Here is a 242,575-nt window from a genome sequence, read left to right on the forward strand (position 1 = left end):
AGAAATCAATTTTAGAAAAAAAAAATTAGTTATTATAGTGACTAAATTAGAGAAAATTTTAGAGACTAAAAAAATTATTGGTTTATAAATTAGTTTATAATATTGATATATAATTTTTTTTTATTTAATTAGAAATTTTAATGTTCAAATATTTAGATTCTAAATTTGGTGGCAAAATTCTTGATTACTAATTAGATACTAATTTAGAAACTATTCATCAATAATATAAATTAATTTAGAAACCAATAATTTTTTTAGTTTATAAAATTATTTCTAATTTAGTCACTATAACAACTAATTATTTTTTATTTCTAAAATTGATTTCTATTTAGTGATTTTCTTGTAATAGTGATTCTATTAGTTTTTTTAATTTAATTTAATTTAATTTTTATTTATATGGACAACACAAATTTATTTTTTTTAAAAATATTATAGTTCAAAGTAGTGACTTTAAGCTACACCATTAAAAAAAATATAAATCAAAATCTGGTAAAATGAAAAAAATAAAACAATCTAAATGACTGTAGATTTGGCAGAATTTAAAAAAAAAAACTATACAAACACGTTTTAGTCGCGGTTTGATCTTTCTTAGAGCTTATTGATTCGTAAATATACTTTTTTTTATCATTGGATTATATCTATTAAATTTTCAAATAATTAATGTTTGTAAAGAGTTGGCGGATCATCTTTTATATATTTTTTTTTATTCACAAAATTTGAATTTAAAAATTATTTGAAAAATATAAATTCAAAATTTCACTTAAATGTTGACATCCATAAATCATAGACACCCCTATATTTAATATTAAATTTTTTTGTCATCACTATGGTTGATTTTGGTGATTTGTGTTTGATGTCTTTTCAATCCAATAATTAGAATTTGTGTATGAAAAAAAATAAAAATAAAAGAACAAAAAAGTCTATTGTACTGCCAAAATTTTTGCTTCAACAAATTTGTTTGTTGCAAAAGGTTTAAGTGCTCTCTAAATAATAATAACAACAAAAGTAAAGGAACTTACATGCAAAGATATATCAGCTAAATTAGTTTATGCCTTATTTGGTAAACAGAAAATACAAATTAATTTATCTTATGAAATATTATACCATTAGAAAATCGAATGAAAAAATTTAGCACGTTGTTTTGTCTGGTGCGAATCGTTTATGAAATATAGTATTTGAAATATGAGGTGTGGACCTCTGTATAGAATGCATAAAATCTAATAAATGCAATTAATCTGATGCTAGGGAAACAATATAAAAATAAGGATACTGGTGAATGGTATGTTTTTTTTTTGTAAAAATATTTATTTCTTTAATCTAAATTTTAGACTTTTTATTAAAATTTATTTTTATTATTTTTATATAATAAATGAATTTTTAATTTAAATTGTATTAATTATGAATTAATATAAAATATTTTAACATATGTTATAAATCTGTTTGTCATATAAAAAATTTAAAATTTGAACTAAAAATAAAAAAAAATTTATATATAAATATAAGGATAAAAATCATATTTAACTTTAATATATATATAAAAGGTAATATATAATATATAACCGTGTGAAGAAGAAACACGTTTGCAATGTTTTGTAATAGATAGTGGTTGATCTGAAGTAGTTCCTAAATAGAAACGTTTCTACGCCACTCCGATAAAATAGGTGATTTGGCCGACCACATTATCACTCTACTTTACTGCTCTATAACCATACTATATACACCCTATATTTCTACTTACTACAAAACAAATATTTAAATATTTCATTATTCGTCAACTCAAACATTATATTTTATTTATCAATTCTTTTCTAACTCTCATTTAATTTTACTTAAATGTATTCAAGTTTTATTGGGAGACTTAAAGATAGTTTAAAAAGGTTCATGTTATTTCCCACTGTAGAAAAGAATAATTTCATTAATAACCTTTAACTCATTGTACAAAATATAATATAACCTGGACATTTTTCTAGAATAATATAACTAACTTGTTTATTTTTTAATATAATCTTTAATTTATATATTTATAAGATTAATTAATAGAAGATTGTTCTTAGTATATACAATTTTTTTTTATCTTTTTATCATTTCGATAATTATTTATAATAAAAAAATTATCTGATAATTATATTCTAATAAATACAAATAATTTATTTATTTGATACAATAAATAATTAAATATTTTTTTTTAAAAATAACGTTTATATAATTTTTTTAAATACTATTTTAAAAAAATATTAAATATATATATATTAATAATTTATGAAAATAAGAAAATTATAAAAATAAGAAAACTATCTAAATATATATTTTTTAATATAATGTTTTCGCTAGTATGTTATAGAGTATATATAACAATAGGATGATATTTCAATTCAAACCGCCCATACAAAACCTCGTCCTATAATTATTATTTCCTACAATTTTTCTTGCAAATTTTTCTTGTTTTTCCTTCCCTTTAGGACAAAAACCTATGCTCTATGTATACTTTTTTTTTTAGTTTAATTCCTAAAGTTACAAAAACATATTTTAACTCTTAAAACAACTAACAATATTTTTTTTTTATAATTATCTTTACTAATATTTAATTTACTATACTGATTTTAACAAAAAAATCAATTTGATCCCAAATTTTTCTAGGTCTTAAATCTGGAGCTCCTATAACATGAGAGGTAGATGGGTGTAGTGAATGCTTTTACGAAGGAGTAACTTTAAAAGGACGTTATTTCTCAGAAAGAAAATAATAGGTTAACAATTCTTGAAGTTGTATACAATCCTTGATGTGATAGGTATAGAAATAAATATATATAGTAAAGGATAAATTTGTAATTAAATAATATAAAAAAATATTAAAATAATAATATTGGAAGTTATAATGTGATTGTATAGAAAATTGAGGTTGTCCATATATCATTGTCCTTGTGGTTTGGGCAAGCTACATAGCATACATAAATGGTGTGGCAGCTTTTACTAATATCAAGGAAAACCAAAAACAGATTTGGGCACAAGACGTCAGCCAAACTCTCTGATGCAGCCCCTCTTTTTGCATTATTGGGTTGCATATTTGCTTTGAGAGAAATTTTTGGCAATTGTAAGACTTATATATATATATGATGGGATTGATTTATATATAAATATATATTAAAAGATAATTTTATAATTAAATGATATAAAAAATATTAAAATAATAATATTGAGAATTATAATGTAGTTATATAAAAAAGTAGGATTGTTAATATATCATTAATCTTTGCTTTATTAAATTAGAAATTGTGTCTTCATAAGTTAGAGCACGTAGAGTTTTTTCTCTTTGTTTTTGGTAAAGCAAAAGCCCATGCCTTTTATGAATGTGATTTTTTTGGATTGTAGTTGTGGATATGAGTTTTGTATAAGAGTTGGAACATCTCTGAATCTATGAAGAGTTTCTTTCAATTTATTTATTTATTGTTGATAAAAAAAATGTAATTTGCTTTCTTATGTATATTTATGTATAGGTTTTTTCATGTACTATGCCACATTTATAATTAATTATTAATTATATTTATTTTTAACTTTTGAATATTATTTCTCTATCTACACAAACCATAATCCCAAACTCACAATTAAATATGACCTTTCCATCCATACAAACCCTAATCCCAAACTCATAACCGAAATCACAGTTTGTGCAGGTTCAACTTTTTTTGGTTCTCGTCTTTTGGTTCGTCAAGCAATACGATGTTGATGTCCAATACTCATTTATTGTTGTCGTTTTGGGCTTTGGAGGCGAATTTGGAGAAGAGGTTGACAATGTAAGGATCTAGAAAATAACCTTAGAGTAGAAGTGATATATTTTAAATGATACCTGAATATTTTATTATTAAAATGAAAATGACATATAAATAGAAAATTCAGTTATCCAGGTTTCATTTTAAAATAACCACCATCTCTCTAAAAAAGTTTCCCTTTTCCTTTCTCTCCCTTCTCTCTAAGATTCTGATCTCCTTGTTCATCTGTTTGACGATCGGAGTCTGCCATTGAACTCCTGCCAATGAACTCTACAAGATTGCCCGATCAAAATCCTAAATAGAGTAAGTTCATTTTTGGCCTTTTCTTTGAGTCAAATTTTGAACTTGATAGGTTGTCTACATGAGTTTTACATGTGACTCTTTTAGCTTTAGGGTTAATCTCTGTTAATTACCTTTAAGCTTTTGGGTAGATTTGGAGCTCTTATGAGCATCAACTAAAGTTCAGGTAAGGGAAGCTAGTCTTATTATTTTCAATAAAACCCTAGGTTAGAAGATTCTGGGCGTGGAGGTGACGTGGTCACCAATTCTAATTGTTTTTGCTTGCAGAATTGTCTCTCTTGAAGAGTAAAGTAATATATTGACTGGAATGGTTGATTTTGAATCTGGGAATAATTTGTTGAAACTGTTTGTGATTGAGAATTGAAAGTGTTTGAATGATAATATAAATGAGTTGAACTATTCTTTTTGAATATTTTGGTTGAATTACTTAAGTGAGATGTTTGATGAGAAGTGGTTGTGTGATTTCAGATGATGATTGATTTAAAGAGCATATATTTGGAATTAATTATGTGTTTTAAGTAAAGTTTGAGATATATTTGGATTGTTTAGAAAGTATATATATATATATGAAGTGATTGATTGGTGCATTGATATGTTAAATGATGTATTTAATGAGGTTAAAGTGTGATCAAGACGTAGTATTTTCAGGAAAGGAAATACATATTAGGGTGTATTGATTTGTGAGTGTCCTGTGAATGAGACGATCCTGACTCTACTGATATAATGGAATCAAATAGATGAAGTTATTCAGTTGGTGAGAGTCGAAGGAGGTCCATTTGGCTGATTCTGAGGTTTGAAAGAACTGATCAGAGCATATCAAATGGATTTACCCTGTCATATGAAGATGATGAGATGATGAGATATTGAGATAATTATGTGCATGGCTGTGTGGGTTTCACAGCAGTAGTATGACAGGTGCAGGTCTCTGGATGCTAATTTCAATACACGAGTCTTCCGGAAGTAGAGTCAAGTGTCTATGTGTTGTGGACATATGAAGATGAATTTTATGAATGTAGTAAACACTTGATGGTTTGAGTGGTTTGAGAAATCATATGAGAATTGATGAATTATGCTTATTAATTTGAAATTTAAATTATATCAAAACTTTTTATATAGATAGCTTATCCTGTTATTTGTTTGTTTGTTTATCTATGATGATCGTGTTTTATATGGGAGCAGATGAGATTTCAGGTGATAGAGCTCCTTAGTGAACAGCTGGAGAATGAGATAGTTTTATTTGAATGTTTTGTTTTGTTGTTAAAACTTTAGATGTATATATATTAAATCCCTATGAGGAGGGATATTTCTTTTGAGATACACATATGAGAAAGTAGTATATGTTATTTGTAATTAGATATTGTTTGTATTACTTTTATTACATTATATATGGGTAAAATTAAGGATGTTACCGACAAAGGACCGTGCGCATGTGGAGCGGGGTGTGGGTGGCGAGGCGGAGGGCGTAGTGGAGAGAGTTACAGAATTTGAGGGAGATAGCTTTAGCGGTGGAGAATTAGAGGGGAGGTTTTGGGAGAGGAAGCAGTGGACTCGCTTCTTCACTAAATCTGGAAGATCATGTTGGTCTTCTTCTTCTTCTTCCACCTTTCTGTTTTTTCACCAACAAAGCTTTGGAGAACCTTTATTTTTTGAAAAGGCTGAAAGTTTAATTTCTTAACTCAACAACATTCTCTTAAGCAATAGTATCAAATGTGAGATTGCAAATCTCCAATTTAATTTTCTCTTTACATCAATTTTTCCCCATTTTTTTTAGTGGGGGATCCTTATGTCTTAACATTTTTTTCTCAGATTCATCAAATTGACTTGTATTCAACATAACTACAAAGAAACCTGGAATGCAATTTTGATTGGGTTAGATATAAAATTATCTTTTTTTCGTGTATTTTCACGGTAAGAAGATCCTAAAATAAAAACCAATTTTAGAGACCAAATTAATTAGATGCTATAGTGAGTAGATTAGAGACGATTTTAGAAACTAAACAAACTTTTAGTTTATAAATTAGTTTATATTATTGTTAAATGGTTTCTAAATTGATATCTAATTAGCTACGAAGGTTTTTGCTACCAAATTTAAAATCTAAATAATTGGTAGTTAAAATTATATATTAATTTAGAAACTATTTAATAATAATAGAAACTAATTTAGAAATAAAAAAAATTAATCTCTAAAATGGTTTCTAATTTAGTCGCATTATAGCAACTAATTATTTATGTTAACTGAGTTTTACAGAATACAACAAAAATATCTTAATATACTAAAACAATAATATTTTTTTAATAAATATTGAGACTACAACATAATTAACAATAAAAAATCAGTCCAAATATAGCCACTCACAAAAAAAAAATTGTTACAAAGAAGCATAAAGTAATGTTCGCATGCTCTTATATATTTAATCATGAAATAAAAATTAAAAATTAAAAATTACAATTAAAAGATCTTAAATTTTTTTACCATAAAAAATTGTATTTACTATATCAAAAAATTAATCACGTAAAGATTATCGACAATTCAAAATCTATAAATAATCAGGACGTAAACAAGGGTTGTGAAGGGTTGAAACACCTAATATTTTCTTATTAACTCATTTTTTTCCGATAAAAAAAGTGATGTAAGTAAATTTATCCACAAATTTAAATTTAAATTTGTAGGTAATTACCATTAACTATACTATTATTATCATTAGCATTACTATTATCATTATAATTAAGAATTTACTAAAAAAAATTAACCCATGTCCCATGAGAACACATAGTGCATATATATAACCACTATATAAAAAAAATTATGATTATGATGATTATTATTATTTTTATTATTTTAAAAAATTATTAAATATAAAAAATTTAGAAGTAAAATAATTATTATATTAACTAAATTAAATACTAAAACAATATTAATATTTTATTTTTTTATTTTTAATAAATATCTTTAAATTTGATATCTAATTAGTTACTAAGATTTTAGGTAGTTAATTAGATATCAATTTAAAAATTATTTATTAATAAAAAAAATTACTCTACATACTAATATTTTTTAATTTTTAAAATAATTTAATTTAATCAATATAATAATTAATTATTTTTATTTTTAAAATTAATTTTTATTTAATGATTTTATTATAATGTACTATTATATTATTATTATTAGTAATAATAACTTAATAAGAATTAATAATAATAATAATTATTAATAATATTTAAAATAATATTAATGTTATTAATAATATTATTATTACATTAATTAATATAATAATAATATTATTATTAATTAATAATATTTATAATATCAATTTTTTTTAATAAGTCAGTTATTATAATTTGTATGTAAAATTAATATATGTAAAATTAATAGTTTAGTTATGATTTTATTTATTTACCGATGTAATTATCATTACATACGAATAATATTTTTTTTAAAAATTCTGTTATAATACGTTAAAAATACATATAAATTTTAAGTTGTTATTGTTAAACTAATTTACTATTATATATTAAAAAATATATATAAAACTTATGAATAATAATTCATATATAAATCTTATTTTGTTTATGAATTTAAGTCGATAAATAATTATCATTTGGTAAATTTTAAATTTCTCGTAACGTTTTTATTGACAGAAATTTTGAACTGAAATAAAATATATGAAGAAAATTTAAATGAGACTTAATCACATGGCTCGAGTTTGTGTATGCATACTTCACAACTTTTTTCCATCTCACTACAAGTTATAAGTAATATGTTGATATAGAAATACTTGGAATATGAGCAGACTAAAGAATGAAAGACTTTTACTTTTTAAAATAATACATAAAATACAATATATATTAAAAATGATGTAAATAATAAAAATAAAATTATAAAAAAATATATATTAAAAATGATGTAAATAATAAAAATAAAATTATAAAAAAATATGTGTAATGAAAATCATTCACAACACTGAAATATAAACCATTAAAGACAAAAAAGAATTACTTGCTATAGTGATTAATTTCAAGACTACTTTAGAGACTAAATTGGTATCTAATTAGTAACCAATGTTTTTCTACTAAATTTAGAATATAAATAATTGGTAGTTAATTAGATACCAATTTAAAAACTATTTAACAATACTATAAAATTAGTTTCTATTTTATGATTTTCTTGTAGTGTAAGTTACTATTCAACCACCACTGACTGGTAATAAAATAATTACTCAACAAAATATAAAAATTAAAATGACTGACTTTAAATATTAAAATGACATTTTTTTTTATAATTTTAAGGATAGATATAATTAAGAACTAACATATTTCATGTTTCGAATATCTGATATTATTGCATATGAATAAAGAAAAAAGAATAGTGGTCAACCGCTGTGGCAACTCATAGCCCCACTCTTTTCTTTTTCAATTTTTATATCAATTCCAATGTGGGCCAGTCAGCTCAAAACGTTCAAAAACAGAAAATGCGACCAATACATATACCTTTGACACGAAAACGAAAGTTGGACCTAAAGAGGAAAGAAAACATTCAAATATAATGAAAGGGTCAAAATGTTCAAAGGCTGGCAAAGTATAGCTACTACTCGTTTACACAGTCAAATCCACGAATTTTACTACTCAGATGCCTCCTATAAATACCAATACACCACTTTGCTTCCAACAACACAACCAGGTACTATATTGAACCGTGAGATAGATACACAGAAATAAGAGATATAGTGCTACAAAGCTTAATACACAAATACATAAAGAGTGTGTGAGAGAGAGAAATGGAGTTTCTAGGGCTAGCTGGGGTTTTTGTTGCATTCTTGGCACTACTTTGCCTCTTCTTGCTCTTGATACTAACATTTTCTTGGTGGGTTTTCCCTAACCAAACACTTAAGAAGCTTAAGAAATGTGGGTTGGGAGGACCAATCCCAAGTTTTCCTCTTGGAAACATTAAAGAGATGAAAAGAAAGAATGGCATTCAATCTTCAGTTCTATCCTCAAATCTCACTCATGATATACACTCTAACGTTTTTCCCTATTTTTCTAGCTGGCAGAAATCACATGGTAAGCCTACTGTGTCATATATCAATGCATTTTTGTTGTTTTGTTTTCCTGCACACAGAGAGCTAATTTTGTTTAAATGTAAACATTCTAACTTCAGTTATTCAACTATACATATCCATGCATATGAAATTAAACATAACTCAATTGGTAATGGTTCATGAATTGCTGAAGATATAATATACATGCATGGATCTAGCTAGTTAAAGATGCATTTTGGGTTTGTTTGTGTAGGTAAGATTTTCGTGTACTGGTTGGGCACGGAGCCATTCCTGTACGTTGCAGAGCCAGAGTTCTTGAAGAAAATGTCGACATTGGTGATGGCCAAGCGATGGGGAAAACCAAGTGTGTTTAGAACAGACAGAGACCCCATGTTTGGGAGTGGTTTGGTCATGGTTGAGGGCAACGACTGGGTTCGTCACAGGCACATTGTTGCCCCCGCGTTCAATCCCATTAACTTGAAGGTACCGTAATTTCAAGTGTGAGGTTTGAAAATCCATGAATGAAACATAAAATATAACCATGTAAGGATACATTATCCTACAGGAAACTACTTCGAAATTAATGACCCACCAAACAAATTCAATTAATATTCTATTGTTCCTTTCTTGACGTCAAACATTTGATGTCTGCTTTGGCCTAAGCACATATTCTGACTAGTTGTTGCATTTATCCATATAGGACATGGCAAACATGATGGTCGATTCGACGAATCAAATGATAGACAGATGGTTTACCCAAATAAACTCTGGCAACCCCGAAATTGACGTGGAAAGAGAGATTATAGCAACAGCTGGAGAGATCATAGCAAGAACAAGTTTTGGCATGAAAGATGACAATGCAAGAGATGTTTTCGACAAACTACGAGCCTTGCAAATGACACTTTTTAAGACCAATCGATATGTAGGAGTTCCCTTTGGCAAGTATTTCAACGTAAAGAAAACCTTAGAGGCCAAGAAACTGGGGAAAGTAATCGATGAGCTCTTGTTGTCCATCATAGAATCTCGGAAGAAGTCACAGACGAAAAATTCTCAAAGAGATTTGTTAGGTTTGTTGCTACAAGAAAATCACCAGGTTGATGGACGGTTAGGGAAGACGCTAACATCGCGAGAAGTTGTTGATGAATGCAAGACCTTCTTCTTTGGAGGCCATGAAACCACAGCACTTGCCATCACATGGACTTTGCTGCTTCTAGCCATGCACCAAGATTGGCAAAACCAGTTGAGAGATGAGATACGAGATGTGGTGGGGAACACCCAAGAACTTGACATTTCTATGCTCGCTGGTTTAAAAAAGGTAAATTAATGCTTTTTATTTATTTAATTAACAAAAATTTGAGTTAATAATATTTTGCATTTATGAGCCTACTATGTTCATTTTATATGAACAACTACATATATACTTATTTTCCAAAAAACGACAATGTGTACATGAGAATTGAGATACCACCCACAAAACACGACTTAACTTCACACAACAAACTGTCACTTTCTTTATAACTTTATTTAGTTTACAGTAAAGTGGGAGGCTTTCCATGTCTTTATAATTGGCACTTGAGTACAACATTTACTTTACATATACATGTTGGGTCTCTTTTCTTTTAGCCAATTAATTAAAATCAGCATGTGCTCATTAAAAAATCCACATGATATTTATGTTGAAGCAAAAAAAGTAAGACACGTTTTTGGATTTTACTAGGATGACTTGAAATGACTGTTCCTCCCTGATTAATTAATTGAAAATTCTTGCATACAGATGAAGTGCGTGATGAATGAAGTTCTAAGACTGTACCCTCCAGCACCGAATGTGCAAAGGCAAGCCAGAGAAGACATAAAAGTTGATGATATAACAGTGCCCAATGGAACGAACATGTGGATAGATGTGGTGGCCATGCACCACGACCCTGAACTATGGGGAAAGGATGCGAATGAGTTCAGACCAGAGAGGTTCATGGATGATGTGAATGGTGGATGCAAGCACAAGATGGGGTATTTGCCTTTTGGGTTTGGAGGGAGAATGTGTGTTGGTAGGAATTTGACCTTTATGGAGTACAAGATTGTGTTAACCCTTCTTCTCTCTAGGTTTACTTTTAAGGTTTCTCCTCATTACAAACATTCACCATCTATTATGCTCTCCCTAAGGCCAAGCTATGGTCTTCCACTCATTGTTCATCCACTTTAGAAAATTCAACCCAATTGTAGAATAGTTGTTTCCAAGGATCGGGAAGTAATTCCCTCAGCACCGACCACCTTTTGGTTCTTGATGCTCCCATCCATATTTATTGACAATTTTGATTTTTCAGGCTCAAATATCTTTTGATAAGATCTGTGTTGTGATTTTGCCTAAGAATATATTTTGTATAGATTAACCTAGCTCGTTCGATATATCAGGCCGTACATTATATTATATACACCAAAGCTTTAAAAAGGAAAGGGTAAAAAGAAAAATCAGTGAGATCGTGAAGCTAGGTAGGCAATGAGTAAATGGAAAGTGGGAGTGAAAAATAGAATGGAGAAGATCATGTTCCAGTGGGAAAAACCGATGGTTGATAAGTTCTTAGACGTGTTAAAAAATCTCAACCACATAAAAAAAAGGTAGAAAAATGGACGTGGAACAAAACTGAAAACTTCACTTACTCTGTGAAGTCTGCATATTAAATACTACAACAGGGGGATAATGAGAAGTGAAAAGATAGTTTGTCTGAGTTATGGTACATTAAAGTTCCTCCTTTTGCAAAATTCTTTGCATGGAGCCTTTTCAAACAGAGTTGCCACAAAGTCTAAATTACAGAGTAAGAGAGTACTTTTATCTAGCTTAGTATGCCCTATGTGCTTGAAAACAATAGACCACCTGTTAGGTAGCAAATGTTATCTTTGGATTGTAGCAAATGTTATCTTTGGATTGACTGACAAACGAAATATATTCCGAAGATCTTCATCATTCAAATCAAAGTTGTATTTTTCTCCATTTTCATGTTGTTTATGATGTTTGTAATTATTGGTTATTCACGTTGGTTTAGTGACGTTCCACCGACATTTCACGTGTCCATCTGCATTTTAAAAGAAATAAAACTACCTTATACAAATATAACGACTTTCTTTGAACTTTATACTAGAAGGAGAAAATAATGTATCACACAAACCTTCTCCTCAATTTTGTTTTTACTTGGATGCAGGAATTAAGAGAAGAAAAAGTGTAGAACAAAGGAGGAGTGAATGTTACAAGACTCCATTGTTGTTCCATTATATAACAAATGTTGAGTGTGAGTTGAATATAATTCTAACATAATTATTGAAATTTTTATTGATATGTCAAATTCTCAGCTACGAATGTGACAAGTCAACATACATGCAATGGTACATCAACCATATTATCCACTACATCTCGCCTATACAATCATCGTCGGATGACGATGTAAGTTCAATTACAAAATTATTCACTCATCCAAAATTAACTCATATTTTCAAAACAATATGATATGCCACAGGAGACTACACAACCTCACTATCAACATCATGTTGGGTCTTCTTCTCAAGTTCAATTGTTTCAACAACAATCTTTTCGTTCGTCAAGTGTTCAACCAACCCAGTTGTTCGGATATAGGGATCAATCTCACATGTCATTCCAATCGTCATTCCATCAACCACCTTTCAACTACTCAACATTTTCATCTCAACAACAATTTTTTGCTAGTCCATCAAATCCCTTTGCAGCCTCTACCATGACCTCCCTCCATCTGCCTACAATCCAATGTTATCCATGCAGTATTATTGACCAACAATGCCTTCACAGTTGTTCAAAAATCAGAGTGACGACAATGAAGTCGAAGGCACTGACGATGACATTTCACCTCCGCCCCCTCCTACCCTTCCATCCGAACAACGGATACAAGGACGACCACGAAGAAAACCACCATGTGGCACAACTTCTCATAGATGACAACTTTTCTTACATTTCTATTTTCTAATTATGTATAAATTGTACTTATTTATCATTTTATAAATATTGTTTAAACGATACCCCTTTTATTTATAATTGTATCAACTATAAACATTATTTTACAAACATAATTTCATTTTTTTTAAAACAACAAAAATATTCTTAATTTTAAAAATATTTAAAGTACTAAATAGTTTATATTTATTACACAACCTATTTTTAATCCAACTTAATTTTAGGTAACTTTGTTTTTTGTGAAAACAAAATTTAGTTTTAATTTTTTTTAATATTACTTATCTATAAAATTCAAATTTTCACAATATTCTTATTATTATTCACTTCATATAATTTTAAACAATTTTTAAATATCATTATGTATATTTTTTAATTTAGAAAAATATTAATTACTTAAAAAAAATCAACTGAACCTGTCAAAGCTGACTACGTAAACCAATTTTAAAGACAGAAATATTTAATTGTTATATTGACTAAATTATATATTATTTTTTAAATTAAAAAATTTATTGGTATCTAAATTAATTTTTATTATTAATAAATATTTTTTAAAGGATATCTAATTAGTTATAAATTATTAAAGTTGGTAGTTAAAATCTGACTAGATAACAATTTATAATTTTTTTTTTAAAATTTATTTAATAATTTTATTGTATGATATTTTACCAAAATTTAACCAATAATAATAAATAATATGTTTTTAATACTATTTTATATATTGACAATAAGTTAATACAACTTATAAAAATATTAAATATATATGTTAATTAATTAAAAATATCAAAGCACATATCTTGCACGACACAATTTTTAATGAATAATTAAATAATATTTTTTTGCTCATAAATCTCACACACACACATATATATATATATATATATATATATATATATATATATATATATATATATGAATCTCTAGTTCCTAATTGGTTTGCCCGATGTTTCCCTTTCAAGCTAATGATTGGTTTAATAATACTCAATTGGAGTGGATTCAGTCATATACTAATAATAATGTTTTCCATAAAATAAAATTCATATTTTGTTAATTATCCATGCAGCATTGATTTAGAACTGTGACTTTTCTACAGCAAAAAATAAAATATTAGCACTATAAATTTCAAATTTATTTACAGGCATTATACTAAAATGTTATCTACACGTTTTTATAAATTGATAAATTCAATATGATATACAGATAATTTATACACATGTAAATGAATTATTCATCTATAAAAAAATTAGTATTATATATTAATTAATAATAATATTATTAACAATAACATTAATATTAGTTATAATTATAATAATAATATTACTATTACTATTAATAATAAGAATATTATTATTAACAATATTATTCATACATTAAATAATATTATTATTTATTAAAATTAGTAATAAAAATAATAACAATGATAGTAATGTGCTTAATCATTACATATAAATTATTTTATTAATAATGTTATATAAAAAAATCTTTATATAAAAAAAATTATATACAAATTTTCATATTATTATTATCTTTAATATTATTTATTAACATTACTTGTAACATCCCAAAAATTGTATTTAGCTATTACAATACAGGTTCTACATGTTTCTATTCAAGCTTAGAGTTTTTCAAAACATCTGTAATACATAATTAGAGCTTATAGAAATACAAATATTTACAATATAAAGTTCAAAATAGCATTCTAAAGCCCTCCAGATCCTCCGACATTTGTATGATCATCTACTCGTGTATGTAGTACAGTCATCGCAGTTAACATCAAAGTGTTGTCATATAAAATTTCAATATCAATTTTATCATTCATATAGACCACACATGGATCTATTTTCAATCACAATCATTGAATTTCATTTCAATCCATAACACTTTGATTTTATTTCAATCACACTAATTACACATGAATTCATCGTCTTCTGCAAGACTCATTAAGTATATCCTTACCAGAGACTAACATATAATTCATACATCAAGGATCAGGATAAGTTCAAACATCCAATACCGAGTGTCTACAGTAGGACTCGATGTGTATTAACTTCCTCATCAGCTTCTCACCACATATATCTTAGTCTATATGACCTAGATCATTAGTGAAGCTAGAAGATTTCTGTTAAACATAAATTTTTCATACTTAATTCCATCAAACAACAACTCATACATTATCCCAAATGTATGACATCAATTTCATACAATTTTTATCATCCATATCATTCAATCACATAACCTTTAAAAAACATACAATTTAAGAACCTTTCCAATATCAAAACAATATTTAACTTCCAAACTATCAAAATCTAATATTTATGCATGTTCACACAACATAAAATCAAACAATTTTGTCAATAACATCCCTGCAAGAGAAATTGAAACTTGGGACCACATCCTCTCCATATCCAAATCTTCTAACCTAGGGTACTATTGAAGTTAAAGTTTGTTTCTCTCACCTGAAATTCCTTATTCTGATGGAAATTATACATCAAATAGGGAACTGCTCCAAATTTAGGAACCTAGAGCAAGTTATCCAAACATTACCAAATTTTAGTATGAGCTTAATGAATTTGAGATAAACACTTCTCTCAACTGATCCCACTAAGATTGATGACTAAAACATAAAAAGAATAAAAATAAAGGATTTTTAGAGTAAAAATGAACTTAGTTTATTTGAAAATCTAATCGGCTAAAAATGTAACATGACTCCTCAACTACTGCAATGTCTAGTCAAATTTTGAAATAAATGAGTATGGGAAAGAAATTTAAGAGAGAAGGAAGAGAAAGAGAAAGAGAAAGGGAGAGATAACATATGTGATTTTTTTTTTCTTTTCTACCGTTTCTTACATTATTAATATTATTATTATTATTATTATAATAATAATAATATTATTTTTATTATTATTAGTATTATTATTATAAAATATTTTTATTAATAGTAAAATAATAATCATAATAATATTATTAACAATAATAATATTAGTTATAATAAAAAATATTAATAATAAAAATAATATTGAATCATAATAATAATAATAGTCATAATCATAATAAAAATTATAATAATAATAAGAATGTGCTTAGTCATTTCATATATATATATATATATATATATATATATATATATTTCTTATTTTTTCTGTAAAAGATTGATTTTTTAGTAAATATTTTTAATATATGTATATAAAAAATTAATATATAGAAAATGTAATATAAATTATTTTACCTCAAAATATTTTTTAAACTAATAAGTTAAAAGTATAACCTTGTTAATAGGCTGAAATTTTGAAAAAGTAGGTATATATATACTAATAAGTTCTTATGCAGTTTTTTTATCATTACTTTAAAATACATTAACAAGTTACAATAAATCATATTAAAATATACTGATCATATAGTTTGTCAGTGTATTTCAACTAAAAAAAATGAGTAATATATATTTGCAAATGTAGAAAGATAAATAAATAAATATACATATATGAACATATATATTAAGTAAAAAAATTGAATTTATATTCAATCCAATACTAATTAATTTAATTTAGTCCTCGTGTTCTTATTAATATTATACTAGCTAATTTATAAAATATAAGTTTCTTGAACTCTTACTCTCAATGAATTTTTACAATTTTTTTAAATATAATTGAATATCGCATCTAAAATATATAATGTTAACAAAATATTTCAAGTTAATTTTGTGATATTAACTTATATTTAAAATCCACTTTACAAGATGAAATTGAAAAAAAAAATATTAAATAATATTGAATTATAAAGATAAAAAATAATAAGTTATTATATTGACTAAATTAAATATTAGTTTAAATACTAAAAAAAATGTTGATATTTAAATTAGTGATAAATAATTTTTAGATAAATATCTAATAAACTATTAAGATTTTAACTAACAACTTTAGAATATAAATAATTAGTAGCTAACTAAATAAAAATTTAAAAATTATTTATCAACAATGAAAATTAATTTAGATACTTATAATTTTTTTAGTTTTTAAAATATAATTTTTTTTTAATTTAAAGAATAGTATCTAATACAATATTATTTATTGTCTCTAATATTATTTTTTATTTAATGATTTTTTAGTGGCGTGATATTATATTTTAGATATATTACTTTAAAAAAATTTAAATAATGTTATTTGAAAAATTAATCTTTACATATATATAATGAATATTTTGGAAAAGAATAGAAATATAAAACATATAAAGAATTTATAATTATTTTTCTTTAATTTCCTATGATCCTTGAACAACTTTGGTTAAAGAAGAGATTCTCTGCTGTGAAAGGTACAGTTCTCATTCATAGTTTCCAATAAACCGTATGCTGGGCTATGTTGACCTAATTTCAACTGTTTGAACATAGACCATCTTCCCACACTCACTTTTAGAATTAGCTTTGTTATACTTTTTTATTGGAGGTTTAAAAATTATTTTATATCTAATTATAGCTTATTGTTTCTTTTGAAGTTTTTTGACTTTGAAGTACGAATATGTCACCTTATGTTGTACTAATTTAACTCAATTATGAATTAACAATGAAATTAGCAGCAAAGATTGAACTCATCATAATATAAATGGTTTTAGTTTTTTTAAAAACAAGTGAACATTAACAAGAAAAAAAAACAACTTTGTCCCGTCCACATAAAAAAAAGTGTGCATAAAACAAAGAAGGGATTGTGAAAAATTTAAAACAAGATTCACGCATGCATATAATGTTTATAATGAAAAAGGTGACAGGGAGTGTTCTGATTTCCGTGTTGAAAGTTCATGATCATCACCTACATGTACCATTGGTCAATCTCTAGTATTCATAAGTGGGATTTGATCCAATCCACAAAAAATAAAATAAAATAAAATGTAGTAAAAAATTAAAATAATGAAATATGTAAAATTATGTATATATGAGTGCTGGGTGGGTGTGTGTTATTGTCCTTGTCAACGTGTAATGATAGAGAGCATGAAAAATGAAGAGAAAAATATGGGAATGAATGAGAAGACAGTTTTTGATAGGATAATGTTGTGGTGTTTAATAATTGTTACTATATCTTTGTGAAGTGATTTCGTACATTTTGATACGCTTACGTTGTATAGGGTTTAATTGCTGTCATTGTACCTTCGAGTTCGATAAAACCTGTGAAAAAAAAACCCAATGTCATTTTCAATAGAATTGATGTCCACTACTTCTTTGTTTCGTATGAAAATAAATCAATATTGTGGGGGCTTCAATACTTAGTTTGGCTAAGGAGCACTCACATGTTTTTGAGAGGCATTTTCACAAGGGTCTTATGCTTATTCTGGTAACACATAGATTAAAAATAAAAATATTCATAATATATATAAGTAGATGTAAATATTAATAATTTTTTTATAATTAAATTAAATTTAAAGTTTATTTTTTGATATTTTTAAATATAAGTTTTATTCAAATAAAATATATGAGAGAAAAATCAACTTATGTAAAGCTTAAACCAATTTAAAGGTGTGTTTAGTTGGCGAAAGCAAAAAACATCACTACCACCAAGGACCAAGAATGTTGCTGTTACAGAAAAGAAAAGGGTCAAAGTTGACATTTAAAAAAATGAAGGGTGTAAAGAGAAAACATGGAGGTGTAGGAGACAAAAGTCTTTCTAGATTTGTCTCAAGAAACTGGTGTAGTGAAAACATGGGAATATTTTTCAACAAATAGGTTTTGCATTATCTTTAAATATTTCTAAACGTTGTTTACACTAAATTATCAATGTTTGCAACACTTTATTCTAAATGAAAATAAAAATGTTAAACCATCTTTAAACATGTTATATCAATCATCAATATTTTCGATAACTTGCAAGCTCGAGGGACCCAACCAAAATTTACTAAAAGAACTTGCTATTTTTCCTTGCATAAGATCATTTCAAACATTCAACCAACATAATTATATGAAAAAGTCTATTTTTTCCATTAATGATTTAAAACATAGGTTCACTAAGACACACACAACAATAAGGCAGAGAGAAGGGTAGCGACGGAGAGAGGGAGTTATCGACTGAGGAGGAGAAATGTGCATTTGAGAATCCAGTATTGGTGGATTGTGATACCAATGCTCATTGGAGAAGAAAGTGAATTTTCATGAAAGTGGTGACTTCTGAATCTGTATATCTAGAAGTATTATTTCTATTTCGGATATCCATACTCGTAAGCCAAATCACACAATATTAACAACCTTTGCCTTCCGCATATCCATAAGCCAAATCAGACAATTCCATATATAAAAGTCTGGAACTCATGTCACTTCCGAATATGGTCATCCATAAACTTAATTGGACAACTTAAATGACCTTTTGGATGCAAACATCCGGAACCAACTGACCTCATTCCAGATTTCAAAATCCATAATACATAATAACCACTTTCGAATTGCTTCATTTGTAAACAAACATCAATGATAAGGGCAATTTCGGATTTTAAATTTTGTGCTGAATGCAAATTTGAAATGATCTTGTACAAGGAGAAACAACCAAAAACTTAGAAACTTAGAATGTAGATGTCCACATCTATCTCTATAATAATTATAATAAATACAAAATAAAACCAACCTAGCCAAATTATCAACACACTTTTATTGCATTATCGAATGATCAAATCTTTCAGTTTAAAGTTATTGTATGATTTGTGTTTTTAAATTAGGAGTCCTTGTGAGTTAAGTTGAGGCAAATTCTCCCATCACCTTCATACCTTTTATTATATATATATATATATATATATAATATATATATATATATATATATTTCAATAATATCTTTCAGTTGAACCACAAACAGAAATTAACAAACATTAACTTTCTTTTAATAAAAATATATATATAAATAAAAAGAGACTAAAAACTCAATATATTTTAAATAAAGTTTCCTATAAAAACAAAATTAGTAAGATGTCACGTTTAAACTGATTCTTTTATATTTTAATGTTTTTTATGTTGTTTATTTTTAAATACTAAAAAAATTAAATAAGAGTATTAAGTTATTTGAGCTAATTTGTGTCATAAAAGATAAGTTAACAATGATTAAATTATTTCTCTTCCAATAATGAAAAAATTGAATAAAATAAAACAAAAATATGTTTATTTTTATTATTAGTTTAAGCAAAAACAACATTTTATTTTAGTCATTCTTCCGGAAGCCACAAACCCCAAAAAAAAAAAGAGGTGCAAAAATGGAGTACAAAACTTAAAAAAAAAATTATCTTTATATTGGGGAACATATAATACAACTAATCTTCTCGCCAACTCTCTCACACATGCTCAAATGATGAAATTGTTCTCTCAGACGCTACAACTGGAGAAGAATGGAAGTGTTGCAATTGAAAGGGGTATAGGGGTGCGAGGGTGCAACTGGGGTTATTTAAAAAGGTGAGATTATACTTTATTTAGGATTATTGAAATTTTTTGAAAAAGTTAAAACCGACTTTTCAAAATTAAAATAGAGATGCAGGAGGAAGTATGTAGGTGAAGTGGGAATTTTCCTAAGTTGAGTAGCATTTGAACAAATTCATTATTTGAGTTGGATTGGATTTTTACATCTTTGTTTACATAAACTCTAATTCAACTCAACCTAAAAAAAATTGTTGTTTAAAGTTGTAATTTTTAAATATCAATCTAATTAAAAAATAATATAGTATTTACAAGAATTAATTCAAGGTTTCAAGTAAGTCAACACGTCAAGTTATAACACGATTGTTCAAACTAACTCAAGACATGAATTATCCATAGTACAAATATATAAGTGGATCTTGAATTGGGTCTCAAGTCACTTGTACTAAATCCATCACTCAACTTATATAGGTGTTTTTTTTCTACACATAGTTTCTTTTGGTACCCCATAAGTGAAGCAAAAAGACCATTTAATCCTTAAAAATACATTATGAATTGTAGAATCTAGAAGGTATTTATGGATTTGGAATATCTTCTGGAATGTAGAATCTGAAAGGTATTTCTGGATCTAGAATATCTTCTGGATTGTAGAATATGAAAGATGAAATATATTTTTGAATCTGGAAATACCTTTTAGATTCTACAATCTAGAATGTACTATTTTTAAAAAACATATTCCAGATTACAGAACCCAAAAAATATTTTCACCTATGAAAATATCTTCTAGATTATACAATCCAAAATGTATTTTTTTAAGAAACATATTTCATATCATAGAATCTAGAAGATATTTCCAGAAATATCTTTCGAAATATAGAATCCAAAAGATATTTCCAGAATGAAAAAAAAGCATCAATACAATACAGAGTAATTTTGGTATTTAAAGAAGTAAAGGAGTACTAGAAGAAACTGTGGAGGTGCAAGAAGAAAACGTTGCCCATATAAGAGTGAATTAGTTTGAATTTTACATTAAAAAATGTAAAATTCAATCCAACTAAACTCTCTAATTAGATTAAATTAAGTCAATCCGATCAAAATTAAAAAAAAAACTTTTTTTTATGTTAAAAGTTATAATATTCAAGTATCATCTTAATTAAAAATAACATAGTCTTTACAAAAATTAATTTAAGGATCTCGCCTAATCAATATGATTTTGCTCAGAGCAATGTATATGTCTCACTTTGGAAGTTATCAGCCTAATTTTAAAAAAAAAAAGAGTCGAAAAGAGGTAATGGACATACACAATTGATATTCAAAAAGCTTTTCATACTTTGAATTGAGATTTTCTTCATTAGGTATTGATTCAGTTTGGTTTTCATCATATCTTTTCAAATTGGATTAAAGTTATCCTTAAGTTTGTTATGCTTTCTTTAAGGGTCAATGGTAGCTTGGTGGGAATTTTCTCTTGTGGAAGAGGAGTTAGGCATGGAGATTCGCTTTCCCCTTTGTTGTTTTGCATTGTTGAAGAGGTTCTTAGTAAATAGATTTCTCATATGGTAGATAGTAAGATTGATGTTTCATATGACCAGTCCAAAAGGATTTTCTTTTCCTACTCATGTTTTATATCTTGATGATATCTTCATCTTCTACAGAGTTGATAATAAATCTTTGAATAGCTTGAAGAGGTTTTTGACCACTTATGGTTCTTTTATTGGTCAACACATTAACCATGACGAGAGTAACTTTTACTCAATTGATAATTCTAATAGTTGTTAGTTATGTTAAGGGCATTCTTAACTTTCTCTTACTTGGGTGTTCCAATTTTTATGGGTGCTCCCGAAACTAAATTTCTCCAGTTATTGGCGGATTGGGTTAAGCTTAAACTAACTTCTTGGAAAGGTAAATCTTTGAGCATGATGGGGAGAATTCAATTGGTGAATACAATTATATATGGTTTTCTCTCATATAACTTTCATGTATACAAGTGACATGTTTCTTTGATGAAGCAAATTAACTAGTGAGTTAGAAATTTTATATGGACTGATGATATTTTAATTAAAGCCATTGTCACGGTTAATTAGGGTACTCTCTGGTGCCCTTCTAGATGTATATCTCTTATTGTAGGGGTTCCCTACAATGATCATATTAAACTTTCTGCTAATGTTGCACAGGCTTGGAATGGTTCCTCTTGGTCGGTCTCTTATCCTTTTTGTCTTGTCTGAAATTCAAAATGTATTTTTTAAGAACATACTATGGATTATAGAACCCAAAAGATATTTCCAAAATGAAAAAAAAGCATAATAAAATACATGATAATTTTAGTATTTTAAGATGTACGAGAGTACTAAAAGAAACTATGGAGGTGTAGGAAGGAAACATCACCCATATAAGAATATATTAGTTTGGGTTAGGTCAAGCTAGACTCAATCATAAATGAAATTTGACCTAATCTAATTGGGGCAATTACTTCCTGCATCCAATCAATTGCTTCCTGCACCCGACAAACTTTTTAAAATCCCATTTTGTCCTTGTCTTCTTTAACATTTACAGTTGAAGCTTCCGGACGCCCATGTTCGTGGAAGAAAATTGGCTTATGGATATCATCATCCAGAATAGGGTTCTGCATTCCGGATGTACATATCCGGAAGAGTTAAATGTGTTCTGGACATGGGGATGCGGAAGTATATGCACAACCTTCCAGACGAAGCCATCCGCAACACATAAATCACTTCCGGATAAGAAAATCCAGAAGTCAAAAATCACTTCCGCATAAAAGTATCTGGAACGCACAGGGCATGTTAAAACTCACCTTGTCTTGTCCGGTGGCTTCGTTCTCTGTCGCTGTCGAACTTCCTCACAGACAATGCCTCAGTGACCACAACAATGGACATCCTTCACTCCTAGGTTCGTGTTCGTTGAAGGGCTCGTTCAAGTGAAGCTTCCGCTGCCTCAGAGGAGAAATGTGAACGAGAGAATGGGAAAACGACGGTGGTTGCTAGGTTGAGTGCGAAAACGAAAAACGAAGGAGGCGGTGACGGCTACTGCATTGCCTGCAAAATGAAGGAGGTTGGGTGCTGTGATTGGATGCAGATTTCACTTAACCTAATTTCAATTTCATTAAAGGCATTTTAGTATTTTGCATACACAATTGGGTGTCAGTCTAAATTAATTGGGTGCAGGAAGAATCAGCCTTTAATTGGTTTGGTTTGGGTCGAGTTGGGTTATCAGGTAACCCAAACCCAATGAACCCTTCTAAGATAACATTTTTAGTAAATGTTTTTTACTTTTATTTCATTAATCAGGGGTTACTTCGTATGTTTCACTCAATATATACTACTAAAATCAACATTTAATATTACAAATAATAAAGAACTTAATTGTAAGATCTCAATATTTGCTTACACTTAAATATGTCCACGCAGTATGGCTTGGGTCTGAATTCAATGTAATATTTGAATTCGGAGGTATCCAACCAAAAAATTACGTATATAAGAAGGAACTATAAACATTGAAAAAAAAACCTGAAAGCCACATTAATTCTGTAATTGCTAATGTCAAAAGGATTGTGAGGCACTTGAATGGAAGATTAGGTCCATATACAATGGAACTTCAGAACGGACAGAGCCTAGAAAGGGGGCAAGCTTGGGGGAAAACGCACAAGCATCCATTCCCTCTCATATGTACAAAAATGAGTCCATCCAATTTCCTCAAGCAAAGAGAGCTTTAGTTCATAGAATTTCTTCTTGGCAGGTTCTGCATCATCTTGAATGATGTCATTCAGTACCTGAATACGGGGAAACAAAGGTTCACATATAATTTATTGGACTCTCCTAATCAATACCATAAGGTCACTAGTTATGGAGCATTAAATATATCCTTTTAAGTGCTTCTAATAAACTGTAACTATGATATAATAAATGCTTCATTTGCCAATAAAAACTTTCCTAAAAGTCTATGATCATCAAAATAAACGACACTTTCAGAAAAGGTAGAAACGAATAACAAACAGCCATTGTTTTACATACTCACCACTTAGGCAGTGTCTTGATTATGTTCAACCATATTTGCCAAAAATTGCGGAACACAAAACATTGTGGCAATCCCTTTTTGGGAGGAGATGGGCATTGGGATCTTGAAAGAATATTTGAGGAATACTAAAGTACATCTATTGTATGTGTTAGGAGTTTGAGACAACTTGTGTCAATAAGAGGATTTTTGTGGAGAAAGGAAACTAAAGATTTTGTTAGATTAGAACTTAATAATGGAAGAAACTACAAAAGATTTTAGCATAAGGAAAAAACCTTCAACGCTGTCCCAAGCCTTTGATTACGCCTCTCGTTTGTCACCAACAGGATTCCATATTTTCTACACTTGACATCAACCAATTTCTTCAATTCATTGAAGTTCTCTTTGAACAAGTCTGGATGAACGTCATCATCCTTGGATTGCTCATCAGTTTTCTCCACATCTTGTTTTGCACCTTCGGTAGCAACTGAAGCCAAGGATTCATCTACCTCCTTTGAGAATATACAAGTCAACTTTTATTTGATAAACAAAAATAATTAAGTGACACTATTATCATAATGGAAATCTTTGACTTATTCTGACATAGTAACATCATACTAATCAAATAAGCTCTTCCAAATTCTGCTAAACACAAGAAGGCAAAAAATGTAGTTTTACATTGTCTAACACAAGTCCAAACTTGAAAAGAGTAGCATTTACTATTTCAAATAATATAGCATCCAAGATTTGAACTTGAGAGGGAAAATATAGAGATCTAAACAGCCTACTAGGTTAAACAAGTTTTCAAAACAAACTAACACTGCAAATGAAGCAGGCAGAACACATTTGTCAATGTATAAAACTTGATCAAGTTCCTTATATCTTTTCATTAAGGTCTCCAATCAAGAAATAATATTTAGATAATCTTTCTAATATTAAAAAACCTGCATTAAAATGTGTTTGATATTTTTAAAAGAACATTCATGTGTTCTTATTTCATTAGAGCAGTGATGGTATGGATATAAAGAAATGGATCCATGTTTTTTTGGCCTTTTACAATCATCTACGCGGTATTTCCCTGTTTTGCATATGTGAATACTATAACTGTTGATAATGTACGCTCATTGCTTTCAAGAACATAAAAGCTCTAACCTTCAAAGACTCAATTTCTGCCAGTGCAAGCCCCTTTTGGTAAAGTGCCTCTGCCAACTGACCACGGGTTGAGTCCATCTCTTTCTTGATTTTCTACAGCGGGATTAAAATATCATTGATTGCCAACAAATCGAAACGTTAAAATCCATGGTGAGAGTTATGTAGTGCCTAAATTCTTTTTAACATTTTATACATTATCAGGGTATAAATGTTTGTTTACACTATCCTGTCATCATTTCAGATCAGACAAACAATTACACAACCAACTTCTGTACTTATAAAAATTCAAGTGCCAAAATCACAGCTAATAATGTAATATTGAAAAATGTTCTGAACAAATAACAGTCACATGTCATGTCAGTCGCAGGGATAACTAAAAGGATAGGGAACATGGATAAGCACCTCTGCTTCCTCGTCTCCTGGATCATTTTTTACTGCAAAATATTTTACTAACTCTTCTTTATCAATACTGTTAATAACCTCATCTGCTGCATCAATTATCTGCAAAGTGTACTCATAATTGTCAAAGAACTAGCCCTTTTATATCATTCACGCATTACTAAATTGAAAAATATTTTTATCAACACTAAATAGCATCAAAATAACCTTGTAAAGGAAAATCAGAGAGAGGGGGAAGGGGGGAAATAATAGTAAACATTTGACTCGGAACAATATGTACCTCTTCATGATGAAGAAATTTTTCTTTGATATAACTTCTGGAAACTAAACCTTCTAAAATCTTTGCAAGCAACGGTGTGTACTTTGGATATTCAGTCTAGAAGGAAACATAAATTTTGCAATTATTTAATTTTAACCTATAATATAGAGAATAAACAGCTGAATACAGTTTTGAATAACACTAAAACAATATATAGATATAGATAGATAGAAAATTATAAACTGACTTTGAGCGAGGCAGACAACTCCTTCCATTCCAAGCACTCTTCATCGGTTCCTTGTTTTACACCGCCAAACACTTTAATTTTTGCATCTCGTACCTGATGGAAAAGTCAAGGCCAACTTAAAAGTACCATTAGGGCAGAAGATATACAATCTCGGATTTGTCTTTCTTTGATTAAATTATCAACCAATATTCAATCTCACATTCAAGATAATAAATGGAAGATTCTACAAAGATGAGTTTTCAATAATGGAATCAACAAATACAAGAATGTTAGAGTTAGGATGCTCATGGATTGGTTTTTTCAAAATCAAGTCTGATCAGATCCAATAAAATAAATTGGATTTAAAAACCATATCCATTTTAACTAGAACAAATTGTTAGAGTTAAATCCATAAGGGTTCTTTTACAACCACCTTATTAAATATCCTTTGGTTGTGCTGATGAATAATATCATTTGAGGAATCTGAGTGATCACCACCTATAATAGGGTTTCCCTTCCCAACTCCTTGTAAGGATTTAAAATCATATTTTGTATTTTAAATATATAATATAAAAAAATGTACATATTAAATATAAAATACAAACATTTATTTTATTTTATTATAATGTCTACACAAAATTTCAACTGAAACAATAACCTATTTCAAAAAATTGAATTAGATAACAATACACGTGCTTAGGCTCACCCATTTTTTTATAAACATTCTTGAGCAAAAATAAATATAAACTATCGCATTTTCAGTCAAGCCAAAAGCAAAACTCATAAGTGAAATATATCATGGGATAAAAAACAAGAAGTTGTTCTGCTAAATATTTGCATACCTCTTGTTCTAACCGTTCAGAAACTGTCTTTTTGGAAGATAAGGAAGAACTTTTTCCCTTGTCCTCGTCAACCTTTCAACAGAAGGTAATGGGACAATATGTTTAGACATTAATGTATAACATACACTTTATAACAGTTGATACATCATCAAGCTTGGTGCTTGTCCAAATCAGAACATATTGGTATAAACAATTACAGAGCACAAAGGAAGACCTTAAGGTGGGTAACTGCATAAGGCAGATAATAACCTTATTTGGGGGAATGATATAAGAAACCCGATGTGACACAGGATGCTTCTCAGGATTTTTACCATTTTGTTGAGCAGCAAATGATAGTTTACCATATGATATTGATCCCACCAACACAGATCCTGGTAGGGAGTTCTGTCGAAATAATACTACAAATATTATTAAATTTTAACAAGACTCCAATGGAGATACACAAAAGGTTGAGCAAGGAGAACAATATACCTTGGGAAGTTTGTCTTTTGGTGGAGGACCAAGATAAAATCCTTCTTTTATACTATCAACAAGCAAACATCAGTACCACCACACGATTTAAACCTTTAAACCTTAAGGAGCTAGGTAGGGACTATAAACCAGTTACATACCCTGGAACTAACGTTGAGGACTTAAAAGAACCATCTCCCATCACTGGACCATCAGGTTCAGAGAAAAAGCATAATGGAATGATGTCCTGGAAACAAAGACATACATAAATGGTAATTCAACAAATATAGAAGGAATCAAATAAGTGACCAGAGCTTTGATGATGCATATAAATTTTATATCTTCCATAAGAACTCCAAGAAATGTGTGTTAATCATGACATCACATTAAGACTTCCTAGAAAAAAAAAAATTAGAACAACTCAAAGAAGCTTCATTCTAATTCTCTGTATTTGAATTTGTTCCAGCAAGAGATCTCCGAGGATCCCTTACTAGAGCATTTGAGTATCAGCCTCTCTTTTCAGAATTCAAAGTCTATTCAGAAATGTATAGATAACCTCACCCTACTAAGTCAATTTTATGAGATTGAGTTAGGCTTAAGAGAAGTTAAGCATGTGTTTTCGAGAGTTGGCAGTTAAACTTGTCGATGCCACAAGGTTGCAAACAAGTTTTAAGGCGGTTATTCGAGTTCGAGTCTTTGGAAGAGGATCTTTGGTGGGGTGTCGGGAACCACTTGGAAGAAGAGGTCTAGACTTGGGTTTCCCATGGAGAGAACTGTTGGCGATAAATTTTTAGTTAGGGTCAATGTTTGGGGGCTGAGTTGACATGGTATTAAATTTGGACAACATTTGGTCCATTAAATGGTCACTTTGAGTGGTGCTTGTGACTATTTGGGTCGGAACTGGGGTTGTTCGGGTTAGGATCAGGGTGGGTTTGGGGTTGTAGAGTTTAGGTGGACCTATATGGTTGGGGGTGCCCATTGTTTTGTGTTGAGGAGGATAACCGATGATGTAAATTTAGAGTTCTTGTGTAGGAGTGCATGCATTGTTACGAAGGACGTAGCATTAATGAAAGGTTTAGGTTTTGATGAGGTTGATTTATTCAAGGAAATAACAAACTCATTCGTAGAATCAAAGGAATGGTTTAGGTTTTGACGATGTTGATTTGTTCAAGGAAATCACATAATCATCTTATTATGTGGGAAGAATAAAAATATACTTTGAATTCTGATAAGAAAAAATGAGTGATACTCGAATGGTACAGTGAGGGGTTCACAGATACCTCTCGCCAGAACAGAATTCATGTAGCAATTCTTCTACTGCAAGTTTATATTAGCCTATGGTGGGAAAAAACTTAATCTTGTGTTTCATCGGATTCACAGGGGAGCTTTCAGAAAACCATTGGAAAAACTTACAATCGTATAATGAAAAATGAGATTGTTGCTAAGGCAAAAGATACAAGGAATGCATAGTCATTCAACATTTGATGTACTACTACCTTCTCTTCTAAATTCCTCTGGATGAATAACACCAGCTGCTTCATCTTTTCCAAAATCTGCACATTGTCATGCCTGAAACAATAATTATATTGAGTATTCTTAAATTTTGGGCTTAGGACCAAAACTGAGTCCATAAAACCAACTTATAAGGTGAATATTGTCCAAAGTTCACAAGTTCTCTTTAAGCCATGTCTCTAGTGAATGTAAGACTAAACTACTACCCTTGAGGCTGCAACTAAGACAACCCCCAAAGAGGCCACTTCAAATGCAGGCTAGAGGTTTCCTCAATAAGGCGGTTCTCCAACAAGTATATAGGACCAGGTTTGATGCGCATCTCATTATCAATTTTTTAAACCCTAAAAATATTACTCTTGTAATAAATACTCCATCTTTCTTTTGCAAACATTAACAACTAAACTTTCAAGTCCTTAGAAAACAGCACAACTGGACTATTCAAAGTTTATTTATGCCAATTAAAGATCAAACACCATAAAAAACAAATATAATTGGTTATCCAGTATATGTGCTGAGAAAGAGTTGTACCTCAAATACAGTTGTAAATTGTATTCTCCCTTGGGAAGTTTTGTAGAGTTCGGATAGGCATCTCCACTTGAATATACTTTCTATAATCACAATTGATAAATATGAAATAAATTACAAGGAGCTTTCTGTTCGAACATATTTGGCATGTTCAATATGAAATAAATATGACATGGGATATTCAGCATGTGTCATTTATATTTCCCTGTAAATAATAGGAAGGTCGTTTCCCTGTAAATACTAGTTTAGAACTAGTATAATGTAATACTGTACACAATTGATAAAAAAATAATTTAGTTTTTTAGTCCATTTTCAAATTTGTATATAGCTACCACTCAATCTTGAAGGACTCTACTTCCACACTTCAACCTTAGAAGGAATTCTTAAATATGCGTTTTTATTTATCTTTAAAATGTTCTAGATTAAAATTAAAAGGTAAAAAAATTTAATTATTATGTCAAACCGCTTTTCTAAACCCTTTTTTTACTGGATTTGGATTAGTTTGACTCGTCTTTAAATGAGTCAATTGTCTAAAATTAAAATACAAGTTCTTAGTTAGACTAATTGGTCTAACACGGGATATTCAACGTCTTATTTGTGTATCATATATAGAGAATATTTTAATGCAATTTTGTTTCCATTTTTATTTCCAGTAATCATGATTACAAGATTATTTTCCTGTAATTACTAGGTCCAGACTAGTATATCCTAAGAAAATATATACAACTTTTCAGTCCTCTTTTCAGTCTTGCTATCCACAGGCCTCAGAAAAGTATCATAAATGATAAACCATTCCCCCTTCCCTCAAACTTTATTCTTTAAAAGAAAAATGGAAATAAAATATCAGAATGAATACCTTGTTTGAATCGGAAATGATGTAAAATTGAGACTCAAATTTAGTATCATATATCCTATTATTTAGAAATGGTATTTGAGGTTTTATTTCAGCTCCATCTTCCAATTTGATCTTGTACCTGAAATTAGAATACTGAGAACAGGTCATCTAAACATTGCAAAGATAAATTAAGTACACAAAGGAATTGATAACTACACACGTTAACGTCAATGCTAGTATCTGCTTTCCAGAGGGGAGTTTGTCACGATCACTTGAAAGTGAACTAATCATAGCATCTATTGGTCGATAGGGGACCCTTATCTGCATTTTTTTAACATAAATTAGGACAATAAGTTAAAACTCATTACTGTTCCACATCACAAGCATAAAGGAATAGGACAAAAAGAAGTTGAGTTTTACAAGATAACCTTATTTAGAATTCCTACAGGTGCAAGTTTCTCAGATGCCAGTAGCGCCTCAGCATCAATTCTGATTGGTGCTTCACTCCCATCAAGTACAATTTCCTCTTGATTGACTTTTATACCATGAAACATAACCTGAAAATTTATATAACTAAGCAAGATTGTACCTTCAATGAAAAATCAATGGAATTTCCCATTCAATTCTTTGACCAGAAGTTATGAGAAAAATTACACTCACAAGAAAACAAGACACCCTTTAGACACAAAAGGTGCTGAACTTGAAGGGGAGTTTATTCCTTCAGAACATATGACTGTATACAAAACATAAACACGTATATTTCCACATCTAAATTCTAACACAAACAATTTCTTTAAATGTTAATTACAAAGAAAGTTCATCAGTATGCTTTATAAGGACATGCCTGATTTTTCCACTAATTAATAAAATTCTACTTAAACTGCATAAGCCAAAGAAAATGGGAAAATTTGAAAACCATAAACATCATTGTGTTCAAAATGAAGGGAAATTATGCCCTGCTTGAAAATTAATTAATGTACTGGGTCATCAGTACTTTTCATACAACCATTCATATCAAAGAAGTACTGTTTTTTATAGTGGTTACTGATTATGCAGACCATTGTCCCTCTAACTCCCTTTGGACAGAGGAGTCATTTATAACTAATTTAGACATTTATTGTCTGCCTTTGGCCATGTTATTTTCTTTAATTACTAATCTAAGGGACATAACTAACCATCTTGGATTTCAATCGAGTCGAGATTAAATTTCAGGTGATAATACCAATCAAATTCCAAACAGTTTGACGCCATCTCTTCCCATGAGATATTTTTTTGGCTTATTAATGTGGATTACGAATAGTAGGTTACTATCTGATTGAAGAAGAATGCTTTGGGAGGTGGCTATCTTGTCGGCATCTCTTCAGATTTTCAGTGTTCTGAGCTCACGGGTACTTCAAGAATCTCCTTGTTATGGACAAAGGGATTAGAGAGCTCTCTTGTAATAATGTTTTTAGAATCATTATTTTTAGCATCTTCTCTTGTTTTATGGTCGAAGTAAATTTCTTCTTATTATCCAAAAACAGAAAAAAAAAAATAAAAGAGGCTGAAATCTCCTCTACATTTAGTGCCACACACAGCAAAAAGCTCTTGATAGCCATTATGAAATTAATAAGATGGTGTAATAAAGGGGTTAGATAAATTCTCTAAACCACCAACTGAATGAATAGGAAACAATCATTACATAGTTTGACCAATTCAAAAAAATAGGAGATATAAATATTTTGAGAGCAAAAGTTACCCACATATCTGTGAGGGCAAAAGAATATCATTGTATAAACATGAATGCTGTTACCTCAAGATCCACCCTGGTGGTTTCATGACTGCCAATGCCACTTGACCAAAACTGAGCTATGACTAGTTCCAATGTCTGACCACCTACTACCCTAAAGGTGAAGCTTTTGGTAGCAGGAGAAAAAAAAGTTATGACATTCCTCCGTGCAAAAGGTCTTCGCAATGGACATATCTAGACATGGTGAGCACGTCAAAAGAAGTTTCATACTTAATCTACAATAGTTTCAAACTGCAGATTGTACCTGAACAGTGTGCACAAAAAATCTTCGAACTGTATCAAAACTTGATGCTTTCATAGTTGCTTCAATCCAAGATGCACCATTTGGCACTTCTATATACTTCCTCTCAACTTGGCCTAGTGAAGTAAGAAATTAAGTATTGGTTTTAAAACTAAAGAATATAAACTAGACCAAAACTGCAAAAGCACTGAAAAATGATTTAAACGCACAGATTTCTGGAAACATTTTCAATCTAAAGGTAAAAGAGCACCTGGCAGGAATAACATATTTGAAAATGAAACTACAGGATGTCTGTCAGTTACAGCCATGGGCTTGGTTACAGTAATTGGAATTCTGAAAATAGGACCACGCCATGGTGCTTTGTAGTCAATACCATAAAGCTCATAGTAATGCAGACCATCATTTAAATTGGTAGGATCCACAATTATGCTGAAAAAAGAATATAATTCATATGTCATTGAGAAAACAAAAAAGAATAGCAACTCTGTTATATAGTGCATGTCTTGGTTTATGTGCATGTGCATGTTTATGTTACTAGTTGCTGTTCATTCACTTCATTGTAATTTAGAATGTTTCTAACTTAGTCAATCAGCTGTTTTTCTGATAGAATATCTGTTAGTAGTGCTGCAACTGTAAGATAATTAGAAGCTTGCTGAACAAGCTTAAATCCTTAACAAATAAGAATCAGAAACCTCCAGCAAATCTCATAATAGATTGTCAGTTTTATTTCTCTTACTTTACAGTTGAAATAAATGCAGAAAAGAAGCATGACTATTGATAGGAAAAGTATATTTTAGCAGAAAAGCTTAAGAATGATGGATGTGAAAGATTGGAGATCATAGTATAACAATTTCAAGAAAAATAAGTTGGGATAATGTATATTCATCATGGAGGCTTTTTTTCTCACATAATGGTTACCTAGTTTGTCACTGTAAATGGAAAGTTCATGTTACCTAGAACCTGTTTGGACCAGCTTCTTTAAAAAAGCACTATTAGGAGAGAAATATACGAAGAAAAAAATGAAAATGACTTCTCTATTAATTAAAATTAGCTTATGTACAAATTAAAAAAAAAAATATTGGAGGAACTACATGAGAGAACTTTTACAAATTAGTTGATGTATAAGTTAATTTAAACTTATGGAGATTTTTTTTTCTTCATATTTTTTCCCCAAAGTCCTTTTGAAAAAGCTCATCTAAACATGGCCCTAATAGTTCTTTAAGACAAAAGTTACAATAGCATATAATAAACAAAGCTTCACAGATATTTCAGACAAAGAGATATGTTCATGAACAATGCTTTTATGGAAAATAAATGCCAAAGCCATATACGTAACATCTTTAACCCTAAACATTACTAATATTAACCCTATGGTTAACTTTGTTTATTATAAATGTGGTAGCAGAGGAAGAATTCGCTTTTAAATTACTTAAAATATACGTATTAAAATGAAAATAAAAAAAAATTGGATCATCAATTATATGGTTATTACATATATAAACAATTAAACATTATCATAATGTTGTATCAATACCATCCCCCTACCACACACTAATACTCGTTTAGATTAGAATAGAAAAGATGTGCTGGTTTGTTTGGTTAGATGGCTAGAAAATAAGGAAAGTGGAGAAATTTCTTTCTAAATTTCCGTTAGTGTAAAAACGAATGAAATGGAATAAATAAATTGTGAGAAATATATTTTTATGTCTGCTAAAAATATTAAATTAAAAAGTATACCCCATTATATTTCCTAACATAAAACTATTTATTATTTTAAAATTTGTTATAAGAAAATATTTAATGTTTTAAGATCATTTCCTCTCCTTTTCAAGTCAAAATTTGGGGGGAGTTTTTTTCACGTGGGTCCTATAAAAAATTTCCTCCTTACTTCTCTCAAACAGACAATGGAAATTTGGTATTTCATCTTATCTTCACCTTTTGGTTTCCTTCCTCTCAATTTCCATAGAGAAGAGTGTATATTCACATATACACAATATGTATATGTAACTCAATCCAAATTATCCAACAATATTCCCAAATTTTCTACTCTTTTATCATAATTTAGGTTAATTTGGCTTTAGAGATCCAAGGATAATTCCTACATATAATATAACTAAACTATAAATACATGATAAAAACTTCGTTTACAGTTTTTAATTAGCCTTAGTCCACCTGTGTTATTGGGCCTAATAATTAGGATTGGGCCTTGTTATGAGGGAAGCTACAACTAGCTGTGGGCAAATTCATCCTACACCCAACCATTTTGAACCAGCACCCTATACACTTTTAAATTTCCAAAAATACCCTTCATTCTGAAATTGGAAATAATACATTCCGGAAAAGCAGATCCAGAAGAGATTATTGTGTTTTGAAAATAAAAATTCAGAATAGAATTCAAATTCCATTCTGGAAAAGCAATCCAGAATACAAAAAATACATTCTGGAAAAAAAATCCAAAAACATATTCCGGAAAAGGGGGTCCGGAATGTATTTTTATCTGTATCCCCATTTTATTTAAGGGTATTTTCGTCGTTTCAAACTGAAATTGGTTGCAGGTTCAAATTTGATATGGTGCAGAAAGTAATTGCCGTTGCTACTTCTTTGTAAAAATTCAGTTGCTCATTCATTCTCAGATATCTATCAGTCATACATTAATGTATTTTTACCCCTAAATCAGAAATTTTCAATAAATATGCCCAATTGAAAAAGTACACACACACTGAGAATGAAAGGATATGATAAAGGATAGCTGACTAACTTGAAGGTACGGCCATTATGAGTGAGCAGTAGATACTCGGGGGCTTTCACAACTGTCTCATCTGATGAGTGTAACTCAATGAACTCCTCAAACATAGCCAATTCCTCAAGCTTGTTGGCATCTTCATGAAATTTTGGATCAACTTGCACCGTCCACTGTCAATAAGTGCAACACATTATAAACAAAATTACCCCTTCAGAGCACAAAAACAAAAGAACAAATGCAACAACAACAAAGGTCTTACCCCACTAGATGAGGAGATTCAGATACATATAGATTTGATTACACACATTAAATATGCAATTAGAAATCTCAAAGCACAATTACCAGCATAAGAAAAAACACAAGACTCGTCACTTTTGTAACACCCCTCCAACAATTTCCTAACAAAATATCAGCAAACACTACTTTTTTTCTTTTATTGACCATATAAGCAAGGTAAATCAGTGTTTGTCAAATCAAAAAATTCTTATAATTCTTCGCCAGCATGAAAATTAGGTACATCCAATCCAACTATCAGTCATTGATTATTTGTTTTATCACAATCCTATCTTTATTCGATTCAACAAGACTTAAAACATAAATGTAAGAATGATCTTACCTCCATAGGTTGTCGGCAATCATTAGCCTCCCTCAAGTAGATTCCCCGTGACCAAGGCTCTGCCATAAGCAATCATATAAAGTGATATAATTTTGACATTTAAAGTATATGCTTTTACGAGTAAATCATCTTCATTTTATTTTATTTTTTATTTTTCTCACTCCAATAGTAATTAAGCAGTACTAACACTGTAACTCGTCAGTTTTATAGCATTACTAAAACTTGACAAAGGTGAAAGACATCTGTCCTATTTACAAGTCACTGCCAGAAATACGTAGCCATGCAAAATTTATTGAGAATGCTTGGTTATACCAGTTTCTTTTTGGCCCATTATTCTATTTCTTTGAATTATAAGTTAGATTGACATGAGTTCTCCACCTGAATTATAATATGAATTTTAATTTGTTAACAATATAAAAGCAAACTAGACCTAACTGTGATCAAATAATTAGGGGATTACAGAAACTAATCAACCAAATAGTCAATTGGATAATGTACACATGCCCAAAAGCTGAAGTAGGCATATGAGTCATCGTATAATCAAGATATTTACATTTATAGTGATTTTATGAAATATCCATAGATTACAACAGTAGCTTGGTCTTTTTTTTATGAGAAATTATTCTTGAGATAGCACTTGCAGTGACACCAATCACACCTTTATATGGGCAGCAATGTCCCCACTGCATCCAAACAAATTTAAACTTTATAGGAATGATGACGCATAGTAAGTGGTGTAGGTAGATGATCTCCTACTACAGGTTCCATGCAACATTTGGACATGATATAGTTAAATAGTTTTACTGGGAATTAATTGTTTTTGTTAATCATACCAATGGTGACTCGGTGAGACTATATTAATCTTAGGGTAAATGATGAGATTTACAGCCCTTTTAGCACAGTAAGAGACTTTCCAACGTTTTTCTCCTTTGTGCACCATTGAAATTAAAAAAGTCTTAAAACTTACAAAAACTGCACATGCTTCATATTTTACACGTTACAACAAGAACAAATATCAGAATGTCAACAAGCTTCATAATTGTACATGACTAAACGCATAATGGAAAGTCAAAAGATACCAATTTCCTGCCTCTTGTTTCTTAGGAGTAAACTCACTTGTTTTTCCAGATTTCTTGACCATTATTTGGTAACTAACACTTGGAATATTTTGTGACTGCTTTATATATTCATAACACCTGTCATCGATTATTTGATTTAAGTCAATAACAAATCTTACATAAATTAAATACCATTTAGTAAAACTTCCATGAAAGCAAATACTTGTAAAAATATTGTACTTGTCAACTTGCATAAGCCCTTGTCCAGTGGACAACTTATCCTCAGGTGAACCACCAATGGGAACAGATGTATTCTCAAGGGCCTTCCTCACACTATATGGACTCACAGGAATTCCCTCAGCCTGCATGTGGAACACACACACATCACAAATCATCGATATGTATGCAAACTGCATAGTAAAACCAACTGAAACATACAGTCTAAATAAGAATCACGTCCAAGAACCTTCATTGCACTTATGAGCAATGCAATTCCACCACAGGCTGATGGTGATGCCATTGATGTCCCATTCATGAGCATACGCCGTTGAAGAGTCCATGTAGGAACAGGAGCAACTGCGCAACCAGGAGCACTTACAGAGACACCAACATCTCCATCAGTTGTAGGTCCGCGGCTAGACCTGTAAATATTTCCATAAATCATGTAATGAAAATGATGCAAACCTAAAAGAACCAAGTAAAAGATAAAAGGATATAAGAAGCAATCCAATTTTAAATTCACATAGAATAGAAAATACCATGTGTATTCAAGCCCATCGGAAGGAGGTTCAACAACAGAATGAGCACCAGCAGCCATTGCAGGAGAAACATAAGCTCCAACACCTATAATATTTGAAGATGTACCACCAGGGGCTCCAACAGTGCTCAATGCTGGCCCACTATTACCAGCACTGCTCACAAATATCAGTCGATGCTTGTTTACTGCCTAGATATAAATCATCCATAGGTTAGAGAACAGTAAATAAAAAAGGAAATATATAACTGGCCCAGTTAAAAAGGAAGTCTTAGAAGATACTTCATTCACAAGGTCAACGAACCGTCCATAGTCTGGCAGTGAAGTAGGCTCACCATAACTCATATTGATAAGATCACATTTATGCTACAAAAGAAATGAGACAAGGAACATCACTACCACGTAATAATCCATGTCAAACATTGGAAAATTATAAAACAAAATTAGTTTTGTCAAACACAAATACTAAAGACAAATATTCATCAAGTATTAAAATATGCATGATAGTAATACAATGAAGAAGAAAAAAATATTTGAAACACCTCCACAGCAGCTATCATTGCCCTAGTCAGACCAGTTCCAGTTTCCATTGAACCTAAGCGAGAGTCCCCAATTTTACAAGATATTAATTGTGCTCCAGGTGCAACTCCATTCAACAAAGGTTCCTACCAACATACTTTATATTATAATGTATCATGCTTTCCATAGGAATTTCAATATATGGATAAAACTATATATGTACCTCTGGGTGGAATGCAGCAGCTATACCAGCAACATGAGTGCCATGAGGGGAGCAATCTGTTACCATACTTAAGACATTTCCATCATTATAGACATTCACAACATATGTACAAGCATCTAATTTGCTGAAGATACCATACTTCTTCTCAGTCCTGAAAAGTAAGCAGGAATAATTATTATTCAAATCATTTTAACTTTTAATACCTAGCACACTGATTCGAACTAAAATGTCAATTGCTCCAATAACTAAACCGCATTCATTTGTACAGTGCCAATTGACTACTTACTTCAGAAACATATATCAAGTATCAACAACTACAATAAAGATGAGAGGAACCACGCATTTTTCCTTCTTAATTGTCAGGTCAGGTTACTTATTTTCTGGAAAAATAATAATTTTCCCAGAATTATTTGTGATTTAGAGATGAAAATGTGAGGTGCTTTGGAACAGCACCTATTGAAGAGGTGATTGACAGAAATAAGAACTTGGGATTAAAGTGGGTTGATCATGTGAGAAGGCCAACAGCTGCTCCAGTGAGAAAACTCACAAAAGTAAATCAAATTGATAGTAGTCTAATTAAATAAGACTTGAGGAAGATCTAATAAAACATTAGGAGAAACTATTAATAAACCATTATAGAAATGGTTACCAAAAAATAATAAAATTAAGTTAAAAGTTATTGTTGATAGAAACCAATGGCACATTGTTCAAGTAGCTGTATAGTGTATTAAGGTGTGGTTGTTATTCTTGTTAAATTTTTGTTCACTGAATGTCATAAAAAAACAGTTCAAAATATCATGTAATGTGTACATTAAAAAAAGTTCAATTTTCTCAGAAGCAAGAAATGATTTAAAAAATAACAAAACAATTCCATGTATAGCATGCAAGTCCTGCTCAACATTTATTGAGCTTCAGAAGATACTTTTAGTCCTTTAAAAACTATAAATCAACGGAAGACTTGATAATCATCAAACATATTCCTATTAAACATGTACATCATTATGCAACAGATATACCCTTTACAATCCTGCTAAGTTTTTTTGAAGTGAAAGCAATGCAACAAGAAAACAAAATTCATAAATAATTGAAAGGACAACACACTTTATTTTCAATGCAAAGAAAAAGAGTAGAAAGGGGACAGGGGAACAAAGAGTCACTTCATGAGTTCGTGACAAACAGAATGAGCTTTAATTAACTTGTAATGTGTAATTATGTAGGACATGGGGGCGATAAGCAATAAATCCATTGCCAAAAATGAGTATCTACCAATTTCACAATACTTTTGTGCACGAAAACAATCAACTGAGATTAAAACTTCAGGAAAATGATATCAGCAACCAAATGTACCTGTAATTAGTTAAGGGTACAAAGTTAGCAAGTTTCCCACAGTCTGGATCATCCTCAAGACTCTGTGTGTCAATTGCAACCCTCCAAACCTCTCCATCATACCAGACAACAGCATCTATGGCAGGCCCTTTATCATCATAAATCTAAAACATATAACAGCATTGCCTTTTTGGTAAGAAAACTAAACTGACTAAATCGTGAAGGTAAGTAAAAGGCAAAAACACAAGTTTAGAAGAACTTTTCAACAAGAGATAGAGATAAAGAAGAAATTGTGTTTTTGTGAAGAATGAGTGCTTCCAACATTGTCTCACATAGCAACAAATGCTTTATAAAAATATTATCATTGCTACTAGCTAGTTATGAGCGTCACTAACAGAAGTGGAGATACTATTGAAAAGTCATCTTAACTGTGGTCTCCCTTGATCCACCATGGTTGCAGCCTCGAGAGGGTGGAGGAGTAGTCTCACATTGACTAATAAAATATTATCAATGTAATCCTTATAGGGCTTGAGAAATCCTCATCTTACAAGCCATTTTGTTGGGTAAAGCCAAGTCCAAATGTAAGATGCCACACATCAGGCTCATAACTCTAGACAAGAGGGAGTGTGCTGGAAAACCACATTAAGTGCAATCACCGCTAGTCACCTTTAATGCAACATCTTTGAGGGCTACCTTAATTGCAACTCGAGGGAGTGCCTTTAGTCTCAGACGCTGACTAGAACTATGAATAATGTACTCCAGTTCTTATATGGCTGGACAGTCCTCACCTTACAAACCATGGGTTGAGTAACCTTCACCCCTATGAACCATCATAAACTTATGGATCTTATAAAGGATACAATGGTCCATGGTTCCCCCAGGGTTTAAACTTGAAAGAACCTTTTCAATATACCACATGCAGCTCATGTAAATATTGGTTTTAGCACGTGTTGATATCTGTATAATTTGATTAAAAATAGCATTTATTAGAGGTATCTTTGCACATCTACTGCAGTCAAAAAAATTATGTGGGTGGGGTCAACATTTTCCATACAATAACAAGACCTAAAACAACCATAGACCTTAATAAGTAACCACAGAACAACTACCTTCACCCCCCTGGCATAATCACTAATGTGACTTACAAAATCACCAATTCACTACAACTATCACAGGCAGGACCAAAACAATCATAGCAATTTACATCCTAGTTTTATTTAAAGCAGTATCGACGAGTGCATGAATGAAAAAGAGCAATACATAAAGAGAAAATATGTTTGCTCATAAAAATAGTTCTTTAATTTTTTATTTTCTATTTCTTGGACTCGTAAATTGTAGGATTTATTTCCTTTAATTTCTTTGTAATTTTAGGTACAAATAGTAATTGTAATTTAGGTTGCAATTGGGCTTTAATTGAAATTCAATCAAACCCAAATGGAGAGTTTCAAACACTTATCTTGGAGATGGAGATGGAGCTTCATTTGCAAGTGGTCTTCTCCAACTTTATCTTTTTTTATTTTGATGACATATTCATGTGCTAACTCTAGTTCTATTTCTATCTTCACGCCACCTCTTCTAATGCATTCAGTCATGTGTCCTTATTACAATTTTAAGTTGTTTCTTGTTCCTTTGTGTTCCTATTGATCTATGTTGTTTTTGGGATTGAGTTATTCAAGTTCATTTTATGAAGCAGAGAGTATTCAGTATAAAAACCCCTTTCTTTTTTGCTAATAAAAACCCCACGCATTGTCATCCCAACTTAGTGAGAAACGTTACTGTTACTAGCATTGCCAAACCTAACAGTGTGACAACATAGACTGCAAAATTATTATGACACCTATCCCTTGGGTATTCTTCAATTACCAGTTCTGAGAATTAATGATTGTATGAAATATATCAAAAATAGGCATAGCAGGAGCAGATGGTATTTATTTATCCTGAACAACCCTAAAATCACTAAAACCGAGAATAAAAAAAGAGAGAACATTAGTTCTGTTAAATTTAGAGTGCATGTTAGTAACGTGTCAAATTCAATTTAAGTTCACATTGCAATTATGATGTAAGTTAGCTTCCCATTAGTGTCCTTGTTACTTTATAATTTACTTGGTCATAATCACACTATAAAAAGAGATCAGTGTTCAGAGCATAACACAGAATCTCATCTAAACTTCTTCACAGCTCCTCAATTCCTCTCCATAACCATTATAGATGCCCCCATGAAGAAAGTCATAGACCAATACCCAAAGTGAAGGAAAGAAAACAACTGTATCCAATCAAAAGTTCAGGGTACAATAATACATCATTCACCACGAAAATGATACCATATTACCCACAATATAATCTATCAAACATCAAAAATATGTTCAGCAAACAGAGATTCAGAATGTCATATAACTAAATGGATATTGGAATAAAATACAGATTTCAAGAAGTGGAAAAGGCAGCAATATACAGAAAAACAGAAGTTCATAACATGTTCATCCCACCTCAGATTGCTTCTTTAGAAGATCAAGCTTATTCTGAAGGTCTTCACGAACCCTTTTAAGATTAGCTTCCTCCACCTTCTTGTGTTCCTAGAAAAGAAGATACATCAGATTTTGAGCTACATGGAATACAAAGATATAATGGAATGCAAACAAGAATATTATAACAAGAGAAGGCTTTTATTTTATCTGTTCACAAAGTTATAAGAAATATAAACTGATAACTAAACGACAAAAGAAAGATTTCATCCTTTTACATGAGTGACCAAATGGAAATAATCACGCTTCCCACAATGCTAATATAAATGCAATAATTTCTTTCTCCCCTTTATTCTCTTCTACTTTCAAGGGTATGAACCAATTTTTCTGTCGGTCATAGAAAGAGGAAACAAGAAAAAATGAAACTGAGACATAATAGAAAATGTACATCTATCACCAAAAGGAAGGAGAGTACCCTTTATTTTTCCAAAAACCATATTCATGTTATATGCATATAAAACAAGAAAGAAAATTATAAGAAAACAGGAAATTCATGTTAAAAAATTAAGACAGCGCTTGCAGCAGCTTGCTTCTGAAATATTTAATGCCCGGTGCCTACTAAATAAAATGTTCAATTGTTATGAGTAGATCATACGTAGAATTGATATAATGGTATATATAAGAAGAATCAAGCAAATTTTACAAAACCTGATCAAAATCAGCAAGCTGCTTTACAGCCTTTGCAATTTCCTCCTGGTTTTTCTCATCCCATTTTTTCTTTCTTTCTTTCTGCCAATGATTAAATTAGGAGAAGAAATAAGGAAATTAAATCTATAAGCCATAGGTATTAAGTACAAATTGCAACTATAATAATATTTTAAAATGTCCAATTCTACCTTCAAACGAGAAGTCAAATTTTCTGTAAAGAGCTCATAAACCAATTTATAACCCACATGCCAGTCACCAGAGGGATTTTTCCATGAAGTATTGATGACCAAAGATGCCCCTGTACAAATTTTGGATGAAGGTTTAAACACGGACAAGAACTTAATGCGGTTCATATTCTTTGATTTAGGAGAAGGTAGAAAGAAAGTAACAGAAAAGAATGATTAAATATTATAGATACTTTCATAGTAACAGAGTATAAAACAAAGCTAAAAAATAAAACAGAATAGTTGAAGTAGGATTAAACTCATAACTTCGTCACTTCATTTAAGTATTAAAAATCAAGTAGTCACTGCACATATATTTATGATTTGACTTCAATCAACTACTTTAATTTTATTAGTCATTCTTTTCACAATAAAAAACTAGAAGTGTGAAAAGCCCACGATTGTCACTTCACATTCAATGAAGAATTTAAAAATGATAAGAAGCTAGAAGTCATCACAAACAATACAAGTAAAGATCTGAAGTTTGTTGTTCCAATATCTAACTACAAAGTTGAAATAGAACAATATATTGAAGAATCTTTCCCATAGTTTATTCCTTGCTAGGACTAACCAGAAGCCCCCAAAATACAACCATCCGCATCAGCCTTTACCACCTTTGAGGTATCAACGTCTCCGCTTCCAGTGCTGGAGGAGGAAAAAGTATCATTGCTTATCAATAAATCAGTAATACAAAAGCAGATAAAAGTTCAACGTCAATTAGCTATTTCTTACCAATCAATAATATCGAGAATTTTTGGTTTCCCATCTGAGGTAACCTGTAATCCAGCTGCAGCCGGGTCTACCCCAGAATCTGCAAACATGCGGCTCTTATGATTAAAGTAATTTATCATATGAAAACAAGTACATCATTTGATTATCAGAATACAAGCCTAATAGATATTAGTCCATGAAATTTTTTGAAAGAAACAAATTAGATCAGCACTATGCCTGTGACAGTACTACGTGGTGAAATTGCATCTATGAAAAATTTTAATCATGCAATACCTCACCAAATTTTATTAATAAGTAAGCAAAGAAAACAGGTATGATTTAGTTATCAAACCAACTCATTGTGACTCCTCGCACAAGTCTCGTTCAATTCAGCCTGAAAATAATGCTCAACAAAACTCCACATCAAAGTTCAAACTCAGCCCCAAAATGTTCTTCAACCAAATACGCAGCCACCCAGTACTCAAATTAGAACATCAACACCAACCCATGTCCAATACCCACCACATGAACAAAAAAGGAGGATCTTTGTGAAATGGGTACCCACCGAAGATTGCAATGAGAGCACCGCGCCCGTCGTAATGTGGGTGAGCATTGAGGAAACGGTCAGCGCCAATCTCCGTCTTGGGCATGAGAGAAGCCAGGAAGGTTGACTCGTTCAGCTTGGAATTGCGGAAAGAGGCACCGTTGCGGTTGTTGTTATCATCGCCGCCACAGCGAGAAGTACAATGCATTGTCAATGCATTGGGGACAACCCAATTGCTTCTTCTGAAGGAGGAACTGCGAGTGTGTTTCCTTCTCGTGGTGTTGAGCTTTGTCTTTGTTGTGGGGTGAAGAATGGTGGTGAGAGAGTGAGAAGACAATGAGGGGAGTCTGAGTAAGAGTGTGTGTTGGTTATGCATAACGAGATGAAGGAGAAAGGGTGGCAGTGAATGAATTGAATGGTAATGGTGTTCATGCACTCATCTTAGATAGATAGAATGGGTAGATGTGATTTGATTGGTGCCATCTTATATGTTTTTGGGAAATTACACACCTTTGTCACTTCATTAATGTTTATTACCATTGTTTTACAACTCACAAATGGCATAAGAAAACCTTCTGCAAAAAACTTGTTCTAAAATTCTAAAATCAATAAGTACTGTTATTACAAAATTAACTGAATGAAACGCTAAATAGAAAACAGCGTTTGGTAGAAGAATTGGGCGAGAGAGATCATGATTGTGTGAGAATGGAGAAATAGTTATATTTATATCCAACCCTGCAGCGGATACAGCTCTTCACTTTCCTCATTTGACAGAGTTAAAGAATATATTTTTACAATTTCATTTTTATAATATTAAAAATATATCAATTACTACAGTAACTAAATAATTTAAATTATAATACCTATTGATTAATAAAACTTAAATTAAACAATTTACTAAGCATATAATTTCATTTTTAAATATCTTATTTTTTATGATTCATTTTGTGGGTAAATTTCCTATCTAGTACTTTTATTTAACTATCTAACACTCTTTTGTTTTTATTTTTCTAGCACCCTTTTGTTTTTATTTTTCTATCTAACATCCTTTTATTTTTTATTTCCCTATCTAGCATCATTTTAAAAATAAATAAATAAATAATAAATTAATTTTATTAATAATTTTAATTTTGAATGTATTAAAAAATAATTATTTTTAATGTTTAAAATAGTTAGAAATATAATTAATGAATAAAGAAATGAGTTTTTACAAAATAAAAATAAAAAAGTAATAAATTAAAAATGTTTAGTTTAAACTCTTTTTTTTAATGAAAATTTTCATGTTAGGCATCACTATGCAACTTGACATCTCAGCTAGGCTGACATCTCAAGTAACAACAATCCTCTGCCATCACATGAAAAAAATATTATTAAAAAAAGGAAAAAGAAAGAAAATACAAAAATATGGGGGGACTAGACCAAAACCCACATGTTAACAAAAACGATACATAGGTAGACTATACCTATTCATAAAGAATTCTAAGAACAGACTAGATGGAAGTCTATTATACCAATGAAATTATTGTCTATGAATGAACCCTAAATTAGCCAACTTATCAGCACATGCATTTCCCTCACGAAAAATATGAGTAACCCTAAACCTGATTGTCCTACAGAAATTAAGACAAGTATTCCATCGATTACGAAGCATCCACGGAACAGTAGTCCTAGCAGTAAACGCAGCACAAACCAAGACAGAATCACATTCAAGCCAAACATTAGTAAGTCCCATCTTTTGAGCTTCCTCCATAGCTTGTATAACTCCATAAAACTCAGCAACCAAAGCAGTTTGAACTTCAAGAAACCCTGAAAAAGCACCAATAAATTCTCCCATACTCCCACGAAAAATACCTCCACAAGTAGCAAGACCAGGATACCCCCTAGCAGCCCCATCAGTGTTAATTTTAACCCAGCCTGGTGAAGGAAATTCCCATCTAACTGGAAGAGGATGAAGAACTTTCCCACTACGAGTCTTAATACCAAAAAACTTAATCACGTTGAAATCCAACATATCATTCTTCATTGAAGCTTTAGACGAATTTCCCACTAGACGAGTTAAATCTTTAATTACCGAAATAGCCTTAGAAACCTCAATCTTATCCTGAAATCTAGCATAATTCCTCATACGCCATATCATCCATATAGAAAAGGTTGTCACAGCAAGTTTAATCAATTTAACCAAAGGACTACCATCACTCTTAATAAAAGAAAGAAGATCATCCTTATTAGAGAAATGAGAAGTAAGAAAAATCTGTCGAACCCAACTCCAAATATGTAATGCATTAGAACATTCAAAAAATAGATGTTGAATAGATTCTTCATGCTTTTCACAAAGCGTACACATAGAACATATATGCAAACCCTTATTCTGAATATGCAGATCTGTAGGAAGTCTCCCATGAAAAATTTTCCAGAGTACTAAAGTTTTGGAAGGCGGAATAGATGAAGACCAAATGAACTTACCCCAACCACCTGGAACTCCTGGTTCCAAGAAAAAAGTCCTAGCCGATTTAAGAGTGAAACGACCAGACTCATCTAGAATCCAATTAGGAATATCTTGTTCCTCTCTAACCATGATATGATTAAAAAAATGCGGCATCTGCTGTAAAGATAAGGGAATATTCCAATCATAACCTGACCAAAATTGAGAGACTGTATCCGGAATGTTAGCCCCATCAGATAACCCTGCAATATTTGCTAAAGAAGTAATAGAACACCATTTATCATTCCAAAAATTAATAAAAGAACTTGTACCAACAGTCCAAGAAGTATAATCAAGTATGATAGAATAAAATTGTTTAATTCCAAGCCAAAGAGAGGAGGATCTATAAACCATTCTAAACTCGTATTTTGATTTAAGAACTCTGGCTTTCAAGAGTAAAGACCAAGGTTTGTTGCTATAAGCGAAGTTCCAAGCAAGCTTAAGAAGATATGAATTATTTTCATGATGAAGATTAATAATATTCAAGCCTCCATCCTCAAGAGGTGAACAAATTTTCGCCCAATTAACAGTAGCGATACCTTTTTTCATAATATCACCAGTCCAAATAAAATTCCGGCACCACTGCTCAACTTGCTTAATAAGAGAAACTGGCCATTTATACATATTAAAACTATAAGCTAGAAATCCAGTAATCACTGTATTGACCAGCTGGATCCGACCCATCATGCTAAGAGATTTACCTTTCCAAGATGCTAGCTTCAATTTGACTTTATCAGCCAAAGGTTGAAGAAATCGACACTTTGGAGCACCAACAAAGATAGGCACTCCTAAATAATTGAAAGGCAAACAACCATGACTACAAGAAAGAATATTTTGAATTTTGGTGACAAATCTTGGAGAATTATCCATGGTGAAGAAACTACTTTTAGAGTTATTAATATATTGACCAGAAAAATCACCATATGTTTTAAGAAAAGTACTCAAATTTCGAAAAGACTTAATATCCCCCCTACAGAAAATAAAAATGTCATCAGCATACAAAATATGAGAGGGATTGAGATAACCTTTCGGACTAGCCATATTTAAAATCTTCTTATCATTCACAAGCTTAGAAATACCTATACTAAGAACTTCCTCTGCAAGACAAAAAAGTAAAGGAGACAATGGATCACCTTGTCTTACACCTCGACTGCAGGGAAAAAAACCCACCAAACTACCACTTATTCTGATAGAAAGCATAGCTGAACGGAGAATTGTACTAATCCAACTGACAAACGAGGGGTGAAAACCAAAGCGTTTCAAAACTAATAATAAGAACTTCCAACTCAGAGTATCAAAAGCTTTATGAATATCAACTTTGTAAGTCACATTACCTCCTCTAACCTTTTTAGAAAGCATATTAATAGCCTCAGAAGCAATACCAATGCAATCCTGAATCTGTCTACCCTGCACAAACCCATATTGATTAGGAGAAATGATTCTAGCAACCACAAGAGCAAGCCTATCCGCCAGTATCTTGGAAATAATTTTAAATTTGAAATTAGCAACAGCAATTGGCCTGTAATCTTTAATGGAATCAGCACCCTGAATCTTAGGAATAAGAGATACCACATTACTGTTCATTCCAGGGAGAACCCAATTTTGTTTAAAAAATTGTTGAACAGCATTACAAACATCTGTCCCAATAATTTCCCAGCAAGAATGATAGAAAACACCACCAAAACCATCAGGACCAGGAGCACTATTACCGTTAAGATGAAAAACCGCATTCTTGATTTCAGAAAAATCAGGACATTTAATCAACATCATATTTTCCTCAGAGGAAACCATCGGAGGAATATAAGTACCAATAAAATCTTCCATATTATCAGCATTCAGAACATTAGAAATAGACTCAGCATAAAGATTTTTATAAAAGTCCAAAATATGATCCTCAATGATTTTAGGATCCTCCGTAACCTCATTATCAATCCGTAGACGATGAATCCCACTAGAATTATTTCTCCTTTTGACCACAGCATGGAAAAAAGCTGTATTTCGATCTCCATCCTTGAACCATAACATCTTAGCCCTTTCTTTCCAAAACAAATATTGACAGTGAAGAGCGTGATCAAGCTCCTCCTTAGCAATCTTTTCTTGACAAAGAAGTCCATCACTATCAGACAAACTAGCAGTCTCTAAGTTTTTTTGAATACCAAGGAGGATACCCTGCTTAAGAAGAACTGCATTGTGAACATTACCAAAAGAATTTTTATTCCAGTCCCGGAGCTCAAGTTTCAACCTTTTTAACTTATGTTGCAAGATAAACATAGGACAACCAACAACCTTATTAGCCCAAGAATCATGAATAAGCTTCATACACGAAGTGTCCTGAAGCCACATAGAAAAGAAATGAAAATTGCTAACCTTCCGCAAAGAATTACTAGCAAGACTAGCAAGAATAGGGGAATGATCAGAACAATTTTTAACAAGAACTTGATAAGTACAAGAATCCCATTCATCCAGACACACTCCATTACATAAAGCCCTATCCAGTCTTCTGTGAATTCTATGCAACCCTCTCCTTCCGTTACACCAAGTATAACAAGATCCAGTAAAAGGCATACAAGAAAGATCATTAGTATTAATCCAATCCAGGAATTCATTACGAGAAACTTGATTAGGAGCCACTCCCCCTTTACAGTCATCCGCCGAGAGCACAGCATTAAAATCTCCCAGAATACACCAAGGCCCTGTGAAGAAACTAAGATCCCTCCACAAAAATCGTCTAGACAAGTATGTGTTAGCACCATAAACACCTGCAAAGCTAAAACTTTTATCCTGCCAAAGACAAGTTACAGAGATAAATTGATCATTAACCAAGAAATTTTGGACAAGATTAGGAACCGACAAACACCAAAGCTTTGTTGGGTTTAATAGTGCCAAAGTTCAAGAGGGGGGGTGAATTGACCTTTTAAAACTTTCTCGCAGAAACAGTGTTTAACACAGTTTTACAGAAAATAAATCGATTTATGTGAAAATGAACAGATTTATTTCAGCACTGTTTTTGTTTGAAACGCTTTTAATTCAGCAAGATTAATCACAAGATTATGCAGTGAGAATTTCCAGCAGCACACACACAATTATCAGATTTGTAAAATAGTGGAACACAAAACAGCAAGCCTCAATTTCAAGCAAGTGATTAAGGTTCAATTGATAGCATGCTAATTAATTGAGTGACCTTTGCAAACAAGCTGTTCCAGTGGCTTTTAACAGACTATGAGTGTTCTTCTTGATGTCAAGCAATTTTCCAGAAATTAAGAACAATGAATCACAGAACAGCAAGCTTCAACTTTAAGCAATTTGTTTAAGGTTCAATTAATAGCATTTACAGTTTCTTTAGCAGCCTATCACAGTCAATCTGTTCCAGTGGCTTTTAGCAGATTTTATATGTTCTTATCAGATTAAAACAGCTTTTTCAGAAATCAAGAACAGTATGCACAGTGCCCAGAAAGAACCGATTTATTTTCAATTGAACAGATTTATTTCTTTGCTGTTTTATCAATTATGCAGAAACGAAATTGCAGAGAGTGAGAGAGAATGAACACAAGCAGTTATACTGGTTCACTCAACCTGAGCTACATCCAGTCTTCACCAACAACAGGTGGAAATCACTAAAACACAGTACAACCAAGTACACTTCCCACTGTTCTTGAAACCTACAAGAACTTAGGTACTCTTGCTGAAAAAACCTATTTCAACACTCACACACACACATCCACTCTCCAAGAACACCTATCAAGAAGAGGATTCAACCAAACTATTACAAGTAATAAGAAGTGAAACGACTACACCTGATTGAGGTAACAAAGATCAGCCTTAAACCAGTAGGCAAGATTGCTAGAACAGTAGTTGCACCTCACACCAAGCTTTTGGAACCAAACCAAGAACAAGCACTTTGTGACTTTCGAAATCTTTGAAGAACAAATGTTAATCCTTTGTAAACCTTTGATTCTCTGTTGTAAAACTCGTTTTTGCAAATGTATGAACTGTTGAATTGTTTTTTAACACAGAAAACGAGTTTGCCTTTTATAGAGAACCAACTTATAACAGATATTTAAAAAACAGTTAAAGCTGTTATAAAATGAACAGATTGAAAATAAAATGAACAGATTTATTTTCAAAAAGCAGTTAGAGAATCTGTTAAGAGAGGTGACTTAGTCAACCATTCTGGTGCAGAGATAAAACTGAAAACGTTTAAGCTTGACATGGCACCAGAGACAAAAAGAATCTATTCATTTACAGATGAACAGATTTATTTTTCACAACGAAAACAGAGAAAGTTTAACTATTTAAAACTCAGTCGTTTTGAAAGGTAGAAGACTTAGTCAAAATACCTGATGCACAAAAACTAATTTTCACAAGTCATAGCCAAGGCATCAGTGTAAAAATGAATCTGTTTATTTAGAAAAGAACAGATTTATTTTTCTGCAGTAAACGTGTTTTTTGTAAAACATGTGAAAAACAGTTTAAGAAAACTTATGCTTGTTCTTATCACATGGTCAGTGGTTATGAGATGAGTTACTCAGCAAAAAGCCTACTCTTAGACAACCTCTAAGCACTAACTAAGACATACTTAAAGCAAAGCACAAATACATGGAAAGGACATAAAAGTCTTCATCAAACACTACATACAAGTCTTCATCAAACACAATCTTGAAGGGGCAGCAACCATCTTCAACAAGCTTAGCAACTTTATTAACAATAGGAGACGTAGCCACCAAATGCATATTGACAGATTTGAAAAGGACGTCAAAAGCAGTAGTGTACGGCATCATGGGTTCAGCAAGAAAAACCAGGAGAGGTTTATGTAGGTTAAGTAAACTAAGCAACATCTCCACAGTTTTGTGGTTTCCCAATCCTCTGACATTCCAAAAAAAAGAAGAGACCTTCATTGCGACGTTGTAGAGAGAACTGCCTTAGCAGTTTTCCTGGATTTACCAGTCCCCTTAGGTGGTCTCCCTGGTTTTCTTTTAGTGCGAACTGTTTCTTCCCCATTATCACTATCATCCTCCTCCATCTCAGTAGAGTCAGCCCAAAATTTTGAAACAACCTGATTTTCAATATGATCAGAATTAATTCCAACAATGGTAGGCGGAATAGTTGACGCTCCAATATGAGAATTACCTCCCACATCTGTAGTTTCCAAACCATCAAGAGAGGAAAAGTGATTTTGAAGGACCAACGATATTGCTTTAACATCCCCAATATATTTAGCCTTCCGAGGGGAGGTATGTTAAACTTTTTTTAAGAATGAAGAAAATAAAAAATTAAACTCTACAACAACATAAAAGTTGAATCTATAAACATAAATTAGTATTTATTTTTATTATTATTGATAATGTAATCATGTTAATTTCAAGTAAAAGATTCCGGACATAATTATAAAAAAAATCAAAGTCAATTAGTATTAATTAATAGTGGACACACAAATAATATTGAAGTGTCTACCCTAAATGCAAAATCCTAACAAAAAATACTAATGCAAATACTACACTTAATGCTTAAAAATGAGAAGAAGAAAAATGTAAAAATAAATAAATATAGAAAATAAAAATAGCAACACTGCAAGGTCTTTCAAGTTATGAAAAACTATTTGATGGAACTCAGAAATGAAGAGTATTATTAAACACCAGGACACACAAAAAGAACATGTCTCAACATTAATGGATTGTGCACTTCTCATCATTAATTATGTTTTATTTTGCACAAACTATTTAATGTACCATTGAAGAAAATATTAAATGAATGATCATCTTTCATTTATTTTCCTTTTCATAATCAACATATACTTATTTAATATATTTTTAAAAAATTATACAAAATAAATTGGTTTTGAAAAAAAGGGGAAACGAGATTTCCAACTCCAAACAATATTGTATTTTAAATGTTTTTCACATCATTCTCTTCTAAAATTACCTAGAATTTAGATGAGCAAATAACATGGAAGAACATTACTTCATTAATTTAAGCTATTTGGAATGTGATGGTGATTAGTGTATTTGCTCAAGCATTTAAAATGTGATTTCTCAATTTCACAAGCTTTCACAAAAAAGTTCAATAAATTAATGTTTTTCAAACATGTGTACACAATTAACCATTCATGTTCTTGGAACTTTTAAAATAAATTAAAGATAGTATCTCAATTGAAGAATTATTCAACCAACTGAATAATATGTTCAATTCATTACGGAAATTCATGATATAAGACTTTATCACAAGTATGGAGTATTTGCTCTTCAAGTATATGTTAAGGAGTTGAGTGTTTGAGAAAACGATAACAGATGATAAACTTTTTATTGCAATAAGTACCTCTTAATTTTTTAAATAATAAAATTTTATAAAGCCTTTCTTCTTTTTTTACTTTTTACAAACATTATATAACTCTTTTAATTTACAAATAAAAAAAAGTACCCTTCTTTATTTCTTAATAGTATAAGTACTATGATATTTATCATCAAGCTACCCATTTTTAGAACAATTAAAGAAATAGATTTGATTCCAATTTTTACTGTAATAGTTTTATATTGACAGTTAATGATTTTTATTTGTATTTTTTAAAAATTAAGTGAATAAAGCAAAATTGTTAATAGGAAAAAACATTAATAATTGTAAATTCATAATTTTTATTTATAATTACAGTTACTTTCAAAGAAAATACTTTTATTTAAATTTATACTCCATAATTATTATCATATTTTCCACTTCCCACTGTTTTAAGCTAATCCATGAATGCATATTTCTTTTCTAGAATGGATTTAGGCTTAGATATCATCAACATTTATTCAATGACTTAAGCGACTTCAAGCTTTAACTGATGATATTGAACATGTTGAGAAAATTTATCATTTTTATTTTATATTGATACATTCTATTCGTATAGTTACAAATCTGATATTCATTTAATACCAAATATTATCACTGTTTCAAGCGCATACAATAAGAAAAAATAACAAAATCAAATTAATTTTATTGAGTAAAAAAAATATTTTTTATATTGAATGAAAAATAATTGAAATCATTCCAACTACATTTTCTCTAGTGGTTTCTTTATCACTTCCTATCAAGGAATTTTCTATCTGCCTAGCATTCACTATATGTGTATGGTTTTCTAGTCTTCTACAAAAACTGAATTTTATTTCTGTTTTAATGGACTATTAGGGCTTCTATGTGAGAAATATAGAATCTTGATGAAAAATGTTGAGTTTAATCTTCCAACTGACCTGCAACATTTCAAATAGAGTCAGACAATGGAGCTTGAAAGCCACCTAGATATGTAAGAAAACTAATAGATAATTTTATACAAGGATTTACCTGAGCTTAGGGTATAAGATTATGACAAGTTCCATCACATGGATATGCACAGTCTATTTCCTTGCTTATGTTTCTACTAAAATACCAATCACCAACAGCTTCTGCAATAGTCTGTAAAAGATAATTTACTTAAACATATTGCAGAAAAAAAATTCCAGTGCCAAAAGTTCAAAGGATGAAATATCAAACAACAAAATACTACAATATTGACACAGTTCAAAGATCTTACTGTTATCATTTATTTTGTAAACTCCTTCTCTATACACGTTAGATATAATTGACGATTAAAAGTCAGTTAATTTACTTTCTTGCAATATAAATGTTCGATCGCAGGACAAACTTAAAATTCCACACACAGTAAACAGGTTTATTGTCGTCATATCTCTGTCAATGAGTAAGATCGGTACCTTGTCGTTTATTCTTGGAGAATCATCTCCAAACCATGTTTCCTGTAGTTCACTTTGGCAATGAGCAAAACATGAATTTATGAACAGCCCCCCTCTTCTTGAATTTATATAGAAAGGGTTCAGAGCTCCAAGCATGTCCAGCCTAAAACCTGAATAGACGTTGATTAAGGAAAATCAGTTTTATTTACACCATGGTGGAAGATTTTTCAACATGTGCGAACTATATATAGTCATTCACAAAATGCAAACATTTTTGTAGTGTAAACACTAGAGACTTCTCAATGCATAGAATTTCATAAACTGCTGAGAAAAAAAAATTGAAATAGGAACCTTGCAATGTATCAATTTGGTCTGCTGTACACGCAGTCGGATTCAGCTTGCACCGGTTCCAGTGTCCGTGCAAATCGGCAGAGGTTGGCACCAATATATGGTGGAACTGTTGACATTATAAGTTGTAATCATCTCATAATTGGACAATTGTGCAATATAAGTTGTTAAAACAAAAATATGTCAAAATAATATTACTTGGTAGACATCATAGGCAGAGTTCAAAATAAAATATGGCGTTGATATGTATTTCAACGCATATTGAGGAAAGAAGCACTGCATGGAAACATGAAAAACGTCAAAATTTTATATAAATTGCCTGAGCTAGTGACGCAAGTTCATGGGAAATCATACCAAGTCTGGAAAGTACAGTTCTCTGGTACAATTTCTATTCAGGTTTTGCTCTACCCCCTGTTGCACAAAACTTTGTCATGTTAAGACTGTTAAATGCTATGCTTTCTATTATGCAATTTCAAAACTGAATGTAGAGAATAAAAACATACGGGCTCCTTTGTCTATTTTGTAAGATATTGCTCTGATGGATTACAAATAATGAATAAGAAATATCTTCTATAATTTTCTTTTCATTAAGACTTCTTTACATAACCGATTGCTCAGCTATCCTGCCTAACAAATACAGGATATAAATAATTCCCTCTGCCTAAGTTCAATTTTAATGAGAAAAGTAACCAAGGTGTGTTATGACATGAATCTATATACAGCATACATTGGACTCTATGAAAGTAACCTTAAGTTTCAACTTCAAAATATGAAAAATGAACGGACAAATGGAGGAGGAAATTTCATCAGATGTGAGAAATCGTAAAAGTAAAGCAATATTGCAGTTGTACTGTCTAAAAATCTTATAACATATAAACCAAATCCACATAGCCACAAGCCATTTAGGCCTTCAATTCTCTTTTGATGAACACATTATTTAAGCTATTTTTAAAAGACAAGTACCGTACATGTGTCGCATTTATTGAATGTTACCTGTAATTGAACTAGACTTTTGACGAAAAACCTCATAGTGTGGTTCAAACTGATGTCTCTTCTGAAAAGGGCAACTTCAATACTTAGATTTTGAAGAAATAAAGGCGAAGAATATAATAGAATGGCTCAAGATAGACTAAACCTACTCGTCAAGAAAAAAACCGGCATCACTCAAGCATTTAACACTAGCATTCGTTGGCAAATGCTTGGCGAAGCGGTCACAATGGTGAAAGGTTGCTAAACCTCCTGCTGAGCAACCTGAAAGCAAAGCCTACACACAAAATAGTATGTATTATAAATTTCGTTTACATAATATAACAAAATATGTTGACATAAACTGATGTTCAGTTCAGAGTTGCGAGAATGAACATAAGCGAACTGTACAGATTGAAGTATACCTTCCGTGCCTTTCCCAAACCTTGTGGTAGAAGGTCGTCAATAATGGCTTCCCAAATCTTTTGCCCTTTGAAATGAAGTGTTGTTGTCTGATATTCATCACACAAACACCAAGAGTTACTTTATATAACGAAATTGGTTGTTAAAATGCTAATGAAACATTCATGCCCGTAAAGTTCATTAACCCAATAGATGATTTAGTGTAACGTGGAAACTGTTTTTTACAGCAAAACTTAAATAACTTACGTTAGACCTTTTGATTGTAAGATATGCGTGAATGACAAAAATAATTACGTATACTGTTAAATGTAATATCAGTTGTTAAAAATTCAAAAGAAACATTGCTCTTGTGGCGTTCTTTCTGATTTAGCCTGAATCAGTGAATCACCTTCCTTGTTTTACAGTAATTTTGGGTTACAGAAATGGTTTAGCCAATGTGAAAGATATTATTTATAATTGATTATTTATTTAATTCCTTTGTTTGGGGAGAGGCGTTGTTTACCTTGTTAGTGAACACAGCGTCTCCAGTAAACGAGGCTCCATCACAGTATCTCAGCTTTACACGGTTCCAATTGTAAAAATCTGATACAGTACATTCACGGACAACGCAATAACTTAATAATTTGAAAACATTCATAAACACAGTCTAATAGGTAAAAAAAGTACAAAAAATCACTCCCTTTAATAAATAATTCGACAAAAACTTATAAAAGTTAGGTAGACTTTAATGTACACGTCTGAGAACAACAATTGAAGAGTACGAAGTGACCTTTCAATTCAAGAATTTCGTCCATTCTTCCATCGGTTAAGTCTATCAATGAACTTCTGGAGAAGGCTATACCCTCCTCCTCTGAAGGCCAACTAAACTAAGTAGTGTGTATGGTTACAAATATGAAGGGAAAACTGAACTGAAACGTTTTAGAAAATGAGTTAATTAAGTAATGTAAAACGTTTTCCTTTTAGAATATAACACAAAAATACAATACGCAGCATAGAACAGACCACCCACTCTCAGTTACAATACCAAAGGATCAAGCCAACCTGCACCAGTTCTGAGAGAAATCTAAGCTGTCTTGGCCATGATCTAAAAAGGGTCTAATATAATTGTAAGTTTTGTTATTTTAAAAGAAAATATATGTATTATATTAAAATTAAAATAATATAGAGAATTTTTATTTGTTATTTTAAAAATGAAAAAGAAATTAGTTTTAACATTTAAAAAACATGTATTAACATTAAAATTTATGTACATAAAACTTCATACTTATTCTTTTTGTCACAAGCTTTTTTTCGCCAATCATATTTGACTTCTAGAATCTCCTTTATAAGCCCTACATATGGTCTTGGATATATTTAAAGTATAATTTATTAAAATAAGTCTTTAGAAAAAATAGCGAGTATACGTTAAAAAGTTTCCTACTAAACGCTCCGAAGTAAAAATGAAAGGACGAACAACACGATAGGAGACAAGAGTCCGTGCAAGGGAATTATCAGGAGAGACATGACCCAGTTTCGGAGCTACAGTACACAGTATGACTATAGTTTTTAAACAAAAACGACAGCTGTTTTTAAGGACCACTCGGACACAGAAGGTGTAAAGTGAAGGATGAACTAAATTGGTATCGCCAAAATTAAAATACCTATACTAGGATGTTACCAAATAGAAAAATGCCAGTAGTCCTTACACTGTACAACAGTGTCTATACTGGTGTATTAAAAGAGATAACAATTTTAAAAAACAATAATAAAAATAATAATAATAATAATAACTCTACCATAGTGGATCAGTCATAGTTGATAGTTCAATTTATCTAAGGTTGTTTTTTCCCGCAGCCATGACTTCTTCAGCACCTCCATAAATTTCAAAATTCTAAAATTGTCTTTCAGTAAAAGCTAAAAATAAAAGACTTTGTTTTACGGTTGGTTATATGAGCTAAAGGTGGTGGTGAATTGTATTGATGACGGTTGGCGACAGTTTGTCGTTTCAGACGAGTTTTCAACTTTCTTACCATGGTTGCATTGTAGAGTGTATTGTCTAGACCCAATAGTTGAAAGGATGAAAGGTTGACAGCATCATGTTAAACTAAAATAAATAAATAATAAAATAAGGAAATACTATAACAAAGTTTAATAAATAGACCCAAACATATACACTATGTTTGATAGTTACAATGTCTAAAGAATAAACGTTTAATTAAGTTCAACAAGTGATTATTATAAATAGGTGATTCTGATTTTATCATCGGAGTCCCTTGCAGGTACACACACTTACCCGAGAGTTGACCTGAGTCCAGAAGCAAGAAAAGATCCAACTCAGGAAAAATTAGCACCAAACTGGGAAAGACCGTTCAGAATACATGAAAATTTACAAAATGGAGCTTATAGATTGGAAACACTTGACGGAAAAACCATTTCAAGAACATGGAATGCAAGTCACTTGAAGTTTTGTTTTAGTTAAGAGTTGTAAGTAATATCAAGAATCAATCACAGTGCATAAAATCTTTCTGTCAATGATGATTTCTCATTTCTAAAGAGAATCATTTCCAAGATCAAACTACTTAACGAAGAAGTCATTTATAAAAAGAAGAATTCTCAATTTATTGCTTCAAATAAACTTCTCGGCCAAGGATGTTTTCACTCTAGGTGAATCCCTCCTGAGGGTCTATTTCATTTAACTCAAACCTCTCGGCCAAGTAAGTTTTCACTCCAAGTGAATCCCTTCCGAGAGTCTATTTCATTTAACTCAAACCTCTCGGCCAAAAAAGTTTTCAATCCAAGTGAATCCCTCCCTAGAGTCTATTTCATTTAATTCAAGTCTCTCGGCCAAAAAAAAAGTTCTTACAGGGCCTAGAAACAATTAACTCCTTCTCCTCTTGTCTTCTCGATCTCTTGGTATTGACTTGGGCTTTTTGCTACAAAATCCACTAATTTGGGTTTGGGCTGGTTCTTAGGAACGAGATATGGGCTCTCACTTGTCGGGCTTGGTCAGGTTCAACTTTTGGCTTTTGGGCTTAGGGTCAACTCTCAAGCAGGTGTGTGTACCTATAAGGGACTCCGATGATAAAGTCATAATCAGTATGTTTAATTATCAGATAAAAATCACTCTACTTACCTTTATAGTACTCACTTGTTGGGCTTTTACTTAATTGGACTTTTACTCTTCACACCTAGCAATTATCAAACATATTGTATATGTTTGGGTCTATTTAGTGGCCTTTGCTATAGTGTTTCCCTATTTTATTATTTATTCATTTTAGTCTGGCTTTTCATCATGCTGCCAACTTTCGTCCTTTCGGCTTAGATAGTACACTAGACTCCAGACATAAGGAGTTTAGAAAAGACGAAATAACGATAAGAAATTTAAAGGAGATGAAATGGCACTAAGAACCATCGGATTTTCCAAATGAATTTGACATTTAATGTTCTTGTCTTTAAGAGATTTTGTGTATTAAATGCAGTTTTGTCGAAAAGATTGCATCGTTTCGCATGCGTGATAGTTACTATATCGTTGATGTGAAAGGTTTTGAATCCTTTACCATTGGATACGTTAAAATTTAACGATTTAAATCTTGTGTCATTTCATTTCCAAGGGGTATTTAACCACTATAAATATTTGTTTCTGAGTTGCCCTACCCCACTACTCTTACTACTTTTGTATCTTTGTGTCTGAGAGATATATATACCCATTCTTAAAAAGCATTATGTCTTCCTCAAGCTCTGTTTCCGGTTCTGATGAGATTTCGGGGTTTTCGAGCACGAGCAATGGAGTTGCCGAGAGAGTGATTGAGGACATAACTAGAAACATTCATTCGATCACTTCATCTACTACTGTATCACTTGTAAAGAATAAAGCTTGTGTGGTGTAAGTTCAAGCGATGAAGTTGTCGATCTTAAGGCTAAAGAACGAGCCAAGAGGGCAGAAGAAAACTAGAGTCTTCGGCATGGTTATGAATGGGTTGATTATAGAGTTCGCGAGTATTTCTCTCGGTATCGTTACTCTTCAACCCTTCGCAATTTTTTTGTCTAAAATTTATATTTATTCTCTGAAGCCATTGGGGAAATCATTTCTTTTGGGCGTTGTCGACCTATTGAAAATGTTTGTCATGGCCATGAAGGTGAAACTTGTGAATTCTTTTATTTTTATGAATATCTTTTTACGGACATTCATGTTTGGTTTCCATGTGAGGAATTTCAAATGGGCGTTCTTCGCCTTTTTAATGTTGCTCTCACTCAACTATATCTTAATAGTTGGGCCTCTATGCAAGCCTTTTGTGTTGTGTGTAAATTTATTTCATTATCTCCTAGCTTAGGAGTTTTTCTTCATTTCTATAGTATTCAGCATGGTAAACAATCTGGTTGGTTATCTTTGATCAATCGATCGAAGGCTTGTTTGCTTTCTCCTTTCACCTCTTCTTACAAAAACTTTAAAGGTGGTTTTTTCAAAAATCTTATTGAAAAAAACGGGAAGAAATATTTTTATGATGGCAATGTCCCAAAATTTCCCATTAACTAACGTAGTAAGAAATCATGAGAAACCACCTTGGTATATTTCTTTTTACACTTTTGCAAGGGACAACTACCGAAAATTAAAAAATCGATCCTATTGGGTGGTATATACAAAAACTGAATATCTACCAAACATCGACCTTATCAGGTGACATCTACAAAAGCTTATCAGACATTATCAACCTAGCTCTACTTTTCATTTGCTTAAAGTCTAATATTGTGCGACACAAGTAAGTTCGTTTTTCTTAACTTAGGCAAAATGTATTCAGAATAAAGACAAACCCTAAAACGTTGAGAACAAACAGGACCATAATCCAGTTAAGCAACTTATGTTGTATTGAACAATCTAATAATTTTATGCATGATCATAAACTAATTAGACACAACTTGCATTGTAATTTATTTTCAGGTTTTCCGTGGATAAACTTCTTTATCTACTTAACTTAAAGGTTGAGGAAGTATCATCCAAACTAAATCTTGTTAAGACATTTAAATAACTATAACTAATAATAAATATAGTGAATAAAGATTAAAAACAATATCTTCTGAATAATGATGAAAAGTGAGAAATGAGAAAGTATTATATTAAAAAGAAAAAATCGAAAAAAATAAAAGGGACGGATTTCTGTGTGATTGAAGATCTGCAAACTTCTAGTCAATAACTAATGTATATTAATCATTTTAGATTTTTTTTATGTAATAAACCAAAAGAACTACGATAAAAAAAATGGATCTGGAGGTAATTAACAGGTATATAGCATAGGAGTAAGAGTTATATTACATATGATGGAATATAATATACAAATAAAATATTTTTTAAAGTTCAAGGCAGTATGCTATAACGTAAATATTTACTTTAAAATGTTCCTAAATAGAAATTTTAGACTATAAAAAACTAACATCAGTCTAACAGTCACTGAAATTTAACGACTGGCTCGCGTATACTCTCTTATTTTAAAAACAAGAGACCAAACGGGGATAAAAACTTCTCAAAAATATACTGGCACAAAAAATATGTGTGAATAAACTTTCTTTGTTGATGTTATACCAATTAATTGTTTATCATTACGTTGATTTCAATTTTAAAATGAAGTGTGTGGTTTGCGTTTTTTCTATAGAACAATAAAGTATACTCTGTATTGTTAAATAATTGAAATAAAAAAACAAATATACAAATACTCAGTATCAGTGACAACCTATATTTATAATTAAATTAAAATGTATTTTAAAATGACTTGTATACTATTTTTCTATAATGATACATTATTATTTTATCTAACTTTTAATTAATAATTTTTTTATAATCCTAAACATTGTTTTCTATTTTAACACACATTTCCAATATTCTACATAATATTATGAAAAGGGTAAAAAGTATAGAGAATAAAATTAAAAATAAAGTACAATAAATAATAGGACATAAGAATACAAAATTTAGAAAAAAAAATATTAACAAAAATCAAAATCCTTGTAAATGCTGGTTTAAATATTACCCTCAACACTACCTTGAGGCACACGGCGTTCATTCTGTACTTGAACTTTTATAATTGACATATTACGTGTTTGGATATCCATTTATATAAGTCAAAATTTATGTAAAAATGTGGAAAAGTTTCAAATTGTTGGCCTCCCGGACCCAACCTAACATGTGAAAAACGACGTCTCTACCACGTACCAAACACAGTTATATTCACCTAATCTGACGTAATTTCTCTACTTTATTTTATATAAATGCAGTAGTTACCGGGTTCTAATGTGCACCCATGGTTGCACCTCACGGAACCTCACTTTGTACAGCAGAACCCAACAAGATGTAACAAAAAGTGGTTCCACAAGTTATGACCCAAGCTATTATAATTATTATTTACCATCCACTCTGTTCTTTCAAGGAAATATTTGTTTTTTCTTTCATTTGTGTAGATGTCATCAAACACAAATAAATTAAGAAATTTGATAAAAACATGTTTACTCTCAGCCATTTGTTTCAAGACATTATAATCAAAGTAATTTGTCTTAAGTCTTTTGGAAATATGTTTAGTTAAATTTTGATATTTCTTAAAATGTTGTTTCGATTATAAAATAATTAAATAAAAAATAAATATAAAGTGAAAGTTACACTAAAACTAAAAGCACATATATTTAATTAACTTGTTTTATTTTTACGAAAATGTAACTTTCTCATACCCCCTTAACATATAAGGAAATACTACTTTTCTGAAAATAAAAGATATCTGGAAATACTTTTCTATAATATTCTCACCAAAAAAAAACATTTTAACTTTTTTAATTTTTTTAGAATGTAAAAACAAATTAATGAAACAAGCTTCTCCTCTTTCTAAAAGGTATATTCATATAAGATATATTTTTCAAGTAACTTTTTGTATTGAAGATGATGTGACATGCTATGTATATAACAAAGGACCTTTAAATTCAAGTAATAATAATTCTCACGCGAAAGAAGAAACATAAAACAGAGAAAAAGTTGATTAATTTACCAGGATTAAGGGTGGCATTGTTGCTTAAAATACCAGAGAACACTTCCAATTTGGTCATATAACGAGTTGAACCCCTCCGAGTTTTGGCTCTCTCGAAGCATGATCTCAAGTCATTGCACCATCCACCTCCCTGGAAGGTGCCATAAATAATAAATAGGTAATGATCATAATAAATGATTTATGAATGTAGAACCAAAGGGGTTTCTTCAACTGGAATTTAATTTAGGCTCCACCAAACTAACTGAACTTCTAAGTAGCTGCTGTGCTACTGTCTGCTTTGTCATTTCATTCAATCATTTCAGATTTCCATTGCTTTGCTTGGATTCAAAGTTTGTATATAGGAAACTTTATTCTCCGACAATAAACTGTATTGGTCAACCTCCCTCTCTTTAACTATACGCTTCCGACACTACTTACAAATGTGTAACTGGGAAATGCCTATTGTATTTTTCTTTCTATTTTTGTTTTTTCAAAATGTTAACCAAAATTTTTTATATAATTGAATAAATAATTAAAAGTAAAATAAGTAATTAAGATGTATAAAATACAATAATTTTTCAATACAATATATATATATATAGAGAGAGAGAGAAAGATATTGTACAGCAGTTAAAGAAAAATATCAATAATGCAAGTTTAAGTATACAAGAATATTTTATAAAAAAAATATAAGAATTTTGTTAGAGAATAAATAGTTAAAAAATTGAAAGGAAACTATAATATGAAATAAATAAAAAATATTTTAAAACAATTAAAGTTCAGATTTGAATAGATGAGAAACAGAGCACTTAAATTTCCATTAAGAAAATTAATTAATTTTTTTATTAGGAAACTGAAATGATAATTTAAAACAAAATAATGGTAATTAAGGAAAGAACATTGAGATAATAAGAAAATTTTAAATGTGATAGAAAACATTGTTGAAAGAAACTTTGATGGAAACAAATCATTGAAAAAAGTAAAATAGAAATTATTTAAATAAAATCCTTTGAAATAATTAAAAATGATACTTTAACATTTTTGTAACGTCATTTTAGTTAACTTTTAATTTTTGTTTAAGATGATAAAACATAATTAAATACAAATTTTTAAAATTACTCAGGTAATTTATATTTATACTTTTAAGAATATTTGAATACTTCTAAAAAACGTTTGAAAAAACAAAAAGAAACAGTTGGGTTATTAGAGCCGAAATTTGATCTCTTTACCAGCCACCATCCCCATCCCCATCACCATTAATCACATTTACAATTCGGCTGAGCTGCTGAATATAAGTATGCAAGTACTCCGGCGAGGGGATGGTTTTGAGAAATTTTTTTTGTGAATGGGTTTATTTTGGAATCTGCTTTGTGTAGTAAAACAGTGGATTCCAGTTCCCCAAAGCTGCGCGCGCAAAACTCTAGGTGCACGACAAAAAAGCCACTGTCATGTGGCATTTGAAACCAACCAATGAATGACGCAATCATCACCCTCTTCCCCTTCGCAAAACAACAAAGACACCATTGCCACTTTTTGAAAACCACCAAAACAACATACTCTTTCTATTTTTTCAATACAATAATAAACTTGCAAGCAAGATTCAAACAACTCATACACGACACGACAAACAAAACATAGCAATAGTATATCACTACATCTCTACCATACAAGTGCGATCGCATGTCTTAATTAATTTAGAGAAAGTCGAGTGCACAGTACCTCAAATTGAAGAAGCCAGTTGTCTTTACCAGCACCGAATCCTCTGTGCAAGTGATACGCCGGTAAACTTCCGTCCAAACACACTACAAACATTTATTCCCTCCAAATTTCAACGAATAACAATAACAATGCAAAGTAATGAATTAATTAATAATGAAACGAGGAAAATGAAAATGAAAATTAAAACGAACTTACGAGCGCCGCTAGCTCTAGCCTTGTGAACGAGCGTCATGTTCACGAGAAGCCTCTGCTCTTGCGAACGAACGCGCCACGGCGCCAGCGCTGCCAGACAGAGGAATGCGAGCGGCACGAGGATATTCATCTAGAAAGAGTGTAAAGGAATGGCGCTCTTTACCTGGATTCGGATTCGCTTGGGAAAACGATAGCTGAGAAAGCAAGATCTGAAATGGTTTTGCTCTTTCTCTGGAATTGAAGGAATATTAATAATGATAATCAACATTGAATAAGATTAATAGAGTTTTCAGTGTGAAGTGTGGAAGGAAGCAGAATTGGAAATCCACGTAAGTGAAATCGACGCCTCATTAATTGCTTAAACGAGACGGATATAGATTGGAATCGGCGTCGCCATCAAAGCGTTACAACAATAATAATAACATGGCGCATGCGAGGAGAAAAGAGAAGCGATAAAGGAAACTATTAGAAGTGGAGAATCTGTATCAGTGGAGTTAGAAGTTGCGGTTTTTAGACGCTTTGGGAAACGGCGTCGTTTGTTGAGTGTTGTTGGTGGAAACAGAGGAAGAGAAGGTGGAGATGAAAGGAACTAATATTGGAAAATGGATGAGAAGGAAGGGAATGGACGGAAGCTTTTTGAAGTTGAAATTGTGAGCAATGGACCCACCTTATAACCGAAATGGACCAAGATGGCAACAAAACCATGTTTGCAGCTGCCGTGGGGTTTGGTTTTTGGTGTAATTGAGTCTTCAAGCTATAGTTCACTTTTTGTTGCTTTCCTTTCTCAACTCATCTTTTTCTACACCATCACACAAGTTTATCCATTAAGACTATAGAACAAATCACAACTCATCCCTTTTCTCACTTCTCACTTCTCACTGAACAATTGTCAAAACAATTATCAAAGGAACATTTTCCTACTCTTTTTCTTTCTAGTTAAAGTTTCTTTTGAAATTACAACAAAAATGTTTTTATTCTTCTATTTTGAATTGTGTTTCTTGATTTTGAATTGTGTTTCTTGTTGAGTATGAATGCAGAACCACTTGGGTTTCACACGAACAACTATTAGATTTTCATTCTATCATGTTACACATTAATCACAAGTACAATGATCTCTTTAAATAAAGATTATAAAATGAAAACAGTGATTAAGTTCACTTACTAAACATGTGTGTAGTCAGCCCAACTCAATTAATTTTGGCTTCATACCCAATATTTGTAATTCAATTAAACCTAACACATGATGATGACTTAAATAGTGTCTTAAACCCATGATTATCTAATTGTGTAGTTTTGGAAGGTGGCATGAATATATGAATGTTGATTTGGGGTAAGTAGGAGTTTGGTTTAAGTGTAGAGTTGTACAGCTAGGTTGTGATTGATGGAAAAAGAAAGAAAGAGCTATAGAGTTGTGTGGTGTGGGAAGCAAACGTGGTAGGTCCATTTTGTTAGCCAACTTGTGCCTATAACTCACTTGGGTTCAGATTAAGAGCACAGATCATAATGTTTGTCGTATATAATTTTTTTTCTTTTTTATTAATCATTTAAAATTGCTATGTATACAATCATGTAATTGTATCAATATATGTATAATATAATAATAATAATAATAATAGAAAAAAAAACTGTAATCTGCATCTTATCTTATGGTTGTCATCTATGCCAATCCTGATATTTAAAGTGCCTAAGCCACATGCAAACCTAGAACCCAATCCACCAACTTTATCTATATAAAAAGTTCTCACAAACATACATGCCATATTAACATTATTTACATGAAAAAAATATATATTTTTGTCCTCTATCCAAAGGTTATTGTGTAGTTTATCTTCTAAATCTGTCAGCAATAAGTTCATAAAATATTTAATATTAATTTATTAATCAAACTAGTTTTTTTCTATGTCTTTTTTGACAAATCTGAAATTGTAATAGACCATCTATCTGCATATATATATATATATATATATATATATATATATATATTTATTTATTTATTTGTCTCTACCAGTGAGATCCATTTTTGTTTGCATTTTTGGGCATTTAACTCTTTGTGGACGATTCATATGGTTTAAGAAAGAAAAAAAAATGTTTTTGTTCTTATAGGGTTTTCACTAAGATAACTCCAACTAATCTTCTAGGTATCCCTTTCTTCCTTCACACTTCAATTGATTTTTTTAGTTTCTTTCCTTTCAGAATTTACAGCTTCTCGGTTGGTCAGAAGTGTGATTCTTTCTATTTATACTACAAAATATTGGGTTTAGTCAATTTTATTAGATTTTTACTATTTATAATTTTATTTACTAAATTCAAACTTTGTTATTAGTCACATAATTCAAAATTTCCAGAAAGATTCAATGATTCAGGTGGTGTCTTTTGATATTTTGATCCTTTAGTAAATATTACTTTAAATAGTAATGGTCAGACAATTTGTTTTTTATCAACGTTTAATTTTTTTTTTCAATCAGAAACTTTTTAGATTTTTTTACGAATTACTAATTTCGTTTATGCATGTTTAAGGTATTGTCAAATTTTGATCTAGTACGGTATACAAAAGTTCAAATTCATCCCTTCATGTTTTATAACTTTTAAAAAAATAATACCTGATTTCCAGTTAAATTAATCTAACGAAATATATTTTAATATTAAAAATGATACAAAACTTTAACATTCAAGAATTGAAATAATTATTTCATTTAACATTGCATCATCATTTAAAAAAAAACTACTCAATTATCCTTTAGAAGTTAGACACTGTTACTTTTTCTTAGGAATTGGAAGTTGTATTTATTGTTTCAAACGTGTTTCAAATTTTTTCAATATAAAGGAAGAACTCTAATATTTTATGACTGGATAAATAAGGGAATTGCATTTTCCAACCCATACTTTTCAACCTGCACCTGGTAGTGAAATTATAAAATTGTCCTTGAAAAAATCATTTTGAATTACATATTCAATAATGTATTTTCCAAATTCATAAATACTTTTTTAAAATTTAGAATTCAAAATAAATTTTTCACATTTAAAAATATATTTTAAATATAGATTTTATAATACAAAATAAAGAACATATGCTGAATCATACATTTTAGGATATAAATTTTGTATTTTAAATTATAATTTTAAAATACAATATATTATGGAGTATAAAAATACTATTTTTAATATTCCAAAATATACAACAAAAAATCAAATCCAAAACTAAAACTGCAAAAAGAAAAATCTACTATAGTTTATTTTCAGGATAAATTTGATATTTCAACTTTTATGAGGTGCAGACTGAATAGTATGGGGTGCGGAATGCAATATCCGTGAATACAATGAAGGCAGTTTCTTCCTGCACCCCCACACTCTTATGAAAAGACTAAATCGTCTTTATTAGTTTTTAAAATTCCAGATATATCGTTAACCTAAAAAAACCCTAAAGAGGTGCAGGAAAGGATGCTCTCTTGCACAGCCGTGTCTTTCATGTTCCACACCAACGCGTTTTCATGTTCTAGCGGCAGTGCGGCACCTCCAAATCTTTCTCCTTCAATCTCACATTTTTTGTTGGTGATTTAGAGTGTTCTTGACAAAGGTAAGTAAATTTCTTTGCTTTCGAATCTGCACATCCATTTTTTTATGGATTTTTGTTTCCGTAAGTGCTTTCTTGCATTCCAGATTATAGAATCTGGTAGAATTTTGGATCACAAAATACGGTAAAATCTCGAACTTTTGCTTTCGGTAAAATCCTGCATTTGTGGTTCTAGGAAAATTCCAAATTTGTGGATCCGAAAGGTTCCGAATTTGTGGATCCGGGAAGCTTCTGAAATTTTGGATCTAGATTTGTGTTTTTATGGTCATCCTTTCTTCAACATATCAAACTTCATCCAAAGATTTTTCTATCTTCAAATATGATTTGCAATTCTTTTTTTTTTTTAATATTTTTTTTGGTCTATAGTTTATTTATATTTGTTTAGTATAAATGATACAATGCTATTTTTTCCTCTTTTGGTTTCAATATAATTTTATATTTGTTGTTTTTTTGTTTGTATTGGTTCAACATCTTATTCATTAGTTTGTAATTTGGTTTAACTTGAATGGTGTAATTGATTAGTAATGGTGAAGACTAGGGGAGAAGGTTCACTAGGTGATTATCGTCTACGTCTCACAACCTCTCTTAGAAAGAAGACATATTAATGAAGATGAAGAACAAGTTGAATATGAAGATGCAGATCTCAATATCATAATAACAAAACCAAAGTGAAACACAACTTTTCTAACCCACTTTAGGAGCTCATATCGAGTACGAAATACTTACAAAAGTTATCATAACAAATTATTTACTAATTAACAAACAACTTAAACATACTTTACAAATTTAACTTTACTTCATCTGTAGTAAATGCATTTGTACATTCATATATCTTCGATTTAGATAATGACTTCTCAATATCATCATCACACACATCAACCCCATCATATAATTCTTGTTCAAATTCTTCACTACTGTCCATGCTTCTACAAATAAAAAAAAATGAAACAAAATCATTGCATTCCGGATCCATGAATCCATAAGTCAAAAAAAGCATTTCGGATCCAACAATCCATAATTCAAAAAGAACATTCCGGATTGAGGAATCCATAACACAAAAAAAACAATTCCAGATCCACCAATCCGTAATACAATTTAGACTTCCAGATTCAGAACTCTGGAAAACATCAATTTATGACCTTTTACTTTCCGAAACACCCCATCATCCAGAACACACAATTTAATCAATTAAGCCGGATTCATGAATCCAGAATATATTACCGGATCCCGATATTTGATAACCCCGAAATCCCCATAACCACCGTGCTCCTAAAAAAAATTAACTCTTACCTCTATAACTCAAACAACACTTTGACAACGTTGCATACTCCTCCACCTTACTCCGAACAATTACAAAGATCCTTCAAAGCAGTTGATACTCAAGGATAAAGATGAACAACAACAGTTGAAATGCAGAACGGTTTCCCTTTTGAAAGTATAGGTCAAGGTTAATATTGAAATATTTAAAATTGTGGGGTTGTATGAAGAAAAACATGGTGGTACAGGAAGAAGAAGCCTACAATGAAATTTCCTCCAATTTAGTTTTTCACTGGTCTTTTACTCATTTCTTTTACGCTTCTTTAAAAAACAGATTAAATGTATTACATGTATTTTTTTTTTATCTTCTTGATAAGATTTTATTATTATATAAAGGTAAGTGTAAAATATAGTAAATAAAAGTTAGATTTTTTTTTTTTTTATAAAAAAGTAAGAAATTGATAAATGAAATGAAACTTCTATATATTTTTTAAAATATTTAATGTTGGACTGGGATTTAAAATTTTAACATAAAAGAAAATTTTAATGTGAATTTTTTAAAATAATTAATAATTTAAGTTTTTATGGATATAAATAAAATCTAGACAATAATAACCTAATATATCAAAACAATAAGAATATATACTAAAACCTATCTTCGTGTTTAAAAATGACTAATTTAATTTATAATATAAAAATTGATAATTTTTACTAAATATTTTATCAAAAAATCTATCATTCTATCAAACAAAAATATTCAATGAATTTATATGGTGCATTATTTATTATTTAAAAGTAAATATACTAAGGGTACAAATTTGAGCATAAAAGGTGTGCGTGTGTTTATATATAAAGAGGGAGAATAAATAAACAAATTTTGAGAAAAAAAATTTAATATTGATGGATTTTCTTAGATTTGAAATGTCAAAAGTTGAACATGAAAGATTAATACACAAGCAAAATTTAAAAATAACTAATAATTAAAAACTTTCTAAAAATATAAAGTAAACTTGTGTAGCACAAGATAAAGAAAATATAGAGTAGTAAACATCTTTATGTTTAAAAATGACTTATAAAAATTATAATATAAACATTAGCCAATATTTTGACAAAATTATAGAAATTTTAATATTTACTATTTTATTTAAAAAAAACTGAGATTTGATGAGTCGAATTACCGAGTAAATTTGTCCATAAAAAAATAAAGAAAATATATTGATAAGCATATTGATGTTTAAAATTAATCGTATTTATATTAAAATGATGAAATTTTCTAAATATTTTATCACAAAATCTATCATTATATTAAATAACTGATTATACAAATTTGAATTGTAAGAAAATTTCCATGTCTCAAAAAATGACTAGGTACTTATTTTTTTATTGTGGTTATGGTAGACAAATGAATAACAAGTATATATTGTTACATAACTTTTTACAGTTAAGTATTAAATAATCCTTTAATAATAAAACTTAATATCAAATTTATCTTTAAACATTACAGTTTAATAACAACACAATTTTATAAAAACTAATAATAAAAATTGAAATCATCATACTTTCTATATTAAACCAGATTTATTTATCAAAAACTAAATTATAATTAATTTAGTATTTGATTAGAAGAATGTCATTTATTGCGTAGAAAGATTGAGGGGAAACATGGAAAATAAGTGAAAGTAGTGGGCTAAAAATGAAAATATGGATATGTTGACACTCACATCACTTTGGTTGGGAAAAATGGGTGGTATCTTCGTTTAGCGCACAGAAAGCAAGGGGTCTCTCTCACCTCTGCAAAAGTCCAAGGTCAGTCTTTTTCCTAAACCCTAATTCCCTAATTCCCCAATTTCCTTTTCTTCCATTTTTCGTTACACACTTCGGTTCAATCTCCCCGGTGGGTTTTGATCATCGCGGATGTGGTAAATTTTTAACCCACGATTCAAAATCTTCGACTTTTCTGATGCGGGTCGGTGGTAGGCGCTTTTTGTGTGTGGTTAATAGATGTGATGGGATTATGAGAATTTTGGGTGCATTACTCAATTTAATTGCTGTGTTGAAATCAAGAAAGAAATCTATCGAACTTCGATTTGGGGTAAATAAAACGATAATGTGAACATGTTCTGATTGGTTTGTTTGCTTTAGAGGGATCGCACTACTGCTCTAGTGGGTAGACCTCAGAGAAAACCTTTTTTTGTTTTTGTGTGTAGAAATGGAAATATAGCTTCTGATTCTAAAAGTGTTTTTGTTACACATCTGTTTTTCAATGAATGAAATACTTGCATGTGCTTACAAGGTTCATTTGCTTTGTGCAGGTTGCACGGTTTTAACTGCTTAGGATTTTGTCTTCAAAATTAAAACTGTGCAACTTTGGTTGTAAAGTTACAGGTGTTGAGTTGTGTATGCATGAAAGTAGGCTTGAGATAGTTGTGCCTCTTGTATGATGGAATCCCTTTGGAAACTTTTGTATTTGCTTGAGCCTGCACCGGTCACACTTATCACTACAGCAGTGGCTGTGACATTTGGATCTGCATTTCGAGCTCTAAATTATGGCAAGGAAATGGAGCGTAATCGTGACTTATCCGAAGCATCCATTACATTGGATAGGTCACAAGCATTGATGATCCCTGTGATGAGCTCTTTTAGCTTGCTTTTGATGTTCTACTTGTTCTCATCTGTCTCGCAGCTTCTCACTGCATTCACTGCCATTGCCTCTGTTTCTTCCCTTTTCTTCTGCTTCTCTCCGTATGTTGCCTATTTAAAGACACAGTTTGGTTTAGCTGATCCATTTGTTTCACGATGTTGCTCAAAATCTTTTACACGACTCCAAGCAATACTGTTGGTGGTTTGCACTTTCACAGTTGCGTCTTGGCTTGTTTCTGGTCATTGGATACTGAATAATTTACTGGGCATATCTATATGCATTGCATTTGTGAGCCATGTGCGTCTCCCAAACATCAAGATTTGTGCAATGCTCCTTCTTTGCCTATTCGTATATGACATTTTTTGGGTTTTCTTCTCTGAAAGATTTTTTGGTGCAAATGTCATGGTATCAGTAGCAACGCAGCAAGCATCAAATCCCGTGCACACAGTTGCTAGTAGTTTAAGCCTTCCTGGGTCGCAACTAATAACTAAGAAATTAGAGTTGCCTGTAAAGATTGTTTTTCCAAGAAATTTGCTGGGCGGTGTTGTTCCTGGAGAGAATGCGACAGACTTCATGATGCTTGGTTTAGGAGACATGGTATGACATTCTTACCCTCTATCTGTTATGATATGTGAATTTGTTCGTTAGTGTTTCTAAGTTTTAGATTGCCTTTTTAATTATTTACTGTATAGGAAGTACTGTGTCGTGTTGGATTTAACGTGCAAAATATTGAAGTATGGAAAGTTTCATGTTGCTTGATTGAAATTGGTTTTGCCAATTGTAAATGCCGTGCACTTCTTTCTCTTGTTTTCTTCATGGATCATGTCTTGCTAGTTTTATGTAGGTTATGTGGATTGACATTTATTATCATTATGATTTTGAATCCTTTGCAGGGAAATTTTATGTCATATCATATGCAAGATCAATAAAAACGAGAAAAAATAAATATGGTCATTGTCTACTGTACTGTACATGTTGCTGTAACCTCCTTCCCCTGAATGAATTTACATTGGACCGAAATTTGAAAGGGTTCTTAACTTCTCATGCTGCAAGGTGGTTTGATTTCATTGAAATTTATGTTGTAGAATTGCATTGAATATGATAAGTTAAATGCTTTCTTTGTGCTCCAGTGGTCGTGTTTTATATACTATCAATTATTTGTTTTCAATATCAACGAAGGATGACAAAGTTGTTTAATTTTTGCTCATCTTTTTATAGGCTATCCCAGGAATGCTCCTGGCTTTAGTCCTCTGCTTTGATTATCGCAAGAGCAGGGACACAGTAAATCTCTTTGAGTTACATTCCTCAAAGGGGCACAAATACATATGGTATGCACTACCTGGGTATGCCATCGGTTTGGTATCTGCTTTGGCTGCTGGGGTCTTGACTCACTCACCTCAACCTGCACTTCTTTATCTGGTACTTCTGTTTTTTTTTTATTCTTGTCATAATACTGGTTTCACTGCTACCTTTCCTTTTTACATAATTTATTCCAGAACATGTGTTCTTATCATATTTTGAATATAGAAATTTCTATTCGTGTACCCATGAGCAGGGAAGACATTAAATACACCTTATTAAACACTTAAAGTTACTCAAGATTGATGGCATAGAATGACTTTAGTGTTTTTGATGTAATAAAAGCTTTTTTTCTGATAAAAAACCTTCTTGACTATTTTTATGTGCTCATGGGCACACAATTGGAAATTCCTTTATTTATTTATATATTGGGAGATTTTAGGTTGTATGACAAATAAAAGAAAGTAGTCACAGTTATTACTCATTTTAGCTTTGTTATTTCTCTATCTAGTCTATTAGTATGACATACCAACTTGAAGATATTGCCATCTTGAAATTCAAACTGAAGATGATTTTGCCAGATTTTTTTGGGATAAACTATATAGATCAAAACAGGAGATTGATCATCAATCCATTTACCCATGTTATGCAATTATTGGCCTTCTGATGGATCATAAAAGCTGACTCCTTTAATTTCCCCCTCTCTTCTGTTATCAGCATATGTAAAGTTGGTTCTATATTCCTCCTAGGTGCACTCATCAATAGAAGTTACAGTAGCCATTGTGTATAACCCTTTCTTCCCTTGTAAAAGTTGGTTCTATGTTCCTCCTAGGTGCACTTATCAATAGAAGTTAAAGTTGCCAGATTTGCGCCGGAACAGTAAGCTGAAATTGTTGAACATTTTTTTTCACAATCAAATTTTGATTTCAGTAGGGAGAGTTCTTGGATAAATATGGTATATATTAAGTTTGTACATTGAACTGTTAGTAACGTGCTATTAGTTTGTCACTTTGTCAACTGTTTTCTAGGATCTAAGTTTTAAAATGTCATAGTAACTACTTTCTATTGGACCAGTGCATAAGTTACACTGTACATCATATCATGTCTATTATTTTTCGAAGTTAATTTGCTTGGTAGAGTTTTAAACAATGCGATACCATAGTTCTTATTCTCATGATTGTTAATGGTGCTCCATTCTTTAACCCTACAAACTCATCTCTGTTGAAAATATCCTATATGAATAATATTTAAACAGGAACCTGTCTCATTTTTCATTCTTCTTTCCTGTGATCATAATATGGAATAAACATTAATATCTCTTAATAATATAGAAGGAAATCCTTGGGCTTGGATACATACCGAAAATGAAAAGTAAAGCTTAATCTGGGATGATCGTAAGCTTTTAGATATTAATGTAAATTTTACAAAAATCACGTTAACCTTGGTGCAGCTGATTTCATGTTTAGGTGATTTTATGAAATGTTTGGTTTCACTTATAACAATGATCCTTTTGTTGGTTTGTGTAGGTGCCATCTACTTTGGGACCTGTAATTGTGATATCTTGGATGAAAAGAGAACTAATGGAGCTGTGGGAAGGAAACATGCCGAATTTCAATGATAAGGATCGCGAAATAGAAGTTTAGTCTAGTAACCCGCTGGATTATAATAGCCAAACACAAAGTTGTAAATTTACTGAGAATCTTTAATCGTCAGTTCAGACTCATCAACAAAATTTATAATCTTCATCTTGCTATGTCTTGATGTTTCTATTGATACACCATACATAAATTGAGCGAAACAAGTTTATAAGAACTACTTTATGGTAAAGAAGAAAGCATAAGACTTAAAAATGTCTAGTGCTTAGGGATAATGATAATACTGAAAAATACATTCATTTTCTAATTATGCAAGTACAACACCTATGTCACAAGTGTAAGGCATTACTCTGGAAGGTCTATAAGCCACATCATGGCAATATTTGCATTATGTTTTCATGCCCATTTGTATGTGCGCCACAAACCTTAATGAAGCCAATAAAAGGTAGAAACCGTGGAACTATATCTTACTCAGAAATAGATTTACCTGGTTGGTCAATCTTCTGCAATTTTGCAATGACAAAGGTATATCTCCTGAGAAGTTATTGTTATGCAAAGATCATATAACTGCCCTGGAAGGATGAATTTTGGCTCTCATTTCTATTGATGAATTTATTGAGATAAATTGAATTTCCAACTCTTCCAGCAATTACGAAGTAGTTCTCCCGACAGAGGATTATGTGACATGTCCGAAAAACAAAGATCATTCTCTTCAACCTTTTGTATGCCATTAGGTGGCATCAAGGATTTGGATAAACATAATAAAAAACATGACAATGTCATGTGTTGAAAAAAACAAAGCAAAGCAATCATATTCGGACCCATAATTATTTTTATAGGACCCATGGATGAAAAAATTCCAACTCATAGATTTGAGAGTATTTGTATTTTTTTTTGTATAAATAATTGTGCTCTATAAGCGCCACTTTTTTATAATTAAATTAAGACATTGTGGATTGTTTTCTCTGTCCTAGCTAGAGAAGAGTGCATGCATATATTGTCAACTGATATAACTGCTGGAAATTTTTGCAACAATTTCAATTTCTTGTGACTTTTTTCCACTCACTCTCTAAAGGAGGGATATTAATTGTCTCTTCCATTTTAGGAAAGATGAGCAGTGGTCATAATCAATAAAAGAACATTCTCCTTATTTCAATCATCATGTTTATTTTACTTTCCTTTCCACTAAATATATTTTAAATTAACCATATATAAATTTATTTACTAGAGAAACGATTTATTGACAATTGGACATAATATACCCTAGTTTAAAATGAAAACACACTTTTATAAGGTCATCAATCCCTATCACATCACCAATTGTATAATAGTGTAGATTGTTAATATATTATTTTTAAGAAAATTAACCTAATGTTATATGTATCTAAAGAGTTAAATAAAATTATTAGATTAAGAATAATTTTTTTAAAGGAGAGGAAACAAAAGAGAGATTTTTCCTCCTTATTTTTTTCTTCCTTTTTATTTTCTCTACAGAATCGTATATAAGATTTTTATTTCATATGGTTCCTTATTTAATATTTTTTTAAGTCATTGAATCCCTTTTTTAGTTCGGTTTAATAATTTTGTTCCTTATCCTCTTTCAAAGAGTAACACTTTTTTTTATATTATTCTCAAAATAAGAAGATTTTTTTTTTTTTACCAAACATAACCAAATACTTGATGTGTTGAATAAAAAATTGAGTTACGAACGAGACTGTAGGAGAAATTGTACTTCTATCCCTATTGCTTTTGTCCCTTCTGCATCTCACACAGATTTTGGATGCCTCTTCTGAGGGGAAAAAACCCTATCCTATACTCGTTCTAGGGTTTATACGACCTTTTCTTAGCTTTCCACAATTATAAACATCTCAAATGTCTAACAAGTAGTTAATTCCACAAATAAAAAATATAATCCCAATTTGTATAAAAGTATTAATATGAAAGGTGGACAAGGATCGCATTGTATAAACACTTTTCACTAAACAAGTAGTATACGTAATTATAAAAAAAGTTGAACCAATTACATTGGTTTGTCATCATAGATCACCACTTGAACGAGATTAAAGTAATGTTAAGAGATTAATCATCTGATGCTAATTGAGATTAGTGAATGAATCGTATACATCTCATTCACGAATCACGATCTCGTTGCGCTGAATTTCGCATATTAATATTTGTAATGATTAAGTACCTTTCACGCCATAGTAATAAAACAAAGAAAAATCTTGATTTAGTCAACATTATAATGCCAAATAATGCAGGTCCGTTCTAGAATCTGTAGTTGGAAGCATATCCACTCTCCAACAAGATATATCCGGTGCAGGTATTATCACTCGTTTTTTCTTTATCTTAAACTAAATTTAATATTATACAAATATCACTCAAAATCATTAGATATGTACACTGTATAATTATAATTATGAATTATATAAAATTAGAATAAAGATTTATGTGCAGAAGTATGTTTCAGATTATTTGTTATAACAGAGAGATGTTTTTCATAACTGATTTACAAAAATTTGTTTCTTATTTTTATAATCATAATAACAATTTATATAATAAAGTTAGATTTTTTTAAAAACTAATGTATTTTTCTTTTTCAAAGTTGTGTTAGAACCTTATTAAAATTGTCAGAAATCTAACAAATACTTTCTGAATTTGACATTTCATAGAGATACTTGTCATAAGAGTGTCGATATTTGATACGAGTATTAGACATTGACACGCCATTTAAGAGGAGTGTATACGTCATTAATGTAATAAATCAATACAAAACATTATTATTTTTTTAAATACATTATTTCCTTTCCCACACACATCTTTGTTCGTGGTCAAAGAGTATGGAGTGAGGGTTATATACTTAATTAGTAAATATTAACAAAACATATAAATACAATCGTGGAGGGAATAGAATATGGAATAATTTCGACCCAACTCAATTCAGAATTTTTCTTCTGCCTCACTTCAGATTCCCTTTATTATTTGGCTGTTTGTGGTTTCCTATGAACTGTGTGTATTTTTTTAAACGAGGTGAATACTACTTTAGTTACACAACAATTTAGAAAGTGAGAGGAAACAAATTAAATTTAAGAAAGTAGTTTTCTTTTAAAAAAATAATATGGCAGAGAAAAGAGTAAGAAGTGCTAAATTTATATCATCCTTTTCATATAATTTCTCCAAAAATTAAGGCATGCCAACTCATGGTAACTAAATAAAAGTTTAGCATTTATTATTGAAAATCAAATAATTAGTACAAATTATACTCATGATTACATAATTTAAAGATTCTTTTATTTATTTATTTTATACAAGAAAATAATTGAATAAAAACTAATTTTAGAAAAAAAATAATTAGTTGCTATAGTGACTAAATTAAAGACCATTTTAAAAACTAAAATAATTTTTTTTTAAATTAGTATCTAATTAACTACTAAGTAGTTAGATTCTAAATTTGATAGCAAAAATCTGCTAACTAATTAGACTCCAATTTAAAAATTATTTAACAATAATAGAAACTAATTTAGAAATTAAAATTTTCTAATTTAGTCAATCTAGTAATTAATTATTTTTTATCTTTAAAATTAGTTTTTATTTAATGATTTTTTTTAGTGTTTATATATATATATATATATATATATATATTATCTACTAACTATTGTAAATGAAGGAAGTTGCTTGGAACTTTCTTAAACCTTTTAAAGTGGAAACTTATGTCATGTTTGCATTTTTCCATAAAAATAAACAAGAGTGCAATATAACCAACCAAGTGTTTAAAATTAAAACAACATAAAGTGACATGCATACAAATACTTCATTTACGTTCTAATAAAATTACATCCCCTAAACCACCTACCTTCCCCACTTTAAACATTGATCACACTGATATTTTATTTTTATTTCATTCCACTAATATATCATAAAATATCTAATTTTTTTTGGTATTATAAAATATCATTTTTTTTTAAATAGACTTCAATAATAACTCAATCTTACAAATTTAATTAAAAGGTGAGATTTGTAATAACTTATATACTATCAATTTTTTTTCTATTTAATATGAGATCTTCTATGCACCCCTTTCGTCAAAACCTTCTAAATTTGTATGTAACTATATATTCATGGGTGGTCGAATAATTACTCTAACATCATTTTAAAAAGTGAACTTTTAAATCTAATTCAACCTCAATGAACTCATAAGATAAGATTTGTACTCACGTATAAAATGTTTTTATCAAGAATTCCAACAAAATTAATTAAATAATATATTTTTAACTTTTTCCCATTATTTATAGTAGAACTATAAAATCAAATTAAAATATATAAATAAATATAAATCTTATCTTAAAACTATTTTTTAAGATAATTAGATAATAGAAGACATTCTTCAGTAAATTAATGAATTAATGTAAATACTGCTGAGAATTAAGAAATTATGCATGTCTTCTTTATGTGATGCTACGTCATTCTTAAAATTAAGTTTTTGTGGTTTAATATGTATGTATTGAAGCTCCTAATGTCACGTTTTGTTTTGACTTCATTCATGACTCTTTTTGTAGTTTCTCTACCTACCACTACTTTCTTTCCAAGCTTTTCCTATAGTGTGTGCTTATATCACTATTTGTTTCTTTCACATTTCTCATTACACTAGTATAAAACATTTTTTTATTTATGTAAAAGTTATTGAATAAATAATTCTTTATCTAAATGCATAAACATATTTCAATTTAGTCTCTCTAGTGTATAAACATGTGACAATTTGTTTTATGTTAACTTTTGCATAACTATTTTGTTTCTTAATGTTCAGGAATCAATTTCATATTTAGTGAAAAGTAATTTGATATTAAGTTGTAAAATTTAAATGTCGACTTGTCATTAAGCTAAATAATAGGATATAATCATTGTTCTACATTTTACACATTTTCAAACTAAAAGAAAATTTTATTTTTCATTTTTTATTAACTAAATTATGACTTTTGTATTTAGAGACCAGCATAATAATTTACCTGGTTTTATTTTTATATTTTATTTTATTTTATTAAAATTAAAGCGTATTAGAATAATTGGTGTGGTGTGTTCTATTGGTTTGTGATGTTTATTGATTTATTTATTTATCCTTTGATGCCATTGCTCACTACTTAAGTGGGATCCATCGTGCATTCTATAAGAAATAATAAATATTTTTCGAATCTATGATCTTCATTCTAAGTTTGCTTTAATAAAGATGAAAATCTAATTAGAATAATCATGAAACGTGTAAAAGCAGAGTTGGCCGGTGGAAAAATGAGAATGACTTAGTTTTTCTAAGTGTTGCTTTTATAATCAATTACTCAATGCTATATAATATGATATTTCTTAAAATTTATCTATAATGTCACACTTTGTTTTATGGTATATAGTTAAAGTAAAGTATAAATTTTACTTTTGGTAAAATTTAAATTTAAATATCTCTTACAATGATATTTAAATACAAAAGGTTGTATGTAATAAAATTGTTTACTTTTTATAAGAATGCTTGTGAGAAGTGACTATGTGACCAACCAGCTTGCATCTATCCCTATCCACGGGAGAACTATTATGTTGCTTCACAAAGTTTATCTTTATTTGTTTTTTCTTTTTTTTTTCTCCCTCTCAAATTTCAGAGAAATGAAATAATTTTTTTCTTTTTTTAATTTATTTTTTAGTTTGTGTAAAAAAAAAAGTTGTGATATTTTAAATTTTTTGTATAATTAATAAATGAAATATGTTTTATTAACACTATGCCACTAACACATACTTGACACCGCTTATGTGACATTAATTGACACCGCTTGCGTGACATTAATTTACGCCGCGTGATATTTGGTGAGGATGTGACACTGACTCTATATTATAATATATGACTCGTAGCACACGCAACCTCTGCCGCTAACACAGACTTGATACCGCTTGCGTGACATTAATTGACACCGCTTGCGTGACATTAATTGACGCTGCAAACGTGATATTTGGTGAGGATGTGACATTGGCTCTATATTATAATATATGACCCATAACACACGCAAAACTGGTTACCCATGTGTCTGTAAGTGATTACTTATGTGACAAACGCAAAATTGGTTACTCATGTGTGTAACTGGTTACTTATATGACGTTTATGGTCATTCACTCTTCAAGAAAAAAAAAATTCAATTGTTTTTTAATAAGAACCATATATTACATTGGTTAGATTGCTTAACCGGTGTAATAACCCTACTAGAACTGGTTACCCAGCCACAGGTTCCTCCACATATATTGACACACGCAAAACTGGTTACCCATGTGTCTGTAAGTGGTTACTTATGTGATGTTTATGGCCACTCACTCTTCATGAAAAAAAAAATCAATTTTTTTAATAAGAACCATATATTACATTGGTTAGATGACTTAACCGGTGTAATAACCATACTAGAACTGGTTACTCAGCCACAAGTTCCTCCACATATACTAGCACACGCAAAACTGATTACCCGTGTGTCAGTAAGTAGTTACTTATGTGACGCACGCAAAACTGGTTACTCGTGTGTCTGTAAGTGGTTACTTATGTGATTTTTATGATCCACCCACTCTTTATGAAAAAAAATCAATTTTTTTTAATATAGGTTATATATTACACCGGTTAGATGGCTTAACCAGGGTAATATGAGTCATTCTGAGTAAAACAAAAATATTACACTGGTTGTTACTAAGAACCGATGTAATATATTCTTTTTTACCCTATTTTGAAGCTCGTGTTGCTCATTCGCGTGCAATCTCACTTTGTCACGTCATTGCAGCGTTTGCAACATCAAATGTGTGTTATTGTCAAAATATCAGTACTCTTAATAAATTTCAAAAAATTTACAGAAATTATAAATTTTTTGTATTGTGTCGAATGTCACGACAGATCTAATTCTGGTAATAATCAAGAGACTCTTCGATGCTGATAAAAAAGAAGAAGAGAGAGACTCTTCGATCTTTCGATACATGCTGAGAATGTTTTTGTCATCACAGTCTAGGGTTTAGGGTTCAGATTATCAACATTACAACGCATCCACTAATCTGACAGCAAACAGAGCACAACAACGTAATTAACAAAACAAACCACGTTAGACATCTCAAACCATGATTAGAGGGTAATTGGATCACTTTGGACCCTGCTTAACCTTTCATACAACTAAAAGTCCAAGATTTTCCCTATAAATAATCAATTGTCATATGATAAACAATACAAATATTTTGACATAAAATTAACACATTTACTTAGACTCAAACTAACTTTAACTTCGAAAAATAATTTCACCCACCAAAATCGAAAAGAACCATAAATTTTATGAGAAAAAAAAATGAAACGAAGACTTGAAACTCTAACTCCCATTTATAAAGTGTTTGTATGACAAAACTTATGTAAAACCCTAAACTCTAATTATTGTTTTTCTTTCATTTTCAAAATATTTTGATTTTAATAATAACAAAACAATCTATTTGAAGTTAATGACTTGTTTTTCTTAAAAAAAAACTACTTTTAGATTTTTTTGAGCTTATTAACGTTTAACCGTCTTATATTTTTTTAATAATAAAATGTAGTGTGCCATGTTTATATGTACGAAACCGTATCATATTTTTTAATAATTCAAACTTTGTAATTATTATTCTGGTTTAATTATTTTTGCAATAATTATAGTTTATATTTAAATTATTCTATTGTGATGCCCAAGTATATCCTTGTGTAGACAGCAGGGCAGGATGGGGACATTAATTTTACAATAATCTCCCTTCAATAATTCATTCTGCTTCCAATTTTAAATCTAAATTTTAGTTCACATATTTTTCACCCTTTACTTACTATTTATATTATAAATTCTAAAAATGTTTAATCAATATATTCTTTATCTTTTATTTTTATCATATCATATTATTTTATTTTTTAAAGTATTAATATATCAAATTAAGAATAAAAAATACTGTAAATACTTATGTAATTTCGTAAACTCCCATTATAATTAGTGTAATTTACTCTGATATTTTCGCAGCAGCACATACAATGATTTTTTGTTTTATTTCATTACTTGTGTAATTTTTGTAAAAGAGTGTCACTGACGCACTCTAATACATTATTTCTAACACGTTTTTTTATCGAGTAAATATTATAATTATAGATAAAATTTATTGAATAAAAAATAGAATCACGCAATTTTATAATTCTTAACGAATATCAATAGTAATAAAAATATGTTTAAAACATACTAAAGAAGATATTAGCCTTTTTTTTATATGACACAATAAGATTTGCACACTTTCAACACGTGCAAGTCAACTGTATAAAATATTGAGTATCTGGGAAAAAAATTAAGTAGAATTCTTCGAGGATATTTTTTAGAAAACAATAATCTAAGAATCTGAAATATATAAATAAATATTTATAACTATAAAATCTAAATTAAAACCTTATCATATGACTTAATAATAAAAATCTTAATCGACCTACAAAAATTTCGCAAATTGCTTCAATATATTTGTGTAAACTACTCAGACTTGAATAAAATAAATAAATTAAAAGTTTCTTATCGTGATTGATTGATTTCATTTTTTTATACTTTGTTCATATTATTAACAATTATAGTTTTGTGAATAAAAAAGTGGCTTGCTGACGTGTGAATTCTATTTTGACTATACTTTTGTATTGCAACAAATTTTTATGCAACTAGGTTAAATGGATTCCCTTAATTATTATATTAATGTGAGAGAGATCAACCAATATTGATGACTAAATTTTAAAGAAAAACAGATAATAAAGGATATTTAGAGTAAAAATGAACTTACTCTGTTTAAAAATCTAATCGGGTAGAAATGTTCCTTAACTCTTCAACTACAGCGTGGTATAGATGAAGTTTGGGAGAGAAAAATAAGAGAGAGGGAAATAAAAGAATAGAGAGAGAAAGAAGAAAAATCAAAGAAAAAGGTTACCGTGGGAAGAATGTTTTTGTTGGTTTTGAAAAAAAAAAGACAAGCTGTTACACAAAATAAAATGATTTTATTTATAAATTTATACATAAACTAATTTGTAATTTTTTTTTCTTATAATATATTAATTCTTTTATATTTTATCTTATATTTTTCTTAATTCTTAAAAACACTAATTTTTATATTTTTCATTTCTGTATGTGAGTAGAAAACAAAATATGTGGATTCAATAAAAATAAAAAAACATCTTTATTATATAGAACAAGAATTTGTTTTCCTGCTCATCTCCATGTAATAATTTCTCATTCTAAATTTCCCCTTCATATGATTGGACCCATAATTTATGATTAAATTTAATTAATAAGTTATTTGTGGGGTGCTGAATTACTTAACCTAAATGTCCATATCGCTAATGAGTGGTTGATCCATTAATTAAAAAGGAATTTATATTGAATGATATTCAGATATTCAATTATATTTCTCAATCATCTCTTTCTTTTCATTATTTCTTTCTTTTTTTCTTGATTTTGTCTTGAGTACGTAATACAAGTCAAATAATGATTTATCGTTCTGTGGCAACTCGCAAGCAAACATTATCCATCACCAAACACAAATTAATGTTTTATTGGATTCCTTGAATGAATCAGTTGCACATTGACCTTACATATTATACTGTTTATTATTATTTACTTGGTCTCTGTTTTGTGGATTAGTAAATTAGAAAAATGATTCTGCAGCTACAAGTGGGAAATTTACAATGATTTTTCTTTGGTATCTGTGTGTGAGTGTCCATGTGAGAAAGGGTTCACTAGTAAATGCACTGATCAGAGAACGCACAAGAGATTAAGCACCACAATTATTGTTGCTAAAGTTAATTAATTAAGACCTATCACAGCCCACTTTAACTTGAACACATTTAAAAATTTAATAAAGTCAATATTGAAACTAATGAGATGGTATAATGTATTGTTAATTATTAAGATGATGAGATTTCATAGCATATCATAATGTATAGATGTACTGTAGAATACTCGGGTACTTAAAACTATCTGATATCTTTGCATTTTGATAAATTACAGACAACCTCAAACAATATACAAGATTAACAACATTAATAACAAATATTTTATAATAAAAACTGTCAAATTATGATTAAAAGAAAATTGAGCTTCATTTGAGATTTAATCATTCATACAGTTAAAATGACCAATATAACTATTATAACTAAGAAAACACCCTATTAAAAAGTAATGTAATCCTAATCTTTAACAAACATCATTTTCTAGAATTGAAAACTGATTTCACATCGAAATATAATCATAGACATCTATTGAAAATCTCAAAACTGAGAAGTTGAGAATTCAAAGACCGAAAATCAAGAAATCGAAGATAAAATATTGACACATATAAAAAAATTTGATTTTGTAAAAAAAATATATATACTATCTTTTAAATATACAAGGTATGAACAAAATAATACAAGATTTTAAAAAGGGTAATATCTGAAATGTTTAGATGAATTCTAATAATATTATTTTTATGAATTTGAGATAAGAATATCGATATTTTCGATAAAAATAAAAATAAAAGTTGAAAAATCAACACTTCTACTTTTAATGAACACGATACCGATAAATGTTTTCTTTTGTATAATTTTAAAAATAATAATAAATAAATATTTTCAATATATAAATGACTGCAATTATATATATAAATACATAATTTTATTATAAAAAATAATTTATATAGTGAATAATTGAAATTATATCATTTTTAATTATGACAGTTTTATCAATTAAACTAAAAAAATCAATAAGTAAAGATAAAAAAATATAATGCCCTACCAGCCAGAGATAAATGTTTGTCTAGTTATAAAAGACAGAGTGTGAAGTATATTTTAAAATATAAAGTTAACTAATAAACCAAACCACCTTAAAATAAGATAATGGTTAATTAATAAGGGAAGTGGAGTTGATAAATCTGACATCACCTTCTGCACTTCACTTCTCATTACTCATTCATGTCACTCTTCCATTACAAACCCTAATTAATTTCTCAGGAATCATGATCTCTTATTTAGTGACTCTAATAGGTATTTGGTGCAATATGCAGTGTTATTTAAAAATTAAAAACAGTGTTGGTTCTTTTTATAATATATAATTCTTAATATCACATGCACATTAAACATTTTTAGATTAAAGTATGTTAAACTAAAACCACAGAAATATTATATTGACAAAAAAAAAGCATTACTGGTAATGCTATTATTAAGAAATTAAATTAAAATCAACTTATTATTATCAACTAAATTCATTATTTTCTTTAATTATAATAAATACAACTGTTGAATCTTATAAATTTACTATTAATGTCATTAGTTAATTAGAATTTATTTAAATGCACCTTTGAGATAATTTCGTAAAAAATATAGATATTATGTAATAATTTATTATTAGATAATACTAAGGCATGTATAAGCATGTTTTGACCCAACTTAAATATATTGCTGAGATTGAATTATGTAGAAATTTTTTAACTCATTTAATTAGAATTATATTAGTTTGGGATTTTTAAATCCAAATAATCTTATTTGTAAAACGTAACTTTCATTTAAAGATAAATTTTAAATTTTAAATGAATAAATAATATAGATTATATAAATAGAGTATAATTTTTTGTTTATTTATAATTTCCTTTTTGTAAAATTTATTTTCTTAACTTTTTTTATAAGTTTAAAGAATAGATAAGACTTTAAACACTAATCCAAGATGTTGTGATTGGTTTTATTTTCTTTTGGACAATATTTGTGAGAGATGTTGTTGATATATGATTTCTAACCTCTCATAATTTATAATGCAATATTTTTTAAATACAATATATTAAGTTATATTATTTTTTTAATTATTTAAATATTTTTTATTTTCTTAAAATAATATAAGACCTGTTACTAAAAAAATTAAATAAAATAATAATATTAATTAATTAATTAAAAATTAAAAAAACACCTTAATGAAGAGATAAAAAAAATTGTCTTATATGTATCCTTATTATCAATACTTTAAATAAATGAAAAAGAAAACTTGATCAATTAATTATATATATATATATATATATATATAAAATTTGGTGTGTGTGAAAAGGATAATGGAATTTTAACAAAAAATAAATTAAAGAAAAGGAAAAGATATATATTTTTATTTATTTATAGTTATATTATTTAATTATTTTAGTTATATATTTTTTTAATTTATCCTGTTGTATCCTACTCATATTTATTTATTTATATTTATATTATTTAATTGATCAACATTTACACATTAATTCATTTGTTGATTTATATATATTATTTAATCTATACATATTCACACATTTCATATTTTTAATTAATTTATATATATGTTATTTAATATACATTTACAGTCACACATTTATTTTTTTATTAATTTATATTTATATTTATATTATTTATTTTATTTTAATTCTTAAAATTATATATACTTATTAAAATATGTTTAACTTCATCTTAATTATTTCATTATTTTATAATTATATATTCTTAGTAGATTGTCATAATCTTATTTGTTTTATTTAATTATTATCATTATGTGGTGGGATATTTTAAACTCATTATTTTATTATTTTATATGTTACTTAACTAATTTAATTTAATATTTTTTAATTTAATTGAAGATTTGATGAGATATTCACGTATATACTTACATACAGACACACATATGCACACGCACATTGATACACATATATACACATAAATTATCATAAACACACATACACACAACACCTCCACACACACAATTTAATACCTTATGATTATTCTAATATAATATGATTATGTGCACTTATAAGCATATTCCAATATACTTTGATTCTTAATTCAATTCTATTTTGAGATGTGATTATTTTTTACTAAATATTGACAAAAATAAGATAAGAGATAATACAATTTACAATTTTTACATTATATTTTATGTTTTTATTGTTAATGTGTATTTGGTTATTATTAAAAGAGAAATAAAGAGTTTTATTTATCTATAATCCATTCGATCATACATATTTATTAATGGATTAATATAAACGATAGGAGAAAAAAAAAGTAACCACTATTTATCATTCTAACATAATTAAGACTTTCTTTTTAAAAACAAATGTTGAAGTTGGCAAACCCATTCATTTGGTTATTGAAAAAATTATTGTGATGATAGCAAATAAACTGTAGAAATGGTTTGAAAAAATTCACGCTTCTATAGTTGATGCTTTTGTTTTTATATATAAAAGAGGCAAAATATGAAAGTTAGAACAAATATAGTGAAAATTATATAGATAACACATTTACAATTTTTTTATAAAAGTCTTCATTAAAAGAAAATAAAAAGATATGTAAATATCTGAAGTAATTTTATAGTGACTAGTGGGAAATAAACGAATTTTATTATGATTTACAAAATAATATAAAATGATCTCATCTTCAATAATATTTATACATTTAAATCTCTAAAACTAAATTTCCAATTATAATATCATTAAATATTTATTTATTAATAATCTTATTACTCTTTCAATTTTTCATTCTATCATATGTATTTGCTATATTGAAAAAAAGAACAATGAATATTAAAATTAATAAATAGGTACATTGGTTAAGTAACCTAAAATAATTAAATAATATAAATTTGAAACATCCAACTAATTAACGATAATTAATAAATAAATAAATAAAATAAGATTATGGACATCATATAACTATAAAATAACCAATTAAATAAATAAAGTGAGGTTAGAGATACTTTAATAAGTAAATGTAATTTTTTTTCTTCTAAAAATAACATAAAAAAACTGATTAATAAGAGATAAATGCATAATTAAAGATAATTAAATGATATAAAAAACTAATATATAACTAAAATTAATATAAATAAATAAATAAATAAATTGAATCGGACTGTAACTGAAAATCAATAATATAAATATAAATACGTAAAGATAATCAACGTGTAATTGAAAATATATAAATCAAATAATATAAATATATAAATAAAGAGAAACAGAAAATAAATTAAATAATACAAATAAAAATAAATAAATAAAATTCATTATATTATTGAGATAAATGAAATAATATAAATATAATTAAATAAAAAATAAGACTAGAAACATTTCACTGAACAATCATAATTATAAACTAAATAAAATAATAAATAATAAATGCCTCTTTCTCCTAATTATTATAATTGATATATATATATATATATATATATATATTTTCATTTAGTTTAAAGTGTTGATAATGATGAAATAAGAGATTTTTGTAAATCTCTTCCTTATCTGTTATTCTAAGAGATAAGGTCACTTTATCAGCTTTTTTTCTAATTAATTATTTTTCTTTTTTAGTAATAGGTTTTATATTAATTTAAGAAAATAGTTACATATTTAAATAATTCAAAAAATAATATAATTTTAATATATTATATTTAAAAATATTATATTATAATTTTTAAAATATTACAATATTTTGAAGTAATTTTCTTCAAACTCTGATAGACTTCTTCTTCAAACTGTTAGAATTCTGTAAATGTAAAATGGAGAATTTTACTAATAAAGTGCGCCCACATATAGGTACATATATAACTTTTAACCAGTACATTATTCAATAAAACCACATTAAAAAAAGTTTAATATTTTTTATCATATAACTATTGTTTGTATCTATATTTTAAATATTATTTTCAGTTTTTTAATACTTTAGAAATATTACAAATATTTTATAAATAGGTTATAAGTTTTTTAATTAAAAAAATAAACTAATACTAGTTCAATTAAATTTAATTGGTTTTGGCTGTAAAGTACAACAAGTTTAATCGATTTCAAAGTCCTACAGACTTATATATAATAGTTTATTAGTCAAACCATCACTCTCTAAACAACAAAATGAAAGCATCCTCTCCAATTTGTGGATAAAATGGAGGGAAAATAGTATTGTTTTTTTTATTAATATTAATCTGTGTTGAAAGAATTGCAACCACTATTGGCATAGGACCAGATATGAACATGGTAGCAAGAAAAATTGTAGGTTTCAATAGGGCAGATTTTAAGAAGTATCACTAAAAGCTCACCACCCATCTTCTGATTGAGAAAGAAAATACAATCTCTTTCATGACACAAACAAACAAGTATCAATGCTGTTATCACCACACAATACACTGCTCAATTTGTTTTCAATATCTTTCTTACCAATCGTAGACAAGTTTTCTTTTGCTTTCAATTCCTATAAATATGATAAAATTTTATTGCATCCTTCTATTTCATACCATGTGGTACTTCATCCATCTTAATTTATTTGATATTTTGAAAAAAAAATCTTCACATGAATTTTTTTATTATATTCCCAATCATTTATTGTGGAAAAAAATCATTACAAAATCTAATTAAGAATATAAAAGAAAATGAATGTACTGAATTTTTCATAATAACTTTTATAAAATTAAAAATAGAAATTATATTTTTAACTCTCATGTCAAAACCTTAAATACAAAACAAGATGGGATAGAAAGAGCAGTTAATAAGTTTCCAACAGTGAAAGTTATAGTTCAAGAACTACATCATTATTTTTTGTGTATCAGAGCTTTGAAAATCTTGCAAATGAATAAAAAGAGAAAAGACAGGGACAGGTGCAAGTGACCTTCTTTTGGTAGTTGGTGCCACAACAAGAATTTTTTTCTCCTCTTAATTTCATTTTATTGAATTATTAATTGACACTTTGTCGCAACTTGCAAGTGGAAGGGAGTTGTAAAATTTTTCACATGGAATCACAAACTCTATGCATTCTCCTGAAGCTTACCCATCATCATCATCATCTATTCTAGGCTGTCCATAAACTTCTCTTCACAAAGTTCCATTCTTTACCGCAAACTCTTTAGCACTCTGAGAAGAAAATGTCAGAATCTGAGGAAGAAAATACAGACTATGTTACAAGGTCAAAGCCTGCAGAGGAAGCTGGCTGCACCATGGACTTCGATCTGGACTTAGAAACTTCATGGCCTTTGGATCACATGGCCTTTGTCTCCAATCCCATGTCACCTTTTCTGTTCTCCTCCTCCACCTCTGACCAGCCTTACTCTCCTCTGTGGGCTTTCTCTGATGGAGAAGACCTCAAGCTTCCAGCTTCTGCCTTCTCTGATTGCCACAAGATCTTCCCTTGTATGGTTTCAGATTGCTTTTCTCTGGACTTCAGTTTTGGAATTTGCTTCCTTCTTTTGGACCTACTGATACCCTTTGGAATGTAACTTATATAGATGCAGCTGAATTTGGTTTTATTGATTTACAAATGTAATATGGGATGGAATTAGTTTCTGTAATGTATGTTATTTTGCTGTTAAGAGTTTCCCTTTGCCCATTTTTAGCTTGAAGTTTATGTGAATTGGAAAAAAGAATACATTTTCTTTTTAGTAGCCAATTACTGTGGTTGAAGCCCTTTTTGATTGCGTAGGAACTTGGTTATTAGGCACAGGTAATATATGGATGGAATTTATGGGATTGGATTGAAGTTGATTTTTTTTTATGTACCTATTCTAAACGCAACAGTTGAAATTTCATGGTTCGACATGGTTGTACTCCTTTGAGTTTAGTTTGTTCAAGCAAGCTAATGTTTGCAGGCTGGAGTTTTGTCTGTAACATGCTTCCTTTGGATTTTACCTTTGCCCCTGTAGGCTACATTTTTTTATACGATTCTTGGAGTATTTCTAAGGTTTGGAGGTTTTAGATATAGTGTGATGTTGAGCTCAAAGGTGTTATTAGTACCACCATAAGTGTTTTCATAGTCTATTACTCCTCCTGTGTCCTTTGATGCTAAGCATGTATTTTCTTGTTTCTTCAGGGATCTGCATTTATTCTAACTGAAGCAACTGTTTTCAGGTGATTCAAATTCAATAGCTGAAAAGCCAGAGGAGAATGATGACAACAAGAAGCCTTTGCCACCACTTGCGCCTATGCCACCAGTGGAAAATGTGGGTGGATATTGTGTAATCAAGGAAAGGATGACACAAGCGCTTCGATACTTCAAAGAGTTGACTGAATTGAATGTTTTGGCTCAAGTTTGGGCACCTGTGAGGAATGGTAATCGGTATGTGCTTACAACTTCAGGTCAACCATTTGTTCTTGATCCACATAGTAATGGACTCCATCAGTATCGAACGGTCTCTCTGATGTACATGTTTGATGTGGACGGGGAGAATGATGGAAGTTTGGGACTCCCTGGTCGGGTTTTTCAGCAGAAGTTACCAGAATGGACTCCCAATGTTCTGTATTATTCTAGTAAAGAATATCCACGCCGAGATCATGCTCAACATTACAATGTTCGTGGATCTTTGGCTTTGCCCGTGTTTGAGCCTGCATTGCAGTCATGTGTTGGTGTGCTGGAGTTGATAATGACTTCACAGAAGATTAACTATGCTCCCGAGGTTGATAAAATCTGCAAAGCCCTTGAGGTTGGGTTTCTTCTAACTTGGCTAATTATGCCCATGTTTTCTGGTTTGCTCATGTTTCACAAATATCATGTGATGATTACATAACAAGTGTAATAACCATGGAATTATCTGCCTTCTGTTTCCTTGCAGACAGTAAATTTGAGGAGTTCGGAAATTTTGGACCATCCATACACTCAGGTGATTTAACCATCATTCATGATGAATCCCCATCTATTATATAGCTGTTGTTCTTTATCTTAACCCTTTATTCCCACAGATATAACTTGGCAATGCTTTTAAACCAGATATGTAATGAAGGCCGTCAGAATGCTTTATCAGAGATCTTGGAGATATTGACAGTGGTGTGTGAAACTCATAATTTACCTCTGGCCCAAACATGGATTCCCTGTAAGCATCGGATTGTCTTGGCCCAAGGTGGTGGTGTGAAGAAAAGTTGTTCAAGTTTTGATGGTAGCTGCATGGGGAAAGTTTGCATGTCTACAACTGACATAGCATTCTATATTATAGATGCTCATTTATGGGGTTTCCGTGAGGCCTGTCTTGAGCATCACTTGCAACAAAGTCAAGGGGTTGCTGGGAGAGCTTTTTTGTCCCAGAGCATGTGCTTCTGTTCAAACATTACTCAATTCTGCAAAACTGATTACCCCTTAGTTCATTATGCTCTCATGTTTGGATTAACAAGCTGTTTTGCAATATGTTTACGAAGCTCTCATACAGGAACTGATGATTATGTATTAGAGTTTTTTCTGCCTCCTAGGGTCACAGACTTTCATGAACAAAAGGCTTTGTTGGCGTCCATATTGGCAACAATGAAACAGCATTTCCAGAGTCTTAAGGTTGCTTCTGGTGTTGAACTTGAGGATGGTTCAATTGAAATTATTGAAGCAACAATTGAAAGAATTCACACGAGGCATGAATCCATTCCAATTGCCCCATCTTTTAGATCACCACCTAGACCTGATACTTCACCAAATATGGAGGAGGAAGTTCCACGTGATCCATCAGAACAACAACACATATTGATGTACTGTAATGGTACCAATCATGGAGCGAATCTCAGAGATAAAGCAGGTGGAAATATTGATCATATGACTACTTTAGAGACTAAAAACTCAAAGAAACCCTTAGAGAGGAAACGTGGAAAAACTGAGAAATCAATCAGTCTTGAAGTCTTGCAACGATACTTTGCTGGGAGTCTAAAAGATGCTGCAAAGAGCCTTGGTGGTATGTTCACACCCTGAAATATATTGATAAGCAAACTTTTTGTTTGTTATCTTCATGAATATACATCTAGCAGGAACCATACATTTATCTAAGAATAATATTTATATTTGTCTCTAAAAACAAATTTTTGCTGTACTACCATGAATTTTATCTCTATGAACCTGCTGGTATCTGGAAATTTTAATTATCAAAGAATGTCTCTGTACAGTTTGCCCTACCACTATGAAGCGCATCTGTAGGCAGCATGGGATATCACGTTGGCCATCTCGAAAGATCAACAAGGTTAACCGTTCCCTGTCCAAGCTCAAGCGTGTTATTGAATCTGTTCAGGGTGCTGAAGGAGCATTTGGTTTGAATTCTCTCAGCACAAGTCCACTTCCCATTGCTGTTGGGTCGCTTCCAGAACCCTCTACTCCAAACAAGTTCAGCCAGCAAGTCTCAATGGGGATTAGACCATCAGAGCCTCAGATGAAAGTGAATGAATTGAATGCCTCCAAAGAATTAGAAACAAACAGACAAGCAGGAATGGAGGATCAATTGATAGGAGGAAGGATAAGAAATTTTGAGAGAGTTAGTAATGATAAAGGAGGTTCTACTCAAGAGGTTGGGAGAGAACCGAAAAGGACTAGAACTGGTAGTGGCTCAAGTGAGGATAGCACAAATCCTACTTCTCACAGTTCGTGGCATGACAGTCCCCCAAATGAAAGTTCACCTGTAAAAGATATATTCATTACTTCCAACCATGATCAATGTGCTGTCCTAAGGAGATCATCACCAGGGTCAACACTGCAGCCAGCCACTGATACACCAAACCACCCTACTTCTTACCCTATGCCTGAATTTGTGTCTGCAGAACTTCAAGAGCCATTTGGGGGGATGCTACTAGAGGATGCTGGTAGTTCTAAAGACTTAAGAAATTTGTGTCCTTCAGTAGCTGAGGCCATTTTGGAGGATCTGGTTCCTGAAGCTTGTGGGACTAATCCTCCAGCCTTGGATTTGTCTCCCAAGCAAAGCATGGGTACTCCTAATAAAGTAGTGACACCTTTTGCAGCTACAAAAGAAATGAAGACTGTGACTATCAAGGCAACATACAGGGAAGATATCATAAGATTCCGGGTCTCATTGGCATGTGGCATTGTGGAACTTAAAGAAGAAGTTGCCAAAAGATTGAAACTAGAGGTGGGTACATTTGATATCAAGTACCTTGATGATGATCATGAATGGGTTTTGATAGCCTGTGATGCAGACCTGCAGGAGTGCATGGATGTCTCAAGATCATCAGGAAGCAACATAATCAGGGTTTTGGTGCATGACATAACGTCCAATCTTGGAAGCTCATGTGAGAGCTCGGGGGAGTGAGAAAGGGTGTGTATATAATTATGTAGGCTCTTTGTGGTGCTTAGGATAACAGGGAAACAGAATAGTTTTTTATTATGATCTTCACACAAATTGTAAGAAATTTCAGATCAGATAAAAGGAGTTCAATCTTTGGTGTTACTAAAAAAGTAAGTTACTGATTTCATCATGAGGAAAAACGAGGATTTTTGTGTGATGCATATGTGGTCAGCATTTGAATAAAATCATGCTGGCATTCAAATTTATGATTGTTGGGTTTATATATTGGATGAAGAGAAATCTATTTTTGTTGCAAAAGCTTGTGATTGCCTGATTGAGTGCCCCACCCAACGTGCTTTCAGTGAAGCCATGGTTTGGCTGAATGGCTAAATAACACTAAGCAATTGCATTTTGGTGATGTCTCGTTTTATCTTAAGACGAAATTAAGTTCTGTAAATTGTATCCACACTAATAAAATCATATTTTATTGTAAAAGACAACAATCATCCATGCTTCCTTATCTCCAATGAACAGAAGTAGAGGGACCAGTTCCTATGCTTCACATCTTTTTCTTTTCGTTGTTTTCTTCTTGTCTTGTCAGAGCCTAAACTCCTCATAACATATGTTTGTATAATTGCTGATTGTGAAAAGATTTTACTTGATTAAACTTTAAATATAAGTCAATCTTACAAATGTATTCAGATTTTCAACATCTATCACATACTTAATACTTAATTTTGGAAGAAAATACTAATAGAGATACTTAATACTTAATTTTGGAAGGAAATCCTAATAAAGATTACAAATGAATAACCAGTTAAGTTAAAATATATAATTAAGGTGATAAAAATATTTCAAATTAAATATAATTAGAGTTTTTAATACATTATTTAGTTAAGTGATATATCTATATTTAATATAAATAAAATGATTATGTACGTAAGTTATTTTAACAATGCCTTGGCACGAAAATCTTAGCACATCAGAATCACCTCAATCTCATTTGATGTTAGTTTTAAACTTATAAGAATAAAAAATAAAACAGTAATATTTTTTTTTTACATTACATAAATTTTAATATATTATTAGTAAAAAAATAGGCATTTAATAAATTTTTAGTTGAACTATTAAACTATTTTATAGACTAAATTTTATAATATTATAATATAATGTACTAGAAATTTATTTTTTATTTAATAAAAAAATACACTGACTCATTTCTACCGAATTTTCTTTACAAATCTACATGTTAGTAAAAAATAGGCATGAGAACTTACAAATAAACTAAAGATTGAATTAAGGAAAAACCAATTAAATATTTAACTTGATAATTAATTACTAATTAACTCTGGAGTTGATTATCACGAAAACAAAAGTTTGTAGAACAAATCCCAACATGACAAACAAGGGGGTTGGGTGCACAATTGCATGCGCGACATGTGAGCAAAGGTTACATCACTTTATTATGGAAAGGACTTAACCGAATCACTTTATGTACTAAAAAATGATTAGTATCATATTCCAAAAAGTGTAGCCATAAAAACTTATGAAGTTGTTTAAGAATAACATTATAATTATTTTTTAAAAGCTATATTTTTTTTTCTCCCACGAGAGGATCGACTCCATTTTAAGTATGGACCTATAATCAAACCACAATTCCCATAAAAAAAGTGATGCTGTTACCATAAAATATTAGGACGAAAATTCCATTTCACGACTCAAATTAATAGTAATGATTGAGAAACTACATTGTGAAAAGAAATGCTGTGACAATTTAACAAATGATTCAAACTTAGTAACCATGTTACTCTTAATTTTTTTATAACTTTTTAACGTATAATAATTATAGTGAAATTAGAATCTTTTCACTGTTTATGAATCTTAATGAATTATTTTTTAATAATGCACAGTTTTCATATTAACGTAATGATACATAAAAAATAATCTGATATAAAACCTATTTTACAGCATAAACCAACCTAAAAAATAGATGCAATGAATAAAAAGTTAGTTAGTGGATTCAGTGAGTGACTCTTGAGAGTGTGTGAATGTCACTTCTAACTCTGATTCTTCATCTTCTTGCGTGTTTGGTTTTGACACAACACAAAATCAACAATCTAGGTGTGAGTGCAGTGCAGAGGTGATTGAATTCTTAGATGGCATCGATGATCACTGCTCCAAATTCTCTTCAAATTCGATTAGCTTTCACACACACCAATTCCACCAAAATAAACCCAATTCTTTTCCACACGCGCCTCTCCCACGTCGATCATCGTCGTCGCATTCGCCTTCTATGCGTTGCAAATCACGGAAACGGGTCGGGTTCTGCTCCTATTCGGGTCGGGTCGGATGACCGTTGCGTTTCGGAGTTTAAGAAGAACGAATCGTATGGAGGTGGGGAAGCGCTTTAAATTCCAGATATATTATTCTCTCTTTTGGATTTAGGTCAACGATTCTAAGATAACGCTACTGATTATAAAACTGAGTGTCCAGTTTTTTATTTTATTTTATTAATTAGCAAGTAGCTGTTGGGCTAATTATTCAATTTTGAAAAATTGTTGCGCTTGTTGATGTATGTGAAATGTTTGGTTGCGTTGTAGCTCGTAGTAGGATTCGTTTTCCATTCATTTGTTTTGCTTTGTTTGCTTCGTGGACTTAGGCCATGTTTGGATAAACTTCTAAAGTGAATTGAGTTTGTCCTCTAAATTAGAATCGCCATTCAGAGTAGGTAAACAGGGGAGTTTTTATAAGTTAGTTTATATATAAGCTTATATGTTCTTTTTTATTTAATTCTTTTAAAAATGCTTAACGATATGTGTCCCAATAGGGCCTATGTATTGATATGTTACGGCTAGTTTGTGAGGTTGGTAGTTTCACATGCAATTGTAGAGTTACTGGAAAAGATATTGGCATTACTTTTGTTGCTGTTAGTAATTTAATTCTCGCTACTTGACATTTTTGAAGTAGTTTGTTTTCAGGCGTTGTGGGAGTGGGAGTGTCTGGAATCTTTCTTCTTTCAGGGATTGCTTTTGTTGCCTTCCTTGTAAGCAGGCCAACCGATGCCAGTAAGTAAACTTTTCTTGCTTCTGCTCTTGTCATGCATTAGCCATCAACTCGTCTTAGGGGGGAAGTTATCTGCGTTGAGTGAAGCGATTTAACTTATGCATGCTTAATTAACTGCACGCAGGACAAGTGAAGCCACTGCCTACACATCAGGAAGTGCTTTTGTCTTCTGATGATTGTAATGACAAAACAGAACATGCAAATGCTGACAACACGGTGGAGCAAGGAAATATTAATGTGGAAGGTCAGATACATATATCCCGGTATTGTTCATCTCCTGAGTCTGATAAGATTCCCAATTGCCATAGAATTGTTAATGATTCCGACATAGAATCCGAGTTGGTTCATGATATTCATAACATGGACAATAATGCTGATGCCATTATATGCATATCCGTTCAAGAAGAATTACAGCATGGATCAGTTGATGATGAGTCTGTTGTTTCCAAGGAGGGTACAGTGGCATTTAATGATCCTGAATCTGAAAGTCCTATTGATTCTTTGGATAGTTATAAATTTAAAGATTTTGATAGCAGCACTTCTGTAGAATCAGAAAACTCTATTACTGAACTTAAGGAGAACCCCTCCTTTGTTGAACCAAGAAACATTTCCAACTTTGATGCTGAGCCCCTACCTGTTATAAGTGAGCAGCAGGATGAAATTATTGGTTCTAGTGTCAATAGAAGTTCTGCTATTTTTAATACTTCAAGTTTTGTAGCTGATAATGAAAGTGTACTTGTCAATATTAATGGCAGTACTCAGTCAAATAAAACAACTTCAGATCCTGAGGTTTTTCCCGAAGAGGATGATCCATCAGTTTCAACCAAAGCAAATCTTGATCTCAATAACATGCTGCAGGTCTTAGACAGGTCATCCTTGGAGGAGCAGAACTTTTCAGAAAATGACCTGTTTACAAAATCATTTGTCTCATCAACTAATACATCTGTAGATGGGCAGGTTAGAAATGATAATAATGAGGTTAATAAAGGTAGATCTGAATCTTCAATTTCTGGAGCCTTTTACTCTGCCCCTGGTATTCCTGCTCCATCGGTGGTTTCTGCATCTGTACAAGTGCTTCCTGGAAAGGTTTTAGTTCCTGCAGTTGTCGATCAAGGTCAGGGACAAGCATTAGCTGCTTTGCAAGCTCTGAAGGTACTTCTTTGTTCGTATTCGCATTTTTAAAAGAAAAGTAGGTCAAACATTATTTTTGTAAGCATGAGGAGGACTATACGTTTAAGAAAAGAAGGACTTGATAGATTTTTCATTAACATGTTGTAGATATAGTCTGGAATGTTGTAGATATAGTCTGGAATTTGTTGCAGTAAAGTATTCCAGTTGGTCTGATCATTAATGAAAAAGTTGTATTATTCACTGAAAATTTTGCTGCATAATCAGGTGATAGAGCCTGATGTTCAACCCAGTGATTTATGCACACGCCGTGAGTATGCTCGATGGTTAGTGTCTGCTACCAGTGCTCTGTCAAGGTAGCTGTTTATTTCTTCTTCCAATCACTATTGTGAAATAACAAGACACAAAGTAAGCTATTTGTATTATTGTAATACGTGGCTTTATGTGTGCCTTTCTGATTATTTTTTCAGGAAAACAAACTCAAAGGTATATCCTGCCATGTACATAGACAATGTTACTGAGCTTGCATTTGATGATATCACCCCTGAGGACCCAGACTTTTCTTCCATTCAAGGTCAGAGTAGGATATTTGAATGTTGTGTTTTAATACCAGAGCTTGTCAGGATGTATGACTTTTTGCTAGCTTATCACGTCTAAAGAATATGGACATGTCAGGCTTGGCAGAAGCTGGACTTATTGAAAGTCGGCTTTCAAGATGTCATAGACAGTTGTTTACAGACGAACACTATGTCCCATTTTACTTCTCTCCTGAAAGGTATGCTATACTAAATTTGGTATTTGATATCTATTTTGTGGTTACCTTTATTCCACTGGGGCAACATAGTTAATATTCATCATTATTGGATTCCACTCATTTTTTTTCAATTATTCACAATTTCACATGGTTTCCGCATTGGCTATGATTGTGATTCGCTTCTCTCCTGTATGCATTTCTTGCAGCCCTTTATCACGTCAGGATCTTGTTAGTTGGAAAATGGTCCTAGAGAAAAGACAGTTTCCAGAAGCAGATGGAAAGGTTTCTTAACATTGTTCTGCTGTGCTTAAGTTATTCTTGTTTTTCTAGTTGCAGTTGGACTTCAAACTAATCAATTGTTTGCTTCAAATACGATGGTTGATGGGCAGATGCTGTACCGACTTTCTGGTTTTATAGATGCTAATAAGATACACTCTGATGCACTCCCTGCACTTGTTGCTGATGTATCTGCTGGGGAGCGCGGAATAACAGCTCTTACATTTGGTAAATCATATTCTCTTTTGAAATCTTTGAAACTGGATATACGCATTGTTGTTGTGTTATTTTTCATTTGTCTTAGATTTTTTATTTGCATTTGATTTGGTGGGGAGGTAGGTTATACACGATTGTTCCAGCCACATAAACCTGTGACAAAGGCCCAAGCAGCAGTAGCACTTGCTACTGGAGATGCTTTTGACATAGTTAATGAAGAGCTTCCACGCATTGAGGCCGAATCTATGGCTGATAAGGCTGTTGCTTTTCATAGAGCTTTGGTAGCTCAAGTTGAGAAGGATATCAATGCAAGTTTTGAACAGAAGCTTTCCATTGAGAGGGAAAAGATCAATGTTGTTGAAAGAATGGCCAAAGAGGCAACATGCGAGTTGGAAAGGTTGAGGGCTGAGAGAGAAGAAGATATAATTTCCTTGATAAAGGAACGAGCTGCTTTTGAATCAGAAAGGGTTGTTTTTTCTAGGTTAAGGCATGAGGCGAACGATCATCTACAAAACCTTATGAGTGACAAGGTTGAAATAGCTTATGAAAAAAAGAGGATTAGTAAGCTTCGGGAGCTGGCAGAAAATGAAAAGAAGGAATTTAAGCGATTGCTGTACGAGCTAGAGGTTGAACGGAAAGCTTTGTCAATGGCCAGGTAAAATTATGAAAATTCATGAAACAAGTAAATTGATTTGATCATCTTTAAGCATAAAATAATTTTGGGAACTGGCAAATATTTTTTTAACATTTGACTAGTTGTAGTCTAGATTCATATGTATTTTAGACACTTGATATGGACATCCATAATTCCAGCTATATTAATTGGTTGATCCATTTGTGTTTCTTGGTTTGATGTTTTCTTTCTTGTCAAAATATTGTATTTGAATTCTTTAGTTAGGTTTATTTTTTATTTTGACTGAGTGACTTGTATTACCTCAAAAATTGTTTTTCATGAAATATGAATTCCAGTCACTAACAGTTGAGAAGCAAACATTTTGTCTCTAGTCCAGTCATAAAATTACCCTTATTCGGTTTCAGGGCATGGGCAGAGGATGAGGCAAAAGTAGTAAGTGCATATGCAGTGGGCTTGGAGAGGGCTAGAGATCGTTGGGGAAGGAATGGAAGCAAAGTAGTTGGTGATGACTTCCTTAAGTACTCTACTGGAGTTACATTGCACAATCATGAGGAGCAATTCTCGGTTCAAGATATTATTGACCGGGGTGACAACTTACTTGACAAGCTAAAAAAAATGGCGGCAGATATGGGAGGAAGAGCTCGAGATATGATTGACAAGATTATCCTCATAATTTCGCAATTCGTATCAAGATTGGAAGAATGGGCAAGCAAAACGGGAAAACAAGCGGAAAATGTCATCGCAAAGGCGGGCAAGTCAGCTCATGAGATGCAGAAAGGCGGCGCTGAGTTTGGTTTTACTATAAAAAAATGAGGCAAAGCGAGTTGCAGGTGATTGTAGAGAAGGAGTTGAGAAGCTCACTCAAAAGTTCAGGACCTGATCTCTCCCCCTTTATGGTAAGTTGCGGTGTTCAGAAAATTTTGGAATAGACACACTGATTCGACGAATCATGGCATTTTTGAATAAATAAAGCTAAAAGGAAATTTTGGAGTAACAAGTTGTAATTAACCATGTTAATCTTTATGACTCTCGATGTTATAAGCAGTACAACTTATAAAAAAATAAACCATTTAAGTGTTAAATGGTCAGCGTAATTCATGATACACACACATTCAAGAATCTAATCTATATAAATGACTCAACTCCAAACAATAACCTACCCTTCCATATTATTAAATTTCTTCATACTTCAAATCCTTAACCAAACGCTAATTGAATACATTTACTACTATATATATACTATATATATACTATAATATAATCAATTGTATAAACAAATAAAAAACCGTAAATAAAGCAACTATATAGTGGTTTAAAGCATCAAATTAAGACAAGTTTTACGCAGATCCTAGTCATTTAATTAAAACATTAAATGACTTTTCAAGCATTTTCAAGCTTAAACCCTAAACAAAACATTAACCCAGCATTTTCAAGCTTTAAATATCCCAAAATGATGATTTTTTAACCAACGTTTTTCAAGATAGGAACAAATATTCTCGATTATCAAACATTGAAATTTATGTCGAGAATGCGCCATCTATCGAATCTCGGGGTCATCTTTTAGCCACCTTTATAAAAAAACGAACGTCGAAATAACAGTGTTCATATTAAAGGGAATAATGCTATGTTATGCCCGGGAACAACAGAAAATGACCTATGCAGCATGCAATATAACCTCCGAGTAAACATTAATACCATCAGACAATAGACCAGATTAAAAGAAAGTGGACCAATTGTACTTCGTCCAGAAATCATGTCTCATTTAAGCAAAAACATATTTCTCAAAGTAAGATCATTAAGAAAAGTAAATAAACCAGAGCAAAAATAAGAGACACCTTAAATGTCAATACACAAAAATCCATCTAGTTAAAACTGAAAGAGAGTAACTATGACTTATTTCTTCTTGTCTCCAGCTCCACCAGCTCTGCAAACAAGAAAATAGTATAGGCATTGGTGAGCTACTATCAAGAAGCCAATCAGATTAATAAAAAAATGTGGATTATAATATATATACAAACTAAAAAAACATAGAATAACCTCATCTTGCGGAGAACATTGGACATCTCCTCACGCTTCTTCTTTGCACGTTTGTGAGTTCCAAGCTTTCTCTTGGCAACCTTGAGTGCCCTCTTATCCTTTCCAACCTTAAGCAACTCAGTTATACGCTTTTCGTATGGTGCAAAACCAGCAACCTCTCTAATGAGATTCCTCACAAAGTGTACCCTCTTGCTTGTTTTCTGTTTTTAGTCATATATTTAAAGAACAACATAAAAGATAAGCAAACCAAAAACAGAAAGTAAATTTATGTACGACATAATTTTTCTTTCTTTAGAGGATGAATTACCCATCCACGTTATACTTAGTTATTCATTCATCCGTCAAACAGCATAACTTAAGACAGCTAAAAATTCTCCATCACACGATACACTTTAAACATGTTAACTTTAATTCTGCCCTTTTGCGTCTATGAATTGTAGAGCATCAATAGTCAAATATACACAACCATGAATGCAGTTTATTGAGTGAAAAATATTATTAAAATACGAGTTAATAGGTCTCCAAAGACAGAGGTCAAATTGATTTAAAAATGACACAAATAAGGAATCTGAGTGCTCACTACTAACAAAAAACTCCTGTATTAAGAACTGAAAGTAACAAAATTATCAATTGTGGAGCAAAATTATATTTTCTTTCTACAAGAAACTTCTAGACAATCTGAAACCAAAAAAATATAATAGAAGAGGCAGAACATTTAAAAACTCAGAAAGCTTTTTGTTATGCAGCAATGGCAAACAGAAAAATATTCATGTCACCACTTCAACTAGAACGACAACCACATATTCTAAAAATACAGTCACTTCATTGAATGATAATTTGATTCCAGTACCAGCATTTCAACCTAAAAAGGTATTGAATCACAATTGAAAAACCAATGGTAAAACTTACCCCCTTTCGGTCAGAGGGGCGTGGTGGCAATTCCTTCTTGGTGACGATGTGACCCTTGTTCAGTCCAACAAACAGGCCCGTACTGGGCGGTTTGGGAGCCATATCTCTGTCACAAAGCAAACACGATTCAGAATCGTTAATGGTTTGTGTAATGAGAAACTAATGCGAAAGAATGAAAATAAAACGAAACTTTGTGTTAAGAAAATAGGGAAAGAAGAAGCCAGAGCCATTACCTCGCGCTGATTGACGGAGAAACCCTAACACCAGAAAGTGCGGTGAAAGAGTGAAGAGGATCTAGGGTTTTTGAGTGAGTTGCATCGCATTTTATTGTGGACTCAAGTCAAGTCGGGTCGTGGACCCACCTTGATGTTAATTACTGGGTCGGCCCACAGAAAAAAAGTATGTAGATTGATTTTAGAAAATTTCTTTCTGCACCCATTGTTTCCTTCTGCATCACCAAAGATATGAAAATCTTCTCTTTGTTCTTCTGTTTTATAAAAAAATACTTATGGATTGTATAATTGTGAAGCTTTTTTACTATGTAATTTAAAAAATTTCTTTTATACTTCCATGATACTTTGGAATTAATTTTTTATATGAAAAAAAAACTTTCAGTTTGATTGTTTTTTTATAAAAAAAATTGGATTATGTAATCTGATAGTCTATTTTGGATTGTATAATTAAAAAATAATTAAGTAGATGGATTTTCGTTTGGTTCAAGAATTCATCCTTTTGAATATTTTTACATCCAGTAGATGGTGATGAAAGTAAATGCAGTATTTGTTGATATAGAAGGTAGACTTCTTTAAATTTCCTTCCATCCATATTTGTTCCTTGCTTTATGTGTAAATAGGACATGATTAGCAGAGAGGAACTAAATTTGAATATTGTGGAATATGGATTGCATTCCTAAATTTCACAGTTCCACAACCTTAAAATACAAGCTATAATTTTCATTTAGTTTATTGTTTGGCGATAATTTATTGTTAGGTACATTCTGCTGATAAATATGGATGTTCTAAATTCTAATGAATTATTCCATTAGTATATGTGGTGAGACTCTTGGAGATCCCACATCGTATATAAGTGGGGCAAACTTCATTCCATGAGTCGGTTTTATGGGGTTGAGTTGGACTTAAAGTCCACCTCGTAATATGGTATCAAAGTCATTCCGAGTTTATCCTAGCGAGCGTTTGGTCTATTGTGCCACCCGCTATCGGGCCGCTATTGGACCACCCATAATATATAGTTCCACGCACGAGTTGGCAGTCTCGGCGTGGGTGAGGAAGGTGTGTTGGAGATCCCACATCGTATATAAGTGGGGACAAATCTCATTCTATAAGCCGGTTTTATGAAGTTGAGTTAAGCTTAAAATACACTTCGTAATAGAGACAGGAACATCTTTCAAAGATTAAATAAAAAATTTAGCACTGCATGGCTAACTGCTAATCTCTTCATGCACCGTTGCTTTCTTTTCTATTTTATTGCCAATTTACCAATCTTGTACTTTTAAGTTAACTGCTGTTTTCCTTGATCAGGATGACTTCTTACCAAGGACAGCAACTCCATTGGAAGATATATTCGAGTCTCTTTTCTGGTATGTCACAAGGCACTTTAAAGAGTAGCTCCCTTGTTATCATGCTAAGGATAGAGACTGTTCTAGTGAGCTAATGGAAATATTTGTGCAATGATGTCTATATACCCTTCACACACTAAAATTAAAGTTAATCAAATATCAGTTATAGAAATTTGAGTGATTGTGCTTGATATGTTCAAACAGCAATAATAAAGTATAACACATTTACATTAACAAAGGTGAACTGTTACACGGTAAAATGAAGTTTAAGATGAATGAACTTCACTGTTTTGGAAAATTATGTAAAGGGTGTATTTCAGTTAATTAAATTAAGGCTTGCATTTCTGGTAGCATCCTTTTGGCATTTCCAACTCTTGTGTTTGCTACATTGGCAGAGGTCAATTTGAAAATTTGCCATGGCCAACATATGCGTCTCACTTTATGAATATTACTTTCACGTTTCTCTGCTTCTTCTAGTTGTCTGGTTAGTTCTTCAACTCGCCTTCGAAGTTCAACTGCTCTAGTATCAGCCAGTTTCAAAGATCTCTCTGCTGCTTCCTGTGCAGCTATTGCAGTGATTGCAAGTTCCTCTTTCAGTCTTAATTTTCCATTGGATATGTTCAAAGCAATCTTTGTTTTATGTAGTTCTTGTTTCAAAGCAGCCACCTCGTGGAACAATGACATATTATTAAAAGACAAAAACTTAGAGTAATTATAAACTAATTTAGCATCCAAGCATAGCATTTAAAAGAAGAAAGATGCTCTCAAATATTTCTCTACTCTCTTACAATATTTTCCTACAAATCTTTACCATTTTGTCACGCTCTTCAATCTCTACCTTTCCAGCTTCAACTTCCAACTCACAAGCTTCCTTCCATCTAGCAACTTCTTCTTCTGCTGCTTTCATTTCCATCAAAAACTCCTCTACCTTTTGGCAAGTTAGGGAGAAACCAAGGTTAGTAAGAAAAAGAGTTGTTATTAGGGAAATGTTATTTGGTATGTTAATGAAGCAGGTGATTACATTTTGAGCCAAAATTCTCTCTCTATCTTCTAAGTCCTTAATGTAGTGTTTGTTTTCTACAATTTCCTTGGCTTGTTTTTCTGTGAGACTCTGGAGGCGCTCTGTGTCTGACCTGGCATGAGATTCATCATAAATAATCCAAAACCTAGGAATATGAACTCGAATATATACTTATAAATTGCAACAATAAGCCACAGTTTTGGAAAAAACAAAATAAGCTCAAATAGCCTATTCAATATATAAGCCAAGAGAGAAAAAATTATTAGTTTTTTATCAAGCACAATCAAAGAAAAACATGAGGCATCACTGAAAAGGCTTTGCATAAAACTTTAATTTCACTATTTTTTCTTGCAAATCATGCAATATCAGTAGAAACTCAATATCACTATGACAAAAAAATATGATTTCAATATGATATCAGATGGCAAAGTACCTAGATTCTTCCAAAGATCTCCTCAGTTGAGTGATTTCAAGACGTAAATTCTTCATCATCCTTTCCACAGTTGAGGCCTTGGAAAATGACCATAAATTTCAGAACAAGCTACAACTGTCATCTATAACAAATGTCACCTTTTTTTTTCACACAACACATAAAGATGCGAGAAATATAAATAAATGTGATACTCATAACCATGAGATAGAAAAAAAAAGAGTGACTAGCGAACTGTAACAGAAAGAAAGGAGTAAATCTTGATCCTAACAATATCATAGGTTTGTAACAGTACAGTGTATCTTTAAGAAAGAAAAAGTGTTTTTGAATGAAAGAAAGAGTTGATTGTCCCAGGAATTAAAAACCTTACCACACTAACAACTTCCTCTTCACACTCACTGCTATCTGATTTAGCCCCAGAACACTCTGTTGATTGTTCATTGCTCCCACCCCCCATCATGAACCATCCCAACTGCAAAAGGGGCATCCTTTTATGGTCATGTCCCTTTATCCTCTTTTCCAATGCTTCTTTCTCCAGCAGGGCAATCCTAAGCAAGTTATTAACATCCCTATTCTCCTCAGTCAAACTGATCAAGCTGCTCTCCAATTCTTTCTTCTCCTTCCTCATCATCTCCTTGTACCTATCCACCCTTTTCTCCACCTCAATTACAAGCCTTGAGACCAACCTTGACTCTTCCAGCAACATCCTTGATTCCACACCTGAACAGTCCCCCTCACAATCTTCCACTGAAGTTTCATTCTTTTCTCCCTCTAACCCCTCTATGACTCTAGACAAGCTATACTTCGTTGAAGTGAGAGACTCCAAAACCTTAAACATCACCCCATTTCTCTCTTCCCTCTCACTCTCCAATCTCTCAACCCTTTCTTTGAAAAATTCCACGTCTTTTCCCTCCAGCCCATCTTCTTCTTTTTCTTTCAAAACCTCTTCAAAGTAAGTGACTCTATCGGAATGATGAGGATGGCAAGAGTGTGGATGGGGGTTATTGAACTTGGGACGAAGTGGTGGTTGAGAGAGTTGTTCCATGTTGCATATAATAGTGGATGCTTGAGGTTCTTCAAGAAGACAGAAGCAAAATAGAGATAGAGGAAGTGGAGAAAAAACAGTTTCAAAACTACCAGTCAGAGGGGAAGGTTAGTTAAAAGAGAAAGTCTCAACTTTTGGCGGCACTAATGGTTCGCTTTCGAAATAAATAGATACAGAAAATTGTTAGATAATATTTTATATATATAAATATATATATAATTTTACTCTTTATTCTATTTTTACATTTATGTATTTGTAATTTTTGTTTTTTTTACTATTTGGACTATTATTAGATTTTTTGTTGTTGCGTGTTTTCATGTTTCCTTTTTATTGTTTTTATATGGTATTTAAGATTTGGTTTATAATTGAGGAGCAATGCAATTTTACACGGTTTGTCCCCTTTTTGTGTGTTATTTGTTGTTTTATTATTATTATTATGTTGTTTGATAAACACCGCGGTGAAAAGAAATATTATCTGCATATGTATTTTTAAATAAATAAAATTATCTACAAAAATACATTTAACACAATGTGAATAATTAAATTTGTTAATTAAATAGTTAAACTTTATTTTACTATAGTTTTCCTACACTAATACACATATAAAGTATATAAAATATAAGCAAGTGAGCTTACAATTTATGATTTTTGTGTGAATTTGTTACTGTGTATCTGTATTTTTCTTTTTTATTCAATTTTTACAATAATAGAAATGTATGAAATAGTGAGATTTAGTGTGAAAATATGTGAAAATATATTTTATTGTATTAAAATAAAAAATTTAATGATGAATTATATAAAAGTTTATATTAATTTTATTTTTTAAATAATTTATATAAAATAATAAAATAATCCATTATATTAATAAAATAAAATATATTAAATAAAGATAGAATAAGCAAAAATTTATATACATATAAAAAAAAGGTTATAATGAGAATTGCTAGGTATAAATTATATTTGTTATACTCTTTTGCTCTTGATTCCTGTAATTCGTCTGGGTGTAAAATTGTACTATTCCGACGAGCAATAAATAAAAGTTAGGGTCGTGTCAACAATTTTGATTCATGTGAGACTTTAGTTGAATTTAAACTGAACCAGTTCTTATTAGCCTTAACTAGTTTCAATTCTTATTCTTAAAGCTAAATTTGGATTTGAAAAAATGTCAACAACATGCTACGGGAGTTATTATTGAAAACCGCAATAATCAATAACCATGAAGATGAGCATGATAATTACAAAAATAGTTATGCTAATGACATCAATAATATTATCTGAGATTTTTGTTAAGTAATATGAGAGAGATACGAAAAAAAAATTGAACGATTTCTTTATATATTAAAAATATATAACCAAAATTACCTCTTTTTATTTAAAAAATGAAGATAGATATTTTAAAATAAAAAATGAGTCAACTTAACCTATTTGAATAGATTTTGCTTTAAATTTAGTTTAAAAATGAATGTAACTGTTAATGACCTTTTCTTTTATTATTAGGCCTGGTCCATTTTGTACTGTAGCTTTTACTAAACTATTTCAAATACGCCTTAATGAACAATCTTAGTTGTTCTTAGTCCTAGTCAACAGTTTTTAATCTGATTTTACTATCTAGTGTATAAAAAAAAACAAAAAAAAAACAATTTATTCATTTAAATGCATATAAATTGGTCAAGTGTCCATTTCCAATTTTTCCGCATCCAATAATACTTTGGTCCAAGTAAATCATAGGTATTTTGATGAAAATTATGTTTTATTCCCAACAAAGATCTAAATTTTTAAGGAACAAGTCAAAGGAGCAGTTATAAGGTTTACAATTTATACTTTAAAAAATATATTGATTAAAATTATATTCTTTTTCTCAAAATAAAAAATATAGATATATACTTAGTTATAATAGTTGTCATAATTGCAAACCAATAATTTAGAAGAAGAATCATAATCACCCATCACAGCAAAAATGACGACAATGCAACTTCTATTTTATTCCCTTCTTTCCTTTCTTTAACCCTCTCAAAACTTGTTCTGGTGTGTAATTTTTCATGAAAAAAATTCTAATTAAAAGTTTTATTTTTATATCTTTTTATTAAATAAACCCTCCGTTGACAACTTCATTTCCATACTATATATATACATACATATATATATATATATATATATATGAGTTTTTAAAAAAATTTAAAAAATCATATGTACAAGTATTTTTGTTTCAATTTCAAAGATTTTTTTTGGAGAAAAATCATATAAAACAGTAGTTTTATTGATGGTAAACTTTCATAAGATGTTTGTTTTAAAGATGTTGTAAAACACCTGTTCAATGAAAATACAAATCAATAGTTTAAATTTTTGCATCTCGATTCAGTTGTTGAGATGTTTGAAGTTTGCATTATTATTTATAGTTATAATGAATTGTTCTGCAATTTGTTACGAGATGAAAGAGACATGCATGGAAACCTTATTATGCTACCCAACAGTTATTTTGTCTTGTTTCTCACACTATTATTGGTCCTATGCAAGTTTTTTTTATTAATTCTATCATATAATGATTTTTCTATTAAGTTGCTGTACCCGTTCTGCTCATAAATTGAGTTTTTTAAAAAATGATCTCATGAGTTTTTCTTCTTAAAGATTTGCAAAATAAAAATATTAAAATTAATTTATAAAAGTTTCTTTGTATAAATTTTTTATTTCTTGAACTTAAATATAGATTTTAACTTGTAAAAAAATAGTTCCAATCGAAACAATTTCGAGCAAATTTTCATATCCGATGTGGTACTCCATCACCTCTACGGTTCACCAACGCTTATCCCACGGGGCCCACTCAGAAGAGAAGAAAACAACTTTTTTAAGCGTTGATGCCATAAAAATCAATTGCTTCTACTTGACTTCAACTTTCACACTGCTGTTGTTGATTCTTCCTTCTCCCTCTCTTCTATTTTCGCTATCTTCTTCTTCCTCTTGTGAATCGCTGAGTCTCCGCAACTCGGAAAGATTCCGCCGAGCGCCGTTCTCGCACCGATTCGCTGCAATTTGGTTGGTTCGGATCCGATGGGTAGCATCGTGGTGGAAGACGCGGACACTGACACAGTGTATGTGGCAGTGGGAAAGAACGCGGAAAAGACGCATCAACTGTTGCATTGGACGGTTAAGAATTTCTCTGGCAAGAATGTTTGTCTTCTTCATATTCACCGACCTTACTCCCTCAATTCGTTCTGTGAGTTTCTCCTCGATTATGCCTTTTAAATAGAAAACGTCAATTCTCTTTTTTATTATAAATAAAGCTGCTTCTTGTGGTTGTTTTCTGTTCATCAAACGTTTTGACGAATGCATGATGTTTTAGTGGAAATTGATTGCTGGATTGGTTAATTGTTGGTTTAATTTGGTTGTTGGGTTTGAATGGTTGCTAGTTTGGGATTGACTTTTTGGGTTGGTTATTATGTGTGTATTCTATCTATTGAAAAAGGGCTTTCTGAGGAAGGAAGACTGATAATGCTGAATTGAAATCTTGGATTTGAGGGTGAAGATGAAAAGGAAAATATTGGATTGTGTCGTTTTGCATTTACTGCTAGTAATTGATGAAATGAATAAAGCTATAATTGGGGAAACTGTTTAGTAATTTGGTGATTGGGATGATGTTTGATTTGTGACAACAAGTGTATCAAGGTTTAAAAGAACAAGGGTAAGAAGAGCGTAATTGAGTCTAAAGCGAGTCAGCTGATGACTTAAAGCTTAGGTTTGACTTGCGAATGTAAACATGAACCTTAAGCTTGTTTCATTGGTTTAAATTAGCCAAATTTAAGGTTTGGGCTTGGTTTGTTTAAAAATATAAAGTTTGGTCTGTTGTTTAACTCATTTATAACTTTTTTTTTCCTTTACGGGACTTTGTCTTGAAGAATTTTTAAACTACATTGTGGGCATTCATGAAGTAAACATAGGATGAGATAGTAAAAGATCTGTGACAATGCAAGTACTTATAATTCTCTAAATAAAATTACAATTTAGTAAGTGATACAAATATGTAAATTATCATTATCTTCGAACCCTCTTATCTAAAATTTACTTTTTTGTGTCGCACACACACTTGCATACTTTCACCAGGTGTTCACGAACTTTTAATTTTAAGCTTATAAAACTTGAGAGTTGACTCATTTATATGACTAGATTGAACTTATAGCCAATCTTTTGTGTTGCTTATTATTGAAAAAGGAGCTTGATCAACCATTCTGTTTTGGATAATTCATGAATAACTAAACTCATTTGCTCTCTAGAACAAGCTTGATTGATGAAAACGTCAGTGAAAAAATATGCTTATGAAAAATAATGAACTTTTTTGCAGTTATTGCTTAAGGATTGAAGATTTGTTGAATCTTAGAGACTTGTTTTTTGTCATCAAATCAGCTGTGATGTTAAATATAGTGGAGCATAACTCCCTGGCTTAAAAATTTAACAGTGAGAAAAAATAGAGAGAAAATTATGTGGTCTAGTTTGGTACTGACTTGTATTTTTGGTATATAACTTCTCTAGCAAATACTGATCTTATTCTGGCTATATTATACTAGGTAGAGTAGGTTTTATCTGATAGTTTGGTAATATTTAACAAACTATGAACATGTTTTTTTTAAGCATGTTCAACAGACAGGAATCTCTCTGGGTATGAACCGAAAGACCTTCCAGTCCAGGCATTCCAGGACCAGGGAAATCAAACAGTGCATGAACTTCTAGACCAATACATTCTTACACTGGTTCCTGCAGGGGTATTATCTTTTTCGTATTTCTTCATTTCTGTCAATAAATTTTTTTTACACTGAATATGTAGTCTATATTTTACGCTGAATATTTTTTACACTTGTATTTATTTTAGTAAATAAGAAATTCAATTCACATGTGCATTTACTCCTCTGTTAACTTCAAAATGAGAAATGCGGTAAACATTCTAAAGTGCACATTTTGTCAGTCCATAATTTTCTATCAATGATCAACTAATATTGTCATGCTCACATGTTTTTACCAAAATTTTCAATGGGAAAGTTCGATTCACCTTCTCTACCTTGGGTTCAACTTCTCTTTGGTCCTTAAAAAACATAACAATCTCTCTAAATTTGTAGGGATTGCGATGACACAAGTTGAAGGGGTAAATTGAACTTTTCCCTTTATCTTAAGAGCAACTAGATATCACAATAAAGTAATGACTACCTTCTCCGAAGTATGCAATGAACTTTGGATTTTAATTATATTTAAACAGTTCAAAGTAGTAATAACGAAGATCCTTGTTATGTTTATAGCTATTTCTTGAAGAAATCCAGATTGTTTACATTATGGCATGTGTGCATAGGTACGGGCCTGTAAATTGTTGATTGAGATGGATGATATTGAGAAAGGGATCACAAAAGCTATTGCTCAACACAGTATTAGATGGCTTGTAGTGGGAGCAGCAGCAGATGAATATAACATGGGGTATCAATTCCAAACATCAGTTGCTTTTAATTTTGAGCAATGATGCACAAACACAATATGTGTATAAGATACAATACACATCTGATATGACAATATTATTAATCTAAATATACATCAATCTAAATATATATAGGACATGTAAGATACATATCTAGATATGTATAAAAGTTCATAAAACACGAGGAATATAAAATTGCAATTTTGAAAATTCAAATTGAGAAAATACTTCTTGCACATTGCTATAAACAAAATAAAAGTTATAAATCATTCGTATCATAAATCACTTCGTATTGTCTATGAATATGAATAGTATCAATCTTATTCCCTTTTGAGACCATCCATACAGAGGACAATTTCCATTTTTTGGTTTATCAAGATACAATGCTTCTATGATTTTGTTACACATTCTATGTCTCATGTAGCTATATTAGATTTCCATAACTTTCTCTAATGGCTTGGATACTTCATCAATATTTGTCAATGAAGTGCCCAAGAGTATCAGTATCAAATGATACATGAAGAAAATAAAAGTATCGCTGCTTCGATGCTTATTAATTTCCTTTTTTCTTATCCTATTGAAGTCACTGGATACTTGTGCTGTAAAACTGGAACTGCTTAAAGAGCGAAAATATAATTGGTCTAGACAACTCTATCTTCATGGTTATATCTCCTGAACTTTCTTTGGGATATGATTGTGGCATTGTGTTTAGGGGTTCCTTCTAATGTTCAACCATTCTGTATATAGTTTTTTATAGGGGTTTTTCATTTCAGATATGCCTAGATATTTGACAACTATGATTCGTTGATGAGATTTTCCTTTTTTTAGAAAGTTTCTACCTTAATACGAACCATAATACATTGATATTCATGTTGGGTCAGTGGTATTAAAAATAACTATGAATAGAAAGTACCACTTGGCTTGAGGATATTAACAAGAGAACTGAACCGAACTTGCATAGTGTTCAACAAAGTTTATAATATATGTACTATGTAAAAGCGTGAAGCACTGTGTGATCCAAATAAAATGCCTATTGGTTAAATGAAAAATTACTTCATGAGTTTGCTTTCTATTCTAAGTTAGGGCTGTGTTATTTTGCATCTTTTGTATCATTACTAAACTATAGTGGTCGGAATTGCAGCAAACTGGCAAAGCAAGATTCAGAGAAGGCTAATTTTATACGTGAACAAGCATTGCTATCCTGTAATATTTGGTTCATTTGCAAGGGCAACCTCATATGTACTAGGTAAATATGTAAATGAAAATTATATTTGTACTGCAATGACATGATTCTAATGCCTTATGTTGATCTTAGGTGGGCTGCACAACTGTCTTTGTCAATATCTTTAGAGCAGTTTATGATATGGACGGTTAGGCTGTCTAGAAACAATATATTCATTCAAATTTGGTTTGACTGCAATTCTTTATTGATGAATGGTTTTATGATTTGAAACTAAGAAATAATAGGCAAGGAAAATGACACATTACAGGTAAAGGTAAGGAAGTAAGGTGATAGGTTGATTGAGGATAATTTGAGGGAGAGATTTCTAAGACGCTTTGGTCACAAGAATTGTAGAGGTAAAATGGATGTGATGGTTTGCAGGGGAAACCCCAATGACTGAGCATGGATTTTCCATATCGGAGTTCCGAGATTCATATGCCACCAACAATGGGTGGTAATGAAATAGGATATTTCTTTTTCTGTGGTCTCTTCATAACAGCGCCCACAATAGAAGAATAAAAGCAAATAAAGAAAAGTAGTTATAGTTGGTCAAAAGTAGTCAGTTACAGAATTGCAGTTAACATAAATAGTAGGACGGTATGAGGTCATTTTATCATTTGATAACAAGGCTTAGGACTGTTAAAAAGGAAAACCCTTGAAAAGATAATTCCCTCATTTTTTGTTTGTAATCAAGTGAACAGCACTATCAAGCAATCTTTTTCCTTGTCTATCTGTTTTTTCAACTATTTTACTGAAAAGTCTGAAAATATGAGGGTGAATCGTGATCATTGAACATTCCATAACTGATCAAATTTGAAGAATCACTTAAAAGGCAGAAGACCATCACACTATTATTTAAGAAGTCTCACAATCAGATCTTTTAAATTTGATCATTCGTAAAAAATCCAATGTTCATTACTTATTGCTATTTTTTCCAAGATTTATAAGTTTGTCCATGCTGGGCTGGGGGATGACTTTTGATTGGTAAATGCCCATCTGTAGCTCAACTTTTAGAAGAATTTAACTGTTGTCAGTATTTAGTCATTTAGTTGGTATAGTCTTACATATGAAGAGTATATTAGATTTTAATGATAGCTTTTATATATGAAGTATGCATTAGTTTCAGATTAATAATTTAATAAATCATTATTAAGATGATCTACAAAACGCCCTTTAAATCTAGTTGTGTATTTTTTATATATTCATTCATAAAAAATGTTATGTAATAAATTTAGATTGATTCTATTTTTATGTTAGTGCCAAAAAATTGTGATTCTTGAAGCTTTGGTTTTTAACCAAGTTAAATGTCATTGTTGTGTAATCTATTTAGCTAACCTCACCGAGTGGGATGAGGCTTTGCTGTTATATATTGAAAAAAGTGAGTTATGCTCAATAAGTGTTGAAGAACATAGAATAAAATAAATAACTACCCTTGTGATAGGAGGTTAGAAAGTGACAGGTGATGCTTTGGTGGACAGAAATAGCTAAAGAAGAAAACAATATTTTTATTCTGTTAACACTTACAAAAAGAATTGTATATCACTTAGATTTTTTTATCATATTCTGTAATATTGGCGTAACAACTCATTTAGCTGATAATATGTTTTGTATCTTCCACTTTTTCTGAAATGGTCAAATTAAATCAGGGTATATAGTAAGCATACTTCTGACATTGAGAGTGGACCTGCATTGTTGGTGCTCAATTCAAATACAGAAAAGACTAAATCGGAATTGAATCCTGATGCATTGAAATATTTAGGTATTCTTTTTAGATGTTTCTTTTCTATGTTTCTTGTCAATTTTATAAAAAAGCATACGTTTTTTTCAGATATGGCCATTTATCATTTTCTGTAAGGACTGTCAAGGGAATAACTTGTGACAGGTTTCTGCAGATTCTGATGATATGAAAGAAATCCAAAGTATCAGTTCCCACCGTTCCTTAAGTACCAAATGGTCCTTTAATAAGGTCATGGACAGGTCAAAGTTGGCAGATTTGATGTTTCATGAGGTGAGAGGTGATTGTTCTCCTTTAACCTTGGTGTAAAAGTTTTTGTTTTCATACTTTACACTTTCTGGTGTGTTACAACTCCTGGTAGGACTGTAAGAGAACTTTTGTTCCTGAGTCAACACTTGAAAGTTATGATTTCTTGTGAATAAGATCAGAGTGTATCCGAGGGATTTTGCAAGTTTGGTATTGTCTCTTATTCTAAAATATATTCATTTCAATCTAGAGACTTGCATCTACCATCTGGTTTAAACTAATTCGTAAATTTAGAATTCTTCTTGATTCTTTCTTACTGGTGGAATTAGAAGAAAGGGAACATGCAAGCAAAATAAAATGGTACACCACCACAGATGCCAAGAGCATGAAACCAAGAAGGGTATGAAGAGACATTAAAGAGATGGAAAATAGAAAATAGTACTATCAAGATTTATGACAAACGTAATTTTTCATTGCTTAAATATAAAAATTGATTTTTTTTTCTTCTAATGGTCTCTCTGGTTTGTTTCTCAAATTTTGAACCTTGGTTACTATTTGGAGTATAAGTTTTATTATTTTAAAAAAGAAAAAGATAATTACCCTACTGTTTTCAGTTTTTTTTTATATCAATCTTGACTTTATACTTGAATTTCAATGTAGTAAGATCTTTTGGACTATTTACTATTTAATTAGGTTAGACTGTCAGGCACAATGCCTTCATCACCTGCATCCCTTGTCATCATTACTTTATGTATATTACACTTCAGGTTAACATGAAAGCCCAAGTATCAGATAAATAGAATAGTCAGCTTAATGCAGCCAATTGATATACTTGTTCGTATAGATAGATATGTATAATATATGTTTGCATGAATTGCTGTCTGATTATTGATGAACTAAAGTGATTCCCGTTTTTCTTCTGAAACTAGTTTCAACTTGCATTTTTGACAGGATGAAGCATTCGAAAGCCGGTGTGCTACGGAAATAAGAAGAAGAAAAGAAGTTGAAGAACAATTGGCGACGTCAAAGCAAGAAGTACAGAAAATGAAGAATCAGCAGGATGAAATATTTGAAGAATTGCAAATGGTCAAAGACCAAAGTTCTGCACTTATAAACCAAATTTCTGAGTCCCAGTGTACGGCAACAGAGTTTGAGGAGAAGATCATATCAGCTGTGGACCTCTTGATAAGTTTCAGGGAAAAGAGAGATAGGCTTAGAATAGAGCATGCAAATGCAGCTAGGGAAGTCCAAGTGCTCAGAAAATTTGGTGAAGCAGATACTTCCTTCTCTTATCAGGTAGAATTCCCTGCATTTTCTTTCTTGGAGATCAATGAGGCAACTCATGATTTTGATCCGTCTTGGAAGATTGGAGAGGGAAGGTATGGAAGTGTTTACAAGGGACTGCTTCGCAACATGCATGTTGCCATAAAAATGTTACCCTCTTATGGTCGTGAGAGACTATCAGAGTTCCAACATCAGGTACTCTCATATTCTCTTCTATAGTGTCTACTTGGAAGTCTGAAATTAGACTACAAAATATGCTCATTACGCCCCTCCGACAAAATGATTCAGAATAGTTATGCGCTTTACATGGTTAATACTTGTCATCTTTACCATTTTTTGAAGAGTTTCACCATATATATTATCCTATGGCACAACAGGAACACTTCATAAATTATTCTACCTGATTCAATATCTACAGATTTTTGGATAGTTTGATGTATTTTTGAGCGAAAGGAGTTATCAACATGGTGCTTCTATGACTTTTTTTTCTTCTCTTTTTTCATAAATCAGTTATAAGTCTTCAGAGTCCAGAGTTCTATTTTATTTTCACTTTATAGTTTGGTCCAATTGGTTCCCGTTATCAGATTAATATATATGTATATACGCACACACATTATAATTCCAAGCTTCTGATCTTCAAGCATCTATGAAATTAAATTATATTGAGGTATTAATCCAAAAAGGCTTGACTGAATGATTCTGTCAGGTTGTGTGTCCATGAGGAACTCACAATTTTTTATCTTTTTGTCTGGCTATATTATTGGTTAAATTTCAGGTAGAGGTCTTGAGCAGGGTAAGACATCCAAACTTGTTAACACTAATTGGAAGCTGTGCAGAGTCTAGGTCACTTGTGTATGAGTATATAAACAATGGCAGCCTTGAAAGCCACCTTGCCCGCAAAGAAAAGAATCCGCTTCCATGGCAAATTCGAATATCCGTTGCTACAGATATATGCTCAGCTCTAATCTTCATTCACTCCAGCAAGCCTTGTATTATCCATGGGAATTTGAAACCTAGTAAGGTTCTCCTTGATGCTAACTTCGTTGCCAAACTGAGTGACTTGGGCATTCCTAGTTTAGTCCAGCAAAGTTTGCATTCAGCTGATGCAAGCACAGTGTGTAACAACCCAAATGAACGTTTGGCGTATGTGGATCCAGAGTATTTTGTCAGTGGCAAGTTTACACCAGAATCAGATGTATATTCATTTGGAGTCATATTGTTACAGCTTCTAACTGGAAGACCACTTTTGGGGTTAGTTAGGGATATGAAGTGTGCATTGGAAAAGGAAAACCTTAAAGCAGTCTTGGACCTTTCAGCTGGTGAATGGCCACTTTATCAAACTGAACTGCTGGCATATTTAGCATTGAGGTGTTGTGAAAAGAGTTGGTTGAACAGGCCAGACCTTGTGTCAGAAATTTGGAGTGTTCTTGAACCATTCAAAGCTACTCGCATTGACAAATCATATTTGATTTCCAAGAAGCTTCATCGTGTTCCTTCACATTTTGTCTGCCCCATTGTCCAGGTGAAGATCATAATTTATCCAAATGCATTTTTATGAAAGAAATGCTTGTCTTTTTTAACTTCAGGATAGATTATTGACCCTTATAACTTAATCTTATTCTATAATTGCCCTCAACTCTAGTTGAATTCTATCAAAATTCAGGCTCAGATTTGTTGTGCAGCTTTAACATTAAGTTTTCATAAGCAATTAAGGGGTCTGGTTTCTTTTCTCCGCCACCTCCTCCTCTTACTAATTAGCATCTGTAATAGCATATGCGAATTATTGCAATCACAAATTAAAACATTTGATTTCCGTGGGATTGCTTTCCTGTTTGTGATAATCATAAAGGTTACCTTTTGGTTTTACAGGAAGTAATGGAAGATCCATACATAGCTGCAGATGGCTTTACGTATGAAGCAGAGGCAATAAGAGGGTGGTTGAATAGTGGCCACGACACTTCCCCCATGACAAACCTCAAGCTTGATCACACGGATTTAGTACCTAACTATGCTCTACATAATGCAATTCTGGAGTGGCAGCAACAGTAAACCTTCACTGTCCATTATACTTGCACATATTACACTGGTATAAATCACACTTACCTCGTAAAATTTAAAATCCAAGGTGAGCCAGTAAGGGTGTATTTACACTTGAATTTTAATGAGTTAAAATCATAATGCATTTTAAGATCCAAATACACCCTTACTTACTCATTTTAGAAACTTCACTTTATAAAGTTTCATGTACTGATATCTTTAATAGCAAGTTGGGGGTGGAAAAGGGAGGGAAATAGAGGGCAAGGGAATTTTTTAATTAAACCTTTCCCTTGATTGAGAGCTTTCTGAAACGAGGGATGATTATGTAAATAAGAAACCTTGTTTATTTTTATTTATTACAATTTAAAGTTCTCCAAAACTGAAGGATTAATGTGTAAACTAGTCAAATCAAACATAATATTTGACTTCACCGCCTTTTATATATTTGCCCTAATCATTAAAAGAAATGAGATTGTTTTAATTGAAATAATTTCCTTTTTAAACACCAGAAATGTGATTGATAATTTTTCCAAGTATTTAATAAAATACAACAATTGTATTTAATTTATTAAACTTTTCTCGATATACTTCTAACTGTTCTGACAGTAAATTTGAATTTGGTTCCTTTAAATTGAAGGAAATGCATAGTAGAGGATGTTGGAAATAGTTTTAGTTTATGCATTTGATTTTACCATGAGTTTTAACCCTTCATTTTTTAATAAATAATTAACTGTAATTATTATTTAAAATATACCTTCTCATTTTAGAGATGGTAGTTCTTTTTTTGTTTCAAACAAACATACATGATATCTATCTTTAATTGATTGTGGTGGAAGTGATCTGCGATTAAGATGAAGTACATTTTTGGATTCATGTTGAATAAACTAAGCTCATGTGAAAGTGTTCAAAATATAAATTAATGTTAAAATTTAGATTCAAATTAGATTTTAAGTTTAAGTAACTGTAATTTTTATCCTGGATACAAAACTTATCTTACATATATTAATCATAAAAAAAACACTACCAAACTTATCAATACGATGGATGATAGACAACACTACAAAACTTATCGATACTAAATGATAGATAAATGATAGACGTAAATTTCTTGAAAATTTCTTCAAAATATTTCTTTAATTGTTTCCTTTCAAGCAATAATTGAAGGACTGTCATTCATATATTTAAATTTTCATTACATCAAAATCTATCACATAAAATTATATTATATATATGCAAAATTCATTATCTTAAATATATTATTTTCATAAAATTTAATCCATTGTCATGGTATAAAATGGATTTACATCCATAGAGGTGGTTATAGTAAAAATAACACTAGACCTAGTAATATGGATATTTGTGGTTGTACCAAGATCACGGAAACTCCATAAGATTATGTTTAATTTCTCTCAATTATTTTATAAAACATAGATGGTATACGAGAAACAAATGAAGTAAAAATAATTATTAAACAATAAATTATGTATAACATATGATACAAATATATATGACATAGTTGATGGGATAACCATTAGTTAGACTCAAATAATATAATTAGTCAGATTCAGATGATACAATTAGTTGAATTTATATGACAAATTAGTCAAATATAAATGATACAATTAGTCAGATTTAGATAAACAATTATCAAGATTCGGATTATACAATCAAATGATATAATTAGTCAAACTCACTATTTGATTCATGTGCATTAATTAAAATTATTTTTGTAGTGACAAGTTAGAATGAACAGGTTTATCAAATTTAACTCATTTCAATCCTCAAAGTTCAACTTTCATTTATTTCTAATTTGCACTCTTCTCAAAATACAAATGATTGGTCAAACTCATTATTTGATTCACCTGCATTAATTAAAATTAATTTTTGTAGTGACTAGTCACAATGATGAACTGTAGTTAAATGTGAGATCAATGGATTCTTCATTGACTTAACCTGTGAACTAATTGTAAAGGTAATGTTTAACCTTTAAATTATTTCAATTAATCTTCTATATATTTATGGATCCTCGACAGGGTCACCATAATTAAGGTCGAGATTTAAATTGATATTCATAAATAGTATAATTGGTTTGGTACCTAAGAAACCAATATCATTGAGTAAAGATAAAATACATTCTCTTTCAAGGAAATATACTTGTTGGATTTAGTAATTTCCAAGCTTAAGAAATATCGGAGATAATCAATGCTTTTAGTTTGAATAAGAAACTCAATATCAATTATACATTGTTAACATAAGAATAATTATGGTCTAATTTCATCCACGTAAACATGCAAAATATAGAGTAGTCATTTTAAGATTGTGTAAAATCATGTTGCAAAATTGTTGAAGAGAACTTGCATAATCATTATCTTTAAAGAATCCACACATGATTGTGCAATTGAGAATAGTAGTGATCAAGAAGATGAACAAATATGAACAGAAAAGAAAAGTGTAGAAAAATCCAGATAAAAGAAGATAGAAGAAAGAAAATGTGTTTTAATTAATTCTCTGTAAAAAATACACTGTAAAAAAAACATATTCATCAAACATAAAACAAAAAAGAACTTAAAGCCCAATAATAAAAATGCCCAAAACCCCAAAATACAGATTTTATCAATTTACTTTGTTTTAGATTATTACATCATTTTTGTTGATATAGAGAAGCATAATCTTCAAGAATAACACTAACAAATTAAATATCAATATTCAACATATTACAAGAAAAATGTACTAATTTTTAAGAGACAAATTTTTATTATAATTTGATTTAAAAAGATGAAAATTAAATATTTTTAAATGAAAAACTTAGAATTAGAAAATTAAAAAACAGTAAACATTTATCGAAATCAACCCAAAAAAAATGATTTAATTTAATTTAAATAATATACTACGTTCAAATTAAGCAAACTAATCATAAACTTCATCTTTAATTCAAATGTGTTTTAAACCAAAATTGCACCAAGTCACAAACATCTTATTATCTATCATGAAGATTGAAGACTAAGAAAATTAAATATTGTAGTCAATGTCATAAAAGTTTATAATTAATTCTGAATAAAATTGTAATGCAATTTATGGAATATATTTTATTCTTACTTAAATCCGTAAAATAGTATTAAGGAAAAATAATATTAATTAGCAATATGATGTTATTGATTTGAAGTTTATAATTTTGATGGTCAAGTTACATCAACATCCGAATAGGAGGATACGATACCCAAATAGAAACTGCTTTTGGAGTGGACAAGGTCAAGCCCAAACTCTTTCTACGTTATGTTGTTGCTGTTTAATTCCATCATGAAATGACTAAAAAGACACCCACGTTTACCTGTTAACCACGTGCACTCCCGCAAACAGGCACGTGCACTCACTCACTCCTTCCTCGGAATGTAAGTGGTTGGTTCTGCTGTGACTGTAAAACCGAACCACAATTCCGTACCACGTTTCTTTCACGCGCCATGGGAGAGCGTCAGTAAAAATCTTAGCGGTGAAAAAAAAGTGAACGAGTAATTAATTAATTCGATATATTTTATTATTTGTTTTTATTAATTTTATTAATTTCCTTTTTTTTTTTATGTTTTTGAAGTTGTTTCTTGTTAGCAACGTTTTTCTTTCGCCCTACTACAACTGCAGCCTGCAACACAGAGAGAGTTCTCTCTCATAGCTATTTTCTCGCGTTTTCTCTCACGATTTTCTTTCATCCAAATCCAAACACTCTCTCAATCCCTTCGCAGTTGTTACGTTTCTGCCTCGGATCGTCACAAGAGAATCCGTTCGGCCTCTCAGCGATCTCTTCCTCCCTGGTACGTGATCTGCTGTCACTCCACTTAATTTTCTCACTCCCGATCTTAGATCACGTTCTTTCAATTCATTATATTACAGTTTTTTGGGAAAGTAATTTCGCCTTTCAGTGTCGCTTCCTTAGTCGATGAGAATGAAGGTTGTATACGGCGGTCGCTTATGTTTATGATAGATCGTGTTCATGATAGATTGTGTTAGGTCGGGTGAATGCTTATTAATCGATAATGCAATTATATAAGTCTCTTTGATAATGGAGTCGCCGAACAAGGTTGTAGTGTAGATTTTACATCGATCTATTGTGCTCTTGTTAGTTGTTAGTTTCAAAATGTTTTTATGTTTCTCACCGATCTAATGTGTTGAGGGATTCGGGGTTCTATTTTATATGACCTATTTTATATGACGTGACAATTTTTTTATTACCTTGGCATTGGTCTGGAATATGTTATGTCTTTATTTTTATTGGTTCCTTTGAATTTAAATTTGTTCCCATGGTTACATGTATGATTTTGTACTTTCTGCAGTGCAATCTAGGAAAATTTCTTGGTAAGATTTTTGTCTGAATAGATGCCAGTTGCAAAACTCCCGGCCTCAGGCACAACTGGTTTCACAAAAACAGATGATGGAAATGATTCTTTAGATACAATATTCAGACAAGCAATCGGAAAAGAACCTTTGCTTTCCTTTCCTAGGGCCGGTGACAGCCCAGTACAGTGGATTCAATTACTTCATGCTTTAGATCAGCAAGGTATTTGCTTATATTTTGAGAATTAAGGGTTCATTTTAGAGGCATTTATATGCAACCTGTTGTTATATGCAAGTCATGTGATATGCCAGCAATCCTTCTACAATAAAACATAAAAGTCAATAAAAAGAGAGAAAATAGAACAGAAATTTTATAATTGCTAGACTGTATTGCCTTTGTGCCGTGACCAATCTCAGGCTAGCTGAATAGTATGCAAATGTGTAGATTTTGAGCTTGTTTATGCTATTGATTTAAACCTTGACATTATGATAAAACCTTTCATCCATTTTCCAGAACTTCCAGGGTGGCCTTTGCTCTCTCCTGTGAAGGTTCAGCTACAAAAGTGCAACAAGTGTTCTCGAGAATTTTGTTCTCCCATTAACTATAGAAGACATATACGTGTGCAGCACCGATTGAAAAAGCTTGATAAGGTTATCTTTGTATTTATAATAAGTGGAAGCAAATATCTAACACAATGGATGCTTGTAGTTCATGCTTTTTCCCCCTTGAGATTATTTTGTTTTTTTATCTTTCTTTTCCAAGTCTTCCTCACTTTTTCCTAATGCTTCTTACACATTGTAGGATTCTAAAAAGAATAGGGAACTTTTAGGGGCATTTTGGGATAAGGTAACCTTTGATCATTGTGAATTTCAGTTATATGTAGAATACATACTGTTTTATGCATGCTGATTTTTCAATAATATGTGTAGCTCTCCGTAGAAGAGGCAAAGGAAGTTGTTTCATTCAAGAATGTGATGCTGGAGGTAATATCTTTTTGCTCCTTACTATAGACTAATTTATTTTTATGCAATGTTATTTTAATGGGATTTGCCTTATTGTGTACTGGTGATATGCCAAATATGTTAAGCTATGATTGACCGAAATGAAAATGTGGGCAGCTGAGTGATATGAGTTTCTCCATCCATTTCACATTTTCACCTCAATTAAGATAAACTCTTGTTGGTTTGCCATATTTTAAGATTTTCTAGACATGAAATCCTTTCATAAATTTACTCTTCCACTTAGACTCTTGTTCAGTGTGCTGTATTTTTTTTACTGATAAAAGTTCTTTTGATTATATATTGGTTAGGAACTTTCCTGCGTTTTTAAAAAGGTTGTAGGTGCCTTCTCAAATGTGAATATAATTTCTTAAGCCTATTCTCTGTTCTTGTCTGGAAATATCATTAGTTATGTATTTTTTATATTGATAGTTGATTGCAGACAACACTATTTTTTGTAGGCTTAATGGATAAGAAACAGAGCTACAAATACAATGACACACTAGTCTCTTATGGCTGTCTTCTTTTCAGCTCTTGTTGTTTTCATTTTTCCCTGAATTTATCAAAGTTTCTTTTATTCTTTTTTCTTCGCCATTTCAAAATGCATTCCAGGAAGTTCCAGGGTCTTCAATTTTAGAAGCTTTGACAACTCTTAGAAAACAAGGATTTTCTTCTCTTCCACAGTATTATCTGAGGGCTGGTTCTGCCCTTTTGGTAAGAAACATTACATGATCTTGCTTATCAGTTATTCATTCTGGCTATTTTTTGCTGGTACATTCCTTTGGTATATTAACATAGCCTATCTATATTTTTTTTGCAGAATATTGTTCAATCCAGGCCTTCTAGTTTTCCCATATCTTCCCAAGAGTTGTTCAGTATCCTAGATGATTCTAGTGAAAAAACATTTTTGGTTGGATCAGCAGTGTCAATGCAAAGATATGTTTTTGATGGAGAGGCTGGAAAGATTGGTCTTGAACAAAAAAACCTTGTTGCTTGCACAAGTTTCTTGCTAGAGCAGAAACTGGTAATTTTTTACGAACTTAAGAATCTGTTCTGTTTACCTTTAAACTTCTCTTCCTCTTTCTCATGTGGTTTTTCCCACATTTCCCTTTTTTCTGTAAAGATTAGTAGTTGGCACTTATGTGATTTTGTGGGTGTCTAGGCCTGTTTGTTGTTGGTTTCATTCAATGGCATAGTATTGTATGATGGTAATGACATAAAGCCATGCAAGAGCCTTCTTTGCCAAATGGCTTAAGGTTTTAGGAGTTTTGGTTATTGACAAATACCTTAGTTTGTTCAAATGCATGCTTCATTTATAGCAAAAGTTAACTATGAACAAAACTGTAATTATTCAATCAGATTTAGTGTATAAAATCACTTCTCGTGATAACTCTTCTATTTGGCTTTTTCCCAAGTAAAGTTGTTCAACACAATCCATATTTTAGTGATGGAAAGGATCTAAAATACTGGTTAGAATTACACAACAGTCTGTGCTTCAATCATTGTTGACAGTTTACATGAGTCAAAGAGTATACATGTAACACAGCAGTCCATTTTTTCACAATTACACAAAGAGGCTGTAGAAGAGTTTAAAAGGATAAGTAATATCATAATATGAAACAACATTTTGGTATTCTGTTATGCCAAAAAATTTATAAAGTTTTAATCTTGTCAAAGATTTGACTCAGCACATAGCTTGATTTATGATGCTTTTTGAAAACAATATGCCAGTGAAACCAAAATTCATGGCATCTCTTGCATGTACATTCACCTAAATCTGACCTGATTTTATTATAACCTTTCTTTACTAGTTCTTAGTTACAGTAATGACGAAATATGATATTTTATTTTCTTAGTTACAATAATGATGAAATATGAATTTCATTTCACATAGGTGAAGGCTTGGCTTGCCGACAAGGATGCTGAAGCATTGAGATGCCAAAAGCTGCTTGTGGAAGAGGAAGAAGCTGCTCAGAAAAGGTACATTTAGTGCTATAACCAGTTTGTCCTTGAATCAATTTTGGCATGTTTTCCCTGTTCCTTCCCTTGTTATAGTGCCTTTTATTGGTATCAGGTCTTGTTGGTCTGCCTGCGTCTTCGCTGAGCGGTTCTTGATTTTTATTTCAATTTTTAGATTCTCAAGGAATGGCAAATATTGAAGTGTTTGTTTTGTTGCCTTTCATTTAAAGCACGGTTTAATCGTCAATTTATTTGCCTCTATTTAAAAAATTTATTGTCCTCCTTTACAAGGAAAGCAACTCAATTGGATGAAATTTAGTATTTAAAGTGGAGGCTGAGAATTACCCTTTCTTTAATAGCTAAAAGCAGGAAATTTATATAATCACTGAATCAATGCGTATGAAAAACAGTAGCAAAAGAACCTAACTTGGTTTGATAGGCCCTTGTGTCACGAGAGAAACAATTCTCAATTGATAAACAAGGATCATGTTCTATGAAAGATACTGGTGTTTGTTATGTTCACTCAGCATGAGTTATGTGTAATTTTAGCGAAACTTTAATATACTCACTGCACTGACAGAACATCATAATGCAACAATTTCCTCTTGGTTTACCCATGGTCCACTATCAGGCTTTATAAATAGTTCTAGATACCAGAATAGACTTATAATTGACATATGTCTCTTTCTTTAGTTTTGTCTGAATTTTCGAACGACTTCTGCTACTTCTAATGATCTATAATAAATAAACTAAGTTAGTGTTTGCTCTTTAAGTTGTTTATATAGCAAAGGCAAATAATAAGGTACTAGATATGTTGGGCCAGATGTATTCTATTATAACTAGTTATTATGAATAGGTTCTTTATTTATTTTCTCTCTCTATTTATAGAAAAGCTGATATCTTAGAGAGGAAACGCCAGAAAAAGCTCAGACAGAAAGAACACAAGGCAAAGGAACAAATTGAAGACGACACGGAAACTAAAGGGAACATAAGCAGCGCAGGAGAGGATGTATCACCAGGAGAAGCATCTCTGGGTACATGTGACTTTGATGAACATAATCCAGATATATTTGCTGATCATTCTCCTCCGCCACATGTAACTTCTCACTACCAAGACACTAATGAAGTTATAGAAGGCGATACACTGTCAGGTTATGATTGTGACACTGATCAGTATACAGAGCGGCAGACACTACAAGGACATAATCGCCGGGGCACAATGCCTGCCCGATGGCAAGGGCTACCAAAATCACAATGGGCTAGAGCCAATGGTTTGAATGCAGGCCAGAATTCTCAACCGTCGAAGGTTGGAGTTATTCAAAAACATAGAACCAGTCATGATCTTAGGGTAGCTCCTATAGTTAATGGCAGTAAGGTTTGGAGTCGAAAACCTAAAGCAGAAACTAATGGTGTGGTTCTAAAAGCCAAACTGCTGAAAGAACCAGACAAAGTTAAAAATCACGAAGTTTTGATAGGATCTGTATCAGTTAGTCTGGGAAATTGCTGCAATTCTGGAGGTAATTTTGTGGCACCCCAGCGGGACTGCTTGGCAGGGAATCTGTCCAAGCTGAATACTGCTCAGGAGAAACCAGGAAGCAATGGTCGTTTAACAGTTAAGCTTTGGAGGCCTGTTAGCCAGCATGGAACTAAAGACCCATTTCCACTTCAAAATGGTGGGACAGAAGCTGATGTTATTCATGGAAAATTTGATGAAAATTCGTCTGGTCAAAGTAGTTTAAGGTTGTGTAGTGTAGAGGGTAGTGATATTGATTTTGGGGACAATTTTTCCCATAATGTGGCAAAAGTAGATTTGGAAAGCTTACGTCTATCCAGCCATGCTGCAAAATCCTTTCTTGCACAAAGTAATCTCTTCATTATATTCTTCATTTTACTAGTGTGATTAAGAATCTGTTTGTATATAAGCTAGAAGTACATTTGAGAGCTATTGAACTTTTTGCAGTTGAGAATTTCTTAAAAAGCTCTTCTAGCTTTATATTCAAACAGACTCTAAGGGGTTGGGCTTGGTCTTAATTTTATTTAATTCAAAATTGTGATACAGGATGGAAAGAAGCTATCTCGTCAAACCATGTAAAGTTGGTTTTCACACCTGATTCTGAGCCTCGTGGAGAACAGCCGGTACAGGATTGTGAACTAGCAGCAGCTTATCTATCTTCTGACGCGGACAGATGTACAGAGAACCGATTGCCTGCAACCTCTGGAGTAGCAAGGTCTAAACCTAAAACGAAGCCTGAAAAAGGAATGAAGATAAAGTACATTCCCAAACAAAAAGCAGCAGCCTAGTAGTAAGAGATAAAGAAGAAATTGGGTTATTTAATTATGACAGATATGCATAGATTGACTTCTCGCCAATTAATTTATTAGCAGAGGTTCCAGTTTTATCGATGGTCTTCTGTCAAAAAATTGGAGGTAGGTTTTGCCTGAAGGTCTTTTTTATATTCCGTCCTTTTCCTTCAAATGAAGGCATAATAGGGGATTGTGCATTAAGTTTATTTTTTTCTTGTGGCATTTTTTACCAAAATTTTGTGTAATAAATTTGTCTGGTTATTATTATAAAAATGCATCCTCTTTGTTTTTATGGTTATCACTTACAAAACAAGTTACAAACTTGTCTCACTGGCCAAAAATTGGTTTAGCAAGCGGTTTGTCTCGTGGTAGGCTTACTTGTTTACTAAAAAGGTATAAATGTCTCAATAGTTCTATTGCTCTGATATAATGCAGAGCACCACAATTTTTTGCCATGCCACTTTCTTTCTCCGTTGTTCCTGTTTTATGCTGTTTTTAGTGGCGTATTTAACAATTATATAATCTTTTCCAGGTCTCCATTTCATTTTCTGCAATAATTATTTCAGAGAAAACACTTGTTGATTTTTTAGTTAAAAAATACTCCGGATCAGCAAATGATCTCTCAACCTCAAGCTTAGTTCTTAATATTGACTCCAATCAGCAAATGATCTCTCAACCTCAAGCTTAGTTCTTAATATTGACTCCAAAACGTAGTAGAAATTTGATTACACTTGAGGGATGACAACCCGTGGGGAAAATTTTATCAGAATGGTGCAATTTTGCACTGATTTTATACCATTTAATTTCATATCAATTTTTTTTTTACCAAAACTAGTTGTGAAGAAATATGGCCAACTTATAATGGCTAATGGACTCATATTTTGATAATTATTTAATGTATTATCCTTTCTGTAAACAATAAAAATAAATATTTTATTTTATTTTTAATTAATAATATTATAACTTTAGATTTTATTTTAAAGTACTATAAAATTAAAAATTGAAGTACACAGTGGTAGTATATAATGAAGAGACAACCCTAAACCCTATGAACAATTTGATTCTCAAAATATACTGTGGTTTTAGGTTAATCGTTGAATTTAAATAAATTAAAGTATTTTTAAATTATTTTTTATTTTCTACATTCATTGTTTGTTTCACGTGCATTTTATATATTATCATTAAAAATACAATTTAATTGATGTATTGAATCATTGTGGTGGTGTCAAGTACAAAATAAATTTTACTTTAAATGAATCAGATAAAAAAATTAATCTATTTAATTTTTTTTAAAATTAATTAAAATATTCAGACTATCCTATTCTTTTTTATTAAATTCAATTTATTTATATCCATCCAATTATAAATTAATATATTTAAAAAATTAAAAAATGGAATTTTAAAACTATATTTTTAAAATTTTATATCAAAAACTAAGATGAGTAATTAACAATAAAATTATAATTAGATAAAAACATTTTAAAATAATCTCCTTAAATGGAATACAATTAGTCAAGACATTATATAATCCAAAAGTCTGAATTTGATAGTAGTTTTCGGATTATGTAATCTGGACACATTTAAAAAAATGTTTATGGATTACATAATTCAAAAGCTAATTTAGACTTATGAATTATGTAATTCAGAAATTAATCATACATCTGAAAAAAAGTCGACGTAACGACCATGTCGTCCACATATGTCTGCACGAGTATGAGAGCAAGAATCCTATCCATCAATCTCTGATAGGTGACACCAACATTTTTAAGGTTAAAAGGTTCCTTCTACATTTCTCTTTCTCATTTTTTTTTTCTAACAATCAACTTTGCATAAACCAAAACTCAATTGGCCAATTCATGAAAACAAACAAGCTTTTTTTGTTGTCCTGGGATAGAGGTACATCCGGGAGACTATGGTTAAGGAGTAACACTAGATAGTCCAACCAACACAACTACAATCCTAGATTCCCACTATCCTTGGCAATTTTGTATTTTAAAACATGATGCATCTATAAAAATTTGTAAAAATGGTAAGAATTTGGAAAAGAAGATTGAATATATGTTAAATATCTGTCCAATTTCATAAGGGTAGGAAAAATCATGAGAAGTATTTGTTTAAAATATAAAACTTGTGTAATTAAATTAAGTTAAAAGCTAATACGAATTTGGAAAAAGACTTCTGAAGAACATAATCCAGAACATTACAGAGAAATCTTTTTTAATAAAAAACATGTGAAAGAGCATGAAATAAATGGTAGCTAAATGAAACAATCCTCAATTTCATTTACTTCCATTTATTTCTAAAAAAAACAAATATATACTATGCATAAGGAAAATGTGAAATCAAAACAATAAATTTTAAAAAACACAAAAACCGAAATTTTTTTCATTCAAAACTTTCTTATTATTATTTTAATATACAATGTGAAAATCAAAACAATAAATTTTAAAAAACAAAAAACCGACTTCTTTTTCATTCAAAAACTTTTTATTATTATTTTAATTTAAAATAGAATTACAATTTAAATATAAAAAATATCATAAAAAATATAAAAAAAATAATTATTATAAAATAACATAATTAATCTTATTATATATAAAATAAATTATAAATATAAATAATAATAAAAATAAAAATATTTTTTAATAATAAAGAAATAAATTTATATCATAATTATATTAATTAAAAAAAGTAAAGGTAAAAATAATAATTTTAATATAAAAATAAGTTTTTATCAAATATTTATTATTATAAATATTTTAATTAAAAAATAATTATAATTATAAATAAATTAATCAAATTAATTTTTTAAATATAAAAAAATTATAAATTTATATTTTTATCAATTAAAAATATATCACATAACTCACAAACTTTTATAATTCTTTTTACACTTTTCATTTTATTTACTTTAATTTAAATATCTTAATTTTCTTTAAAAATTTTCTTCAAATTTTTTCAAATCTACTCTTTATTTTCACTCTCTAATTCAAATAAAAAATATTAGAAAACTTTTCTATAGAAAAAGAAAAAATCAGAAAGAATCTTGTTGAGTGAGTGCAGACATGAGAGAGTCTAGACTCATATTCCTTTTCAGATCCTTGTTCCTTAGAGTGCCACATCCACAATTAACTAAGTACACATGTCAATACTATAAACCTAACAATGCCACACATCCTTATCATACTCACATTAACCTCCACTGCTCCACCGCTCACCATCCACCCTTATCTTCCATCTCTTTCGACTCCTCCTATCTTCATTCTCATTTTCCTAAATCAAAAACCAAATCTATCTCTTCCTTTCACACATTTTCACAAACAAAATGTCTGGTGGTGTTGGTCCAACTGGTTCTGACATTAGCTTACCAAGAGAAGAACAAGTTGATCACAAAGAACATCAAGAACATGTACCTCAAAAAGCCATCATCACACCTAGTAAATCAGGTTTCCCATCCTTCCGCCACCTCAATTGCTTGGCTGTGGTCATTGTCCTCTCTGCAAGTGGCATGATTGGTCCTCAAGACTTTGTTTTTGTGGCCTTCTCTGTAGTCTACGTTTTGTTCCTATCAAAAGTGGCTTTTCCATCTCTTCACTCATCAAAGGAAGGTCCAATTTTCAACCCACAAAACAAAATGTTTGCCCTTTATATATTCATAGCGGCCATCATTGGGCTTTTTGCCCCAATTGCTTATATCTTAGATGGAATTTATGAGGGTGATAAGGAAGGGATCAAGGCAGCTGCACCCCATGTTTTCCTCTTGGCCAGCCAAGTTTTCATGGAAGGGGTGACATACTCTGGCAGGTACTCAATTCCAATCAGAGCTTTTGTCCCTATCTTCTACAATTCAAGGAGGATTTTCACCATTGTGGATTGGCTCAGGAGTGAGATCAACAAGGTTAATGAAGAGCACAGTGGCTCTGCAAGGAGGATCTATGTGGGGAGAGTGCTTGCTGTAGCTAATATGGCCTTCTGGTGTTACAACTTGTTTGGATTTCTGTTGCCTGTTTATCTTCCTAGAGTTTTCAAGTTGTATTACTCTGCTCACAAAGACAAGGACTGATCAAGGACAAGGACCCTTCTTTTTCCTTGTTTAGAGTATAGTGTCTTCAACCTTAACTTCCTGCTGGTTAGTGTGTGATAGTATTTACTTAGTGAATGTATTTTGCCTTAGATTTCTTATTGCTGTTATTCTTCACCTTTTACATAGCAAATCAATGTTCTTCTTTTTTACATAACAAACAAAAACCGAATGCTGATGATAAGTGAGTGATCTTAAACTCTGATAACAAGAGACTGATGTGTAATGCTGATAATAAGTGTCTGATGTTCTCAGAAAATCGATGAGGAACTCAATTCTTGAAGGAATTGCCACTTTAGAATAAAGTATATTTACTTGATATTTAAATTATTAAGTTCTCAGCTTTTTAAAAGAATCACAACTTTGTGGGAAGTCTTTTGGAGAATGAAATAACTTTACTCAATATTTAAGCTTCTAACTCCTCTTCTTAAAGTCCATAGCAGAATTTTGTTTTGATCCCTCTTCTTAAAGTGGTATAAAGAGATCATGCAGGTAGGTTATAGGGAGAAGAAGAGAAGAGCTTGAAATTATGAATTGGAAAGTGCTGATTAAAACATTAATTATCAGTACTTGAAAGAGGTATTAAGCAGCTGTGAACATGGCAGGACTGACAAATAACTTTTTTAATCTCTAGAATTATGTGGCTGATTAAGGTTAGTTCCACAATTATGAATTAAAGGTTGAAAGGAAATTATGTAAATATATGGGGTCAAGAAAATGTTATGTAAAAAAAGTGTTGCTATTTTTACATACACCTTTAAAAAAATAAAACAATCACAACCTAATATATTAATATTTAACCATATATTTTTTTATTTAAAATATTAATATATACTATCATATTATTAAAATGAGTTATTGGTAAGGTGTGTTTTTATTTTGAAAGATATCAAAAAAGTATATTTTCTTCACAAAAAGGAAAATTATCATTGTTTTCTTTAACAACATTGCAACCCTTTTAAAGCTTCAAAATGTATATTTTGAAATAAAACAACATGATTGTTAAGAGTGTTTTATAAAATATGGTGGTTGGGGATAGGAGAATTGTTGGGTGATGGTATAAAATAGGAGAATTGAGGGATTGTATAAAATATAAGAGTTCATTTTGAATTGTGGTACAAAATATGAGAATTGTTATTCAGTGGTCATATAAAATATGAGAATTGTAAAAATGAAAATTAAGGAAATGTGTTTTAAAGCAAAGTAAAGCAAAATTGGGTAAAAAAATATATAAAAAAAATAATTTTGATGATTGTTAGAGAAATTCTCACAAATTATTCTTTTCAAGTGTTATAGTTTACTGTAAATTTTCTTTAATACTCTTGTACTTTCTTCTTGTGAATTTTTATAATAAAAAAAATCTATTTTAAATTGTATTAAATTATATTTTCTTTTTAAATTTATAATCAAAAATAATTTTCAAATTTTGTAATTCAAAAACCTAAAAAATGAATTTTAAACTTTGGTGTAACAAAATATGTTATCCACTTGGACCTAAAATCCAATATGTTCAGAAACATGGCCAATTTCTTCCTCCACCTCTGTAGTTTCTTCCTGCACCCAAATATAATAATTCCAAAACTATTCTTCGAAAAAAGGTGCACTTTTCTTCTGAAATATATAATTCGTTTTTTTTTCCTGAATTGTATAATCTCAAGTTTTTGGTTCTCCATCAGGAGTGTAACTAAAGTATTAATCACGTACTGATGTATTTATTTTTACAAATTGTAATGGGTTATATTATTAGTAGATCATATTTAATATGAATAATCATAATAATAAGAATTACTTAATTTGCCACATATTCTTTTTTTATCTTTAAATTTTAAATTTTTACCTTAGTCGGACGGACAGTCTTAAGGTGTTATCGGATTGTCTAAATTTTTACCTTAGTCGGACGGACAGTCTTAAGGTGTTATCGGATTGTCTGATCCCGACCGGTACATAAGGTTATTAACACATAAATATAACATATATAAATTATCAATAAATAAAATAATAATAATAATTTGCATGAATATCACAAGATTTGATTATTACTTAAGAAAGATTTGATTATTACTTAAGAAACTCATTTGTTCTTATTATTTGTTGTTTTGATGGAAGCTACACCTCAAATTTTTGTTTAAACTCTTAATGTAGTTATTTAGACTACTATTAACACTTTCTTAATTTTTTTTATAGGTTCATTTTAGTTTCCCATGTTTATTTGTTTTTTTCTATTCTACTTTTTGTGTGATATCACACCATGTTTTTTATAAAAAAAAGTTGAAAGTAAATAGAATAATTTTATTAAGTTATAAAAATATTCGATTGTACATTAATGTTAAAATTATTATATTATTATCATAAATTTAATTATTAAATAGGTAATATGTTACTTGAGGAAAGAGTCGATTGATTGAGTTTTTTTTTTCATACAAATATATGTACATGTGTTTCTGTGATTTATTTCCCATATAAACATGAAATAGCCGTTTTTATATTTGTTTTAAACTCAATTGTTGACTTGAAATATATTATATTTCACAAATTACTTTTTTAAGTATGAATTTTGATAGATTTTTCTTCTTCTACGAAGGAGTCAGATAATAAAGGTTATCGATTGAACAATTAATTTATTCTCTCCTCTACTCTTAACTCTCACATTTAGGTTCTCGATTAGAAGTGCACCTGTAAGAGGGATTTTGATTATAATAGACTTTTTTTTTTTTATCAAAATGTAGTTCGTTTAAAAAAAATTACAAATTTAGGCAAGTCGTGTCAATTTGGCACGACTTCATATGCACAAATTGTCCCAATTAAACACGACTTTGCCATGTCATACTGAAGTCGTGTCAAGTTGGCACGACTTTTGCCCTGTTATACTGAAGTCGTGCCAACTTGGCATGACTTTTGTCATGTCATATTGAAGTCGTGCCAAGTTGACACGACTTCTGCCACATCATATTTTTTTTTTTTAAAATTTTATTGTTTATATATTGGGTACTAAGTTATGTAATGTTAAAAATTAATTTGATACATAATTTTCTAAGAGTGTTAGTTTTAAGGAACAAAAAATTGAATAATCGTGTATGGATCATGTTTGGATAATCAGCTTATTCAAACTTTGAGCCATTAACTCCTTAGGACATTACCGTCGAACATGGTTTCCCACTAACCAAAAAGTATATTTTGATATTTAATGTCTCATGTATGCAAATTTTTGATATTTTGATATTTAATGGCGCGGGACATGATCCATACACGATTATCTAATTTTTTGTTCCTTAAAACTAACACTCTTAGAAAGTTATGTATCAAATTAATTTTTAACATTACATAACTTATTACCCAATATATAAACAATAAAATTTTAAATATATATATATATATAATTTTATTCTTAGATTAGATTAAATGTGTGTCATAATTAACCCTCATATTATCTCATTTTTAAAATGTTTTAACTAATCATAATACATTGCATGATTCTATCACTTACGGATAACGACACATCCTGATCATTCAATACCAATTTTATTTGTGCAATTCTTTTAAATATTTTTTTTTGCTTGTATGGTAAATACAATTTTGTAATACTATATTCTTTCACCTAATTTGAAAAATCAAAATGTGATAAAGTCCAAACCAAATTAATCCACTTTTTTCCCCTACGAATTAAAGCTTAACACCTCTCAACCTATCAAATCAATTCCTGACCATGACACTACAACACTCTTGCATACTTTTCCTATGAACACAATCATTATTTTGGGTGGCAAAACTTGACCTATTTTGGAATCATTAAAATTATAATATAAAAATTTAAAATAACATTACTATACTACAACATCTTATACAAAAAGTCATCATGCAATTATTTATTATATTTCTGGTTATTTTTATTCACTAATGTAAAAGTAATAATTCCTCAGTTTTGACTGACTCAACAATGTTTAAATCAACGACTTACAAAATTCTATTCATAAGATGATGCCCTCTTTTCAGTCAAGACTTTTAATTAAACTGATCACACTCTAATTAAAAATAAATAAATACATAAACAGGAAAAACAAAATTTTGAAATTTTTTATTTTTAAATAAAATTTAAAATTATATATTTTCAAGTGAACAAATTATTCTTATGAGTATTTAAACTTTTATTTTTTATTGATAATTATTTTCTGAAAGTAATTGTTCCAAACATATGTTTGGTTAATGTATTCTTTTAATATTATTATAATGTAAAATAAAGAGTAATTTGGACAGCCAATGAATATAAGATATGATTATTATACAAAATAAAAATATCAAAGTTCTCATGTTTTTCTGTGATTAGAGAAGCACTGGATATAATAAATATAATATTATAAAAAGTAACAAAAATCTGTTTTTCTGAAAGCGGTAAATGTAATACATGCAGTATTACCTATTTATGGGTATATATTTCCACGTTGACTCAATTTCAGGAGGTGCAACGCTGGCAATCACAGTGCCATTTCTTCTCTTTATGTGATAGATTTTCTCATTTGTGTGTGAGAGAGAGAGATGTGGCCATTCAAAAAGAAGGGGGCTTCTGGGTTTTCATCATCATCCACTGCAGAGCAAGTCACTGAAGGTCTCGATGGAACTGGTCTCACTGCCATTGTTACAGGTCCCTCACTTCTTCTTTTCCATTTTTTTATTATTTTTCTTATATATTTCCCTCATGGATATCTTCCCCTTCAACCCATGTAAAAAAAATGTTTTTTTTTTCTTGATGACCTTTTTGTCTGTTTTCGCTGTTTTGTCCTTATAGTTGGTATGAAAAATCATAGTTTTTTCATATGTTTGGCTGCAATTTTTCTTCTATCCAGTTCAGTGTTTGACTGAACAAATTGAAAAATATGTAATCTCTGGTTCGATTGTGGTCTGTTATAGCTAGGCAGGCCACACGATAGTTCTTTTTTACCTATAAATTTGTTCATCTTGTTAATGAGTTTCTTTATTGTACCCTATTGTTGAATACACGTTTTGTGTGCTATATGCTGCATAGAGCCAAGGATTTAAATTGGGGTCTCAATTGAGGTTCAGTTTCGATCTTTGGTATTGCAAACAATTGCAGCTTATACAGCCAGAGTTGTGGTCAGGTTGCAGTCATAGACACTCCAAAAACCTTGACTTTGGGCCAAAATTACAGCTGCGGACTGATTTTTAAATTTAAACCTTCTGTATAAAAACTACTGGGAAGTAGTATACTTTATCTTTGCATAAAATACTGGCTTGTGGAGTGATTTTCAGGCCTTTTCAACGAAGATCCATAGCCGAAATTGAACTCGTTCCTTTTTGGAGTTGACTCTATAATTTCGCCCAAGAAAATTGCATCACTAAATGTCAGTTAAAGTGCAACAAATACCGGAGTCTTTGCATATGTATGCTTCATTGAATTCTTGCAATTAGCATGATAAATAATTCTTGGAATGTTCCATCGTTTAAATATGGTATGTGAACATTAACAGGAGCATCCAGTGGTATTGGCACTGAGACTACACGTGTACTTGCTTTGCGAGGTGTCCATGTGATTATGGGTGTGAGAAATATGATTGCTGCTAAAGATGTCAAAGAAACAATACTTAAGGAGATTCCCTCTGCAAAAGTTGATACCTTGGAGTTAGATCTCAGTTCAATGGATTCTGTCAATAAATTTGCATCAGATTTCAAGTCTTCTGGTCTTCCATTGAACATCTTGATGTAAGAAAAGGAGATGACATGAATCATATTATTAACTATTTAATCACTGTTTTTTAATGAAGTCGCTAGTTACTAGTTCTCTCTCATTATGTGTGCCTATGTTGCAAATGATATCTCTTAATCCTGATCATTCAAGAAAGCACAGGGGTAATATTGTTTTCTGGTTTGTTTAGAAACAACGCAGGAATTATGGCATGCCCTTTCAAGCTCTCTGCGGACAAAATTGAACTACAGTTTGCCACAAATCACATAGGTACGTTGAAAATCTGATTGCATAATTCAAGCTCCAACTGACTAAGTGTTCTTCCATATGCAAGTTCATTTGATTACTGATAGTGACCTTGCTTCATATTCACCGATATTTTATTCGATAACATTTTGTCATTTTGCAGAAGTTTGTAGTAAGTGTAGGTCATATGATTCATATCTTTATGATTATTTAGATAATTACTTACTCGGATGATCAATATAGAGTCATAGACGAATGAATCCTCCTTTCTTTTTCTCTCTTGGGTAAGTGGTCATAAGTCATTGAAACATTGAATGTCTGTATTACTATAGTTAGGAAGTTACGATTGTTTCAACCTATGTAATTGGGTGATATTTTATATTAAACATCAAGTACTACCTTTTTGTTCTATTAAATGCACAGACTGAGAGCATGCGGTAGAGATCTTAATACTGATTTTTTATTTAATATAATTTTTCAGGTCATTTTCTATTGACAAATCTTTTGTTGGACACCATGAAGAAAACTTCACGTGAAACTAAGAAAGAAGGAAGAATTGTTAATGTCTCTTCTGAAGCTCACCGATTTGCATATTCTGAAGGAATCCGTTTTGACAAAATTAATGATAAGCCAAGGTAATGTGTAACCTAAATTCAAATTAAAACAACATATGCTGTCGGAGATGTCATATCTGATAAAAAAACATGTTCATAGGATCTGTAGATTATTTTATTTTTTTATCAGGAATTGTATGCGCAGAAGGCATGATTTCATTCCTATGTAAATCAACATATTTATAGAACATGAGCAAAGCAGAAAAATATCAGTTAATAAATTGATAGAAGATAATGTCTAAAAAATAGGATAAAACAGATTTATTCTATCAATTAATATAACTTTTATTTAAAATAAAATGACACAAAAATCTAATATATTCTGTTTGTTAATTTGTTTGACTAGTTAGATATTCAACAAGATCAAATGCTCATGATTATAATTGTAGAACCTATGCACTTCTTAGTTGCATTTATTGTATCAAGAATAGAGACATGATTCTTGTAGTACTTGTAGAAATAAGAAGTGATAGGCAATATGCATATTTGATTATTTTTGCTTCTTGTTTACAGCTGAAACAATTGATTCACTTTAATTTTCTTGAAAAAGTTAAGCACGAAAACATGATCCTGTACCTGTAGTGTATGTCAATTGGAAAACTGTTATATGACATGCATATTTAATTATGTTTGCTTCCTTGTGTTCAGTTACAACAACTGGCGTGCATATGGGCAGTCAAAGCTTGCCAACATTTTACATGCAAATGAACTTGCAAAACGTCTCAAGGTGTGCTGGCTTCTCCTCTATAGTGGTGTAATGTACATATTATCTGGTGGAATAATTAATTAATAGTACTTTTATTTTGCTCCATAGTGCAACGTTTTAGCTGGCAATTAAAGGATGTTCTAAGTTAGCATTATTACCCTTGATTTATGTTAACTTTTGGCTAATTAATAAGAGATTGATGTCCTTAGTTTTATGTGTTCGGTCAATCGTCTCTTTCACTTTTGTCAGTTGATAATGAAATTGATATTTCTGATTGAGCTTAATCAGACTGTGGCATTCTATTTCAGTATTGTTTCTAATGTGAACAATTCTATTGTATTTTTGAGTTATCTTTTGCTTTCCTGCGTGGTAGGTTGCAATGGACTAGCAGATTCAGACTAGTGCGAAATTTGTTTCATCTTTTTGATTCACTCTGTTCATTGTTCTAAAGAATGAAACTATTTCATCGGAAGCTATAAAATTATTTAGGATTTTTCTTCTTCACACTACTCCTTTTCTACTACCTGCTGGTTATGCATTAGTTGTTCATTATTGTAAACCAAAGTGTTAATTAAAGCTTGCTATGTCTTTGGAAAATATGTGCTGACTTGTTTTTAGAAAAGTGGGCAATTATTGATGACCAATATTTGTTAGTCATCAGTTTCAGTGGAAATTTTGGGCAAATAGGTTTTCTGACAGCTTGAATTTTGAATCCCTTCTAGCAAATGCGATCATGTATCATCGTGTTACTTTGTCATTCTTCTTTTCTGTGGCTTTCTTTTACTTTGTTTGCTTGGTAAAGATGTCACTTTGTTTTCTCCACATTTGCTGATTTTTATGTATGAAATTTTTCCTGTTTCATCTTGAACAGGAAGATGGGGTGGAGATTTCTGCAAATTCTCTTCATCCTGGAACAATTACCACCAATCTTTTCCGTCATATGCCAGTGAACGGTAACTACCACTGTACTATTCATATCCTATCTAGGAATTGTATAGGTCATGAGATTTGCTATACTAAATGATTATTCTGCGTTATCTTGTCTATTTACTTTTAATTGCCTTTTAAAATGCAGTAAGCTCGCATTTGTATTCATTGCTTTTTGATCGGAAATTTGGTACACAAATATTTATCATAAACCAATGCCAAGAATGAAAATTAGTGGTAAAATTTTTTATTCAAATGAAAGAAACAAATGTTCTTATTGCTCTAGAACCAGCTCCTCAGCCAACTGACTTGGGGTTTATAAGGCCTTGAACTTTGATACTACCACGGGTAGTTTATGGTGTGATTCTTCGGATGTTCTTTTCATTCTACCACTCTTTTTATCCCCATAACCACTCTGCTAGGCCTAATTAACTAGCAAACTCAGCAGCATACCTTCTCTCCCCGTATTGTTCTGTTCTGATTACAAATATAGGGTGTATCTGGATTTTAGTTGGAATATTCTAACCAACTTTCAGTTTCCATTAAACATTGTATCAACATGTTTAATATTATTTTTTTCAGAGTAAAACTTACCTCAAATTCCAGCTGACTTAGAAACTACAATGAGTTTTTATTTTCAACTTTAATTCAGTTCAACTCAACTTAATTTTAATTCAAACACACAGAGACCTTCCAGATTGTGGGTTTAGGACTCAAGTCTCCAACTGTTCCATGTCTTGTTCAATATTTGCTGCTTATATCAGGTCTATGATCAAGTGTTTTATCAGTCAGCCCTTCTGAATATTGAATACGGGCATACTGAAGAAAATCTTGAGCATTCATGGAAGCACTTATCATGGTCACTCGGAAATGGTCTTCTAGTTTTACAACGCCTAATTTCTATATCAATTCACCTCCATGAAATTTGTTCAATTTTTCTATTGGAGATAATGACTAGCTGAGTTTTATGTGTATATTTCTGTTTGATTTGTGCAGGTATAGTTAGTGCTATTGGTAGACTCGTGTTTAAAAATGTCCAGCAGGTAATCATTATAAATGTTGGACATTATTATGCTGTTATTTAGGGCATTATTCTAGAACCCATATTTTTTTCATGATTACCAATACTCATTTGAGTTGCCAAACATTTATTTATTCTTGATTATATTCAATACCATTAAAAACATTTATTATGAAATTAACCTGAACATAGTTGACAACTCACCCAGGTATAGTGCCCATAAGGATTCAATGTCCCTCTTTTCAACCAAGAGGATTCAACATTCCTTGTGTTTGGTATGAGATTCTTCTGACCTTGCTTTGTTGACCTTGTAATGCAGGGAGCAGCAACAACATGCTATGTAGCATTGCACCCACAAGTGAAGGGAATTAGTGGCAATTATTTTTCGGACAGTAATGTGGCCAAACCAACCTCACAGGGTACTGATGCTGATTTGGCCAAGAAACTTTGGGATTTTAGCTTGAATTTGATCAAGTAAAAAACCCAAGTATTATTTGTCAATGGAGATAGCTTTAATTATAAGACTTCCTGTAACTTCTGTCAGAACTATCATCCCATGTTGCATAGGCATGAAATTTCTATCAATATTATAGTCTATAATTTAAAGATCCTACTCCATTTACTTGGCACAGAATTTATACCAATTTGTATAACAATATAACTTTCAATATTGGATGACTACCTGGTAATGTACTTCTTTAGGACTCTTGACTTCGTTTAGCTGTTTCAATTGTCTTTGTTTTGCCCAACTTCTGTAGCTATGCATAATCTTTTTTATCAAAACTTGGATAACATGTAAATTTACTTACAATTAACATTGATTGACGAACTTCATTTTCCTTCTTATTGTCATTCAGCTCATATGAGATATTTGCATCAAATCACAGAAGTTTTAATACAAAAACTTTATGTTATGACAACAATTGGCGGAACCTTTCATTGAGGCTCATTGCTTGCACCACTTTCTTGTTTCTCTGTAAATTTTGCTCACGGTCATCACAGTTATTTATTAGGAATTCCATTGCAACCATCCAACATTTCTTGTGTGGAAGTAGTATATGAAATGTTAGTTTCTTATCCAATGGTCACTCTCAAGTTCTATTCTCTTTAGGTCTATTAAAGCTTTGCTTAGCTTGTCTGGGGAAATATACTAACTTCCTTATCATGTTTCTCTCAGCTTATACTTTACTGTAATTAGGTTGATTTACTATTGTTTTTACTATATTTGGGCTAGTTTACTGTGACATGGAAAAAAAAAGTATCAAAATAGTGCAATTTTATTTGAAAATTAAATACCTAAGAAATTACAGAAATAATTCTTATTGACGGGCCACAAAAATTGCACCTATTAAAGCAACTAAAATAATAATTGAAATTAGTTCAAATGGCTGAATCGACTCCCTCTTCTAGTCAAGACCTTATACACAAGTGATGATTACAAATAGAAAAACTAAAATCTAATTATAAGCACGATTTTTAAATAAATTAAATAAATAATTAAAATTTTGCTACCACTTGAAGAAGATATAAAAAATGTCATATTTTTAGTATGATTTTTCTGTTCATGTAACTTTTAAAAAAAATACTCATACGTAATTTTCAAATAAAATCGTACTATTTGGATGTTTTATCCTCACTTGTGCCCTCATAGATATAAATATTGCATTTTATTCACTGTCCTCAGATGAATATTGCGTCATTTCCTTTGTCGTTGTGTATATAGTTTTCATATATTTAACTAGATGAAATATTGTGAAAAAGGGACCTATATTTTTATGTCATTCATGTAAAGTTAATTAAAAAAAGCATCAAGACACTAATTTAAGTCTTTAATGAAGGTATGTGTAATTAAAAGGTACCATCAATTTTTGGTTTAATAGATTAATTATGGTGCTTGCTGTATCAATGAACTAAATAGTAAATTCAGTTACAATCTTTAAATTGGTACAGTGAACCATTTAACTTTATTATTTTAAAGTTAACATCTTTGAATTGAATTTAGAATATGAAAGATTTGATGTAATTGTTATTATTAGAAATTAATTGAATTCCATAATTACATGCAAATTGCATTAGTCAGTATTGTAGAAAAGAAGGTGCAAAAGTATAATAAAATTAGTACAGAAATTAAATCTAAAATTTCTTTTGTTGTTATTAGAAATTAATTGCATTCCATATTTTAATGCAAATAATTGTAATGATATATATATATAAACCCTAAAAAATTAACTTTTTTCATTACTGAATAAAACTGATTTTTTGTTTTTTAATCAATCCATTTTATTTTATTGGTTTAATTAATTTTAATTGAATATTAATTTGATATTAGTTATTTTTATTTTCTTCACTGTAAGATAAATATTAAAAAAGAAAATATATATTATATATAAACATAAAACTATATTAAAAAATTATATATTTTCTTTAAATTCATGTATTTTAATGAATTGTTATCAACAAAAAAATATATTATTTTCAATTTTATAAATTAAATAATTTCTGTAATTAATTATTTTCAAATTTTAATTATTAAGTCCTTTCTCTTTTCTTTGCTCTACATTCCACCTCAATCATTAAATGAGCATCAAAAGAGAGTATAATTGGGTTTTCTTGCTTTCGATTTTGATTAAAACTGATAATGTTTTCCTTCCAGTAAAATAAGTTTCCATTTGTCACCATTACAATAGTGTGAAATTTTTATAAAAAAAGGTAGAGGTACAATAATTTAATTAAAGAAGATCAATCGAATCATTAATAACAAAATTTATAGGGTTAGTAATAATTTTCAATACAATCCCAGATCTTTAAAACTGATCACAAATTATAACGCATGAAGTTAAAAATTTGTGTAACTGGATAAGTTAACTCCAGAAATCAATTTTATTAAGCATCTCTTAACTTTTTTTAAGGAAAATTTAACCAAAAACAAAACTCAGCTTGATAGTGAAATTCAGTCAGCCTAATTTTCCCCACACTCCTGCCGCCTTCAAAATCTCTTCTCTAACCTCGTTTTTAGGATGTTGAACCCATCCACACAAAAGGTGTTGTCGAAACTCCACGATTTCTTTCTGTAAAATCTTTCAAGTAAGTTGCAATTCGACATGGTTAGCATAGTAAAAGACAAAATTTATACTCACGTATTCATAATCAGGCATGGTTTTGTCTTCCCATTTTATCGATCCATCCCAAATTTCCAAGTATTTCAGCACATAGATGCCACAATCATGACTTTACCAAACATTGAAAACATCAACAATATATTATTATCACCAATAATGAATTGAGTTCTCTACATAAATGAACACCAGTGTTGCAAACTACTCACATGTTTTGCTGCCTAGGAACATCAGCGTAAACCAATGTTATTGATGCATTTTCTTTGGTCGAACCAGGATCCATTAATACCAGTAGCTCCTCAAAACGACGTTTCTTTGAATTAAAAAACAGTTGGATTGGTTGGACCAGAGGAATAGTAAGGGAAAACATTTCACAAAAATAATATAATTTTTTCCCAAGGAAAAATAATGTTCAACACTACCGTTGCATCATCCAAGTTCTTCTTGCTGGCTGAGAGTCTATCATGCATCGAATCTAACACATACAGGGTTTTTTCCTTCGGCTCGAGCACATAACAAGACCAATGCTCCTCAAACAAAGTTGGTGCAAAAATCTGAAAGAAGGACAAAAGCAAGACATTGTATTCCACCAACTCCAAAAGTTGTTTGAAAACCACTATAATTTTCATTCTCAAAGCATATAAAGGTGGCACCATACTTACCAATTTGCACTGATAAATTTCATAACCCAGTTTACCCGGTAAGATGAATTGAGATACATCCTCAATAGACCAAGTCTTGTAGCTATCTTCATTAGAAAGATTTAAGTCCCATTTTACCTTATTCTACATAGAAACATCACTGACCGACATGAGTGTTATGCTGACTAGGCATTATAGAACAACAACAGCACTGCAACTCTGTCGTTTATGAACATTAAAGTGAACTACTGACCATAAATTGTGGGCTAAATATATGACGAGTGACAGCCCCATTTGTTGCCTTCTCCTCTTCCATCATTAACTTCCCAGCAGCTAAAATCACCTGAACGTTATATATGTATTTTCAGAGTTTTATGACAAATAACTAGTACCTTAAACTGAGCCTTCTGAATATTCTATACTGACCATATCACTGACCCACCCTTTTGGTTTCATTGAATAGCTATCCTTGCGGTTTAAGTAAACGCCAAACATGCTAACCACGACACTGGGATTTGAATTTATGATCTTTGATATCATTAAAACAAAAGAATCAAAATCAAAATTTATTAAGAAACCTAAGCTTTCTACCTCAATTCCTCATTTGTCTTTGGTCGACGAGTGCAAAAGTTATATAGCTTGATCAGCATAGACCGGGATATTTTGTTCACATCCTGCTTTACATGTTGACTGCTGGAAGAATCCAATGGCAGAGGTAGCTTATTTTTGGAGGCCCTGATAGCTAATTGAATAATACATTATCAAGTCACTAGGATTCGGCTAGAGCAACTGCGGGTTTGAGCAGTTTCCAGCATCTGTTAGGATCAAAGCTCACTCCCAGTGATGGAACTACACAGAAAGGTGGGAATGCAACCACACACCCAGGCATTTTTTTCCTTTAATACTATATATTTGATTTTAATTAAGTCCCCTAAATAGATGAAACCTGCCTTTACTCTTAAAGTCTTAAACTATGCCTTTCCTATTAAAGTCTTATACTGTATAGGAGCAATGATGAGATTTGTTTGGATGAGTTTCTTCATAAGTATTTATAAAAATGAAACAAAAAGTTCAGAAACTAAAATTCTTCATAAATTTTTTTTACATAGTTACCTAATTTCAGTTTATGAAAAAGTTAATTTTTTCCCCTCTTGAATAGAGAAATTCATCCAAACGCGTATTTACTCAATAACAATTTCAAAATATGTAGGATAGAGGAAGAAGGAGATTTTGTCACAACTACCACTGCTTGAAGGTTCAATTGCCTCACTCATCGCGGCTTTCGAGCTGCTATCATCTGTTGCAACAGGGAAGAACAATGATTATGATCATGTTAATGTATTAGGGAGCTAATAGTACAAATTTTTCTACTACCACTTTCAAAAAAAGAAAATTAAGAAAAAAAATGAAATAAACTTTTTCATAAACAAAAAGTTTGGAGAAATTATAAGTTTTTACAAGTTTAATTTTAACTTGGAAAGAAGTTATTTCAAATTTTCTTTTAAGTTTTCCCTAGTATAAATCTTATGCAGAAGCTTATTCAACTACAGTCAAAGCTAGAAAACACGAGTACTGAAATAAAACTTCTAAACTACTATATACAGTATAAAGCAACAATAAAGCATCAAAATCAAAATACTTAGCGTAAGTTTTAACAATTTTGTAATTCAAGTGAGAAAATGAATGGATTGAATTGTGCTTGACTGATAATTGAACAGAGAGTATTAAAACATGCGTAAGAAAACGAAGCTCCTAAAGCTAGTGATGAGTCTAAAGCAAGTAGATAGATAAATTGTGTGTACCTCGGCCTGTGCTCAATGCTTTCTTCCTCTTTCTTCCCATTCTTAACCTTCACTGTTGGGGAAAACAGAAAAAAATTACAATCTGAAAATTAAACAAGGAACACAGATTTAATAATGATGAATTTTGAAAATGAAGCAGAAAGCATGAGGTGATTCATTGTTTTCATGGAAAAAGAAACCGTGAACATCATCGGGAAGTGGAGAACCGAATGAAGCGCAGAAGAGAAAGAGATTTGAGTATTTAGAAATGCAAACCCTAAGACAAAAGGAAATGAAAAATGTGCACAACTTCCCTACCATTGTTTCTTTCTTCTCAGCTTTCCTTTTATAGAATTATGGAACCATCGTTTGCACTGCAATGCCTTAATGCTACTAAATATCAAATCCGTTACATTAGTTCACAAACAAAAATAATGTCATAAAACATCTTTTAAGGTAATGCTCTAATTAATAACTGCCTCCACCAGCAACTCAAAAGTTATCAGATGTTCACTGACAAATTTAACGGACTTTGTTTATTTTTTAATCTCATTTAAATAATAATTTTTTTTTTACTTTAACTATTGTGTCGTTTCCAATTTTACCCAAACTTGTTTAGTGATCGTTCTTTTCGTTTATGAGAAGATGAGGCGTTGAAGATAAGAATTTGAATCGAATAATAAAATTCTGTATATAACTTTATTAAAGAGTGAAATTAATTCTGTATATAACTTTGTTATTTTAGTTTAAATTCGAGTTCTTTAAATTATGCAATATAAATTTATATTTTCGAATTTTCTCTTTAGTAATTCTATATTTTTTTTGACAAAGTTTTACTTAGACGTGATTCTATTAGAAGACTTAACACTTGAATGTGAATTATGCTTTCTTACTGTCTATGAAAATAAGTAGAGTGAAAATAAATAAGAATAATAAAAGTAAATGAGAAATTAAGTAAAAAATGTTGCTTGGATGGATAGAAATAAAAAGAAAAACAAATTATCCATACTTATTTAGAGGAGGACGAGAGTCAGTGTAAATAAATAGTTTTCACACTAATTAATAAATTACATTTTACCAAAAGTTAAAGATTTTTGCTATTATTTTTTTTTCTTAACATTAAATTATTCATTTTTTTAGAATATTTATTTGACTGGATTTCTGGAAGTTGAAGGATCTGTTTTAGAATTAATATTTACTGCGATTATTAAAGACCATTAAATTAAATAATTTATTTTCAAATTTCAAAAGGATTTAATGAAAGTATAGAACTATTTTATAGTTTTAACTCAGTCTAAACTAAGCACTTACCTTATTCAATTTCATCAAATTGGAGTTGTCTCAGTACCTCTCAGTTTAAATATGGTTTAGTTTAGTAGATTTAATTGGTTTCAATTTTAGTCCTGCATATGAAAATTCTTTTAGTTTTCAGTTTTGAAAAAAAGTTGAAATTTTACTAATCAGTGTATAAGGTATAATATTAACCTATTATACCTCCAAGAAACATCTTCAATCCAAAAACAGATGTCACCTATCAAAACCAAAAAATATATATTTAACAGATACCAAAACCAAAATTTTACTTGTTTCTATAGGGACTAAAATCATTAATTTTGAAATTTTGAAAGATAAAGATTTTAAGAAAAAAATCTTCAGAGACAAGAAATGCGCTCATTTTATAGGATTAAACATATTTGAGCTCATTTGTTTTATAAGCACTTCAACTATAATGCTAATAATGTCTACAAAAGGGATGCGAGTGACCACCATTATTCTGTGACCAGATTTCTTCCAATTTTTGCTGTTGAACAATAATGTACAGAACAGATCCAATAGTCGAGTACACAATGACGGTAATACATCTAACCCCACAAAGTAAACGAGGTCCCCACCATAAATGCAGAATAATCACAATACAGTTTCCTATCTACTGTACAGCAATGTCTAACCTCCCAAAAAAAATAGTCTACAAGTTAAGTTTTGTATCAATTTAAACCCTTTCTCTAGCATCTATATGGTGTTCCAATTCCAGGAGATGCATTTGTCACTGCACGAACTCTGTCATTTCTAGTATCTCAAGTGCAGGAGAGAAACATCTCAAGTTGATATGTTACATACAATAAGAACTTCCTCTTTGCAACAAAGTGAGATTTGTGTGAGTTGATTGCTTGATATGGACAAATTGTCAGAAAGTTTAATGTTGTGGCACAAATGGATGAACGAACTCCACAAGCCCGAGCCTGAAGCCATGCAAAATGCATTTTGGTGCCCCATGCAGCCTATTCTCCGTCGCAAGTTATTTACAATGACTCTCTTGTGCTTTGGCTCCTTATTGTATAATTATATTCTCGCAAACAGAACAAACAGATCAGCATCACCAAATGGTATTCTGAGAAACTTCAACAGCTGCTTAGATGATTGGCCCAGGAAAATCATGATGTTATAAACCATTTGGGCGGCTAAGCAAAGATGAGCTGGGGCTGAGATCAAGGGATGGGTTAATCCTAACATGTTCCCCCAGCAGCTGCCGGCCAACACGATCTGCCAAGACTGACTGAAAATCGTGTGGCTCAGCATGAGGATGCCTTGCAAACTGCTTAACCAGAACATCATTTTCACTGGAAACCAGCTCTGATGGAATGTGAGACCCTATTTGCATTCCTCGAAAAATGTCAACAGTTGAGTCATGATGAGCAGGGCCATTGACGTACATACCATTTGAGGACTTAGGGATGCTTCCAAAACCCTCTTGAAAGTAAATTAACTGTTTAGAGTGATTACCAAATGGAATGGCACCACTGCCACCAGCGAGAGGTGTTGATGCCCCAGAAGCAGTCCGAGGGCTGGATATAGGAGAAGGAGACATTCTCCCATTCCTGTGCTGCGGTGATCTTGACCTCAAAAGTGGGCTTCCAATGGGAGAGACGGGGCAAGATATATTCCGTGGAATATGGATTTCACTGGAGACCAATGACACAATTTCAGATTACAATTGACAGTCAGCAGTCTTGTATGGATGTTTCCATGTGTATATGTGTGTGCAGTGTGTGTGGGAGACGGAGAGAGAGAGAGACCTTTCATGGGGATTAATTTTCAAAAATCTTGAAGAATGAACAGAAAGTCTATCTGAATCCAAGGTAGAAAGATTCTTTGCTTGTCCAATTGCCTGAAAATTTATAAAAGACACATTAAATTATTATAATACAATACGATATACAAGAAGAAATAAAATGACATGGGAATATATATGGTTCTGTTGATACGAGAAATTTAGAAAGCTAGTTCATATAAAGACTTTAACCAGATATACTGTAGAGCCTACATCCATATAGAGAAATAGATGCTAAACAAAATTTTATGTTAAAATAATCAATATTGCAATTCTTTAAGATTTCAACAATCCCTTTAACTGGACTCCATCGTTTCACTAAGTCTATAACAAACTCTAGCCTGATCTGACAGAATGAGAATACAATTTATAAACCAAAGAACATCTATTCTGCTCAATTATTGTTTTACAATGTCTTTGAACCATATTTTGTCTCAAGCTACTGTCCCTTCCTTTTCCTTCTGCACCATTCATGCTGCCTCACGAAAACAATTTCCATGGCAACAAACTATTACATAAATCTGTGAGACTTGAATCAATTAGCAACTGCTATGAATTGAGAGCCACAGTTAGTCTAACAGCTGGACTGCCAATCAGCGAGTTAGATCCCCAAATGAAAGAAGAGGGTAAGGAAGAGAAAAGGAGAGAATTGGGGTGGGTCTTCCCGTTTTGGGAGTAGAATTGAGAGGGAGAGTCCAGAGCTCTCAAACAACACTTTGTTTGTAGACAAAAGAGGAATGAAAGGAAAAAAACTAAGTGGGTGTGGGATTAGTCTTTCCCTTCATTTTGAAAAGAAAATGGGATAAAGGGGTTTATTTCATACAACTCTTTCATGAAAAAAAGAAGACAAAAGTACCCTTGTTTGTAATACAAATATTTTCTAATTGAGGATGTTTGTTTCATTTTATGTGAATATCACTTTTAACACAGCCAAACAACTTATAAAATCATCTCACTTTCTTTTCTAAACCAAACATACCATTAGATGTGGGTCAAGAGACAGGTTTCTGTCAATATAACACTCCATTTATTTTCTATATTATGATCCAGTTCTATCACATACATGGAAAAGGAAGTGGTAATATAGATCCTGCAAATACCCCTACATTCTGGACTCAGATTAACAAATTATACATGTTTTTTGCCAAGAGCACGCCTATATAATATACATGCCAAGAGCATTTAAGTCAATCATGAGAATGTAACAGAATGAAAAACAAAAAATCAGCATCACGGTTTCATAAGCAAATGCTTCCAATTTTGTCCTATTGTGTGTAGACAAATAATGCAGTGCAATAATTTGATACACATGCAGCATAACTTGCATCGACAAACAAACAAGCTACCCAGCAATGCTAACGTGTACATACTACACAAATAAAACTGAATTTCAAACAATTTGTTAGAAAATACTGCATATACCAGAGCTTTTGCCCCTTGTGTAGTCCCAGAAACATGGTCCAATGCTTCAGTAACCAGAATAGGTCTTTCCAAAGGTGCAGCAAGTTTTACAAAAGGGTGGTCCAATAATTCACTGGCTGAAGGGCGATCATATGGGTTACGCTGAAGACATTTCCTAACAAAATCTTTTCCTTCATTTGAGAGATGATCAGGGATTGTCGGGAGTTCCTTGCTATTACCAATCTTGAACATGGCAGCAACCTTTTATGATAGCATGCAAATACATCAAGCCATGAGAAGAAATAGTTTAAAAGAGTGTAATGCTAATAATAAAATTACTTCGGTTCTTTGTAAATATAAAATACTTCAAATAATTATTAAAAGCATAAAATAAATTAATATAAGGTCTGATATATTGACATAAGTTACTAACCCCTTCATACTGAAACCAAGGAGGTTTGGTAGTAGCCATTTCCAAAACTGTGCATCCAAGACTCCATATATCTACTGCAAGATTGCATCCATTAGAGTTCTTTATAACCTGAATCATCAGAAAGCAATGATGCTGAGCCACAAAACTAAAACATCATTAATTTAGAATATAAAAAAGAAAAAACAGATCAATAGAAACATTAGAACCTCAGGAGCCATCCAGTAAGGGGTTCCTTTGAATGATAATGGACACGATTGCCCAGTTATCTGCAAATTATGTAAGGCATAAGTAAGGCAGACAGGATAAGTAATGCAATCTTTGAACTATAAAATCGTACAAACCAGATCCATAATTTCAATAGGCATCTCAATTCCATGTTCATATCTAACACCTTTAGCTTAAACACAGATATAATGGAAACCAGATAGTTATTATTGCTAAGCTTACATGTTTTGCCATGCCAAAGTCTGCCAACCTGACCCGCCCAGTTGGATCTACCAGTATATTCGCTCCTTTGATGTCCCTTCACAAATAAATGCAATTTCAGAGATAGATATCAGAACAGCAAAAAATTAAACATTTAAATCACAAATAGATTTAGTTTACCGATGGAGAGTATTTTTAGCATGCAAATAAGCAAGCCCTGACAAAATTTGTTGAGTATAGCTACGAATAACTAGTTCACCAAACTGCCCATATTCTCGAAGAAGTTTGTGTATGGAGCCTCCAGATACATATTCAAGGTATATGTAAAGCTTGTCATCAACCTGTGTAAGGGATAATTCAGAAGCCTCTATAAGGAACCACACTAACAAATACTGCTCAGAAATCTCCACAACTATGTTATCAGATAAACCTCCAGAAACATATATTCTATAACTAAAAATCAAGAATAGCATGCATACATTAGAAATGACAGTCTAGAACAAAAATTAACAATAATCATCATCACTCTTAGAGAGGTAAACATAAGAATCTGAGTGCTAGCATGTATTGTCAGTATGGTTTTGTAAACCAGAAGTGAAGGAGAGAACTTACTGTTTCAGAACCATAATACTGGACAATATTTGGATGCTGTAAACGGCTTAATAAATGAATTTCCTGCCAGTAATTTTTTAATGGATTTTCAATGTCAAATTTAACTCAGAACTAGAAACTAAAAAATTGCACTTACCTGCATGAAATTAACTAGATTTGAAAGGAATCAATTTACCTGCATAAATTGCTTAGCACTTTCCATTGACTTGGGATCATCTGAAAACAGGGTAACCTCCTTCACTGCACACATTTCGCCACTTTCACTGAAAAAGAGAAACATTATAAACAAAGTAAGTCTTATTAAGATGCATATAGAGAAATGAAGGGGGGAAAATAACAAATATGAAATTAAGAACATTTTAACTAAGGTACATACCTATTGAAGCCAAGATAGACATGTCCAAATGAGCCACTACCAAGCAGCTTTCCTTTCTTCCAACGTGAGCCAGAGCCTGGAGTATCTGCTCTAGCTGGACTTCTTGGCATAGACGGAGATGTTGCTGCCGAATTTGAATGAGAGAATGGTGAGGAATTGGAGACTGACAAAGGAGGAAGCGGCAATCGATGAGTCTGCTGTTTTCCATCATCAACCCTTCCTGTCTGTGATTCAATGGGTGTTCCCCCAGCTTTGGGATGAATAGGTGTGACTGCTCCACTCTGAATTCTCGAGCTAGGACCAGGACTAGCCATTCTGGGACTAGGTACTGGAGAATACTCAGGACTACCCCTGCTTGGTTGCCAAAATAAAGGTCCTGACATGTCCCCTCCCATTGAATTATGTCCAGAATTGTGACCTGAACCAGGACTAGAGCACTGTCCAGATCCAACCAAGTTGACCTCTGAATATGGCTTTCCAGACCAAAAAGCAGAATTCAAAACCTGATCTGTGCCAAATGCTCTCAATGGACTTCTGGATGGACTTGACAAGGAACTATCAGGAGCACTGTAGAAGGCACCATGAGGAGGAACCTGAAGATTTGGAACATGGTTGCGTAAAGGCCTACGTTTTGGGGATGTAGAAGATGTATGATTACTTAGAATACTTCCGGGTTTTTTTACTCCTGCTGAATTGAGCTGGGAAACAACAATTGGCTGATCCTTGAGCATCGTGCTTCAGAAACAAGGCAACTTTTGAGTAAAGAAGAATGCATATATATATATATATATATATATATATATATATATATATATATATATATATATATATATATCAAGACATTATATGTAACAACAAGCACACATTATAGTTTGAGGAAGCTACCTGGAAGGACTGCCAGCAGCAGCAGTTCTACTCCCAGTCTCACAGTCAGCCACTAGAGGACTTCGATTGTGTGAGTGTGGCTCATCACTGTCAGCAGAGCAATCACTAAAGACTGAAGCTGTGACCATATCTCCATCCAAATCTGCAGGGTTTGGCTTACAACGTATGCATCCAGGTGTTGGGAGAGGAAGAAACAATGATGGCTTGGAGCCTTTTTCCAATCTTGATTTTGATGATATGCTAATTTCAGAATCTACTCGGCCAACACTTGAAGGGTGCAGACCAGGAAGAGGAAGTGGCTGAGCATGAGGTCTTTCAATAAAACTTTGACACCTAGCCACTTTGGAAGGTGAAGGTGATCTTGATTCAGTTGGAGAAGGATCCCCCTTCTCTGAAACTGTGTCATTGCGATGTCTACGGGATCCTCCAGATCTAGTTCTTAGTTTACCTTCGGATGAAATTTTAAATTTCCGGTGCAGTGTGTCAAAAAAGCTTTCCTTATTTGATTTCTTCTTGCTTTCTTTTGATGATGATTTTCCCCACCATGTAAGCATATTTGTCTTTATAAATTGAAATGTGGCAAGCAAACTTCTTAAAAGGATCTCAGTAATAGTTAAAAAATCTATCATTTCACGTCAGCAGACTGAGTTACGAAAGCCATGGTGCAGCCATGAAACCTTTAAAAGTAGAAGAATCACAAACTCCAAAGCAACACCTTTAGAATGAGAGACAGGGATCAGTTATTGAAAAATATTTCAAAACCTGCAGCAGAGAAAAACATGTACTTCAAATAAGTAAAAGATGAAGATACTTTTTAAGTCATAAATTTAAATATTGTATCCAAAGTCTTCAATACATGCATACATATCAATTCTTAATCAATAAGTCTATAACAAGACAATTCAAAGTGATAGAAGAAGCTAACAATTCAATGATTTGTAGTTCATACCACAACTATTAACTAGTAATGAACATTAGTCAGCAAGTATGGTACAAGCCCCAAATACCTGACATATGACAAAGGATAAACTTACTACTAAGCATTTAAATTAAACAATTCAGTTCCATCAAATACTTGGTCTCCAGTTTCCAAGCTCAATTCCCAATAAAATATATATGCGATATATTTAAAACATCAACCTCTAAGTCCATGAAATAGATGAATACAACATGACATCATTAGTCATTACATGTACAGATTCCTTGTATGTAGATTATAAAACTCCCAAAACTTTAATAACTCTTAAAGATAGGATCATTCAAATTCTTCAAAAGCTCAAATTTTGTTATTTTCCAACTTTAAAGCAAAATTCATATATCCTATTCTAACTTACAGGTCTAAAAGAAAGGAGCAATCAAGGATGAAACTCAACAACTTATACCCAGCTCTTAATCAAAACAAACCTATACATGATAATAACTTTTTTGGTGTCTAAAATACCTAGATTCCCCCACGTACCAAGAAAAATATCACAACAAAAATTCCAATTTCCTAATCTCCCCACCTCCCCCCAATTCCACCAAAATTTTCAGGATCCCAGGAAGCACTACCAATCCATTGTCAACACAAGCACCTGAAAACAAAGATCCGCTAAGACATGATTGTGCAAAGCAAACAGCTAAATCGACTAACTTGTTGATCACCAAGTGAAATCAGGAAAAGGGTAACCTAAAATGGTGAAAAGGAGGAGACTTAATCAACTCTGAATTGAAGTGAACTCACTGTGCAAATTTCAGCTCGAATCTGTGTGAGGAAATTCTCTGAAGCGTTCGGAGCTCCGGAAGAGAGACCCACAGAGAGGCAAAATGCGACAAACAGAGAAGGATTTTGCAGTGATTTGTGGTTAAAATATTCGCAATTGAAAGCAAGTGATAGAGATCGCGTAGAGAAGGAGAGAGAAAGTGAGAGAGAGAGAGAGTGAAGAAGAGGTCTCCTCCGTCTCAATCAGTGTTCACAACTGATGATTACTTCATTCTTCTTAATAATAATTAAAAATTATTAGTCCATATAAATATTAATTCTCAATTACCGCGTTTCATTTCAACCCTTTCACACATATTGCAGACTCCATTATTCATTCAAATAACCAATTCACCAAAATTAAAAACTAATTAATTTAATTTTTTAAATATTGTTTTTATTACATGTTAATTTTTTTTAAAAACTATTTATCTACTTCGTTGAGATTAAAGAATAGTTAATTTAGTTTAAAACATTTCATCTATCCTTTATTCATTTTTTTTCTAAAACAATTTCGTATAATAAAACTCAATTATATACTCCATCAACAGTGAACAAAATCAAAACATAACTTCACCCTTAGTTAAACAAAACGTATCTTGTATTAATTATTTTTCCATGAAATACCATCAATAAAGTTATTTCTTAAATTAATAGTTAATTTATCCTATATTAATATTTTTTTCTTAAATTACTTTCTCCAAATAAAATAAAAACTTTATTAATGGTATTTCATGAAAAATAATTAATACAACATACGTTTTAACTAAGGATAAAATTATACATTTAACTTGGACAAGCTTAAACCTTACAACAAATATAGAAAAAAGTAATGATTATTTATAATAATTTATTGAGTTAGATACCAATGTGTTTTTGTTATTAGTTCAAATTTTACATCTTCTAGATACATGAAATAAGAAAACTAAGTTTTATTAGTATTTTTCATTTTACATAATAAATAAAAATTCAGTGTAAACTATATTATATATTATATATATTATAATATTTACATGATAAATTAGCATAAATTATTTTAATATTTTATTTAAATTGAAAATTTATTTGTTACGTAATTTTTTAATTACAAATATTTATGACATCTAAAATTTAGATTAGTGATGAAAATCAATTTTGAATGAAAGAAAAAAAATATATATTTAACTTTATTTTATTTTATTTTTTAGAAAATATTAATGTTAATTTTAATTTAAAGTCTCTTCTTGTCGATTCAATTTTGAATGTAAATATACGTTGAATTTTTCATGGAAGAAAGTACAATGAATTTGGTTGGGTAATTGTTTGAGAGGAATAAAATGGGGAAAGTTGGCACGTTGCTAATATTTAAAGCCAAAAATATCATGCTTTTATGATTTTAGTTGCCACTTTTTTATATAAAATTATAAAGTTTTGGCTTGAAAGAGAAGACTGATAGTGATACGAATTTTAGAATAATAATAATATTTAATCGTAAGATTGAACCTATGTGAGTATAAAATACAAATGGTAAATAGTTAAGCCTCTTAAGTATATTGATCAAGATCTAAGTCATAGTTATGCATACGAAAAGTATTAGAATATATAAAGTTTTTTTTTTAATCAACAATATGAAGTTTACTTTAATAATCCTTTTCACTTAAAATATAATGTTTAATTATTAAATGTAAAGATCCTTCAGTGCACACCACAATAATATTCGAAACTTCCAAATCATTTTCTATTTGAACAATGAGAAAAAAATAATAAAAAGGATAAAAGCATAAGACGATTATTAATGAAAAATATAATATGCAAATGTCACTTGCAACTTCAAACAAAAAAATAATGATTGTTGTTAGAGATCACATATCAATTAGAGATTAGAGTTTTTCATTATATATAAGTAGGTGTGCAAACCTTAACCTCATGAATCGGTTTTATAGGATTGAGTTAAACTTAAAGTTCACTTTGTAATAATTCTTTTTAAGAGTTAAATATTTTTTTTAATTTAAATTATCCAGGTATTTATAGTATGATAAAAAATAATTATAATTAATTTCTATGTATTTGATATGGTTGTTAGTTTTTTTTAAATTTGTTGCTATTTTAATTGTCGACTAATGTTCACCGTAAATATTTACGATGGATCGATGAAGTAACCTCAAATTGAACCAATTACACGTACATTCCAATCATTTTCATATTACAAATAAATGAATGGTCTAAAGTTTTGACAAATGATTAAAACAATTTTTGTGTTATAGTAATGGACAAAAAAACATGTTTAATATTTGTTTTTATTATAATTAAAAAATAAATGATGCAATGAGACGAAAATATTAAAGATAAGTACTTTTACAAGTTAAATATTTCTTTTTTGTTTGAATCCTTGTTTTTATTATAGTTAAAAAAGTAAATGATGCAATGAGACGAAAATATTAAAGATAAGTACTTTTATAAGTTAAATTTTTCCTTTTTGCTTTTTTATATTACTGACTTAACAATTACATATATTTTTATTTGGATTATATATGTTTTCCGTTCATCTAATTTCACGTAAAATTTAGTTATTAATCTAAATTTGATGTTAAAATATTTTATATTAACTCATTATTATTGTAAATGTTATAATATTATAATATAGTCAATGGATAAAAATTTGTTTGTTATATAATAAAAAATATTAGTAAGTAACATTTCTTCAATAATTTTCTTATTATGCTACCCAAAATGTTTAAAGTTTTCTTAGGACAAAAATCAATTTTGTATTATAATATAAGAATGAAAAACATATTTAATCTTATTGTTTTTAAATTTTAATTTAACATTTAGATAATATTGTGATGTTGACTTTATTTTTTGAGAATAAACTAATACCTAATAGAAATATTAAGTTACATCACAATATTCATTTGTAAATGTACGTATTGTCTATTGAATATTATTTAAATTTTAAAATATACAATATTAGTGGTTATTAAAAATAGTAAAATATGATAAATCACTTTTATTCTTTGTCTTGAATAGAGTATTTTTAAACATATTAAAGTTTCATAAAGTGTATAAATTATACAGATTTTCAGTTAACATTACAAAATTATATTACTATTATTTTTTATTTTTCATTTGGAATATCTGTTTCAGTTAACATTACAAAATTATATTACTATTATTTCTCATTCTCCTATAATCTGAAACAATTACTTTTTTACTCATGAAAAATTAGTGAATTTTAACTTTGATCTAAACTTTTTTTAATTTTATCCTTTAAAAAAAATTATTTCTTTCAAGATAAAAATATTTATATCAAATTTAAAATAACTTTTGAGATACTAAAACCATAGTTTAAACTGAAAACCAAGTATTTTTTAATAATAGTCAGAAGACTTTTCACTTAGTTTCTAACTTCTTTTACCAAGGAAAAAGTTTGTCTAACAGCACTAATTGTATTTGATAAACAAGATTTTTTTCCATGACTTGTAGCATTTTTAAGAAATTACTTCAAATAGTATTTTTTAAAACACTAGCCTCTAGCTTTTTATGTTTATTCCACCCTCATCCTTAAATTATTCATTAAATTTATTTTCCCGTTTAAGATATATTTATATTATATTTTTTTTTAATCTTCTTTCCCTAATAAGATAAAGTCTTTATAGAAATTTTTTATTTTTACATTCTATTACATAAAATATTCACAACAATAAACAATAATCCTTTTTTAATTTGTATATTATACTGTTTATTTTAATCATTATACCCATCACAATATATTTTTTTATATGAAACTTCAAAAATATAATACATGATAACTTTTTATTATTTTTTTAACAATTATATTGATTAACATGACAACGGATGTATCTCTTGTAAAATAGGGAATTAGTCTAATTTTTTTCTATAACTTTTTTTTCTTCTTGAACTTATAATATTTACATTAATTTATTGTTATCAAGTCTTCAAATCAACATGTTAGAAGGTTATTTATGTATATTTCAATTTTTTATTCAATAAACAAAATATTATAATTTCTTAAATTTGTGAAAAGGTTTTGAAGTTCAATTTACCCCTCACTTAAACTTGTCATATTATTTTTTACAATAACTAGGAATCAAGTTGAGAGGGATGTAAAGAAAAAAAAAAGTGGTAAATAATATTCTTATTTATTTTTCTTATCCTCGTGTTCTATATGAAAAAAACAATGAAAGACAACTTGCAACATGATTTCTCCTTGGGAGACCTTTCATGAAAGCAACCATGGAAAATTAAAAGTTAGAACTCAAGACAATTAGACAAATTCTACTGTTTTTGAGGTTTTTGCAACATTCATATCATAGAAAAAAATGGTCAAAATGATAAATGCATCAAATGAAGTATTTTTTTTTGTAATGAAGAGACACTTGCATACCTAAAATTTACTGAAAAATTATTCAAATTGTTTCTTTCTACAATTTGTTGAGAAGAAAAAAGGGTCACTTGTGTATAAATTTACAAAAAAAAAACTCTATCAATAGGCTTTACACATTGTACATAAAGAAGGAAATCAAGTTTTATCATAACACTTTAATAATAAAAAATAACCTAAACTTGATCAACCAATTATGTTTACTACCTTCAAATTGAAAATCTTCTATAGAAAATTAAAATCAAAATGATGATGCTCATGGGTTGTGAATGAAATCAAGGTTAATGACACTGGAAATTGAAAGTTCTTATTTTAGAAAAACCAAAATTGTGGCTAGGGAAATGTAGAAACCATATAAGGGTATTCAAGTGGATAAACTCATTCTAAGGATCCATCAATTGTGATAAAATCATTTGTAACATTAAACAAACACAAATAGAAGATAACCTTCTTTTGGGTTTGTTAATAGAAAGATAACCCTCTTTTGGGTTTGTTTTTAAGTCTTTTCATATTGTTTAATTGTGTTTTGGATATTATTGTGTTAGTTGTAATGTGTTAAGTTGATTTGTGATTGACATTTTTATTATTTGGTGCTATTAGTTTGTTGATTTATGAATTATAGGTTTATGTATTTTTACTTGTGGTGCATTCATCATGCTTTATATGTTATGGACAAGAAATAAAATGTTATGAATAATTAAAATTAAACTTCAACAAAATTATCTACAGTTTTGTAAGTATATAATTTTACCCTTTTTGTTTTAATAATTATATATATATATATATAATCATTTTAGGCTTACAAACATGATTATTATTTTTTGGTTTAATAATTTTTTAAAAATATTCACCATATATATTACTTACGTTATACAATTTTATAAATATTATAAAAGGTAATAAAATATAATTATTTTATGTACATATATCTATTTATAATTTAATATAAATCTAATAACCTTTTATTTTAATAATCATTACAATAATAAATACTTTAATTTTTTTTTATCATAATTAAAAATTCGGTTATTACATAGTTAAAAGTTTATATCATAGTAGCCTAAATAACAATTTAGAACCAAAAATTTACAACTAATTAAAATAACGGAAAAACATAAGAACAAAAATAGTAAATTTTGTCAACAAAATTATAATTAAGTATTTTAAATAAACATATATAAATTAAAGATTGAGCATTTAAAAAAAATAAAGAACAAAGTTAAAAAAAACCTAAAAATTTCAAATTTAACCCAATTTTAAACATCTACTCCAACTTTGGTTTTTGGTCTCTTGCAGTTCTGAGTCCTCATCACTCTGCCGCCTCGTCCTGCGGCGTTCTCCTCTCTCTATCTCCGCTTCTGTCCTCTCTTCTTTCTCTCGCCGCCGCCGCGCTGTCGTCTCATCGCCGTTTCTTTCTTTCTATTAGCAAGTTGCCCGAGACAGTCACAGAAGCCAACTAACGGGTATTTTTTTTCAAAATTCCCCCACCGGCTTTTAGGGTTTCATTGTTTCGATGAATTAGTTTTAGGGTTTCATTGTTTCGATGAATAGTTTAGTTTGAATAAGCTTTTCGTTCATTTTTGTATGATGCACAGATACTATACAACATGATTTTTGGACAGATAAATAGAGAGCGCGAAAATTACTTAATTTGCCTTTCGATTTACCTCCTTCTCCTTCAGGCTAAATATTTAAATTTGTAGTGCCACTGTTTTGAGTCCTTCTTTTGCGAGTTTAGCTGAACAGTAACTGGGGCTTCACATTCCATGTCACCAGATGAATGAGTTGTTTATTAGTCCTTGTTTATATAAAAAGATCTTTAACACCATATATCACCTAGTTTTCTGGCTCTAAACTACACAAACCACTTCAGGTTTGAATATGTTCTTCATGTACATGTACATACCCTATAGTCTGTTCTCAATTATTGGTTGTTCTATTATTAGTTGGATAGGTCCTTATATCACACTATATTTAGTTTTTCTTTTAAAATTTTGTTAAGAATGTGCCTCTTTGACTAAGATGTGCCCAGAATACTCCTTACAACGCTTGGGTCCTCCTTTGAGCTAGCTTTGGGAGTGAATTCAGTCATGTTTGGATAACCAACCAACCAATAAGTTTCTCTATAATAATTTATTAGAGGATAAAAAATAAGAAGATAAAATTAAACAGGTTTTTCTTTTTTTGTATTTCTTATTCGAAGAACTTATGTAGAAGTTCGTCCAGACAAATCCTTAGTCTTTGTTTTTTTCTTCTAATATGATATTAGAGCTTATTTGATCTTAATTTTGGGTCTTCCACATATCTCTAGACTAGCTAACTTCACACTAGTGGCTAGTTAAAATGTGACACATAAGTCTCTGTCTTTCTCTAGCTCTATATATCTATTAAAATAGTGGCTGATTGAACTAAAGTTTGGAACTTGGTACAGCAATTTATGCTGCCGCTGTTAAATAGCCGATAAATAAATTAAACAGTTGTTCTATTTTTTAATGAGGTGATTATTTTAATTGTGCATCTTTTATGACAGTGAAAAAGAATGAGGAAGCTCAAGTTTCATGAAAAGAAGCTTTTAAAGAAGGTAAATTTTTTGGAATGGAAGAGGGAAGGGGGTCACAGAGAGAACTTGGTTATGCAACGTTACCATGTTACTGGACGGGACGATTACAAAAAGTATTATCCATAATTCATTATATTTTCTTAAACTGTGTAATTTCGTTTGTTTTTTAAGATTAGCTTTTGGCTGACCCATCTTATGTTTTTTTGTCTCTGGAATGATGCAAATATTGATAGATATTCAGGTTTATGCCATATGGTTCAGAAGTTAGTTAACATATTGAAACAGATGGATGCAAAGGATCCTTTTCGAGTTGACATGACTGACAAGCTTTTGGAAAAACTGTAAGTTCATTTTTATTCACTCTCATATCATGTGAACATATGATACCCCATCAATTGATATATTAATAAAATATATTATTGAACACGGGAAGTCATATATCAATTACAGCAATATACTTGCTGTCCCAGAGACAAAAGTATTTGCCTTATTGTACACCTTCTATCAGATGTAATTGTAATACATATCTGCCATTGTGCAGAGAGTACTGAACTAATGGTGCCTTGTACAAGTTACTCATTTTTTTTATTCTTTTTGGGTGACAGCTACAATATGGGCGTGATTCCAACCAGGCAAAGCATCACACTCTGTGAACGCTTAACTGTGTCATCCTTCTGTAGGTAAAAACAATACTCTTACTGATTATTTTGTAAAATGATGATTGATTGATTTTATTTGTTTTCACTTTGCTCATTAGAGTGCCCAAATGTAAATATATAAAGTGGAAGAGATAACAATTATAACCTGCAAATGCAGTTTAATAAATAATTATAACATTATAACCCCAGGTATGGGATCAATTTCAAGATAATCTTAGGGAAGTTACTGGGTATGTTATTACTTGTTTTCTTCTACAGATACTAACTTTTCTTCTTATTTGCATTATATTACCCTTGATTGTTCTTAAAATTAATGATTTTTTCTCCATTGTGCAGACGTAGGCTCTCAACTGTTCTGGTTCGACTCAAATTTGCTGAACACTTGAAAGAAGCAGTCACGTATATTGAGCAAGGGCATATTAGGGTTGGTCCAGAGACAGTGACAGACCCAGCTTTCCTTGTCACTAGAAACATGGAAGACTTCATTACATGGGTGGATTCATCCAAAATAAAGAGAAAGGTGCTTCAGTACAATGACAAATTGGATGACTATGATTTAATGAATTAAGTGGAAGGCTAAATGTCAGTTTATTGTGGTTTGTTTACTAATATGAAATCATGGGTGAGTTTGTTCCCTCGGGGCCGTTTAGGCAGGCTTGAAATTTTATGAGATTATTTTGAATTTTAAATTCATACCAGATTAAGTTGACGGTGATGTAATGAACCTGGAGATTAATGAATCATTGTTTAAAAATTATTATGCATTTGCCCAATCAATTGTTTAGGGATAACAACTACCCCAAATTTTAGATTATAACAAGGTGATTTAAGTTCAAGCTGGCATTCTGCATCGTTTTTCCCCATTGTTTAACCATTGTAGCTAAGCATATACATTCCTACTGGAGAGAAGTGAAACAAGTTTACCTATTCTAATTGAGTTATGAGTTCAGTTAAATGTTTTAATTTACAAGTATACAAGTAAAGCATGTAAATGAAACGTGTATGATTGAATCAGTTAAGATTCACACCGAAGACCAAGTGTGTTTCTGGAAAAGATTTGAGATACAGTTTATAACCTCCAGTAGAGAAAGAAAATTGGAAGTCAGAATCAGTAACCTCATTCAAGATGCCAAAAATCACGTTGGCACCTCCATAAGATGGGTGAAACTTTTAGAAATATATTTTGAATTCTCTGGAAATTTATTATTTTCTATTTATATTTCTCTGATTGTAAAATCCGGAAGATAGATTATGTAATCTAAAAATTCCTTATGAATTTTATAATTAGAATATATATATTTTTTTAAAATTCATTATGGATTAATTTGAGAAATATCTTTTATAATCTTGAGTTTTTTTAGATAATTATGATTTGATATGCAAAACATGTCTAGAAATCTCAATATCTTCAGCCTGCAATATGACCATACAATAATGTGCAATCACATTTCATTACTTCTGCACTCCCTACTTGGCTTTACTGAATATGCAAATCAGAAGAAGCATCCATATTTGCATAATTTCCCGTCAGTTTTGCTTAGCTTAAATATGTTTGAGAAAAAAATTCAGAAAAAACAAAAATGTAGGGAATAATAATAAAACTAATAAAAATACTAATAACAGAACAAGTTTTTTCATTTTCTCACTAAATTCCAAAGTATCACATGGCAACCATCTGCACATATTTTATTTTGCATAAAATAACAAAGCACGAACATCCGGTTTCTTGATAATGTATCCATAAGCTAAAACATATTGACAAGAACCCTGACTTTTCATGCTTTCATTTTGTTTGAATATCTTCAACTTACAAGACCCTTTTTCCTCAAAATCCCATATCATCTTATGAATGTCAAACCTATAGCTGTGACTATGATAGTGGAAGGAAGGCCAAATTTTATGTGACTCCAGAAGGTTAACGTGTATGGTAGGTTTGGAGCACGGATAGCCTGTTCACACACTATCAAGTTAGCAGCTGATCCCAACAGTGAGAGATTCCCTGATATGGTGCTGGCCCAAGCCAATATCAGCCATGCCTTCTTCTCATCTGCTTTGGAAATTGCAGCAGCTGAAGCTGCTACACGTCCTCCAAGCAAGAGAACTAGATAATAACATACATAAAAGATAATTTTAGTTAATAGTCATGTATCATAAGATCAAAATTCTTTCAGAATGATGGATACAGGTTTAGTGCAGATGAATATAACTTCTTGTTCTAATGATAGTGTCAAGCCAAAAGGAATATGACAAGAAACAAATAAAGATAATATATCAACTATTGGTGTTTGACCAAGTAAGCATTGCAGGTAAAAGTGTAATTTGATATCAAGACAAATTGATACATACATAACATAAATACTTGTTCTTTCTGATGTGTTTACAAAGATTTCCAGTGGTAAAGAGAAAAAGAAGTCTCTTAAAAGCAAACAATTAAAATCCCATCAAATAAATAATAGATATCTATCAAAACAGAAACTAAATTCCACGCTTATCCAAAATTATTTGCTCTTGTTGGGAGTTTACCACTGTTGAAGAAACATTTTCTCGATTTTAGGGAATAGTAGGATTTGGTTAAATTTCGTTAACAATCCATCAGATTTTTTCAAAGAAGTAAACTGAAGAACAATCAATTTGGAAAACTTTAATCGAGATGTTATTCTGTTGTGCACATTCACAATATAATTCCTATTGTTTCAGTGACAATAGATTATGCACAATAAGTTACAGCTTCAGGATAACTTTGAAAGTCATTCAGGGTATGCAACCACTGCATAGACAAACCCAGGTATAAAAATGACAATTCTAAACGTTCACTTCCAAGAAAATGGCATTTAATATTGTCCATAAGACTACAAATCTACAACAAACAAGTCAACAACAATAATGGTCTTATCCAACTGGGTGAAAACTAATTAATCACATAATATTATTAAGTTTGGCCAAAAACCAAAATTCTCAGGAGTATTATTCAACAATGAAATCCCTTTCAATGATTTCTTCCATGTCCTTTTTAGTCTCTCTACCCTTTTTCAGAGTGCAGAAGTTATGCGATCTACACTCCTTACTAGTGTGCTTCCAGTGACTTTCTTTATTGGAAGTCATGGAGAATGAAGATTTAACTATCAATACTAACAAATCCACATGACATTGGAAGATCCCTCTCCCAAACAAAAAACAAATATTTTGTCAGTAAAATAGATCCACGTCCACTTACCTGTTGGTACATTTGAAGCCAAATTTGATAGGACAAGTATGACAATTGCAAGAATTGCAATTCCACTAGCCCGATCAACGCGAGAATAGGGCTCCATTATGTCCCACAAAGCACTTGGAATCCCAGTTTTATTGAGGCCATCTACCGTGATAAACATTCCACAAAAGAATATCAAGAGTGAATATGAAACCTGTCACAAGAGAGGAGAAAAAAACGTAAAATATGTGAACAGCAGAAGTACTTTTAGCATCCCTAGGAGAAGACAGAGGAAACGAGAAAGATTATATTCAAACCTTTTCTAAACTTGGTCTAGCATCTTTGAAATCAAGAACCATAAGAGCAAGTGCCGCAGTAATTGCAGTCCATGACATATTTAAACCTAAAAGTAAAGCAACCAACATTCCAACTGTTATGATGTAAACACAAGATTTCCACAGTACCCTCTTCCATCTTATGATAAAATTGTTTTTTCTTTCCGAAGGGTGAATAAGTGTATCCACTGTCGCTGCTGAAGAACTTATAGGGCTAGTTTCCTCCTTTGTCAGAGATGGCACACCATTTATTCCATCCCTTGGTAAACTTGAGATTCTTGCAGAATCAAAAGGGATGCTAGAAACCCCATTACTTTCACTTGCATTTGCAATCGATCGGTTTCTTAGAATATGTGGAGGAGAGTTCTGAACACTGATAGCTTCAAGATGGGCATTCCATTCTTGAGAATTTAAGGATGAAAAATGAGACATAGTGGCTGGAGAAAACCTATGGGAATCATACTCCTCTTCCACAACTTCTTCCCCTGCATCTTCTTCGTCCTTATGAACAGATAATAACTTCCAAAACATGATTAGAAGAATTGTAGCATTTGCTACAACTCCTGCCACCATGGCAGGAAGAATACCAATCAGAAAATCACCAAATGATATTTTACTCTGAACAGCTATAACCAGGTTTTGGGGGTTGCCAATTGGAGTTGCCGAGGACCCAATATTAGCACTCGAAGCAAGGGCAAGTAGGAAGGGTGTTGGTGGAAGGTTATGCTGCCTAGCAATTTTCAATATGAATTCAGTTAAAACAACACAAGAGGTGTCATTTGTGAAGAGAGCACTTGAGACAGCAGAAATAACACATATCCTACAAAGTAAATCCTTTGCACCTCTACTCTTCCAAGCCAGCAACTTCCCTATATACTTAAACATGTCAGCTCTTTCAAGATAGACACTGACGACCATTGTCCCAAAAAGAAGACCAAGAATTGGAAGATCAATCGTGGCATAAGCATCGTCTGGAGTAATAACTTGGAATAGGACCATAAGCATGGCTCCAAGGAGGGACCCTGCAGTTCTCCCAATAGGTAGAAAAGGCACAGCTGGGAAAACTGCTAAGACCCAGAAGATTGCAAATGCAATTAAACCAAGCACCACTTTAGGAACAGAAGCCATTGTCATTTTTGCGACTAAACAAGCAAACAACTAGTTCCTAGTTCCAACCAAAGACTGATACTTCCACCTTCTATACTATCAACAACACAACAGCAACTTCTCCCCGAGCAAAATTCCTGAAATATGAAAATTCAACCTCTGAGACATCAGCAAAAAATATAGATTAGCAGTGAAGCAAGTGGAGTACCATACAAAGACATAAGCAATCAATTTACTCGTGCCATCTTTCCAAAATACCAATACCACACAACCAAGAGCAAAAGGTTTCAGATATAGCAAGAAGAGTGGACAATTCATCCATCCTTCCTTCAGAAAAGCTTACCTATAAAACTAAAGTTTTCATGGACAGACAGACACTGAGGCCTAACTAAGAAGCATCAATTTTCTGTGGCTAACAACGTGTTTTTCTTTTGTGTGCTTCGCTTTCTTATGACAGAGTAGCTTGGTAGCTGTAGATTGGATTACGTAGAGGAATATCTTGGTGAGTTGGGGTGAAACAAAATTGGAGCATCTTCAGTCTTTTCAGGTCACGCCCACGTCAAATCATAATTTATCACATCCACATAGTGAAATGTTACCCTATATTCTATTATATTACACGCACCATGTAAATCACAAAAGAGTTAAAACTTGAAAAGACCATCGTCACTTATAGCTGCTACCTTCCCAGACAAAATTTCAAGAATCAATTAACTATTCTTTTGTTTTCTCTTGTCGGTCTCCAAATTATAATTCTTTGACACAATGATTGATATTATATTAATCTTGAGCTTCAATAATTACTCTAGAATTATATCCTAATTAGATGCACGGAAACCAAACTTTTAGCTGCATTGCTTTGCACACAGACATAAGAAACTTGATTGGGTTAAACATGTCTTGTTTAATTAGTGGACATTGTGAAGATGGGGATTGAGCTAAATGTTTGATTACATTTTTCTCTATAAATTTAATAACAAGAGATAGAGACCGTAGAAGACTGATGAGGAAAAATGCTTTGGAAGTTTTCATGTAAAGAGTGTGAAAAGGTTAGAATAAATGCAACATGTCCTTTTCATACATGGTGTGGATTTGAACAATATATCTGTTTTTAATCAGCCAACTAGAGTAGGTTTCATCCGTTTTATGGGCTGTTCATCACCAAATATTGGAAGCTTGGAGTTAATAAAGCAGAGACTTTATGAATAGAGTCACTGTCAACGAGAAGATGACATTTTTAATTGTTTCCATTGCACCTCAGTTAACCATCCTTTGACAGATAGTGGAAAACCCACTTTAGAAAATTAGGTTTCTTCACTTCTTCTGTATCCATTTTCAATTTTTTGAAGTATTTGTACATGAAACAAGGAATAAAAAATCATTTCCTACTATATTATTTCATCCGGTGCATAGCTATGTGAGTATGTATGTACCTTGTGTAATCTTCTTCCACGTTGAAAAGAACAGTTCAACCTGTTGCAAATGAAAACATTATCTAAAACATTATCTTATTAATACAAGAAGATCAACAATAATAAGATAATTAACAAAATAATATAGAAATCAATAGTAAGTAAGGATTGAGACCTGAGAGAAAAAAATATAAGTCTGAGTAGGGGTGAAGGATAGTGGTTGAAGTGGTGAAGTGGATGCAGAATAGAAAATGAAGTGCATAAGCAAAATGCATGAAAGGAGTGTGAGAGTAGAAAGAAAGAAGGTGGGAAAGTTAAAAAACTGTTAAAAACATGTGAATGCAAAGAGTAGTGCAATTAGTCAGCAATTCACTTTAATGCAGATTGTCTTTTAGCCTGACAGACTCACATTCACATGATGAGATCAAAGTGCAGTGCACATCCATTTTGGTCTTCTCTATTTCCTTTTTAAAGTCATTTTATTAATTCTAGAGTAAATAGTTGATTCAACATGTTTACATGTTTTATTTCTAGTGTAAACAAAAAATATCAATACAAAAATTTTAATTTTAATTTCGTCCATGATTAAGATAATTAAACATATATTTGGTTTTTAGTAATTATTTTGTGGGTTTATTGAAGAAAATATAATATTAATATGAATTGACCTAAGTCTTTTATTCTTTATTTTGTAAATTTAAATCATTAGTGACTTTTACCATCATGGGGTTTTTTTTCACTCTGCAAAAGAAAGGATAACAATGACGACATAAAGAAATTTGTGTTGAACCTAACAAAAGTAACTGTAATTTCGTTTAATTATCTTTTGTAAAAGAGTATTGCTTTTATGTGTCTCATTACGGGGACAATGTTGGGTTGGGGGTACAATTGTTTTAATAAAGTATGGTACAATTGTCTAAATTCTTTGTTTAGTTCGTATTATTGGAATTCAAAATATGTATGTATAATTAAGGTTTCAAGTGAGAGTTTTAGTTAGGATTTTTAATTAAGTTTTTCCATTTAGGAGATTTGTAAATAATTATCAATAACTAAATATAAATATTAATATGTATATCTTTCTTCATCATAGAATTTTTTTATCTTCTACATCTTGAGAAGCAACACTTATTTATATCTTCTACATCTTTAAGCATATTCTATATTCTGGCTTGATTCTTTACATTCTTGAGGGATACCATTGTACAATGTTGTGAATACTGAAATTCTTTTGAATGGAACATAAAATTGAAGTAATTGGTGATAGAATCATGTACATGGTAAAAGTTTATGGAAGCTAATTATTAAAAAGTTCATCACGAATACTCCATAGACATCAAACACGACAAAATAACGTGTAATCTTTAAAATATAAAATATCGATACACAAATTTATATATTAAATATTTATGTTATGATATGAGATTATCATTGACAAACACACATTAATTGAATTCATTTAAAAAAAAAATTTAACAAATTTCATATTACATGAAAATATGAGAAAATTAAATAAAAATATTCTTAATAAAAAATATATATTACAATCGAGATGGTGTAGTAGATATTCCGTCCTAGATAATGTTTCAATATAAAAATGTAAGAAATCAAGAAAAAGCAAAAAGAAAAGTGAATCCTAATCAAAAGCTTAAGAGAACCGTGACAATAGCGAGAGTAAGAGAGAAAGAATCTGAGATGAAAGAAAAGAAAAATGAAAATATATTTCACTTGTGTGTCAATAAGCAAATTACAATGGTGTATTTATAAGAAAACCTTTGCTTAAACATATGGCAATAAGAAAAAAGAAGAAGATGGGCTTAAATAGGCCTAACAACTTAAATAAAAAGAGGCAACAAAAATAAGTTATTTTAACATCCCCTCTCAAGCTGGAGAATAGATATTTGTCATGCCCAACTTGAATTTTCATAGTGCAGAATTGTGTAGAAGTAACTGCCTTTGTGAAAATATCAGCAACTTGCATAGCAGAAGTGATGGGCTGCAGTTTCAATAAACCAGTATACTTTTCACGAATCAAGTGGCAGTCAATTTCAATGTGTTTGGTGCGTTCATAAAAAACTTGATTGAAGGCAATTTGAAGAGCAAACTTGTTGTCACAATATAAAGTTGCAGGTTGGGAAAGAGGAAGATGAAGATCCTGAAGAAGATAGGTCAACCATTGCAGTTCACATGTAGTGGTGGCCATAACTCTATACTCAGCTTCAGAAGAGCTGCGAGAGACAGTTTATTGCTTCTTTGACTTCTAAGAGATTAGAGAGTTTCCTAAAAAATAGAATGTGACAGATTTCCATGTGGCGGGGCATGAGGCCTAATTAGAGACGTTGAAACCACAAAGTTGATAAGTGTTGTTTTGGACAAAGTAGAGGCCATCACCAGTTTTTCCTTTAAGGTATCGAAGGAGACGAGAGACTTGTTGATGATACTGGACGAGATTGTGGACAGCGAAATCGATGTCTGGATGAGTGTTGGTCAGGTATATGAGGCGGTCAAGAAGTCTTCTGTATTGAGAAGTGACTACAACATTAAGTGGGGTTCCTTGATCAGGAGAAAGGTGGGAGGTGTGAGTCATTGGAGTGGCCACGGGTGCAAAGTCAAGCATGTCAGTTTCTTGGAGGAGGTCAAATGTATATTTGTGTTGACTGGGGTGCAGACCGACACTGTTACGAAAAACTTCAAGACTTAAAAAGTAGGTGAGATTACCTAAGTTTTTTATTTGAAGTGGTGATGAAGAGAAGCAATGATGGCAATAATTTCCTCCATGTCATCACCAGTTAAGACCAAGTCATCAACATAAACAAGAATGACAGTGAGTTTGTTATCAGTATATTTAAGAAAAAGGAATGATCAACAGTAAAAAGAGAGTATTGGTGGGATAAAAGAAAAGAGGAGAGCTTGGCATACCTTTGGCGGCCAACTTGACAAAGACCATATAAAGAGCGTTGAAGCTTGCACACGTGTTGGGGAGAAGGAAGAGGGAGGCCAGTGGGAGGGGTCATGAAGATCACCACGAAGGAAAGCATTATTAACGTCAAGTTGTTTTAAAATCCAGTTTTTAGTGGTGGCAACAGCAAGGAGTAAACGTAGGGTGGTGAGTTTGGCAACAAGTGCAAAGGTGTCTAAAAAATCTAAGCCTTCGAATTAGGTGAGGCCTTGGCAACTAATCGTGCTTTATGACAATCAATAGTGTCATCAGAATTGTGTTTGACTTTGTATACCCATTTGCTGCCAATGGTTTCCTTTCCTGGGGGAAGAAGAGTAAGCTGCTAGGTATTGTTAGTGGCAAGAGCTTGAAGCTCAACTTGCATGACAGATTGCCAACAAGCACTTCAGTGTAGGAACGTGATTCATGGTGAGAGTTAATGGAAGAAATAATAGTTTTAAAGGAAAAAGATAAAGAACTATAGGATAAATAATTATGGATTGGATATTGTTTACTTACAATAGTGTTGGCAGTGTGAAAGTCTTCAAGATAGACAGGTTGTTTGCGAGATCGAGTTGATTGCCGAGAGATCAAGTGGAGTGCTAGGTGGAAGAGCAGGATCTGGTCGCTCTGTTAGAGGTGCAGTTCTGGATGCAGGGTCAGATACTGGCGACTCGGGAGGAGGTGTATAAAAAAAAAACATATGCAGAATTATATTCATTAAGAATAGAGAGTGATAAAGTGTTGAGGACCCTAGTGAGACCACAATCCAATTTGTATGGAAAGTAGTTTTCATGAAAGATCACATGTCGAGATATATTTATGCTATGATACTTCAAATTCAAGAAAATATAACCTTTTGTATTGTGCGGAAAACCAAGAAAAATATCTCTAACAGATTTATCATTCAGTTTTATTCTACTGCAGTAATAGTGCTAGCATAGCAAAGACAACCAAAGATTTTAGAAAAGATATGTCATAAGGTTTTCCAAAAAGCTTTTCATAAGGAGTAAGATTATTGAACACGAGAGTGGGAATGGAACTGATTAATAGAATAACGTGATTAACAACAAAACTCCAAAAAATTAGGATGAAGATTATCTTGAAAAAATAAAGCGCGAGTTACATTTAATATGTGTTGATCTTTTCGTTCAACAATATCATTTTGTTGTGGTGTTTCAATGCAAGAAGTTTGATGTGTAATTCCTTTTGAAACAAAAAAAAAATAGACATAGCAAATTCTACACCATTATCAGCTTGAATGGTTTTGATGGTGGTTTTAAATGATTTTCAACAAAAGCCAAGAAATTAATTATGTGATTACGAACTTCAGATTTATTATGCAGTATGATAATCCAAGTATAACAAGAGTAATCCTCAACAATAGTCAATAACGAAAACCTTGCCTATAAGTGATGGGACAAGGTCCCCAAATATCTAAATGTAAAATATCAAAATCAACAAAGGTACCAATAGTACTGAGAGTGAAAGGCAATTTCCTTTGTTTTGCACGATTACAAGTGTCACAGATATGAAGTTTATCAATAGTAATAAAAGGATATTGTTGGCTTAAGACATGTAATCTTTCATGTGAAGGGTGCCCCGGTCTATAGTGCCACAAAGTTTTGTCCTTAATATTACAATTAATAAAAGGAGCAAAAGTGTGTGGTGTAAAGCTTCGAAAAACAGGTAAATAAGTAAAGAGATAAGCCAACAATGACTTTAACTATACCAATCTTCTCTCGGGATAGATTGTCCTGTATAATACATTGAGTAGAGGTGAAAGTTCAAGTGCATCTAAGTTGCAGTGAGAATTTAGAAACATATATCAACTTTAAATGAAACCGAGACACATTGATAGTTGTCGTTTTGCTATCAAATTAATATGATTCTAGCGTAGACTTGTCTAACACTAGAGAGATGATAATATAATTGTGGACAAATGTCCCCAAGTCGTCTCCCAACGAATCCAATAGTAAAATCAGTTCATCAGGGTTTAGAATCTATCTGTAAGCAATAAAAGTTAGCAAAAACAATAATAATAAAAAAGAGTTAAGATAGTTGTGCAGAAAATATAAAAGAGATTGAAATAGAAAATAAAAAGCGGTTGATCCCCAAGTTCTTCCACCATTGAATTCTACACAGGTTCTCTAAAGATTAATCTTTTCTATCCTCCAACAGAGTTAAACCAGATTGAACATGCGCCAATCTAACTCAACTGAAACTCACCAGTAAAACATGCGTCTATTGGTTTAATCAACACCCACTTTGTTCCATTCGTATACTCTATGGGAATGCTAACCTCCTCTCTCTTGAATCATGCGCCCAAGAAATTAATTAGAACAATACGAACTAACTAAGAAACCAAATTTTAAGATAAGGAAGACTCTCAATCATGCGTTCAAGTACAACCTCTCACAAAAACTAGTTTTCCAGAAGATTAGACAATAAAAACAACTGCTATAAAGAATTGAAAAATGAAACTTTTATTGAACAAAACCTCATAACTCAATGGGAAATTACAAAGGAATCAACCAAAAAGGTTTAACCTTCCATGCGGAGGCAAAACAAAAGAATTACAAAGAAGAAAATAAACTAAGAAACCCCTATGAAGCTCTTCCTTTTCTCCTTGATGCTTGTGTCCATTTATAGGCTTTTCTGCTCCAAGGATCTTGGGAAAATATTGCAGTTTAGATTTTGTAAACAGTTTTCACTTTCCATAATTCTTTTTATTTTGCAGAAGATTTACTTCCAATTCTGTTTCTAGAATCTTGTAGCTTTTATTTTCTCTTTCTTCTCCTCAGAATTTGTTTCCTGTTTTGATTCAAAGAAGCAACTTGGACTTTTGCATATTTGGCTCATTCATAAAGGTAGATGCTTCCTTTGGATAATTTACTCTAAAAACACAAAATTAACAATAATAATAGTTAAGGCCCAAATAAACCTAATTACAAGAATATTAATTAAAACAATGAATTTATTTATTATTATAGTCCAATAATCTATGAATAAGGCTAGTGAGTGTGACTAAATATATGCTCATCACACATATAACACATTAGAAAGATAGAATTTTGCACAAACTGAACTGAACCAAAATATGTAGCATAAACAGTTTGACCATTTGGAGACTTATTAAAACATGTTTAATTTTAGTGCAAGTAGTAAAAACATTTAAGTTGTGGCAAACATGATCAGTGGCACCCGAGTCAATAACCCAAGAATCTTTAATTGCAGATAAAAGGGGAAGAGACTTACCTGTTGAAGACTGTTCAATGTTGGTGATCACATTTTTGCTTGAGGAGTGGGATCTCCAAGATTTTGTTGGCACAGAATGTCAGTCAAGAATTGGCACTGCTCTGAGGTAAGATGAATATCCTTGGTCTCCTATTCTTTAGAAAAAGGCTCAAAAGAAACAACATTAGTGGTAACCAGATTATGAGCCTGAGGTGTTCTGTTACTAAACTTGTAGCCAGGAAGAAAATCATGTTTTTGGTAACACGTATCAACAATGTGATTACAAAAGGTACAAACTTTTACAATATAATTTTTTTTTTTTTGAAGTTTTGACATCAGTAGTGGGAAAACCAACTTTACAAAAACAAACAGCTTCTGTGTGACCATATTTTCCACAAAAAGTGCACAAAATATTATTGGAATGAGTAGTGCAACTATTGTTAAGACTACGAAGATTGGGGATAGGCACAACAATAGATAATTGTGTTTCTTGTTGTACAACCAAAGAAATTTTTTGGATATTGGCAGAATAGGGTCCATGAGTAGAACATGAGAACAAATATTATTATACTGATAATTTAGTCCTATTAGAAACTGCATAGCATGATCCTCACATTTTCATTTATTTATAACAAGATTAATAGAACAAGAACACTTCATCGAACATGTACATACAAGGTTAGGTCTGGAATTCTCTAATTCATCCGAAATAACACACAATTTTGTAAAGTACTCAATAACAGTACAAATCACCCTGGATTAAAGAGAATCCCTCAAGTTGTAAATAAAAAATACGAGATAAATCTCCTTGTTAAATCATTCCAGATATCAAGAGTTACATGCATCCAAATAACACTTTGCCTAATAGGGATAGAAACGGAGTGCATTAACTAAGAAACAACCATATTGTTACATTGTGACCAGGTCAAGAACGTGAGATCGTCTTTTTGCGGGCATGGGTGAGAACCAAGGATGAACTCTACTTTGTTCTAGGTGTTGAGTGTTGTGATGAAGGATCGACTCCACAAATGATAGTTGGTTGAATCGAGAACGGGCGAGACCAGTGAGGTAGCGGGATTCTCACGAGGGTGTAGATAAAGAAAATTGTTTGTTGGTTGCTTTAATGAAGATGACAATGTAGGGTTTTCGTCAAACATTATCTGCATATGAAAATAGTTAAAATTTGTGCAAGAAAACAGAAAGAAACAACAAGAATATCAAGAAGGAAAACAAAATCAGAGAAGCGCAACAGAGCTCTTCATTCAAAGAGCTCTCATACCATATTACAATCGGTGGTGTAGTAGATATTCTGCCCTACATGATGCTTCAATTTAGAAATGCAAGAAACCAAGAGAAAACAAAAAGAAAAGTGAACCCTAATCAAAAGCATAAAGGAACAGTTGTAGTAGCGAGAGAGTAAGAGAGAAAGAATAGGTTATATATTATGACTTATAAAATAAGTTATGAGTTCTTAGAAAATTATCTCTTTTTTAAAGCTATGTTAAAACTCTTTAAAAATTGTCGAGATCCAATAAATATTTTTTGAATTTGACACTTCACCGATACATGTGATATGCGTGTCAGTGTCTGATACGTGTTGGATACATGAACACACCATTTAAGAAGTATGTCTGAATTTTGTATAGAGTGCATATGAATCTTTAGGTTGCTTTAAGTGACAATGCTGGTTGCTAGAAACAACGAAATGAATACATGTTGTTTACCTTAGGATAAGTAGGGCTATTCACAACCATTCAAGTGTGCAGATTGTGGAAAACGAAACAGAGCACCTTTCATTTGGACAAAGAAATAGAAATATATTTTTCCTCTTGGGAACTATTTGTGGACCGAGAAAGAGACACCAAAAACAAGAACAAACAACAAAGAGAAAGCAAGCATACACAAAAAGCACTACAAAGGGTTCCCTCGCTCGTGCCATCAGATAAAATCACCTTTTCATTTTTCACTTTCTTGGGGTTTACAAGAGAAATCAATTTGAAGTTTGAATGATGAGCCAGAACAACTTGTTGCAAACTTCAGCAGCATATTGGTCCATATAGGCCATGCTCTAGTCTATTAAATAGTGCAGATGGTACCATTAATTATGTCATTTTTCTTCTTTTTCCTCTCTCCCTCTAACCTCTACATCTCACCATTAATTAATGTTAATCAAATTAGTTACACTTTACAATGTTTTTTATACCCCTTACCAAACTAACATGATCATATTTGAGGCAGACAAGGAGGGGTGACAGAACATTTCAGTAAAATAAAAACATGAAAATGCAGAACAATATTAGACCTTAAAGAGGAAAAATCACAATACAATAAACAATCTTAAAAAAAATAATCCAAAATGATATATGTTTACGCTGAATTAGGTTGTTTTGTGCCAAAATTTGATATATAATGGAGTTTGTAATTTTAAAGTCTACACCAAACTAATAGTCTAAACAAAGATACTTCGATTGTTTGGATCCCCAGAGACTATTACAAGGGCTGTGTCTCTCAACTCACCTATCTATTTAGTGCCATTTCCTCAAGGCACAATGAAGAGCACTAAGAACAGTACCTTAAGATATTCATCTAGTATGCTAATGATTCTGTAATGGAAAAGTCTTTTTTATTCTGAATCATACAGATTAAACGAAGGTACATAAAAATTGAAATTTCACAATTCTATTTTACTTGTAAATTTTAACAGAATATGCAACCATATTATGACTTTTTCAGATTTTTTAAAAGAAATTCATAATTAGTTTTTTTTTTAATTTAATTTTTGGTAGATATCTCACATTTACTACATATATTTCATAATATATAAATGAACCCAAACCTTACTTTTTTTTTATATAATTAAGTTAAGCTTAAAAGTCTGTTTATCACTACAAGAAAAAATCAATATATCTATGAAAGAATTTTGTAGCTAACAACCAAAATCTCTTTAATGACCAAATTTTTTTTAACTATTACACCAGTCAAATTTTATTGTCTTTTATATTTATTAATCTTAATATAATTAATAATATAAATATTATTAATATTACTTTTATATTTAATATCAATCATATTATTATTCAAATTAATAACATAATTAATTATCATAATAATATTATTAATACTATTAAATATGATTAATACAATTAAATATTATTAATATTATTATTACTAATATTATTCATATTATTAGTATTATTAATATTATTTTTATTACTATTTATGAATATCAACTATAGTTTTATAATTATTCATATTATAATAATATTTTTAATATTATGTATATAATTATTATTATTATTATTTATATTATTAAAAAATTTAAAACTATTAAAATTATTTATATTTTTAATATTATTAATGTTGTTAATAAAAATATTTATATTAGTAATAATATTAAATTTACTTTTGAATATTTATTCGTGAGTAAAATATGTAAATAATGCAAAATTTACTTATGGATAAAGATTTGATAGTAATAATCGGTAGGTAATATTGAATTGATTTACAGATATCCGTAGACAATTCGTAGATAATGCTAAATTTATCTACGGATTTAGATTCATTGATAATATTCGTATGTAATGCTGAAATTACCTATGAATTCAGGTATGTTGATAAAAATTTGTTGGTAAATACTATTTTTTTTAGTGTATTAATTTTTTAATAAATATACATTCTAAGAGTTTAAAAGATTTGAAAATACTATAAATTTAAAAGAATATAATGGGATTTTTAACAAACATTCAAAATTAGAGTCAATGATGAAAATAATAAATTTTTTATGAAAAAATAAATCAAACATTTTTTTCAATCATTTAATAACTAAATAATATTTCTTTATATGCATTCAATGCATTATTAACACTTTTTTTTTTGTTCCTACTGCTATATTTGAACAAAAAAGTTCAAAATTATATCTTCATTATTTGTATTTGGGTATGTCAAAAAATTTAGCCAGTTTAAAATTTGAGGTCAATGATTAAAGTATATTCCCATAAGCCACTAACCAAGATGTCTAAGAGAAAGAAAATGATAATGGAAGTATCAAACTCTAAATCGTAACAAATCTCTCACCTATTGTCCTCTCCAATCATGAAGCTAATATTTAAGAATGTAAGGATCAAAATATTTTTTTTGCATCTACAAGAGTCTCTGATACACTTATAGTCATTTTGATCTCTAAAATGTTTTTAAATTTTTAATTAAATCCTACATTGTAGGTACATTATTAGCAAATCATTATTTTGTTTTTCATATCTTTTTACCATCATTAACGCATTTATGGTTCACATTAATTTTCATATTATTTAATTTCAAACCAAGTTCATCATTCGAAATTTAAAAACTCACAAATCATATATAAGTTTTGAAGTATGATTATAAATATCAGAAGAGTTTAAAAGTAGGTTCTAAAGATTTTATACACATTAATAATATATAAGTAATAACTTCATTAAAAACACCAAATTTTGTTGTCATTTGATTAAATTCTAGATAGTCTTGATTAAATACCACCAAAAATTTATTTCTATTATTTAAAAGTTTGAGGGATGCAGCTCCTAAGTCCTACTGCAATGAACTATATCTTTAAATGATTTCTGACTGTAACATTGGAAAAAATGCCGAACCGTTGCTTGAGCTACCTTCCTTTCCAACAATTTTCTTGTTAGTCCACCATTCCGAGGCATTGGCAGGATTATCAGAAACAACTCCTTTTCTGCTGTCAAAGTTAAAATCTTTGGAAGAACTAGAAGAGTTATGCTTTAGACAGCACTGCTCCTCTCCTTCTCCAGGAGAATTTTCAGGCTTATCATTTGAAGTTTTCCTTGAACACAAATCACAGTCACTATCAGAGTTCTTGTGTATCCTTTCTCTGTCAACAGGCTCTCCAACCAGTGCACCCTGAGAAGACCCTGAGATGTTTCCAATCAATGGAGACCCTGATTTATTTGCAAGACATCTTGCAACATCCTCCCCAGTCAATTCAAATGAAACTCTGTGATCGACTAATGCTGCATTGGGTTGACACTCGTTCTCAGAATTTGCAAGGGGTGTTAACTCAGAAGTCTGTTTTCCAACATAGATGCCATTTCTAGCAGTTGGTGCTACACCTTCAGGTGTCAAACAGCCAGAGCTTGAAACTAGCTTAACAGCATTAGGTGTCAAAGATCCTGAGCCTAGTCCTGAACCTTGCCCAGTACTGTCTGGTGTCAAAGATCCAGATCCAAGTCTCGAATTCCATTTATGTGTCGAGAAGTGTTCAAAGCCCAAGAGGTTTGAAGCTTCCCCTTTATGGAATTCAAGAAGTGGGTGTGTATCAGGGAAAGGAGTAGAACTTCCAGAAGTAGAAATTATTGATGCTGGTGATATAAGTTGGGGGCCAGGGCTTCCGGGGTATTGTTGATAAAGTTGAAACTCATAATTGGATAATGCAAACCTCTGATTTGTACCTTTATCTTTACAATCTCGGTCTAAAGAAGATGTCAACAATTGAGCAAATGGCACTTCAGGGGATGATGGTGTCGTCAGCTGCACAGATTCAGGAGGTGGAGTGAAAGGAGCAGTAGATGGTTCAGTCGTAAAGTTAGAAAATACAGGCGGTGAGACTAACTGGGTCTCGTAGGTATAAGGACCTATAGCAAAAATGGATGCAGGTCCACAAGAAGCATTGGCATTGAGAGAACTGAGAGAGAATAATCCAACCGGTGATTGAGTGGCAGATGAAGAATCAGATTCCAGAAAAGAGGCAGGTGAAGAGGGAGGGACAATGAATGGCATTGCAACGGCTGTTGAAGGATTTGGTGCTGCAGTAGCAAGATGAGATCCAATTTGACCCGCTGGTTCAACGGGTTCAGGAACAAGGACAGCATTGCCAATTCTCTTGCTATTTTTATGGGGTCCAAAACACCAATATAAGCTCCAGCAGCTTCCCCAACGCTTTTTCTGCAGTTAATAAAGAAACGGATCTATATTAAAAGCTCAAACCAAATTATATCACGAATTCAGTTGTCAATAGCAATGATGTAATATAATTTTTTCAGCAGGGAAACTGTTGATCTTTTCATTAAACATTAAATCAACTTGAGTGAAACGATTTCCATTAATTAAAAGTTTGTGAAAGAAATTTAGAGAAGAGAGAAAACATACTTCTGAGACACAACTAATAATGGTGTAATGTTTCATCAAAACTTACTTTTTCCAAAGTGAAGACAATGCACAGATAAGGAGAGAACAAATAGTTAATTTTCTGATAGCTAGTCCAGATACACTGGCTGGAGGAAACTAAAAACCTATATTTGTCACTTACAAATTTCTATAGTGCCTAATGCCATTAAACCATTGTAGGGAAAGCCATATAAAGATGTTCATTTCCCAATGCCTGTCAAAGCATCCAACATATTGACTAATAAACACCAGGCATTGCATATGCATTATTAGTACCCAAAGGATCAACAGGCAACCCAACTCAAATGCCAACACCAACCTTTCCACAGTATATGAAGCAATAACATCAGCAGTAGTTAGAAGTAAAAGGAAAGAAATAGCATCGAGTAAAGCAGGACTTGAAACATTAGAACAAAAAAAATTGTCTCCCTATTAGCCAAGTATATGACATCTATTATTATCATCCCATTGCACAATACTGGATAAAGTAATTTTCTAGCAGCATGAGGAAGACTTGGTCTATATTGGGATCACTATTTCAACACTGCTAAAAACAAATTTAACCCAAAAATAACACAGAGTTTCCTTCCTCCAATCTATTTTCATTGTATTTACAGTTCTGCAAACAGTTGCCCGAACAAATTGTGTCTGCCAATTTTAAACATAAACCCAATTCACCTATCTCTGATGGTTCTCCAAATGTAAGTTTCTGAGAACTAACAGGACCATAAAAATAAAGAAAGCTTACTGAATATGTAACAAAGGTCTGAAAAATGTATTAATAACAAATAACAGTTTGATAGATGCTAAACATGTGATAGAATGACTGTTAGAAAGGCCACTCACAGGTAATCACTAGTGACTGACTGAATGTTTGGATTAAAGTTAGAAAAGTTTAAAAATACTTTATTCTAAAAGCAACATTATTTCTTTATTCATTTGTTGCATTAGAATTTATTAATTTCATACTTTAATCCAAACATAGTCTTAAAGCATGTATGAGATAATATCTGAATGTACGAGATTAACAGGAAAAGTTACTTTGATTTGAGCAACCTATTCTCACAATTGAATGCATGGTAACCCAGACATACCATTAATCTGCCTTGGAATTACCTTATTACCATGATGATCTTTAGAAATAAATCCAAAATCATCAGCAAAGGTAAGGCAAGAAAATCATGGATGTAAATCAAAAGGTCACATGTTCAATGCCTTCAAAAAGGGTAAAAAATCCTAAAAATAGTAAGTACTAGTTGAACTGAAAAGAGTTATAATTACGAAAGATACATGCATTATACATGTCCCTAATGAGATTGAAGTACTCCCCCAAAGAAGCAAATTGTTAATGTTCATAATGAAATCAAAGTTAGCAGGACTCATAATTTAGCCGGCAAAAGAACACACCCATCTTTAACACATTAATTTCCTACTTTTTGAGAGCCATCAATAATAATAATAATAAATTTAAAAAAAGGAAAAAGGTAAACAGAAAATTTTTGACCCAGCACAAAGTCAGCCAAGACTAGACCTTCTTTTGATTCCTTCATCATCACTGTGGAAATTGAAAAGTGAACAAAGAGAACACAAAACCCAAGATCTCAATTTGAGCGCAGTTTCTCGGTAACCGAACTAATTAGAAGAATGAATGAAACCTAAAGCAAAACATTTAGTCTCATGTATACTAATGTAATAACCCAATACTACTAACATGTCATGGAAATAGAAAGAGAGAGAAAAGGACCGGTGAGGTGGCAGGTTGGACTCTGGATTCAGCAGTTACTATGGCCGACGCCGCCGCATTGACGGTGTTGTTCACTGTTGACATGGTGAGGGGTTTTGCAGCGACCGGAAACAGAGTTTCCGGCTACAATGTTTGAGCGTTGTTGATCTCAAAAATAAGAAATAAAGAAGGGATGATGCCATGCGATGGAGCAATGAAACTCTCTCTTTCATGAGGTTAAATAATGGACATCACACACGTTACTTCCATCCATACGTCACAATTTCTATATAAAAAAAAATTACATATCTTTTAATCACTTCTTCATCATTTATATATTATTGGTAAAGAATTTAATTAACTATTAAGTTGTGTGTTTTTTAAATATAAATAGTAACAAGAAAATATGTCATTGTATATAGTTAACTAACAATGTAATAATTTGGTTTGATTCAATATATATAACTAAATAACTGTTAGCAAACTGAACTAAATTAGAAAAATAATTTTCTCAAATTACATTGGATTAAAAATATAATTTTAATGAACTCAATTGAACTTTTTTTTTTAATTTTATAAACTATCATAGCAAGCTGAGTCATTCTTTGTATAAATCAAACTATTTTTTGAACTAAATTCTTGAAAATTTGGCTTTTAGTTTTAAATAGTATTTTAAGAAAATTTACTATAATTTTAAAAACATTGAATAGAAAGATCTAAAACTGCTAAATGTATTAGCAAATTAAAAACTTATATTTTATTTAGTACCTATTATATATTTAAAATACTTAAACTATTAGTAGGTGTAACAGTCAGCTTTAAAATATCTTATAACTTTTAAATTTGTAATAGAAAAATGACTTTAGTTCATTAAGTTTTGAATTGATGAAGCTTTATAATAAAAAAAATTGTTAACAATTTTGTTTTATTTGCATACTGTCATGGATGTTCTTATTCATGCAAGAAAATAAATATACATGAGTTGATAAATTTGTCAGTAGATAAGAAATTGATGTGTGGGTTTATAATACCAAGTGTTAAGAAAATTAGTTTTTTTAAAGTAAAATTGGTGGCAAAAGTATAAGCAAAAATTAAATATTGATTATTTTTATATAATTCGTATGATTATTTCTATCTCAACCTAAAAGAATTGAAAGATATATCAAATGGATGTTAAGTTTGTTTGTTTTAATGGTACAATTTAAAAGAAAAAGTATATGTTGAAAAGTTGTATGGTTTGAATGCTACAATAAGATTGATTTTTACTTTGTGCAAAATCACTTTCATAAATTATCATTTGAGCACATTATCGATTGATGATTTAATTTTTACTAGCAACAATATCAAGATGGTTGTAGTATTTAGAAAGACTCTGACAAAGAATTTTGAAATGATACATTTAGGTCTAATGTTTTATTTTGTAGGCATTGAAGTTATTCAACAAGATAATGAAATTTTTGTATGTCAAAATAAACATATTGTCAAGAAGTTTAAGATGAATAATTCAAAGTTAGTCTTCACACCAAGTAACGAAAAATTGAAATTGACAAGAAAAATTGATGATAAGAGAGTAAATTCAACCTACTATAAGAGTTTGATTGGAAGTCTAACCTTGACTCCAACAAGGTCAAATAGTGTATTTGGGGTAGGATTGCTTAGCAACTTTATGAAATAAACATATGTAATTTTCAAGATAATTAAAGACTTATATGTCACATTAAAGCTAATTTGACTGGAGTTTTTTTATTATACTAATACCAAAGTAAATCTTGATGGTTATAGTGATAGTAATTGGATAGGAGATGTAAAAATAAGAAAAAAAATATATCTAAGTCTTGGTAGTGGTGCAATATCATGGACTTCAAAAAATCAATTGGTTCTTGCACTCTCAATTATCAAAGCAGAATACATTATAACCTAGTTGTGCAACTTAAACATTGTGGCTAAGAATATTTTTGGAAGTAATTATAAAAAAGTTTAGAAGAAATTCGGAAAAAAGTTATACTTTTTTTTTCTCTAGTTCAGATGAGTAAAAATAAAAATAGAAAAAAGGAAAATGTAAAAACTATACAAATAAAATATATTTTATCTCCAAAAAAATATTTTTTACTTTTTTATATTTTAATTAATTAAAAATATTTTTAAATTTTTTGCGCTATTCTTTTTTTAATTTCTAAAACAAAAATTATAAATAAAAAGTATCACAACCATCCCCACCCAAATCCACTCCTCTTTCTAGAAGAAGATGACATAAGAGGGATACACTTCTATAAATTCCATTTCTCAAATCATATTTTTATTGAAAACTCCAATTAGCAAAGCTAAAAAATGACTAGATTAATCTCTAAATTATTGAATTAAAATAGATTAAAAAAATCAGCGAATCAGATTAATAAACTTTTTTATTTGATATTATAATTTGAAATAAATTCATCCCATTCATCTTTAAGTTAAAATGACAGAACAACTCTTCCTAGAATTTTCAGTATAAATGTATTTTTTGCTCCAGTAATATACAAAATATACTAAATTGGTTTCTCAATTTTTTTTATTATTTTATTTTTCGCATACTTTTAGAAGATAGTTATGAATTGCACGTGCGCAGGTTCTGATTGAGAGATAGTGGCACACCCTTCAACCATATCATATCCCTTTACTTTTAAACATTACATTTAACTTTTACTTCAAAAGATAAAGATGGGTTATATGTTTGCTTCACTTTATAGATTTAACTTTTAAAATGATAAAGAGAAAAAACCACTTTTATTCACTAAGCTACTTCATTTATTTGGTGGGTCCATTAGATGTGGTGCTTTTGTAGGGTTTAGGTTCTTCATTCGATATTGTGAAAACAAAGAAAATCAATACCAAAGGATTGAGATTGAGAGTGAAGAAGTTCTCAAACTATGATTTCATTAATCTAAATCAATTTTTTTCTTCAAATCATTAAGAAAATATCGAAACAAAATTTGAGTAGCAATATTTGTAAAATCATTAAAATGGGAATTATGCCCTTTTTATTTTAAATTATGTGTTTAAGCCCTTGGATGCTTTTGTTTGCTTTATTTTTTCCAAAGCATATTTATTTCCTTTTTAGGAGCATTGTCTTTGTTTTAATTAGAAATGGGTAGTAATGTAATTTTAAATAAATTCTTAATTATTTTTATTAATTGTAAAAAACTATTAATTTAAATTCTTATTTATTAAATTCTTTTATGAATTTTTAGTTTTCTAAAAGTTAATCAGTAAATAAAAATATGTTGTTAGCATTAGAAAGGTGGGAGTTTCTTCCTACACTTCCACATTTTTTTTCAAGCACTCTACATTTAAAATACTAAAATTATCCTTTCACAGTTTTGGATGACTCATAATAGGAGTTTCATAAGCAAATATCTTTTTTGAACACATTTTTTTATTTTCAAATTGATAAATCTGGAATTAATAAAATATGTTCTGGATATGTTTCAAAAATATCTTAGAAAGAACAATCCGAAAGTCCTTTTTAAAATGGGTAAAACAGTCTTCTTAAAAAAAGGATGAGTTGCAGGAAGAAATTTGTTAGGGTGCGAGAAAAATCTTTCTTCCTACACCTCCATACCTTCTTGCGCCACACCCATACTAAATGTGTAAATACCATTTTATCCTTTATTGTGTCACTCCCATACATAATTTGGAAGATGTTTTTGGATCTGAAAGTGTTCTTTAGATTTGTAAAATTCGGAACTCTTTTTTGAATTTGAAATAAGTCTATGAATTATGTAATCTGGATATATTCTGGATTACATAATCCGAAAGTCAATCTCATATTTAGAAAAGACTTCTGGATTATATAATCCAAAAGCTAATCACACATCTGAAAAAAAAAAAACTTTTGGATTACATAATCCAGAAGCTAATCTTATGTATAGAAAAGACTTCCAGATTATGTAATTCAGAAGCTAATCACAAAAGGCTTCCAAATTACATAATTTGGAAGCTAATTCTAGATTTAGAAAAAGAATTTCAAATTATGTAATATGAAATATTAAAAAAAGAGTATTTTTTTAAATATAAAAAACTTATGGAAGTGACACAAAAAGGTATGAAGGTGTAAGAAGAAGCAGCTATGGACAATTGGAGGTGATGGGCTTTTGAATGCCGTATTGCCAGCCCAATATGCTGTGGAGATGAGCTTGATGCTTTCTTCTTGCACCTCCACCTCCATGCTTTCTTCTTGTAACTCCATAAAAGATGTAAAATGTTTTTGACAAATTTTTCTTACACTTAATCTTTTTAAACGTGCACCCATAATTTTAATTTTTTTTAAATGTTTTTCATTCTGAAAATGAAATTCCAAAATAGAAATAATACATTAAAAAAAATTAGGAAAGATTATTGTTTTGGAAATAATAATCAAAAAACAAAAATTAAAATCCCATTTTGAAAAAAAAATCACAATATAAAAAATTCGTTCTGAAAAAAATTTCTAAAAAAATAATCTGAAAGAAGTCCGAGATGTATTTTTAACTCATTTTATTTAAGGTCATTTTGGTCTTTCTGTATTAAAATTGGATGTGATATATGGTGCAGGATTGTCAATGTTTATTTCATTGACATCCTCTTTTCTTTTTTTGGTAAACATGTCAATGAAAAAAACTGTCAAGTAGTTCGAAAATATTTTATTATACAAATATTTTTAAATATATTGAAACATAAAATAATGTACATTTTAATTTTTTATTAATAAAAAAACAAGTTTACTGAAAAAATATCCTATGAAATAGTACATAATGATAACAAATAGTTAAAAGTTATTTTAATAATAAAAATCCAAATTAATAATAGTATAAAAACAACTAAGTTATGATTTTTCCCTTTAAATTCTTGATTTGCAATTTCAGTTTATTTTTTTGAAATTTCATTTTTTATATTTTAGAAAGTATATAATTTAATATAAATTCTAATTGGCTTAAGGTTAGTAAATAAATACCTTTATTTATAAGTACCAATACCAAAAGTTAGTTATTGCATGATGAAATCATTTTTTTTATTTACATTAATTTATCAAAAAAAAATCACTTTCCATTGTACTGTATAAACTTTGTGTCATTTTTTCGTGCGTGCAAGGTAATTTTCATTATGAACATTGGGGAAAATAAAAAAGAAGATCTCCACATTATTAAGCTCAGATATTTTATTTTGAAAGCAAAAATTAACAAGCAGTTAATATAAATTCTGATTAAGAAACTATGATTTATTTGAAGAAGCTTTTCCCTAAGATTTTTTTAGAGAAAATATTAAATAGAAAAATATAAACTAAAACTAATTTATATACAACCTAAATATACAATTTTAAAGAAATCAATGTGAGTTTAAAAATAAAGAAAACGATTATTTTTAAATTCTTTCAGTAAAAATACAATAATTTTCATCACAAATTTTGGGAAAATTGGAAACAAAATCTTCTTTGAGTTGACCATTGAATTACAGATAGGATTGTTTGTGCGGGCTAGGCAGAGAGTCGTTCATTGTTCAACATTCATCGATTTCTTAAAAGAAAATCAGTGTCCCAGAAATGACACAATCCTTGGCAATGGCTTCTTCATCAATGTTGTGTCCGAAGCTGGGGAATTGTGCAGTGTCACATACAAAGTTCCAAGCTTTTCATCTCTCTTCAATGTTCACTCCACTGGGTCGAGGCCTTTTCTCGCCTTGGAGTGGTTTAAAGCATTTGGGTATCTCTGCTAAACCAAAACCTCTTCTTCACATAGGTAACAAAACCATCATATAACATGTGAGGATTTTGGCTTTCATGTTTGTTGAGCTCATTATAGTAATTTGCAGCTAGAAAGGGAGGGTGTAAGGGTATGGTGGTTTACGCTTCTCTCTTTGGGGTTGGAGCTCCTGAAGCTTTGGTAATTGGGGTCGTTGCTTTGTTGGTTTTTGGTCCTAAAGGTCTTGCTGAGGTGAGTTTGATTGAAATGTATGCAACTTTTTCTGTGTCGTTTTTGTGTTGGAAGAACTTTGAATGATTTTGCCTATGTAATTAATGTTTGATCTCTTTTGTAGTTGGCAACTTGCAAAAACTATGCCTATTGTTATTAATTTAAGAATGTTGAATGGCTTTACTGTTTTGAATTTAGTCCGAGAGATGCAATGGTACCAATGTAAGGGTTTTGACCCTGGACCAATAGTTGAATGAGTTTGATTGTACCAAGGGAGAAAGTTTTTAAATAATAGTTCCAAAACCCTTAAATTTCTGAATGATAAAATTTCTCAGTACTTCCAATTTTTATGGAATTGGTCTTTCTAAATGCTTGAGCTGCTGAGTGGAGGTTGAGGATGGATAAAGTACAAGCTGTCAATACCATGTGCTGAAACAGGAAATAATGAAATTCAATTTCAGTGATGAAAATGGGGAAAGCAAACATTGAAGCTTTTGTCACTATGCGATGAAGACCTTGGTGCCTCGAGAAGGAACCAGTCTTCCTAGCAGTTTAGTGTGTAGAACCCAGAGTGGTTTTATTATCTTAAAACCCATAGAAACATATCATATCTACTTTGTGAACGAAACGAAAAGGATACGGATCAGGCTCATTGCTTTACATGAAATAGACATTAGAAAGTTTACCAATCCTAAAGTGTTTAAACTCCAAAATGACAAAAAAAGTTAACAATTGGTGAATTTTGAAAGAAGTTTTTCTTTGGCTTATCAAATGTCAATACGTCCAATCAACTTAGGCAGAGAGATCCATCATCTTTCTCATTGCTTAAAGTAATCACCTGTAAGTCTGTTTATCCAATCTGCTTGAAAGTTAATGTTTTTCATGTTTTTATTTGAATCAAACTACTTCAGACTTTATTTTTCTTTCCGCTAAGCAACAGCAAAAGGGGATGCATGTTTAAAATTCTACTCTAGTTTTTTATTCGTCTTAAACTTCATCTGGTTGAACTGATAGGAAGTTTAGGGTTTAAGCTCTATCTTTGTTGAAAATAGTTATAGCACATGTTCTACAATGCAGATAACCAACCAAAAGGCTTTATTTTTCTAAAATGTAGTTCAGCAAAGTGAATGTGTGTAACATAGCATACAAGAGACTTGAAGAATCCTGTTGTTTCATGTTTTGTAATTGAAGGTTAACGTGGACCATTGCACCATACCTATTACTTATAATGTGCACAGAGTTTATAATAATCAGGCTCTCTATCAGCCATCGCTGGTGCCCTTGTTTCTTGAACAAAAATGTCAAAATTTACACATCAGCTGAAAGGGGTTTACATAAGTGGAATAAATATTATGAAAATACTATTCCAGATTATTTTTTTCGCAAGGTCTGAATTAGATTCCTTAAGTCTTTAATGTAAATGTCTACTAAATTGTGTTTTGACGTAATGTGATAGGATGGGTTCCCTTCCCTCCAGTTTAAAAGAACTGGAATATACCATGAAACCATAAAAAGATAATAGGTTGCTCCCTGCCACTTAGATTGCAGAATTTATCTATATTCTCTAATAGTTATTACTGAATGAGATTAACTTCAGATAGTTGGTGCTCCATCTTTTACTGGATAGGCCTTATACATTATTTATGTCATCTTGCAAAATGTTTGATGTTGTAGGTAAGGATGGTAATCTTTTTTCCCTTATTCTTAACCCCCTGGGATTCAAATGAATAACTGAATGCAGGTTGCACGAAATCTGGGAAAAACATTGCGTGCGTTTCAACCCACCATTAGAGAGCTTCAGGTTGGTGCTAAAAATATTTAATAGTAAAATTTTATGCAATTCCACTAGATAGATACTTTTTTGTTACTGCTTGTCATTTCCCCCCTTTTAGGATGTTTCAAGGGAATTTAAGACTACACTTGAACGGGAGATTGGTCTTGATGACAATTTAAGTCCAACCCAAAACTCATACAACTCCAATGCAAGCAATACCAGATCAACACCATCATCCACTGTTGACCCTAGTGAGTAATCTGGTATCATTTTTGTTTATTTAAATTTATTTGCTCTGGAATTTAGAAGTATTAAATCTGGACAATATTTTTATCCTTATACAGTGTATGATTGGTCTACCTCATAGAAGTACCATCTTATGCATGCATACAATTAAGTTCACATTACAACTACAATGATCTTAATCAACCATATCAGCCATTGAGTTGATAAGAACCAGAAAATAAAACTGATACAAATGGGAAAAAACCCAGAGAACCTGCTTCTGTATATTCTAGAATTTTCTTAGAATACAAGAACAGAAATGAAAATTACAAGGAAAAAGAACATAAGACTACACCCAAAGAGTCAATCCTCCTCCTACCTTCAGTGAAATTAACAAGTGAAGTTTTGTACGAGATACATGAGTGAAGTATTTCACCACACCACCAAATTTTACCCAAGGCTTGGTTTGATACAACTGCTGTTGTATATGAAAATTTCCAACAGTTTTGGGGACAGTGATAAGTTGATTTGGTTGCTAAAGACCCAATATTTTTTAGGCATCAGAGGCTCCTTCCACCCGAGCTTGATCACTGTGTGTGAGTCTTTCTCTAGGGGTGAGCATTGCCCAACCCAACCCCTCCAGCCCAACCTGACCCAAAGTTGATTTTGGATGGGTTTGAATTTGAAAATAGACATGGTGTATTTTTTAGGTCGGGTTGTGTTTTGGTTGTCCCAGTCCAGTTTTGGTTTAATATTCTCTTAAAGTATAAGTTTTTAAACTATTTAATATTAATAATAAAACATTTTTTATTTAATAAGGAACATTTTATACAACATGATATTGTATTTATTGTAAATTGAGTAAATATTCAATTTGGCCCGTGAAAGATTGAGCAGCTGACTGATAAGTCCTGATAAAAAATTTATGTAAACAAGTCCTTGAATATAAACTGTTGGCAGTTAGTCCTTCCGTTAGAGGGATTGTTAAATGGATGGATGATGTGGCAAGGAACGGTGGAACATTTATATATTATATATATGTAAGGGGACATTCTTTTCTTAAATTCATAAAGCATTGTCTTAATATACAATAGTACTCATTTCTCCAAATTACTTTTACGTTTACTTGCTTTTGTTTTTGCAATTATCAGCTGCCAGGCCAGAAAGCTTAGTGGGTTTTGTGAGAAGAGGGTGGTTCTTCACCGTTTGCATGCCTATGGGGGTGGTGGCGGTGGAGGGAATGGTAGTTACAGGGGTGGGGTGGAGGTGGAAATGGTCATGGTTGTGGAGGAGTTGGGGGTGGATATGAAGGATTTGAAGGCAGAGGTTGTGGTGGTGGTGGTAGTCGAAATGGAGGATTTGGTGGTGGTGTTGGAGTAGGCGACATATGACCATGCCTTAAAAGGGGGTGTACCTGAGGGACTTGTTGAGGTTGTGGCCAAAGTGGAGGGGGAAGAAAGAACTAAGCTTGGTGATGATGTTGGTGTTTTGCGTTTAAATCTTGTTGAGGTTGATGCTTTGTTTTGTGATCTAAGATTGTTGTTTGTAGTGTTTGGTTTGGCTCGGATTGTTGAGGAGACAGGGAATGGTTTGGATGATTGCCTGGGAATGTGAAGGAAGATAAGGTTGTTTTATGGACCAAATACTCAATTTAGTTCCTGAAAGATTGAGATGCTGATTGATGAGTCCCTTAATAAAAAAAAAATTATGTAAGTGAGTCGTTGAATAATTTATCGTCTTGCATCTAGCCATAAGCCACGTAGAAGGGAGAAATGTGTTTTCTACTGAGGTGGACTTCTGCTAAGAATCCCACTGACTGAAAAAACTTCTACTAAGATACATGGAAGGACCCATTTCTGTGAAAATTTTATTCAGTGACCAATCAGTCAGCGTCTCAATCTTTTTCAAGGACTAAATTAAGTATTTACTCATTAAATTTGTTAATTTTGAAATACATATTATTAAGTTTATATTTCTTTTATTTTACTCTTTAACAATACATAATAGTATAATTAATATATTGTATTACAGAGTGAGGTTGGTCCGATTTTGTCACACTTATTTGGGGACTCAATGCTTGTGTGTGGAGTTGTCCATTCACTAGCTTATTGGTTGCATTCACTTTGATACCCCTGCACCCAGTTGTAGTGTGAATTCTGTTTCAGTGGGTTGTTTAGTCCCTTTCTCTAATACAAGATTGAAGTCTTCCTTTTTAACATCTGAATGGTTCCTATTACCAAATGGAGCATAGCAATAATTGCATGAACACGGTGGAAGAGTTTTTTCTTTTGTTATGACTGAACAAATGCATGGTTAATAAATTATGATTGTTTCTGCCTATCATGATGACATGCTTGGTTTTTAATGGCAGTGTGAATTTGCCAATATACAGAACAGATGTCAAATACCAGAATATAATTATATCTCTGATAATGCAGATGGAACGCCAGATCCTACCAAAGCATACAGCTCTGAGGAATATCTTAAGATTACAGAGGAGCAGTTGAAGGCATCTGCTGCACAACAGGAGGGGCAAACTGCTCCCAAGGAACGCCAGGAGGAGCCTGAAATCCAGCCTCCTGGTTAGTCTTTTCTGTGGCATTTTTTTTATACTTTTTTCCACCCTTTTTATCTTTGCCTGAGTTTGATATGGTTGCTTATTCTTGATGTGAACAGCTAAGGAAACAGCCAGTGGTGTGCCTCCACCGCAGAAGCCAGAAAGTGGGACGTTGCCTGTGGATTCATAGGGATAGAGGGTGTTAAAAGTAACTAATCCAGTTATCACTTGTGTCCTGAATGTGGCACTACTATTGGTGTGAGTGATGGGAAGGATCACGCAATTTTGTTACCAGGTAGTCATATTAGAATTATGTAACGGAGAATACCATGCACAAGTACTGTGTTTCTCAGTGTATTGTATTGTAGTTAATGACTAAGCATTGCTGATTATCACCAGTCTTTCTCTTAAAAATATGATCATATGCATTAAGGAATTGCTACGGTTTCATTCATGAATACACTTACAGGGATCACAAATATTTCTATAATTCCGAATATCTGTGCATAACATTCCGGAATGGGTGTTTATCGAATATCCTGAATAGCTAGCCGCTATTTGCAGACACGACTTTTTGCCTCCATACTTTCTTAGTTTCTTGTAACATCCCCATACTTCTTAAAATATCAAAAATGTTTTTTATTCTGTTTATCTTTTTTTTATTTCATAATTAGGAAAAGTTTCAGATTATAGAATCGGTATCTTTCGGATTCTATAATTTACAATGATTTTTTTAAAAAAAATACATTCTAAATTATGAAATCTAAAATTTTAGATTCGAGAAAATCTTTTAAATTCTGTAATTTAGTTTTTTTAAAGGAAAAAAAATTATTTATGGAATCCGAAAATATTTTTGAATTTAAAATTACCATAAGGATTCTACAATTTGAAGTAAATAAAAAAAGAGTATATTTTCAGATTATGAAATTTAAAATGTATTTTTTTTTATATAAAATCGTCTATGGGGATGCAGGAGAAAATATGAAAGTGTAGGAAGAAACAACTTTTACTTTACCGCGTCCCCGTGGCAACTATGATTTTACTAGCAAATATGTCTCTATCTACATGAGATTTTATAAATGTTTTTATATGGAATGTTAAATTAATTTTTAATTAAGAATTTATACTGATAAGATCATTTTAATAATTTATTTCCTTTATGTTCTTCAAAACTAATGATCACAGTGAAGTTGTTGCAGAAGAAAATATCAAATGAAATTTTTAAGTTTTGTTTTATTTGATGTTTTTGTATTTTTGAAGGGAATAATTTTTATTTAAATTTATATTATTGAACTTATATTTTTAATAGACTAATTTGCATTTAAAATCATGTTATTGACTTATATTTCGTTTTTTTTTTCAATTTTTTTAATAGCCATGGATATACGTTAGTTTTTCCTACACCGTGAGTTTTTTGTATTACACCCTAAATATATTTCCTTTATAATTTGAATCTTGCTACATATTATGATTTAATAGAAGTTTGACAATTTATAGAATAATGGATATGAACAATAACTGCGACTTCTCAATTTCCCGTTAGAAATGTAATTTAACAGTTAGCGGTATTTTGTTTGAACTTTGCTTTGGTAATAAATTGGTTAATGAGAAATGGTCCAAAAGAAATTAGTGGCGTAGAAAAGGTTAAAAGCCTGAAATCCGACTTCGTGATGGTGATTCTGGTTTTGAAATGGAGTCATTCTTAAACAATGTATCACAGTTCCATCCACCATTTATCACCCTATAATAAAGCTCTGAACTAAAACTACAACTAAGAAATTAAAACAGATTAAAATCAAGTAAGTTGGACCAAACATCCCTTCTGCTTACTAATTCATCCATTTGGTTTAGGGCTTGTACATCGCGAATCTTAACGTTATGATCCATCACTGTCACGGGAAGCATGTAAATTGAAATTATATCTAAGCATTCCATACAATAATACATGGGATATATCTAATTTTACAGTAATCCAACGCTTTCTTTTATTCTCCCGGGTTAAACAATGCAATCGCCAATGCTACCAGAAAGAATGAATAGATAGAATGAGAATTTTTTTTTCTTCCCATTAATATTGGGGGGAAAAATTACAAGATTATCATCAAGCAACTTTATCCTTAAAGTTATGCTACAACATATTCATTTGTCTGTAAGATTCAAAATCTAGATAGCCCGCAGGTGTTGGCCCATGAAAACCGTATATATCCATTACTTTATCATCTGAGGGCAATACAGAGCCTTCACGTCCCTTGAAGCCCTCCAAAGGTGAACCCCAAGGAGCTGGAGTAGAAGGGTTTGAGCTTGATGCATCTTGGTTGACACTGAGTGCAGGTGGGTTCTGCGGTGAATTTCCAGCAGGCCTTCTGTTTGACCCGCTACCTGTCGTCAAAGAAATGGATACTGAATTCTGCTGCTGCATTTGTTGTTGGTTCTTCATTGGTGACTTGGGCCTAAGAGCCTCTATATCAGAAGTAGTCACCACCAGATGAGGTGCCTCCGGAGGTGGATTTCTTCCCCCACCTCCTTGCCAGACTTTCCCATCTTTGTCAGAAAAGTTTTTCACATATGCCTAAATTTATCCAAATCCAATCAATGTAACCAGTCAGGTGAACACAGGCAATCAGCATCGAATAACGGAGATAATATTGAGTACAAACTCTGTTGGAGCCAACAGATTGTACATCCAACCAAGATAGAATAAAATCATAAAACGCTGATAGAAACAAATAGAGTCGAGATAAAACGCATCATTACAAGAATGTTTGGCCAGTTGAAAGTATGGGCTTAAGCTTAATGGTTGATGCTAACCACAATTAACTTGGTTAAAGTTTCTTAAAAAAACTCAAATGTTGGCTACTAGAGTCTGGTTAATTTATTTAATTTAGCCGAACCTTCCCAATGTGTTCCAATAGTACCACTATAGTGATGCAGGAGGGCTGATAAAGTGGTCGAAAATTTTCCAACAATTTAACTTTTAACTTAGAACCTTAATTTGTCCTCAACTGATAATGTGCATGATAAACCTAATTCTCAGCTATAGCAGAATAGGCAGAATTATATGGTATGAACTTTCTGATATGTACCTCTCAAACATTCAACAAATGAATTCAATTGGGTTAGAGCCACCACACAAAATAACACAATTAAAAATGGAGGACTAGATGCATGCATATATTTTCTAGACTTAGTCAATAATGTGAAAACTGTTCTCAGAACACACTAGTCACAGTATCCTATCAGGAACAAATAGCTCCCCGATTTACTCAACTTCTAAAGAAAAAAGATTACATGAATTATATTAACATAAATTAAAAAACGTAGATAGGAAGGATCAACTAAAATGTGATCTACGTATACTAGCATCTCAAATTGCTTACCTCTTTATTAAAATTTGAAGACGACAATTCTTTACCAGCAGTCAGCCAGCCAGCTCGGATATTGTGGTCTTCACCAAATAGTTCTAGTCTCCTCCTTCCAAGGGCAAAGTGCTCAATAATCCTGTACATATCTTCAGGCTTTTGTGTTGAACCTGTAAAATATTACCAAAATTTTTAAGATCAGCCCATTTTATTTTTTATAACAAACACAGCAATGATGAAGCAAGCGGTTTCAAGAAACCAAACATTTGATCTTAAACAGCTTTCACATAATTTTGGTTTTCCAGTTCAAGTATAACTTAAATTTATTGCCAGTGGTATGTTATTAACAAGGTGACCCTAGTCTGTCAGAAGCATAAAAAACAGTATTAATGATCAAAGTTCCCAGAAAAGAAGCAAATATCACAGTTCCTTTAGGTGATATATCTACTTAATTTTTGTTAAGAAATCACCTACTGATAAGGTCTGTTAGGAAATAGCAAAGGGCGAATTGAACAATAGTGTGCCATACTGCACAAGGTAGTCAAAATCAAGATTATGGTTAGGTACGCGGAGGGCTCACAAAATCGTAGGATCATAACACAGGTCGTAGATTTTACTTTCTACAAAAGTATTATATATATATATATGAAAACAAAATCAATCACTTTGTCAATACTTCATCGAACTTAAGTTCATCTAATATTCCATGCTTCCAAACTAAGTCTGCTTTTTACTACCCAGAGCATTTTTTACTACTTTTTTAGAGTGAACATTTTGTGAGAAGGAACAGTCAACGGCAGCATCACTAGAGGGAGGGTTAGAAGCCCCAATTCCCAAAGCCATTACAATGTAACTGTGCTTCAACATTTTCTTTTATAAAATAAATATAAGTTGATAACAGGGGAGACACAAATGAAAGAGAAAAAAAAAACGAATCAAGGAGATGCAAAAGTGAAAACTAACCATGAATTGTGACTACAATTGCTTTTCGGTGGGCAAGGAGATGTGAAAGAAGCCACACACAGATGAAGAAATAAATAAGAAATGCACGAAGGCGAGGGAAACAAAACGGAAACCAGCACCAGAACAACACCCAAATGAAGAAACAAAATCTCACCAAGCACCGCATGCACTGGAAATAGACGAACACCATGTGCAGAGTTGAAGACAAAAGCCATTTATTTGTAAGTGAAGAAAGGGAAAGTCATTTTTTTATTGGGCTCAAAACGAACAAAAACTGCTGACCTAAACCACTGACCAAAAACAGAACTTGAAACGACGATTCATCTTTTTTCGATTTTCAGCGACAATCCCAGTGATCTCGCATGGTTCCTATCATATATAGCAGGCCCTAGAACAGAAATAAGGTTCTGAACTTTGACTACTATGATACTGCATGTGCAGCAATCAAGAATTCAAGGGTAACTGAATGATTTATGTATGGAAATAATTGAATGATTTTATAAAGCAATTAAAAGGGAATTAAGGGAGGAAGGGAGAGAAAAATAGACAGTAAAAGAGTGGAAGTGGGCAAGCGAGAGCTCAGGGTCTTTTGAACACAATGTTACCTTCAATTTCTGTAATTCTGCTAACCGAATAATGCAGTAAAATTACCCAGTTCAGGTGTTTTTGTCCAGTTTTTAACTAGTTCACGTGTTCTTGTTTTGGTCTAGCGAGGGTTGATGCAATTGAAATGTGGTGCATACGAAGGAAGGCAGAGAAGATGAGATAGAAAAAAGTGAGAACATGCTAGAGGAGTTTTGGCATTTGATCCAGGAATTGCCATGAAGGAGAACTCTAAATAACAGTAGGGATGACACAGAAGATGAAACAAGCAGAGTGGTAACATTACAGTTAGGAAGGAAACCCAATCTCTTGCTTTTGATCTCATATTATTGGGTGAAGATGCATGTATCTGGTTTAACAGGGTCGAAAGGTATTTCTACCTGAATTCCATGGCAGGAAGAAAACAGGTGTAAGCTGTAATGCTGACAATGGAGGGGCGTGTGTTAAACATGTTTCAATAGCGGGGTTCTCGTGCCACCGAAATCGATTCCAATCTGCTATTATTCAATGTTTTCAACCTGAAAATATTCTCCTTTGTGTGTACAGATGAGGAGAGTGAGTTACTGTAGGACATTTGAGCTTGTGGCATGAGTGTTACTGGGAACACAGATAAATGTGCTGAAAAGGAGATATGGACTGAACTTAAAAGTCACTTCTAGGATGAACACAAACTTTTATGGACTTTGGCCAACTTTTAAGAAAAGAACCGAGTCACTGAAAAAGGAGGCCCATTTTGAGCAACAGAACTGGTTTGTCAACCAGGCTTCATCATCAACCAGGACAACTCCAACCCAAGTTGAAACAAGACCCAATATCTACTTCAACACGAACAAGGGCAGTATTTCCATATGGACCACACTCCAAACCTGCCTACAGTAGAAAAAGTGGCATGTACAACGTGAGAAGTGGTTGTGGGAGACAAGGGTGAAATTTAGAGTGCCAACACGAAGAATCAGCTGGCAGGTCTAAATGTCAATCTTAAGGGAGTTCCTTCCATGCACTGATAAGTGGCATCTGTAAAAACTATGTATAAGCATAACATTCTACAAGATGGAGTAGACAATCTGGTGACAAGAATACAGGAAATAGTATACTGTGCAGCCTAAACTACATACAAGAGGTCATAAAACTATTGTTTAAGCAAATTTCTGAGAACACCACGGACTGGTTGTACCATTATATTGGAAGAGGGAGCTTGAATTACTAATGTCTGACCCTACAGGTACCCACATTATAAAAGAATGAAATAGAAAAAACTATGAATGAAATAATGAATGCTAGTTAGACCAAGCTTCAATCCCTACTCTAGTCCAGTAATGCTGGACAAAAAAAAATGGAGGCTGGATATTCTGTATTGATTATAGAACCCAAAACATGGCCACTGTACCCAACAAAATCCCAATTCCAACAATAGACAAATTATTGGATGGGTTAGTCTGAGACATTATCTTTTCCAAATAAGATATTTGATAGACCTAGATCAGAATTAATAAGAAAATGGAAAATTTATTGAAATTAATCCCCCTTTGCAGTTCAGTAGAGATCGATCCATAGCAGGAATGGAAAAGATATATTACTAACACAGAAAACATTACCCAGGTAGAGACTAGAGAAAGAGCAAATTCATGAATGAACATTAAGATTTTTATTTTGTAGGCACAATTGATAAATCATAATACTAACCATACGGAGGTTCTTCAGCTATAATGACATCTGTGTCAATATTGGCATGAATTATATGGCCATCAGTACTTCTACGAACAGTTCCTTTTATGCCCATCAAGCAGTGTTCCTTTATCATAACAAAACAAAACAATTTAAGTATATTTAGTATAAAAATAACTATATATAACAAGCCCAAATGCTGATCTGAACCTGCGCATTTACTTGAGACTAATTTTAACAGACCTTTGAATGTTGAAATAAAGTATGTGAATCATGCCGCAATCCTGGAGTTGCATTACTTTTGTTTGTCTTTACCCAACATATATCTTCACACCTACGAAATCCCCACTGTAGAAACCACACCAATAAAGAGAAAAACAGACAAGATAGAGATTAAGAAATAGAAGACATAATATGAAAAGAACCAGAACCAACAATTGATGCTATATCCCATAAAGAATTTCTATATTCAGATAGTGTACCTTCTTTAGACATTGACGACCTTGTTCAAGGCCTACACCGTCACCCACCCAAAGGAAAATGAAAGAAGGCGTATCTGCTATAGCCTTACAAAAGGAGAAGCACAAATGAGATGTCTAATTCAAAAGATAACAAACTATGCCCTTATACAATGGAAACCAAAAAGAAGGAAGTGTCATATATATAACAGAAACTAATATATACAACTAACTTTTAAAATAACTCTGATGGGATAGATCATTATATGATGAGAAGCACAAAAATGAAATTTATATATGGTACGCAAAAGCTTCAATACTGCACACTCTCTTGCTACTTTACCTTTTTAACATTATCCTTTATTACAGTTAGAGTACTACAAATAATTAGTAATTAGCCCAACCAGTTTACATTATCATAAAGGTTTTCACTGGCATTTGAAACCTAGGTAGGATGGAAATGCTTAGACTGAAACAAGTCTAACAAAATAATGAATTACACAAACAGAATAATAGCTTACCTCGATCTTGAGATTCATTATTTCTTCAAATGTCCAATACTCCATGTGATCAGCCACACCAGGGGCACGGTGCACATACTCCTCCCATGGGGGATCTACAAGAATGACATCAAACTTTGTACCAAAGAACTCAGGAGAAAGTTCAAACTCCTTCAAATCACACTTATAATACAAAGGAGCAGATGCAGATTTTTCCACAATCTCATCCTTTTTCTGTATAAGCTCTCTAAGCTTAGGGTAGTCCTCCACAACATTTGTGAGCTCAAGCTCCCTAATGAAATTTTGTGGCCGCATACCAGTGTCAACAAAGTTTTGAGAATAATCATTCTGTTCACCTCTGGAAGGAGCTTTACCAAGAGCTCCACTACTTTTAGGAGGAGCCCATCCCCCTGGAGATTTATCAGGTGGAGCTCCTCGACCCATTGATCCTGGAGGATTAAAACCAGAAGTAGAGATGTTTGGGGGCATTCCCCTTCCAGGACCTGATTGGTTATAATACATTGCCGGATTTGGTGGGTTCCCTAAATTACTAGCATTAAATCTTGGACCTGAAGGACCTGGGGGAACAGGAGACACAGGTGGTACACCTATAATATTCATATCGACACCTCGGGCTCCAGGCCAAACAGCAGGAGTAAATGGTGAAAGGAAGACTCCAGGGGACATTGGTGGACCGGGAGCAGGTGACATACCATGTGAAAGAGGCTGCATAGGTCCAGGTGGAGGCATTGCAAGAGGTCCATATGGTGATCCCATCATTGGCAATGGCATTCCAACCTGCTGATTGTCTCTCCCAGTAGGCCTAATCCTTCCTCCTCTACCAACCCTGTTACCTTTCATTCCTTGTGGACCAGCTCTGTTAAAGGAACCAGACTCCGGATTTCCATATTGAGGCTGTGAGCCACCACTGCCAGAACTTTGGCCACCAGTACTGCGGGCAGATACACCACCTTTCTGACCTCTTCCCCTTCCCCCATAAAAATCATAGTCATCATCTGTATATCTCTCCTTCAGATCATCACCAGATACATCGTTCTTCCTTCCTCTTTCTTCTTGATGATATGGCCATTCTTCATCATTAACACCAGATTTCGCATTGTACTGCTGATGAGCTTCGTTTCTCTTAGTATGGTTGGACATAGATTCTGATTTCCCATAGTCATAAAACTTGGTCTGGATCTCTATCACATCATAATTGTCATTCGAAATCCCAAACTTTGTGGATGTTTTAACAGCTTCCCCCCTACTCACATCTTTTCTACCACCAAACCGTCCATGAGGCCTTTCATTGTCCATCCTCTCATAACCATGTCTAGGTAACTCCCAATCTCTGTTGTCATCAAAAGCACCCTCCTCGTTTTTCTCTTTGTCGGCATTACTCGGTTGCCTCCTTTTCCAACTTTCTTTGGAACTTTCCCGATCCTTCCTCCTGTCATTCCATGCATCATCTTTCCCCTTGGATCTATCATCCTTAAACCCATCGCCCTCATGCTCCTTCCTTTTAAAGCTACCACTTCTTTCATAATCAACCTCAGAGTTTTCCAAATCTTGATGGCGTTTTCCACTCCTTTCAGGTGTCCTCGACCTGTTTGAGTTCCCACTTTCCCTAGCACTCTTATCCCTAACCCGCACATGCCCATCCTCCTCTGCATTCAACGACCTATCCCAGGTTTCAGCCCCATCAGAACCAAGGGCCCTATGATGCCTGGGCTTCTCAACCCTCTCCTCGCGCCCAGCATCCACCGAATCCGACTTCCCCTTACTCTTCCCTCTCTCGGAATCACCCCTTCTATCCTCCTTACTACTAGACTTCACAACCCTATCAGCACCAGAGGCTTTGCCCTCCCCATGCTCACTCCTAGCAGATCCACTCCTCTCCCTATCCCTAGAACTATCGCGCTTCCCACTCCTGAATTCCCCCTTCTCATCCTGCGACCTCCTTACACTGCTAGCATCAACCTCGTCCCATTTCCTCCTCGAACTCCGAGACTCATGACCAACCTTTTCCCGGCCTCCACCGCCACCATCACCCTTCCCATCCTCCTTACTCACCACACTCTCGTGAAAATCGCCGTCCATGGCGCGCTTCCTCGCGGACTTATCGTCCAATTCCCCATCCTCATACCAACTGCTCAACTTCTCCAACGTGCTCTCCTCCTGCCTCTTCTTGGCCCCCTTGGAGCGCGAATCGTAATCGTCGCTATCAGTCCTGCTAGAGCGCTTCCTCCTGGCGCCTCCGTCGGAACCCTCACCCTCGTCCCCGTTGCTACCAAACTTTCTAGACCTATCCTTCCTCTTGTCGCTGAACTCCCAATCCTCATCGTCCCTCTCGCGCTTGGAGTAACCGCGACCACTGTCGCTCGAATCCATCCCCAACTACCAAAATCTAAACTCAATGTGATTTTCTACTACTTTCTCGCGGGCGCACATGAATTCGCCCAAACTACTCACTCTGCTGGGGTTTTTCTTAATAAATGTAATTTGTATGAGAAAATAAATGAAATCTTGGAGGAGGATTCGCTAACAAAATTGAGAGGAGGAAAAAGAGGGGCTTACCGGCGAATGGGAACGGAGAGTGTTCTTGTTGTTGACAGTGGGTGGAGAGAGAGTAAAGAGGGAAAGAAGAAGAAGATGAAGGGGTTCTTACTTCTTTACCACGATACGGCGTCGGAAGTTGTCTGGGGAACCCGAAAATTGCAAACCTAGTTTGGGCTGGACCTAACTATTCTAATGTTTTGCTCTCGTGCATCTCCATCACTTCTTCGGCCACCTCCATAAAATTTTAATTTTCCAAAATTACCCTTCAGTAAAAAATAAAAATGAAAACAATGTTTTACACTATGAATTTAGTAATGCAGAAATAAAAAATTACAGCATCCAAATTATATAATCCAAAAGTCAAAAAATATAACTTTTAGATTACATAATTTATAACCTATTTAACAACACACAATATCGGATTATGTAATCCGAAATTTATTTAAGAAAATAAATCTAACGGATTATATAATTCAAAAATCAAAAATTAAAAATTAACAATACCTAATTACGTAATTTAAAAATGGTAATTTTTTACTTTCGAAATACTTAATTCGGTAGGTTTATTTTCTTAAATAAGTTTTGGACTACATAATCTGATATTTTGAGTTGTTAAATAGGTTCAAATTACGTAATTTGAAAGTTGTAATTTTTCACTTCTGGATTACGTAATCCGTGGTGTAAAACATTGTCTTTATTTTTATCTTTTTATTGAAGGGTGATTTTGATAATTTAAAAATTAATGAAAGTGACTGAAGAAGTGATGAAGGCGCAGGAAGAAGCCGTCTTTGCTTTGAATTAAAAATTAGGGTAAGAAAAAATGAAATTGCCCTTTAAGGTTTTAAAACTAAAAAGTGGTTGGGGTTCTTATTTTTCTTCCTTCTTGATTGAGTTTTTATGACCTACTATATTTGATTGGTTAGTTGTTGTTTTTTTGTGTGAAGATTCACTGTATTTTTATTCTCTTATGGATTTTGTACGTTGTAAAGATAAGATAACTTTTTAAAATTTTGAATTTAGCATTCTAGAATGTATACTCATGTATACTTTCTAGATTCAACATCATTTAAAAACGAATTAATGTTCATTATGAAAGTATAATTTAAAAATGGTTCTCGTGGATTGATCTCAGGTGATCTGAGTATAGAGTTTCGCTTCTGATCTGTCTCCTCTTGACACTCTGGAACATGACTCTGTTGGGACAAAGGGGACTCTAATCACACTCTGACAAAAAGAGCATTCAAATATCGTAATCAGTTTCAGTCTAAGTCTCAGAAACAACGTACCTTTACGGGGTCTCAAACCCTTTTATAGTTATTCCTCTTAACAGCTTTCACTCACGAGAATATAATCTCTACTGAAAGCATAAAATAATAATAGAAAACCACTTACTCACGTGCATCTTTCATGTTTGGGTGCTAACAATAGGAGAATATTTTGTCCACTAGCACTTTTACTCACAATGCTAACAACAAAAGAGAATCTTGTGCACCCTTATTCTCAAGTACTTTCCACTTGATTAAGAGCTTTACATATTCAACTATCAACTTTATGCATATATTTATTTAACTAACAACTCTGTATATTCACATATATTCTATTCTAACAACTCAATATATATCGACATATAGGCTAGGCTAGAATATAAGTAATAGAATTTGTTGGATCAATGTTATCCAGGATAGGCTAGAACACATATATCTTATAGTCATATACTCTTAAAATAAAGATAATTAAGAGTTTGAAAAACCAATTATTGGTAGTTATTTATAAAAAGGGAAACAATCTTCAATTAAATGACTATCAAAATGCAACAAATGGAATATCTTATATATGGAATAAATGCCTTTAAAGTCATTAAGTCTAAACAAACATGAACATGTAACAATAATAACACCTTATCTAATATTTTTAAAATAATACATTTAACAAGTATAATGAAATCACTATGAAATTTTTGTTTCACATGCAATGTGAAAAAAAAGGGATTGAGAATATATTCAATCAAGAGGAAAAAGAAAATGTAATTAAAGAAGCAACAAAACACACTCATTGGAGGTCAAAATTACTTGAAAATGGGTATGAGGAGCAAATGATGTTGCAACAATAACGAATGATTCAACATTTTTTTCCATCAATGGTCAATAATATATACAATATGTATATCCAATACCTGACACAATATATGTTGAAAGTGAAGTAGTTATTATGCAGTGGGCTTCGAGTGTTGTGGCGAAGGGCAACACCAAGGAGCAGTCGCAACAAAAGCTAAAGGATATGGAGGCGGGAGTGGCAGGAGGATGAATCATGTTTTAGGGCTAGCTATGTGTTTTCTAGAGTTGAAATTGAGGATGAAGATTTAACAAATTATGTGAAATGACCCACCTCGATCTGTAACTAGCTCGCACGGGTTGCAAGTTATGCAAGACTAGTCTAAGTGGGCCAATGGGTTAACATGGTCAATCCACCTTTCATTTTTTCTTATCGGAATGTGGGCGCATAGCCCGCTTTACATTGTCATTCTTACGATAAAAGAAATACTTTAGGTGATTAAGAAAGAGAAACAATAAAGATGGAAATTCTTTGAATCCTAAATAATATCTTAAATTTCTCTATCATATTCTTAATTTTGTCTTGATAGGTTAAAAAATCCATTTTTTATAGTAATACTTTATGAAATCACTCTTTCACAATAGATGAATAACAACTTCAAAAGTTAACCCACATGACACTTAGTTTAATATTTTTAAAAGTTCTCTTTCATATTCCAAATCATTTCCTTTGTGATAACTTAATTCAATTTTCTATGTATTTTCTCATAAAATAGTTATAGGAATTGACACGTTTTTTTTCTCTAATATTCCTTTCCTTGAAAAATTGAGATTTTTTATAATTTCTACTAACCATTTTTAGAATTTTAAAAGTTTTATATCTTTCAATTACATTTGATATAACTAGTGCTCATGTATATGCTTGGACCACTTACACACTCTTTAAATTTAAGAATCATTCCATACAGTGCTTTAAGATACTTAAAAACGTTTTGAAATACTATGAATTTAGTTAGTTGTCAACTACTTTTAAACCATTTTGAAGAATCAAATTAAGAGCAAAACATACACCATCACAAAATATTTTTTTATACACACACATACATCAATTTTCAAAATATATTACAGGATATTATTAACAAACACTAAAAGAATTTATTTATTTACGGAAGAATTTTGTGGATAAATCAACATTATCTACGAATTACTTAAGGACCAAAATTTGTATGTGATGTGAGCGTAGATAATCTACCTACGATCAGTGTGTTCGTGGGTAATAGAAATAATAGTTACCTACTAACTTCAGTCCGTGGGTAAATCTAACATATTTTATTTTTAAATCTTTAATTATTATTTGATTATTTCTTATTTCTAATTATTATTTACCAATATTACTAATGTCTATTTTCAGGATATTATTGACAATTATTATATATGTTATTATAATTATTATTAATGGTAAAAGTAAATTGCAGATATTTGATTTTTTTATTTCTAATTATTATTTACCAAAGAAGTTTTAATCATTAGATCTGTCATGTTTTGTTGTCATGATATGATTATTATTCTACTTATTAGTATGATTATCAATATTAATATAATTAATAATATAATTTTTTTTAATATTATTCATATATTTAATATCATTCATATTATTAATTTCATTAATATTATTATTATTAAAATTAATACCATTATTAACTATTATAATAATATTATTCATAATAATAATATTCATAATATTAATAAAATTATGAATATTATTAAAAATTATTAATAGTATTAAATATTATTAATAATATTAAATATTATTAATATAAATTTGTATGTAGTTGGCGTAGGTAATTTATCTACAGATAGTGTGTCCATGGGTAATAGAAACAATAACTTCCTACCAACTCCAGTGTAGGTAATATAAATAGTAGTTACCTACCAACTCTAATATGTGGGTAATGGAAACAGTAGTTACCTACCAACTTCAGTCCGTGAGTAATGGAAATAGTAGTTACCTATCAACTTCAATTTGTGGATAAATCCAACATATTTTATTTTTAAATTTTTAATTATTATTTGATTTTTATTATTATTTACCAATACTACATATTGTTATTATTATTATTCATGTTATCAACATTCTTCATATTATTAATACCAATAATATTATTAATAATAATATTGTTATTATTAATATTATTAATTTTATAATGTTAATAGTATGTATATCTATTAGTTATAATTATTATTGTTTATGAATATTAGTTATAATTTTATAATTATTCATATTATAATAATATTTTTAATATTATGTATATAATTATTATGATTAATATTATTAAAAAATTTAAAATTTTAAGATTATTTATATTCTTAATATTTTTAATATTGTTAATAAAATATTTATATTAATAATTAGTAATAATATTGGATTATTTTAAATATAGATTTGTGGGTAAAATTTGTAGATAGTGTTAAATTTACATACCTATAGAGATTTGTGAGTAATTATTTTTTATGTAAAGCTGAATTTACCTACAAATTTAGATTCGTAGGTAATATCGATAGATAATATTAAATTTACTTACGGATTCATATCAGTGAATAATATCTGTATGTGATTTTGAATTTACCTACGAATTTAGATCCGTGGTAAAATTTATCAATAAATCTTATTGTTTGGTAGTGAAAAGTATTGTTAAGATAATTGAGAAATTTCTCATTTTGATACATGGTTTTATTAAACAAAAATTAAATTCCAAATGTTTATCAACAAAGAATATATTTAACAAATATAACTCTTTTAAGTAATTGTTGTTCAAATACCAAGAGACAAATCTTTAGGAATATTTTTGAGAATTTTAAAGTTATTTTATAGGTGTAAAAAATTTTGAGGTACCAAATATATAAAATATACTAAAATTTTAAAATTATGTTTTTATTTATATATATGTAATTAAAAGAAATTGAAATCAAAAGTCAAGTAAAATCTATTAAAAATCTTATACATACATGACTTACTTAACTTTATTCACCTGTTTATATATATATATATATATATATATATATATATATTAATTTTCTACATCTAATACGATAACATTCCTACTATTAATATGAGTGCTAAAGATTATATATTTTACAGAGTATCTAAATCTTTAATGTTCTCGCATGTCAAACTTGTCATCTTTATTCAGATTTAAGGTCACATTTAGGTTTGTAATATTTTTCCATGCATAAACATGTAAACTTTCATATTATTTTTCACTTGTCAATATTTTCATTACCATCATTATCTGTCCTTATTTTGTAACGAAATTCTAAATATTTGAGACTCTTTTTTTAATTTGTGGTAGCACTTTTAAATATAACTTTTTTTAGACATAATAATGACCAATCAATAGAAAACTAAACAAAAATATTACTTTAAAAGAAATCCAATAACATGTTTAATTAAGTATTTGTTTCTTTGTTTAAAAAGTTATAAAAACAATATTTCATTTAACTTTAAAATTACTTTATGTTCATGTACTTATAAATAAACATTTTGAAAACTCAATCCACGTGTTAGTCCAGAAAAAAATGTATGTTTGTCTTCACCATTCTTATCAGACACCACAGCTAGACTGTGCTCTATCCCTAATTGAGAGAGAGCAACAATAAATTGCAAAATGGACCGAATGGATTTGTGAGACCATTGCCATAATTTTCTAAAAACACATAAAAAAACATAGTCTACTAAGAACAGATAAAAAAAAACGAAAGAGTTTGATCTAAGTGGAGAAGGAAGATGTGTGAGATTATGCAGAAGCAGCAATTTTATCAACCTCAATTTGTTGTCCACCCCATACCAGCATGCGAGCATTTGTTTGTTCCACCTACAATTGAGAAGGGTTAAATGAATGTAAGAAACTACAATATCTGAATTCATTCAAGCAAAACATAAAAAAAAGGGAAAGAATAAGGATAAGAAAAGAAAAGGCAACTATTTAGCTCTGTATTTCAAAATTTATCCATATATGAAAAGTAAGCAGGGAACACCAATTTGCTTTTGATTTTCCAGCAATAAAATTAGTATCAGCTGAACTAAAAACTTAAATATTTGCCCCTCTAATATTGCAAAAAGTTATTGTGGAAGCAAAGTATCACTTTTCTGCAGAACTATTAAGTACAATGCCTACAAAAGTTTCAGAGAGAATGAAATGCATTGCCTACCTCTTTCTTCCAATTAGTTTTGTAAAGTATGAACATGAGCAGGAAGGTCTGTAGAAGAATTCCACATATCATACCACCCCAAAGACCCTGAATGGGGACAAAAATATCAGAACCGTTAGTTAGAGTTGCCTTTTCTCTCTTTCCTTTCTTTTAGCAATTCACTTTTATCTATAAAACAGTTAAATTAGTCTTGGATAAAGGCAATAATAAAAACAAAAATTTAAGCTGGTATCATCAGCATAGACATATCCATTTTTCACTCAACAGCAAACAACAGAACAGCAACAAGCAATCTTGCTATTTTCTTCTCTAACTTTTGCAGATCTAAATAAAGAAAAGTCAACAGATTGCACTAAATTTATGAATTTTATCAAAGGAAATTTTGATGGAAATGCAATTAAAGTAGTGGTTTATTACCTCAACCCCCAAATTCGCTTTATAACCAAGAAGGAACCCCAGTGGAAGCCCAAATAAGTAGTAACAGCCTACGTTGATGTAGGCCACCAGGGCCTGCCACCCACCTCCAACAGCAACACCTGTAAGAATGATTGCAAAATTGCAAATAGGATAAAGGAACTACCTGTTTCCCTTCATGAAGTAAACAAGGAAAATGGTAGTCGATTATACCTGAAATCACTGGTTGAACACTGTTCAGAACCATTGTAATAGCCAGGAGGACTCCTAGCTTCGAAACGGCCTCTTGCAAAACCAGACTGTTAGTAAAAATAAGGGCATAATAGTTTCTGGTCGTCAAAACAATACCCATGAAAAAGACTCCCAAGAGAAGTGACTGAAAGGTTGTCACGTAGACAGAGTACTTGGCAGCTCTTGGACGTCCAAGCCCAAGTTCATTGGAAACTCTGACACTGAAAATAAGAAAAACACAAACATGAATCACACATATTACATGGCTAACTTAAAAACCTGCATTTCAAATTTGCAACCAATCAGTACTAACAATGTGAAGTTGTCAACATATTTGCCAGAGTAAATGGACAAAAATCAAACTCACACGACATTAATTTTGGTTGCATACCTGACAGCTGCATTTATTCCAATGAAGATCATGCCTTCCCACCCATTGATATTCATGCTATAAAACATCATTGAAATAATCAGCAAAAAAGTTATCTTACTTCCATTATTTGAATAAACAAATGTAAAACTTGGGACTGTGAATCGGAAGGAGGAATTATTTACGAGGTTGTATGAATTCATACTGTAAACAATTCATCCAACAAAATCACTTAAGAGATATTTAACTCAGTCTATTCCCTCCAATTAGCTGGGATTACATCTCTGTTTTTGCTCGTGTTATGTGAATGAAAGTATGATCTTACCATATAGAGAGAGAATCAACAGCAACCACTGCATTATCAAGGTGGCCAGCAAGAACTATGACACTCATCATATACCAAACTTCAAGGCAAAGCATTACAGCTGATGCAAGAGATAGCCTAACAAAGGCCCAAATATCCTTAAAAGCCAACCATGACAATCCAGTCCATCCATCCTTACACCAGACCACAACATAAATAAGTTGAGCCGCTGTAATCCCCCAACTCGTGATATCAAATGCCAAAGCTGCACCAGTTAAGCCTAACTCTAATGTGTAAACTAAGAGCCAGAGCATCCCAACGTGCAGAACTAAAGCCACCAACCCAATCCACGCAATGACGTTAACCTTACTCTGAGATTGAAGGAACTTTTGCGTTGGAAAATTGAAGGCAAGCGAAAGAAATTGCGGAATTACTAAAATAGAGAAATTCCCAGCAAGATCAGCTATATCTGTCTGTTGACCAAGAAGCTTCAAAATTGGAGCAGCAAAAATGTATATGGGCAAGAGCAAAATACTGGTCACAGATAAAATCACCCATGAGCGTTGCATATAAATGCCAAGCATATTAACCTGCCCAGCTCCGAAAGCTTGTCCACATAGCGTCTCTGTTGCACTTCCCATCCCAAGCTTCAAGGTTTTAAACAGTTTCATTAGATTTATTTCTTAAAAACCAACATTGGGTTAACAAGTAGAATTTCTGCAGTATTCATCCTCCAAAATGAAGACACGCAACTACCCTCTCGATAAATAAATACTTACATAACAATTGTAATAAAGTTAATTCTCAAATGAATTGCATTAACAAAGAAAAAATACAAGACGAAAATTCAATCACCGACAGTGAGAACAAAAGAACCCCCTTCTACATTTAGAACCAAATAAAACCCACGACAAACCTTAGTTTAAATTTTCTATAATTGGAATTTCACCTTAAGATTCCAAATTAACCTCTAATATAAACGTAAACATTGATTAAAAATACATAATCTCGATTCTAATCAGAGCATTAAGAAACTGAAACGAATTATTATCTTAAAAGAATAATTAAAAAAAGTGCCTAGTTTCTCCAGCACGGACCAAACAGAAGAAAACTGACACTGGCATAATTTTTTTTTGAAATTTGACAACGATCTCGATACTCGTGAACAGCAAAACACGTTGACGTACATAGATCGAAAAAATAATGTAGTTCGGATGTTGAAGAGAAGAGATGTGGCTAACCATGAAACCAAAGGCGAAACTGCCAATGACGGAATTGATGAGAGAGATAGCAGAGAGCTCAATGTCACCGAGGTGTCCGACGAAGATGCTGGTGACAGAGTTTACTCCGAATTGGCACCATATGTTGAAAACAATGGGCAACGCAATCACCCACATCCTCTTGGTTTCGATCCAGAACACATCCTTAACGGTCTTGAAGTTCCTCGCCGGCACGTAGTCGCCGTCCTCCGCCAGCAGCTTCGCCCCCTCGCCGTTCACCAGCAGGGGAGCGTCCATCGCAATCACCAAACACGTGTAAGCCTTCGCTTCAACGTCAAACTCCTCACAGAAGGAGAAGCTCTCAGTTGCTCACGTGCACCACTCTCACTCTCACTCTCGTCACGAACTTCAATCCTACATGCAGAACTTGGGTCAGGAATTATTAAATAAGAACGCGTCTATTATCACCAATGCAATTTGGGTTTTGTTGGCTATGTTTAAACAGTGATGATCAGAATCTGGAATGTGTTAATTTGACAAGTGCTAACAACAGTTTTGTGCAGTGCCATTTAATGCAAACCAAATTTGAAGTTGTTCTAGATATTCTCTCAGATTTTTACTCTCTCTTATAAAAAAAAATATCGCGTTGTCCTCGGAGTAACCCTCGTGAAACATGAGATTCTCAACTTATTTTTTCAACCATTCTTTTTACAGTTTCATACTCTTCTCTCTGTTTTGTTAAATTAATTCCTCTAATTCCTAATAAAATAAATAAATACATATTTGGTTTGCCACAAAAAGAGTCTCTCGTCACCATCATCGCTCTTCTTATCTTTTTCTTTTCAACATGCTCTTGTGCTGTATTTGTCAAAGTCTATATAAATTCATATTTCTTTATTTTAACTTAATTGAAATGTGAAAATTGTTGGTGAAAAAAAGAGAGGATAATAATGAAACATGGCTCAAGTGGGGGAAGTGAAAACCTAATAAATACTAACTAATAGTGTAGTTTGGGAAGAGGAGGGTATAAGATGTGCCACGTCACTTGAACTTGAAGTTCAGTGGGACGATGGGTGGGTATTCATTGTAAAGAAACGGTGTCGTGTACTGTGTTGGGCCACGTAAAGGAAGTAGTTAATGAAAAGCTGAAAAGGTTTTTTTTAGAGTCGTATGATGATGGGATAATTTAGAAATAAATATGTATAATAAAAAGTAAAATTATAATTAAATAATATAAAAAAATATTAAAATGATAATATTGAGAGTTGTAATGTGTTGTATAAAAAATTGGGATTATATTATCGTTTTTGTTCCATAAATATTGAAGGTGTTTTCTTTCTATGAATGAAAAGAAAATAAATGTTGCTTTCAGAATAAAAGTGCATTTTTAAAATTTTCCAACTGAAATCCGCAGAAAAATATATTATTATTTTTATTCTTCAATTATTTTATTAACTTTTAAAAATACTGTGTTTTCATTTTGTTGGTAATATTTTTTGAATTAAAATTGTGAAAACTAAATACGCACCGCAGCAGAGGGGCAAGGCAACGCTATCGCGTCAAACTTGAAAGTTTAAAATTCTATTATTTTAAATATTTTATAATTGCCAACTAATAGTATTTTAATTAAGTTATATCAGTGTTTTAATTAATATTTATTGATTTTTTGCAGACAAGTAAAGTACAAGTTAGATGCACGAATTCGAGTACTTAACTAACGATGATAAGTGGTTGAAAAGTAACTACGAATAGGTAAGAATATACAAGGCAAAATTTTCCTTAAACACATAAAAAAAAATAAACTTATAAAATTAATTTATACACAAGTTAATAATTTATACTTTCGTTAATAATCACTTTATAATAAACAGTTAATAAATGGGATTTCATGTAGGATAGTTTTGTATGTGGGATTAATCATTTGATTTTTTTTCGTGCGTTAACACGTAATTTTCATATATTAAAGAAACTTTATTGAATTTGGAAGAATGATTATAATTTAATTGACATTAACACAACTAGAAAATTTAGTTATGCCAAACCATAATAGTAAAATCTTGCCAAAATGAGTCATGAACTTACTCTTTGAAGTAATATTTTGATATAGGTTTTTATATTATTAGGATTGTATTAAACATTAATTTTGCCCTGAAAAAAAATCTCAACTTAGGTTGCCAGAATTTTAGCCAAGCAAAATATAAAATTGAGTGACTTATATGATAAAACTCTTTCCTCCTATGGCCTAAATTTAGATAAAGTTGCTTTTGTCCTTTCGTATAAAAAAAAACTTTATCTTTAACAATACACAAAGATTTCTTTATTTAATATACACATATTTTTTTTAATTTTGCTTATATATATATATATATATGCTTATTTCTCATCATATAAATACATAATCATTATAATAAATACTATTAAATTTGTACTGTAATTTGATCTTTTTCAACTTATCTATAAAAATGTGTTCAACCTTCAAGTTGACAAACATAAATTAAGACATAATCATCAAAATCTAATACTTCTACACTTTCACAATCAATCTCGATCAAATCTTTCTAATTCACTCAACAACAAATCCTACAAGATAAATTTGGAACTTATGACCACGTCATATTCACATCCATATTCTCTAACGCAGAGTTTTATTAAAAGGTAAAATTAGTTTCCCCTACATGATGAGAAGTAGACGTACTTAAAAAGAGTTTCAACTTCTAAAAAGAACATGGATAGTCTAACCTGAATCATAAAGTCTTGTTTTAATCAATTATCCAAACATATTTCTAAGACTCTTAAGTAACATAGACTAATTTCAGGTATCATATGCAAATAACCTCAATCCTAGGAAACATAAAAACTAAAAATTGACTCAAAAGAAAAAAAAACATAAATAAACTTAGGTTGGTTATTCCTACACCTCCGTAGCATCTCGTGACACCTTCATAGGTCAGGCGAAAATACCATCTTATCCTTAAAAAATACATTCTAAGTTCTACAATCCATAAATGTATTTATTCCATTTACCCCTCCCAAATTCTAGAAGTGTTTTTTTTTTAACAAAAATACATTTCGGTTTACAAAATTCAGAAGATATTATCGGATTTAAAAATACATTATGGATTATATAATCCAGAAATACCTTTCAAATTTCATATTTCATATGGAATGTATATTTTTTTTAAAATCACTGCTGATTATAAATTATACAAACTGAAAAGTATTCCAAATGTTAAAATATCATCTCGATTTTATAATCCAATTTTTTTCTTGATCACCAATTGTAAAATGAAAAAAAATAATTATTTTTTTAAATATTTTAAAAAAGTATGAGGTTGCTACAATAAGCTATAGAAGTGCAAAAAGAAACAACCTTGAACTTACTGAATTCAAAATTTTAACTTAATTGAAATTGAAATATGTAAATTTACGTTGTATTAAACTTTAATTGTCAATCTCTTGGATTTAGTCGTTTTATCCTCATCAAAAGTTTATATATTTTCATATTTTAAACAATTTTATACAGCTAGCTAAAAAACCCCTACCAAACCTCACTAGTATATTAAGAAGAAGAAAAAGGGAACTTTGAGTCATTATAAAGTAAAAATTCTCCCATGTAGTATAAAATACTTTTATCTTAAAATAATATAAAATATTTTGATATCTAATATAAAAACTTTTATAAATAATATGAGATATCTAACTCATCAAATATTAAAAATTAAGGGTTAAATATGTTTTTCGTTCTTAATATATGTAAAATTGTTTTATTTCTAATCTAAACTTTAAACTTCCTAAATACTTATAATTTTTTATATTTTTTATATTTTAACACCTTAATTTATACTAAAAATTCATTTATCACATAAATTATTTTTGTTTGCAAGAATATTTTTAATATTTTATTTATTATAAGTACTCGAAAAACTAATTTTACATAAAAAATATTTAACTTAAAAAATAAATTATTGATAAAAATAAAAGGATAATAATGTAACCTGGCTCGTGGGTGGGGAAATGAAAACCTAGGAAATAATAGTGTAGGTTGGTACGATGAAAGGTATAAGATGTGCCACGTCACATGAACTTGAGCTACAGTGGAATGATGGGTGGGCAATCATTTTTAATTTTCCATATATATAATTATTTCTTATACATATAAATCATTAATATATACTACAATCAATAATAATCAATAATATTAAATGTATATCTTGATTTGATATTTTTCAACTTATCTATCAAATGTGTTGAACTTTCAAACTTTTCAAACTAACACTTAATCATTGTATTATTCTCACATGAAGTAATGGTTCTATGTAAAAACTTATGTTTAAATAACCTTTGCCTTTGCATACCATATGTTTTCGGTTATGTCAAATACATCTTTACCCTTTGTAGTACAATATATATACTCGATTATGTTATAATATAATATAACAATTTTAATATAAATAATAAAAATAAAATATATTTATATAATAATTAATAAGAATATTCATACCAATAATAATATTAAATAAATAAATCATAATAATAATATAGCATAAATAAATTTATATTATAATAACAAAAAATGTATTTATAAGAAATTTAAAATATACACATATATAAAAACAAAATATTAAAAAGAAATGTAGAACACTCCATTTGGTTATTGTGGAGTTCTATCATCTCCAACATCATATGTTTTTGTATAACACACGATCATAGTAAATTTTAAAACAAACACAAAGTGGAAAGTATGGCAAGTTAGTATTTTCAAAACTTTCAATGTGACTTTCACTTTCAATAAATATAATCACAAACACACAATTCATCACTTTTCATACCTCACAATTTGAATAAACAATCACATGTTTATAATTAACTCATAATCAATATCATTTATGTCAGAATTCCACTTACCCATATACATAAACATTTGAATCTACTTATGGAAGACTCGTGCATTGATTTAGAGTCAGATTTGCACATGTCATACTGCCCTGCTACGAAATTCACACAGTTATGCAGATAAGAATATCAATACAAAATCACCTCATATGATAGGGTTAATCCATATGATTTATCAAACTAATTATCTTTCAAATCACATGCCCAATCATATGAACTTTCTTTGACTTTTAACCACATGATAATCTTCATTTATATGATTTCAATATACCAGTAGAGTTATGATAACTCTTTCTAGACAAACCCCTAATCAATGCACATCCTAACCAATATCAACACAATATTTCATTTCTTAAAAATACTATCTCTCGACCACATTTCCGTTGGATTTATGGCTCAATTCACACATCATACAATAATTGAAGATCAAATGTTTAATTTATAATATATAAATAAACATTAATTATAAATCAACAAAACAATCACACAATAATTAAATGAAAAAAAAATGATTTTGTTAGGCTTGAGTGAAAATGACCTCGCGAGCGAAAATAAACTTAAGAGTTTAAGTCAAATTTTAACCATTTTTTGCTTGAGCATAAATCTTATCATTTGAGCAAAATTTGACTCCAAAGCGACAATTGTTTTTGGATATGTTAAAATAGGATATGTTAAAAATGTCTTTAATGTGAATGAATCTAAATGAGTAAACAACAATGATCATAATCCAAAATATTGAAAGAGAAATAATACCATGACATGCTTCTTTTCCTTTTAACATACTGATTTTATGCATCCAATATGTAATTTTGTAATTGGAATACACCAGATGAGTAAAAATATAAAATACATAAAACAAATTGAAATAAACACAAAAAAAAATTGTATTTAGTAGATACATCATTCACTAGAAAATAAATGATAGAAAATAATGTAGTTAAAATAACAATTTTAGTTTAAATGGAGAAGAGTGGTAAAAATAACATATGGAATAAATAAAATTTACAAAACTAATAGTCCATATTCTATAGTATTAAATTCATAAGTCATATCATAACACATGTAGTAGCAACAGACTTAACAAAAAAAATTCAAATACAAAAATGATTTTTTATTATTATGTGGGTTAGCCGTCCCATAGTTAGCTTAGACATGTTATGAGTATAAGTGAGTCAACAAATTAAAATAGTGAACCCATTTTATGTTTTTCTTAACGGGTTGAGAGCAGCTCATATAACCACTAGAGTCATGCATTAGTTTGTAAAGAGGAAGAAAATTAATTAATTTTTTTATATTATATTTCTTTTATTTAACTTATTTTTTATAAAATAGAATTTTATTATTTCTAATCTGTTTTGTTTCATTTAAAAAATAAAACATAAAATTATTATTTTTACTATTTTTTTTATATATTCTATTTCATTTTTAAAAATAGAATAACTCTCTTTACTCATAATAATATTTTTTTTCTACATGGAAAGAATATTTAAAATGTAAAAATTTAAATACTTGTATTTTATCTTTTTTTTAAGTTCTTACACTTTAATTAATTTAAGTGTTTTTATTATTTTAAAATATTTTTATGAATTTTTTTATAAACATAAAATAAAATCTGTTACATGTCTTTTATGATAATTTTTTAACTGTGATTTATTAAAATATTTGTTGGTAATTATGTCTCTCAAAATTTGATTTTTAAATAAATTATTAATAATTTCAAAAGATTAAAATAATAAAAAATATTGTGATTATTTTTATAATTATAATTATATTAAATAAGCACACTATTTTTGTTATATTAATGATAATAGTATATAATTTTTTATTTGATTTTTTTTAATTAAAATCCACTTTATTTTGGATCTGTCCTATAATTGTGGAAAGAAAAATGATACAATGACAACCTTGTTCCATTTATACAACTCTCTTTCTTTACTTAAAATTTTAACTTTTTGTATGAAATAACAAAAATACTCCTTTTTTATATCATCAATGAAGAGTTGTATAGTGGAACAAGTTGTCCCTATATCATTGTTCCTGTGAAAATTACAAAATGAGAATTTTTTGTTACAGTAATGAGTAGGACCTGGATTAGGAAGATGCTAAAATTGATAGAAGAGTAAGTGAAGGATGTTCCTCTGTTTCCAACTTCTTAAGATGGTCCACATCGAGTAGCATTATAAACAAAAAAAGGATTGTGTATAATATAAACCACAAAGGTTATTCATCTCAATTTACTGAGCCGTGCACTGAATACAAAGCGAACTATTCTTTCGCCTTTTACTAAAGAATACCGTGTTTTCATTGTATTAAACGGCATAAGTTAATTTTTGAAAGAGAATTCTTTTGAAATTTCTGTAATTAGTTTAATGTTTCTGAGATTGTTGTTTAATATTTTTGGATAATTTAAGGTGTGTAGTGACCTTTTGTAGTCAAAATTTTCAGAAATATCTATTATTGGATGATTACTTTTCAAACTCTTATTCATATATATAATTTATGGTGGATCAATTGAGTTAGACAAATTAAAATGAAATTTTAATTTTAACTTCTAAAGCAGTGGAGATTTATAGAAAAAAAGTATATTTATGAAATACTCAGATAAATATATTGTTATTTATAATATTTTATTTATTAAGGTTTAATATTAATATTAATATTCTTTTAACATAAATTTATAATATTCCTTAGCAAAAAATAATATAAATGTTATATATATATTATAAATTTTTGATTTTTTCAATAAATATATTATTACTATACATTTGCTGGTAGAGTAATCATGCTTCATACATAGTATTATTTTTGTTTGAACAGTTTTTTTTATATGGGTCAATCAATTAAATTGTGCCATTTACTGGTATACCACTCTCTAGTCTTGCTGCTGGTTGGATGTAAAATATGATATGAGAATTTAAAATTATTTCTCTTAGGCCATTTTGTAAAAGTATTCCCTCTGTTATACAAGGTCATGCTTCAAAGAATTAACTATTCCCTTGAAGTTGTAAGTTTGCACTAAGGTTTGCTGCAAGGAGAAGACTAGGAAGATTTAAGAATGAAAATTTAGAATGAATAAACTAGTAAAAGTTTGAAACATTTAGTTGAGGAGATAGAATTTTGGATTGACAAGATTATTGGCTTGGAGAGATAAGAATATTGTTATGGAGAGATGAAAATACTCAATGCCAACCTCTTTAGTCCATGATAAGTAATGAGAATTGCTATACTATTCCAGCATGGTGAAAGAAAAAACTAGTAAAAACTGAAGATCCTTTGTTTTATAAAGCTATTAAATCAGGTTTCAACAAAGACTAAAGTTCTTCTTCCTGATTTAATCTAAGTTAATAGAGACAGAATGACAGGAAAGATGTGAGTGAGATGAAAGAAATTTAATGAGGTATGACCTATTGTTTATATTTTTCCAACTAAGAACAAGGACCACATGGAATACCACAATGAATATAATGAATTATTTGTGGTATAAAATCTAAAATCTCTCCATTTTAAGGCCACGGAGCCATGTAGTGAATACAAAGCGAATTATTCTTTCGCCTTTTACTAAAGAATACCGTGTTTTCTCTATTTACAATGGCATACCTTAATGGACCCTGCAACTAGTTCAAATATTTATTGTTGGTCAGAAATTATCATAGACCCTGCAACTATTTTTTCTTTTTAATATAACTACTTCAATATAACTACTTCAATTTTCTGTAGCTTGTAATAATTTATTATGTTATTATTTATGTCGTATATATTTTTGGCAGTCCAATGAATGTAATGATTTAGTAATATTTTCTATATAGGAAGAATATTTAAATATGAAATTTTAGATCGTTGAATTTACCCTTTTTTCTAGTTCTAACTCTTAAATTAATTTAAGTATTTTTATTATTTTAAAATACTGTGTAAAATAATTTTTAATCATTAATAAAATCTGTAATATAGTTTTTGTTATAATTGGTTTTGGTAATTAAGGATCTCAAAGTTTTAGTTTTAAATAAATTATTAATAATTCAAAATTTTAAAATAAAAAGTATTTATATATGCAATTATTTATAAAATTAAAACCATACTAAATATGAAAGCTATTTTTGTTATATTAATGATAATAATATATAAATTTTGATTTTGATTTTCCAACTTAAGATGCACTTATTTTGGATGTCAGGAAACTGTCCTATAATTGTCTGAAAATCCATATTCAAGAGGTTCCATGTTTCTGCAAATCTCAGAACAATTTGCCTTTGTTCTGTGTCTCTTCTAACTAAGAGAAAAGGGTGAAAAACTACTGCAAAAGTATGTTTCACAGATGAAAATACTCAATGTTAACCTTTTAGTCCATGATAAGTTATGAGGATTTATGTCACACTGGTGAAATCAGGTTAAAATCAGGATGTGTCTGACAATTGTGTGGTGCTTTAGGTACAGCTGTGTTTGATGTTTGATCCACCTGTATAGATGACACAACTTGTAACAAAATTTAATGGGCCTTGGATGACTGTTTGTGTTTTACTTCAATCCACCTAAGAAATTTAGTACTTTAATAATTGAGTGCTACATATTTAATTATACAAGTGGTAATTATAATAGTACCTTTGCAGCTAAAAATTCCAAGAGACCCAATTTTCCCTCTTCTATGTTCACTTTACTTCTAATTATTATAAAACACCTCTTAATAGTCATTGTTCAAAATATTTAAATTTTGTTTTATGTCATTATTATTTGTAGTTTTATTTTGTGAAATGTCAACATGTATGTTAACTCCACCAAACATTATTTATCTATTTTATAAATTCACCAACTTCATAGGTAAACAAAGAACCATGCCATACAATAACAAATAGTGGAAATGTTTCTGGCCACAGTTAAAAATATGTTGCTTCTCTTCAACCAGATAAATGCAAGGCTTAGCTAACACATTGATTTTGAAGGCTCATCAATCACGCACATTTATAGGTCTCTTTCAACTTAGGCCAAGTATTTCTTAATCATCTGCTTTGATGTTTTGAGACTTAAGGAAACTTCACATAATTCTGGTTACAGTAATGACGAGGCCCTCGCTTAAGAAGTTCCACATTGAGTAGCAACATAAAAAAACAAATGGGTTGTATGATATAAAGTAGAAAGGTTTTTAATTACACCTCACTCAGCCGTGCACTGAATACAAAGCGAACTATTCTTTCGCCTTTTACTAAAGAATACCGTGTTTTCATTGCATAAAGCGGCATAAGTTAATTTTTGAAAGAGAATTCCGATTGGAATCTCTGTTATTAGTTCAATACTTTTAGATTCTATAATTCTTCTCTGTTATTAGTTCAATATTTTTAGATTCTATAATTCTTCCTCTTAAACAAAAACTCTTCCTCTGAAATATTTTACTTTCTATATTAGCTACTGTTTATTGTAAATATTTGTGTTACCTAATGATGTATGCGTTACATAATATTGTAATGTTTAGTTAGAGGGTGTTTGGATCAAGTAATTAACACAAATTAACATTAAATTTTAATTTTAACTTTTAAAGCAGTGGAGATTTATACAGAAAAAGTATATTTACAAAAAATATCACATAAATATATTGTTATTTCAAAATATAATATTTTTATTTATTAAGGTTTAATATTCATATTTTTATGTAAGTTTAATTTTTTTTTCAATTTTTCTATCAATTTATTTTAAAAAAATCATTTTACATATGTACCAAAATTTCTATTATAACAATAAACAAATCTTTCTGTCACATTTCACTTTTTTTTTAATTTAATTTTTTTCTTTTAATTTAACTTAACCAACCTCAATTCCTACTTTTTTTCCCATTCTTTTATTTTTATTCTATTTTAATTCAAATAAAATATTAGATTCTGTTACGAAGTCCAGAAGTTCACAATAATTTGTAGAATGTGTAGATTTTGTTTCAATTTTGTCTTCCTTAGCAAACAAAAAATAATTCTTTTATCAATTCATGTCATATTATATACAATAAGTGTTATATATTATAAGATTTTGAAAAAAAATTTAATTTTCAATCAAATATATTATTACTCTACATTTGCTGGTACAGTAATCATGCTTCATACATGGTATTATTTCTGTTTGAACTGTTTTTTTTTTTATATGGGTCAATCCATTAAATTGGGTCATTTACTGGTATTCCACTCTAGGATATGTGGGTTTAAGATTATTTCTCATTGGCCCAAGTAAACGTATTTCCTATCCCTAATCCCTCTAATATAGAAGGCCATGTTTCAAAGAATTAATTATTCCCTTAAATTGTAAGTTTGCACTAAGGTTGCTGTAAGGGGAGGACTAAGAAGATTTAAGAAAGAATATTTAGATTGAATGAACTTGTAAAAGTTAAAATATTGGTTGAAACATTTAGTTGGGAAGATAGAATTTTGGATTGACAACATTATTGGCTTGGAGAGATACCAATATTGTTAGAGAGATGAAAATACTCAATGCCAACCTCTTTAATCCATGATAAGTAATGAGGATTGCTAAACTATTGCAGCATGGTGAAAGGAAAAACTAGTAGAAACTGGAGAATCCTTTGTTTTAGAAAACTATTAAATCAGGTTTCAAAATACTGGAGAACCTATTTGACAGGTTCAAAAACATTGATTATTCTAATGCAAAATTTAAACAAAGGCTAAATTTCTTCTTCCTGATTTAATCTAAGTTGAGAGATAGAGAGAGTGAGACAGGAAAAATGAGTGAGATGAAAGAAATTTTCTTATTGAATTGATGAGTTGAACCATTTAGTATGAGAAGCAACCTATGGTTTATATTTTCTTACTAAGAAGAAGGTCCACATGGAACACCACAATGAATATAATCACTTATTTGTAGTATAAAATCCAAAATCTCTGCAATTTAAAGACACGGAGCCATGTAGTGAATACAAAGCGAATTATTCTTTCGCCTTTTACTAAAGAATACCGTGTTTTCTCTACATATAGTGGCATACGCTAATTTTTTATAGGGGTCTGCATTGTGGACCCTGCAACTAGTTAAAATATTTTTGTTTATACTAGCTGGAATGTGCACATACTCTCTATCTTCAACAATTTTAATGAGAAAGTACTTTTTGTGCTCGAAAATTGAACTAATATATACTTATATATTTAATGATTAAAATTCATTTGTAAGTATAATAAAATGTGTTTGAAGCTTCACTATTATTCATCAATATTTACTAAAATAAAAAAAATATGATATTTTAGATTTGTTTTTATTATTTTAATAAAAGTTGAAAGAAAACTATCATTTCTTAATATATTTAGTTGAATAAATTTTTTACATGTTTTCTACGGCTGAACTCTATAACAAGCTTCCAAATGTGTATTTGTTATGTATTTATGCATAATAGAAATACATTTGAGAAATGAAAGATCATACATATTATTGGGGATTATTTACTGTGAAATAAATAGTTATAAAATACACAAACAAAACAGTTTTATGTTGTATAGAAGTTGTGAATTGAGGAGGGAGAAAAATAAAATAATATTTTTCTACATTTTAGTAAAGACAAGGGTGTAAGTAGCAGGCCCTAAAACAGACAGTAATATTAATGTTCTGCAAAGGAAGAACCTTAAAAAAAGGAGCTACTAAAGATCAAGAAGAAAATAAAAAGGAGGCAGTTTCTTCCTGCACCCCTACATTTTTCTTCCTGCACCCCCACAATGTTATGCAAAGACCAAATTATCCCTATTATTCTTTAAAAACCTTAAAATGCACTTGAACTGTATTTATTTTTTGCATTATGGATTATGGAATCCGGAAAAATTTTGGATTGGCATTTCTGGTAAAATTTCAGATTCACCAATCCGTAATTCAAAATATGCATCATTCAAAAGAAGCATTCCGGATCCACCAATATGTAACAGAAATATGTCTTCTGGATTCAAAAATCCATAATTAAAAAAAAAAGAATTCCGGATCCATGAATTCGTAATAGAATTAGACTTCTGGATTCAGCAATCTGGAAATCAATAATTTATGCAAAAATTGCTTCCAGAACACCTCCTCATCCGGAAAAAAAATAATATTCAGTTCCAGATTGCTGAATCCGTAGCACAATCCCAGATCCTATTCCGGTAACCATGGTGTCCTTTTTCAAATAAAATACTAAGACCAATTTCGGGATTTAGAAAATTGTGGGGGTGCAGGAAGAAAAATGTAGGGGTGCAGGAAGAAGAAGCCTAAAAAGGATGTCCACTTCCTCTCTCTCAGCCCAAAGATGAAATATAAAAAGAAGCCCATGATATGAGTCCATATAATTTTTTTTTATTGATTTGAGTTAAAATGAATTTTAAAGAGATTGATATATGTTTGAATACTCGTGTTATGAAAAAAATTGTAAACATCATGATTGTCCAATATTAAATTAAGTTTATATATATAAAGTTTATAATTTTTTGTTTTGTTTTAATGGATGAAATAGGATATGTGTGAATGTTTTGATGAAGAAGAAAGTTCCAAGGACTTAGAGTTGAGGAATAAGGTCAAGGACTATTTTTTGTAGTTTATTATTTTATAATAATTTTATATCAATGTTAAAATTATAGAAATTGATGTGGAATGTAAGAGAAGATTGTTTTATTCTATTATTTTGATAATTTTTGTATTATATTATAGTTAGAATTAGAGAGAAACATTTCAAGGAAACAAAAATAGAATCTTGACAACATGTGAGTGATGTACTCAAATGATTGATATGAAATATAAGAAATATAAGGGAAATATTTAGTTAATGAAGGAATAAGGTTTGGTGACAATATTATTTTGAAATTTTAGATTGAGTTTTTATAATATTTTGCAAAGAACATATTTAGAAGAGTAATAAATTTATAATGATGACAGATAAACTAAAAAAGGAAATGTAACTTTTATAAATATTTAATTATTGAGATTGATATTTAGTTAATATTAACATTTTTAATTTTTATTTAGATAATTGTTCTAATTTTATGGGTGTATTATTTTTTTAAATGAAGTAAACTTTTTTTTAAATACTAAATGATATATATGGTAAAATATATTAATATTTGATCTTATTAAATATAAAAATCATGTGATATTTTAAGTAATATTATTATATGACTTGAGTATAGAAAAAATTGAAGAAATTGATGTAAAGAAAAAAATGATTTATAGTGTACTTTTGTTAGAAATTTATTCGAAAATAATAGATTGATTCGGGGCAATTCAACAATTTTTAATATAATTTTATTTTGATAGGTTTTAATTACTAATTATTTAGATTCTAAACTTGGTATTAAAAATATTAATAGCTAATTAGATAACAATATAGAAACTATTTATCAACCATAAAAACTAATTTAGAAACCAATAATTTTTTTAGTTTTTGTGTCTAATTTAGTTATTATAACAATTAATTATTTTTTTTCTCTAAATTAGTTTTTATTGGTATATATTATTAGGAGAAAAAAATAAAAATAATTTTTTGGTAGTATTAGGAGAAAAAAATATTTTTATTGGTAGTATAAAATATTTGTGCTAAATTTTGTAGTAAAATAAAAATAAAAATAAAAATATTTAGATATTCAAAATATAAACTCATGCATTTATTTAGATCTTTAAAATAAATAAATAAAAATATAGGATGTTACAAAGTTGATAATTTGATATATTATTTTTTATCGAGAATAAAAAATTATTTTAATTACAAAAAATGATTTAATATAAGTTTTGTCATGTAAAAGTTAATTTAAAATCACATGAATTGATGTTTGAACATGACTATAGAAAATTTAACATGATGTCAGTGGATGTTTATGAGAGGTGGATAATATGTTTTAATATTTACCAATCATATTTTGAAATAATTTAAATATTTTATTCAGTATTTTTATTTTATATTCGTATAAAGACGCATGGCATATTATAACCCAACCTTTAGAGATTCTTTCTACTTTTCATTTGTCCATTGTTAAAAGAGGTTTTTGTTTATATTTATTTATTTAAAATTTGAATATAACACTGATAACTATTTTTTTACCTAATTTTCAATAGGTGGATATTTTATGTATTTCACATCTTAATTATTAAAATAAATATATCATATCAAAGTCTTACGATTTTATTATAAAAAGTTCAACATCGATTATATAACTTTAATATATTTGAATTAAGTTGTGATAAGTACACGACATTCATTTCAGTAATTTCATAAAAAAATATTTATTTTATAATTATGGTATAAAATTATATTATATAATTAAAAAAATTTATAAAATAATAATATAAGTCAAAAGTTAAGGATGAAAAAAAATGCCGTAAATTAAAAAATAATTTTAAAGTGAATAAAAATATTAGTTATAAAATGTTATTTTGTTTTATATTTTTATTTAGATGAAAAGAAAAAGAAAAAATGTGGTGATTTTGACATAATTTAATGCATGTAATAAGGTGCATGGTTTGACATAATGGATCAACGTGCACACTAAAAGTTTCCCAATAAATTTTAAACAATAAAGTAGGTAGTTAGGCTTTTTAATGTTCGTCTAATCATAAACCTTCCGCACGCACCTTTCTAATAGTTTATAAAACAATTTTAATAAAAAAATACTTTTTATATTAAAATTAAAATTTGAATTTGTAAATCCTTTATTTATTATTTAAAAAATAAAGAACGTAGGTTTGACGTTTAAAATAATGTATTTTAAAGTTAAAATTATAATTTATACATATAATTTATTTTTAAATTTTGTTATAAATTCAAAATTTCAAAAATTGATGTTGTATATAGGATTTGCATTTTGTTGTTCATTAAATATTATTTGTAAAAGATGGATTTTATTTTTAAAATTGTAAAGTATTATGTTGACGGATAACAACTACAAGAAAATCATCAAATAGAAACTAGTTTTTGAGACCAAAATAATTAATTGCAATAGTAACTAAATTAGACACCATTTTAGAAATTAAAAATAAATGATTTTTAAATTAATTTTTATTATTGTTAAATAGCTTTTAAATTGGGGATTTTTACCATCATGAGGTTATTTTTTTTTGCTTTTTACCAAAATGAGGTCCATTTTAAAAAAATTACAAATTTAGGCAAGTTGTGTCAATTCGACCCGACTTCATATGCACAAATCGTCCCAATTAGACACGACTCTGCTATGTCATACTGAAGTCGTGCCAAGTTCGCACGACTTCTGCCACGTCATTTTTAAAATTTTTATTTTATTGTTTATATATTGGGTAGTAAGTTATGTAATGTTAAAAATTAATTTGATACATAATTTTCTAAGAGTGTTAGTTTTTTAAATGTCGTTATTTAAAAGGCCACAGTATACAATTTGCATAATATTTTAAAGGCTTATGAGGTCCAATTTAATTCAGTTTGAAATCAGAATTATTGGTCTACTTACACGAGACCAAATTTTTTACCTGACCCCATCATGCATCGACATCAATCAGGAAGACCTAACATTCAACGCATTCGTAACGAAATGGATGATTCAATTCCAAAAAAGCCAAAAAAATGTTCATATTGTAGAGTGGAAGGTCACAATAGAAGCAATTGTCCGTACAAACAAACTTAATAATAAAATTCAATTAAAGTTTGATTATTAATTTCCTCATTTTCTTTATCTATGTATTTATTCATTCATAACACTCTTAGAACATCCATTTTCTTTATCTATGTATTTATTCATTTAATTTAAACATGATCCATACACGATTATCCAATTTTTTGTTCCTTAAAACTAACACTCTTAGAAAATTATGTATCAAATTAATTTTTAACATTACATAACTTACTACCCAATATATAAACAATAAAATTTAAAAAAAAATTATGACGTAGCAGAAGTTGTGCCAAGTTGGCACGACTTTAGTATGACAAGGCAGAAGTCGTGCCAAGTTGACACGACTTCAGTATGACATGACATAGTCATGTTTAATTGGGACAATTTGTGCATATGAAGTCGTGCCGTATTGACACGACTTGCATAAATTTATAATTTTTTTTAAACGGACCCCATTTTGGTAAAAAACAAAAAAAATAACCCCATCATGGTAAAAAATCCTCTAAATTGATATTTAATTAGCTACTAAGGTTTTAACTACCAATTATTTTGTTTCTAAATTTGGTAGCAAAAACCTTGGTTGCTAATTAAATAACAATTTAGAAACCATTTAACAATAATAGAAACTAATTTAGAAATCAAAAATTTATTTAGTTCCTAAAATGGTATCTAATTTAGTCACTATAATAACTAATTATTTTTTATTTCTAAAATTGATTTTTATTTCATGATTTTTTTAGTAGACAAATTAAGTAAGAAGTATCAGAATCAGAAAATTATTAGTTTTTGTTGTTATGAATAATTTAACACTCATTAGTTATAAACTTACAAATATTATAACACATGCACAAAAACATTTCATGAACTTTCTCTTTTATTTGATAAGTAATATTAATTTCGACAATAATATTGTAATTGTTGTTGACTCAACGATGGTATAAAACTCGAACTCAACATTTTACTTATGTCAAATCCAGTTTCACTTGATGAATGATTTATTGATATATCGATATTTAGTTATAAACTTTTGATTTTTTTTTATTAATTAAATGTATATAACTATTTTGACGTGTAATGCTTTAAAATATAAGTAAATATTTGTTATAAGTTAACATACCCATAAATATTTAATTAGTTCATTTTTTAGGTAATTAAAATTTAATTTTAAGGTCAAAACTTTAAAACAGGAATTTGAGCCAATCATCATCCTTTTCAAAATAAGTAACCCCTTTCATATATATATATATATATATATATATATATATAACTATACAAGTGTATTAAAAAATTAATAAACATGTAATTCTATTTATATAGAGTGTTAACATTTTATTTGTGTTATTAATATGATTATTGTCTTTCTTTTTTTTAAGTTTTTTTTATCATCGATTTTGATTGAAATATTTCGAATAATACTTTAATATTCAAGTAAATAATATATTTTATTATACAATAAATACATGTTTATATTATGTGTGTTGAATTTTTATTTATCAGATGGACCAAACTCTTTAATCGTGATTTTAAGATTGTTTTACATCTGATTGTTGTTAATTACATTATTAATCTATAATTCTAAACGCTAACTAATTTATTAAAAGTTTGCCTAAGAAGTTAAGATAAGTTAGACATACCATTATCATCTCATGGTGTTGACACATGGGATAATACTCTAGATGTGAGCTTGCTTTTTGGGAGGTAGAATTTCTTAACATATTAATTTCAATAAAATTTGTATTATTGGGTTATTTTTTTTTTGAAAGATTTTAAATATTAATTTCAATAGATTCTTTATTATTGGGTGAAATTCTTTGAAAGTTTTAAAATAGTTAAATAGGAATAAACATTGAATAAAATATAAATTTGATTAATAGAAAAGTGTGTATTACTAAAAAGAGGTTGTGTGTTGTTTGTCCTGTAACACATAGTGATGAAGTTTTATATGGGAAGAAGTGTAAGTTGTTTGGGAGGAAATGGATTATGGGTTTGTGGGGTATGAGTTTTGCTTTATTGACCATAAAAACCCTTTTTATGGCAAAAGAAAGTCCTTGAAAAGTGGGGTAGGATAATAGATAAGGGCAATGGATATTTAACATTGCTTCATGAGAACCATAAGTTTGATGAATTGTATAATTGTCAAGTGTTGATTGTGAAATGAGAGAGTATCAAGGGTGTGGCTCTTAATCAGTGTAGAGGGCCAAACTTAGGATATGCTAAAATCTTCTTAAATCCCACTAACTTTTTCTTCATTTTTTAAACAATAACTATCCTTCTCAAATACACTCCTTTACACTTAAATAAATCAAAATCATATTCTCTACTTCCAACTTTTCTTTAGTACTTCATTTTGAGACTCTTCTTTCTTATGCTTCAACTTTTCAAGATTTTTAATTCAACCACTCCTAAACATCAATGGAAAATGTTTATGCATATTTTCGCCATATAAAAAGACATATAAAAAGACAACAAATGAATGTAAATAAGATTTTAGTTCAAATATAAACCTAAAGTAGAACAATTATATTGTCAGCATAGCTGAGATGTCAAGTTGCATAGTAATATTTAATTTAAAAATTTTTATATAAAAAAGATTTTGATAAATTTAATATGTTATTTACACTAATAATATATAAAAAGTAATAAGTTGTTGTTGGGATAGACTATAATAATAGATAAAGTAGTAAACTTTAACTTTGATTCAAACTTACAAAATTAGATTATAAAATAAGTTTACAGTCACTTATATATTATGAAATGTCTTTATTTCTAATTATGTGAAAATTTCAAGAAAATGTGAAAGCTACTATCATATATGAAACAAGACATAAAACTTTACAAGTTTTAGTTAAGAGTTTTGTTTTCGTATTATTTGAGTTATACCAAGATCTACCATTATTTTTTTTTTAATAAAAATGCTTTCATGTTAGACATTATTATACAACTCAACATCCCAGTTAAACTGACACCTTAAGAAACAACAATATGAAAAAATTAGGTCAAAACTTATATGTTAACAAAAATGATACATAGGTAGATTATACCTATTCGTAAAGAATTATAAGAACAATCAACAATTTTTAAATTTTTTTCTTGTGTTATGATGAATTACTTTTGAACTTTGAAAATTGATAATTATATATATCCGGATTTTATCACTTCAAGAATAGAATATCAATAACTTTAAGTAGTAGAACACACAAAATTACTGCAAAGGTTGCATTCAAATATACCTAAAAAGAGTTTTTTTAATAGACTTTGGTAATTTTCTTTGAATTGGAGATTTGGAACATACATAATTTTTCATCTTATTTTTATCGTTAAATAGAAAAAAAGACGTAAAACTAACCATTATTTTATATTAACGTTAATTATAAAATATTTATATAGTTCAGTATTTTTAAGTTACTAAATTAAACTATCATATAAATAAATTTAGTTAATTTTATAAATTATAATATCGTGTGTAACATGGCAAAATTGTAGAAACATAAAAAACATAAAAGTATGTAAATAAATTGTAGAAACTTCTTTCTACGCATGTTTATCTTCTTCCGTGTTAAAGTATACAAGATCACCTAACATACCACAAAAATAAGAATGAAGTAACTATTTAATTAAATATATAAGAATAATATCAATAATACTTAATCACATTAAATCATCCATTCCATTAATAATACAAAAATATATACTACTACTAATAGTAATAAATGTTTTAGAAAACTAATATTAGGTTATGAGAATCTACTTTTTCTATATAGATTACATTTTGGTATCTCCTATGATAAAAGTAACTTTTTACATATTTCATTGTGTATCACTTATGTTCCTAAATAAATTTATCCACTTTTACCATTTGATATATTTATTATTTTGACGTAATATATAGTAAAATTTAAAATCTCATTCAATAATCTTATAACTCAATACTCATACCAAACATCATCAATTGAGTAATACACCTATGTTATTATCTACACAACACATCTTTAGTAAAATAATACTATTATGATTATTACTCAAAATTCATCATATATTTCAACCAAAATATAATCAAATTCATACCTTCCATTTCAAACTCAATTTACACTAATAATAAGTAAATAAAATTATAAATATTTGACAAAATAAACAACATATATATAAATGAATTTTAAACAAAAATAATTAAAGGGGAATAATGCTTGAGTTGTGAATATGTTATTACGCGACAACATACAATTTGTGTAACGAAACTTGCATTTGAACAATAAGACATCGATATCATTTAAATATCATTTAATCACTTTATTGATATATCAATGGATATGAGAGAATTGACTGAAATATTCCTAACTTAAGTGATCAACCAATACTTGAGTGTCCAAACTTCTAGCTAGAGAAAGATAATCAACATTAACTTTACATGTTTAGTAAGTCACTAAGTTCCAAATCCAATTCAAAACTTTGACTATTCATTGTTTGAGTGTTCATTTGTCACTTCACTGATTTGAGTTTCAAAAGAGAGAATTATTTCAACATCTTTTTTACTCAAATTTAAGATCATACCTTTGAAATTATCATACCTTAAACAATAACCTTTGTTACTTGAACAATATCACTTGAACGTTACTTACTCGATCAATATCTAAATTATATATACAAAATCAACAAAAACTAATAGATTATATATACACATAATTTCCAAAAAATATTCTTATTCATTATATCATGCTTTAAACATTAGCATTCACCGTATTTTTACATTCAAAATAATAATTTCATCATTAATTATACCCACTTTTACAATCAAAATCATAATTTCACCATTAATGCATGTCAAACACTTAAATCCAATAAAAAAAAAAGCAGCACGAGCTTGAATTCAAATTCTCTTGCCTAACATTCCTTATTAATAAGCAAAAGAAACTCTAAATAAAAGAACAAAAATGAGACTGCATATAATCTCTATAAACCAAAAAAACTTCAACTGAACACTAAAAACATGTATTACAAGTCCAACCACCTAAAATAACAAATCCTTTAATCTAAAATAAAAAATATTTTTTTTCCAAATCAAATTTTAATTCAAAGTAAATGATCAAAGTTCAAAAGTAATATTAATAAAATAAAAATTCTCAACTACCCAAAGTTAGATTTCGGATAATGGGTACGTGTATGCAAAAACGATTAGGTAAACTTGAAATTTTGGAGTATTGAACTTAGGAAGAAAAGAACTATAGATGATAAAAGATGTGGATATTATTTTTTTTATCGTAAAATTGTTTTAATTTAATTGAATATTTAAAATATAATTATTAAGTAAGTGAGTATATTAAATATCTAGAAAAGAAGTTGGGTGCAGAAAAATGTTATGAAAGTGGAATGAGATTATTTTGAATTACAGTTATGTGCAAGCTGTCAAAAAAGATGGAATATATTAGGTCGGCACGATACAGGTGGCAGATGAATTGTCCAATGCCACGTGGCAGTCGAATATTGTATGGAGAGAAAATGGGAAGGTGAAGTGGTAGTTCTGATGGCTTTTGCCAACCAATTTCATAAATTCTTGCCTTTACGCAATGCACTTATGAATTTGTCAAACTTGCTGTACTGTTACAACATCAAATAAATTGCATACTTGTAAAATTAATTATATTAATAACCCCATCAAATCAATAAATTTATTAACTTTATTCTTTTATTTTACCTGGCTAAAATGTAAATAGCTTTTGTTTCAACTTTTTTGTTTCTTTCCTATGAAATATTTTTATTGTTAGGACATCTTAATGATTTTTTTGGCATAAATTAAATTTTATAAAAAATCTATCAATAAAGAGATCATAATGTAATGGTGATTAAAGCTCTCCATCTTGTAGGAAGAAGTCTATCGTATGTATAATGCTCAAGCGTGATGAGGATACTCACATATATGGTGTTGTTACTTAAGTAAGGAAGAGACAAATTCATTTGTGATATCTAGATGTATCTCGTTAAAGTGATACAATATTACTAAAGCAATAAAATATATTTCCAATTGAACAAAATGAAGTCACTCAAGCGAGAGAATCATGCTTAAGTGATGTTTAATTTTTTGTTATTTATGTAAGATGCATGTGATTAATGATATGTTGGTTGGTATATGATTAATGAAATATATGCATGATGATATCTATATGGTATGTGTCAGGTGTGGATGAGTCCTAGTGGGTGTTAAATCCTCTTTTGGATGTGTGACATGTATATATGAGTGAATTATATATAACACGTTATGTTTGTAATATGTGACCTTTTATAAGTGATCATTTCTCATTGTATATGACCTCCTTTATAGGTGTATGTTGTGTTTGGGATGTCTAAGATGAAATCAAATCTTAAGTGATGATAATAATCATGATAGCTCATTAAGTAAAAATTATATCCCAACTTTAGAGATGAATAATTTTAGACAAATGAGAAGTTGAGGGAGGGTTCATGTATTAGACTTGACTAGAGGAACAAACTACCTTAATTTACACAAGTATACTGAGATATACTTCATACGTGCGTCATATGAAAAACATTATGTAACAATTACATTATGCATTGTGGATGTGATTGAGAATTTTGACATCTTATATGATAATATTTCTATTTTGATTATTAAGGATGTTATTGAAATTCATTCATCTTAATAATATTTTAAAAGTAGTAATACGTGGTTTATATTAATTTTTGATGGATACTATGTAACGATAATATAATTATAAGAACAAATATTAACGCCTAAAATTTTATAGTCTAACTAATATAATTATATGTATATATAATATATTATAATACAATAGTACATTAAGCTCTTAAAAAATATTTAAATATATAATATCTCTTTACTAGATAACTCTGTTTCAATATCTCTACCAAAATAGATTTATAGATTTAATTACTAATTAATAAGTATAATTATAATAATTAATATGCATGTAAGTATAAATTAATTTATACAAACCAAATGAAAAGTTATATTAATTAAAAATTAAACACAATACCAATTTTTTTTACTACTTTCTCATATTTCACAAGACTCAAATGAAAAGTTATATTGATTAAAAATTAAACACAATACCAAAAATTTAAAAAGGAAGGTAACAATGAAAAATATAAATAAAACTAAAAGCATAACTTTGAAGTTTTTTCATAAAAAAAAGTAGTCAATCATTCAGAGAAATTCTTATACTACATACTACTATTATGAATAGTTATATATATATATATATATATATATATATATTTGAATATTTCATAACTATATAGATTTGGAATTCAAAATAAATAAGGTGAATAAATTTACCTAAGCTTTAATATTTTAATATTTTTTATGTGGGTTGTAATACTTTTTCTTGTTTTTGAATAAACACGACAAATTATATCTCGTAAAATAATAAAAAATGAATTCAACATGTTAAAAATATTATTTTATAATAGCGTCATTAGAAATGTCTAAATGACGATCCATTATTGTTTTGGAAGTACTAATATTAATTTAATTCTTATCCCTTGAATTTTGTAATTTATTTAATTATTAAAATAAAATACACATTTTCGCATTAATACTATCCATTACCATATATTGTATTTTTTTTAATTATATACACATAAATGATGAGTGGGTGATTCACGTAAGAACATTGAAGATTAAAAATTTAAGAACAAAATTCAATAATTAAATATCAGGGAATTTTTGTAATTATTTTTTCCTTAAAACGTAAAGAAAAAATATATTTAAGATATATATTTGAAATTTATAACAAATTACGTACTTTGTTGTTAAAATTTCTTTCAAAGAAACTACATCATTAAAAAAAAATCAATTTTAATTACCAACAATAATAGTAATTATTATTATTAACATTCAAACAATCGCGCTACTATATGATTTAAATTAATTTAACACAGTATGTCTTATAAAATAAAATTGTGCTATTTATGTAAAATGTTTGCTTAAGAAATAAGGTAGGTTCGATTTATTTATTAAACTATAAATCTGTTTAAATAAATTCTTACGTTTTGAAATAAAAAATGCTCAACTTGATAATAAAAGGACAGTGTATTCATAATATAGTTGAGTATAGTTTTTATAAAATCCTATTACGCTTGAAAATATTTTGCAAGCAGTATAGAATATTTGTGCACATCAATAATCATTTGTAGTAAAGTGTTGTCAAAAGCTAAAGAGGAATTTATGTTTGAATTGATCAAAACACATCATTATAAATATTTTAAATTATTATTAATAATTAATGCATAGAAATAATAATAATTTAATTTTTAAAATTAAATATTTCAATTTTTGTAAGAAAATAAAAAGAAACAAAAAAAATATTTATGAGTTACTAATAATATTTTTTCTAAAATATCAATTCACACAGAAAAATTATAAAAGTTTTACATAAAACAACATAATAAAATGCATAACAAAGTAAAAAATTAAAAACAGTCATGTAAAAACATAAGGATGCTAAACTATCAAACACATGACAATGATAAAGTATTTGTAACTTATACTTAATCCAATCAAAACTCATTATCATATAAAGTTTTATTATATTATATGGTACCATTCACGAGAGCATATTCTCACTACTACAAGAAAATTATGAAATATAAATTAATTTTAGAGACTAAAAATAATTAATTGTTATAGTGATTAGATTAAAGACCATTTTAGAAACTATTTTTTTTGCTTTCTAAATTAGTTTATATTATTGTTAAATAGTTTCTAAATTGGTATCTAATTAGCTACTAAAGTTTTAACTACCAATTATTTAGATTCTAAATTTGGTAGCAAAAACTTTGGTAGCTAATTAGATACCAATTTAGAAACCATGTAACAATAATAGAATCTAATTTAGAAAACAATTATTTTTTTAGTTTATAAAATGATATATAATTTAGTATATAGTAACTAATTATTTTTTGTCTCTAAAATTGGTTTTTACTTCATGATTTTCTTGTAATGTCCATGTTATTTGGCATAAACAAGTACGAAATACCTGTTCAAGTATGGGTGAGTTGGGTGGAGCATGGTATTAAGATTATTATTGAAATAAGTAAGGTGGTGAAGATAATGAAAAATGATATAGTAATGGAAAATAAGCAACAAATGATGATGGGTAATGTTTTACCATACCCCTACGATAATTACTAAAATATTCATGTAAGGTACTAGGGTTTAGGGAGATTTGACTAGAACATTTAAATCTAAGAATGTCAATATTTAGGTTTAAGTTCAAGAAAAAAATATTCTTATTATCTAAAAATGGAATGAAAACAACATTATGAAGGTTTTATTAAAAGAGATAATGTCCTAATAATGCTTAAGTGAGAGTTGCATATAGGTGCAAGATAAAAATTTTAGATCACTTTGGTTTGTTGAACTGGGTAGACTAAACGTCACAAAATAAATAAATATTCTAATTAATTTGTTTTGATAGTTTTATATATGTAACTTGATTGTTTTAAAAATATTGAAAGAGATATATTCAATATGTCAATTAAAAAGTATGTAAATAAAAAATGGTTAATTTTAAAATGACTTAACTATGTATTAGACTAATACTATTAATCATTTGTAATTAATTACTATTCTAATTAAAGATGTTTGAGAGAGTTTAAGTTAGAAGTATTCAATGTGTTATTTGAGATGATGCATAAACTATCAATGTATATCATTTTATGGATATTGTCTAGTGAGATGAAACAAAACAAAGTAGGAATTCTTATACTAAATGAATGTCGTGCTAATGAAAGCATTAAAGAACATTGAAGGGAAAGTTGGAAAAAAAAATGGAAATCACGAAAAATAATGCCTTTTCATTCTTTTAAATTTTCTTTGGTGAAGTGAAGATATTTGTGAAGAAAGTTATTTTTTTTTAAAATTAACTATATATAAATTGATTATATATAAAAGTTATGTTTTAATATAAATATAGTATAATGCTCAATATATATTTTTATATTATAATAAAATGAATAATTAAAATTAATTTAAAATTTAATTATTAGTATGTAATTTTATTATTATTTATTAATTTTTAATTAATTTTAATTTTTTTTTATATTAAATCATTTTAAATTATTTAAATTTATTATATCTATCAAGTCACTCACAAACTTTGATACAATCATCATATCACTCACCAACTTTAATAAACTTTATTCACAAAATATGCATTAACATACTTCAATTCAAACAACTTCACTTTCCTATCACCAAATTCCCGCCCTCAAATCTTCTCCCCCATCCAAACACACCATGAGTGGTGAGATATGTTCGTAATTTATCAAATACCAACTGATTGAACTCATTTATGCAGTGAAAATATGATGAAATATTAATCATTAATTATATGATGTTTTATATAATTAATCATAATATGGAAAATATTTTTTTTATAAGGTAGGGTTGTGAATTTTTTTATCTATGATAAACATTATAAATAGCTTTAAAATAGTTACTTCTAATTATATTGTTTTTTTTTTTAATTTTGAAAAAGAGTTTTATTTTATCTCTATTATTCAGTTAATCATGCCCTAATTTTGGCTTACGTTGTAAAGATCTATGTAAATTTGGTTTTTAATAAACTTAAGTTTCATTTTAGAGATTTGGATAGAGTCTCAACCGTTTAATTCAATCGTCCACGGATCTATGTACGACTAATCCCAATCCATATTAGTTGATAAAATAAATTATTTTGACTTGAACTTTTAAACACAAGTGAAATTTGGCTATTTTAGCTCGATCCAATCTTATTATAATTAATGTAGATTTAGTCTGCAAAAATCTTATAAAATTGTGATTG

At 30.5% G+C, this 242,575-nt stretch overlaps 20 protein-coding genes, 3 non-coding genes and 1 pseudogene across 46 annotated transcripts; 14 read left to right on the forward strand and 10 right to left on the reverse strand.

The window, feature by feature from the left end:
- Nucleotides 1–8,731: 8,731 nt before the first annotated feature.
- Nucleotides 8,732–11,501, forward strand: LOC137829487 (cytokinin hydroxylase-like). The gene is made up of 4 exons (XM_068636293.1): nt 8,732–9,122; nt 9,354–9,583; nt 9,801–10,415; nt 10,875–11,501. The coding sequence occupies exons 1-4, from the start codon at nt 8,840–8,842 to the stop codon at nt 11,298–11,300; spliced, it is 1,554 nt and encodes a 517-aa protein (XP_068492394.1). The 5' UTR covers nt 8,732–8,839; the 3' UTR covers nt 11,301–11,501.
- Nucleotides 11,502–23,767: 12,266 nt separating this feature from the next.
- Nucleotides 23,768–45,298, reverse strand: LOC137827642 (tripeptidyl-peptidase 2-like). Its single transcript, XM_068633857.1, has 34 exons — nt 44,581–45,298; nt 44,037–44,115; nt 43,876–43,949; nt 43,269–43,378; nt 43,081–43,161; nt 42,397–42,483; nt 39,932–40,074; nt 38,585–38,735; nt 38,385–38,507; nt 38,125–38,208; nt 37,847–38,034; nt 37,555–37,729; nt 37,329–37,450; nt 37,147–37,226; nt 36,031–36,089; nt 35,430–35,584; nt 32,922–33,100; nt 32,675–32,787; nt 32,434–32,604; nt 31,070–31,198; nt 30,862–30,962; nt 30,663–30,780; nt 29,810–29,889; nt 29,266–29,338; nt 27,931–28,016; nt 27,791–27,842; nt 27,569–27,703; nt 27,320–27,391; nt 26,499–26,591; nt 26,273–26,368; nt 25,996–26,094; nt 25,594–25,686; nt 24,738–24,953; nt 23,768–24,220 (listed from the first exon to the last, which is right to left on the reverse strand). The coding sequence occupies exons 1-34, from the start codon at nt 44,933–44,935 to the stop codon at nt 24,062–24,064; spliced, it is 4,131 nt and encodes a 1,376-aa protein (XP_068489958.1). The 5' UTR covers nt 44,936–45,298; the 3' UTR covers nt 23,768–24,061.
- Nucleotides 45,299–53,991: 8,693 nt separating this feature from the next.
- LOC137827643 (pectin acetylesterase 9) lies at nt 53,992–66,272 on the reverse strand. 2 transcript variants are annotated; one of them, XM_068633859.1, is made up of 13 exons: nt 65,373–66,272; nt 65,178–65,260; nt 63,480–63,609; nt 56,981–57,060; nt 56,481–56,567; nt 56,229–56,353; nt 56,083–56,143; nt 55,444–55,500; nt 55,288–55,365; nt 55,093–55,198; nt 54,763–54,911; nt 54,356–54,466; nt 53,992–54,264 (listed from the first exon to the last, which is right to left on the reverse strand). In XM_068633859.1, the coding sequence occupies exons 1-12, from the start codon at nt 65,497–65,499 to the stop codon at nt 54,362–54,364; spliced, it is 1,188 nt and encodes a 395-aa protein (XP_068489960.1). In that variant the 5' UTR covers nt 65,500–66,272; the 3' UTR covers nt 53,992–54,264; nt 54,356–54,361. The 2 variants fall into 2 exon arrangements, with proteins under 2 accessions (XP_068489960.1, XP_068489959.1); XM_068633858.1 differs by lacking the exon at nt 53,992–54,264 and having other exon boundaries at nt 54,355–54,466; nt 65,373–65,925.
- Nucleotides 66,273–71,840: 5,568 nt separating this feature from the next.
- On the forward strand, nt 71,841–75,890 carry LOC137828115 (signal peptide peptidase-like 1). 2 transcript variants are annotated; one of them, XM_068634559.1, is made up of 4 exons: nt 71,841–72,003; nt 72,510–73,435; nt 74,057–74,257; nt 75,664–75,890. In XM_068634559.1, the coding sequence occupies exons 2-4, from the start codon at nt 72,635–72,637 to the stop codon at nt 75,778–75,780; spliced, it is 1,119 nt and encodes a 372-aa protein (XP_068490660.1). In that variant the 5' UTR covers nt 71,841–72,003; nt 72,510–72,634; the 3' UTR covers nt 75,781–75,890. The 2 variants fall into 2 exon arrangements, with proteins under 2 accessions (XP_068490660.1, XP_068490661.1); XM_068634560.1 differs by having other exon boundaries at nt 71,964–72,116.
- A 15,487-nt stretch (nt 75,891–91,377) lies between these two features.
- On the forward strand, nt 91,378–96,065 carry LOC137827676 (protein NLP6-like). 2 transcript variants are annotated; one of them, XM_068633922.1, is made up of 6 exons: nt 91,382–91,902; nt 92,617–93,188; nt 93,318–93,365; nt 93,473–94,412; nt 94,621–95,591; nt 95,659–96,065. In XM_068633922.1, the coding sequence occupies exons 1-6, from the start codon at nt 91,638–91,640 to the stop codon at nt 95,704–95,706; spliced, it is 2,844 nt and encodes a 947-aa protein (XP_068490023.1). In that variant the 5' UTR covers nt 91,382–91,637; the 3' UTR covers nt 95,707–96,065. The 2 variants fall into 2 exon arrangements, with proteins under 2 accessions (XP_068490022.1, XP_068490023.1); XM_068633921.1 differs by having other exon boundaries at nt 91,378–91,902; nt 94,621–96,065.
- Nucleotides 96,066–97,728: 1,663 nt separating this feature from the next.
- LOC137828116 (uncharacterized) lies at nt 97,729–102,900 on the forward strand. 2 transcript variants are annotated; one of them, XM_068634561.1, is made up of 10 exons: nt 97,729–98,141; nt 98,726–98,812; nt 98,935–99,962; nt 100,206–100,294; nt 100,409–100,512; nt 100,614–100,713; nt 100,899–100,974; nt 101,082–101,196; nt 101,308–101,839; nt 102,223–102,900. In XM_068634561.1, exons 1-10 carry the CDS (start codon nt 97,904–97,906, stop codon nt 102,629–102,631), a joined length of 2,778 nt encoding a protein of 925 aa, XP_068490662.1. In that variant the 5' UTR covers nt 97,729–97,903; the 3' UTR covers nt 102,632–102,900. The 2 variants fall into 2 exon arrangements, with proteins under 2 accessions (XP_068490662.1, XP_068490663.1); XM_068634562.1 differs by lacking the exon at nt 97,729–98,141 and having other exon boundaries at nt 98,935–99,073; nt 99,217–99,962.
- Nucleotides 102,901–103,532: 632 nt separating this feature from the next.
- Nucleotides 103,533–105,093, reverse strand: LOC137828117 (large ribosomal subunit protein eL36x-like). The gene is made up of 4 exons (XM_068634563.1): nt 104,998–105,093; nt 104,765–104,870; nt 103,856–104,055; nt 103,533–103,742 (listed from the first exon to the last, which is right to left on the reverse strand). The coding sequence occupies exons 2-4, from the start codon at nt 104,864–104,866 to the stop codon at nt 103,712–103,714; spliced, it is 333 nt and encodes a 110-aa protein (XP_068490664.1). The 5' UTR covers nt 104,867–104,870; nt 104,998–105,093; the 3' UTR covers nt 103,533–103,711.
- A 1,456-nt stretch (nt 105,094–106,549) lies between these two features.
- On the reverse strand, nt 106,550–108,915 carry LOC137828118 (uncharacterized protein At3g49055-like). The gene is made up of 5 exons (XM_068634565.1): nt 108,162–108,915; nt 107,795–107,871; nt 107,362–107,473; nt 107,152–107,268; nt 106,550–107,006 (listed from the first exon to the last, which is right to left on the reverse strand). Exons 1-5 carry the CDS (start codon nt 108,834–108,836, stop codon nt 106,665–106,667), a joined length of 1,323 nt encoding a protein of 440 aa, XP_068490666.1. The 5' UTR covers nt 108,837–108,915; the 3' UTR covers nt 106,550–106,664.
- Nucleotides 108,916–111,505: 2,590 nt separating this feature from the next.
- On the forward strand, nt 111,506–121,188 carry LOC137827806 (U-box domain-containing protein 32-like). Of its 4 annotated transcripts, none has more exons than XM_068634137.1 (10): nt 111,506–112,047; nt 113,457–113,587; nt 114,166–114,287; nt 115,427–115,531; nt 117,154–117,266; nt 117,400–117,515; nt 118,440–118,784; nt 118,854–118,967; nt 119,548–120,294; nt 120,642–121,188. In XM_068634137.1, exons 1-10 carry the CDS (start codon nt 111,882–111,884, stop codon nt 120,819–120,821), a joined length of 2,139 nt encoding a protein of 712 aa, XP_068490238.1. In that variant the 5' UTR covers nt 111,506–111,881; the 3' UTR covers nt 120,822–121,188. The 4 variants fall into 4 exon arrangements, with proteins under 4 accessions (XP_068490238.1, XP_068490239.1, XP_068490235.1 ...); XM_068634138.1 differs by having other exon boundaries at nt 113,469–113,587; XM_068634134.1 differs by having other exon boundaries at nt 118,440–118,967.
- Nucleotides 121,189–124,383: 3,195 nt separating this feature from the next.
- LOC137827954 (uncharacterized) lies at nt 124,384–130,684 on the forward strand. The gene is made up of 10 exons (XM_068634338.1): nt 124,384–124,612; nt 125,132–125,355; nt 125,647–125,783; nt 125,935–125,979; nt 126,063–126,116; nt 126,744–126,845; nt 126,952–127,155; nt 128,026–128,111; nt 128,979–129,952; nt 130,150–130,684. Exons 2-10 carry the CDS (start codon nt 125,175–125,177, stop codon nt 130,389–130,391), a joined length of 2,025 nt encoding a protein of 674 aa, XP_068490439.1. The 5' UTR covers nt 124,384–124,612; nt 125,132–125,174; the 3' UTR covers nt 130,392–130,684.
- A 2,830-nt stretch (nt 130,685–133,514) lies between these two features.
- LOC137828578 (uncharacterized) lies at nt 133,515–134,574 on the forward strand. The gene has a single exon (XM_068635209.1). It carries the CDS (start codon nt 133,720–133,722, stop codon nt 134,455–134,457), a length of 738 nt encoding a protein of 245 aa, XP_068491310.1. The 5' UTR covers nt 133,515–133,719; the 3' UTR covers nt 134,458–134,574.
- Nucleotides 134,575–138,766: 4,192 nt separating this feature from the next.
- LOC137830081 (short-chain dehydrogenase TIC 32, chloroplastic-like) lies at nt 138,767–144,385 on the forward strand. Of its 2 annotated transcripts, XM_068637198.1 has the most exons (9): nt 138,914–139,111; nt 139,738–139,868; nt 139,956–140,187; nt 140,361–140,440; nt 140,898–141,051; nt 141,679–141,757; nt 142,608–142,689; nt 143,660–143,706; nt 144,004–144,385. In XM_068637198.1, exons 3-9 carry the CDS (start codon nt 140,021–140,023, stop codon nt 144,160–144,162), a joined length of 768 nt encoding a protein of 255 aa, XP_068493299.1. In that variant the 5' UTR covers nt 138,914–139,111; nt 139,738–139,868; nt 139,956–140,020; the 3' UTR covers nt 144,163–144,385. The 2 variants fall into 2 exon arrangements, with proteins under 2 accessions (XP_068493298.1, XP_068493299.1); XM_068637197.1 differs by lacking the exon at nt 139,738–139,868 and having other exon boundaries at nt 138,767–139,111.
- Nucleotides 144,386–146,408: 2,023 nt separating this feature from the next.
- Nucleotides 146,409–149,716, reverse strand: LOC137828382 (putative ubiquitin-like-specific protease 1B). Of its 8 annotated transcripts, none has more exons than XM_068634925.1 (11): nt 149,541–149,716; nt 149,244–149,295; nt 148,685–148,738; nt 148,033–148,183; nt 147,868–147,937; nt 147,695–147,784; nt 147,463–147,585; nt 147,223–147,354; nt 147,010–147,113; nt 146,822–146,912; nt 146,409–146,752 (listed from the first exon to the last, which is right to left on the reverse strand). In XM_068634925.1, exons 2-11 carry the CDS (start codon nt 149,281–149,283, stop codon nt 146,639–146,641), a joined length of 969 nt encoding a protein of 322 aa, XP_068491026.1. In that variant the 5' UTR covers nt 149,284–149,295; nt 149,541–149,716; the 3' UTR covers nt 146,409–146,638. The 8 variants fall into 8 exon arrangements, with proteins under 8 accessions (XP_068491026.1, XP_068491019.1, XP_068491020.1 ...); XM_068634918.1 differs by having other exon boundaries at nt 147,868–147,949; nt 149,541–149,681; XM_068634919.1 differs by having other exon boundaries at nt 147,868–147,949; nt 149,244–149,325; nt 149,541–149,678.
- Nucleotides 149,717–150,982: 1,266 nt separating this feature from the next.
- On the reverse strand, nt 150,983–158,448 carry LOC137828102 (mitogen-activated protein kinase kinase kinase YODA-like). Of its 6 annotated transcripts, none has more exons than XM_068634530.1 (13): nt 158,188–158,448; nt 157,970–158,038; nt 156,465–157,179; nt 155,580–156,314; nt 155,379–155,466; nt 155,204–155,266; nt 154,772–154,932; nt 154,613–154,688; nt 154,372–154,431; nt 154,166–154,273; nt 153,754–153,993; nt 152,297–152,388; nt 150,983–152,182 (listed from the first exon to the last, which is right to left on the reverse strand). In XM_068634530.1, exons 3-13 carry the CDS (start codon nt 157,091–157,093, stop codon nt 151,663–151,665), a joined length of 2,772 nt encoding a protein of 923 aa, XP_068490631.1. In that variant the 5' UTR covers nt 157,094–157,179; nt 157,970–158,038; nt 158,188–158,448; the 3' UTR covers nt 150,983–151,662. The 6 variants fall into 6 exon arrangements, with proteins under 6 accessions (XP_068490631.1, XP_068490629.1, XP_068490630.1 ...); XM_068634528.1 differs by having other exon boundaries at nt 156,465–157,226; XM_068634529.1 differs by having other exon boundaries at nt 156,465–157,226; nt 158,134–158,349.
- Nucleotides 158,449–163,827: 5,379 nt separating this feature from the next.
- Nucleotides 163,828–166,562, forward strand: LOC137828104 (uncharacterized). Its single transcript, XM_068634531.1, has 5 exons — nt 163,828–164,049; nt 165,117–165,259; nt 165,380–165,487; nt 165,752–165,826; nt 166,142–166,562. The coding sequence occupies exons 2-5, from the start codon at nt 165,126–165,128 to the stop codon at nt 166,371–166,373; spliced, it is 549 nt and encodes a 182-aa protein (XP_068490632.1). The 5' UTR covers nt 163,828–164,049; nt 165,117–165,125; the 3' UTR covers nt 166,374–166,562.
- Nucleotides 166,563–167,422: 860 nt separating this feature from the next.
- LOC137828105 (silicon efflux transporter LSI2-like) lies at nt 167,423–172,199 on the reverse strand. 4 transcript variants are annotated; one of them, XM_068634533.1, is made up of 5 exons: nt 172,025–172,199; nt 171,871–171,910; nt 169,313–170,574; nt 169,020–169,209; nt 167,423–167,906 (listed from the first exon to the last, which is right to left on the reverse strand). In XM_068634533.1, the coding sequence occupies exons 3-5, from the start codon at nt 170,462–170,464 to the stop codon at nt 167,644–167,646; spliced, it is 1,605 nt and encodes a 534-aa protein (XP_068490634.1). In that variant the 5' UTR covers nt 170,465–170,574; nt 171,871–171,910; nt 172,025–172,199; the 3' UTR covers nt 167,423–167,643. The 4 variants fall into 4 exon arrangements, with proteins under 4 accessions (XP_068490634.1, XP_068490636.1, XP_068490635.1 ...); XM_068634535.1 differs by lacking the exons at nt 171,871–171,910; nt 172,025–172,199 and adding an exon at nt 170,651–171,381; XM_068634534.1 differs by lacking the exons at nt 171,871–171,910; nt 172,025–172,199 and adding an exon at nt 170,781–171,377.
- Nucleotides 172,200–182,474: 10,275 nt separating this feature from the next.
- On the reverse strand, nt 182,475–186,134 carry LOC137828557 (uncharacterized). Its single transcript, XM_068635177.1, has 2 exons — nt 185,931–186,134; nt 182,475–183,964 (listed from the first exon to the last, which is right to left on the reverse strand). Exons 1-2 carry the CDS (start codon nt 186,012–186,014, stop codon nt 182,609–182,611), a joined length of 1,440 nt encoding a protein of 479 aa, XP_068491278.1. The 5' UTR covers nt 186,015–186,134; the 3' UTR covers nt 182,475–182,608.
- Nucleotides 186,135–191,289: 5,155 nt separating this feature from the next.
- Nucleotides 191,290–196,787, forward strand: LOC137828119 (sec-independent protein translocase protein TATB, chloroplastic). Its single transcript, XM_068634566.1, has 6 exons — nt 191,290–191,659; nt 191,733–191,854; nt 193,575–193,634; nt 193,726–193,858; nt 196,271–196,414; nt 196,509–196,787. Exons 1-6 carry the CDS (start codon nt 191,464–191,466, stop codon nt 196,577–196,579), a joined length of 726 nt encoding a protein of 241 aa, XP_068490667.1. The 5' UTR covers nt 191,290–191,463; the 3' UTR covers nt 196,580–196,787.
- A 1,639-nt stretch (nt 196,788–198,426) lies between these two features.
- LOC137827622 (N6-adenosine-methyltransferase non-catalytic subunit MTB) lies at nt 198,427–206,711 on the reverse strand. Its single transcript, XM_068633831.1, has 6 exons — nt 203,959–206,711; nt 203,462–203,545; nt 203,223–203,327; nt 202,998–203,106; nt 199,767–199,918; nt 198,427–198,958 (listed from the first exon to the last, which is right to left on the reverse strand). Exons 1-6 carry the CDS (start codon nt 206,326–206,328, stop codon nt 198,518–198,520), a joined length of 3,261 nt encoding a protein of 1,086 aa, XP_068489932.1. The 5' UTR covers nt 206,329–206,711; the 3' UTR covers nt 198,427–198,517.
- A 5,397-nt stretch (nt 206,712–212,108) lies between these two features.
- LOC137828507 (protein DETOXIFICATION 35-like) lies at nt 212,109–216,111 on the reverse strand. The gene is made up of 7 exons (XM_068635113.1): nt 215,317–216,111; nt 214,097–214,722; nt 213,793–213,849; nt 213,384–213,622; nt 213,174–213,292; nt 212,757–212,843; nt 212,109–212,419 (listed from the first exon to the last, which is right to left on the reverse strand). Exons 1-7 carry the CDS (start codon nt 215,590–215,592, stop codon nt 212,342–212,344), a joined length of 1,482 nt encoding a protein of 493 aa, XP_068491214.1. The 5' UTR covers nt 215,593–216,111; the 3' UTR covers nt 212,109–212,341.
- A 6,317-nt stretch (nt 216,112–222,428) lies between these two features.
- On the forward strand, nt 222,429–222,545 carry LOC137830769 (U5 spliceosomal RNA). Its single transcript, XR_011084260.1, has one exon. It is a non-coding gene; the product is annotated as a U5 spliceosomal RNA (small nuclear RNA).
- A 1,158-nt stretch (nt 222,546–223,703) lies between these two features.
- On the forward strand, nt 223,704–223,813 carry LOC137830772 (U5 spliceosomal RNA; annotated as a pseudogene).
- A 1,526-nt stretch (nt 223,814–225,339) lies between these two features.
- LOC137830771 (U5 spliceosomal RNA) lies at nt 225,340–225,457 on the forward strand. Its single transcript, XR_011084262.1, has one exon. It is a non-coding gene; the product is annotated as a U5 spliceosomal RNA (small nuclear RNA).
- Nucleotides 225,458–227,076: 1,619 nt separating this feature from the next.
- On the forward strand, nt 227,077–227,193 carry LOC137830770 (U5 spliceosomal RNA). Its single transcript, XR_011084261.1, has one exon. It is a non-coding gene; the product is annotated as a U5 spliceosomal RNA (small nuclear RNA).
- Nucleotides 227,194–242,575: the final 15,382 nt, after the last annotated feature.

Source organism: Phaseolus vulgaris, chromosome 7 (assembly GCF_000499845.2).
Source record: "Phaseolus vulgaris cultivar G19833 chromosome 7, P. vulgaris v2.0, whole genome shotgun sequence".
Taxonomy (NCBI): Eukaryota; Viridiplantae; Streptophyta; class Magnoliopsida; order Fabales; family Fabaceae; genus Phaseolus; species Phaseolus vulgaris.

Excerpts from the sequence above, each read along its gene's own strand:
- LOC137829487 (XM_068636293.1), top strand. The coding sequence starts at position 8,840 with ATGGAGTTTCTAGGGCTAGCTGGGGTTTTTGTTGCATTCTTGGCACTA. Across the intron at positions 9,123-9,353 it reads TAGCTGGCAGAAATCACATG|GTAAGATTTTCGTGTACTGG; the intron begins GTAAGCCTACTG and ends TTGTTTGTGTAG. Across the intron at positions 9,584-9,800 it reads TCAATCCCATTAACTTGAAG|GACATGGCAAACATGATGGT; the intron begins GTACCGTAATTT and ends TTATCCATATAG.
- LOC137827642 (XM_068633857.1), bottom strand. The coding sequence starts at position 44,935 with ATGCATAACCAACACACACTCTTACTCAGACTCCCCTCATTGTCTTCT. Across the intron at positions 30,963-31,069 it reads CTGTAGGAATTCTAAATAAG|ATAAGGGTCCCCTATCGACC; the intron begins GTTATCTTGTAA and ends AAAAAAATGCAG. Across the intron at positions 29,890-30,662 it reads TCATTTCCGATTCAAACAAG|AAAGTATATTCAAGTGGAGA; the intron begins GTATTCATTCTG and ends TTGTGATTATAG.
- LOC137827643 (XM_068633859.1), bottom strand. The coding sequence starts at position 65,499 with ATGAATATCCTCGTGCCGCTCGCATTCCTCTGTCTGGCAGCGCTGGCG. Across the intron at positions 65,261-65,372 it reads GGCTAGAGCTAGCGGCGCTC|TGTGTTTGGACGGAAGTTTA; the intron begins GTAAGTTCGTTT and ends AAATGTTTGTAG. Across the intron at positions 57,061-63,479 it reads CAATGCCACCCTTAATCCTG|ATTTTTACAATTGGAACCGT; the intron begins GTAAATTAATCA and ends GTACTGTATCAG.
- LOC137828115 (XM_068634559.1), top strand. The coding sequence starts at position 72,635 with ATGATGGAATCCCTTTGGAAACTTTTGTATTTGCTTGAGCCTGCACCG. Across the intron at positions 73,436-74,056 it reads TGCTTGGTTTAGGAGACATG|GCTATCCCAGGAATGCTCCT; the intron begins GTATGACATTCT and ends ATCTTTTTATAG. Across the intron at positions 74,258-75,663 it reads AACCTGCACTTCTTTATCTG|GTGCCATCTACTTTGGGACC; the intron begins GTACTTCTGTTT and ends TGGTTTGTGTAG.
- LOC137827676 (XM_068633921.1), top strand. The coding sequence starts at position 91,638 with ATGTCAGAATCTGAGGAAGAAAATACAGACTATGTTACAAGGTCAAAG. Across the intron at positions 93,366-93,472 it reads TGGACCATCCATACACTCAG|ATATGTAATGAAGGCCGTCA; the intron begins GTGATTTAACCA and ends CTTTTAAACCAG. Across the intron at positions 94,413-94,620 it reads TGCTGCAAAGAGCCTTGGTG|TTTGCCCTACCACTATGAAG; the intron begins GTATGTTCACAC and ends GTCTCTGTACAG.
- LOC137828116 (XM_068634561.1), top strand. The coding sequence starts at position 97,904 with ATGGCATCGATGATCACTGCTCCAAATTCTCTTCAAATTCGATTAGCT. Across the intron at positions 98,813-98,934 it reads AAGCAGGCCAACCGATGCCA|GACAAGTGAAGCCACTGCCT; the intron begins GTAAGTAAACTT and ends AACTGCACGCAG. Across the intron at positions 99,963-100,205 it reads CTGCTTTGCAAGCTCTGAAG|GTGATAGAGCCTGATGTTCA; the intron begins GTACTTCTTTGT and ends CTGCATAATCAG.
- LOC137828117 (XM_068634563.1), bottom strand. The coding sequence starts at position 104,866 with ATGGCTCCCAAACCGCCCAGTACGGGCCTGTTTGTTGGACTGAACAAG. Across the intron at positions 104,056-104,764 it reads GCCCCTCTGACCGAAAGGGG|AAAACAAGCAAGAGGGTACA; the intron begins GTAAGTTTTACC and ends GACTAAAAACAG. Across the intron at positions 103,743-103,855 it reads AATGTTCTCCGCAAGATGAG|AGCTGGTGGAGCTGGAGACA; the intron begins GTTATTCTATGT and ends TCTTGTTTGCAG.
- LOC137828118 (XM_068634565.1), bottom strand. The coding sequence starts at position 108,836 with ATGGAACAACTCTCTCAACCACCACTTCGTCCCAAGTTCAATAACCCC. Across the intron at positions 107,872-108,161 it reads AAGAGGAAGTTGTTAGTGTG|GCCTCAACTGTGGAAAGGAT; the intron begins GTAAGGTTTTTA and ends TCATTTTCCAAG. Across the intron at positions 107,007-107,151 it reads TTGAAGAGCGTGACAAAATG|GTGGCTGCTTTGAAACAAGA; the intron begins GTAAAGATTTGT and ends TTGTTCCACGAG.
- LOC137827806 (XM_068634134.1), top strand. The coding sequence starts at position 111,882 with ATGGGTAGCATCGTGGTGGAAGACGCGGACACTGACACAGTGTATGTG. Across the intron at positions 114,288-115,426 it reads GCAGATGAATATAACATGGG|CAAACTGGCAAAGCAAGATT; the intron begins GTATCAATTCCA and ends TCGGAATTGCAG. Across the intron at positions 117,516-118,439 it reads CAGATTTGATGTTTCATGAG|GATGAAGCATTCGAAAGCCG; the intron begins GTGAGAGGTGAT and ends CATTTTTGACAG.
- LOC137827954 (XM_068634338.1), top strand. The coding sequence starts at position 125,175 with ATGCCAGTTGCAAAACTCCCGGCCTCAGGCACAACTGGTTTCACAAAA. Across the intron at positions 126,117-126,743 it reads TCAAGAATGTGATGCTGGAG|GAAGTTCCAGGGTCTTCAAT; the intron begins GTAATATCTTTT and ends AATGCATTCCAG. Across the intron at positions 126,846-126,951 it reads GGGCTGGTTCTGCCCTTTTG|AATATTGTTCAATCCAGGCC; the intron begins GTAAGAAACATT and ends TTTTTTTTGCAG.
- LOC137828578 (XM_068635209.1), top strand. The coding sequence starts at position 133,720 with ATGTCTGGTGGTGTTGGTCCAACTGGTTCTGACATTAGCTTACCAAGA.
- LOC137830081 (XM_068637197.1), top strand. The coding sequence starts at position 139,006 with ATGTGGCCATTCAAAAAGAAGGGGGCTTCTGGGTTTTCATCATCATCC. Across the intron at positions 140,441-140,897 it reads GTTTGCCACAAATCACATAG|GTCATTTTCTATTGACAAAT; the intron begins GTACGTTGAAAA and ends ATAATTTTTCAG. Across the intron at positions 142,690-143,659 it reads CCGTCATATGCCAGTGAACG|GTATAGTTAGTGCTATTGGT; the intron begins GTAACTACCACT and ends TGATTTGTGCAG.
- LOC137828382 (XM_068634918.1), bottom strand. The coding sequence starts at position 149,283 with ATGGGAAGAAAGAGGAAGAAAGCATTGAGCACAGGCCGAG. Across the intron at positions 147,950-148,032 it reads AAGACAAATGAGGAATTGAG|TGTCGTGGTTAGCATGTTTG; the intron begins GTAGAAAGCTTA and ends TTCAAATCCCAG. Across the intron at positions 146,913-147,009 it reads GTTCCTAGGCAGCAAAACAT|TCATGATTGTGGCATCTATG; the intron begins GTGAGTAGTTTG and ends TGTTTGGTAAAG.
- LOC137828102 (XM_068634527.1), bottom strand. The coding sequence starts at position 157,093 with ATGATAGATTTTTTAACTATTACTGAGATCCTTTTAAGAAGTTTGCTT. Across the intron at positions 155,467-155,579 it reads GTCTATCTTGGCTTCAATAG|TGAAAGTGGCGAAATGTGTG; the intron begins GTATGTACCTTA and ends TCTCTTTTTCAG. Across the intron at positions 154,689-154,771 it reads GCTAAAAATACTCTCCATCG|GGACATCAAAGGAGCGAATA; the intron begins GTAAACTAAATC and ends TTATTTGTGAAG.
- LOC137828104 (XM_068634531.1), top strand. The coding sequence starts at position 165,126 with ATGAGGAAGCTCAAGTTTCATGAAAAGAAGCTTTTAAAGAAGGTAAAT. Across the intron at positions 165,260-165,379 it reads GGACGGGACGATTACAAAAA|ATATTCAGGTTTATGCCATA; the intron begins GTATTATCCATA and ends AAATATTGATAG. Across the intron at positions 165,488-165,751 it reads GACAAGCTTTTGGAAAAACT|CTACAATATGGGCGTGATTC; the intron begins GTAAGTTCATTT and ends TTTGGGTGACAG.
- LOC137828105 (XM_068634533.1), bottom strand. The coding sequence starts at position 170,464 with ATGACAATGGCTTCTGTTCCTAAAGTGGTGCTTGGTTTAATTGCATTT. Across the intron at positions 169,210-169,312 it reads CTAGACCAAGTTTAGAAAAG|GTTTCATATTCACTCTTGAT; the intron begins GTTTGAATATAA and ends CTCTTGTGACAG. Across the intron at positions 167,907-169,019 it reads GGCTTCAAATGTACCAACAG|TTCTCTTGCTTGGAGGACGT; the intron begins GTAAGTGGACGT and ends GTTATTATCTAG.
- LOC137828557 (XM_068635177.1), bottom strand. The coding sequence starts at position 186,014 with ATGTCAACAGTGAACAACACCGTCAATGCGGCGGCGTCGGCCATAGTA. Across the intron at positions 183,965-185,930 it reads TCCAACCTGCCACCTCACCG|AAAAAGCGTTGGGGAAGCTG; the intron begins GTCCTTTTCTCT and ends TATTAACTGCAG.
- LOC137828119 (XM_068634566.1), top strand. The coding sequence starts at position 191,464 with ATGACACAATCCTTGGCAATGGCTTCTTCATCAATGTTGTGTCCGAAG. Across the intron at positions 193,635-193,725 it reads CCACCATTAGAGAGCTTCAG|GATGTTTCAAGGGAATTTAA; the intron begins GTTGGTGCTAAA and ends CCCCCCTTTTAG. Across the intron at positions 193,859-196,270 it reads ATCATCCACTGTTGACCCTA|ATGGAACGCCAGATCCTACC; the intron begins GTGAGTAATCTG and ends CTGATAATGCAG.
- LOC137827622 (XM_068633831.1), bottom strand. The coding sequence starts at position 206,328 with ATGGATTCGAGCGACAGTGGTCGCGGTTACTCCAAGCGCGAGAGGGAC. Across the intron at positions 203,546-203,958 it reads TAATGAATCTCAAGATCGAG|GCTATAGCAGATACGCCTTC; the intron begins GTAAGCTATTAT and ends TCCTTTTGTAAG. Across the intron at positions 198,959-199,766 it reads CTTCAAATTTTAATAAAGAG|GCATATGTGAAAAACTTTTC; the intron begins GTAAGCAATTTG and ends GGATAAATTTAG.
- LOC137828507 (XM_068635113.1), bottom strand. The coding sequence starts at position 215,592 with ATGGACGCTCCCCTGCTGGTGAACGGCGAGGGGGCGAAGCTGCTGGCG. Across the intron at positions 213,623-213,792 it reads GGAATAAATGCAGCTGTCAG|TGTCAGAGTTTCCAATGAAC; the intron begins GTATGCAACCAA and ends TCTTATTTTCAG. Across the intron at positions 212,420-212,756 it reads AAACTAATTGGAAGAAAGAG|GTGGAACAAACAAATGCTCG; the intron begins GTAGGCAATGCA and ends TCTCAATTGTAG.